This window comes from Callospermophilus lateralis, unplaced genomic scaffold (assembly GCF_048772815.1).
Source record: "Callospermophilus lateralis isolate mCalLat2 unplaced genomic scaffold, mCalLat2.hap1 Scaffold_183, whole genome shotgun sequence".
NCBI lineage: Eukaryota > Metazoa > Chordata > Mammalia > Rodentia > Sciuridae > Callospermophilus > Callospermophilus lateralis.
Genome location: NW_027512861.1, coordinates 1,981,294 through 2,250,882, shown reverse-complemented (window position 1 = coordinate 2,250,882; position 269,589 = coordinate 1,981,294). Strand labels below are relative to the sequence as shown.

The 269,589-nt window shown below is 37.4% G+C and overlaps 1 protein-coding gene and 4 pseudogenes across 11 annotated transcripts; 4 read left to right on the top strand and 1 right to left on the bottom strand.

Moving 5' to 3' along the window:
- Window positions 1-18,114: 18,114 nt before the first annotated feature.
- On the top strand, window positions 18,115-25,540 carry LOC143387559 (transcription factor AP-2 gamma pseudogene; annotated as a pseudogene).
- Window positions 25,541-37,366: 11,826 nt separating this feature from the next.
- Window positions 37,367-261,996, bottom strand: LOC143390007 (3',5'-cyclic-AMP phosphodiesterase 4D-like). 11 transcript variants are annotated; one of them, XM_077108188.1, is made up of 7 exons: window positions 256,490-256,551; window positions 241,370-241,463; window positions 232,794-232,966; window positions 230,871-231,035; window positions 229,689-229,788; window positions 207,863-207,889; window positions 37,367-37,805 (listed from the first exon to the last, which is right to left on the bottom strand). In XM_077108188.1, exons 1-7 carry the CDS (start codon window positions 256,532-256,534, stop codon window positions 37,774-37,776), a joined length of 636 nt encoding a protein of 211 aa, XP_076964303.1. In that variant the 5' UTR covers window positions 256,535-256,551; the 3' UTR covers window positions 37,367-37,773. The 11 variants fall into 11 exon arrangements, with proteins under 11 accessions (XP_076964303.1, XP_076964305.1, XP_076964299.1 ...); XM_077108184.1 differs by lacking the exon at window positions 37,367-37,805 and adding an exon at window positions 148,894-149,634; XM_077108189.1 differs by lacking the exon at window positions 37,367-37,805 and adding an exon at window positions 189,398-190,347.
- LOC143387560 (semaphorin-4C-like) lies at window positions 77,930-82,790 on the top strand (annotated as a pseudogene).
- Window positions 92,281-92,389, top strand: LOC143640342 (small nucleolar RNA U13; annotated as a pseudogene).
- Window positions 125,486-126,891, top strand: LOC143387563 (ubiquitin carboxyl-terminal hydrolase 21 pseudogene; annotated as a pseudogene).
- Window positions 261,997-269,589: the final 7,593 nt, after the last annotated feature.

Here is a 269,589-nt window from a genome sequence, read left to right as displayed (position 1 = left end):
TTCCTTGTTGAATATTACACAAAACCAAAAATCTTTTGAAGGACATTTAACAGTATTACTGAGCCAGGGAGCGGTAAGCAGTAAGGTTAGTCCTACCAGGACTTCCCCTTTGCCCATTCCCAGGGAGAGGTGTTAGATTTAACAAGTAAGGAATTATAGAGCTGTTCCTGCACAACCCTGTTTTACTATGTGGGGTAAAGTTGCAGCCTACTCTGCAATTTCCTTTATGGTTTATACACTGTCAAATTTAATGATAAGGATATTGTGTCTTGTGCATTACACAGAAGTACAATTCCTATCTTAGAACAGCTAGATAGGGTGAGATTTAAAAAAAATAATTGTTGGTTCCATACTTTAGGTATTGTGAATTGAACTGCTATAAACATTGATGTGGCTATATCTCTGAATTATGCTGATTTTCAGTTCTTTGGGTATAAACGAAGGAGTGCAACAGCTGGGTCAAATGGTAGTTCCATTCCAAGTTTTCTGAGGAATCTCCACACTGCTTTCCAAAGTGGTTACACCAATTTTCAGTCCCACCAGCAATGTATGAGTGTACCTTTTTCCCCACATCTTTAATAACATACTTATTATTGCTTTTATTCTTGATAATTGCCATTTGACTAGAATGAGATGAAATCTTAGAGTAGTTTTGATTTGCATTTCTCCAATTGCTAGAGATGCTGAACATTTTTTCATATATTTGTTGATCGATTGTATTTCTTCTGTGAAGTGCCTGTTCTGTTCCTTTGCCCATTTATTGATTGGGTTATTTGTTTCTTGAGTTCTTTATATATCAACAGATGAATGGATAAAGAAAATATGGTGTATATACACAATGGAACATTACTCAGCCTTAAAGAAGAATGAAATTATGGCATTTTCAGGTAAATGGATGGAGCTGGAGGATATCATGCTAAGCGAAGTAAGCCAAACCCCAAAAAACAAAGGCCGAATGTTTTCTCTGATAAGTGGATACTGATCCATAATGTGGTGGGTGTGGTAGGGAAGAATGGAGAAACTTTGGCTTGGGCAGAAGGCAGTGAGAGGAGGGGATAGAAAGGATAGTAGAATGAGTCAGACATTATTACCCTATGTCCATATATGATTATATAATCTGTATAATTACATCATATACAACCAAAAGAAAGGAGTTATATGCTATTTATGAATGCTGTGTCAAAATGCATTCTACTGTCATGTGTAACTAATTAGAACAAATTAAAAATAAATTGTAAGGTGAAAAAATATAAAAAGCAGTGTAGTTGGGGCTGGTGTTGTAGCTCAGTTGTAGAGCACTTGCCTAGCACATATGAGACACTGGATTCAATCCTCAGCACCACATAAAAACAAATAAAGTATACAATTTAATGTTTTAAAAGAAATACCCAATACTTAAAAAAAAAAAAGCAGTGTAGTTGCATCACCACCCTGTAATTGCGTTGCATTCCTCGTTTTCACTTACCAGTCCTACATGCCTTCCAGTGGAGTCTCCTCATTCTATCTCATACTCAGGTGTGAACACTTCATTTAATTAACTTGGCCAGCTTCCCATTTTATCCATCTCTTTTATGTCCATTTCAATTTTCGGTAAGACTCATTTAAATAATGCAATATGTTTTTTGCATATTTATTTACATCAACAGCATCCTGAAGAGCACTTTTGCTATGGTCATGCATAGTTTTAAACACTCGAAATGACTAGTGCTATTTCATTTTGGTTTAAATTTCCATTTCCCTAACAACAATGATATTGAGTATTTTGGGGGGGTTTTCATTTACATGTCTTTGGTGAAAGTGTCTATCAAGTCTTGTACATTGAAAAAATTGTTCTAAGTTGTGAGAGATCTTTAAATCTTTTTGAACACAAGTCCTTTATAGGATATGAGAAGTACAGAAGTTTTTAGTTTTTATGAAATCCAATTTGTCTTTTTTTCATTTACTGATTATGCTTTCGGTGATATAAAATCTCTGCTTAACCCAAAGACATAAAGATTTTCTATTACATTTGTACTGTTTAGTTCATTGATCCATTTCAAGTTAATTCATTTAAAAAGACTATTCTTTCTCCACTGAAATGTATTTTTTTTTATGATCTGGCTTCTTTGGTTTGCAAAATGTTCTTTGGACCACATGGCTATTGTTCCACATACATATGAAAAAAATATCCTGCTGTTGTGTAGAGTGTTTGACAAACCCATTTCAGGCAAATTAGGTGATAGTGCTATTCAACACTTCTGTCTACTTACTACCTGTCTTTTCTTTTACCAGTTATTGATAGAGGGTTGTAGTAATGGCAGATTTGTCTATGTCCCCTTGAATCAAAAACCAATTAACTGAATGTATTTTGGAGCTCTCTTATTCTGTAATCTTCAAGGTTGTTATGTTGTCTTAATATGTCTACTAATCTAATTATGGAATGATCTAGTTTCTTAGTAACTTTTTTGTTGTAAAATTTTGCGTGATATTTATAAAGCAACTCCAGTTCCTGCTCCCTTTTTCTCTCTCTCTGGCCACCCCCCCATTTCTATGCTTAAAATGTTTTAATTGTGGTAAAACACATGTAACATTTTAACCATTTTTAAGTGTGTGCAGTTTATTGGTATGACAAGCATTCACATTTTGGGTATTCTAATTCTGGTTTGCATAAGCATGTATATTAATTTCTGAGGGCTACTATTACAAATGATCACAAATTTATTGGCCTAAAACATCAGAAACTTATTCTGTTTGGGAGATCATTGGTTTGAAATGAAGATGTTGGCAGGGCTGCAGCCCTCAGGATCCAGGAGTGACTGTCCCTTGCCTCTTCAAACTTTGTTGACTCCTGGTATATTTCTGGGCTTCTGGCTACATCACTACAGTTTCTGTCTATAGTCTATTGCCTCTTTCTCTTTTCTTTATTTAATCTCCTTCTGCCCTACTTTTCAAACATATGTCATTGAGTTTTGGGTACACAATGGTAATCCAAGGTATTTTCATCTCAAGATTCTCAACTTATATCTACAAAGACCCTTTCTCCAAATAAGATGACATTCAAAGGTTCTAGGATTTGAACATTGAAATCTCTTTTGGAGGTCCCCACCCAATCTACTATAATATAGTATACCCATCCACATTTTACTTTTAACCTATCTGTGTTTAAGAGGTGTCTTGCAGAAGATATATGATTTGGACTTTATTGTTTAATTTACTCTAACAATAGTCCATTTAATTGGAGCATTTAGACTTATTATAGTTATTATGATTATTAGTATGGATGGTTTAATTCTTCTCCCTGTTCTTTGTTTCCTATTTATCCCATCTGTTCCTTTTTTCTGTTTTTTTTTCCTCTTTTGGATTGATTGAATAGTTTTTGTGATCACAATTTATCTACTTTGTTGGCTATAAATATTTGTCATGTTATTCTGTTATTCTGTGGCTGCTTCAAGGTTTTTAGTAAACATCTTTAACTTAACACACTATCTCTAATAATATTATACAACTTTATATACATTATTAAAGATTTTACAATTTAGGGCTGGGGCTATAGCTCAGCCCTAAATTGTAAATTGGTAGAGTGTTTGCCTTTCATGCACAAGGCCCTGGATTCAATCCCCAGCACCACACACACACAAAGAAAGATTTTCCAATTTATTAAATTTATTCCTCCCCTGCCTTTGGATTATTATCAATAGTTTACTTCTAGTATATTAAATAAATTATCATTTCATCATTTTTACTTTAAATAATCATTAATTTTAAAGAGACTTAAATTTTAAAAATATATTTGTTTATATAGGTGCCATATTTGTTAATCTTCAGTCAATTAGTTAGTTGCATATTTCTATCTGGTGTCATTTTCCTTCTGCCTAAAGGACTTTCTTTCAACATGATTCATAATGTAAACCAACTGATCAGGAATTCTTTCAAGTTATGCATGTCTAAAAGAACCTTTTCTTACTATTATTATTGTTATTATTTACTTTTTTGGCCTTCATTTTTGAAACATTTTAATTGATTATACAGTTATAGATTGGGAGTTTTTTTTTGTATTTTGTCTTGTTTTTATGAAACTTAGGATTTTATTTCTAAAACCACTTCTAATTTGTGTGTGTGTGTGTGTGTGTGTGTTTAAAGATCAAACTTTAGAATACTAAATTATCTCAGTAGTATGTCTAAAATATACCTCAAGATTGCTACTATTTTAAAGTTTTATTTTTGAGATCAAGAGTTTTAAGTGTAAAACAAGTAGTGCTTTTCCAAACTCACAATCTGGATATTGAGATTATGAATTAGCTGAGCGACTCCAGTCTTTACTCCAGTATTACATTAATAATAAATAAGCAAACAAAACTAGTCAGAAAATTTTTGAAAAGATGACTTGAAGTGTGAAAACTAGATTCACATTATCTATCATAGTGAGAGTAGTGAAAATATGATACTAAAAAATCTAAAATAAATGATGAAATAGTTAGAAAAATCTAAAAATAGACCTAAAATATGTACATGAATTTAGTAAATTACCATGATGGAAATTCAGAACAGTGCAAAAACAGTGAATTATTTGATAAATAATTGGAATAAATTGGCAATTCTGATGGGGAAAAACAGTTACTTCTCTGATAACTATCCACAAAAGTTTTATGTTTAGTACATTCTGCCTGGCCTCCCAGGCTTTCCTTGAAACATCAGTGGAAACCTCCATGATTCACTGAATCCATCATCGTGCATTCCTGCAGAAATAGCACCACTTGAATGCCATGGTCTACTGCCATCTTGACCAGTACCTGGGCCTCCTGGGACTACAGCTGCAGGAGTTCTGAGTGACTGGGCAGCTGAGCACAGTGAAACAACTGTGTGTGTAGGGTGCCCAGGAACTCTTCTCAAAAGAATTTTTCCTTTTACACACTTGAGTGTATGATGTAATGTGATCTTGTCAATTCCTGCCATGCCTTCAAGTCATCAGGTCTTGTGCCAATACTTAGCATCTCTTTAGTAGCTATAATGTCTTTAATAAAACAACCACAACTTTCTTTTTTTATATTTTTTTTTAGTTGTAGATGGACACAACACCTTTATTTTATTTATTTATTTTTATATGGTTCTAAGTTACACCACTGTATTATAACTCCAGCCCACAACCACACTTTTCTTTCTTTCTTTTTTTGGAGGGGGTAGGTGGGTACAGGGGCTTAAACTTAGTGGCAGTCAACCAGTGATTCTCATCCTCAGCCCTTTTTTTTTGTATTTTGTTTAGAGACAGAAACTCACTGAGTTGCTTAGCACCTCGATTTTGCTGAGGCTAGCTTTGAATCCATCCTCCTGCCTCAGTCTCCCTAGCCACTGGGATTACAGGCATGTGCCACCATGCTCCCGACACAACCACATCTTTCTTGACCCCAGTTTTGAAAGCATTTTTCTGGCCAAATTGCAAATTTTTACAATGTTTTTGATATAGTTTTGCTCTTAATTTTTAGAATAAACCTGGCTCAAAACTGCCAGAAATATCCATGCCATGGACTGAATGATGTCCTGCCTTGAAATTTCCTCCACCAGATTAATTGGTCTTTCACTTTTAAATTCAGCCTCACACAAAGTCTCAGGACATGAGTAAAATGTAGCCAAATTATTTCTCAGAATATAACACAAACATGCTGACCAATTTCCAATTGAGTCCCCATTCCCCTCTGAAACTTTACATGATAATTTTCCTTAATTCAGAACTTTTATTAACATCTATATTCATACATATTTGGACAAATATATACTTGTGACTCTTCATGTATGCAGACATTCTCATTCACTCTCTAACACAAACCCTATTACAATAGGACTTTTAGTCCAAATGCTAAACTCATTCTTCTGCCTAAATGACACTGCAAACATACCAACTGTCCCTGTTTCACTGGATGTTGTCTTTTACACTGAAGTATCTGAGGTACGGGATCCTCTGCTATGGGGTATTGATGTCTACAGTACTTCTGTGCAGAACCTAATTCAACACTATGTATCAAAATCACAGGCCCAATGCCCTTCTATGTTTCAGAACTTACCTAGTTATAAATTTTCATCTGTACACTTCACCTATACATTCTTACAAATACTCCAATTTCTCAAAACAAATTTTCACCCAACAGAATGACTCCTAACCCAAATCGACCATGATATTAACCCTAACCATACTCTGCTCCCTCAATCTAATTTCACATAAGAGCAGGATCCCTGGAGAAGATGTAGGCAGCTATGTAAAACTTGAGAAACATAATGTAATCTTGCATGCAAATACCCTGGGATAAGCCTGAATAAGCCTCTCTCTTCTCAATGCAGGGAAGATGGACCCAACCAGGCCTGTGTGGATAGCTGATCCCGGGCTCCTATGATATGTATACATTTATAACTTTTGAAAATGTCACAGGAAGATGGGGCAGCCTCCATCTCATGGGACCCTTGGAAACAACTATTAGGACAAAGTGGTTGCAAAGGAAATGACCTCATTCACTTCTCTGAAGGAAGTGACCTCACCTCACGTCCTTGGTGATGAAAATCTCTTAACTTGGGATTCAGGTAGTGGGGCACCCAGAACCAGTCCCAGTCTAAGTGGGTTCACTTGATTGGAGGTACAAAGGTCAGAGTCATTCTTTCTTGGCACCTTGTGATGTGTGGATAGACAAATTCCAGGAAAGGTCTGAAGAGGGGCCTTTCCTGAGAAAGAAGTTACTGGCTCATCAGAAATGGCCAAGGAGACCAGAGCTGAGACAGGACAGGCCACTGCTGGGGAATATAGTTTCAACCACCAGTCAGAGGATAGATGCAGACCAACTCCAGAGGGGGTTTATGTGTCTTAGTGGATGTGTGTTTAAATTTGTGGTTTTGTCTCATGTTCTGATGTCATGCAGGAAAAAGGCCTTCTTGGGTTTGAAATAGACTGTTCACTAGTGAGTACTTTTGCTAATGGTGAGTGTTTCTATATCAATGGATCCCACTGGGTTTGTGGTTAAAGAGAGTAGAGAGAAGAATGCAGCAGTGAATGTGTCCTGTGTAGTGAAAAGCTTTCCAGCACTCCTCATGGCCAATTTATGAATAGACTGTTGCTTGCCTTGCAGATGGGCAACACCTACCATGTTTCTAAGTTCCTGTATTGTTCCTGAATGTTGGTCACTCTCTGAAGGGGCTTGGGGTTTTGCATCAAAGATGTTTACCACCTCCAAGCTCTGTGATGTGGCCATGGACTGCATTGCTGAAGGGAATCCAAGCATCTCAGAGAACTCAAAAAATACTGGGACTTGTTAGGCTCTCTCTGGAGAATCTCTGCTTGGATAGATAGCAACCCAAGTAGCATGCTCAGGAGCTGTCAGTGCCATAGTGTTCATCTTGTGGAAAAGTCTGTCCCCAGGCTTTTTTCTTACCTATGGTTCTGTTCCCCAGAATGTTAGGAAAGTCTTTGGTTTAGGCCACCCCCTCTGTGAAACCTCAAGAAAACAGTTTCAAATGGAAATAAAGAGGCCTCATCTGTGGCTGTTAGGTAAAGGGCTTTGTAAAAGATGTGTTTGAAACAGCCTCTTGGCCCTGTTTGAGGTTGTGGATTAGATTCTCAGCTCTCCAGGAAATTAAACAAATATGCCATGTGTCCATCGAAAACTAAAAGGTTAAAAACAAGAGTAATTTTGGATGAAGTCTCTTGCCTTCCTCTGCTCCGGCTCCTTATCCCTATGAAGTCAGAACAGGGATCCTCTTGGTCAAATGAGTTGTTGCAATCCCTCCAGTAACTAGCACACAGGTGGTTGGATTTTTTCATGAGTCCAGTACACATAAAGAATCTCCCCCTTGCAGGCAGTAGGTCTCTAATTTGAGAAGCAGAGAAGTATTAACTATAGGCCCATTTTATCTATCCTGTTTCTCAGGAAGGGTTTCCAGGCCACCATCACTTTAGGCAAATGAGGGGCATGAGAGCTTACTTTGAATACCATCTTAGAGTGCTCCCCCTATGGAAACCCACAGCCAGAATGTTATGATGAGTGTCTATATGGAAGAAGATGAGGGCCATGTGGAAGTTTTTTTTGTTGGAATCATGGTCTTTTGTGTGGTGGTTGGAAAAGATGACTGGGTCTACTTTAGCTTGAACTCTAGTGTAATGCTCATTAGAGACTGAGTTCTGAAACTGTCCTCAGAGACTAGTGCCATGAATTGTGTTGGGATGTTAGGAGACCAAGCATGAGAGGAACCTTTGGAAACTGAGATCTAGGCCCGGGTGGCTTTGTCCACATTCCTGGGAATCTCAGGAAGGATTTCACATCATTTTCTTGTAAAAGCCTTTTCAGGTATAGTTGAGAGCAAAAACAAACATGAACCTCACAATTTAGACCCCAATGGACCTGGATTCCTGTGACCTTGGCCACTCTTTGGAAGCCTTGCCTGCGTGAGATCTCCAGAGCTTATATTAAAAGAACATTTCTCACCAATTTATGGCTCCTAAATGAATCAAAACCCACAGTGCCAACTTCTTTATTCTTGAAATATGGCTAGGCCAATACCATGAAATATTTGAGATTCCCATGATCAGAAATCACTGGAGAACCTAGAGATCTCCTGTTGCTCATCATGACTGAACCAGACAGTGCCTTTTTTGACTGACTGGAATTCATGACCATAGTGAACAGAGATGCCAATGAGTTGGAGCCCTCTGTGAACTGGGCCTGTAGCAGTGGAGTGCAGGTGTGTGATCAAACATCTGTGGTGGGGCCCTGTGATTTTGTCATAGGCTTCCAAATGACATGTGATTGACATGGTGCAGCCATCAGACCCTAAAATTTAAAGGCATGTTATTGTGGGGAGAGGTTGTTGGGAGAGCTTTTGGGGTGATGCTCAGAATCAGGTTGCTATACTCAAGTGGGAAGTATATACGGGATAGCATCCCAGTTGGTGTTTTCTTTTGCAGACCTCCACTCACCCCAAGTGACAGAACTCTCTCCAGCAGTGTGTCCCAGTTGACCTTCTTGTATTTCATGGACAAACACCAATTTACCAGGGAAGCTGCAAGAAATGCCATGAAAACTGGAGGATGACCCAATATCTTCACAATCCACACAGGGAGACATTCAGATCTGAGTCACCACAGTTTTCTACTAAGAAAGGAATCTTCTCTGCTGCCTCATGTTTGTATTGGAAATATGAAACTACGTCCTCCTGTTCACATAAATGCAGACCCAGCATGGATGGTCTCACTACAAAGGAAGCTAATGCTGCTGACACCAACCTATATTTCAAGAGCACAAAGCTCAGAGGCAGGTTTTCAAGAAGCCATTAGGCCAGCACAGCTCTATGTTTGTGGAATGTTGACCCTGTCCCCTACTTTTGGTATCTCTTCTGCCACCACCCAAGGTTGTGAGCTCCTGAGAATTTTCCATTCTAGATATATATTCACAAATTTCCTTCCACTTCTCCTATAATAGTATCTTATTTGGGATGATAGTAATGTCAAGGCATTGTTCTGGATGACAGTAGGAAGATTTTTATGTAGCATATGTTCCCATATATATTAGACTCATTTTCTTTTTTGTCATTTGAAATATTGAATCTCTGACATTAACCCATACCCTACTAGACTCTGACTACTTATCCTAACATGGATAAAAATCATTCTAAAAGAAGAGAAGTACAGGCAGTTCATAGGAGGCTTGGTGTATACTGGGAATTGCCTTTTGCTTATCAAGGTTACGTTTTATAAAACCCGCCATGTTTTCCTTGTAATACTTCTCTATGCATTTTCAAGGTTAACAAATGTGTAACTTCCTGACTCCTTGTCTCTATTGCCTGGGACATAATATATATTTTATATTCATATATATCGTCTTATCTGCTATCACAGGTACATTCTTGAGAGTACTCTGACTTTGGCATAAACAAATTCCGTGAAGAGATCACACCCCCAAACACTGAGGGAACTGAAACTTCAAACTACGGTGAGCTTCATGCTTCAACAAGATTATACATAAAACCATGTAGAACAAAATGAATATTTTGGGGATATGTGAATAATATATATCCCCTTATGAATTTCCAATGGAATATGTACTGCTACTTTTTAATGTATTGAAAATATAATATATGTATTTTCCACGGTTTTGCAAACATGAAAAATATGTGTCATATATAAACTACCTTGACTCTTTCACGTTTATCTGTGTGGATTTATAATCAACTTTTAAGAAGATATTTCTCAGAAATATTTATTTTCCTGACATACATATTCTATATGAATACTCAAAACTAACCTCAGTGAATATTTAGTGCTAACCCTACGATTTCTACAGTAACTAACCCAGTTTAATATCAATGCAAGTATATTCATATGGAACATGATGTGTATTTTCAAGTTAATTTTCATTCATGATTGTTATATTCCTATTTATTCAGTATATATACATCATACCATGTATGTTTTCATCCACAAATTCACAAATTTATATGCATATGATTCAGTTTCAATCACTTCCTGCATTAGAACACTTGTATTCCTCCATGTTTCTTTACTTGCTTTTTCATGAGAGTTCTTTTATAAAACATTACTTTTGATTTCCATTATCATGTTCTAAGGAAATCTCAAACACAATTTGTTATAAATAGTAACCCTAATATTACCACTAGATGTATAACTACTTGGATTGAATGTATCTATGTGAATACCAGATTCAATGTGTATATATTAAAATACCAATTCAATCCATTATTTAAAATAGTAATGTGTTACATTTTTTATTCACCATATGGTCTATTCAGGCATCATCTCTATATACACCTATTTTTATCCCCAAACACTAATTGATGGGGTTTTCAAACAAGCTCCAAGATAAGGTGAAAGAAATATGCATGCCACCTGCTCTATATATTCCTTTCATCACGTAATATTCTGGACAGAAAATGCAAAACTTACACTTATGATTCTTCCAAAGCCTAATTTTAATGAGAGCATGGATTACTTAAATCATCCATGTCTACGTTGCCTATTGTTTTCATATTTCAATCCTATTGGCAAGTATACATTTGTTTCTTCCTAAGGTAATGTATTCAACTGTCCCCCTGTTGAAAATATCCCTCATCTGATCAATCATTTTGTACTTTGCCTGATCTTCTAACTTTTCTATTGATATCTATTTTCCCATGTTCCTTGTTGTGGCTGACACTTCATGTGTGCTGATATTCACATTGACACTCTAACAGAAATTCTGTCACAAACGGCCTTTTGTATCAATCCTAAACTCACTCTTCTTCCTAAACCTACACTGCAATCTTACCTACTATCTCTATTTTACTGGAAGTTCTCTTTTATATTCAGTAGACCAGGTAGAAGATCTTATGCCATTGTATATTGATTTATAGGATTCATCTGTGCAGAACCTATTTCAAAACTATGTATCCAAATCAAGGGCCCAATGCCCTTGTGTGCTTCATATCTTACCTAGTTTTCTGTTTTCACACTTACATTTCACCTTGCATTCTTATAAATATCCCAGTTGCTCAATACCAGTATTCATCCAGCAGAATGACTCCTAACCCAAATCGATCATGATATGTATGATCGATTATTATAATATACATATTATGAAACCATCCTCTGTTCCTTCAATCTATTTTCACATAACAGCAGGTCCAGAGTTGATGTTGCTATACAGGGATGTAGGGAATCCTACAGCTGCTCAGAAAACAAAGGTAGATGCAGAAATAATTCCTGGAGAAAATGTAGGCAGCTGGGTTGGACCTGTGAGATCTAAAGTCATCTTCCATGAAAAACAACCCTGTCAGGATGAAGGGATGTGGCTGAATCAGACTCTCTCTTCTCAATGCAAAGAAGAAGGACCCTCCCAGGCCTGTGTGGATAGCTGATCACGGGCTTCTATGATATGTATATGTTTATAATTTGTGAAAACGTCAAGATGGGGCAGCCTCCATCTCATGGAATACTTGGAAACAACTGTTAGGACAAAGTGGTTGCCAAGGAAGTGACCTCATTCACTTCCCTAAAGGAAGTGACCTCACCTCACATCCTTGGTGATGGAATTCTCTGAACTTGGGTTCCAGGTAGTGAGGCACCCAGTGACAGTCCCAGTCCCAATGGGCTCACTTGTTTGGATGTACCAAGGCCAGAGTCATTCTTTCTGGGCACCTAGTGATGTGTGGATAGCCAAATGCCAGGAAAAGTCTGAAGAGGGGCCTTTCCTGAGAAAGAAGTTACAGGCTCATTGTTGGCTCCTGACAACTACACACAGATGGCCAAGGAGACCAGAGCTGAGACAGGACAGGCCACTGCTGGGGAATATAGTTTCACCCACCAGTCAGAGGACACTGTGGATAGACGAAGACCAACTCCAGAGGGGGTTTGTGTGTCTTAGTGGATGTGTGTTTAAATTTGTGGTTTTGTCTCATGTTCTGATATCATGCAGGAAAAAGGCCTTCTTGGGTTTGAAATGGATTGTTTACTAGTGAGTCCTTTTGCTAATGGTGAGTGTTTCTATGTCAGTGGATCCCACTGGATTTGTGGTTAAAGACAGTAGAGAGAAGAATGCAGCAGTGTATGTGTCCTGTCTAGTGGAAAGCTTTCTAGCACTCCTCATGGCCAATTTATGAATGGACTGCTGCTTGCTTTGCAGATGGGCAACACCTACCATGTTCCTAAGTTCCTGTATTCTTCCTGAATTTGGCCACTCTCTGAAGGGGCTCAGGGTTTTGCGTTAAAGATGTGTACCACCTCCAAGCTCTGTGATATGGCCATGGATTGGATTGTTAAAGGGAATGCCAAGCATCTCAGAAAACTCAAAAATTAGTGCGACCAGTAAGGTTCTCTCTGGAGAATCCCTGCTAGCATAGATAGCAACCCAAGTAGCATGATCAGGAGCTGTCAGTGCCATAGTGTTCATCTTGTGGAAAAGTCTTTCCACAGGATTTTTTCTTACTGATGGTCTGTTCCCCTGAATGTCAGGAAGGTCTTTGCCTTAGGCCACCCCTTTTTGAAACCTCAAGAAAACAGTTTCAAATGGAAATGAAGAGGCCTCATCTGTGGCTTTTAGGTAAAGTGCTTTGTAAAAGATGTGCCTGAATTAGCCTCTTGGCCCTGGGTGAGGCTGTGGATTAGATTCTCAGCTCCCCAGGAAATTAAATAAAGATCCCATGTGTCCATCCAAAACTAAAAGCATAAAAAGAAGAGTAATTTTGGATGAAGTCTCTTGCCTTCCTCTGCTCAGGCTCCTGACCCCTATGAAGTAAGAATAGGGATCCTCTGTGTCAAATGAGTTGTTGCAAACCCTGAAGTAAGTAGCACACAGGTGGTTGGATTTTTTCATGAGTCCAGTACACATAAAGAATCTCCCCCTTGCAGGCAGTAGGACTCTAATTTGAGAAGCAGAGAAGTATTAACTATAGGCCTATTTTATCTATCCTGTATCTCAGGAAGTGTGTGCAGGCCACCATGATTTAGGCAAATGAGGGGCATGAGAGCTTACTTTGGACACCATCTTAGAGTGCTCCCCCTATGGAAACCCACAGCCAGAATGTTATGATGAGTGTCTATATGGAAGAAGATGAGGGCCATGTGGGAGTGTTATTGTTGGAATAGTGGACTTTGTGTGGTTGTTGGAAATGATGAATGGGTCTACTTTCACTTGAACTCCAGTGTATTGCCCAGTGGAGACTGTGTTGTGGAACTGACCTCAGAGAACTATTGCCATGAATTGTGTTGGGATATTAGGGGGCCAGGCATGAGAGGAACCTTTGGAAACTGAGATCTAGGCCCGGGTGGCTTTGTCCACAGCCCTGGGAATCTCAGGCAGGATTGTATATCATTTTCTTGTAAAAACCTTTTCAGGTATAGTTGAGAGCAAAAACAAACATGAAACTCACATTTTAGATCCCAATTGGACCTGGATTCCTGTGATCTTTGGCAACTCTTTGGAGGCCTTGCCTTCGAGAGATCTCCTGAGTTTATTTTGAAAGGAGATTCCACACTACTTAAAGGCTCCTAAATGAATCAAAACCCACAGTGCCATCTTCTTCATTTTTGAAATATGGCTAGGCCAACACCATGAAATATTTGAGATTCCCATGACCAGAAATCACTGGAGAACCTAGAGATCTCTTGTTGCTCATCATGACTGAAGCAGACAGTGCCTTTTTTGACTGACTGGAGTTCATGACAATGGTGAAGAACAGAGATGCCAGTGATTTGGAGCCCTCTGGGAACTGGGCCTGTGGCAGTGGAGTGCACGTGTGTGTTCCAAAATCTTGTGGTTCAGCCATTTGCTTTTAAATGTCAAGTGACTGACATGATGCAGGAAGCAGACCCTAAAATATAAAGGCATCTTGTTGCAGGAAGAGGTTTTGGGATGATGCTTAGAATCAGATTGCTACGCTCAAGTGGAAAGATATATGGGATAGCATCCCAGTTAGTGTTTTCTCTTGCAGACCCTGACTCACCCCACATGACAGAACTCCCCCATCACTGTGTCCCAGTTGACCTCCTTTTATTTTATCAAGGAAACAATAATTTCCCAGGGAATCTGCAAGAAACACCATGAAAACTGGGGGATGACCCAATGTCTTCAAAATCCACACAGGAAGACATTCATACCCCAGTTGCCACAGTTACTTACAAAAGGAGGATTCAGCCCTCCTGCCTCATGTTTGTATTGGAAAATATAAAACCATATGCTCCTGTTCACAAAGACGTAGACCAAGCTTTGATGGTCTCACTACAATTAAGCTAACGCTCCTGACACCAACCTATATTTCAAGTGCCCAAAGCTCAGAGGCAGGTTGTCAAGAAGTCATTAGGCCAGCACAGCTCCATGTTTGTGGAATGTTTAACGTGTCCCCTACATTTGGGATTTCCTCTGCCACCCCCAAGGTTGTGAGCTCCTAAGAATTTTCCATTCCAGATATGTATTCACAGATTTTCTTCCTCTCCTCCTCTCATTGTTTCTTACTTGGGGTGATAGTCATGTCAAGGAATAATTCTGATTGAGAGCGGGAAGATTATTGTGTAGCACATGTTGGCATACTTTTTAGACTCATTTTCCATTTTTCTGTTTGAAATATTGAATCTCTGATACTAATCCATACCCTATTAGACTCTGACTACTTATCCTAAATTGGATAAAAATAATCCTAAAAGAATAGAAGTATCGGCAGTTCATTGGAGGCATGGTGTATATTTGGACTTGCCTTTTGCTTTGTCAAGGATATGTATTATAAAACCAGTCACATTTTCCTTGTAATACTTCTCAATGAATTTTCAATGTTAACAAATATGTAACTTCCTGACTGCCTGTCTCTGTCACCTGGGTCACGTTATATATTTTTATATACATATATAAAATCCTACTTGCTATCACAGGTACATTCTTGAGAATACTCTGACTTTGGCAAATAAAAATTCTGTGAAGAAATCACTCCCCCAAAACCCTGATTGTACTGAAAATTCAAAATATGGTGAGCTTCATACTTTAACAAGTTTATATATAAAACCATGCACGTGTCTACTTTATCTTAAAATAGATTCTCAGATTCTTGCTCATGGCTTCCCCAGTAGTGCTGTGAATACGCTAAGAGACTGTGTTCTGGCATGATTGCTGACTTCCCTTTCTATCTTGGATAATATTTTCTCAGCCATGGTTTTAACTATTCCTGAAGTCTTATGTGATATCCCAGCAGTGCAGTCCTCTAGGGTTCCTTTTGTGGCAGTGTGGTTTGCTTGTGAGATGTGCCCAAAAGCTGGTGAGTGAGACCATGCAAGGTATAGAGGTGAAATAATTGGGTTATGAGAACTTAACCCAAACTGTGTATTTTTCCCTGATGGTGTTTAATGGGATGGTAACTGCAGGCAGGTAGAATAATGGCTTGAGGAGGTTGGTCAATGATGCATGTATTTGGGGTATGTATTTTTGATCTGGTGAGTGAGTCTCTCTCTCTCTCTTGTTTCTTGGTGCCATGTCCTGAGCTGCCTTCCTCTACCACAGTCTCAGGCCATGATATTCTTTCTCACTTGGGGCCCTGAGTAATGGAGCCAGCTGTCTATGGACTGCAATCTCACCATGAGCCCCCAAATAAACTCTTCTTTCTAAAATTGTTCTTGTTGGGTCTTTTGGTCACAGAAGTAACAAAGCTGAGTAAACCAAGGGGCCCCTGGATTCCTGGCATTCTTGGGGACAATAAGCAGCATACTCTTAGTAATCTCACTGACTTCTTTTGAGTTACTTTAAATACATGATTACATATGGCCCTTAGGATAAAAGAATTTTTTGGACTAAAACAAGTTATTAGAAGAAAAACACATTCTTAAATGAACATTTCACTTTTTAAATCCTGAAATGAGAGAAGCGGGTTCAAATTCTTTCTGTGATAGTCTGTAGTGACTACCAATGGCTTCTATAAGAACTGCCTGACATTATTCCAATAAATGAGAAAATCATGGAATTTGACTTAACTCCATCTCAGAAGTGAGTCTTGTCCAGGGTGGCTGGAGCAGCAAGACCATGTCTCCCTGACTGAGCTGGGTCTGGATTCGAGGTATGAGCACAGGTCTTATGTTTGAGAGACCAAGCAGGAGACAATGTCAATTTACTGCTGCATCTTTGCTGACCTACATGAACACTAGGAGACACCAATGGGAAATGTCCATTCCAAAACTCCCAACTACTTCAGGAAGAGCATGTACTGGAAGTCTTTGAGCATCTCACTCAGGGTTCCCACACATTCCATAGCAAAGACATGACCTTTTAAAAATGCCTGCTTCCTGGAGAATGGAGGGCCAATGACCTTCATGTTCTCAGGTAGTGAGGCCACACCAAGCCTCTGGGGAGCCCTTCCACCAGGTGGTCAATGCCTTCAGGAAATATTGATCATGCATATGAGACCATCAAAAGCAAAGACTTTTTAAAGTAAGCCAAGTTATAGGATTAGCTCTGTAACATTCTTGTAGTTAGCTGTCCAATGGTGCTCTCCACCTTCAAGATGAAAGCCACTTTCTGTCCTGTGACAGATGTTTTGATCCTAACCTCAATCCAAGTCAGTTTTTCTTACCACTGTATTTGGCTGCAGTTCTTCTGTGTAGTTAAGGTATGCATCATTTATTCAAAGCCTTGTAGTGTAGTTTTTGAATCTCTGACATCAACAGAGATATCTGAAGTCTTTTGGTCACAGAAGAAACAAAGATGAGTAAAACAAGTGGCCCCCAGACTTCTGTCATTCTTGGGGACAATGAGATAGAGAAAATTTAAAGTCTGAGGTCATTCTTGTTGCAAGGTTTAAAATTATATCTGTCATCTCAATTTGCTTAAAAGTATTTAAAGCTGGAAGTATTTGTAACAAAAGCCTATGAAATTACTCTGAATCGAGGATTCAGTAATTTGAAAGTATAGTTCTAATACTGAAACTTAGTGCCACAGAGTACATGGATTTTATGCAGTGAGAATATATTGTGCTTCGTGGAATTTTCCAAAAATAGAAATAACTACTGCTTATTTTTTGAAGAAAGGAAGGATTTTGAAAAGTTCATGCAATTACCAAACTAAGAAGTTCAATGCACACACTGGGTTATGCCCTCCTGTGCTACTGGGCTCTTAAAGAGGCACAGAACGATCCCAAGAAGTAAGAGGATGATGTGACAATTTCACATAAGCCTGCAACTTCCTGCCACTGCTGTCACCAGGGGGCCCAAATTCCCAACCCTAAGGCCAACTGGCTTACAGAGCCCAGCATGGGGCACATCTCAGTGTGTCATGGCTGCAATGCACTAGTTTGGATGGATCCCAAGCTTCCATGAGAGGAACTTCTAGAGGCCTCAAGGGCATCTGCATCATGGTCCTCCTTGATGACTGTCATTGGTTTGTGCTAAACCAGCAGAACCTGAGCTTCAGTCAGAGACTTCAAGTGTCTCATACAGTTTCTTCTCTGCATTTTCTTTTTACCCACATTAGTATAAATGCTATTTGCAAAAATGAGACTGGAGGGTGTTCCCCCCAGGGCTGCAAACACCCCAGCTACAGCATGTTGTTTCCCAGTCCCAAGAGAGAGCTGGAGGTCTCTGTGAAGGCTTTGGGCACTTCACTACTTCTGTGGTGGGGAGGGACACATAGAGGGCAGCCCATGCCTATGAGCTGGGGAAAGACAGAGGACAGGCCACCTGCCCACTGCACAGGAGTATCCCTCAGATGTGTCACAAGGGTATTTCTTTACTCTTCAACCTGGGTGACTCTGGATTCTCTGGTGCCATCCCCAAGGCCAGATACTCTTGCTCCTGTGGGTATTGAGGATGGAACCAAGAGCCTTGCACATACAAGGTGAGTACTCTACCACTGAACCACAACCCCAGCCCAATGTTTTGTTCTTTAATTGAAACTCACCCCTGTTATTTTTGTGAAACTGTGACAGTAATCTTCAGATAGAAAATTCTGGTTTTATTTTTGGAGCTTCTTATGCATATGCTATTTTTGTATAAATTAGTGTGTACTTGTATTTGGAAACATGGTTAAATATGTTTTACTCAGAATAAGGGTAAATAGAAAGATGGTATGATAATCTCCATATTAAGAAGGGAAAATGATTCATTCACCAATTGGATTTAAAACATTCTGGTGTATGACATGATTGATTGCATTTAAGAATAAATACAGCATTCCATTTAAAATAGAGATGATTATTCTTCAATAATAAAATAAAGGATTGTGTCCAACTACGACTAAAAGACAAATATTAAAAAAGAACAAAACATTGGAATATAAACTTGTTCTTGTTAGGGTCTGTAAACAAGTCAGGATGGTGCCTGGCATTTTGCAGAGGGAGTGGTTTGTGAAGTAACGCCAGTGAGCCATTAAGTATGGAGATTTCTTATTGGTTGACTGTTGTATCTAGTTTATGTTAATTAAGATAAGCTGTGTGGAATATATATATATAACTTACATATCATAAAATTCACCTGGTATAAAAAAAATATATATATATATATATATATATATATATATATATATATATATATATATATATATATATATATATATCCCTCCTGTCCTACAATAAATGGCTCTGCACTCCTGCTATATCAATGTACACAAGTTGTTTGTCACCCCCGGTTATTTTGCTGCAGCCTGACTGCGCCATGTTTTTAAATTATTTTGCAAATCAGTCCAAGACATAATAAAAAAATTTAAGGATACACGTAGCCAGACATGGTGGTGCACACCTGTAACCCTAGAGTCTCTGGAGGCTGAGGCAGGAGGATCTTGAGTTCAAAGCCAGCCTCAGTAAATTAGTGAGGCCCTCAGCAACTTAATGAGACCCTATCCATAAATAAATATTTCAAAAAGTGCTGTGAATGTGGCTCAGTGTTCAAGTACCTTAGGTTCAGTTGCCTGGAGAGAGAGAGAGAGAGAGAGAGAAATGTAAAAGGGACATATAATAAAATATGTAAACTGCCTAGCATCAGATCCATTTGTGTCACAGCCACTTGAATCTTCTGAATTAAGTTCTAATTGTTGGGTTTGCTATAACTTGTTTTATTCCCCTATTTTAGCAACAGTACATTCAACTTTATCTAATAATTATAATATGTGTGTGTGTGTTTTTTGTTAAGTTATAAGCATCACTGAAGGCACTCAAAGCTTTTAAAATACAATGTAATTTGAATTTTTAAAGTAGCCTTATTGGAGTATAACTTACATATCATAAAATTCACCTGGTATAAAAATTCAATGTAAAGTGTAAAATTCAATATTTTTGGTAAGTTTTCAGAGTTGTGCAAATAATACCATACTAGTTTTAGAAAATTTCCACATTTCCCCAAAGATTTTCCAAATCCATGTACTCTCAGTTCCCATACTGCAGATTTTATAATGTATTAAGTTTTGCTTTTTATTCAAGAATGTTAGGTGTGAGGTGGAGAAGAGATGTAAGGGATCTAAGCACAGAGGCTTGAATCTCTCTCTTTCATTTCCTCCCTACTTTTATGTATCAAGTTTATATTTATTTAACACTCAGTTTGTACCATATTTCCAACTGCCCTCTGCCAGTTCAATGTCACTCATGAACAGGGCTGTCATCTATAGTGTGCTAATGGAGTTAAGTAGTTTAGTGGTTAAAACACCTAAGATTTATTTTAGTCTATAGGACACATTTCTAAAATGTTTTTATGTATAATTTAAAATTTAAACACATGGAAGAGAAAAACATTTAACAAACACAAGTAATATCACCTTATTTTACATGGTGCCCAACTAATTAATAAGTACTTTAGTGTCCTTGATTTAATTAATTTACTATTTTTTTATGTCTACCTTACAAGAAGAAATTTTAGACAAAGCAATAGTTTGTTAACAGCAAAACTAGGATTCAAAACTAAGTATATAAAGTCACATATGGGAGAATACTGATAACTAACAGTGAAGGTAGTGAAGGTGTAGGTTGTAGAGATAGAGAACAGAGACAAATACACAGGTGCACAGAGATTCCATATGATCACAGAGATCACATGCTAGAATCATATAAAGAAGCTTCCAGTTCTTCCTCACACTCAGGAATAACTTCTCAGCTCTTTGGTATCCTAACATATTTCCCTGAAGGATATTTGATATATATTGTCTTAAGTTTGCTCAACTATAGGCATAATGGTATCATCCTTGAAAATAGTCTTGCAAGTGAAGCATGGAGGCTCATAGAGATATTTAACTGGGTCTAATTGTGATAGTAAATATGATAGTATATGTGACTCCATTCTGTAAAACAAACATTCCAAGTACATGAGTAATGACTGGGGCAAGATGTTCTTTTCCTTTTGCTACAGAAACATTTAAGAACATGGACCTAATGGGGGTATTGTTTCTGTAACTAGGGTAATGGGGCCCTGTTTCTGTAACTGGGGTGATTGGGTTAACTGTGATTGGTTAGGCTTCCCTCTACCTGACTGCATTCTCCCACTCTGTAACCTGGCTTGTTTGCATTGACTAGACCCCCATATGTCTCTTTTGCAGTTTTCAGGCTTATAAGGAGTGCCCTTGCAATTGTTCAGAACTGATCAGTAGAACATCTTTATGTTCTGGTCAGTCACCACCGGTGTGCTTCAATAAAGGTTTGATTCAATTATATGTGAGTGGTCTAGAAGTCAGTTTATGAAACCCGGGACAAAGCTTTAACCATAACACTGGCATGTATAAGAAACTTAGTAACTTATGCCTTGTGGGGGTATCAGGCAGAAAGCAGCTGTTTACTTGAACAAACAGGTATGGTCACTCTACCTCAGCACATAAACTCAAAATGGAGAAGCTCACAGCAAACTACTGCTTTGCAGAATGGAGTAAGAAAGGTTTAGGCACAGACTGAGACAGGTGTTCTATACACCATGGAGTCATTAGGGCAGGCACAGACTGACAGCTGCTGTTCTACACTCCATGGAGTAACTCAGAGCAGTCACAGCATGAGAACTACTGTTGTGTACACCATGGAGTCACTCAGGGTAGGCACAGCCTAAGAACTGCTGTTGTGTGCACGATAGAGTCACTCAGGGCAGGTGCAGCCTGAGGACTACTGTTCTACACACCATGGAGTCACGAGAAAAGGCACAGCCTGAGAACTACTTTTTTACACATCATGGAGTCACTCAGTGCAGGCACAGCCTGAGAACTAATATTTTGTACACCATGGAGTCACCCAGGGCATGCACAGCCTGAGAACTGCTGTTGTGTACACCATGGAGGCACCCAGGGCAGGTACAGCCTGAGCACTGCTTTTCTACACACTATGGAGTCACTAGGGCAGGCACAGTCTGAAAATTCACAATTGATTATTACCCAAATTAAGAAGTGAATTACAACTCTGAATAGGGAACACTTGGAATTTAGTCTTTGAGTGACTCCTTTAAGCACATGTTGGTGGCGCTAATGGGGAGAATCACAGCCTCTGGAACAGGAGTCCACTATATTTTTCCTTTGCTAGAAAAGCAAAAACTTATTTTTCCTTTTTCTCAAAACCATGTTCTCATCATTGGATTGGAATCAGGGATCAGGACTGAGCTTTCAATAATAAAATGCAACTAGGCAACTGAACTCCAAAAAGGGGGGATATGGCTGTTTATTTTCAGAAGTATCTTTGCTTTGTTAGTATAAAAAAGGATATTTTAACCTTATCACTAAAAGCTACCCCACTGAATTAATGTTTTAGTGCACTTTACTACCTAAGAATATACCTACTCTAGTTCTTCCTTGGAAACTACATCAAGTGCCTGAACTAGAATGAAAGTTCCCTTTAATTCTGGTGAAGTGCTTAGATATGCCCAAGAAATTATTGCTACATTAATATATATATAGTTGTAGATAATTTTATTTTATTTATTTTTTCTATGTGATGCTGAGGATCAAACCCAGTGCCTTAAAATTAATGTTTTCCAATGCATATATTTGTTTTACTACTCATTTGGGTGTGAACAATCTATTAATCATACATAATTTTTGAGAAACCTATAGGATCACTTAATAAAAACCCAAACAAACTCATTATGCAATACTAAACCTAACATTACCACCAGAATTGGAGCTATTTCCAATCCATGCCTGTATATTAATATGAGATTACATGTACACTTAAAACATAATTCATTTTTTAAATTTGTAAGAAATATATTATGTATAAGTCCTGAGTTATATTCATGAATCAACTGGAAAAAAATTAGTAAACATATATATTTCCCTATCAAAACACCATAGTTATCAAAGTTTTTAAGAGGTGTAGTGAAAAAAAATGCATGTTATCTGATATTCATATTCATTTCATAACAGTAATATGACTGACAGATAATTCAATATGAATCCTCAACTTATGTTAATACCAAAATTGAATTTGTAGGACATTTCAGTATACCTATGAACTCCTATGTGTTTCTTGAGTAAAACATTGAATATTCAATGCCAATGGTGACTGTAGATTTTGTGTCTTCTTCATCTTCTATATTCTGCCATTCTCCATTTAAAAATACTAATAATCATATAACATATGAGATACATTTCTATATCTCAGAACTTATGTATTTTTATCAAATTTCATACATATTTTCCAATGTACCTGCTTATGGATTCTCATGGGGGCTGACATTATCATTCACTACATCACTCAAAACCTACTGTGAATGATAATTCATTATTAAGCCTAAACTCTTTGTTCTCCCCAATAAACCTACATACTGTGCACATTTAAGTGGATGTTGACTAAGACATTACATTATTAATGGTACACTTACTGTGTCATCATTTATTGACTTATAGGATACATCATTGCATCACAGAATTTATATATATATATACACACACACTCTCACACACACATACTATGTATCCAAATTCCCCACCTAATGTCCTTCTGTGATTCAGATCATACATGATGTTATGTTTTGGTCTAATTTTTTCACTGATACATTCTTATGTATATTCATGTTTCCCAATACTGATATTTTTCCTCTAGAATGACTCCTCACCCAACTCAAAATTTCATGTTAACTCTAAGTTTATTCTATTAACTCAATTGAATTTCACAGTATATATAGAGTTGATGTTGCACGATCTCTTGGCAAAACCCAAACAACCTTATTGTACAATACTAAACCTAATATTACCTCAAGACTTAGACCTATTTTGAATCCATGCCTCTACATGAATATCAGATTCCATGTGTATTTAAAACATAACTTAAATTTTCCTGTTTAAATTTGCATGAAATATATTATGTATTCGTCCTGGGATACATTCAGAAAATCCTTACAATATGTCCCCATTGAGTCATGTGCTAGTACCAGTTTTCAGCAGCTAGCAAGAGGCAACCTTTAACTTTTCATGAGTTTTACAAATCAGTGTTAAAATATAGTCATTGGGCTGGGGATGTGGCTCAAGCATTAGCCCGCTCGCCCGGCATGCATGCGGCCGGGTTCGATCCTCAGCACCACATACAAACAAAGATGTTGTGTCCACCAAAAAATAAAATAAATAAATAAATATTAAAAGAATGCACTGCCTGATACCCTTCATCTTTAAAAAAAATAAAAATAAAAAAATAGAATATAGTTATTATTTGAAATTAAATTATGACTCCAACATTTGTGGCTGATGAGCAAGCACGTTTGGCACAGTGTTTGCTGCAAGCTGACCTACCTCTGGAGCACAGGCTTGGACTTATCTGGCTTGGGATCAGATGTCCTGACTTGGTGCTTCTGAATGCCCTGGAAACCTAGTGCCCAGACCTTCCAGCAGGGTTTTGAGGACTCAGCCCCACCCCCACCAGCGCATCTCCCACCTAACTGCAGGACAACATCTTTACAGCTCCATCAGGCTGTGGTCCCACACTGGAGTCCTGAATACCAGCAGCCACCCTACTTTCCACCGCCCTAGCAGCAGTTGGCTTACACTCAGTCCGTGGATCCCTACTCACATTTGAGTAAAGCCTATGCTGCAGCCATTAGCCCCCTGCACCAGCCTGTGGCCGCCAACAGTCAGCAATGGTCCTGGCCTGGCCGCCAGAGTCAGGAGGGGGCCGCCCTGCCTTTACAACTAGGGCGCCTGGCCGGCCTGCTTCCTCAACTCTCTGGGATAGAGGAAGTGCTGTGGGCGTCCTCGGGGATGCCTACAGCCGCTCAGATCTGCTGTTGCCCCACATGCACACCCTGAATGCTACAGGCCTGGCAAAGAACCTGAGGCTCCACAACATGGCTCACCAGATAGAAGAGGTGAAGAATGTCAACCCAAACCTGCCTGGGCATGATCAGACGGTAATCTGCAAAGGTCCCATTTTCCATGGCTTAAAACCCCCTGAGTCTCCCCTGTCAGAAGGAGCTGGTGATAGCCCTGATGAATCCTATGAAGTCTTCTGCTTGGTTCTGGGAAGATTGTCTCTCTTCAGCTCCACATCCAAATGTAAGTGACTGTGGCTGAAGTGCAGAGGTGATTGTCATTTTCTGAATGCTTAAAGGCCTCTCTGCTGGGAGGTGTTTTCAAAAAACAAAGCCCAAAACTGGCTGATAGTTGTGGGAAAACTTGGACAAGACTGGCCTGAAACTTCCAGCTGGGAGACAGAAAGCTGCTCTTGTGATCCTCCTGACATTCTTGGTGGAAGGAAAAGCTGTTCACTTGGCTTGGGGCTTTGCATAGGGCTGTGAAGTGGATTTTTCTAGTAAGCCAGTGGCCTAATATTTAACCAGGCCTTACCTAGGAGAGTAAACCAAGATGGCAACAAGAAAGAATAACACTGTGGGAGGCTCAGCAAGTTTGTAAAGAATTCACGGACCTTCTCAATCAAGACCAAACACACAATGGCAACAAAAGGCACTCCCTGGTCTTAGAAACCTACAAACAGAACTGCTTGTCTTATTTTAGCCTGATTACCCACGGGTTTGGCAGCCATGTCATCTGTACTCCTGTATCTGGGGTGCACAACTACATCAAAGAAGCCCTGATTCTCATAGACAAATCCAATATTAACCCCAGAGACCAGAGTCCAGCAGATTCTAATAAGACTGGAGAAAATGGAGAAGCAGAGGGAGTAAAACGGAGGTGAGCACAGGGCCAGAGGGAAAAGGACAGAGGAATCCATCTCCACTGGGACAGACTGGAGGCACCCTTGCTAGGGGAGGAGATTCCAACCCCTCTTATCCAACTATCCAAAGTCCTCTGTCATTTGAGGCATGCAGGATCTTGACCTGCCCTCTGGAATCCCTGCGGATTCTCTAGCACTGCAGTGTCTGTCCTTGAACACATTATCCCAAGGTGACAAGTATTGGTTTTTGTTTTGTTTTTAATTGTTCAGCCTTTATTTTTTGGAACCCCATCCCTCCTTCCTCTGAAAGTGGTGCTACAGTTTTAGAACCTTCTCATAAGTTCCCCAGGGCTGACAAGAAATCATATGCCTAGCTGTTGAAAGTTTAGATTAATAATATTCAGATTATCTACCTACCTCGGTGATGGTGCACTTCAGGAGGAGGCAAAGGTACCATGTGCTCTGCTGCCAGTGAGCAGGTGCTACGTTGGGGCAAACCCAGTGCACAGAGGGGCCTTCTGGTTGTAGGAAACTTGTAGGAACAATTTCTACTGACATTTCATTTTTATTTTGTCTGTTTTTTTTTAACTTTGTAAGTTAACTCTTTAAATGGGTGACTCTTTGGAGTGACACATTCCTGTAAGGAACTGAAAGTTTTATTTGCATATTTATTTCAGATCTTGATTTTTCAAGTAAACTTAAAAAGGGTGAGAACTAAGCATCTGCTGCTGCCTGTCACCCCGCAAACCCCTGTGGAGTCTCTGTAGTTTGAGAAACAGTGTGTTGAGTGTACAGACTTATTTATACATAGTTTAATGGGATCTGTAAATACTGGTGCACTACTTACAAGTTTTTGAGAATTAGGATTCGATTTTAATATTAACTTTTAATGGTGGTGTGGTAATTTATAACATGTCTTTAAATTTTATTAATCTGTACACAGGGTATGAAGAAGCAAGAGGATACACAGTTTTGTTCTTGGTTTGAAAGATTCTGTTTAATCAGGGATCTCTGTTCAGAAAGCAATAACTTCATATCTCATTCTTGTGAGGCTCATTCACTGTAAGGTGAATGTGTGTTATACTTGATATGGATGAAATGGAGGTTTAGAATTGAACTCCCTGCATGTAAATATTCCTCAAAGCAAAGTGTGCATATGATACCTGTATAAGAAAAGTATTCTTGATAGAATATGTGCAAAAATAAAAAAAGTAAAATTAAATTATGTAAATGTGAAACTAATCAAATCATATTAAAAATACAGGTAATAAATTATCAAAACTCACCACTTTTGCTTTTTTATGGTGTCTTGCTATGTTCCCTGCACTTCAGGCTGTTTATGTGTCTTCTGTGTGTGTGAGATAGAAGTGTTCTGTGGTGTGTGATTTTGTGCCTTCCAGTCACTTCACACTGACTTGGCCATGATGGGAATAGTTATAATAGGATAATTACAAAGACTGGAAACTAGGGTTTTTATTTTCCTTATTAGTCTATTGTCCGGCAAAGACTAATAGGCTTATGACCAAGATGGTTCAAATTCTAACCTCTTAACTAAAAAAGAAATGAGAGAAGGAAGGAAGAGGAGAAAGGAGAGCTTCTCCCAGTGTGCTAACCTTCATATGTTGCTTTTCTCTGCAGACATCTACGATGCTCTGCTGGCCTCTGCCTTGCCTTGGGTGTCCTTCAGCAGCTCTTCAGAGATGTTCAGTAGCCATGGCCTTGGCTTTGCAAGTCTAAATCAGTGAATGGTGAGTCAGCTGTTGTCTCTGCTCCTTCATCAGAGAGAGCTTACATCTTTATTTCTGTTCCTATAGCTCAAAAATTAATTATTTGAGTTTTAATGAAATTGAAGAAATTGGAAATTTCATGTTTTTTTATTTTAAATTTATTTTTATTTTATTTGGATAAATTTCTTCCTTATTGGTTGCCAGTAAATACTCATAAAGTAAATTTAGTCAGAATGAAATTATTGGAGCTATTTATTATTTCCAGTTCTACCAAATCTTTTTAGTTTGAGAATAGACTATGAAAAGGTTACTATTCCAGTGAGCTGATCATGAAAAACTAAAATATGTAAATAAGTAAAAGAGCCAATGTCAGAGCCAATGGGATTAGTCAGCAGGCCACCACACAGTATCTCTGTGATGAAAAGAGTCCATGGTTGCCTGATGGGCAATGAGCACCATCCTGGGACATCATATGAGAGGAAGCCAGGGGAAGGTTGTTCTGATAGTAGGGATTTCCTTCCCAGGTAGTATGAAGGAAGCTGTGAACTTGCTTTTTGGAGATGTATCATTCCATCTTAGGACTCCAGTATCATTGAGTAAATTACTTTTTTCTGTTGCACAAATAGTAGTTTAGAGGATTAAATAAGTTAATACAATTAAAGATAAATCTTTCAACAAAATTCTAAAGAGGTAGACTGATTTTTCTGTGAAAGGTGAATTAATTCATTCAGGAAGTACAATTTAAAATGAGCTCTACCCCTTCTAAGTACATCATTGTAAGTATTGGTGATGTAGCCTGGAGTTGAGTATTTGCTCCCTTTATGTAATATTCCAAAGATCTGGGTGAAAGTACAGCCTTGAGTTTCTTTATCCCTTTAAAATCAAGCATGATGCTTAGTTTTCAGATACATTGATAGGAAACAGTCAATACAAGAGGAAAACCCAGAACGTGATATTTAAATATAAAATATTTAAATTGCCCATGATTGTCCTCTCTCATTTTTTAATTGTGCAGGAGCATTCTGTGGCCTGAGAGTTAGACTTCAAATCTCATTCAATATATTGTAAAATATACTGTCATTGAAACCAGAGTTCATTTATTATTTACATTATCAAATTAACATTTTTTGGTCTGGTGATTAATCCAATACCATATTAACACCTAAACTTTTCAGTGGTTGCAAAGATTATAATAACTAAGTAAACACTCAATTTTTTATTTTATTTTTAAAATTTTTAAAATTTATTTTTTAAATAAATGATAGCAGAAAACATTACAATTTTTATTGCACATGTACAGCACAATTTTTCATCTCAAGTTGTATATTAAATATGTTCACCCTAATTTGTGTCTTTATACATGTACTTTGGATAATGATTTCCATCACATTCCACCATCCTTGATAACCTCCTGCCTCTTCCCTTCTCCTCCTACCCCACTGTCCTATCTAGAGTTCATCTATTCCTCCCATGCCCCCCCTCCCTACCCAACTATGAATCGGCCTCCTTATATTAGAGAAAATATTTGGCATTTGTTTGGGGGGATTATCTAACTTCACTTAGCATTATCTTCTCCAATACCATCCATTCACCTGCAAATGCTATGATTTTATTCTCTTATTGCTGAGTAATATTCCATTGTGTATATATGCCACATTTTTTGTCCATTCATTTACTGAAGAGTCAATTCAATTATTTTAAAAAAGCCCAATGGTCTTGCATGTTGTGTTTCTGATCTGCAGAGACAAAAACCTGTTATGATTCAGATTTCCCTGCAGTAGGTACTTTGGAGGTCATAAACATATAGACGAAAAAGTCTTCTAGTTTCAAATCTACTTATTTCCGTTACTAATAATTTAAAAAAGTTAACAGCTCAGAATATGATAAGTAGTCATTACAAAATGGTAGTACTAAATTCACCATGTATATTTAGATTACTTTCATTGCATATTTAAGTTAATTTTTCCTAAGAGAGTAGCATTCAGCTGATTAGGTTTAGTGTTTATGGTTGCAACTCTAATTGCATGTAATGTGTGTTTCAATGAATATTCCTTGATATTGCTACCAAACTTCATGCTCATTCCTGAAGTGTGATTTGCAAAGCTTAATGTATCAATACTTCTTCTGAAGGATTATTTATGTGTTTCTGTTTTATGTGTATGATTTTTCTTTTGTACTAATGCATTTTATTTATTTCTGTATTTGTGTTGTTTTCTATTGATTTTTGAAAAGTAATAAAGTATTTCTTAGCAACACTTTTATGACAAATAAAGGAAAGGGGTCTTATGAACTGTACTGGGAAGGCTGAGTATCAAAGTCTGGGCAGGTTCAGGTGTTTCCAGTGACCAAAGACAGAGAGGAAGTTCCCAAGGGGCTGAGCATCAAAGCAAGTGATCTTGTGGCCATATTTGAGTCAGTGATTTTTTTGAGTTTCTTACTGGAAGAGAAAAAATATTGTAGCGATAGTAATGGATTTGTATTATCATTCAACATAGAATTAAATGTTCTTAAAGTTCATTTTTTTTTTATTTATACATGACAGTAGAATATATTTTAACATATAAAAGCAGAGTACAATTTCCCATTCTTCCGCTTGTACATGATGTGGAATTACATTGGTCGTGTATTCATCTTTGAACATAGGAAAGTGATGTCATATTCATTCTAGAATCTTCCCTATTCCCATTCCCCTCCCTTCCCTTCATTCCCCTTTAAATAATCCAAAGTACTTCTATTCTCCCCCTACCATAATATGAGTTAGCATCCACATATCAGAGAGAACATTTGCCCTTTGGTTTTTTTTTTTGGGGGGGGGGGCTGGCTTATTTCACTTAGCGTGATAGTCTCTAGTTCCATCCATATATTGGCTAATGCCATAATTTCATTTCTCTTTATGGCTTAGTAATATTCCATTGTGTATATATAATACATTTTAAGAGTTTATTTTTAAAAGCTCTGCTTGTGGTGATTCTTCTGGAATTCCCATTTAAAGCCTGAGGGTAGGTTCCAGGTATATATTTAATAGAGTGGCCCTGACATGATATGCCTTACATTTTTATTTCAAAAAACATAAACTTTTTAAAAGTTAACATCTCACAATGCCTCCCCTAAAGTTTTTTAAATTGATAGATTTTTAAAATACCTTCATTTTGTTTATTTATATTTATGTGGTGCTGAGGACTGAACACAGTGCCTCACACAGGTGAGGCAACCGCTCTACCACTGAGCCACAACCCCAGCCCCAAAATTGATAGATTTTAAGAAGTACAACTTATTCCCAATTAAGAAAATTCATGTCATTAGATACAGGTAAAATTCATTTATTTAAAGAGACACTTTTTATTGTTGTTTACTTTCAGGACAAGTTTAACTGTAATTAAATATCCGTCAATTTTAATGCCTTGAACATGACTATCTTTTTGCACCAAAATATTTTCCTCTTTAATTAGGGATTATAAGTTTACTTATTTGGATTCCCCATTAAAGAAGTACTCTCAATTATAGCTGACCAGAAATGCATATCTAAGGCATTGTTACTGAGATGTATTTGGACTGACATGGTCCAACAAGAATCATATTCTTGCAATTTTTAAAATTATCTATTATTTTTTATTAGTTGCTCATGACAATGCAATGATCTTGACATATCATACATTTTAATCAAATGGGGTATAATTTCTCATTTTTTCCAAGTGTACAGGTTGCAGAATCACATGAGTTATATGGCCAGGTATATACATACAGCAACACTAGTGACTATTTTATTCTTCTGCCTTTCCTATCCCCCCTTCCCCTCCTCTCTCCTCCCGTCACCTCTCTCTACACAATCAAATGTGACACATTTCTCTTCCCCCCCTCACATCATCATACATGTATTTTGTATAATGTGAGGGTCTTCTTCCACCTTTCGTGCAATTGATATAGGTGAAATTTCTAACAAAATTGGATTTGACTGTTTACTTTGTTGCCATCAAAATTAAATTTGTATTTTCTAAAATTAAGAGTTAGTATGTTTCATATAAAAGCATATTGCTGAATATGCATTCTAAATAAAAAACATGCTATAATATTAATTTTCACTTTTTCTTTTCAAAATCGTTCTTAAGAAACTTTCTACTCCACATTTATCCAGTTAAATGTTAAAAAGTAAAAAATAAAAAAAAACACAAAAAACTATATATAAGCTTTCACTCCACATTTTACTTGTTCATAAACTCTAGGGACCATAGATAAAGCTGACTTATAGCATTCAAATGCTGGTGCCTTCCAGCCTCATTGGCACCTTCTCATTCTGTCAGTCATGGGGGCTGTAGGTGCAGACCTAGATATCAGAGCCATGATCTTGGCAGAGGTGGTTGAAATTGACTAGAAAATCATACCAGTGTTTTTTTTTCTTTTCTAATTCCCCAAGTGCTTGCATAAATGCTCTTTTACAGGAAAGGACTGCTTTGTTCATAACACAGATGCTGAAATTTTGAGCTCTAAAGCTGAAAGTGGCCACGTGCATTTGTGATCCCATTGGAGACAGTGGAAATTGTAAACTTCTTTGATTGCAACTGAATCAAAAGTGGCATTGAGAATGCAGTATCAATTTTTGTTTTTGCAAAACAAAAGTAGATAGAGACATATGGAACTGATTTGATTGTTCCTCTTTTCCTTGTAATTCTAAGCCTTACCAATGCCATTGAATATGTGTCCACAAAACATGGACTGCACTCATCTGCCTTCATTTCCCTTTATCTAATCCAAAATACTTCTATTCTCCCCTTACCCCATTGTGAGTTAGCATAAGCTAATCTGTGTTATGCATTCTGTAGAAACTGTACTTTGAATTTTGTATTTTAACATTTTTACCTCATATGTTTGTAGATCCAGGAAAATATTTGCCTAATACTTCCAATACTAGTCATTGCCAAGCATTTTATAAACTCTTGTTAACGCTAAGATACTTATTTCTCACTTCCATACAGTTAGTAGTATATACATTTATGTTATGGGCATCAGGAAGATAAATAAGAAAATAAAAATGATTAGATAAGGGAAAATATTTAAATTTGTCCGTAAGATACTAAATAGCTTTTTACAACATGAATATTTACAATTTCAATTCTGAAATTTCCCAAATAGTGTATGACATAAAATTTATTGGCTTTTAATTCAAGAAATGTTTTTTAAAAACTTAAAAGAGTAAATGATAATTTAAAATATCTGAAAGTATGTCAATCTCTGATACAAATAAGAATATTACTAAATATTCAATGTGAATCTTACCCTCATATTTTTTCCATAGAACCTAGGTTTGTTTTCTGTTTTGTTATGTTTTGTTTTTTATTTTCATCATTATGCACAGGCAGATGCCTAATGGAATTGGCCTATGTTCCATCAAGTAGGTCAATTCAAATCACAGCAAAGGGACTTGCAAACTAGATTTCTATAAGATGAATGAAATACAGGGATGATTTTGCCTTTGCACATCAGATATTTAATTCTATTTACTTTTTTAAAAATTTTAGACCTATGAGGGCAAAGAAATTTTTTATTTTTAAGCTAACATTATGTTTTGTCCTGAGATAAAAAGGGGTTTTTTTGTTTGTTTGTTTTTAACCCTGCAAGATGCACTATGGGTTGAAGTGCTGTGGACAGGCCAAAGGTAAAAATGTGTGTTTTCAATATGTTCATGTGCTAGCACACAGCCCTTTCTTGGTAGTTACATAGCTTTATTTAGTCAGCTTTTACAAACTGCAAAATGGTAGCATGGGGAAGCACCTTGAATCAACAAGGTTTGTACAGAATCTTCCCTGGAGTAATTATATGGAAGGTAAACATTCATCTGCTCTTGTTCTTTTCTGCTCCTCCTCTAGTTTAAGAGCCTCCATATTCTCCATAGAGCTTAAGTTACCAGATGAGATAAACAGAATAAACCGGCCAGGTTTGTTGTAGTCAGCAGCCTTCGGAGAGGCAGTGTTAGGTGTGACTTTGTCTCCAACTATGTCAAATTATAGAAGTATCCTCAGAATCTGGACTCTGCTGGACTCAGTTGCCTGTTTTGGATGGTTGAACACTTTCCAGGAATGCTTAGACTTATTAGTGCTGTTCCTTCCTTGCAAAATGGTATTTGGATGCACAGGACAGTCTCCTGCCCTTGTGGAACTGTATAATAGGAGGAGACATCATGGTATACATCAACTCCTCATGCTGGTCCTTGGCTCTTGCTTGTGCTGAGGAAGTTTGCCTGGCCTTAACCCTGAAGACTAATTAATTACATCTTCTCCTGAAGCCTGTGGTGGACTTTCTAAGTGTTCCCAGGGAGCAGTCATCATCCTGTGCTAAATGTGTCCCATGTCATTTGGCTTTTTGCTGATGGTGGGGCCTCCCTGAAGTCTGTGAGTTTCATTTATGGCCTGAGCAGAAAGTCAGGGCCTGGATTATGTTTACTTTGCCACTGTCATGTTGACCTTCTGTTTAGATTCTGTTAGACTCAGCTTACTTCTTTGCCTCCTTTTGATGACCTTTTGATGGAAATTCTGATTCACTCTGAGCCAGTGGAAAAAAGTACTGATTGGTTTGTCCTGGCAGGTTAGCCTCAGAACTGACCTATCAGCTCAGCTGCAACAACTAGTCACTTTGTCCAGTGAAACCACAGAGGGCATGGAAAATGAAAGCTTTACATGACGAGGGAGTGTAAAACCCGGAACTGCAGACTGTCTCTGACTTGGCATGGTCCAACATGTGATTTTTCAGCTTTACTATGGTGTGATAGTGATTTGCATTCTGTAGAAACTGTACTTTGAATTTTATATTTTAACATTTCTTGGGCCACATGATCTTATATTAAGTTTGAACAACCTGTCCTCTATAGCATATTGTGGTATTTGATAGGTTAGGTGTACTTAATGCATTTTTCCTTTTATAATGTTTTTAGATGATGGGTTCACCACTTTGCAATGCCATGTTAAGTGAAGGAATATTAGTATTTGGAAAAGGGTGGTAATGGCTGATGACTACTTTGCCCCTACAAGATTATATCCCTAAATTCCATAGGGAAACAAAGCAAAATCCTGCTTGTAAGTTTCTCATATTCTTCTGACTTTTATAATCTTCTGGGCCTTTGTTACTGAGCAAGGAGTGTGGATTTACTTTCCCACCATGTGTTAGGCATTTCTTTCTCCTGAGCAGCCCAAAGTCATCACATCCTACTTTCCTCTTTTCTGAATTGTTTATACTCTCCGTAGATTATCTGGGACTTAATAGTACAATGATCCCTGGCAAACAGCAATAACTAAAGGTGAGGAATGACAATTAGAGCAGTTTATTTCAAAATTATTTCTGTGTATATGATCTGTGTGATTAGTATATCATGGATTACCACAATTTTTCCTTGAAAGTTTTTCAATCATCTTAGAGTAAGTAGTACCTAAGGCTCACTTGGTACCTTCCCAAATGTTGCTGGGAGGCCTTCTTGGGACCAACCACATTCTAACCTAGTTGGGTAGCAAATTCTATTTCTTTTCTTTTTCAAAATAACTATTCTTATTTTTTTAGCTTCTTATATTATTCCTGATACACTGCAGTACATTGAGAATATTAGTGTGTGCTCTCTTTATAACCAAGGTGTCTTTGTTTACTTAACCTGTTTATGAATGAAATGCTTGTCCCTATGGAGGTGTATTTTGCCCATAGCTTGCCATACTTTCAATGGCTCCTCATCCATGCACAAACAACTGCTTTGCCTCTTCTGGGGAATGAGAGATTCCCCTTTTCCCCATTTAGGGATCCTGGTAAAAGGCCTACCAACAAGGAGGGCCTTCATTCCTGGCCAAAGGCTGAGGTTGAATTAGCGACCTTTCATGAGGCAATTTGGATCACTACAGTGCATGAATCCTTTTTAAATCAAAGCACATGGGATTCCTAAATAGCAGGTCTAATTTGTGGCATAGCAATTGCTCCAGACTAATGGAATGTCTCATTTTGCTGAAAGTTAGTGGAGACCTTCCTGAGTAGGGGTTGACTATATTACTGTTTCTGGGACTCCCTCATCTCTCTTCCCCATAATCATTGAAGTTTGACTCCTATGATGTTGCTCCATGGAAATAAGGTCAAATATCACACTATGGGGACACATGCCCCCTCTTGGAATGTTCTTTATCAGTGGAATTCACCATTTGTGAAACTTGGACTTCCTCTATTTTGCATGTGTATTAGAGCAATATATATCCTATGACAGGGAATCTACTTGTGCCTCTTCTCTCCCAAGACCCTCACAGCACATTTACAAATTGCAGTTAATTAGCCTATCATAGTATCCTTAAAGAAAATGTTTTTTCCATCAATGGGATTTCTTTCCCAGAATCATTTGGCAGACCATACCAATAAATAGAGTATTTAGTTCTCATAAAATTATTTCTGAGGGCCTCACCCTTGAATTTCCTGCCATGGATGTATACTACATTTAATTTTTGAAAAAAAAATAGTGACTAACTTCATTAGAAAAAGTAACAGAGAGCTTTCAGCATTTGGGGTATCTGGCCTCCTGCTTTGCTGGGCAGACTACTAATTGTTATGAGGACAACAAAGGGACATACTACTGTTCTGATCTCCTGTGTGGCAATATGAAGTCTTATGTATTGAGGTAACTCAGAGGACCTCTGGAAGATGCACACAGATGCTTTCATTGACCCTGATCAGATCTCTGAAAAAGACCTCACAAATGTGAGGATTTTACATGATAAAATCAGCTTGGTGGCATAACTTATTCATGCATAAATTACATACTGTATATATTCAGATTGTCTATAGGCTTTCTAAGCAATTCTAACTTTATTTTTAATGTGAAAAGTTAGCAGAACTGTTTTAGAATTTGTCAGTAAAGAACTTCCAACAACTAAGACCTGAAAGCAACAGATCAAAACAGATCTTCAAAATGTCATGGTGCCTCTCTGGCCTCTTTCCTTTCAACTTGTCCAGGAGACTGTGCACATGAAAAAACAGAGTAACATACAATAGTGGTCATTTTTTTTTTTTTTTTTTTTTTTTTTTTTTTTTTTTTTTTTTACGTAGGAAGAGCTACATAAGTGCGTATCAAATGCCAAAAGGCACTGGAAGCTGTCGCTGGGGATTGTACCCACAAAACTTCAGGAAGCTAGTGGTGACCTCTCAAGCTGAGTTCCCAAACCAGGCTCCTTTGCCCACCATACAGCATGCTAGTCACTGAAATGAGTTTTGTAAAAGAGCAAGAGTTTATCCACAAGGTAGCCAAACATGAAGATGGGAAGCCTAAGTCTCATATTGACCTCCTGAGAACAGGGTTTGAGGACTTTTATGGGATATGGAAACAGGGTATTTAAGGCATGGGCATGATTGGAGGTGAGGTAATCAGTGGTTTTTATAGGTGTAATTAACATTCATGGCTCTTCCTGGGTTGTGTGTTCACAAAATGTCAGCATTAGCATGATATGAGGGTGGAGCTTTGGCCTTTTAACATCAATAGGACACCCATTACATACCTGAACAGGCCCATGGAAAGAGTCCTTTTTAAAAAAACAAACAAAAAACAAAACAAAATGAAAAACAGCCTCCTCATGTCTGAAAAGAAACCTAGGTAACGATTATCATTTTAAAGCCTGTGCCAAAGGTACTGGCTACAGCAAGGCTAGTAGGAGACTAATATTATTTTGCTAAACTGAGTGACCTTCAGAGTTAGTGATTTTTAAAGGGAATGAAAAAAAGTAACTAAGCAAGGAGAATAGGGTCTCAGAGTCAGAGAAGTACAAAGCTTGATTAGTTTAAGTGAGAGTAGGCTAGCTGTGTTTGCTATGGGCAAGTAATTGTCAAATTTAGGGTTCTTTCTTCCCTTGAAGGCTTGGGAGAAAAATTCTTCTGATGATTAAGTTCTTGAGAATGACCTGAGTGGGGAATAGGAGGTTGACCTTGATGGAGCCTTTGTGCTTCAGAAGTTACATATTTACTATTGTAGGTCCTTCTTTTACTATATGCCCAAGGGATGATTGTGGCCCTTCTAGCAAGGGTTTGATTTTAAATATACTTTAATTGCCTCAGTATTACTGACATTTAATGAACATCTCAGATTGACCAATATAAAGATATTTTCAATTTATTTTTGAGTTGCTTATTTGCAGAGCCACTATCGAGTATGTATGCATTTCATTAGAAACTGTTTTACCATTAGGTTTCCGAGTGTCATTTTTTTTAATTATGGATGCACTTTTTGGGAAATTGCACACCAGCTCAGGCTTCTGGAAAATTTCAATAAGCATGGGGAAAGGAGTCAGAGCATACCTCGATGGCTCTAGGGATAAGACTGCATTTTCTTCACCCTGGTAGCTAGAAAGCTTGCATATAGATAACTGGAATTGTTCACTGAGGAATCAAAGCTAAAGTAAATACTTTTGTAAATTCCAGGGTTATGTTCAAAATCTCAGGTGTAAATCCCAGAGATCTCCGAGAGAGTGAGCAAGTAGCATGCATCCAGCTGCCGGCATCTTCATGTGAATACTGCTTATTCTTTGTCCTCCAACTCACACTGATTATCTAGAAACCCAAAAGAGACACCTGTGAATTCAGATGCAGTTAAGTGAGGAAAGAAACAGAGCTGGTTCCAATGCCATTAGAAAAAATGTTAACAGTGATTTGGGGGAAAACTTACCTTGGCTACAGTTCCAATTTAGCATTTATTTGAGTGACATTGGGATGCCCTGAAGTTGGGCAAATCTTTTAATTTATCTGTGCTCTCATGCTTGTTAGTGCTTGCTTTGCAGGCACAAGGCCCTGGATTCAATCCCAGTACCACACACACAAACAAAAATGAGAAAGCATTCACTTATTTTCACCTTTCATCTCTGAGTATTTTTTTCTCTTGAAAAAGCTGACACTCCAACAGTCTTTAGGGCAGTGTATTCACAGGGGCCACCAAAGCATTGATCAGTGTAATCATCTTTGGCCCGAATAATGAAGGCAGGGCAAGTCGTGAGCTTTTCACATGATTGTTGCTAGTTTAGTTTTCTTCATCATCTCATCTTCTTCTGCAAATTATTCAGTATTTTTTAGTTACCTCCTGAGGAACCTGTAGTAAAGCTGGCAATGACTGATAACTAAGTCATGGAATTGCTACAAATTGCAGCACTTGGTGTGACCTCTTGATGTAATTGCCATGAGGGCAGCAATACCTGGTGCAGGCAGCCTGACTGTCTTTCATCAGGTGGTTGTACCTGGAGGGGAATTATTAGGCACTTCACACATCTTCTTATTGTATCTTCACACAATCCTAAAATAAACTTATCCTAATTTCTTATAGGGGGGAACAATGTTTCTGTGGAAGATGGCTTCCCAGACTTTTGAAGCTTGCTCTGTGCATTTGGGGCCCTGTGGACATGTTTTTATTTCTATAAATAGATTTTTGTTGTTGATGCTTTTGTTTTGTTTATTCTGCCAAGCTTTCTTTGAAGAGGCTGAAGATGGTGAAGAGGAGGCAGGAGACAAGTAGCTAATGCTGTGGGCAGTGGGAGAGCAGTGGTGACAGAAATAGGTAGTTTACAAAATTAAAAAAAAAAGTTGTGTTAATAAGATGTTCATTTCTTCTTACCCATGAAGAAATGCAAGATACAACAGTGTGCTACACAAAACATTTTCCAGAACCCTTGCATAGAACAGTATTTTCCCAAAGGAACCATAGTAAAAACTGCTTTTCATTTTAAATTTGTGCATCTTGTTTGAAATTTCAGATTAAAATGTAAATAGCATATGAGATCTATGATATCACAGCATAGCAAGAGCATAAAACTAAAGAAAGAGAATTATAAAAGAAACAAAAGAAATTAACATAGCTGAATGCCTGGGGATGCCAGAACCCATGCTCTGTACTTTTTGCACATTTATTCACCAAATTCTCACATGGGCCCTGCTATGTAAGAATAAAGAAATTGTGTGAAAGATGACACCAGTTGTACAGTGTAACACAGATCATTATGAAGTCACAGGCCATCAGCTGCAGGATCCACACAAAAACTGCCTTGTCTGAGCCAGCAAGGGGGATTCATGTCAGAAATGCAATTGTGACTGTGAAGTTAAGATGATTCAGCACGGGGATCCTCTTCCTCATTGCACACGGGAAGCAGTTTCTCTCAATGTAGACAGGGGCATAAAATGACTAAAACCTTTCAGGGATGTTTCTATGAAATTAAGTCAATGTCTAAAACCATTTACTGTATTTTAGTTCTCCAAGAAATGACAATCCAAAAGGATTGTTTTTTGCAGGGCTATGGGCCTGTACAGGGCCTTGTGCATGCTAGGCAAGTACTGTACCACTGAGCTCTACTTCCAGCCCCAGGATCAGTGCTTTAAGTTCCCTAAAGATACCATCTACACCACATGACACACCCACTGTTTTGAAATTAATCACAAGGAAATACTCACAGAGGTGAACAGATGGTGTTTGCAAACTACTTATTGACTCATTCTTTTTTAAAAATATTTTTTTAGTTGTTGATGGACCTTTAATTTATTTATTTGTATATGGTGCTCAGGATTGAACCCACATGCTAGGCAAGTGCTCTGTCATTGAGCCACAACCACAGCCCCCGACCCCATTGCCTCATTCTTTACAATCATTATTCAGCTCATGTAAATAGATGAGCACATGACACATCACTACACCTTCGTTTTATGGAATACTGGAATATGCAGGCCTTTTCTGTTAAAAGAATGAAGTAAATATACTTATTGATAAACAAGCTTTAAGAAACTTTTGGTAAAGCACAGAAAAACAAGGTACTACTGTTGGGAGCTGCCACATAGGAAATGAGCACCCCTTAGCCTTGAGTGATGAGAATGTGGAGATGTGGCAAGCCAGCCATAGGCTGTGTGTATGTAAACTATGGACATTGAACACACAAAGTGGACTGAACTGTTGTTGTCCCTCTGTTCTTTGTTCTTTTCACTTGCTCTGCCATAATCCCCAAACTCATGAGATGGGTGTGGCCTCCCTAGATGTGAGTCAACCTGCTGACAGCAGAAATCATGAGGCTAGATTCAACCCCCTGAACCCTGACCCTTTGCCTTATTTGAATGTCTTCTCTCCAATAAAAGGGTTAATCTCTCTCTCTCTCTCTCTCTCTCTCTCTCTCTCTCTCTCTCTCTCTCTCCTTTCTCTCTCTCTAATTTCATGGACCCCTAAGGTCAGAGGAACCATCACAGGATCCAAATAAAAAGGTATTTGTCTGTCTCTGTGTGGTTATTTCATGCATCCCAGTTCACCTGGAGTGACCTTGAGTGTTTAGTTGTGAGATACATCATACTTCATTGTGCAACGATTTGAAATTCTTGGGATTAACATATATACTTTTGTGCACGTAAATATATGGAGTATTTCTGGAAAAATATTTAAGAAATTATTAATGGAATTTTTTTTTCTGGATATAGAAGTAGAGCTAAAGAACATGAAATTATTTCCAGTTTTAAATAACATGCAGGAATTGCTATTCAATTAAATACTAGGATTTGAAATGAACAGAGAAAAAAAATACTTTAGAGAATTTTTTAAAATTATGGCATTCAATTTTCTATTTTAACCTTTTTTAAAGTATGTAGTTCAGTTGTGTTAAAAATGCTTACATCGTTAGGCTACAGAACTCTGGAACTTTTTTAACTTGCAAAACTAAAATTCTGTACCACTGAATAAAAATTCCATCCCTTTGTCTTTTGGAAGCAAACTTTCTTCTTTGTTTTTATGATTTTGAATATTTTAAATACTTTATACCAAGTGAAATTATACAGTGTATATCCTCTTATTACAGACCTATTTTGCTTACCATATTATCTTTAAGGTTTATCCATGTTACGGTATGTGATTACTTTTCCATTTTTTATAAAGCTGCCTGTATTCTACTATATGTACAGTCCACATTTTCTTCATCCATGAATGTGTTCATAAATATTTTGGTTGTTTCTACTTCTTGGCTACTGCAAATAATGCTTTGGTGAATATGGGTTTACAAATATTTCTTTGATATCTGACTTTCAATGTTTTTGGGATATATACTCAGAAGTAGGATTGCTGGGTTAGAATGTAGTTCTTTATTAAATTTTTTTGGAGAAACTTTCATGTTTTCCATAGTGGCTGCATTATTTTTCTTTTTTATCAACCACACATATGGATTGTAATTTATGTGCACTCTTCCCATAAAATTGTTTTAATTCATTTCCTTTACCCATTGAAATATAGTAAGTAGTTCTTTCTTATCCATGTTTCTCTTTCTGTGTCTTGTTACTATGGTCAACCATTTCTTAAAAACACTAACATTTGTTTTTAATCTTTGAAGAGAGAGATACCACAATCACATACATAACATTTATTACATATTTATAATTGTTCTATTTTATTATTAGTTGTTGATAATATCTTACTGTTTCTAATTTATAAATTTAACTTTATCACAATTGTGTATGTATAGGCAAAATTTATATTATTGGGCATCCTCTGGGGTGTCCAAACTTGGATCATTTTGGGATGAGGGGACAATTGTATCCTTAAGATGTGTAGGGAGAAGAAGTCTTCCATAGACCCTAATTTCTTGTTGCATTTTCTTGTTGGATTTCCCAGAAACACAAGGCTCTGGCTGAAGCTTATCCAGGCAAGGTGTATTTGAAAGAATAATCCTGAGAAGTGAGGTGCTGTTGCCCCTCAGATGAAAGTCAGGCCTTCTGCTGCTGTCCTTCCTGTGACTCAGGATTCCTCTGCTGTGGAGCACCCTGCTGTGTGCACCAACACACATGCTGCACTCTGGGTCATTACTTAGGGAGGCCCAGGGAACCCACATGATCTTCACTGAGCCTACTCTCCTCTGTTGTGGGATGTTTTCTAAAATCCTGCCACTGTCTAGAGAGTTTCCTGGATTGGCAGAACTAGAGCTTCCTTCCTAAGCTTTCCTTTATGCTTATAAAGCACTTTCATTTGTTTTCTTTTCTCTGGGTCTTCCACGTTGATCTCTTCCTTCAAATTACACCTTTTGCATAAATTCTGTCACATATAGCATGTATATGATAATGGCTAGAAGACATTATTTCTACACTTTTTGCAAAATTTAATGAATTAAAATTAATTTGATACATTTAAAAAACTCATTGCTTTTATAAATTATTGATTAAGTGATGATTTAGTCTTGAGTTTCCTTCATATCAATATAATCTAAATCATTTATCTCTGCAGTGAATATATTCCTAATACAAGCTCTTTGACAAAAAATAAAAATAAATACCACTGCATTTAAAAATAAATGTTTTTGTTATAGTACCAGGGATTGAACTCATGGGCACTCTACCACTGTGTTACATCTCAGCACTATTTTGTATTTTATTTTGAGACAGTGTCTTTCAGAGTTGCTTAGCACATCCCTTTTGATGAGGCTGGTTTTGAATTTGCAATCCTACTGCCTCAGCCTCCTGATCTGCTAGAATTACAGGTGTTTGCCACTGTGCCCAGCTACCTTTTTAAAAATTAAATTCATACATTATCATTATAAATAATATTAGGGTTCATTTTGACATAATTATACAAGCATGAGTATAATTTGCTCCAATTCAAGCCCCAGTACTCCTCCTTTTTCTCTTCTCTTCACTCCCATTTCTTTTTTTCTACTGGTTTTCTTCTACTTATTTATCATTTTGTTAAAAATAGTCTTAACAGATAAAAATAAAATATATTTCTACTTGAAAGATAAAATAACAAGTCCTCTAGAGATGTATCTAGCTATTAAGTCTGATATGGTGTCTTCACAAATACCGACAAGGACAGCTCCAGGACAGCAGCATGCAGCTCATATCATATCATAAGTACCCTCTGCTCCCTGATTTATGATTTTCAAAAATTCCTTTAATTTTTTTTTAAGAAAGAATACAGATCTTCCCTCGCTAAGAACTGAGGGAGAGCACAGTTTTTAAAAAAAGTATTAAAAAATCAGGGCACATTTCTAAAACTAAGCTGCAAGCAAAGAAGAAGGGAAGACAGAAGAAATGCCAGAACTTGTCCTCAAAATATGTCTGCAACACACTGAGCAATGCTCAAAATAAATTACATTTTTTGTGCATCAGGCAAATGAAAGTTTTTTGGTTTGAGCACTTGTATTCTATTTTATATTTGTTTGTTCTTTTTGGAAGTTTGAATTTTAAAAATTCTATACAATAATGTATTGCAAAAAAGTTTTACAGCTATCAAAAAGATTCTAAGACATGATACGGGGACTGGGGTTATGGCTCACCAGTAGTGTGTTCACATAGCACAAGTGAGGTGCTGGGTTTGATCTTCAGCACCATATAAAAATAAACAAAAATAAAGGTATTGCGTACAACTAAAAACCAAATATTTTATAAAAAGAAGTGAATACAAAATTTCTGTGGTAATATTTTTTAATCTGTACATCCCTAAGTAATGAATGAAAGAGTTAATTAGCTCTATCTTCTTGAAGTAGATCAATAAGTGTGTACAATCAATTAGCTTTCAGCAATATCCAGACTTTATTGATACACCTGCCTGTCAGTCAGAGCAATGAATCTTAAAACTGAAAGGAAAGAGTTTTGTCTCAGTTTCCTAGGGGTCCTGTACCAAAGTATTAGAAACTGGGTGGTGTGAAATGACAAAAATTTATTCTCTCATAGTTCTTGAGGTTAGATGTCCAAAGACAATGTGCAGGAAGAGATGTGTTCCTCTGAAGGTTCTAGGGAAATATCTGTTCTTAGTTTCTGATACTGTCAGCAATTTTTGGTGTTCCTTGGTTTGCAGATGCATCACTCCAGTCTGTCATCATGTGGCATTCTATTTCTGTTACATCATTGTTTTAGTCAATGGTGCTTCACTGTGACCAAACAACCTTACAAAAACAACTTAAAAGAGGAACAGTTCATTTTTGCTCATGGATTTAAAAGCTCAGTTCATGGTCAGATAACTCCATAGCTCTGGATCTGAGGTGAGTTGAACAATATGGTACAAAGATGTGGCAGAGGAAGTCAACTCAGGACACAGAAATAAGGAAGAAGGGGGAGAGGTCTAGTCACCAGGGGAAAAATATGAACTCCAAAGGCACATCCTCCAGTGACCTACTTCTTCCAGCCACATCTTGCTGTGCCTAGAGTTATCACTCAGTAAATCCATACCAATGGATTAAACCACTGATTAAGATAAAGCTCTCACAATCTAATAATTTTATATCTCAATATTCTTGTATTGTCTCACAAATGAGCTTTTGACTTCATGTCTAAAACATAACATTCAGCCCAAACCCCTAAAAGCTCATGTCTATTTCACAATGCAAAATAGACTTCAGTCTATTTTAAAGAGACCCATAGTCTTAACAGTTTTAGCATTATCCAAAAGTCTAAGTCCAAACCCTCATCAGAGATTCAAAGCAAACTCATGAAAGTTTTTTTCCTGTAAAGATCAAAAGTAAGTCACATATAACCTATATAAATTTGCATAGAGTAAATATTTCATTTCCATAAGAGAGAAATAGGGACATAGATAGAAGGGATGGAACCAAACAAGAACAAAATCCACCTGGGCAAACAAGTTCTGAAGCTCCATGTCCAATATCTGGAACACATGGCACCACAATTTTTCCCAAAGGGCTTGTATAACTTCACATCTGGACTTGCTGCTTGTAGCCCACATGGCCTTCCTCTTTGATTTTTTTTCTGATCTGTTTCTACAGTTTTCCTCAGCAGATGCTCCATGTTACTAACACCCTTGAGGATCTCCAGTGCAGCTTTGGCTTCCTTCTTAAATATTCCTGTATCATGTCTCAGGGCTAGCCCACTAACTCTAAACCTACTGCACTTTGCTGGTCTCCCAGATCTTTCTTAGAAATCCCAGTGGAAGCCTTCATGACCCTAACTTTATCATACTATATTCCTTCATTAAAAAAGCACCACATGCTTGAAGCCAAGGTCTGCCATCATCTTGAGCAGTACACAAACCTCTTACACTATTGGCTACAGCAGCCTCTGAGTGCCTGGGCAATTGAGCATGATGAAACAACTTCTTAGACCCCCCCACCCTGTGCAAGAAGAATCTGCCCATGGCTTCTTGTCAATGAAATTTTTGTTTTACATCCTTGAATCTGAAATGGGTATGCTCTTTCCAATTTCCAGGATGCCCTCAGTCAATCTTCCTGTTTTCTGTATGCCAATTACTTAGCATCTCTTTAGTGACTATAAACTCTAAAAATCACAACTACCTTAGTCTTAGTTTTATTCACACCTTTCTGGCCAAAGTCCAAGATTTTGAAATCTGTGTGCTTTGCTTTCTGTTTCTGATTATCATGATAAATTGGCTAAATTCCACCAGCAATATCCATGCCACCACCTGAATGCTGTACTTCCTTGAGATTTCCACCACCAGATTAATTTAATCACATTTAAGTGTCACAGAAAGTCTCAAGGCATGGGAAAAATATAGCCAAGTTATTTGCCAAACTATAACACTAATGGCCCCTAGTAAAATTTCCAATAAAATCCTCCTCTACTGAAACTTCATGAGCCCAGTCTTTATTTTTCACAGTTCTATCAGCATTCTGGTGTTTTAAACTCCCAGGAGAATCACAAATTAAATTCTGTTTACAGTATTCTAAAGCTTTTCCAGCTTATGTCTCTAAACTTTTCAAAATCCTTCCCCAGAAAACCAGCTTTGTAAACCACAGGTTCACAGCAATGCCCCACTCTCATTACTGATTTCTCTTTTAGTCAGCTTTGTTTCACTGTGATCAAAAGATCTGACAAGAACTACTTAAAGTAGGAAAAGCTAATTTTGACTCATGGATTCAGAGATTCAGTCCATCATTGGACAACTCCATAGCTCTGGGCAACAGTGAGTTCTTGCTCTCATGAGATTAGATTAGTCAAAGGTGAGGAAGAGGTGAGGCCAGAGATGAGGCAGAACATTATGGTGGACAGGCATGGGAGAGGAAAGCAACTCATATCATGACAACCAGAAAAGGGAGGGATAGAGGGGGTTGGTATTTCTGATTTTTTCCCAAGGGACAAAATATAAATCCCAAAGGCCCACCCCCAGTGTTTCCTTCAGTCACGTACTACCTGTCTACATTTACCATGTAGTTAATTCCTATCAGTGGATTAATTCACTGATTGAGTTAAGACTTTCATAATCTAATTATTTCCCCTCTGAACTTTCTTTATTGTCTCACACATGAGCTTTTCTGGGACACCCCGTACCTAAACCATAAGAATTCTTTTCTATTTTTGTTTTTCCTCTTCTTATAAGTGCATTGGTTATACTGTATTAGAGCTCCCCTTAGTCACCTCACCTTGATTATATCTGCAAAGACAATTTTTTTTTCAAATAAAGTGACATTTAAAGATTCCTGGAGTTTCTAGGGTTGAAAATATTTTGTCCTCACCAAAACTCTTGTTGAGACTTGATCCTCAGTGTGGTGGCCTAAGGCCTAAAAGGTGATTAAATCCTTAGGAGTAATTAATGCTTGTCTTGCAATAGTGAGTTCTTGCTCTCATGAGATTGGATTAGTCAGTGAGAGAGGGTTTATTCTAAACCAAGTGTTTTGCCTCTTTGCATGTACCCAGTCATCACTCTCCCAAGTGATGACATCCTGCATGTTATAATGTAGCATAACTTTATTTTGTACTTTCTAACCTTCAGAATTTTGAGTCAAAATGAATATCTTTTCTCTATGAATTATGTGGTCTTTGACTTCTGTCATAGCAATAAAAAGAATAGATTAAGGCAAATTCTTAACAACATGACAACACTTCAACATGATAGTGGTCACTGTAATGGTTAATTTTATGTGTTAAGTTGACTAGGATAAGGAATGCCCAGATAGTTGTCAAAATATTATTTAAATATATATTGGAGGTTGTTTTTGAAAGAGATTAGCACTTGAATTGGTAGACTGAATAAAGAGGATTGCCCTCAACCTCATCCAATCCATTTAGGGCCTGATCAGAATGAAAAGTTGTAGGAACAGCAAGTTTCCTTCCTGTTTGACCTGAGATGTTGGTATCCTCCTGCCCTTTGACATTGAGGCTGGTTCTGAGGCCTTTCGGACTCAGATTGGACTTAAACGTTTGGCTTCTTGCTTCTTAGACCTTCAGGCTTAGATCTTGCACACAGCAGACTGTGAGACTTCTTGGCTTTCATAATGTTGTATGCCATTTACTAGAATAAACCTCCATATATCTTCATCTGTTTTATCTGTTTTATGTATCTGTCATCTGTCTGGATTTCCTGTTGATTCTTTCTCTGATTAGTCTTGGAAAATATAGCCAGGAAAGACAAAGGTGGCATAAGTGATAGTTTTCTAAGAGAAGAGGTATTTTCTCATTTTGTTTGATTTGTTTTTTAGAAGAGACGAAGAACTAAGATCTGAGATTTAATAAGAAATTTATTACAAAATGCTTTTGGACTCTTCATCAAACAGAATGTGTGTGTGCATGAAAGAACAGCAACTCTGAGGGTTATGTGGCATTAGATCCAGAAAGGAAGCCCAAGTTTGAGTCAAGATGAAGAACAGTGGCATATAATATTCTGTGTATCAGGCTTTGTTTTAATCATTTCAATAGTGCCCAAGCATGAGGACAGTGGCCAGAGGTGTCCCGGGGCATTGCTCGTGTGAGGATGCTGAGTTATGTCATTTTTCTGGGCTCCTGTTCATAGATGCCTGTCACCTTTGTTCAAGTTTTCACATAGAAGCAAAGATCCCAAACTGTGCAGTGCCTATATGGTTTCTGTCTTCCTAGCAAGGGTGAGACGGAGAACAGGCATGGTTTCCTAAGTTCAAAAGGCAGCATTGATTAAGCATTCAGTGTTGGGAAAAATGCTTTCTTTGTGATTGATGCAGGCAAAGAATCAACAAGGCAAAGGGAGAAAGGATGAATTGAGGATACAGGTGAGAAGTTGGAGGGGTATGACCCACCTTCAGAAGAGGAGGGAGTCCACCTGATTTCTGCAGCCTTATTTCACTTGGCCTCCTAGCTGGTGATCAAAGAATATGCCTACACTGATTCTTATCTATTTATAATTCACTATATAATTCTCAAATGCCTTTTTAAATTTATGTTCTCATGTAAGGTTAATTTGCAGTTGAGTTTGCTTCGTTTTTGCTTTCTGCTTTGTTTTCTTTCTCCTGATTTTAGCTTTATTATTCCAAGTTATTTCTTTATTCAGGTACCATTTTACTGATTAACACCATTTTATTCTGCATGCCAGAGGCTGATTTTGTAGTCTTTATATCTATTTCATCTATTTGGCATCTCCATTTTGTTCCCAAGGGATCCAGTCTAAAGGTCATTCACCTGGGAAACTCTGCTCTCAGTGTTCTATTAACTGGATGATTTCAGTTGTAGGTGCTTTCAATCAAAACCAACTGACTGTAGTTGGTTGGTGTAACATCCAAATCATAGGTTAGGAGGCTGTAGATCCTTACTTTTCCTCTCAGTGGAATCCTGGGTGTGAAGATTTCTGGGTTTTGTTTGTTTTGTTTTGTTTTTTGGTACCAGGGTAATTTCACCACTGCGTTATATCCTTATCCTTGTTTATATTTTATTTTGAGACAGGGCCTCAATAGGTTACTGAGGCTAGCTTTGAACTTGTGAACCTCCTGAACCACTGGGATTACAGGGGTGTGCCACTGTACCAGTGATTTCTGTCTTTTATTATTCATTTGTTTAAGATGGAAATATTTTAGTAATGGCAATATGTAGATGAAATAGTGGGACTCTTACTGTGTGAAATTTTGATAGGTAGAGAAAATCTTGTTTACATCGCCTGGTGGGTAAGTAGGATGAATACCTGTGTTCCACCACTGGGTGGCTTCATATGAAGTGTAATGGCAAGTGTCCCGAAGGCCTGCAAATGGGGATGAGGACAGATGGCAGAGGCCCAGAGTGCACAAGAAGTCTCTACTTGTGTGACCAGGTGGATGGGGTCCCATCACCACAGGAAGTTTATATGCCAGAAGCTCTAAACTTCTTTCCGTATCACTAATCACTGTGGGCTTCACTGGCAATCTTCACATTAATGAAGATGTTCCTTTATTTGTTTACTTTTTTATGGTGGACAAATACACATAATTGACCATTTAAAATCAATTTTCAGTGAATAGTTCATTGGCATTAAATACATTCTCCTTGCTGTTTCATCATCACCATTATCTATCTTCAGAATTATTTGTTTTCCCAAAGGGAAAATGCATAGCCATTCAATACTGACCTTTCTTTTCTGAGCTCCTGTGAGTACCATCATTCTTTCTGTCTCTATGAATTTGGCTACTCTTGATACCACATAAAAGTAGAATCATATGGTATATGTCATATCATGATTGGCTTATTTCACTCAGCATAATATCTCTCATGTTAGAGAGAGAGAGGGAAAATATATATTTATCTATTCACTTTATTTTAATTAATTTTGTCAGCTCTTGGTTTAATTTGTTCTTTGTCCAGGCACTTTCTGTATAAAATTTTGGCATGATATCTTTTTATTTTCATCAACCTCATTATATTTCTTTTGCAATTTTTTTCTTGGCTCATTGGTAATTTATTTCAAGGTATGTTGTTTTATTTCCACATATTTGTACATTTTCCAATTTTCTATCAATCACTACTTTGTTTTTTTTTCCATTGTGATAAAAAGATACTTTGTATGATACAGATACTTTGAATTTTACAAAATTCATTAATTATTTTCTTATGATTTATGGTGTTGGAAAATGCTGCATGTGCATTTGAGAAAAATGTATATGCTTATTTTTAGGCCGAGTGTTTTCTATATCTTGTTAGGTCTAATTGGTTGATGATATTGGCTAAGTTCTTTTAATTCATTTTGATCTTATTCTATTCTGTCCAGTATTGAAACTGTGCTACTGAAATCTCTGACCATTCTTTTGGGTATATCTAATTTATGTTCAATGTTTGTTCTTTTCATATTTTCATTTTATGTTCAGTGTCAATGATTTCTATTTAATTGAAGGGATTTAATGTTTGCTACATATATATTTATTATGATTTTTACATCATTTTGGTCAATAGATTATGTTACTATGTTATTTGCCTCTTGAAACAATTTTTGGCATAATCTGTTTTTGACTGCTCTTACTAATAACCATGCCTGGCTCTCCTCCAAATTTCATAAACTATCTTGTATACTTGAGTCTTAAGTGAGTTCCTTGTAGGGCATTTAGATCAATCCTGTTTTTTTATTTAAACCATTACAATAATGTGTACCTTTGGATTGGATAATTGAACCCTATTTTATTTAAAGTAGTGACTTCTACTGATGGCCTTACAATTGTGTGTGAGGATACCGGGGATTGAACTCATGGACACTCAACCATTGAGGCACATCCTGAGTCCTGTTTTATATTTTATTTAGAGATGGGGTCTCATTGAATTGCTTAGTGCCTCAGTTGCCATTTGGTAATTTGTTTTCTCTGTTTTACATTTGTTTTGTTTAGTGGCTTTCTTTGAGTTTCTGTTGTCCAGAGTTTTTTAGACACTTCTATTTTCCCTTAGTGTAATTTCTGTAATTTTTTTGTAATTATCATAGATTTCACATGTAACATCCAAAAGGTAAAACAATCAACTTTAAATTGATACCAGCTTAATATCGTCACATACAAAACTATTTAGTACTGCTTCCTTCATTTTTATTATTGGTGTTACAAATTACATCTTCATGTATTTTTTTACCCATCAACATATATTTATAACTATTTTATGGCTTTGGCTTTCAAATATTATAGGGAAATGAATTGTAGCTATAACTAAAATTTCAGTAATTACTGGTGTTAAATTTATCCATGTCCAATTTATCTACAGCCCAAGTGTGCCAGAGTAGTAGGATGGGTTACAGATAGACCGAAGAAAGTGACTGAGTACAGTTTGGAAGACATGTGGTTCACTGGAGAAAGCTTGTGAGAGATTAGTGACTGCTGTAAGAATAGTTCAGTGCTGACAGGCTGACAGCAATTCTGCCCCTCACAGTACTTTTCTAGCTAATAGCTCTTTTCTCTCAGTGTTTTGTTCACTGGTGGCTGGCTGAACAAGTGATATATATCTATTCCACAAAGTTCTCTTATCCATGTCTGTCCCCACTCAGAGAAGGGTTTTTATTTTCTACTTTTTTGATATGTTAGGCTGCAGAAGCAGTGAGGTCATCAGCGTTAGCAGGCTTAGCTTGAATAGATCCTGAGGAGCAACTCTCCTGATGTATATGCAAGAAAGTAGCTTTCTACACATAGAACTGTTGTTGTTCAGTTTCCAGTGTGCAAAAAAGAATGCCAGTGTCCTTTGAGACAGTATGCATCCAGACTTTCCAGTTTAGTCTTAATTTCATTATTCCCTTAACTTTCTGAGGTATTTTGGGAACAGAGAGGGGACATTCAGGGACATAATGTATCATTGAACCTCTTTGCTTTAGAAACAATGCACCACGTACTTACATTTACTGGAGAACTTGATACTCTTATATGGCTTTGAGTTACTTGTTAGTATTCTTTTATTTCAACTTGAAGAACTCTGTTTAGCATTTTTTTTGTAGGGCAGGTATAATGAAAATGGACTCTTTCAGCCACTGTTTATGTGAGAGAATGATTCAGAAGAATTGCAAGTTCAAGTCTATCCTGGTAAACTTAGTGATGACATGTGACTCAAAATAAATTCCAAAAGGACTGGGCATGTTAGAATACTTTGTTAGAAAACTGGCCTAGCATGAATGAGGACCTGTGCCCCATCCTCAGTGCAGCAAAAAAGGAAATAAAAACAACTTTTTCTAGTAAGTCCAAAACCTATGATTTCAGGAGATTTATTTTGTTCTTTTGAGTAGACCAAGTTTTATTGTTTCTTTGCTTGTTGAAAATTGAGCATTAAAGAAAACAGCCACGACACTAGTTCTGTTCATGAGTAGACCTCACTAGCCAGCCTCCTTGAAGGCTTGTGCCTTCTGAGAATTCTTATGCAATATCTTCCCTACCTGTTTCTCTCTCTTGCCTCCTTTGCATGCCTGTTTGTGCTTCCACCCTGTTTGAATTTCCCTGGGAGTCTACCCCATCTTTTTTTATAGGGACTTTGAGCTGCCCTATCATATTCCTCAGTCAGTGGTCTCCTGCTTTAGGCATCTGTAGTTTCTATAAGAATGTTTTCCATGAATTCTACATATTACTTCCAATGGTTTCTCCTATTCTGAGCCACTTTTGGCTCTTTGAGCACTTAAGTTTTGTGCTTCAGGAACCAATTGCTCAGGCAGAGTTGCAAATCATTCTCTGCTGTCTCTGGGTTGTGGAAGTAACTGAGTATCCAGCTGCTGTACTCCCTAAACTGCAAAGTAGGGCAGGGACAAGTAAGAATGAAAAAAAAAATTCTTACCATTTTAAATTCAGCTTCTTTTAAAATTTCTATTATTCTCCTATAAAGTTCTTTTAGTCTTTCTAGTTGTTCAATGTTTCTGTTAGAGATAAGGGCCTGGAGTTTACTTGTCCACTGTCTCATTGCCATTATTTTTCTTTATTTTTAAAACCATAGTTTTAGTAGCAAATCTGTTGCAAAAAGTGCACTGTGTATATTTTAGTAATCTATATTTTTTATTTGCCTTTTTTCATGGTTTTAAACTAGAAACAAAAATATAGATTCCAGTCAGTGATAAATGAAGAGCATTTCTGTTTTGCCCAACTATCATGTACAAAGAAGGCTTTGGGGGCTGCATGTGGTTAATATCACTTTTACAGAGAATTAGTAGGATGTACTTAACTGAACCTGCTTCCTCCAGACAGCTCTGCTCACCAATGAGAGACAGCTCAATTCCTCCAGATTCTGCTAGAGACAGAACATGTTACCATTGAGACTTCAAGGGCACTGAAGATTCTCAGTTACCCAACCCTGAAACCCTTCTCTTCCCCATCTGTGCTCATTTTCTTGTCTTTCACTTACATTTTTTATCCAACTTTCCCTGAGGTGTTTATGCTTGTGAATTTCACTCAGGGCTAAGTGAGGCCACTTCATGGACTCACTAAATAAACTGTATCTTTTTCTAAAATTTTCATTTTATTATTTATTTATTTTTTAACTTCAGTAATGAGAGTGGAAGTAACTGAGGGTCCAGCTCTAGTGCTAGGACTCTAGTGCTTCACCACTGCTACATCCCCAGCCCTTTTCATTTTAAGAAAGTCATGCTAAATTGCCCAGACTGATTGTAAACTTGTAATCCTTCTGCCACAGCTACATGATCACTTTTGCTGGGTAATGTTGTCAAACCCCAGTGGCACTAACAAGCCTCAGGTCGAGGCTTCTGGCAACTGTAGTTAAGATTGAGGGGCCCTGTTTGGGGTGGCTTCTCAGGTCTTGGTCCACATCTCTTCCCAGCAGATACTTGGAGTGGGAAAGGCAGGCTCTCCTGAGCAGAAGAGCCTGACTTAACCCTCTGACAGGTTGTTGAAGGACAAGGGGCTCAGGGACCTGGACAGGCTTTGCAGGGCCCAGGTGATGAATCCAGTTGACACATGAGGCAGAAAGAAGGCTGGCCTGCATCCTGCCCCAGGAGGAAGAGTGGTAAACATCATTTTGATATAATTTTTAGGAAAGAAGATAACACAAAAACACAAAATGCACTTGTGCTCCAGGAACTCAACTTGGAACTGAAGAAGCTTCACAGAATTGTATTCCAAGTGAAAGGGTCTCTGTTGCCACCCATTCTTGATTGTTCATTATCTCATCTTCTGATACTATAATCAAAAGCAGTGTCCTATTCTCTTTTTATAAAACACCCCCTCACTCTGCCTTGTTCTCTGCAAGCCCTTCCTTCAGTCCCCACCTCTGCAGGACCCCTTCATGAGTACCAATTCTACCTTTGTCCATAAAGCCTGAGAGACTCCCATAGCTCTGCATTGCTGTGGGATATGGACTATCATTCTTATTTTGGTATTAAAGAGTTGCCATAGTGTGGCCCTAATTCACCTGCCTGGACTCAACTTTCTCTTCTCTCACTTTCCTAAATAACAGTGAAAATCCATATTTAATTCACAAAAGACTGAAAAGTGGTGACTAGATAAGCATATGATTAATTTTGTAGCTCCTAAGAGCATATGGATCACTTATATCTATTTTAAGTAGGTTCGCATTTAAGCTGCACACATACTGTCTACATCGTGGGAAAATCATGCCCCGAAAAAGATGTTTCTGGCAGCGATGGACCATGTATACTATCATGGTTCCATAAAATTATAAGGAAGCTGAAAAATTCCTACTCACCTAACAATGTGGTAGCTGGAGTACTGCAATGCTTTACTTACATGTCAGTGGTGTTGCTGTTGTAAACAAAGCTACTGCTCTGACAGTCTATAAAAATGTGACATATACAAGTATACAGAAAGCATAATGCTTAAGAATGATAATCACTGTGTTACTGGATTATGGAATTACTATACTATACTTTTTATTATTATTTTAACGTGTGCACCTTTTGCTTGCTTTTTAAAAAGTTTACTGTATGACCTGTTAGGTCGGCAGCAGCCTCATACAGCTCCTGCTTACCATTTTTCTTGATTGCATCAAGTGGTCACATCAAAGAATTTTTCTATATCATCCATTTGTGTAAATGCACTCTGTGATGTCAGAACAATAATGGAATACTCTGTGACACATTTCTCAGAACATGTCCCCATCATGTACTGACACAGGACTGTGTTATGATATACCATAGTATTGTAGTTAATCGAATTTAGTAAATTGAGGCTTAAAAATCTATACAAGTATGTGTTTAGCAAAGGTAAACATAAATCTCTTCATAATAATAGAAAAGTGATAGTAGGAAGTCTGATTGTCTTTTTAATAAAATATACCAAAATTATATAAATGAAATTACATTCACTTGGGGAAAAAATGTCTTTTAGTAAATTGTAAACACCAAAAGACATAAGGGAGGCATGTGCACAGTTTTAGTTTTATATTCATTTATGTATGAGTGAATATCTTCAACACATCTTTTATAAAATTATTTTGTGTTTTAAAAGAATGTAGCAAAAAGATTCCTTCTGCTTAAATTACTTGATGTGTCAATTCCTCATTTAGTGCTTTTTTTTTTCTTTAAACAGTAGGATTAGTAGCCATAAACTGTAGCTGATGAGCATGAGCACCAAGGCAAATGTGGGATTGTAAGTAAAGGTGGCAGAGAGAACCTGAGTCATGGGGAGCCAATGCCCAGGAGACTGCTCCCTGATTGATACCTTACTCGATATCTGAGAATCAGAATAATCTTCTAGAAAGACTATCTAAGAAAACATCTAGCCTTCCCAAACTGCATTTATTTGGAATTAAAAAACTCATTTCCTGCCAATATCAGTTTTTTCTTTCTTTTTTTTTTAGTCTCCACCTTATTTTTCTTGCACAGACCAAGAGGTATTAAACCTTACTCCCACAGTTCCAAAACATACCCACCTTAGTTCCTGTAAATTAGGGAGGTGAACTGTTTTCTGTTAGCTGATGGTGAACCCAGCACTCTACTGAGGTCCCTAGGTGTCCACCACCAGCATGTGGAAATTCAGGCCTTGGAGTACCCAGCTTCTGGTGCTTTAAAATCTCATATGTATTTATTACTGTTACAGAAGATGACACTTCTCTTTCTGCTGTTGTTTCTTCTTTCACAGTGTTCCTCCTTTGCCTTATTACATGAGTCCTAGACAATGGTAGTCATGTGTAAAACACTATCTCATCTTCCCTGGTGGTGGGGAAAGGAGATGGGTGTCAATAAAATCATGGTCATATCTATTTCACCCAGGAAAGAGATTAAGAGATTAATACAAAGTTAGAGTTACAACAGGTCAGGAACACTTAGATCTTCTGGCTTAAAATATAAAACATATATGTGTATATAATATATATATATTGTGTATATAAAACATATATGTGTATTTTGTTTTTATATAAAACATATATATATATATATATAACTTGTTTGTATATAAAGTTATATATATATATATATATATATATATATATATATATATATATATATATATATAACTTGACTACTTATGAATTTGCATGAAATAAGCTGACATAAATAGAAACAAATTATATTATAAAATGTAAACATTTTATGCTCCAGGAACCATTTGTCAATATATGAAAGTAATATAAAATAATATATATCAAAACTATTATAGGAATGCTATATTCACATCCATTTTAAGTAATTTTTTTTCATAAAGCTTGTACAAATCATGGCTTTTACATCGATGACATTTAGTCTCTGGGACTCTCTTACTTACCTCTCCTCTCAGTCTTAGTGTCCCCATTCCAAGAAAGAAATGATTACTTTTTTTCTCTTTATTTTCTCTTTCATCATGATGAAAATGGTTGAATAATTCAGACACAATATATTATTATTGTTGTTGTCATTATATCTCTAATTAACAAACCAAAGTATGATTTCTTTTATTCTCTCCCCACTAACCCCTTCAAATTTCATTCACCTTCATCTACATTCCAAAATATTTCATCTTTGTTTTGAAATCCATTTGTTAACTTAATTAGGTTGGAGAATGATGTGTTAAAATCAGCCATATATAGGTTAAAATCCATGGAATAAGAATTATGTGTTCCACAAATGATATTTATTATTATATAATTTATTAATTGATGAGACGTATATGAAATAATTACCTAGTAGATTATACCATACTATGGTAGGATTGTAGAAAGAAATACGACAAGTCCTTGCTTCAATAATCTTTCTATCGAGTGGACACAACAGGGCTGTGAGCAGGATATTGCCATATAATCCATGTTATATAAGAGGATGGTTCAGGAACATAACATGTTTGTTGAGGTTTTTTTTAGTGGTGACTACATATGCTGACATTTCTCCTTCACACATCTGACTAGCTTAATTCCTTTAACATTGTTTTCCCTCTAATTTGAAATTGGCTTATTTTCAAGTGAATTGTCCTGTTCCTGCCTGCATTTATACACTCTCTCACAAACTGTGTTAGTTAGCTTTCTGTCACAGTTACAAAATACCTGAGAAAAACAACTTAAGGAATGAAAGGTTTATACATTGTTTCTGGATCTGTGTTAAATAAGAGCATCATGGTGAGAGGTGGAGCAAAGCTGTTTTCCTCATGGCAGCCAGAAAGAAAGAAAGGGAGGGTGGGGGGAGAAAGAGAGAATGAGGACATAAGAGAACACAGAAGAGGAAGGGGCTTGATACAAAATATATCATTTGAAAGCCTTCCCCAGTGAATTACTTTCTCCAATTAGGCCCCACTTCCTAAAGGTTGTTCCACCTCCTTATAGGACCATAGGTTGGCAAACAAGCCTTTAGCAAATGGCCTTTGCACAACATTTTATATCTAACTCTTAAGAGGCCTAATCAAACCTATATCACTTTGTATCCTCTATGAGTGTCCTCCTTTTTATTCATGGCATTTTTCAGACTACTGCCTCCATCTCACAGTGTGGGGCAACCTCTAAATTCCCATATCCCTTGCAAACCCAAGCATACTTTTATCTTAACATGTGTAACAAATTGTGAAAAATGAATACAGAAGCACTAACTTATTTACCCAAAGAAAAAACAAGTATTTAACAGTTGAAGGTAGTAAATAAAGCCTGATGCCCAGAAGTTTCTCCATCTAAAATGTAGAATTGCTATATCCAAATCGTTCTCCTTTGTAGGAATGGGCAATGTGAAACTAAACTCATGGCTGTCAGATATGTTGAGCAATTTATAGATAATACTGACCACAGGTCACATCTGGTTTTTTTCCCTTGGCTTTCTTAACAGCTTAATCTCACTGAAGAATAATTGTGCACATAAGTTTAGTTTCACTATTACTTTGATCCCTGGATTACAACCTCAAGTTAGAGTTCTTTGAGGTAAACATCAATTTTGTTGGTGCTCTAAGGGAGTCATGGTTGGGTTTTGGTGGTGCTCAAGGAAAAAGGCAGAGTTGTTAATCACCCTAAGGAGTAAAAATCTGCTGCTATAATAGAGCTTTCATATGTTTAGTACCTTGTTAACATATTGGCAATATGGAAGAACAAGCTTGCTCCAGAGAGCAGTAGACCACTAACTTTTCCAATTACTTCACAGATGACTTAAGCCATAAATTAAAACACTTAGGTGGGGCAGAAAGAGAGTTTATTTTGAATTTGAAAAAAAAAAAAAAACAGAATGTAAAGAAAGATGTTTTGAATATGATGGAAAAAATCAATGCCTGGGTTTTACACTGCTACATGACTCAGACAGACGAACTCAAATACTCCAGAGACCAAGCGTCTCTCAAGGAGTACTTCCCCATCTAGGTGGTTAATTAAGCCTTGCTGAACATCTACCAGGAATTGTGGTGACCTTCCTTTGAGCAGGTGACAAATGTTCATGTTTGGAATAAAATTGTTAAACTTTACACTGTGAAGGGTAAAGCTAATGGAGAAGTGTTGTGACAGTTCTGCTTGTACCACTATCCAAGTTTCTGAGGATCATATTGCTGGAAAGGACTTAAGGGATTGGATTCAGCTACTACACAGTTAAGACTTCTCCCTTCCACATTTCCCATGAGTGATTCTTAGTGGAGGTGTTAAAAATGCAGGCTCTGAAGCCAGAATGCCCTGGTTTCATCATTTCTGGGCAAGTAGCTTAATTTTTCTGTGCTTCAGTTTTCTTAACTATATTATAGATCTGATAAAATGGAAATTCTTGTTGCATATTCTTTGCAGGGTTATTGCAAAAATCAAGATGACCAGTTAACTCCAAAGCATTTAGAAGACTTCCCAGATATAACAAGAGGTTTTACATATATTGGGCACTGCCATCATCTATTGTGTGATCCACATTTGTTGAATTTAAAATTAACCCCAGAGATGTTTATTATTTGGATAATCTGTTTGCCAGTGCTCTTAAGTCTATGACCAATCCCTTCAGTATAGCTAGGAGGTGGCACAAAAATAGTAGTAATAGCAAAATATTTGTAGTCAATTAAACTTGAGTTTGAATGCTTGAATGACATAAACTTATTGACACTGTTTGCTTCTAGTAGAGAACTGATAATCCCTTTACAGAGTTGATTGTCATTAAAGACAACATATGCAAATTACGCAGCCCAACTGTCAATCACTGATTAGAATTTCTGTAACATGTGGCAAATGGACTCCATGATTTTTCATCTAAAACACAAAGGTTTTTGATCTCTTTCTCCCTAGTTGAATTTATAAAACAAAGCCAAAATGTCACAATTACTAATTCACTTTATTAAATAGACCAAAGGAAATTGTAGCATCACTTTTTTTCACTAACATGTAAATTTGTAGTCCACTGACTGGAAGGGGCTGGGTACATGAGCCATCCAGTTGACAAGCACAGGTGTCCTTTTATGTCCAGATTATCCCACAGCTTTATGAATTAGGACTGAATAAAAAAGGCAGGAAGTGAAGTGCAGTTGAACTTAAAAGCTCCATTATGCTGCTACTTAGAACAATAAAGTGTCTGACAAAATAGCCACAATCACACTTAAGATTCTAGACTGCTGTTTAAATAGTAAATACTGCTGCAGAGCTTAAGAAAGGCACATCATTTTTGTTTTTGTTTTCCCAAAGCAAACTAAATCTAGCTCAAGATCCTCATCCCCAGACTTTTCAGTAAGTGCAATATCACTGTTTACAAATCCACTTTTTAAAATAAAATCTATACAAAGCTTGTAATTGAGGCAATAATTTTGCCATGTGCCTTTTTGTAGTCTGTATTGGAACATTTACAAGATCTCCTGAAAATCTTTGTGCTCCAGGACCTAGATGTCTCCAGTATGGTAGCCACATGTGGGTGTTGAGCCCTCAATATGAGGCTGGAACAGCTGAAGAACTGAATTGAAATATATATATATATATATATATATATATATATATATATATATATATATATATATATATTGAATTATACTAATATATTATATATTATATATAATTGAATTATACTTATATATATTATATAACTGAATTATACTAATATATATATATATATATAATTGAATTATACTAATACATTAGAATAATTCAGTTTTCAGCACCACATATTAAAAACATAAATAAAATAAAAAGGTTCATCTACAATTATAAAAAAGATTCTTAAAAAACTGACTTCACTTATTTTTTTGAAGTTTTAAAAATGTAGTTAGCAGAAAATTAAAGTTATATACATTTATCTCATATTTCTATTTGACAGTACTATTCTAGAGTTTATGAGATGAAAACTTTATCTAACTTATTTCTTTCTGACTTAGGTCCAGGCTGATGTTAGATGATATCCTGTGTACAACTAATAAGTTGCAAGTAATTTCTATGCATAACTAAAATGCAAACCAAAAAGTTTCAATTGTATGGTTCTGTAGGGTATTATATAGTTTTGCAGCTAAATTTGTAGATATTATTCATGTTTTAATTTCCTAACAATTTAACTAAATTATCTGATGGTTGTACTAAGCAGAATTTTGTTATAACTCAAAATTTTGATTATTTATTCTCTTCCAGTATTCTAGCATATACTGGAAAGAATAATTAGTCCTACCCCAAGCCTGGTGGCTCACACCTGTAATCCCAGTAATTTGGAAGACTGAGACAGGAGAATCACAAATTCGAGGCCATTCTCAGCAATTTAGTGAGGCTCTACCTCAAAATAAAATATAAAAAGTGCTGGGGATGTGGGTCAGTACAAAAAAAATTAGTCCTACTGATCAAATTATACAATTAATGTAAACTGAAGTGTTACTCTGTGAACTATTTATGTGTGTATCTGGAAATAAGTTTCATTGAATTGTCTTGCCTTGATTCCCTAAAATCACAGTTTCAGGAACTGAAAGTACTGATTATGAGTAAAAACTGTTTTCTTTTTACATTATCTGCTCATGTGTTTATGTTAATAAAGGCAAAGGAACTGTAATATTTTTTTAAATTCCATCCCTAAAGAAAACTTTGCAAAGGTCCTCATACCAGTGCTGACCCCAGAATTGCCTTACTGTGGACAATGTGATATATTGTTCTCTCTATCACATTGTCTAAGGAAGAGTCTTGCATGTTTTATTTGTGATATTTTATGAGCTAAAAAAAAACCTGAAGCCAGTTCATAGATGTGTTACTATTTCCAGGTATGCAGAACTCCATATTTGTAGCCTTCTGGAACACTTGCTTTGCTAACTTTCCCTCCCTTTTTTGTACAATACTGGGGATTGAACCTAGGGACCCTCAATAACTAAGTTATATCCCCAGTTCTTTTAATTTTTACTGTGAAACAAGGTCTTGCCAAGTTGCTGAGGCTGGCCTGGCACTTGCAATTCTCCTGCCTCAGCCTCCTGATTTTGTATCTTGTATTAAAATCTAAATTCCATTTCAGCACACAACAATTTTTGCATAGTTGACAAATAGAACATAAAGTAAGTTCAGGCTGTGTGTGTGTGTGTGTGTGTGTGTGTGCGCGCACGTGCACGCACGCAAGCGCACATGTATGCAGATTGGGATTAAACCCAGGGGCACTCTACAACTGAACAAACCTTTTATTTTATAATGTGAGACAGAGACTTCTTAAGTCACAAAGGCTGAACTCAAACTTGTAGTCCTCCTGCCTCAGTCTCCTGAGTAACTGAATTTAATGCCATGTGCTTCCTGACCAGCTAGGCATCTTTTGTAGGGGTGGGTACTGTTCTTTTCATTTTTGTATTCACTTGTCTAGAGAAATATTTAAGTGAATATTTACTTCATGATACATTTCCAATTATTCCAGTAATTATCTGAAGCATGGACTAGGCTCAATAGCAAATAATCTCATTTATTTAGAGGAAATGCATAATTCCAAAAATATTTTGGAGATATATTTAACAACAAACATATGTCCTCAAAAGAGACTTGCATACATTAAGCTGCTTCCCTGGGCTCAGCTGGCACCCCATGTCCCCACGTTAGCATCTCACACTCGCCTACTAGCACTCGCTTGGGGCTGGTATAGGCCTCCTGGGCATGCATATGCATGGTCCATGGCTGTTACTCTATTTTGGGCCATTGAAGAATGCAACACATTTTATGGCTTCATAAATTTCAACACATTTGACACTGATAAATACAAACACTATGAAATAGCAAAAAATTGAGATTTAAAATGGAAAATATCAGACCACCTTCTGCAGAATTTATGCAAGATACACAACATTCTCCTGACAGTAAGACTCAAAATGTTACTATAGGTATTTTCTGAGTAAAAGGATATATGTTGCTAAGCTCTTTGATCACCATGGTTTTTTCCTTGTGGATGATAGCACCCCAATGGATGCCATTGTAAAATAACTTCTTGGTATCTATTAAAATGTGGAAGGTGCCATTTCCATGCACTGTAAAGTCTGCCTTGATCTAATGTCCACTCAAATAGGCCACATCATAAAGCATTATGGGAGAAGAGCAGCTGAGACTATTTCCTGGGTCCAAATCTGTAGACCCAGCTCAGAGATCAGGCCTCAGCAGAAGGATTTGGTCATGAAACAAACCAGTGTCTGGCTGGATATGGACCATATTCAGCAAAAGATAGGGAGACAGAAGAATGGAGCACACTAAGCAGCATCAATCTTCACCAGACTTCTCTTAGGTGGTATTTCAACAAGCAGTGTGGAAAATCAAGACAATCAGAAACCTGAACAAGGTAGTGATGGTGACATAATAAATGGAGTTCCACAAGGTGATAGAATTGGGGCCTTGAAAAGCTGAATACCATCAAAATCTAACATTATATCACCCATAGTAATTCTTCATTACACACTTCACAGTTTTAAACATTTGAATGTAACTTTATTAAAACAACCAAGTAATCTGCTTTGAGGAAAAGCAGTTTTAGCAGTCCCTCTTTAACAAGGACTAATATTTTTGCATGAAATAAAAAGTTGTGATCAGAACTGAAGAAAGAATCTGCGAATAGAAAACTCTGAAAAGATTTAGAAAAATTTCTTTCAGAACTGCCACAGTCTGGCTGGACAAGAATAACCGAGCCGCCACAAAGCCTTGTAGGTTCAAACAGCAACTACTTTATTTCAACTCTCATTGGCACTGCAGTCACGTTTTTCTGCCAACGCCACCCACGCAGCCCTTCCAGAAACCCCCCACATCAGAAATCCTGCCTCCAGCACTTCCCCAAACAATGGGAACTCTCCTGGAATCCCCAGGAGAACTCCAAAGTAGCCGGTGCCCTGAGGCATCAAGAGCCGCCCCATTGCCCGACGGTAAAGGTCAAATATACAATACAATCAAGCCAGCATCACAGCAATTATATATAGCTTAACTCAAATCATCATCTAAATTGTTTGCTGGCATCACCTTTCAAACATTCCCTCAGGCAAATGCTAGGCGTCATTATGACTGACCTGGCTCTCAACACAGAACAAAACAAAATTTCAGATGCTTTAGTTGCTTTCCCCCTTAGAAATTTATCTGAACAAGAAAAGATCCACTAGAGTTTCAGTAACTCAGAGTCTGAGGTTTGAGCAGTGACATGAAGGGCCTGATTCACTTTTGTCTGAATTAAACCACAAAAACACTGTTATCAACTTACTTTCAGGTGAAAGTAGCGCACATTTCACCATCCAGAGTGTTGCCCAGTCTGTGTGGTGCATTTTGTCCTTCTGCTGATAATTATATTTACTGATGGCCCTCAGAAGTGTATCTAATAAGAGAATTTGATGTTCTTATTTTTTATTTACACTGTGACCCCAGCAGATGCTCCTGCCATGGATCTTTCCAAATGGGATACTATTCAATTTAACCATTCTGCCTTTTCTCTTTGAAATATTGTTGTGAATTTCACTATATGAAGTACTCAACTGATTTCCTTTCAAAAAAGCATGATTTACAAGAGAGAACCTTTGAAAATGACATTTAAACACTGTTTCATATTGTAACACCAAGTAGTACATTGCCAGGGAACTTTTATGGATACTATAGAAAATTTAGGAGGCAGAACTGTTTTCTAAGTTGGAAGATGATTGGTACTGCTTACTCCGGGTTTTTTTCCACTTAGTTTTTGTGCATACTAGTCTCAGTGGCATTCCCAGTGTTCTCATGTAGCCCTATTGTCTGCTTTGGGGGCTTGATGCAGACATGCCGGCCACACAGACTATAAATTTTCTGGAAGCCTTGTGCCAAGGAACTTCCTTTTTGATATTACTTAGGGAACAAAGTATCAGAAGGCTATTCATTACTGGGTATCCCAGTCAGTAAAATTAAAATTTTGTTTTCTTCCATGTATGAACAACACACACACACACACACACACACACACACACACACACACACTCACACATACACACTCACACATACACACTCACTGTTGGGCTTTACCTCTGCAAAGAGCAATCCCACATTATGGTGGCTTTAAAAAGAAATAATATCAATAGTTTTCATGGTCTCCCTGTACCAATTTGGATTATTAATTCTGTGTAATCACACTGAAGACATTTCAGTGAAAGTCGTTAATTTTGAGCTACAGTTGTTGGCAGTGACAGCACTTAATTGTTGAGTGCTTTCTTTCTTAACCTTCCTGGAACACAGCCAGGTGTGTGATGCACAATTGTCAGAGAAATTATTCATATGCTGCTAAAAAAAAACCTGGTTTTTGTAATTAAAGAATAATTTGCAACCACATTGGTTACTTCCCTAAGAAGTGAACACTATCCATCCATCGTAACCATGCTGTCCTCTCCTAGTCTGAATCCTGGACAGAGGTCCTTTTGGAAGGCAACACCAGGCAATGCTTTTCTTTTCTTTTTTTTTTATTGTTGGTTGTTCAAAACATTACATAGTTCTTGATATATCTTATTTCATAATTTGATTCAAGTGGGATATGAACTCCCATTTTTACCCCGTATACAGATTGCAGAATCACATCAGTTACACATCCATTGATTTACATATTGCCATACTAGTGTCTGTTGTATTCTGCTGCCTTTCCTATCATCTACTATCTAGGGGGTAGAGAGAGAAGAAGGGAGGGGAGGGGGGGAGGGAGGATAGCAGGCAATGCTTTTCTTCAAAGACAAGGTGAATGTGTGAGGAAGACTGAATGCACAGAGCTGCCTTTTTTCAAAGTTGTAGCAAGACAGGATAAATTGTCCTTGGATTGAAACATGACATGAATGGGAACTAAGGCACAAGTCAGATGGCCATATCTTTATGGGCAATTCTTTCTGCAGTAGACTCTGAGCGGGCAGGATCTTGCCAGTTTCTTAAACCTGGGGACTAGATCAAGGAAAGCAGTGTATTCTTGTCCCTGAGGCAAAAAAAAAAAGCTAAGAGCTTGGTGGAAGGAGGACCATTCCATGTGCTGTTTCATGCTGAGAAAATACGAAACACTTGAGCTGTGCCCAGGACTTAACTGCTGTGACTCAGGGTGAAACTTGTAAAGGCCAAGTCCTCCATAACTAATCTCAGTGGATGCCAATCCATATGCCCACCTGAAGCAGATGGTTATGTCCTGTAGCAGAATGAGTAGATGTTCTTTACACCTTGGCTCATGCCATATTCTGGCCCCTCGTAGTGCACAGCCATCTGGGGACTTGGTCAAAACTTTTGGTAACCACAGGGCTTTTCTCTAAGTTGCTTTTTTGGGTTGGCTCCTCAACTTTCCAGCTAAAATCACTGTCATAATCACTGTATGTAAGTAGTTGACTAAATCAGTCAGAAGACACTTTGGATTTGTTGAAGGCACATTCCTTCAGATTCCCAGATGACTAGTGCTATTACATCAAAAGAATTTCATAGCAACAAGATTAAGCTTACTGGGGACATGTGTATGAACCAGAAAATTTCTGGGTCTGACACATGGAAAGTTCCTTCTTCAACAAATAAGTGCAAACTCCATCCAACAGGAAAGCACAAAATACACAAATCTTCAAGGATTGTAACTTGGAGTCCAGTTAGAGACCTTCCTTCTATAGAAAATGAAGGAGTACATTTCAGGTAGAGTGATTCTGCTAACTTATGGGCCTGAAATACCTTAAAATATACACCAAAAGCACTTCCACTAGGATTAAAATTAGAAATAAATATTCATAGGTGCACTTCACTCAAATCATCAACCATCAGGAAGAGTCCCAGAGCTGAGTGTCTAAAAAGTATGCTCCTCTAGCATAGAGAAAATCATGGTGTATAAAAGACACTAGAACACTGTTCTCAACAACAGAGAGGGTTGATGGTAAGCCATGCTTCATTCACAGGCACCCTTGCCTGTGCTGAGTGGTGGCTTTAATTTTCTGTAGAATTTTCCAGTTATAAGCTTGAGCCTTTCAACTTCCCCATTTGCCCCAAACTCACCTTGCTACTGCTTACTAAGGGTTGTTTTCCACTTAGCTTTTGTGCAGACTAGTCTCAGAAGCATTCCCAGTGTTCCCATGAAGTCCTATTGTCTACTTTGGGGGCTTGAAGCAGACATGCAGGCAACACAGACTGTAAATTTTCTGGAAGCCTTGTGCCAAGAGTACCTTGAGTCTTTGCTTTTATTGAATTGCCATCCATGACAGATGAGCAGTGCACTCTTTTGGTGTTTTCTAGAAGGAACCACATGCTTCTTTTCTTTTTCTTATTTTTATAGCATTTAAAAAGTAATGATTACCAAACTTCCCCCGACCCCCCCCCAAAAAAAATTAATGAATAGTTCTTGTCAACTAAAATGTTCTAGTGAAGCTCACTGCTGCTCTTCCATTTCTTCTTAATTTGAATGAACAATATCTCTACGTGCAATTACTATGGGGTGTGTTTAAAACATGGAACAATTTGCCCATACTCTGAAGGAAGTTACCTCCTTATCACATGGAAGAACTGTCATAGAAGAGTAATGCAGTATTACAATAATAATTTGCAGACTATTAATCTGCAATCATGAACAGAATATTAGTTTTAAAAAATAAATGGTTAATCAGTCTTTGATCATTGTTTTGATTTTTTTTTTGTTGCTGTTGTTTAAATGTTTCTTATCATACTTTTAAAGCTGACAGAACTGATTGAATGTTGATTATCTTGAAAGTATTTTGAAGATAGCTTTACAATGGCCTGTAAATTGTGCATATATATGTAGATTGATACATATTCTTGATTTGAAAATATGGTATATTATTACTGGTTTTATACAAAATACTGAATAGTAAAATTGTATAATTACATAATTAAAAGTATTACGCCCCAAAATGGGAGTGGCATAAGTTGAGGAGTCTTCTGAAATGTTATTCAAAAGCATAACCTGATTTTATTTTAAATAATAATCATTCATTTGTTATAATCATTAAGAAAATTTTTTACCTTTTCTCTCTCCAAAAAATTTCCATTCCTTCTTAAAAAAGTAAATTTTCATTTTTATAGTTTTTATACCTTCCCTTATTATTGGGTAGTGATAAATAATTTATTCCCTGCTCCACTGAATATTCTAGGGTTTGATGAGAATACATTCTTGAAAGAAATAAAAATATCAAGTTATTTCACTTACTACACTGTGATGAATATGCTCCACAAATATATGAAATTTTACCAACCTGGGGAAAATAGCCATAAGCAGTATGAAACAATTTCTGATAAATTAGAGAAGTGAGGAGAAAAAAATATCAATTGTTAGAACATTAATTAAAATAGTCAAGATAAACATTTATATTCAAAATTTTAAAATTCCTCAAGAAAAAAAAATTGGATAGGACCAAGAAAAATAAATGAGTCATTTTTATAGATACTTCTATTTGGTTAAAAGTTAAATTCTTATCAGATGTTTTCCAGAAAGGAATTGGAGGCAAACACACATAATATCACCAAGACCCTGAAACTTGGCTCATCACAAAATTCATTGTAGTCTAACATTTTTGGAATAGTTAAAGAAATTTGCCTACAGTGAAAAATTTGCTAAAATGTAAAATTTGTTTAATGCAACTACAGACTTGTTATTCCCATGACACTAGTGTTCTCTTTGATTCATGTGCTTACATTAACAAGAAAAAATGAAGTTTTAAAACTCATTTAAAACAGTATATTCTGTCTGGGTATGGTGGTGCATACCTGTAATCCCAACAGCTTGGGAGGCTGAGACAGGAGGATCACAAATTCAAAGCCAGCCTCAGCAAAAGCGAGGTGCTAAGAAACTCAGTGAGACCCTCTCTCTAAAAAAAAAAAAAAAAAAAAAAAAAAAAAAAAAAAACCAATATATTCCATCTTACTCCATTTTTTTCTAATTATTGAGAAAGTGGATATAGCATTTTAATATAACTCAGGATCTTTATGAAAATTAGTAGATATTTTACTTGTGTTTTTTCACCCAGTACATTTGTGAAAACTGCAATTTAAGAATAAACATTGAGGGCTGGAGATGTGGCTCAAGCGGTAGCGTGCTTAAGCATGCGGCCCGGGTTCAATTCTTAGCACCACATACAAATAAAGATGTTATGTCCACTTAAAAATAAAAAATAAATATTAGAAAATTCTCTCTCTCTCTCTCTCTCTCTCTCTCTCTCTCTCTCTCTCTCTTTAAAAAAAAGAATAAACATTGATGTTCAATTTTCTAAAGCTATCTTAAAACAAAGAGTATTGTGCCGATAGAATTATGAGAATTTTCTCAGGGTTCATGGAGAGACTTACTAGGCAAGATATATTAGCTTTCTGATCTCCAAAAGACCCCAGGATTCATGAAAATTAATTTCAGTCAGCCACACTGGTTCATGTCTGAAATTGCAATAACTCTGGGGTGAGGCATGACTATTGCAAGTTCAAAGCAATGTTCAGCAACTTATTGAGGCTCTGAGCAACTTAGAAAGACCGTGTATCCAAATAAAAAGTAAAAAATGGGCTGAATATGTGGTTCAGTGCCTAAGTGCCCCTGGGTTCAATGCCTGTTACCAAAAAAAAAAAAAATCAGTTTAAAACTACACTTAAGACACAACTATCTTCATCATTTCATCATAATTAGTTTCTTAACAAATAAACCTAACAATTGATAACTGTTTTTATTGTCCCACAGAAAATACTTGGCAAGAATTCTTCGGGAAAGAAATGTCCTTATAAATGTTGCAAGAAATCCTTTGATACAACATAGTTCCCCTCATAGAAGACAGGTAGAATTGTTTTATGTGTGACCAGAAAGCAATTGTTGAAGTGTCCCTTCCCACAATATACATTATAGAAAGAAAAAAATTTAAATGCTTAAAAACACCCTGTTGAAACTTTCTTTCTGTTATACAGTGCACTTAATGTTTTTCAAGCTTTAAATATGAATAGGAGAAATCTTTTTCCTAATGTCTGTGATATTATGAGATTAATATTTTTAAGAGGATAAAATTATATTTATAGTGTATGCTTTATGTGTATGTCCAAGGCCCTGTGTTAAATCTCTGTCATCAAAAATGTAAAATAAAAACAGAAGAGAGATGGGCATGGTGGCACACACCTGTCATACCAGCCTCTAAGAGGCTGAGGCAGGAGGATCATGAGTTCAAGGCCAGCCTCAGGAACTTATCGAGGCCCTAACAAATTCAGTGAGACCCTGTCCTGAATAAAATATTAAAAATGGCTGTGGATGAATCCTGAAATCTAGAAGTCACAAAGTTAATCTGCAGAAATGCTAAACCCAGGGGCTAAATGTTTGTAGACTATGTAACTCAGGAGGTACCTGAGGACCCAAGGTAGATCTGATAGGGATCCATGCCAGGGCTCAGGACAGGGAGTAGGACACAGTGCTGCTTCCAAGGAGCTTTCAGTTAGTGCAGAGTGCTTCAGCCCTGGCACTATTGATATTCTGGGCTGTCCCAGCTGTAAGGCATGGCGTGTGCATTGCAGGAGGTTTAGCAGTGTCCCTGTTATCTACTCACTTGATGGTAGTAGCACCTCTGCATAATTGTGACAAACAAAACATTGCCATGTGTATCCCCACAGACAAATCAACTCTATCATAAATGACTGTCATAAGACAAAATATTGATAATCACTATTAACAAGAACTATAATATGCCAAGTAGTGAGGAACTTTAAAATTCTCATGGAAAGATAACATCCATGGAAATTTCTATATCCTGACAGGCACAGTGGTTTACACCTGTATTCCCAGAAGTTTGGGAGTCTGAGGGAGGAGGATTGAAAGTTTGAAGCCAGCCTCATCAACTTAGTGAGACCCTAAGCAATTTAGCAATACCCTGTCTCTAAATAAAATATATAAAAAGGCTGGAGATGTAGATCAGTGGATAAAATGCCCCCTGGGTTCATTTCCTGGTACAAAAAAATAACTTGTGTTTCTTGCTGGTCACAGTGGCACATACCTATAATCTTAGCATCTTGAGAGGCTGAGGCAATAGGGTGACACATTTCAGGCCAGCCTCAACAACTTGGGAAGACCCTGTCTCAAAATAATAATAATAATAAGAAGAAGGAGAATAAGAATAGGCTGTGGATACATCTCAGTGGTAGAGCACTTGCCTAGCATATGCAAGGCCCTGGGTTCCACCCTCAATACTGAAAAAAAAAAATTACACATCCTAGGTGATACTTATAATCAGAAGGAAAATGATAAGCAATATCTATACTGTTCCTTGACTGTGAAACTGCTCCCAATTGTATTGGGATTCAAAGATGACCAAAATCTATCCAGCAGGATATTGTATTGAATGCTCACAATAGTCTTCCAAATAGTTATTATAGTATGTACTGAGTGGAAAATAAACCAGAATACCCAGAAACATTATTCCTTTCAATATTACGATGCTGAGGTTGATGCTTAATGTCTCCAAGGCTCACGTCACCATCACCACCACCCACATCCACCAAAATAATACTATCTATGCAGGGGACACACATATGTATCAACTACCTACTGTTCTAAGGTCATCAAATTATTTAATGCTCATAAATCCCTATGGTATCATTCCATTTTACAGAAGGATAAGAGAAATTGGAGATTTAGCAAAAGTTAAAGTATTATAAATTGGTAGGTGAGGGATTTTTCACTGCATCACAAAAGTGATTCCTCTTTCCAGCTGCACACACAGGGAGAGAGACATTCAATCCTCATTATTAATAGTTTCTATCTGTGCAAATTTTCCTACCCACCAGATTTAATTTGTAACCTCAAAAATCAATGCTCTTGACACTTTCATGGTCCTTTATGAATACACACAGAGCCATAAAAACTTTTAGCCACCAAGTGTGCATGTACCCACCTAGATCATGCCCCACCTTCTTATTATTTCATGGTCACTATCAACATCAAGCAGCATTGATGGTGCAGGACTGAGTTATGCAAAAGACATAAGACAGGCTACAATTGGGGGCATGCGAGATGACCATCATTAGATAAAGCTGCCTGGGCATCCCTGATGTGAGGCTAAAATACTGACATGACAGTCACGTTACCCAGAGTGAGAAAGATGTCAAATCCTTTCCAGCAGCTCTTTTTTTTTTTTTTTTTGGAGGGACCAGGGTAACCCGGGATTGAACTCAGGGGCACTTGACCACTGAGCCACATCCTCAGCACTATTTTGTGTTTTTTTTAGAGACAGGGTCTCACTGGTATGCTTGGCACCTCACTAAGTTGCTGAGGTTGGCTTTGAACTTGTGATCCTCCTGCTTCAGCCTCCTGAGATGCTGGGATGACAGGCTTGCACCACTGTGCCTGGTCTACCCTGTACACTTCAGGGTAAGAAACTATCACAGGTGAATCTGTAGGCAGCTGTGCACCCTTCAGAGGTGCAATAGCTCTACCCTTTGCTTCAGGCCACTATAACGGTCCACCATTAGGTAGAGATAATCCCTGGACACCACTGCCCTTTTCTTCCTGACCATGTCCATCCTCTGTAGTGTATGTCAGATGGATAACACAACCCAGATTGATGTAGCAGAAATATCTACAATGATCCCACTGAGAGAACAAAATATCAACAAAGAATGTGTCCTACATTGCAGCGTCCTGATGGTTCACAGTGAGAAGAAATGCCATTTCTTTGCCTAGAATGACCAAAGGGAAAAATAATCTTCAAATTAAGACATTTTCATTTTAAAGGCACTGATCTACATTATTTGGTGACAAAAGGAGCACTCCTATTAAGAAGAGGGCCCTAGGGGGTAACTTGAAAAATAACTCAAAATTATACAGTTGGGGTGGAGTATGAGTGTCTGAGTGATGGAGGGGGCTGGGAATGTGCTAGGGGTGGTGGTGCATACCTGTAATTCCAGCAGCTCAGGGGGCTGAGGGAGGAAGATGTCAACTTCAAGGCTAGTATCAGCAATATAGTGAGGCTTTAGGCAACTCAGTGAGTCCCTATCTCAAAATAAAATACAAGAAAAGGGCTGGGGACGCGGCTCAGTTGTTAAATATCATTGGGTTCAATCCCTGGTACAAGAATAAAATAAAATAAAATGGCTTATATAGTGTAAACAATGTGATAAAGGCAAGTGTTTGGTTCCTCAGAATTCCACAGTGGCTGATTCCAGGGAGAAAATTAGCCATAAGGTAACACTTAAATATGCTTTTGGAGGCTCTTGTAGACTCCTGTATGAAGAGAGTGATGTATGCTGGGCACAGTCTGGGGAAAGTGGGATGCCTGTGGGAGAGAAGACACAGCCAGGAGGAGTGTGTGGCTTTCAAGGGGTAATTCTGGACACTCAAAGGGAGTGAGTTACCTATTTCTCTGACCTACAGCTGCACCTGCTTCCAAATGGGACAGAGCAAGAGGATTAGGCAAATTTAGCTCTGATTTAGACTGTGCTCTTGTGTGACTTTTTCTAACTTAAGGAAACTTCAGATTAGCAATGTTGAAATTTTGCTGAGAGGTGACAGTATAGTTTTGAGTCCACAGCATGAACCCTGAAGCCAGGCTGTGTGGGTTCCCATGGAAATTCTCTCACTAACAGCTCATGTAACCTTGGGCTAGCTTCCTGAAATCTATGAACTTCAGTTTTCTCCTTTCAAAAGAGGTTCTATGCCAGGCATGGTGACACACCAGTAATCCCAGCAGCTCTGGAGGCTTAGGCAGGAACACTGCAAGTTCAAACCAGCTCAGCAACTTAGCAAGGCCCTAAGCAACTTACTTAGCAAAACCCTGTCTTTAAATAAAATATAAAAAAGAGCTGTGGAAGTGCATCTGTGGTTATAAAAAAAAAAAGAGCTGGGGACGTGGCTCTGTAGTTAAGTTCCCCAGGGTTCAATCCCTGGTACCCCCCCCCCCCAAAAAAAGTTACAGTGATGTTTAAATGAACAAATATGCCTAAACCACTTAGCACAGTACCCATCACACAAGGGTTATTAATTAGTTGTGTGAGTTTATAAGTTTGTACTGGGTCCAAAGAGTCATATGCTAACATGTCTACCCAATTCCAAACTGAGTGTTATCAGTCATTACAGCAATAATTTGTTATACGTTTATCAGCATATGGCACATCAAGAATTTTAATATGTAACTAACACAGACTAGTTTATGTCAATTCTTTGCTTTTCTATAGATGAAATAAACATTTAGAGGTTGTCCCCTAATCCTCAACCCACTAACCAATACTCGTGCTCTTCAATCTAAAATAAAAGGATGCCCACAGGAAGTTAAAAACATTGTATTAAAATGCATTCAATACACTTAACCCACCAAATATCAAATCTCAGCCTAGCTTGCCTTAAACAAACTCCAGTGGTGTGAGTCTGCTGCAGAGCAAAATCACTGATGCCATACCTCTTTTTGTTGCGAGGGGGTACTGGAGATTGAACTCAGGGGCGCTCAACCACTGAGGCACATCTCATCCCTATTTTGTATTTTATTTAGAGACAGAGTTGCGCTGAGTTGCTTAGGGCCTCGCCATATTGCTAAAGCTGAACTCGAACTTGTGATATTCCTGCTTCAGCCTCCCAAACTGCTGGGATTACAGGTGCAGGCCTGCACCCCTGTGCCCAGCACAGAGCTCAATTTATAACACAGTGTTGTAAGGCTCATGGAATTCACTGAATATTGAACTCAAAGTGAAAAAAAAAAACCAGAGTGGTTGCCAAGATCTGCTCTCACATCACTGTAAAGTTGAAATATTTTAAGTCAACCCATCATAAGGTGGGGGCCATCTCTATTTATGGAGTGCTATCAATCTGTCTAGCACAGACTCGCTCATTATGGGGTACAGAAATATCCTGAAGGTCCAAATAATAATCTCCCTAACATATTTCACAAAGATAAAGCCATGAGGAAGAATCAAACTCACGCCCACTCCCTGCCCATCAACCTCTGCTCATCTCTTAGCTTAAAGGAAGAGCAAGCAGGAATCTGTCACCAGCTAGCTGGGGAGCATTGCTTTCTCTGGAATCATGCTTAGTACCACCAAACTTTATCAGCTACTGTTTGTTTTCTCCCCCAGGAACCTCAGGTCTTTTCCCAGATAATGTGGATAAATACAGCCTGGCCCTGAGGCTGTATCATCTGCTGCTCTACCTGTACTCCTACTATATACAAACCTAGCAAAACCATCATGGATCATAGGAGGGGCACACAGAACCCCATTCACGATCTGAGTAAGAATGTATCAGGACTCCAGAGTAAAAATGTATCAGGACTCCAGAATGTGTCAAATTGCTTTTTCTACCACTTTCTACACTGGGGGATATTCATTCCACCCTTTTTAGCTGTGTCTTATGATGTAAGCTACTTGAAATTGTGCATGATACATTAATCACAATATCTAAGGATTATAGAGAATATATTCTTCTAAGCACTTTTTCTAACTCCTCTTTGCAACCCTGTGAAGTATGTTGGTAATACTCCACATGACAGGAGGAAAATCTGAGCTTCAATACATTATATTGTGGGCTGGCATTGTGGCTCAGTGGTAGAGTGCTTGCCTAGCACAAGTGAGGCACTGGGTTCAATGCTCAGCACCACATAAAAATACATAAACCAGATAATGATATTGAGTTCATCTCTACCTTAAAAACTATTTTAAAAAATGTCTCTAGTAAGACTCTAACTCACACAAATATGCACATCAAATGTCTCTGTGACTTAAAACTGCTTCCTAGCTGGGCATGCCTGTAATCCCAGCAGCTCAGGAGGCTGAGGCAGGAAGTTGGCAAGTTCAAAGCCAGCCTCAATAACTTAGCAAGGCACTAAGGAAGTCAGGGAAAACCTGTCTCTAAATAAAATAAAAAAGGGACGGGGCTGGGATGTGGCTCAGTAGTTGAGTGCCACTGAGTTCAATCCCAGGTACCAAAAATAAATAAAGAAAGAAAGAAAGAAAGAAAGAAAGAAAGAAAGAAAGAAAGAAAGAAAGAAAGAAAGAAAAAAAAGGAAAAAAAAAAGAAAAAAGCTGTTTTCCAACTTCCTTCCTCTTAGGTAGTGAAAAATTTCACATGTATTAGAGATAACTTTTTTCCCACTTGAAAAGTGGCTGCAGCATCCTTCAGAGCAAAAGTACTTCACCTCCCCAAAAATGTGCAGGCATATACTAGATTCACTAGGAATCTGTGCCTCAATGAAACCTGAGGGGGAATGTGATCATACTTTCCAATTCACAAAATGTTTTTATGTCATCTGCACAGTCAAATGCAAAGAAAAAAACTGAGAATTATCCACACAACAGACAGCAGGCTTTAGTGTGAAAATCCCAGCTCCTATCCCTGCCCCCCCCCAATAAAAATTTATGGCAAGAACTTACATCAGAAACTGCAAGATTCTTGCTGAAACTGTATATGCTAACCATGGACAAACTGAAAAGTGATGACATGTCTAACCATTTGCTTAAAAAGTCACCAATCTTGTTTGTGTTTACCAGGGGCTAATCTGCAGGGTACATCAGTTGAGGTCACATTGACTTTATACACCCATGTGTAGAAGTGGAATTAAAAAGTTACATTTAGCTGGGTGCAGTGGTGCACCCCTGTAATCTCAGCAGCTCTGAAGGCTGAGGTAAGTGGATTGCAAGTTCAAAGCCAGCCTCAGCAACTTAGTGAGATCCTGTCTCTAAATAAAATAGAAAAGGGGATGGGGATATAGCTCAGTGGTTAACTGCCCTTGGGTTCAATTTCAGGTATAAAACAAAACAGAAAAAAACTTGTTTAAATATGTGGATTGATAAAATAAAAACAACAATCATTCTTCATCTTTGAAGAGGGGAGAATCCTTGTAAAAATGCTAAGCAGAGTGTTTGTGAGGGGTGAATAAGAGGGGATTTTCTGGCTTATCAGACCACAGTACAATTCTGCTCAGAAATTCATTTTACCAATTAATTAAGAGATGCTCAGATATTGTGAAAACAATTTCCTAGAAATGGATATCAGAGAAAACAGGTTTGTAGCTGTAACTCCATTCCACTTCTTTGAGGCACAAACTTCTGGTACATTTTCTCCAGGACAAGCACTACCTAGCATTCTAGCTTTTAACAAAATGATTCCAATTCTCTTTATGACTATGGAATTATAGAAGAAGGGAATCAATAAATCTTAAGTAATATGCCAACAGGTCATGATCATGTATAATAAGTTCCTGTCTTCTATTTCAGTCTCAATTTATGTTAGGTTCTTAAAAAGTGTTTACAAATATTTGTTTCCAAGCCAAAGGGACATGACATAAGCCCCCCACCCCCAGCTCCATCTGTTGGTGGTAGACAGAGTCTTAGTTCTGTGGCAGGCTTGAAAGTTTCTTTCTTTATAGGATTCATGATATTCTGATTGATATATTTCATTCAGGGTACCCTCCCCTTGCATCACTTCAACTCTCCCTCTGACCCCTTTGTCTATACTACAGTTATGGTATATGCAGTTTCAAATATACCACAACAAAACCCACTATTCTATATAATTAGCATACACAAAAAAATCCCCCCCCTTTACAGGGGATTGAACCCAGGGACACTGAACCACTGACCCACATCCCCAGCCCTTTTCATATTTTATTTAGCAACAGGGTCTCACTGAGTTGCTTAGGGCCTTGCTTTTGCTGAGGCTGGCTTTGAACTTGCAATCCTCCTGCCTCAGCCTTTAGAGTCACTAGGATTACAGGTATGCACAACCACGCCTGACTTGGAACTATAGTTTTTAGGAGAGGGATCAAGGTACTAGAGTGCATGTTACAAGAGCAGCCCCTTGTTCTTCTTTTGATGACATACTTCAGTGTGCTCTCATTTCTAGCAGCCCTTACTTGCAAGGCTTTATGGAATCAGCCAGGTTTTGACAAAGCCGTTACCTAAAGTCACCACCAAAAGGGAAAGGAAAAAAAATTCCAGTGTGCTCTTTGCATTCCCAGGATTATCCCTTGCTCTGTTCCATGTGTTCTCTGGCTGAAAGGCTGCCCACAGAGCAACCTGCTTTATAATTCAGAGACTGGGGAGGCTTCAAGTTGCAAGTCACATATTAACAAAGAGGATTTATCTCATCACTGCAGCCCAACAGATGCACACAAACTTTATACTTACAGCAGATGCTATAAGTGTGCTCCCAATTTGCTTTTTTGCTATTGGTGCCTAATGGAGAGTAGAAATAATGCCACCAATATTCTAGGGTCACACTACCTAAGGATTCAAGCAGGCTGCTGGGCTCCATCTCCAATGATAAAAGGATGGGAAATAAGGAGGAGAGAAACATTCTGAGCCTGTGCTGTCTGATCTCTGCCACAAAACTTCAACCCTGCCATCAGCTGCAAACACGTATGGGCACTGGAGATCCAGTGAGATACTGTGATATTCATTTACTTGTATGTGGGAAGGGTGGATGAAAAGCTACACATATTTAGAGTTTCAACAATAATTTAAAAAGTGGCATGACATCCTTGGAAAAAGAACTCCTTGCCTCTAAACTTAAAAGACATGGGAAGACAATTGCTTAGAATAAATCAATTTGGATGGGTAGAGCCACTCTGGAAAGCAATATGGAGATTCCTCAGAAAGCTTGGAATGCAACCACCATTTGACCCAATTAAACCACATGGTATCTCATCAAATAGTGTGCCCCCAGGCCTTCCCAACCCCCATCAGGATCAGCAACTCTCTCTTCCCTTCTATGGCACTTACTGGATTATGCCATGATGAAGTACTATGGGACTCCCCCCAAACATACCCATGTACTTGAGCTTAAACACAGGGACACTCTATGAGCTGCTTTCCCAGTCCCTTTTCAAACTTTATTTACATACAAGTTCTTACTACGTTGAAAGGGCTGGCCTTCAATTTGTAATACTTCTGCCTCAGCCTCCTGAGTGACTTGGAAGACAAGTGCCAGGGCTCCTTGCTGGTGGCTAGGGGCTTCTGTCCTCTACTGAAAGAAGCTTCCGGAGGATGAGGATCAAGATTTCCCACAGGGTATCATCCTTCTCTGCATCTACTTATGACATTACCATATTCCTTGTGCACTAGATCTTCTGGGAGGCACCAGCTGAGAAGAAGATCGAGTGTTCTGAGAAAGGGAAGAGCAACCATGTGGATGCTCAGGCACTGCTGGCCTCCTGGGCCTCACAGGGCACTCTTCCCTGGAGTACTGTCATTTGAGGGCAGACCTCTCTTTAGCCTCGGCACTAGTGGCCCTCACCTAGGGGTCTCACTGACTGATCCCTTTATCCCCAAGATGGAGTGTTTCAACTGCTTCTGCTTCCTGCAGCCTTACAACATCTCCCATCTGTATGTCTGTGGTACCTACGTCTTTTAGCCCAAGTGCACCTACATTGTGAGTGCTGCCCCACCCTGGCTGCCTGCCACCCTGGCCTCCAGTATGGGGTCCTGCCCTCATGCTCATCCTCCTGACTGGCTCCCTCTGCCTCTAGAACATGCTCACCTTTACTTTGGAGCATGAAGATTTTGATGACGGGAAGGGGAATTGTCCCTATGACCCAGCTAAGGTCACACTGGCCTTCTTGTAGGTGAGTGGCTGTGCCTGGTTTGGGTGAGTCCCTTGGAACTTGACACACTCTGGGGTGTCTACACCTTGTTTATGGCCTGACTATCCTTCCATTTCCCACAGATGGTGAGTTGTACTCAGCCACCCTCAATAACTTCCTGGGCACCCAGCCTGTCATCCTCCAGAACATGGGGCCCTATCACCCCATGAAGGCAGAGTACGAGGCCTTATGGCTCAACAGTGAGCAGGGAGAAGGACTGGGGAAGCCCAGGGTGGGAAACCTGTGAGGTCCTTGTCACCTCATGACTGAACCTCCTTGCCTTGCTGCAGGGCCCCACTTCATTGCCTCTGCCTATGTCCCTGAGAATGTGGGGAGCATCACAGGGGATGACTACAAGGTGTACTTCTTCAGTGAGAGGGTGGTGGAATACGACTGCTGTACCAAGCAGCTGCTGGCCCAAGTTGCCCATGTCTAAAAGGTATTGAGCCCCCAGCATGAGCCCTGGGAACCCTGTGGGCTGGGCAGCGGCTGACCCACTGCATCCCCTTGATATCTGCTAGAGTGACATTGCCGGTGCACGCACACTGCAGAAGAAGTGGACCACATTCCTGAAGTCACGGCTGGGGTGCTCAGTGCCCTACCAGCAGCTCTATTTCAACCAGCTACAGGCTGTGCACACCCTGCAGGGTGCCTCCTGGCACAAGACCACCTTCTTTGGTGTATTTCATATGTGATGGTGAGTTGGCCAGGAATGCTGGGGTGGGGATGAGCAGGTCTTCAGGTCAAGGGCAATATGTGGGTGGGAGGGCCTGAACCATGCTGTCATAGAGGGACATCCAAGTGGTCAGTGTCTGGAACACTGAGTACTTGCCCCTTTTAAAGGCCCCTGGGGAAAGAAGAAAAGGCCCTGCCTGGTGGCACCTTAGATCTGCCTGCTGGTATATTCTTCTGCCCATGAGCATTTTCTGCTGATCCCTACATTCCTGCAGTCTCTGGAGCTGGGGTGAGATGTTAAGGTGGGCATCAGACCTGACCCTTGAGATCCCTCTCTCATTGCAACAGGGGTAATGTGGACCTTTCCTCAATCTGTGAGTACCAGTTGGAAGAGATCCAGTGGGTGTTCCAAGGTCCCTACAAGGAGGGGGACATGGTGGGGAATCAGCAGGTCAGGCCCAGAGCACCATTGGGGACTAGGCAGAAACCAACCCTGGGTTGTTTGAGGAAGTGCAGAAGTGGGGTCAATACACTGACCCAGTACCCAGCCCCCAGCCTGGTTCAGTGAGTCCTTTGGGCACGAAGTGTTCCCTGTCAGTTCCAGTGGCCTCCCAACAGCTGATAGCTCCCCTGTCCATACCCCTACCCCCACAAGTGCATCAACAAATGTCACCATCACCATGGTCACACCAGTTCTCTGGAGCTGGCTGACAGAACCCTCATCTTTATCAAGAAGCACCCACTGATGGACGAGCAGGTAGAGCCTTCATGGGGACAGCCCCTGCTCATGAAAACACCAACTTCACCCACCTGGTGGCTGACCAATTTACAGGATTTGACAATGCCACCTATACACTGCTGTTCTTTGGCACAGGTAGGTAAGCTCTTGGGTGTGTCTGGGGCTGGGAGACACCCAAGAGCCTCATTCCCTGTCATTGACACTCCCTTCTCCAGACTTTTCCAGGAGATGGCTGGCTGCTCAAGGCTGTGATCCTGAGGCCTGGGGTCCACCTGATTGAGGAACTGCAAGTGTTTGATAAGGAAACTGTGGAAAGCCTTGTGCTGTCACCAAGCAAGGTAGCTAATTAGACTCCATGCACTGCCATTGCACCCACTCCACCATCCCCAAATCAGGTTGGCATGGTTGGCCAGTTCAGCACACCTAAGTCAGCTCAGGGCAAGCCTGGGAAGTCAGGGTGTGTGCTGTCAGGATTGGCACTCCACAGGAGCATTATGTATTCCCTGGTCTCTGCAGGGCTGCATTCCCAGAATTAGTCCTGGAGAAAACTCATGTTTTTTTTTTTAACACCTCTATGTGGGTCCAGGACTCTGCTTACAGCCTCCTCTCTTATCCTCTCCATACTCGCCAGACTTCCCCAGCTTTGACATATTTTTGGTGCCCTCCCAGCTTTGGTTTTTGCCTAGTCCCCAGTGGTGCTCTGGGCCTGACCCGCTGATTCCCCACCATGTCCCCTGAAGTGTTGTCTTTTTCCTTAACCCTCATACACATTTGCAGCATCCTCTGGATGATGATTTGTTTGCCTTTTGCAGCTATTATCACTTACAATTGTTTCCCAGCACATGGAGTAATAGCAGAAAGAATATGGGGTTGTGTAAACACTCAGATTGGCAGTTACCATTCAAACAGAGAACACCTTATGCTGTGCTGGTGCTATTGTGAGAGCCAAGGGCACTGGAGGAAAATGTTTCATGCCTTCTGTGTGTATAGCCTCCCTGTTTTCTTGAGACTTGCACCTTCCTTTGCATTGCTGTCTTCTGCCTCTTCTTCATGTGGACACCTCTCCTGCTTGTGCTCCTTGGGGTCTGAGCAGCCCTGGGATGCATGTGGCCCTACCAACCCTCTCACTCCTCTTCTCCCACAGAAGCTGCTCTTTGCTGGCTCCTGCTCTCAGTTGGACCAGCTGCCCCTGGCAGACTCTGTGAAGTACCACATCTGTGCAGAGTGTGTCCTTGTGCGGGACTCCTACTCTGACTGGAGCATCAACACTAGTCACTGTTTGTCTGTGGCCAGCTACTCTGGGTGAGCTGGGTTCTGCAAGGGCTGAGACCAGGAAGGTGTGTGGATATGGTGGTTGGAACCATGCTTCTGATACCCCTTTCCTCTGCCAGATCTCTACTTGTTCAGAACATGGGGATCTCAGATACCATATGCTTTTGTGACCTTCGTGGCACTAAGAAAGGTGAGCTTTTTTTGTGTTCCCCTCCACTCCAGATGGGCTGTGGTCCTTAGGTGTATTTTCCACATCACACCTCCCTGGCCCTCTTGCACTGACTCTGCTACCTTCTCTCTCTGTTGCTACAGTCAGGTGAATGCTGAAAAACATCACAATGGTAGTGGGCACAGACTTGGTACTTCCCTGTCCCTCTCCTCCAAGTTGGCCTATGCCCGCTGGATCTTTGAGGGCCAGGACCCACCTGCAGACGAGCCAGGCTCCATCCACTATGATGCCCATCTCCAAGCCCTGGTGGTGATGACTGCCCAATATCACCATGCTGGGGCCTACAACTGCTTTTCAGAGGAGTAGGGGACATGGCTGGCTGTTGAGGGGTATCTTGTGGCTGTGATAGTGGGCCCCTCAGTGACCTGGAGGTTCAGGCCCCCATGGAATGCCTATGGCTTATGTGGCTGGCTGTGGTTGCCCTGGGGGCTCTGTGCCTGGTGTTACTGGTTCTTCTGGTTTGGTTGCTTTGCCAGCGGCTTCAGGAAAATCTGGAAAAAGATATCAAGGCAGCAGAGAGGATCCTGTTGTACCCACTGGAGTTGCTCAAAGAATACATCAGTCCCCTTTCCAGCTCAGAAACAGAAGAGTAATTTTGAGATCCTGTTGGATACTAGTAATTGGATGGTCCCCTCTAGATTGTGCCTGGACACGCTGGGGCCAGCTTGGAGTTTTGGTCCCTATCTGCACCTCCTGGCATCCCAGGCCAGCCCCTGCCTTCTTGAACACCTCTTTCTAGGGCCCTCAGGAGCAGGCCTAAGGGCCTGTGATTTTGTTTAGAGACACTTTTGGTTGTTAAAATGGCAGGTGTTGTCTACATCCTTTCATGCCCAGGTCAGCTCCCACCCTAAGGACTGTTCAGGCTCAGAAGTTCAGTTGTGCTGATGTTGAGAAAGAAAACTTGCCCTGTCCAAAGTAGGGCCCTTCCCCTTCAGGTTGCTCTGACACACCTCTCATCTTGCTCTCCTCAGAACACTGTTGTCACCTGACTCCATTTTGTTTCTTTGTTTATGTATTTTCTAATTCCACAATGATAAAGATCTTTTTCAATTGTATTGTGTGAATTATTCCTCCTTCAAATGATACCTTTTCTCTGGGGTCATTTTGCTTTATTCAGATGTATTATTTTTTTGTACTGGGGACTGAATCCAGGGTTGCCACATCCCAAGCCCTTTTTTTTATATTTTACTTACAGACAGCATCTCCCTGAATTCCTTAAAGCCTCACTAAGTTGCTGAGATTGTCCTTGAACTTGCGATCCTCTGCTATCAGCCTCCAGAGCTGCTTGGATTACTGGTGTGCAACAAAATATGTGGTTTAATTGTTTAATAACAGCTTAATAGTTTTTTTTCAGGGAGAAAGCTGTCCTTTCCTGCCCCTACTCTAGTTATAGTTTAACTAGTCATAAATCTCTAGAATGACAGGTTGTTGTTGTTGTTGTTGTTCAGTCCTTTGGAAATCTCTTTTATCTGCTTGTGTCTGCAGCAGTTGTTAAATCTTCTGTTAATCTGATTATTGATCTTTGATGCATAATGTTCTTTTGGGTTTCTTTTAGATGTTCTCTTTTTTATATATATTTTAATTATTGTTATTTTATTTGTGGGTTTTGGTACTGGGGATTGAACCCAGGGACACTCTAACCCTAAGCTACATTTCCAGAATTTTTATTTTTTGTATGGAGTCAGGTTCTCACTAGGTTGGTTAGGGCCTTACTAAGCTGCTGAAGCAGGCTTTGATCTCCAGATCTTCTTGCCTCACTCTGAGTCATTGGGATTACAGGAATTCACCACCACACTCAACTTAGATTATAACTTTTAAAAATTGCTATATTGTAAATATACATAATCATAGGATTCATTATGCCACATCTGTACATGCCCATAATTTGGTCAATCTTGTATATAATATTCTTAACTTGGGATTTTTTTCTCCCTGGGTTTAATGTAGATTTCAGTCCTATAACTCCAAGTTGATAAGTCAGTGTGTCTGATTTTGTGAGGGAGTTTCTGCTGCTTTTATTGTCTTTGTACCTCTATTCAAATGGTCCCTTTTCTCACTTTTATGTTTTGTTCATTTGTTACCTTATCAGGGAGGCCATCCCTGCCCACTGCATCATAGCCCTTCACTGACTTCAGAGCACTTAGCACCACCATAATATATACATACACACACACAGTTTATGCACACAGATATATTTCAGACTAAGCATATATTTATGTATAAGATACACACATATGCATTATTCTTACCTTTCCATAAGCTCCTTGTAAGATCCATATAGTATCATGCTGGCCTGTAATCTCAGTGACTCCAGAGTCTCAGTGGGAAGATTGCATGCTCCAGGCCAACTTGGACAACTTAGTGAGGCCCTGTCTCACAAAACAAAAAGGGCTAAGGAATAGTTCAGTAGAAGCACACCCCTGAGTTCATTACATTAAACAAGTTTCTTTAATTTTTCAAATTATTATTTGCTCAAATCTACGAGTTGGAGGTAAATATTGATATTTAGTATTTTATACTAATTTGGGAAGATAATTCTTGACTCTTATTTTATAAGTCAGAAGAAAGAAACCAAGCTTAGCTTTTCAAAAATGAAATTCTAAACTTGCACTTGCTTCCATTCCCCGAATAATATAAAAGAATTGATTTTACAAGAACTACAAGAAACCTGAAATTCCTTGAAGCACCAGTTTAACAAATTGATCCCCACAATAATTCTGAAAATATTAATTTAATTAAGGCAAATAATTGTGTCTTGTCAAATGGGAATATTGGACCTCTGTTTGTTTATTGTTTTATATTCCAAGGGGCTTCAAAGAAATGTACCAATTTAAAATCTTGTTAATTAGCCATTATTTAATGAGATTAACTATCATTATTTTGGAATACTAAATATAGTGAAAATAATAGCTGAAGAATATAACTATGCTAAGCAATCAATAACTTGGTTTATTTATCCTAACAACAATGCAAATTTTATAAAGAAAGACAAGAATTAAAAAAAAAAACAATGTTTGTCTGTTTGTTTTCCACAGATACATCACCATGTATCTGTGGAACACAATGCTGGTTAATGTTCAAAACATTTATTGAATGATTGATTGATGGATATAAAACCAATCTAATCATATGGAGGACCTATTTCCTCAACATTATTGTTAATTTCCTCCAGGTTCCATTGGGAACATAGATGCTGATCGTTATTCCTAAAGAAATTGAGATAGAGAACTGGTTAGAAGAGGATATTCATATCTTCTGAATTTACTGCAAAATAGTTTCACTGATTTACAATAGCTATATAGTGAATGAATAAAGGTATGGAAAGAAATGTTACTTGCTGAGAAGGAATAACTCAAGGTGCCTTTCTTTGTTTGGGGCCAAGCTCCAGATAAGACATTTACTTTCCTCAACTAAAAGTACCATGAGTTTTTTTTCCAAAAATATAATTTATGAAGTGAATAACTTCAAATTTATCAGAGTTCATATTTATCTCAAATATATATATATATATATATATATATATATATATATATATATATATTAAGGAGTTTGGTCAAGGTCAATTTGGACAATCAAGGAAAGAAGTACCACCATTGACAAGATGTGAACATACACTTTTATACAAACCCATTAGAGATGCCAGCAACACTGTACTTTTTTATCACTTTTGATATATTTCTTCCACTGTATGCCCCAAATATGGCTTTACTTATATATAAGGAAAAAGCTATGTCTTTGGATGCTATCTGGGTTAGTGAAAGTTGAATCTTCCCTCTGGTAAAATGACTTAAGCCTGAACATTGGTTGATTCACATTAAGCTATAACCACGGGCCAATAACATCAAGAGAGTCTCCCTATCACATGTTTCTATGCTTTTGGTTACTCATCAGCATCTAATAGGATATCATTACAGGGAGAGAAGTTCTGTTAGTTTGAACATATTTTGATCACTATACCTGAAAAAAAGATATGATCACTTGTTTCTTCTACATCACAGGACATGATTTTTCTTCCAAGCTACCTAAACATGTCCACATTTGCTTATGGTTTCCTTATTCCTGAAATGTGTGATTCTAGAATTTAGCTGTGCCTCGTAATGGGACACACTACCAATGGAAAGAAAACATAGCAAGGCCCACTCAGTGAAATAAATCAAGGTGCCTTTCTTTGTTTGGGGCCAAGCTCCAGATAAGACATTTACTTTCCTCAACTAAAAGTACCATGAGGTTTTTTCCAAAAATATAATTTATGAAGTGAATAACTTAAAATTTATCAGAGTTCATATTTATCTTAAATATATATTCAAATTTACTTTAGTCCAATCAGTATGAAACAACTAAAACTTCCACTAATTATGTGCAGATAAAATAGACAACTAGTTGATATTTTTAATCAATAAACTCCTTGGGGATAGTTACCTATTCTTTGTAAATTTTTATTTCAATGAAAAAATTATCACTTCAAATAATAATTTCAATAAAATAATTTACCAAAAAAAGTACATACAGATCCGAAATCACTTATACTAAATAAACATTGGAAACAAGATATACTCCATAACTTTGTGTCAAAACACAAGTGCTACCAAATTGACCTGAAGCAATTTACAGTTTATAACTCATTTTCAACCCCCAGGCCTATGTTGCAGCTCTGCCTACAGGAGTGTGTCTTCCCCACCACACTGGGTAGGAGCTAGTGCTGACAGTTAGGGCACCATCATATTTGCAGAATGCTTTATACCTGATCTGCCTCCACTCATGTGTTTCATGCCTTTTCCCTGTCCCCACAGAAACTGCAGGTCAGGGAAGAGTATAGAGCCACCTTCAGTGAGATCAGTAAATCAGGGTACTGGCTGCTGTCAGAGATGGAACTGCAGGTGTTACTCATCATTACCAAGTGCTTTGAGGACATGAAGGTGGCTGCTTAAGCTGTGGATGCCAAGAATGTGGGTGCCTGAGTAGGCCAATGAGTGGGCACTGTGGGAATCTCCCAAACTAGGTAGGGCCTTGCCCCTGACTGCCCACCCACTGTTCCTTCCCCCAGGACACCCAGATTCTCATAGAGGTGCACAAGTCAGGTTATGCCCGCCCTGGTGATGTAGAATTTGAGGACTTCAGCCAGCCTGTGATCTGTGCACACTCAGAAAATGGCCTGGACACCTGCTCAGATGGAGAGCCTAAGTTCCAGGGCCCTGGCCATAGTTGTGCCAAGTGCTGGCCTTTTGGCAGGAAGAGCAAGGTGGGGGCCCAGAATGTTGTGTGAGAAGACAGTGAGTGGGGACAGCTGAGGCCCTAATGAGTTGAGCCCAGCCACAGGAACGCTGAGTCCTGGACCATACTTTTCCTCTTTGCTACGTTCCTGGGCTGGAGGGAAGGAAGGCAAGTCAGTAGCACATTGGCCTGGGAGTCCCCTGAGACTGAGGAGGGCAGGATGTTGTCCTGTGGCATCTGTCTGCTGATGCTCGGGATGCTGGGAGAAGATCTGCTGGTGGAATTCGTGCTGGACTGACAGTTTGTGTTCCTTTCTTTTAGGAGTGCCCCTAACCCCAGATCTCTATCCATCTGATGGATTCTTATGCTCTATAGTTTTGGTATTTTTTGTTTGTTTGTGTGTTTTCAGCATCAGACATACACCCTTACACCACCGGTTTATATCTTGGACAGCTCCTGACTCCCTAGTATGCCTTAGACACCTCCCACTGGCACCAGCCAGTCTGGTCTTCAGTCCTCTCCTCCTAAGCTGTAACCCCTGACCTTTCCTGCCTTCCACAGCCCTCTATGAGTGGCATGCCACTTTGGCCTGTGTCTGAAGACTTTCTTCATGCAAATGCTTCCTGTACCTCCTTCTAAACTGAGTCCAGAAAGCCCAGTGGACTATAGCATCCTTGTTCCAGCCCCTAGACCTAATAGTCAAGGGATGTAGGAGATGGGGTAGAGAGAGGTGTGACCTCTTTCTCTGAGTCTAATGTCCTCCTTGTTACCTATCAGATTTTGTGTTGCCCTTACATGTATTTTCTGTGTGATTATGCATCTTGATTTGGGATATTATTACTATTTTTTTATTTCTTTTTTGCTTTTGCTTCTCTGCATCCATACTTATGTTTATCCTTCTGTCCATCTTCATTTTCTGCCCTTGCCTCCTCCTTGCCTGTCCCCTCCTGGACCCAGCTGGTAGTCACGCCCCCCCAACCCTCTTCCCCCTAGAGGGTGTCATGTCCTTGGCCTTGCCTAATGGGTTCCCTTACCAGCTATGTCTATGATCCCTTGGTCTTATTGAGTGAGATCAGTAAGTCAGTCAATCTGTGGCTATCATCCTTCCAGATCCTTCCAGGAGGCCATGGGGGTAAGTGAGGACTGTGGGAGGAGGGATGGCACTGGCCCCCCCATCAGCAAGGTGGTGGACCGTAGGCTTGCTTTCTGCAGCCAGCTGGGTCCCACTCCTTCTTCACTCTGTCTATGACCATGCTCCCAAGATATTTGGAAGGGGAGGAAGGTGGACTTGAATCTTCAGCAGTGTGCAGCACCTGGAAGCTTCAGCTTCAAAATCCCAGACTCAACCCTCTCTTTCCTTTGCAGACTGTGGCTTCAGAGGATTTTAGCCACTTGCCCCTGGAGCAGCAGAGAAAGCGGCTATAGTATCAGTTAGAAGAACACAATCAGGAGCTGCAGAAGAGGTGAATCAGAGGTAGGGCCTGGCAGAGGGGCCAGGCAGGGGACTGAAGAGTGCCATTGGGTTATATTTAAAAGAATGGTGTGCTCATCAGTACAGTGCTTGCCTAGCACAGACAAAAAGTAACCATAAAATATTTACACTCAAATGCACCCAAAAATGTCACAGAGACAGCAGCAGGGAGGTTTTATAGGTGATTCTTCATGCGCCTGGAGGAAACTGTTGCTTTCGCTCCCATGCAAGGATTTCTAGCAAACAGAGTGAAAGCTGGCAGCTTATTTAGAAGGCTGGGAAACCTGGGTTCCCAAATCAGTGAGCAAGAATTCAATGAAATTATGGTCTCATTTTTCCTCACTTCTGCTTTTAGATACAAAATCCTGACAAGAAAATTTAATGATGTACTACAAAACAATACATGGCATGGTAGTGTTAGTTGGGTGCCACAGAACTGTATGCTTCATAGTAATCACAAGAGGAAATTTTGTGTTATGTCTCCTTCACCAGAATAGGAAAAGGTTATTTTTTAAAGAAAAAAAATACATAATCAATTGGGCATTATCCCAACAATGCAAACATGGTTCAATATCAAGAAGTCTTACAGTCTAATCCATCACATTAGAGAGCTAAAAGGAAATAAAAGCATATGGCTAACTATTTAATAATTCAAACATTTAAATATTAAAAATAAAAATCTGCCAGGGTAAAAAGAAAATCAATCTATTTTGGATATTGAAAAACTATCTATTTAGATAGAAAAACTATCTATTTTGGATATTGATTATATCAGTATAATTTCAAGGAGTATAACACACACACACACTCATAACAAATACTAATATATTATTAGTGGCACAGAATGTTAACTTGAGGCAGCCCTGCTCATGTGGGGCAAGGAGTATATAAAAAGTCTCTGTAACTTCCGTCAATTTTTCTATGAATCTAATTTTTTCTCTTAAAATTAAAAAAGAGAGATCCTTATATCTCAAGACATAAAATAAATAGTATCTACATCTTGCTCAGAAAATCTTTAAATATGTGAATACTCTAAATTTATGTATACAAAATTAATACTTAAATAAAAATTTAGATCATTGAATTATTCTGAATATAAATGAAGTTAAATGTAATATATCCTTTGTTCCAGTTATTTTACTCATAGATTTAAGTTTAGAGCAATTCTTGAAAAAGTTTGGAAAAAAACATAGACATGATCACTTTATTTTGGCATTGTTCACAGAAATGCCAGAATTAGAGATAATCAGGAGAAGTTGGAGACAATGTTAAGATAATTATACTGGATTTGTACAATTTTAAATGTATAAAATTGAATTATAGCTATAGTAATTAAGCACAGAAGACTTATTTAGTGAGACATATTTATATTTATCCATGTACATACATAAAACTCATTAGAAATCTGCATAAACAGAGAAGTGGGCATTAGGGATGAAGGATAAGAAAAAGGTGAGTTAGGAGAATAGCATGAGACAAAATGCAGAAAATCATGAGATGACTCCTGTGCACCTGAGATGAACACAAAAGAGAAACAACTACAAATTTATTTACCTAAATAAAAATCATTTCACCATTTATTAATCATTTTATCCTATTAGGAAAATAAAGTATATACATTTATTTGCTTATTATTATTGTTGTACTTAAGATGGAGAAAGAAAAGAATGAAAAGACTCTTTCTCAAGGCAACTCAGAGAGTGGAAAAGCATAAATAAAGCAATGATCATGGATGACTTCTTGAGTAATGGTTCATCACCATTTTCTCTCATTAGAGTAAATACAAGAGGGAAAATGTTAGGAAATTAATAAAAGTATAAAATCACCCCAGAGGAATAATACACAGTGAAAATAATTCTTCTATTTATCTCTAGTGGCAAATGTCAAGGAATTATTTTACAAAGAAGAAAAAAGGAGGAGAAATATCTGAATTTTCTTTGACGGATTTATTTTTCTATTTTAACTTGATTATGCAGCAGAAATGGATTTCTCATTTTGAAACCAACAAAGGGTGGCATTTTGGCCTTCTCACTCTGACCTTGTGTGGATTTTCTATTTGCATATTTCATCTCAACTGCAGAATTTTTCAGTATCAAGGACTAGATACACAGCAGAGCTGTGCTGCTTAATGTATCATCTGTTCACAATGGTTTTGCATAATGGCTCTATGTTGCTTAGAGATGTGCACTTAATTGCAGCAATCCATACAATACTCTGTAATGCTCCACACCTTAATTAGCATATTAAGGGGATGCAAGGAGAGGGAAAATTTATCTAGATGTTAAAGGAGAATTCACATAGTTTTTCCTCAACTGATATGTCATAAAATATTAAATGACATTTCCTTTACTCTTAAGAACTTTTTGAAGAGTAAAGTATGAATAAATTCTACACATCTTTTGCCACAGTGGGAGGGGAATAGTTTATTTAAAATAAGGGCAAACTGAGGAAAAATTATCCTATCCTAATGTCAAATTTAATGCATGTGCTCTTTACCTTGGCTTTCAAAATCAAAAATTTGCATAAATATCTGGACATACTATCTTAATAAGAACATCATTAATTATAATATTCTTTAAAGATCACTGTAGAGCCACAGTTGGTTTTAATTTCATATTTAGAAATATCAATTTTAGCTGTTTAATTTGATAAGGTAAAATATATAGAGAAAAAAACTATGATGATAACACAGAATTTTTTATTAAAAATTTCAAATTTATTAAAATTTGTCTATGCTCAATCTTTGTCAGTGCTAGATTTTTTTCTATTTTATAAAAATAAATTTTAAAACATATTTCTGATAGGATTTAAAATGCAAACAAGTAATATTAAAGATACACCAAGATATTATTGACATATAGTGTTAGCATCTCTTTGAGGCACTATATATTCTAAATAATTTTTTATTTTATCCAAGTCTCAGAACTACTTTATGATGTAAATATTTTTAAGCAAAATTCATAGAAGGAATCTATGGCCTCAAAAAGGTTAAGAAACTTGATTGGACATAAATACTAAATGGCACAAATACTAAATCTGGCACTGACAAAGACTGAGCAGAGATATTTAGTTTGATTCTGAGTACTGAAAGGAGAATAGCAATAAGGATGGTCATAATCGAGAAGGACATGGAAAAGTTTATATAACTTCCTGTTTTACACTACAGTGCATACTTCAAGTGAACTTCTCAAGTACATTTAGTTTGAAATATATGTTAGAACTTCATACATGTCCATTGATAAATGAAATTGATAACTGAATTATAACAGAATGAAAGGTTCAGAAAAAAATGGAAAAAATAGCAGAAAAAAAGTATTCAGACCATTCTTTTAGTTATTTTCCTGACATCAAATTTCTTTGTATATCATGAAGTTATGATATGATTATGATAAAATTATGATATGACTCAATTTGTTATACTAACCAAGATATAATTGCATGGATTTTATGACCTATATAAAAAGAATTAAACTTTAATCATTTATTTCATCATGACAACAATCTTTATTATAACTTATAAAAATAGAATAAATATACTTTTGGTTTATAAGTGTGATGATTATTGGGTGTTCATGTGGCTGGTGTGGGAGATGTGCCTTGCTCTACATCTTGTCACTACATCTGCACATTACTTATCTGTTGTCAAAAAAAGGCTAAGGAAGGTATTTTATTAGGTAAATTTAAACTCCTTTCTTCTCTCTTGAGTTCTTATTTCTTTTTAATAAGTGATATAATTCCACTTTACTCTGATCTCTCCTCCTGGGATCCATGAGCCACCCTAGAAATTGTCTAAAAAGAACAAAAAGAATTATCTTTCTTATTACCTTTGAATACATATCACATACAGTCCTGTTCAATTTTCAATTTAACATACTGTCTTGTTCAATTTTCAATTTTTTTTATTTATTTTTTTTTACAATTCTATACCAACTAAAGGATGAAGTCTAATTCTAAATAATGACAGATCTGAACTTTCTTGATCTCTTTACCCTCTTCACATAATTCCAGTATATTATATTTTCACTTCCCTGAACACAGTTGCTTCAAAATATGTTCAGGCCTCATCTCCTGGATGAAAATTTACAGAATAGGCCTGAAAAACTACCCTAAATTGTTTAATTATTGTATTTTGCACATAAAAGTGAACACAAATTTTTCATTATGTGGATTCACCATTTTCAGAATGTTAATAGTATTTGTATGAAAGTCAATGATATTTTTCTCTTACAAGCATAAATACCAAAAGAAATTGATAAAAAATTCTTTAAAATTATTAAGATACCAACTAATTATAACAAAACTAATGTTTCATTTACACTATTTTTATTAAACAGATGGAAGTCTGATGGCTTTGACAAATAGATAACATAGAAATCAAGATTCAGTGAGGGAAGGAGAGAAAGAGAGAAGCATACAGGCAACTTCACATAAAAAGTAGCTTTGAAGGCTGGGATTTGCTCGCCTAGTATGGGTGGGACCTGGGTTCGATCCTCAGCACCACATAAAAATAAAGGCATTGTGTTCTGTCAATGTACACCTAAAAAGTATATATTAAAAAAAGAGTAGCTTTAAGTACTAAAAAGTTAATTTTTAACCAATAAATCTCTAAGACAACATGGATCTGAAAGTTTTTATAATTCTTACACTTTTTAAAAAAATTCTAAGTCAAGAACTTTCACACACACAAAAAGAATTCTGACCTAGAACAACAACAACAAAAAAAAACTTTAAAAAAATGTTTAGGAAAACTGAGAGCTACCAAAGTTTTATATTGCACCAGAGCCAGTAAAAATGTGTTCAGGACAGCAAATATTTTAGTATATGAGAAGATAAATCTATGCACAACATACAGAATTAACTTCAGTTTCACATAATTCACATATTGTTATTGTTTGTTGTGAAGCTTTTAAGAAATACAAATATCTTAAAAGAAACAACTGAACCTTACCAATATAGTAAGAATTCTTGCCAAAAATGAACCTATGTAGTTCTAACTCTTTAAGTATATTCTTTGCCAAAAAGAAAAGATGTATACTAAATAAGATTTATTTAAGATTTCTAAAGTTAAATAGCAAAAATGCAATTGAATAAGTGATATTCTAAAATTGTTGGATCTTGAAATATGCATCTTTTTTAACAAATTGAATTAGGAATAATGAGATTTTAGAAAAATCTTATCAATTTTAAGGAAGCTTGCTACTTTAATTTAAGTACCTTTTAACTCAAAAACTTGACAACTCAGAGATGTCACATGACTCAATTATATGCATGTTTAAGAACTGTATCAATTCAACACACACTCATTCAAATGCACATTTTACTGAGCACTATACCAATATCAAAGGAGGTCATAAAAGCATCAAAATACTGTTGCTATTATGGAGGATTTTATAGTCTAGTTGGAAATTCAAGACCCTAGAAATAACAGCAAACAAAAGGAAGTGCATAAAATTGTAGCTTAAAAGAGAGTCACAATATTGGTGGGTGCTTAAACAACATTTTTGGCTATGAAATAGCTTGAGTATGGCTTCATTATTGCATTAGCATTCTTCAAATATAATACCATGCATAAAAAGAGCATAATTTCATTTGGAAAAACAACAACAATAACAAAATAATGGAAAATAACTTTATTCCCAGAGAGTGTTATTAAGGTCAAAACACTGAATAAATGAATCTATACAAAGTATTCTTTCATGTAAATGCTAAAATTAATTAAAACAAAAAGGTCATGTTTAGTAAGGGGAAAGACACCAATAAGTTGTAAAAACATTAAAACTAACATGAATAGAGAAAATCATCAAAGAACAGCATTTGTTTTGATAAAAAAAACAGTTTCTCCAATTAATAATTATTTTGAGTTTTGGTGAGTGGGGAAAAGTTCCAAATATCAGAGCTAAGGAGGAACTTTTTGATAGCGTCATCATTAGAGAGAAATGAGGAAATCACAATATGCGACTCTTTCATTAGAAAGGCCTGGGGACTCATCCAACCTGAAGGCAATGGAGGAGCCTCTGCCCTGCTAAATGAAACTCTCACAGCATTCAGATCTCACAGATCTTCTCTTTTCATTTTCATCCATTTTGCATCTTCTTTTTCTTTCTAATCTCATTTCTACTAGAATTTTAGCTTTTCCAATGAATTGTCTTACTCTTTCCATCTTACATATATGGTTTGGTTTCTTCACTGGAATTTTGGTTTTGCTTTTATTCTAAGATGCATTTCACTCGAATTTATTTCTTAGCTCTAAATACTACTCTCAGATTTTAAGCCCAGTTGAGCTAATTTTCTTTTTCTTTTTTTGCTTTTGATTTCTATATCTCCTATCAATATATTTCTTCTGAATTTAATGTCAGAAAAGTTAGGGGGTAGCCTCCATTCTGCTTAGTCTGAAATATTGACATTTCCTCTTGCAAGCTTGTGTTTTTCTAGTGATCAATACAAAAGAGAAAAAACAGCAGAAATAATAAATTGATAACTCATTGCTATAAAATTTAAGTTCAGTCTTAAAACCAGTTCCAAAATAAAAATATAGTGACACAAATATGTACAAAAGATTTGATTTTATTATCATATTTTAACTGACTCGTGTTTTCATCTAAAATATTTTGAGAGGTTTCCAAAAAAATCAATCAAAGTATACATTTATATTAACATCAGAAAACTCTTTCTCTCTATTTAAAAAGATGTCATCCACTCAAACTCATTTCTACCTCTAGTGTGGTGCCTTAAGGCCATCATATTCTATAGTCCTAAGAATAAATTTGGGATGCTTTCTTGAGAACTTTTAAATACTAGAGATATATAGAAATAATTTTGGCTTTAAGCAAAGAAGCCTATTCTTTATTTTACTCTTTAGAGAGTACAATTAGTCTACATTGCTTTTCCCCTAGGATACTATAATTTTGGCAACTCTTCCATTCATTGTTCTTACCCAAGGTACACGTGGGCCACAGACTTTGAAATAGAAACATATGCTCCATTTGAAGGACAAAGGTATGTCCTAGTCTAGTCTCAGTGAAACTTACAAATATGGGGGCTGCATCAAGAAAATTGGGCAAAAAACTTGAAAGAAAATAAAAACCATTCTCAGCTCACTAATGGAATGAAGAAATATATTTTTGTGTTTTATTTTTAAAATGGGGACTATCTCATAATCTCTGAAAACCAGCACAATGTCAGAAAAAAATTATTGCTTAATAAAACCACAGCAACAATCACAGCTTACCAACAATAACTCTGAGGTTTATTTTTACCCTTCTCTAATCCAAAGGGTCTCTCTTATTTTTGGAGCATAGTGCTGTCTCTGGCTAATACAAGTTTCCCTAGCCAGTGTCTCTCACAGGCAGATAATCTAAGAATGGCAGAAGGCATGAAGAAGGCATGAAGGAATGAGGAGGAGGAGGAGGAGAGGGGTAGCGGGAGGAGAGGGGATACAGCTTTAGTTTTAGGCATTTGCTGAGATTGATAATTCTAAAATCTGCAGAGCACTCCTGTGGGCAAGAAAAGAGATGATGATGTAGTTTCAGTCTAAAGGAAGTCTGGCAGCAGAATCATGCTTCTTTAGAAGAACTCAGTCTTTTCTCATAAAGCCTTCAGATGATTGGATCAAATTATGACAGGTATTTTGTCTTACTGAAAATCTATTTAAATATCAGCCACATCTAAAGAAATCTTCATAGCAACCTCTGTAAGGGAATTTCATCAAAATTTTGAGACTTATTCAAGCCAAGTTGACACATAATGTCAAGCATCACACTTCAATGTAGCAAGCAGTAACCACATTTCAAGGCAAATGCAATCAATATATTCTATACTCTTGTATAGCAGAAAGTATATTCAATTTTCTCAAAAGTAGGTGGGAAAATTCAAATCATTGGATAATGAAACCACCTTATCTTAATGTAACTAAATTTGATTAAACATTTTTATTGAACATTTTGGTAGATATTCACCTCCTAAAATTAATTGTTGCATCCTTTATTACCAGAAAATAGGAGGAAGTATGTGTTACAATAGTTTTCCTTATTTCTGTAATAAGCTTTCTTTATCTTAACAGAATCAGATAAAGTTTGGGAAGTCAGGAAATGTCTCACTCAGAAGATCCTATTTAAGATTGGGAATCACATAGGGCTATATGTTCATTACACTTTGGAGGTGGGTTGACAGAAACTAATATCCTAGTAAAGGAAAAGCTTATACGTAGAATCTGAGGCAATTGTGAGCCAGCAGGAGATGGGGATAAAGAGAAAAAAAAGAGCCTTTCCACCACTCCAATATTAAGAAAAGGAGTCAGAGCAGTGGAAGGTGCTCTGGGAAAAGCTACAAAAACCTGGATTTTCGTGAGGTTTTCTTCTTTGAGGAACCAAATGTCTTTTAGGACCTGTCTGCTTTGAGCACCACTTCAGTGACTTCAGATCATTACCCCTGCCCCAGGGTTTACAATTGTTACCTGCAGATAATATCATTACTAGAATTATAATGAACAACGTTCCTTTTTTGAGAGAGAGAGAGAGAGAGAGAGAGAGAGAGAGAGAGAGAGAGAATTGAGAGAATTTTTAATATTTATTTTGAGATTTTGGTGGACATAACATCTTTATTTTATTTTTATGTGGTGCTGAGGATCAAACCCAGCACCCTGTGCATGCCAGGGGAGTGCTCTACCACTTGAGCCACATCCCCAGCCCACCAATATTCTTTTTTTACATTTTTTAATATAAAATGTTTAAATAATTGGAAAAGTAGGAATAATATGACTACAAATACCTGTGTTCCTGCTTCTTGGCATTTAGGATCTTAAAATTTAGGACAACATTGCTTCTAAGCCCTTTCATTAGGCAGAACAAGGAAATACATTTGAAAAGTCATGAATTCTTAGAATGTCAAATCAAATTTATTTTTTTTATATTTTTATTTTGTCTCTAACAATGAAATCTGGGTTTCTTATAACAATAACATGTAACATGATATATTCCAACAGGTTTGACTTTGATTCCGTTTCTTTAAATTTATTCTCTGTTCCATTATAGGTAATAGTTTATATTTATTTTGTTTTTTTTATCATTACTTCTTTTTTAATATGAGTACAATATACATGTATTCCTACTTACTTTTCCTTTTTTTAAAAAATGTTAAAATATAGCTGTGACCCCTGCTTGTAAATATAATTATGGATATTTTCAAAATATGGAGATAAAAGGCATGCCTGCACATCATTGAAAATGACTTACTTATTGCTGCTTATACAATTTAGTATTTACCTTTGGTCTAACAATTTAAGACAAAATTACTTGTTAAGAATTTGTTTGCTCACTTATATTAAAAGTAGTTATCATGATTGTAAGGTTTATAATTTTATGGTTCTACTTTTAAATTATGCATTATTTATCTGTCTTTTAAAAATTTTACAGATTGTAAATCCAGGTTGCTTCTGGATTATTATTAAACAAAGTGAATTGGACTATCCATAATAAAATACTGCAGTGATAAGACTTTTATAACAGCTTGTGTCTAGATACAGAAATAAAGCCATGCATACTGGAAGAGGGGCAGTTATGTTCTATATGTGCTTTATTCACTATGTCTTGGAACACTACTCACAATGTAGAATACTTTGTCACCTAAGGTGTTAGGATTTTCAGCACAAGGTAGAAGATAGCCATACAAAGACTAGTTGTGTAAGATCAATGTTGGGAAATTGAAAATGGCAAAACATCCAAATCCAGGCATTAGAGTCATAGTCTGGGGTATTGGAATGAGAAAATTATATTAAATCCTCAGCCAGTGTAGACACTTCAGCAGAGGGCTTGGAGTTCTCAGTCTAGTGCTGACACCTCCTTTTTGGTTGCTTTAGACTTAGGCCCAATGCATGCTTCTGTATTTTGCTTACACCATGTTATGGCCTGCCTCTTTTTGACTTCTTGCAATATCAGTGCCCATTGTCCACTGTGTGATGCCTCAACCAGCATAGCCAAACTAGTAGTTTCCAGTGAGGGACAAAGAGGGATGAGAAAAATAAACACACACACACACACACACACACACACACACACATGAATTTTAGGCTTTGGATTATCTGTTGAGTATGATGACTCTGTGTTTCAGTCAGGATGTTGAGGAATGTCACTTAATTGGAAGTGGTTCCCCTTAAGAGAAGCTGGTGGAGGCCATCCCCCACTCACTGTCTTGACAGGGTCACAGTGAGAAAAAGTGTTGGCAAAGCCGCTCTCCCACTGTCTTGACAGGGTCACAGTGAGGATGAATGCTGGCAAAGCCATGCTGGTTGGTGGGTAACCGAAACCATGAGTCCCTTTTTTATGTAATTGGGACTTTGCATTTTCATGCTTATGTTTCTCACAGGAGGCATAGGTATGTCAAATGCCAAACAAATTAAATTTCTGATGGCTAGAACATAACAGGTAGTTCATGCCTTGGAGGATGTTCTACCACCACTCAGCATATTTAGGACAAAGTAAAAGGCTATTATTCTATCTTAGTACATTGTGGACAAACCTAATTATGGACAACAATCATCCTCTGATAGGTCATGAGAACTAGTGCACCTTGACTGAGAAACAAACTCTTTGAAAACCAGTGTACCTTAAGTGAGAAACAAACTCTTTGAGAACTAGTGTACCTTGACTGAGAAACAAAGAAACTCTTCGAGAAAGCAGCTCAACCAGTTTTATGAGAATAAATTTAGAAATTAATTAAAATAGCTTTATAAGACACAGTTTTAGAATAATGTAAGAAATATTATTTTATTTAGATTCTTAAGTTTAGAAATTCTTAAGTCTTTAGTTGTATAGGTTTCTGATATGTTTTAAGGATGATTCATATAAACTTTAGAATATTTTAAATATAAGATTTAAAGGGACTTTTTTAGATGGGAATTTTAAATTAGAAATAAAGTACAAGTGTACTTTAGGTTAATGATTGATTAAGAGACTTAGAGTCTGTTACGTAGTTTGGCATTAGTTAATAATAACATATCTTGGGAAAAATAGTAAATCTTGGGGAAATCTGAAGAATGTAAATTAGTGACATATTTTATTAATTGATTCTGTACTTTTAATAATTATATAACTGAAGGTCACATCCTGGAAAAATGTAAATTAATGTACCCTCAATCATGGTTAAGGAAATGTCATGTCTTGGCAAAGTTTTAAATTATATAATTAATGACGTATTGTGAATCTATAATAACGAGAAAAATTGTAATAAAAGGGGACCCAGAGAAAGCTGCTTTAGCTCTCTCTCTGGAGATTGCTCAAACAGAACGACTCCTGTCTCATCTTTTCGCCGATGCCACTCATCCTTCAGGACTCCCTGGACCCCGCTGGGGCTGGACCCCGGCAAGAAGCTGCAAGTATTTATTCATTCGGCCCCTCAATAAGAGTTTTTGAAGACTTACTATGTGCCAGACACTGTGGTGGGTCCTGGAAATATAGCAGTAAGCAAAACAAATAAAAATACACATCTTCATAGAGCCAAAATTCATTTGTGACAGGATGTAAACAAATTTAGAGGGTGGAAAAAGCCGTGCAAGTGAATGGAGAGGATAACCGTGTGGTTGCAGTTTTATATCAGTCTCACACTTGACATGACTGACAATCATTTGTAACCTTTCTGATTTCAGAAGTTAAAGCAATGCATTTTTAAATTTTTACTTTCTAAAAATGTTCCTTAGTTAAGGAGTCACAATGATTTTATAGTACTCCCCGTAACCTGTGGTGATATGTTCTAAAACCCCAAGTGAAAACCTCTGAATATAGGTTGGGTTTTTCCATGTACATTAATATTTATGATACTTTAATTTATAGATTAGTCACAGTAAAAGATTAATAATAATATGTAAAATAATAATAATAATACACTTTAATAGTTTGCACTTTGGGGCCATTAATGGTTACTTGAACATAAGCACCTGCAATATCAATTCTATAATGGATATGGTTACTGAGTGACTAATGGGTAGGTGGCACATGCAGCATGGGTATACTATACAAAGGAATACTTCATGTTCTGGTCTTGATGGAACGAGATGGAAGGAGACGGTGAGATTTTATCAAAATACTCAGAATGGAGCATAACGTAAAACTTGTGAATTGTTTATTTCTGGAATTTCCTATTAATATGTTCAAGTTTTATTTAACCAATGAGCACTGAAACTGTGGATGAGGGGACTACTGTAGTAAGAAAAACAGTGGAACAGAATCCGGGAGACCTGTATTCCTCCTGAAATTCTTTAACTTGGAGACAGTGTTTAGCTTAGCAGGTCCAGATGGTGACATCTCTCCTCTTCAGTAAGGTAAAATGTAGGCTGAGATGGTTTCCATAGGGAACTTTTGGTCCAATTATGTGACTAGAGATTCTTGACATCAAACATAAAAACCAAATCTTCCTTTTCTTTTGTAAGTTTGTGTGGTATATTCCCAGGAGCCAAAGTGGTGGTGAAGGGCAGCCTCTCTCTTCTCCACCTTCCTTCCTGGAAAGGGCATATGGGTTTGGGCACTTTGCTTTGCATCTCCTGGAGCCTTCACCAGCTGTTCTCTGTTGCATTTCCTCAGTTTGCTCCTGTGATGGGGCAAGTCCATTTGGGAAGGGTGGCTGCAAGAAAGACAGTAACAGGAGTAGAGAGGAATACTTATCTTCCCAGAAGGGTAGGTTGCTGGTCCGGCCTCAGGTTGCAGAGATCAGATTGTGTGCTCAAGTGTGTGTTCCTTATTCTCCTGCTTATCAAAGTGGCTTAAGGTGGAGAGAGAGATCATAATGAGCTGGTAACTGGGTGGTGACTGAGTAGTCTTCACTGACTCTGGGGCCACATGTCACATTTACTAGAAAACATGAGCAACAAGTTAGTCTCAGCCTTTTGTAATAATGTTTCTGATTTCCTTCTCAGAGTAAAAGATTGTCAGTTTAATAAATAACTATGAGTACTCTTCTATTGAAGGAGGAACAATACCAAGTAAACTTCAGTTGCAATAGGAAGGGTCTCCTGAATAGAAAGAACAATGTGACAGCAGAAATTTCCAGATATTGGGGATTTATAGGTATTTAAGAAAAAAGTAGATACTTCTCCAGCTTGTAATTTTGCATGTTTATAACCACAATTGTTATTAAAATAACTTGTTTTTAGCTCTTGGGGACTTTTTTTGTAATTTGGTATTTTGATCTAGGTGTATTGAGACAGGAGAATAAGATGATGAAATTAGGCAATCACCTTTTCCTAAACTTTATGAGACAAAAGGTGATGTACATATAGGCATGATGAGGATCCAGGGAAGGGACTAGTTCACATTGAAATAATCTGGAAAAGTGAGCTGTCATTTGCCTTAATCTGAAGAAAAAAACATTGTACTTTTTTGGTATTGGTTTTGTTTTGTAGTATTGAACCCATACATGCTATCCTCAGCCCATGCATGCACTCTATCACTGAGCTGCATACCCACCCCCAGACTGATATTGAACTTATTATCCAATCTCAGTATTTTATCTCTTGCAAAATTGGCAAATACTAATTATTGCAAAATCCATCAATTTACAGAAACTTTCATGTAATTCTGGTCTCATACCAATGTTGATATTTAAAGATCATAAATAGAATTTCTTCACAGATTTGTTCATTATGTCTCAACCACCAAATCCTCATTGAAACACTTTTTTAAAAAAAATTTTGGGGGCTTCTTTGTTGAAATTTTCATATCAACATATGCTCACCATCAATTTATGTACTATATGTATATTTGTGCTTTTTACATAAAAATAAATATTTTTTTTGTCATTCTTCAAGAAAGAGCTTTTGCCTTGCCTGTAGTAGTGCCATTAGAAAAAAAATTTTGTATGTGTTTTGTTTTACATTAAGCATAATAATTATATAGGTATATTTTAAATGAGTATATTATTCAAAATTTTTGTTTGTAATGGAACTATCTCTGTTTCACTTTTAAAAATCCAGGTTGATGTAGAATATTTTATGCAGCTTCCCTATAGAGCAAAATAATTCAGACAGTATTGCACAAAACTATTCTGTGAAGACAATGCTGAAATTGTGTAAGTACAGCTTCTTCAATAGTTTGAATCATTAAAAAGTCTTATATTAAGTGTTTATTTGAAATCTGTTCCTTGTCAGGAATGCTAAGAAATTCAGAGGTCTCTGTTCTGCAAAAAGTGGCTTCTGAGTCACTGCCAAATCTGGCTGTGCAGCGGAGTCCCCTGGGATGCCCCATCTCCAGAGGCTTAAGTTGGGGTCAGGGAATGAAGAGAGGGCCTATGCTGCTTGCCCTTTCTAGTATTTTTTAACTTATAAAAAGTAAGAAGTTATGTATGAAGAAAATATACAACACAATCATGGCAATGAAAGGTTTATTAACCAGGCATGGTGTTACATGCCTGTTGTTCCAGCTTCTTGGGAGGCTGAGGTAAAAGGATCAGTTGAGCCCATGAGTTCAAGGCCAGCCTGGGCAACATAGACCCTGTATCAACTAAGCAAAAACCAAATATTTACAGTATTCCTCTCCAGACCTGTGTCCATCCTCCTATGAGGACTTGTGGTCTATTAAGCATCTCAGTAAAAAGATTTATAATTTTCTTCTAGATCAATAAAAATTTTTAATGTATTATAAATTTGCTGTAGCTATTATGAAGGCAATGTTTTTACCTATATGTTTTTTCCTAACTGGTTATGATGAATACATACATAAAAAAACATTTATTTCTATATGTTTATTTCTTATTCAGCTACTTATTAGTGCTTCTATTTATCACTTGCTTCCTGACTGGAAATTTCTAGTCCTGCCTAAAGCCCACAGGTCCCACATGTTAATGTTTTAATTTCTCTGATTGTCTAGCTTACATGATTATCAGCAAGTCACTAAGTTGTAGGTTTTATGCTTATATTCTTCTTGGATGGATCAGGAAGCTGCTGTCCTCCTACAGAGGTTGAGTCTCTATGGGGGGTGACAGTCCCTGGCAAGGTAAATAAAACTCTCTTTTGATTTCTAATTCAAACTTACAGTGTCTCCTGGAGTGCCTCTCCATAACACTTCCATTCCAGCAAATGCCATAATTTCATTCTTCTTTATGGCTGAGTAATAAGGAATATATATTTTTGTTACAATGTATTTTTACACATTAATTAATACAGCTTCATACATGTTCTTTTAAAATCCCAACATGATTTGTTTAAAAAATGAGCACTTTGTGCAAAAACTATAAAGTTTTTACATTAATAAAATTCTAAAAATATATAAGAAGGAAGAATAACAGAAGTACAGAGTAGACTAGAAGTTACCAAAAGCTGCAGAAAGAAGGGGGGGAGAGATGGGAAAGGTTGGGAAAAAATAAAATAATAAACATCCCAAAGTCATTTTTAAATGAAGAAACTTCACCAAGTGAAGCAAAGCAATTTATTGAATAACTTTTTTTTTAAAGAACAATCCACAATCCAGCAGCACAAAAGTAGAAGAATAGGGCCACAGGATCAGGAGGCATTTACAAACAGAAAAGAGATGTGAGGTACAAAAACAACTCAACTGGTTACAAAGTCAGCTTTTCAGGTTGCAAATTGTGTTTGTCTCATTTGGTCAGTTCAGACCTCCCTACTGTGGTTGGCTGGGACTCTCTGTTAAAAAACAATACTCTTAGTTTCATTTCAATCCTCTAAATACTAAAATAGATTGCAAATGAAGGTTCATTTCACAGTAGCTTTGCGGGTAGGAGAGCAAGAGAAGGATGATGTGTACACAGAAGACATGGAGCCACACTATCCCTCCAAGACTCTCTGTTTCCACATGGAATTGTAACCAACAATCCAGGAATTTTGTTTAAGGAAATTAGACCCAGATGAGCTTCTGAATTAATCTGACCTATCCCCAACTAACTGCCAGTCTTGATGGCAAAAATGTTGCAAAAAATGTTGCAAAAATGTCCTCAGATATGTAGAAGACCAACCTCTAGGGAAAGATGAATTGGGTGCACCTGACTTCATCACACACCTCCGCCCCAGGCAAACCATGCAGATTTCTAAACTGTTACATAGTGTTTATGTTGTACCCAGTTCTCTGTTAACATTCAGATAGTTTAGAAAATGCAGAGACACTTCACCCCACCCCTCCAGGCTCAGGGGCATCACCCCCTCCTTCTCAGAGGGAAGTGGTTATTTCCGTGGCAGGCCTGAAGGTCTCCAGACGTGCATAAGGCAGCTGGCCAGGGGGTCATGGTGCTGAGGACTTCCGTGGCTAGTGAGCATACAAGCATGCCCAGGTCTCCTCTCCCAGCCTCTGCAACTGACTCTGCACTCAGGTCTATCACCGCGGGCAGCATGGACAGCAGCCAATTAGTGCACTCTGGCTGACTGAGGAAATCACCCCCAGAGAAGAAACTGTGACTCTGTGTGAGTACAGGCGGGTACAGGGGTGATGGGGAATGGGCGGACAGTAGGTGGGGCCAGGCGCCTTCTCTACAGACTCGTCCCAGCCAGTCTCCCTGGAAACGCAGCCACTTTCAAAGTTCACATTGAGGGTTTTGGAGGCAAAGTGTGGATTTCCAGGGCCGGGTGCCATAGTTACCACGGAAGATCAGGCTGAAGTTTCAGCAGGGAGCAGCGTTCAGCCCTCTTGCCCATGCCCTTGTGGTTACCTCCAGTGCTTCACAGCTGCTGTTGGCCCTGTGCTTGGACCATTCAAGTTTGTTATTTAAGTATTTTTCATCCTGTGAGCAGGGCCTTCTAGTTTTATCCTGAAGCCTAAGCTCTTTAAAAGGGGTAATTGTTTTATACCGTGGTAATTTCAGATGCACACTGAGACAGAATTGGTGGGGAGACCCCTTGCACTTTACCTAGACTTCCTGGGTGAACTCATCTTGAAACCCCGTGTTGTGGCCTCATCAGGTGCTGACAGCAGCACAGTCAGGGTGCAGAAGGCCTCTGGTGTTGAGCAGCTGGCCTGTCTCCCTTTCTTTTCACCTCTGTTCCTCCCAGTCCTGGCACATCCTTCACCTCTGACAGCCTTGAAGTTGTCTTCTGTGTCTGTGACCTGGTCATTGGATCAGTGTTGCTTCAGTGGACTCAGGTGTTATGTTTCCTTTCAGAGAGTTTCAGCATGAGACTCTGGTGACTTGTACAAGCTGTTGTGAGTCAGCAGTGTATTTTCTCTTTGTTAAGTGGTATCCTGGTCCATGGATATACCAGTCTCATGCCTTGACCATTGACCCACTCATCTTAGTTCAGGAATCCTTATGGCAAAGTACATTGAACACATTCCCTGTGACTGTATTCTTTTTGAGCATAATGCCCTTGAGTCTTGCCTTTTTCTTTTAGGATTGTTTGTTTTTGTTCTATGTTGAGTTTTGGGAATATCTTATACATTCAAAACAGAAGAACTTTGCTGAAAGTGGAGTTTATATATTTTTTTCTTTTTTCTTTTAGTGGGGAGGGGGATTGAGAATTGAACCCTAGGGCACTTTACAAATAATTTACGTCCCCAGTATTTTTTTTTATTATTTTTAAGATGGGGTTTCAGGAAGTTGTGGAGGCTGTCCTTGAATTGAGTCTTAGGCCATCCTCCTGTCTCTGCCTCCCACATTTTTGGAATGGCAGGCATGGCCACCACATGCAGCTTGCATGTTCATTCAATCTTTAACTTATGTTTTTATCCACTGAATCAGGGCTTTCACTGAACAGAAGTTTATTAATTTATTCCTCTTCCCTTTTCTAGGTTTCATTCCATTGTCAAATGTGGGAATGTTTTGCTTAACCATAGGTTCTAAAGATTTCCTCATTTACTTTAGTTTTGTTTTCATAAATGTCATGGTTTGGGTCTAGAATGTCCCCCAAAGCTCAGGTGGCAGTACTGAAGTTTTAAGAGGTGAAAAGTCTGGATTATAAGGGCCCTGACTTCCATCAGTGAGTTAACCATTCTAATAGATTAATAATTTGACTGGAGCAGGCTTGTAGGCTCATAGTAGAACACCTGCACAGCATGTGTGAAGTCTTGGTTTCCAGCTCCAGTATCAACAATAAAACAAATTAATGACTTGAATGGAAGTAATGGGAGGTGTTGAAAAAGAGAAGCACATCAGGTTGTCTCTAGAAAGTGGGTCTCAGGCTGTGGCCTGGAAGATTGTAAGGTCCCTTACTGTCTGTCCATCTTTCTCTATGCCTGCTTTCTGGAGGCCAAGAGCTGAGCACCTTTTCTCTTTCATGCCCATTCACGAGGAGGTTTCTGCAGTAGAGTTGGCTGACCACACTCTGCCACCATGAGTCAAAATAAACCCTTGCTCCTCAGAGTTGCCCTCCTCAGGTATTTTGGTCACAGTGACGAGGAGCTGACCAACACCCTGTGCATCTGTGTTGTGTTTTCTCTCAGGTCCATGGCCCACTTTAATATTTGTATAAGGATCGTGACTTAGCTCATTTCCTTTTTGCTAGTGAATGATACCTGTTGCCCCTGATACCCATTGTGGACCAAGCTGCCTTTTCTTCACTGAATTGCTCTCTTGGCTTTGTGCAAAGCTGTCTGACACATTTCTCTGGCTCTCCTGGTGCTCTTTTTCAGTCTATTGACCCTGTGTCTCTACCTCTGTCATTGGTTATAGTTGGTCTTTATGCCTGTGGAGATGGGATGAGTCTGGAAGTCTGGTGGACCAACTCCTCAGCTTATTTTTGTTTTTAAACTATTTTAGCTGTTGTCATTCTTGTGCCTTATCAATACAAAGTTGGCAGTGATGTTGTTTTTGTCCAAAAAGTCTTGATGTGATTTTGATAGGGATTTCTTTGCTCCATGTTTCCTGGTCCTAAGTTTTTCCTACATCAAATGGTGTTGTGGCTTTTGCCTTAATCATCAAACCAGAGTTATAAGACCTGTTGAGAGGAGTGCTTGTTATGTCAACATACACTTCTGTTTGTTAGGTGCTTTCTTCCTGCTAGTCCCTCCTCTCATCAGTCCTTTCTGGACAGAAACTTCTTCTGACTCTTCCATGGAGCAGGTTTGCTGGTGACAAGTCATCTGTTTGCCCTCACTGGAAAATGTCTCCCTTATCTCTTCATTCTGAAGAGTATTGTCAATGGATGGGGAATTATGAGAGCTCTTATCTTTTTAAAATTGAAAAATGTTTGCCATTTTCCTTTGGTATTCTTCTTTGTGATGAAAAGTTTATTGTCATTCAAAGGAGTGGTACTGTAGAAAATAGTTTTCCTGTGAAGAGGACTAGAAAAATTGGGCCATATGTGGAGACGACCATTCCATCATGTCAAGCCTGTGTTGTTTTATTCTAGGATAGGAGAGGTTTGGTGCCATGAGCAGACTGCAGGTTCCACACTTCCTAGCCTTAACTTAGAGACCCAGGAGAAATGTTGAAGCACTTGGCATGGTGGATGGTGACCATGACTGGAATCCCAGCAGCTCAGAGGCAGGAAGAATACAAACCCCAGGACAGCCTGAGCAAGTTAGGGAGACCCGATCTCAAAATCAATTTTAGGACACAAACCTTTGAAGTAATGAGTGAATTTCTTACTTGTTTTTACTCCTTCCTGGTGGGATTCAGGCCTGGAGGAGACGCTGGTTCATCCTGAGGAACAGCCAGGAAAGCAGTGACCCAGCTGTCCTGGAACACTACAAGCATGACCAGTACAAGAAGCCCTTGTGGATCATCAACCTGGACCTCTGTGAACAGGTGCATGCATATGTGACCTTTCATGAGAAGGGGCTACCAGGTGGCTTTGTGTTTGACATCCAGACCAGGGATCGAACCTTTTACCTTGTGGCACAGACAAATATGGACATGCATAAGTGGGTGCAGAGCATCTGCCAGGTCTGTGGCTTCCAGCGGCTGGTGCAGAGCAAAGGTACAGAGAAATTGACCTTCTCTGGAGGCTGAGATGGCTCTTATGTTCCCAGAAATTGAACTCAGGTCCACTGGGCCGCTGAGCCATATGCCCAGCCCTATTTTGTATTTTATTTAGAGACAGGGTTGCACTTAATTCCTTAGCCCTTGCTTTTCCAGATGCTGGCTTTGAAATTGCAAACCTCCTGCCTCAGCCTTCTGAGCCAATGGGATTACAGGGTGTGCCACCATGCCCATCTCCTCTGTGATTATTATAGTTGAAGAAACCTGGGGTGCTCCACATCCACCTTGGAGAAGACAGGTGAGGGAGGAATGGTAATTTACTTTTGGATTTTGATGAAAAGTTTCTTTTTGGAGTGGTCAGCCAGTCTGCACATTGTAGTGACATATAAACAGTTGTATGAATGTACTAAAAATAACAGAATTTTATATTTTGAAATAGTGGCATTTATGACATGTGAATTACATATAATTTTTTTAAAGAATTTCTTCAGGCTACTGAACACCAACCTGTTCAGGACTTGGGACCTGCTGGCTGGACTGTGCCCTGACCAGGAAATCTTCAACTCTGCAAAAATGCAGAGTTAGGGAGTGAAGAAGTACAAGGGCTGCAGTCATACCAGCCCTTCTTGCTGTAGTACTGAGGTCCTGTGAGTTTTGAAAAGAGGGAACTGTGTTTTCATATTACACCATGCCTTAGAAAGTGGGTGGGCAGGTGGGCCCGGGGTCAAGTGCTGCTGTGGAGCGCTGATTCTCATCTTCCTTGGGGAAGCATCATGAGCCTATTTCCTCTATCATTTCATGAAGAGTATCTCAGCTTTTCATTCAGTTTTAAATTACCTTGTGTGATCTGTGTGGTGGGAAGCTCCTTGGTTCTCCATGCATGTCTTCCACCACGTTGTATCTGATGCTGCTGCACATCTGCTCAGCTGACTCCAAAGTTAGTTGATTTGGGGACAGCTTGGTGTAGGGACAGATGTCAAGCCAAACAGTATTTGTTAGTTCATTGCCAGGGCAGGGACACTGGCTTGGGTACCAAGGGCTCAGTGAGGTGAGGTTTTACACAATCAGGAAGATTGGTAATGGAACGATTGAGTAGTTGGTCAGTATCATTGTCTTCTACAGAGTGTATTCCCTTGGGCCCTTGGATTCGTGTTCATGAGGGGATGTTCTGTTAGCTAGCTGCAGGTTCAGTTACTACATGGAGGACATTAGTGGCATGTGAGAACTTCAGAATTCTGAGGTGTTTCCAGAAGAGAGCAGGTGATATGTCCTCCTTCTCAGAGTAGAGTCTAGAATGTTTCCCTTTAGCAGCTTCTTTTTGTGATGCTGGGGATTGAACCCAGAGCCTTGTGGATGTGAGGCAAGTAATCAATCAACTGAGCTATATCCCCAGCCCAGCAACTTTCTTAAAAAGTGCACAGTGGCTACAAAACCCTCCACCTTGTCACCACTCATGTTTCCCAGCTAAGCTGGGAGTTCTGAAGGAGTAAGGAGTCAGCATCTGACCTCTGTTCATGGAAGAGCCTATTTTCTTAATGTTTCTGACACAAGTTTCCGGTTTTCTATTAAGGTAACTGTACTTATTCACTGCCTTACTCTGAACTTTTGCAGAGCTGAACATCTTTCTATTGGCCTGGGCTGTGTTTTCGTAGGTACTCCACTTTCTTTGCCTCAAACTCACTTGAGGAGCCCCCTTGCCTGGCTTGGCCTGAGGAGAGCTTTCCAACATCTTTTCTCTGGATCCACCCCTGTGGTTGGTGAGGAGAAGCCTACACTCACACCATCCTTCCACAGTCACAGAAGGATGTGAGAGCAGCCCTGCCTGGAGCTTCTCCCTGAAACCAGAGACATAATATAAATCCAACTAACAAATTTTAGAGCTAGCCAGGACTGACTCCAGGACATATAGCTGGGTGACAGTGGGATTCTGCCTCAGCCAGCTATGATTTTAAGTTGTGATACCTGGCCTCTTTGAACCTGACCTCTGCCTGAGTGCATCAGCCTCTTTGTACTGGAAGCTCCCCCTGAAACCTTCCACTGGGTCCTGCCCTGACCCTGGCTCCCTCCTCACTGACCCATTTGGCTCAGCATTCTGAGGTGAAAATGCTGAAAATCACATCACCTCCCAGAGAATATGAGCAAGTCTTTGACAGAGGTTATGACTCTTTCTGTAAATTGGATCAAATACTCTCTGCTCTCACCCAATGCTTCAGGCATGCATCATGGGGTCTTTAGAGAGCTAGAGTTGGTATTCCTGAAAGATGGTTCTATGGAGGAAGAGAGCCTGTATCTCTCAATCCCATGAGACACTTCCTGCAAGGTCCCAGCAGACACACCCTGGTATCATTCATTTCTTAAGGGATACACAAGGACCCACCACAACACTTGTTTCACTGAAAAGATTTTTTGTGGCATTTGGGATCTTTTTTGTTCACAAAACTTTTGTCTTGGGGCTGGAGTTATAGCTCAGTGGTAGAGCACTTGCCTAGCATGTGTGAGGCCCTGGGTTCAATTCTTAGCACTTCACATAAATAAATATATAGACTAAAGGCCCATCAACATCTTAAAAAAATTAAACAATTTGTCAATTCTATTTTTGAGATGGTCTCTTCAGGTTTTACCTAGGCTGGCCTGAGCTTCTGGACTTCAGCCTTCCTTCCACCTTAGCCTCTTGAGTACTAAGACAAGAAGATGTTCCTCCTCACTCAGTCATCTCTTTTTAAGCCTTTGAGCCAACCCTGTATTTTTTATTTTTTTTTGCCACTTTCCAGTTGCTCACATAACCCACAAAAAACACCCAAGATAAAGCCTGAAGGATCAAGATGAGATTGGGAGGGACACAGTTTGAGTTCAGGTAGCAGGAAACAATTTTCTGACAGCTCTTCCCTTTGTAAAGAGTCTGGGAATGATGCTCACAAAGGAGAAACAGTTACCATAACAAATATGAAGATTTCATATCACATGTGGGGTTTGTTTCTGGGATTGTTTTGGAGAGTGCTTTTCTGTCTCTGGGGTATTGCAGGGATAGGCAGGAGGGACCTAGATCACATACACAGCAGGGTACATTCTGTGACCTGGTTGAGGAGGCTTATTAAGCATAGCTGGTATCAATATGGGAGTCCTCCCTGCCTAAGGCTGACCACACACCTTGGGGCTACTTCAGAGCCGAAAGAGATACATGACCAAAGAATTATCATGCTTGCATGGAGGGCAGGAATATGTAAGGTGCAAAGGTGTGCCTTGGTGTCACCATGATTCTTAATATCTGTCCTTCTGAGGACCCACTTTAGGACATGGCCACCTTTTCAACTGTCCTTATTTTTTTTTTTGGTACTGGGGATTGAACCCAGGGGCACTCTACCACTGACTCATATCCCCAGTCCTATTTTGTATTTTATTTATATACAGGGTCTCACTGAACTGCTTAGCACCTTTAGGTTTCTGAGGCTGACTTTGAAATCTTGCTCCTCCTGTCTCAGACTCCAAAGTCACTGGATTACAGGGGTGTGCCACTGTGCTTGGCCCCACCTGTCCTTACTTTTTATCCACAGACTCCCTGACAAATGATTCCTCAGCCAGTCAGCACTCCATTCCATCAAGACCTCAGCTGAACTGCTCATGTCAGCAGCACCTCCAAGAAAATAGACGCTCCACCCTAGCACACTGCAGGAAGCCTACGCTGATCACATGCAGCTCCTCTGTGGGGGAGGAAGGACAGCCCAGAAGGTCCTCCAGAGCCCCACAGGAGTTCCTCCACCAGTACCTCCACTTGGACCAGTGTATGAGCCATGGCCCATGGAGTGCAAGGTAGGGATAATTGTCAGGGGCTCCTGTGTCCCTGCCTTAGGGCTTTAACATGGGACAAGCATGGTTCTGTGACCACACTACCTTAGGAGTGCCTTGGCCCCTGATTTATGGCTGTAACATGGGACAAGCATGATCTCATGACTACACCAGCCCAGGGGCTCCTGTGTCCCTGCTTTATAGCTGTAAGATGGGATAAGCATGGTCCTGTGATCATATCATCCAGGGGCTCCTGTGTGCCTGCTTCATAGCTGCAAGATGGGACAAACATGATCCCATGATCATACCAGTCCAGGGGCTCCTGTGTCCCTGCTTTATAGCAGTAAGACGGGACAAGCATGGTCCTGTGACCATACCACCTTAGGGGATCCTGTGCCCTTGCTGTAGAGGTGTAACAGGACAAGCATGGTCCCAGGTCAACACCAGCCCAAGGGCTCCTGCATGCCTTCTTTAGAGCTATAAGATTGGACAAGCATGGTCCTGTGACCACACCAGACCAAGGGCTCCTGTGTCCCTTCTTTACAGCTGTAAGATGCGACAGGCAGGGTCCTGTGAACACACCAGGCCAGGGGCTCCTGTGTGCCTGCCTTAGAGCTATAAGATATGACATGTTTGGTCCTATGACCACAAAGGCCAGGTGCCCCTGTGCCCCTGCATAAGCTGGAACAAACATGTCCAGTGACCACACCAACCCTGGGCTCCTGTGCTCCTGCTTTGCAATTGTAAAGCCCAGAGAGAAGACATCTCTTCAGGTAAGCACACAACAGAATATGATCTAAATTAACCTTCACAGTTCCTTGGCAGTAGCAAGTGATGATTGGGTCCCTGAAAATGTCCTTTTGTCAAGAATTACAAACACATCAGGGTCTGGAGTTTCAGAACTGAAAACAAAACCTGGCTGCCTTACCCTATGCTGGTAGAAACCAGTCCTACCTTGCTTCTGCTTAGAGCTGTGCCATTTCTTGTAGTGACTGGTATCCACAAGTGCTGTTTAGATTGAAAATATTTAAATTTAATGAAATTTAAAGTCCAGAGTCTGTCCAGGCAGAATGGCTTATATCTTTCTTCCCAGAGGCTTAGGAGGCTGAGGTAGGAGGATGGTGAGTTGAAGCTAGACTTAGCAACTTGACAAGGCCTTGAGCAATTTAGTGAAATAATGTCTCAAAACATAAACAAATGGCTGGGGAATGTAAATCTATGTTTAAGCACCCCTGGGTGCTCTCCCTGGTATCAACAAATAACATAACATAAAATGACATAACATGCTATGAAATAAAATCTTGAGCCTCAATGATAACAGCCACACTTAGAGCACTTGGTGCCTCAGGTGGCTTGTTCCACCTGCATGGACTCCCCGCCAGGAATAGTCCTCTGTTTTCCAGCCCCAGCTGCCTCTCACAGGCACTGTGCCTATAGCCTGCACACATTTATATTTCATTTTATTCCCATTGTTTGAGCAATAAAATCCACGGAGCTGCTTGGCTCTGTCAAAGCTAGTTCTGGTTTGCTCCCAGAGCCAGCAGATCTCAAGTCATGCTTCTTATTAGTTGACCTAGAAATATTTAATTTATGTTACAAAGATTAAGGCAGATTGAGGTGGCTCACTTCATGTCATCTGTGGGAATGTTTTCATACACAATCTTTCTTGAGCCACCAAACCCTGGGCCTTGATCACATTTCACAGACAGCAGTGTCCAGGGCAGGGCAGGTTCCATTGCAGCATGGTCTCAGGTTGGGGATTCTGGCTCCCGGAGTAGGGGCTATACCTAATATTTGTCCTCATTTTACTAATTTGTTTTGAGACAGGGACTCACTGTTGCCAAGCCTGACCTAGGATTTGAAGTCCTCTGTGTCAGAACCTTGAGTAACTGGATTACGCACACACACCACTGAATTCAGCTTAGACCCCATCTTATGGTACCTGATCCCCCGGAAGAACCCTGCACCTTTCTTCTGATGGTCCACAGCTCAACCTCCAGCACTCATGGAAAGGGGGGCTAAGTCCAGGACGAGAGGGCCAGCAAGTTAGGGCCCCTATACTAGGCAGCTCCCTGGTCCTGTGTGGAGGGTCACTGGGGCTTCTGCTCAGTCATGGTGAGGTCCAGATTCAGGTTCTGTCATTGTCTGCAATTTTGTTCACTTTGTCATCTCTTTGAACTCATCTTCAGAATGGAAAGAGCTAATGCAATGCTTTCCCAGGACCATCAAGTAGTCCATGACAGATCAGTCCTGTGTCCTGCTGTTCTCAGGCTGTATCCTCTCCCATTAATCGCCAAGGAGTGGAGAGTTCCAGGTTTTAAAATCACATTTCTATACAAGGTACTTAACATTTATGCCTTGAAACTAATGTTCATGTCATGCCCCTGAGGATTTGTGGGATGCTCCTTTTGATGCAGGCAGTTGGGGGTCCTGAGACCCACCTTCCTGGGAGTGACAGACATCACTGTTAAGCTTGCTGCAGATCACACCTAGTGCAGAAATGCCAACACAATGTTGGCACTGCACTACTCACTCTTGAGACCCTGCTCATGGGTAGGGCAGATGTGCCAGTGTCCCTGCTGGAGCAGGAAGTCAGGGCCCTCTCTGTGTCTGCTTCCTCTGTAAACCTCTGTTAATCTTTCCAGCTGGAATTCACCTCCTCTATGGATTACCCTAGCCCGATTTTTTGAGACAATAGTGAACAAACCCAAGGTCTTGTGCATGCTATGCGAGCATTCTACTGCTGAGCCACACCCCAAGACTTTTTAAATTTTTATTTAGGAGAGAGGGTGTCACACGGTTGCTCAGGCTGGCCTTGAATTTGAGATCTTTCTTCCCCAACTCCTTCAGTAGCTTGGAATACTGGTGTGGCCCCTACTCTAGCCAGTTTTGATGATCTTTCAGAGAAATTGAAACTTTCTACCCGGTATTATAGATTTTATGTTACTGTTACAGCTCTGGGAAGATAGGAACTCAGGACAGATGATAGATGAATGATAGACATATGGTCCATGCCATAGAAGGAGTGTGGCAGAGGACCTGTACCTACACATTGCTGGGCCCAAGGACTCAGTCTTTCAGGGTTATCAGATGCACTAGCAAACTAGACATTAAAAAGAGAGTCTTCTAGGATATAGAGTAAGATAACACACAAGTAGATGGTTGGTTGGGAAGTTATCTCAGTTTTCAAAACTGTGTGAACAGTAGAGACACCAGGATGCCCAATCTTTAAAGCTAGGCTATGATTCATCCTTCTCCAGAACCTAGTGAGGAATCATCCCTGATGGCAGGGGGCAGATTGCAGATGGCAAGGGACACACCTACATGCATGATAGCCACTAAATATATTCACCTCCTCTTTGAGTGAAATGACACAACCTGTGGTGAGACTTCAGGTGGTGAACCATGTGTCACAAGGGAAGACCCACGAAGAGTGCAGTGTGACCTAAAACAAGCTACATGTGTAGGAGCAGCAGGAGGCTGGCCCCTGCCTGCCATATGGATGTTCCTGTTTGTGCTACCCTGGGCTCTGTCTCCATTTGCTGCCTTCCTTATGCTCTAGCATAACCATGCAGAGTCTTGTTCTTGACATGATTGTGATTTTTCTCTGATTCTGCTCTTTGAGAGCAAAACAGCCCCCAGGGTCCATTACCAAGCCATACAGCAAAGTCTGGGACAAAGATTAACTGGCACACCCAGGCGAGACAAATACAGACACTCTCCTGCAGAAAGAAAAATGTCCATTCTCCAAAGAATTATGACAACCCAGAGTCCACACATCATGCCAAACACAGCATTCAGGACAGAATGCAGACTTTCCTAACATACAGAGATGCAGTGATATGAAAATAGTTCTTAAAGGAAGGGTCAGAGGCCAACCAGACTCCAGTTGTCAGATGCTCACTCTAAAGCCCTGTTTAACAGCACTCCACATGAGAAAGGAAAACACTCCTGAGATTAATGGAAAGATGGAGAAACCCCCCAAAGTCTGTTCTGTGAGAGGACCCTTAAGGTATGTAAAAACAAAGATATTCTGAGGAGAAAGAGAGGTGAGAGAGATTCCAGGAGATCTGCCTTGAGGGCATGATCAGGGTACTCTTCAGGCAGAAGCAGGGGACCAGAAGGAAAGGTAGCCCCAGAAGTGTTCATGACATAAGACGGAGAGAGCCCACTTCCTCTAAGTCCTCCAATTCATTTACCATTGTTTTGCATACAGGACACCTATGAAAAGTGAGCAACATATGCATCATTGATGGTCACTTTGAAATAAATGCTGTATTCTTAGAGTTCTCTTCTATTGATAAAAGTAATAGGAGAATGGTGGCAGCATTTGAATATATATATATATTCTTTTTCCATGTATTTGGAAAATACATATAAAAGGTATATATCACTAGCATGTGATTGTAATGCACCTGTGTTCATTTCATTGAAATATTCACAAAACTGAAAATCTAGGGGGCTTAATGGATTAAAACGTGTATGGAAAGCAAAAATAATAAATTATTGAGTGAGGCTTCCTCTGGTTTTCTTTCTTATTGGCTCCCTCACCTTCTGCAGCCACATGAGGCCCCTGTGACACATTGTCCATTTATCTTATGTAACTTCATGTCATGTTCATTTTTTCAGTTCTGGCAATTGAATCTAAAGGAGCTTGAGTTATACCAAGCCCCTCTTTTATCATTTTTTATTTGTTCTTCTTAGTTATACATTAGAGTAGAATGTATTTTGAAATATATATATATATATTTAAAAGAACTTCTCATTCTTCTGGTTGTATATGATGTATGATTACATTGGTTATATAATCATGTATGCATATAGGACACCCCTTCTGTATAAAATTTGAGACAGTCTCACTATATTGCTGAGGCTGCATTGAGCTTGCAATCCTCATGCCTAAGCCACCTGAATGCTGGGTTTACAAGTAAGAGCACCATGGTTCAGCTTGGGGATCTTCATTTAATGAGAGACTCTATTGGCTTCAAATTTCAAAACTAATTTTCTTTTGGCATGAAAAGAGTTCCATTCTACAGCCTCCTGTCCCCAGTTGATTCTGATGGGCAATAAACATTATTTTTGTTCTTAATTCTTTCTCCTTCTGAATTACTTTAACTTCTTTATAAAAAAAAACCTTTGAAGGGCTGCTGTTGTGGCTAAGTGGTCAAATGCTCACCTAGCATGGGTGAAGGATTGGATTCGATCCCCACCACTACATAAAAATAAGTAAATAAAAGTAATGATAATGTGTCCACCTACAACTAAAAACAATATTAAAAAGTAAACTGTGAAAAACACAAAATAAGGTTGACTATCGTAATCACTCACAGATGTTGATGTGTGCCTGGGACATAAGGAATGCAGAGGCCTAGGGAGGCCAGTGAAGCCTGGGAACAGAAGTGGAGCTTCCAACCATCAAGGGCTCATGTTGACAGAAGACAGCACTGGCCTGCACGCCTGCCTGTCTTCTTACACACTGGTGGCTACTTCTCTATGTGACCTGAGAACTGAGGAGTTTCCACTAGGCAGATATTCTGTGGGTAGGCCTGAGAGGCCCTGGCCCTCTAGAAACAGCTGCACCTTGGTATGTTTCTGAGATCTCAGGTGCATCAAGACCCTTGAGGCCTCCAAAAGCTGAGAGATGCTATTGTGAATATTGACTTTCTTTCACACAAACAAAATCCTATTAAAAATCCTAACATAAAGGATGAAAAAAGAGACCTGGAAATCAGAATCTTATGTTCCAGTTCCCCAAACCCATATTGAAACAAAATTCTTGTGAAGCAGAATAAATTATGTAGGGGAAGGAACAAGGTTCCCAGAGGGTGCTGCCCAGGAGAAGGACTGGATAATGCGCAACCTGACAGAGTCTTGTGTATTTGTTCTTCTTTACCACTTGAGTTTAAAAAACAGTGATCCACACCTTTTCTAAACTAAATACAGTTCCCAAATGGGAAACTTTGCTTTAGATTTTTACATTTTATGGAGAGGTATTTATCCCTCTGAATGCCTCTTCATAGACTGTAACTCATGATAGAAAACAGATCTGTGGCTTGGTTCAGACATCTTCTAGTGTACTGAATTCTAGCCTGTGAGCTGGATCCTGTGAACACTTAAAGGTGGCAGTGCTTGCTGGATGCTCTCTGACACCATATCAGATTGCTTTCAACCTCTCAATATTTGCCTTCCAATGTGTCTCCTCCATGTGGTCTAACAGAGCAACCAAGTAGTGTGAGTGGCTAGGGGAAACCTGCTATGGTGCAGGAAAGAGTGATCCACAGTGAGCAATCTTGCAGTGTGAGGGTTGTGTGAATACCCTTCTGGAGTGCAATGATGACAGTGTGAGGGGTGTTTCTAAACTTGCTGGGGTGCAGAGAAGGATGATGCACAGTGAGCAAGAAGACAGTGTGTCTAGACCTACTGGGTCTAGACACATCCCACACACTGCCTGCTTGTGAGAAAGCAGTCAGTGTGAGGGGTGTGTCTAGACCTGTTGGGGTACAGGAAAGACAGCCACAGTCAGCAATCAGATAGTGGGAGAGTTGTGTCTAAACCTGCTGAGGTGCAGGGAAGACTGACACTCAGTAGCAAGAAGGCAGTTTGAAGGTTGTGTGTACACCCTTCTGGGGTGCAAGGGTGTCAGGAAGTGTGGGGGGTGTGTCTAGAACTGCTGGGGTGCAGGGAAGGCTGATGCACAGTGAGCAATCAGGCAGTGTGAAGGTGTGTCTAGACCTGCTGGGGTGCAGGGAAGACAGCCACAGTGAGCAAGCAGGCAGTGTGAGGGGTGTGTCTTGTCCTGCTGGGGTGCAGGGAACATTGAGCCACAGTGAGCAAGCAGGCAATATGAGGGGGGTGTCCAGACCTGATGGGGTGCAGGGAAGACAGCCACAGTGAGCAAGCAGGGTGTGTGGGATGTGTCTAGACCTGCTGGGGTACAGGGAACACTGAGCCACAGTTAGCAAGCAGGCAATTTGAGGGATGTGTCTAGATCTGCTGGGGTTCTGGGAAGACAGCCACATTTACCAAACAGGCAGTATGAGGGGTGTCTACTCCTGGTAAGGTGCAGGGAATACTGAGCCACAGTGAGCAAGCAGGCAATGTGAGGGGGGTTTCTAGACCTGCTAGGGTACAGGGAAGACAAGCACAGTGTGCAAGCAGACAGTGTAAGGGGTGTGTCTAGACCTGCTGGGGTACAGGGAACACTGAGCCACAGTGAGCAAGCAGGCAATTTTAGGGATGTGTCTAGACGTTCTGGGCTTCAGGGAAGACAGCCACATTTACCAAGCAGGCAGTGTGAGGGGTGTCTACTCCTGGTGCGGTGCAGGGAATACTGAGCCACTGTGTGCAAGCAGGCAGTGTGACGGGTGTTTCTAGACCTGCTGGAGTACAGGGAAGACAAGCACAGTGTGCAGGCAGACAATGTGAGCGGTGTGTCTAGACCTGCTGGGGTGCTGGGAAGACAGCCACAGTGAGCAAGCGGGCAGTATGAGGGGTGTGTCTAGACCTGATAGGTGCAGGGAAGAAAGCCACAGTGAGCAACCAGGCGTGTCTAGACCTGATGGGGTGCAGGAAGACTGACACTTAGTGAGCAAACTGGCAGTGTGAGGGGTTTCTAAACCTGTTGGGGTGCAGAGAAGACAGCCACAGTGAGCAAGCAGGCAGTGTGAGCGGTGTGTCTAGACATTCTGAGGTGCAGGAAAGACAGCCACAGTGCACAAGCAGACAGTGTGGAGGTGTGTCTAGACCTTTTGGGGTGCAGGGAAGACAGCCACAGTGACAAAGCAGGAAATGTGTGGGATATGTCTAGACCCGCTGGGGTGCAGGGAACACTGAGCCACAGTGAGAAAGCAGGCAATGTGAGGGGTGTGTCTAAACCTGCTGAGGTGCAGGGAGGACTGAGCCACAGTGACCAAGAAGGCAGTGTGAGGGATGTGTCTAAACATACTGTGGTGATGGGAAGACAGCTACAGTGAGCAAGCAGGCAGTGTGAGGGTTGTGTCTAAACCTGCTGAGATGCAGGGAAGACTGACCCACAGTGACCAAGCAGGCAGTGTGTGGGATGTGTCTAGACTTGCTGTGGTGCTGGGAAGACAGCCACAGTGAGCAAGCAGGCAGTGTGAGGGATGTGTCTAGACCTGCTGTGGTGCAGGGAAAACAGCCACAGTGAGCAAGCAGGCAGTATGAGGGGTGTGTCTAGACCTGCTGGGGTGCTGCAAGGAAGACTGACCCTTCCTTAGTGAGCAAACAGGCAATGTTAGTTATGTGTCTAGACCTACTGGGGTTCAGGGAAGACAGTGACAGTGAGCAAGTATGCAGTGTGTAGGGTGTGTCTAGATCTGCTGGGGTGCATGGGACACTGAGCCACAGTGAGAAAGCAGGCAGTGTGAGGGGTGTGTCTAGGCCTGCTTGGTTGCAGGGAAGACAGACGCAGTGAGCAAGCAGGCAGTTTGATGGGTGTGTCTAAACCTGCTGTGGTGCTGGGAACACTGAGCCACCATGATCAAGCAGGCAGTGTGACTGGGGTGTCGAGACCTGTTGGGGTGCATGGAAGGCAGCCACATTGAACAAGCAGGCAGTGTGTCTAAACCTACTGAGGTGCACAGAAGACTGATCCTCATTGACCAAGTAGGCAGTGTGAGGGTTGTGTCTAAACCTGCTGGGGTGCAGGGAAGACAGCCACAGTGATGAAACAGGCAGTGTGAGGGGTCTTTATAGACCTGCTGGGGTGCAGAGAAGACTGTTAGTGAGCAAGCAGGCAGTGTGAGGGGTGGGTCTAGAACTCATGGGGTGCAGAGAAGACAAACACAATGACCAAGCAGTCATTGTGAGGTTTTTGTCTAGACTTGCTGGAGTGCAGGGAACACTGGGCCACAGCTACCAAGCAAGCAGTGTGAAGGGGGTATCTAAACCTGCTGGTATTCAGGGAAGACAGCCACAGTGAGCAATCTGGCAGTGTGAGTGGTGTGTCTAGACCTGCTGGTTTGCAGGGAATACAGGCACAGTGAGCAAGTAGGCAGTATGAGATGAATGTGGACATCCTTTGGGGGTGCAGTGAAGACTGACCCTCTGTCAGCAAACAGGAAGTGTGAGGGGCATAGAGACACCTGCTGGGATGCAGAGTAGGCTGACCCAGCTTAACAAAGGTTCATGGGATGGTGAGGCAAACACTGGCTGAGTGTCCAGCTAGTGGATGCACTGGAGTGCAATTCAGGAGAAACATCCCACATGTTTTGAATCATGGGTTTGCAGTTGTATCCTAGGTTGAGAGAAAGTCACAGATGAGCAATACATGTCCCAGGTAGACTTCAGAGCTGCCAGGCCTCAGCCAGCTTCCTCCAGTCCAACCGGGTGAATGGGGCTTTGACAACCCCTGATTCCTTTTTGGAGTCAGTTCTGACCTTCCTTTCTTTCTCTTTCAGGAGTGACAGATTCTCTCAAAACTCAAGGACTTCATTCCAAATGAGTAGTGACATGGCCAGCCAGAAGCTTTCCCAGGGCAGTGGGCACTGTGTTAGCTGGATCTGTGGTTATGTCCAAGACCTCTGTATCCAGTCCAAGCCTCAGAGGCATAGCCTGGACTTCAGATGTCTCAGTGGCAGTTTCTCCCAGTACCTGACCTCCAACAGCCAGACCACAGCCATTCTCACATGTCCTGAGAGACATAGGGAGGATTCATCCTGCTGCACAGCACTCAGAATCACACCACTCTCAGCCTTCCAGATCCTTAAGAAATTCATGATGGATAGATGCCACAGCACCATGGCAGCAGCTGCTTCAGGCAATAATGTCATGGCTATCCCATGCCAATCCCACAACACAAGCCAGGTAGAAACACCGCAGCAGAGCTGTCCTTCGCAGGACCCTGTGGTCAGGAAGAAGGATAGATCATTGTCTTTTGCTGCCACCATACCGAGACACAGAGACTTCCCTGCAGTGTACAGCAGCTTCCTTCCACAAGGTCAGTGTCAACCCCAGCTAGGTCAGGGGAGTGGGAGGAAGGACAGGGTACTCACAGTTTGCTGCCCTTCAGCACCCAGGCCCCAGGCAGACTTTAATCCACCTGTGGTCACTGACATTTGGGATGCAGGCCTTCCATGCCACCCCAGCTGTTTCTAGAAGTTCCTGCTCACTGAAGGAAACAGGCCCTCCTGGTTAACCACAGTGCAGTGTGTCACAGGCTTCATTGTGGCTCAAATCATAGCATTTCATTCACTTATAAATCAAACCAAAGACTCAAAAGAAAATCTACCTCAGCCCAGATTGCAGCCAAACCTAGAAGTACTCATACAACAACATGAGAAATTAAGGGTAATTTCTGAGACACTTACCTCTCTATGGTTAAGTCTGAATTTCTCTTTGAGGTCCTTCTTTCCACTGCCACTGGTTTTCCCTGTGTGCATTCCAGGTCTGTGCGCTCCTCATCTTCTTGATGCAGGAACAGTATCGGGTCCTCCCATTGGCACTCCGCCTGAGAACCTGCGAACCTGCACAGCCTTCTTTCTTCAAACCTGCTGCTTGGGAGAGTTGGGCAGGACAGAGCTTCATCTCCCCTTCATATGAGGCCTGAGATTAGGACACATATTCAGCATCCTCAGAGGCAGAGATGACTCATCTGGTTTGGAGCTCTGTGCTCATGCCCCTGGCCTGGAACTAAGGCAGAGGTTTTTGAAAACAAGCTCCTGCCCCACCCCCCCACCCCTGCCCCAGAATTCACCTCCAGCAGGGAAGATAAAACACACATATATAAACCTGTGCCCATGTTTTTAGTATGGCTTGTGGGGGCTGCACAGGCCTCAGACTGATGTTGCCCACTGTGCTGGTCAAGCTGGTTAAGCACGATTGTAGAGTAAAAGGGGGAAGTGAATGAGAGAAGGCAGAAATCAAGAGGTCTCTGTAGATTTCAAATGGGGCAATCCCTGTATTTAGGAGGGACTTCCAAACTCTCAGTGCTGCGGCAGGATGTGTCAGAGGTGAATCATGTGCTAGAGGATCAGGGCCTGTGTCCTCTGGAGGACTAATAAGACCCAGAGTGACTGAAGGGCATGGAGATGGTCCATGCAGAACTAGCTGGGGCCATGTTGGTCTGATTTCCTTTGTCACAGATACCTTCCCTGAGGCCTGCAAGCACTTTCTACGGGGCATGGAGAGAGCAAGACCCTCTGCTGAGTCCAGGAGCCTTGGAGCTAGCATTCATCAGGTGAGTGGGTTTTGAATGTCTCTGCAGACTGTTTGGACAGGTGTAAGTCCACATCCCAAGAGCTGTCAGTACATCCCCACTGCTGGGAGCTTCCTCAAAGGATCCTGTCTGGGCTCATACCTCAAGTCAGGGCCCTGGTCAGTGCACAGTCCCTAGTCTGGAAGGACTGAGGCACTGGCACCTTGACTCATCTGATGGTCAGAGCAGGAAAGCCTGGGTGGTGCTACTCCCTACAACAGCCTCATTCACAGAGTCTCAACTAGAATAGGAATGGTGCAGCAGAGGATGAGTCAGGTGGAAGGCTCAGATGTGTACCAAGGTGACAACAAGCCAATTGGTGGACTGAGTACTGTGAAATGCCTGCTTGTATGGCCAGGGCTGAGAAGGCAGCTGAGCTGTTCACCTCCACTGCAGCTTGTGACCTGTGCTGAAAGCTTCTGGGCATGCAACATGGCCCAGAGCCCACCTTTCAGGGACAGGACTGCCCACATAATAATTCCCCTGATCAGCTCTTGGAGGCTGGCAGGGCATGGTGAGGCTGGAGGCACATATAGCCCATGCAGTCTGCAGCCAGGGCTGTCCATGCCCAATGGACCTCAGGGCTGGGTGGACCCAGCCACTAGGAGCATTTTACAGGAGACTTACCCCAGATACTGGATCCAGGAAAGCTGAAAGAGACTTAGACAATTCCCCTATTCCCATTCCCACTTGTCTTCCTGCCTGGTCTCCACATGCTCCACAACACAGTGGTGGCTATATTGACTTGAATACAGATTTTAACCCCCTCCTTGTTTCTTCTGGTCAGTAAAGGCTGTTCCTTCACTGTCTTCTCTTCAGCCAGCAGGAGTGGATATGGGCCACCTGAATCATGCTGCGTCTGAAGATGACTACCTGCCCAGGAGCACAGAACCCTTCACACTGCAGGCCATGCAGAGAACAGGTGGGAATTCCCATAATGTCCGTAATCCCAGGAACCCAGAGAGCCCTCATTTTGGCTCTTATAGCTGCTCGTATGAAGCGCTTCCATCACACAAAGGTCTTGTAAGCTATAGTGAGATCCCACCACCCTATGTTGAGTATAGCCTCAAGCTAGGCTGGCAAGGTAAGTCCAGTCTTTCCCTGTCCCATATCTGGAAAATACGCAGGCTCTGTTGCTTTATTAGGTACCATATGGATCCTGGACTTGGGGTTTGGACATTGGGTAAATCACTGAACCTCAGTTGTGTTTCTTATCTGTGAAATAGGGAACATGCCTGCCCCTAGATTTGTGGAAGGAGAACCCCAGTACAGGAACTGGGGCACTGCAGTCAGATATGGCCACTGCATGAGCCAGGAGGAAGGGATCCAAGCACCAGGTCTGCAGTTCCTGGTTCTGTAGGCCAAAGACTACTGACATGGGTCCAGGGGAGGAACAGGAGCAAGAGCACCAGCAGAAAGAGCCATGAGTCTGGCCAGCAGCCACTTAGTCCCAATGTGTGGAGCTCAAGCTTCAGGGCCTGTGGAGCCACCTTCCTCCAGAGTTGGTTAGCCAGCCTGCCCAGGAGGGTGGGGAGTGGTATCAGTGACCAGTCCACTTCAGATGCAGCCTCTTGATTAGTTTTATAAAATTATAAGCCTGGGAAGAAAAAAAACCTGTGGTTAAACCATGTGTCTCATTTTGGATCTGGACATGTGGGTACCATTGAAAGTAAGAAAAACATATTTGGTGAGAGACAGTGAAGTGGTTTAGACCAAAAAAGATGTCAGTGGTCCTTGCAGAAGGAGTTATCTGGGCAACATCTCTGGCCATAGCTGTTGTCTGGCTGGCAGGGGTTTGTGTGAAGTAATGTGGGGGTGAACCTGAGCTAGAGCCTGGCCCTGTTTGGCCTTCACACCACCTCATGGTGGGACAGGTCCAGCCTGTGGTTTCCACAATGCCCCTGGATTCTCAGCACTGCATGAGCAGGACCTTAAAACCCCTGTCAATGTCCAATCCCACATGAGATCTAAGCTACAATTTGTACCGTGGGCCTTCAGCAAGGAGCACGGGAACTCAGCCCCTGGGCCAAACTCTATGTTATGACATTTTCCTCCCCTGCCAGGTCCCACTGATGAATGGCTCAAGCAACTGGAACTTGGATCAGGACAGACCTTGGGGCCTCATCCCCTTCAGGCAGATCATAGGGTTCCCCTGCCTGGCTCACCACCCCCAACTGTGTTCCTGCCCATCCCATTCTGGACCAACTTAGCCCATTCCACATTTGCTCATCATACACTACTTCTGGGCTCTGGTCATGTTGGCCTCCAAAATCTAGGAAATACATGCTTCTTGAATGCTGTGCTACAGTGCTTGAGCAGCACTCGGCCTCTTAGAGACTTCTGTCTATGAAGAGACTTCCGTCAAGAGGTGCCTGAAATGGGCCAGGACCAAGAACTTACTGAAGCCTTTGCAGATGTGATTGGTGCCCTCTGGCACCCTAACTCCTGTGAATCTGTGGATCCTACTGAATTCCAAGATGTCTTCCAGAAATACATTCCCTTCTTTTCTGGAAACAACCAGCAGAATGCCCAAGAGTTCCTGAGACTCCTCATGGAAAGACTACACCATGAACTCAACAGACAAGGTTGCCGGGCTCCACCAATCTTGGCCAATGATCCAGCTCCTTCTCCACCTCTCAGAAGAGAGACTCTGCTCAAAGAACCTGAGTTAAGTGATGATGATCGAGCCAACCTAATGTGGAAGCATTACCTGGAACGAGAGGATAGCAAGATTGTGGACCTGTTTGTGGGCCAGTTGAAAAGTTGTTGCATGTGCCAGGCCTGTGGGTATCGCTCCATGACCTTTGAGGGTTTTTTTGATCTGTCCCTGCCCATCCCCAAGGAAGGATTTTCTGGGGAGAAGGTGTCTCTGTGGGATTGTTTCAATCTTTTCACCAAGGAAGAAGAGATAGACTTGGAGAATACCCCATTGTGTGACCGATGTTGCCAGAAAACACAAAGTACCAAAAAGTTGACAATACAAAGATTCCCCTCAATCCTCATTCTCCATCTGAACCAATTCTCCACCTCCCAAGGCACCATCACGAAAATTTCAGTAGATGTAGACTTCCCACTGCAGCAAATGAGCCTAGGGGACTTTATCAGTGACAAAACTGTGAACCCTGTTTATGAGCTTTATGCCCTTTGCAATCACTCAGGCAGTGTCCACTCTGGCCAGTACACAGCCCTGTGCCAAAGCCAGACTGGTTGGCATGTCTATGATGAATCTTGTGTCTCCCCTATAAGTGAAAATCAAGTGGCATCCAGTGAAGGCTATGTGCTGTTCTACCAACTAATGTAGGGGCCTTCCCAGTGCTTAGGACAGCCCCTGTAAGCCCTGCCATCTGTGAAACCCTTAAAACACCCTTAAGTCCAAGGGTCCCCATTGACCTGAGCTATCTCTTTTTCTGTATTTTTATTTGGGGAGCAGGGTGGAGTGGATGTAGTTACCATTTTTATTTTTTTTTTACTAAAAGTACCTTTTCATCTGGAGGCTTCCTTTTCACTCAGCCCTGTGTACAGAGCTTTCCAGACTTCTGCCCATGTACAGCCCCTATAAACTCTGAAACTTAACTTTTTGTGAATAAATTAAGAAAAAAAAACATATTTGGGAACCCAAAGAACAATGTGAGGCCGTGCCTCCGTTTCCCCATGTGAGGCTGGAGTGGCCATGAAGGCCTCCATGAACATATTGTGTGTCCGCCTTTGTGTGCTGTTGCTATTACTGGTCACTGATTTCCTGCTCATGTTCTAGCAAATCCAGCTGACCTGGATTTGTGTGACAGCATCCCCAGCCAGCCATTCTCCTAGTCACCCAGGGCCATGAGAGCATCCATGTTTGGAGGGTTGGTGGGAAGTGACATGGTGGGGCTGTGGCTTACCTGAAGGTCAGGAATGCTGGACATGAACCACAGCTGCTGTTGGTTGAAACACCTCCTGAGGCTGGGTAACCTGGTCTGTGAAAGGGACAGTTATGTCCCAGATCAGATCTTGATCTGGGATGGATGCTGTCCTTTCACAAAAGCTACACTAAGATCTTCATTTCTTCTCAGGACCTGTACCCCTCCCACACACACACAGAGGATCACCAGTCTGCACCCAAGAGACAGCAAGGGAATGCTCATCCTTGCTGTGAGCCCCATAGGGCCCAGTCCCTGTGGTTCTGCTCACTGGTCTTAGCCCAGGCTCCCCATCCACTTTGGGGTAGAGTCTGGCTGCAAGTCCTTCCTGAGCACAGAGCACCATCATAAGCTGTGGAGATCTTTATTCTAGGATGCAAATGATTACTCAGAAAGGTATTTATCCTTTTCAGTGTTCTTAGAGAAAGGCTGGCTGGGGATTCTGTCACACAATTCCAGGTCAAAGAGAATGGGGTAATGCTAACATTAATGAGATTTATTTCTTACCCTGAGTGGAAGAACTTTGTGCACTCTATTTAAGGTACAATAAATCATAACTTTTTCCTCCGTAATAGGTGAATCAGGGTACAATTACTAAACCTGTGTGAGTGCTGGACACTTTGATCTCTCATCATTCTGATTTTTTCCCCAAATTATTTATACATATCTACTCATCAAATTCAAAATTGAGGGAGACCCCCAACATGGTTCCAGTATGTCTCTATGCATAAGTTCCCACACTTCTTAACATATGTGCTGCAAATTCTAGTCATTTTCTTCCTCTGCAATCTAAGCCCCAGATCCTCAATCTGAGAGTCAGCCTGGTCCCTCAATGTTCATTGTACAAATTGATGGCCTGGGAACTTTGAATGAACTGAGTTGATCATAAGGCTTCCTTCTTTTCTGTACCGTGTCTTAGGAATTGATCTTTTGTTTCCTGCTACCCATTGACTTGAAAATTATTGTTTCCTCTATCTCTCCATACTCCCATTTTAAGTGACAAGATAAATCTAGTTTGTTACCCTAAATTGGACATAATTTGAAGATAGGGTTAGTTTTTCACTGTCTCCATTGAAGATGGATTCAAGATTGTCAATTTTATAGACATCTTTTATAAGGGAACAATATAAAAGATTATCATATTTAACACATATGATTGATGACTGAGATTGTGTACAAAGTATTTGACATAGACATGCTTCCGTCTTTCTCGGATAAAACTTCATGTGTGATACAAGAACGTAAATACTTCAGAGTAACATAAACTATGTATTTTTCATTTTTGCATCCCACACATGATTTTCCAAAGCACATTGATCATATTCGGTGCCAAAGACTGTGTCAATTCCTCAAGTTTCTTTTCATACATGTCATGCATTATAAAATTCTTCCAAACACTTTGATTTAAAAAATCAATAACAATATATTCAAACATTTAAAATTAGCTGTCTTTTTTCATAGGTATTTTTAAATTAACAGTTTGAAATTTTAGCAAAAGTGAGGTGCTATGTAACTCAGTGAGATGCTGTCTGAAAAGAAAATATAAAATAGGACTGGGGATGTGGCTCAGTGATTGAGTGCCCTTGAGTTCAAACCCTTTGTATCCCCCCAAAATGTAAAATGCTGTTTTCATATAAATGGACTCTCCTAGTTCCAAAGCTTCTAAAATATTCAGGAGAGAATTTGTTATCTAAATACTAAGTGATTTTCTGTAATAAACCTTATTTACTTTTAAAATATTTATTGAATTTCCTAAATAAATATTGCTCAACATTAATATAAAGTTAAAAAATGTACAATCAAACAAATGTTGATGATTTTAGTATTATATTTTCCTTGGATCAATATTTTAAACAAGCAATCCTTTCAACATTGTGTTAATGTATTTTCTCTCAATATTTTTATGTATATTATGGATGTATGATTTTTTTCTTTCAAAATTAGCCAGTTGTACAGTGGGATGATAGTATCAACTTCCTCATCATATGATTAGGAGTAAAAATTGAGAGAATTCCTGCCAGGCTACCAAAAAATGATAGTGATGGTGATGATGTTATCATTGTGGTTATTTTGATAACAATTGTGTATTATATTTGTGTGTGTGTGTGTGTGTGTGTGTGTGTGTATGTGTGTGTGTGTTACTAGGGCCATGAATATGCTAGGTGAGTACTATATTACTGGGCTAAGTCCCCAGTCTTTTTTTTTTTTTTTTACGTATTTTGAGATGGCCTTGCTAAGTTGCCTAGACTGGCCTCAAACTTGTTATCTTCTTGCCTCAACCTCCTGCAGAGGCGGCATTATAGACATGCACCATCATGCCTGTTTGGTATTACAGCTTTTAAAAGTTTTCATTTACTATCATGAACACTAAGTCAGAGATCTATATGACCTTGAAAATATGATTTTGGGTTATTATGTCATATCCCATATTATATACTATAATTGAATCTTTTATTTTTTTTCAAGTTAAAAGCGAAAAAGGAATATTGAGTTTTTCCATCCTCAGATGATTTGTAAATCAGAATAAAACATTGACATTTTTAAGGAACACAATGATCCTTTACTGAACTACCTGCTCTTGTCTCCAAACTGTCCTCCAGTTATAGAATACATGATTTCTACAATTTATTCTGAACTTTATTTGAAACTGCTAAGAACTATAAGTGCTTTTAGTGATTAGCCACAAGCTGTGAAATGTTTTTAATTTTAAAAGAGCAAGGATCATCCCTTAATAGAAGTTATAATGAATAATGATTTAAACTATAAGGAAAATTTGCTTGTTGTCAGCCATCCTAGAATTCCCCTCCTCTCCCTAACTTTTTTAACTCTGAAAAAGTCATGTTAAAGAGAACTTTTAGTTTTTTAAATTGTTAGGATTTTATTTAAATATCAATAACTATTCTAAGCCTGAAAATTTTCATGACCAAACAAGAAATACATTAAAAGTAGAAAAGTCTGAATAAGGTTCATTACTGCATTAATTTAGAAAGTATGTGGAAGACAGGGAAAATGTTGGTATTAAATAATTAAAACTGAATATTGCTTTTCTTTCCTACAGAGGGACAGAGTCTTGTGCCACCCTCTTCTCACAGCTGATTCCTTTGTTGGGTTTTTGAAGGGCCTGTGCATCTTTCCAGCTGACAGGATTCTGCGAAGGAACCTCTTGATAGCAGGACTCAGGTCCTGCAGTACTCAGGTCCTCTAGTGCCCTGAGCCAGGTGAGTCTCCCAGGACCCTGCCGACTGCTGGTATCCAGGTGGGAAAGGAACGGGGTCAGGGGAGGCAACCCTCCAAATCCTCTACCCTCCTCAGTGTGCTGCCACTTCTGGTCTAGCATGCCTGTCTGGAGCTGGAATGGAGGGCCAAGTGAGGGTATGGGGCCTCCTTCAGAGGGGGCAGGGGGCGGAAGGGGCGAGGTGAGCAGGAGTTGAAGGGCAGGGGCCTTGGAGGGGGCGGTGTCTCTGGGCGGGGCAGAAGCTTGTCTGCAGGAAGCAGTGCTTGCACTGAGGCCTGTGCGGGCAGACCCACCCACCAACAGACACGTGGAGAGAGACCTTAGGACCTGGTCAGGCTCTGGCTGAGTGGCAGGAGTCCCTGTGGAAGGGACAGCAAGGAGGTTTCTGGAGCCAGCCCCAGGGAGGTGGGGAGGCTAGCAGCAGGCTCGAGGTGCACCCAGGCTGAGCCACTTCTCCTGGTTGGAGAGCTGTGCTTTCCATGGAGTACCTGGTAGAACATAAAAACTGTGTAACTGTAGGTTTGGCTGCAGCTGAGGCTTGATGAAGTCTGTTGCATCTTTTCCAAGAGGCTGGTCTTCTGCATACCCATGGACATTTAAATTTCTTTTTGTTTTAATTAGCTATACATGACAATAGAATGCATTTATGCACTTTGATATATCCCATGGATACTTTTGCAACAAGACTGGCATTTAATTGGGCGTAGATCACATTCAGTCAAAAAAGGTCCTGGATTGCTGTTTATAATTCCATGTGGAAATAGTCTAGGAGGTTTAGTGTGGCTCCATGTCTTCCGTGTACACATTATTCTTCTGTGGCTCTTGTACAACAATGGTATTGTGAAATTAGCCTCCATTTGCAATTTTTTTTTATTATTTAGATACTGAAAGCCTTGCTAAGAGAATTATTTTTCAATTAACAGAGAGTCCCAACTAATCACAGCAGAGAGGTTTGTACTGACCAAATGAGGCAAACACCATTTGCAACCTGCAAAACTGACTTTGTAACAAGTTGAGCTCTTCCTGCACTTTGCATCTCTTTTATGTCTGGAAGTGCTGACTGATTCTGTGCCCCCTTTGTACTCTTCTGCTCTTTTTTTTTTAAAGACGGCTTGAATAAACTTTTTATATCTTGTGGAAGATTTACCATTTACCAGTGAAATTAGGATCTAATCTAAAAGTTTATTAATTTAAATGTAATTGTATCTTTGATGTTTGAAATGAATTTGCATGCTTAAGAAATCTATTAATAATTGAAATAAAGCAAGAAGGGAAAAGTAGATCTGAAATAGTTAAGCTACAGAAAATAATGTTGAAACTTAGTCTTTAGCTTTCAAGACCCTATTACTGACTTTGCCAAGTTTTATTCCTAATGTCATGCTGGTCGCATTCACATTGCATGATTTATCATTTTACATGTTTTTGTGCTTGGAATTGGACCCAGGGCTGTATGCATGCTAAGTAAAGTAACAATGAGCTATACTTCAGCTCCTAATATTAATTTTTAAAAGATTCTGTTCATTTCAGCTATTATTGTTTTATACATCAGTGGTAGTTTCCAGTATCTTATGTTGTCCACAGTCCTTAGCAAGATGATAATATCACTGGGCTCTGAGCCATTGTTGTTGTTGTAAACAAATTGAAAAACAAAAATGAGAATTCATTCTAATTCAAAGCCTACAGGGCTATGGGATGGAGCCAAAGTCTTAATTAACAACCTTATGACTCCCTGTAGGGAGGGGGCAAATTCCTGGGACAGGAAAACCCTGGAGGCAGGGCAGGTTCTTGGTAAGATGGAGGGCTCTCTGGCGGGCAGCAGAGCACCTCACACATGCCTTGGTCTGCTGCCTGCGTTCAGTAGGGCCGTGGTACCTCATCTGCCCCCATTCCAGCTGCCTCCACCACTTCCTGTGGCCCTTGTCTATCCCCATGTACTTTTGTTCTGCCTGGACACCAGACACTCCAGAGGCAGGTGCTCTTACTTCTTGGGGCTCACCAGGGCAGAAGGGAAACTGCTTCCCTGGGGCGAGAGAGCAGAAAACATTCTGGCATCTCTTCCAAGGGTTTTGTTTCTACATGGTTCCCTGTCTTCTACCAGAACCCAGTACCACATGGGCTCAGCCTCTTCCTCACAGACCAGTGGGCTCCACTTATGCCCTCTGGATGTGTGAGTATCTGGGCTCCACTTTGTGCTTTGAAAATTGACTCTTTAGTCTTTTGAAGGCCTTCTAAAAGATCAGGGGTGGAAAAAATGCCTTGTGGCTAGTTCCAGGGAGGCTGGATAAATGCTAGCTGGGAATATTTTAGCTCCAGCCTCACAAAGATGCCTCTTACTGACACATTGTATTAAAAGGGTTTGCCAGTAGAATTGCTTGCACTTCCCATCTCTAGAAGATTGGCAAGACCAAGCAGACATTTGTACTAGAGCAAAGGAGTCTTCTCTGAAACATCTATCTATGCAAGCTCTAAGGTCAAGGAGAAGGTAGTTCAGGCCAATAAGAGGCCTTACAGTGTCAGGTGACAATTGTGGTTCTTTGTGTTTCTTCTTTGCAGAAACAAATCCTTCCTCAGCCTTTCACCCTTTTGGAAATCAATGAGCAATGGGAACAGTAAGTCTGGTTGGGCTAAAGGGTTTTAATAGGGATACCTCAGAGCAATCTTCATGGAATAAACTAGATTACTAGTCTGGTGTGAAAGAGCTCCCTGAAGACTCTTGTTTCCTCCAGGAAGCCATGTCACATCACATGTGTGGATGACTGGTAGTGAGGGGAGACATTAAAGGCTTCAATCATTGAAGAACAAAAATGTCTCACAAGCTTGTTAAAGAACAACTGAGAACTGTAAAACACTTTTCAAAAGCAGTGAGAATACTTAATACAAAATTTTATCTACACTGTGTTCTCATCACTGATTTAACTCTCATCTTCTAGAAATGTCATGCCATCCAGTTGGTATAGGCATTTCTTCTTGTCCTACAGAACCACAGAGCTGAGCCAGAAGCTGAAGTCAGAGAAGGCTGCAGCCCTGCAAGCCGAGGAAATCTAAGGGTTTTACATCATCATTGGTTCAGAGAGCTTGGAGAGGAGGAGAAGACTGTCAAAGCCAGTAAGAGCCCTGCTTGTGGGTTGTTGCTAGGGGACTTAGGCCACCCAGTTTGGTCCCCAACTTTGGTGCTAGTGGGGATCCAGCTGGTTCTAAAAAGTGCCTGCACGAACCAGCACCTGTCAGAGACAGTTCACTGCTACTGTTCCTTAATGGTACTGATCACTCATGGTTATGTTCAAGACCAAATGAGAACTATAAAAGCACTTTAATAAAGGATTGAAATTGCAGAATAAAAAAATATATTCTGAACCATTGGGAAGGCCAGTGGGATAGTGGATTTTTTGGGTGGAAAACCCTCCTAGGTTCTCCACTAGTGGGAGTCCTGGAAAGACCAAACCTTTTAATGGGAGAGATTTAAAAGCCATAACAGATCTGATGAGCCTTTTAGCTGTGGCAAATAACAAGGGATGCAGGGGTAAACCCCCCAAACCAGGTGGGTCCATGTAGCATATTGTCTGCCCTTCAGAAGTACCCAGAAGCTGCATTTTTACAAATCTTGATTGGGTGGAAAGAAGACCACATTTTCAGAAGTGCTGTTGGAAACACTATAGAAGGCTTCTATCAGACCTGTCTTCTGTGTGGACCTGGGGGCTTTCTCAGGAGTACTGATCTCCACCATCATTATGGAATGTGCACACTGGTTTTTCCTTCTCCTGTTTTCTCTTCTCCTGACTTAAAGTCTCCCTGAGCTTTTACAGCAGCAGCAGCCATGACTCTCCTGAGCAAAGGTTATGTCTCCTGGGCATGGTGTTACCATTTTTTTTTTTGCTTACATAAAATACAGTTTCCTAATTTTTTTCACCTTCTTGAATTCTTTAATACAATTTTTGATTTCAAAAGAAAGGCAGAATTCATTTTAAAGTATACATTATATGATTCAGAAGTATATGAGGCAGCAGGATGAGAAGTTCAAGGCTAGCTTTTTAACATAGTGGGACCAATTTTTCAAAATTTTAAAAAGGCTGTAGCTCAGTTTTAGAGCACTTGTGTGGCAACCTTCATAACAGGGGAGGAGGAGTTTAATTGAATTTAGAAAGTTGGGAAATTGCTTTGAAAAGAAAAAGAAAAAAATTCACCCATACTATTTCCATCTATAATTAAGTAAATTATTATTTTACTTATTTTTCTCAGACTGCTTTGAAATATGTTTGAGATCACACTGAAAAAAATATCTATGTGTGTGTGTGTGTGTGTATAACATATATATATATATATATATATATATATATATATATATATATATATATCACTTTAACTTCTTAATTTATAAATGGTAAACAAGTACACTTTGAACTAGAAAAAGCATATACAAGGAACCTGGAAGATTTATTTTTCTCCTCTTCTGCTTCCTTTTGTTCATTGCATGTGTCTATGGGTGTGTGCCCTGTAAAACTTCCTCTCTTCTGTATAGGCTCAAATGAGTGTTCACTATTGAAAGCATGAGTACACACTTATGCATTAAACAGAAATGGTCAAATTTGTTAATGACTGCCTAAGGAAATTTTTACTTTACTTTTTCATGCTGGGGATTGAACCCAGAGGTGCTGAGCCACTGAGCCACTGAGTCACATCCCCAGCCAATTTTTATATTTTCTTTTGAGAAAGGGTGTCACAAAGTTGCTGAGGCTGGTGATGAACTCGCAATCTTCTGCCTCAGCCACTCGACCTGCTGGGATTACAGGAATGTGCCAATGTGCTTGACTTGGCTATGCAATTTTTTAAAGTTCTGATAATGAAATTTTAAATATACTTTTTGAAAGAGGCTACATTGAGGAAAATATATTGAAGTATGTGTGGGCAACATGACAGGATTTCAGGATTTTCTTCAAAACAATGCATAAAGGGGAAAACTAATTGAGACAGAGATGAAATAAAATTGGTTACAAGGTGATAATGGACTGAGCTGGGTGGTTCAGTATTCCTCCCCTCTACTTACGAGTTTCTTTAAAAAATTCCATCAGTATGGAAAGAAATAGACATGGAGACAAGTGCCCGGGGGAAAAGAAGATTATGTATTCCTCTCAGTAACATTCTTTTTAGCAAATTAGTAATCATTTTCTTTCTATCTGAGATGGAATCTATAAAATCAACAACTATTTTGTTGCATGTATCATGGTTCAGCGACTTCTCCATTGAAAGCCATTTGAATTCCAGGTATCTCTCCCTATAGACCCAGGGCTGACTGCCTGACTACCATGCCTTTTTCTTTTCTTGTGTCTGCTATGGAGGGTGGGCAGTTGAGGGAAACTCAGATGGAAGCCCCAGGCCTAGAGAATGCTATTCAAATGTCTCAAGACTGAACTTTGCCACAGTCTGGCTGGGCAAATAACCAGGTGGTGACAAGCAACTTAGTTCAGGTAGTGGGAACCGCTTTATTGCTGGGCAGCAGAGGTATATATACCCATCTGATTACACACAGCTTGTCTCAATTAGCATTATTTAGATACAGTAGTCAGCCAATAAGGAATCTCCACCATCTTACTGGCTCGGTAGTGTTGGCTCACATACCACTCCTCCTGGCAAACTGCCAGGGGCCATCTTGACTTGTTTGTGGCCCTAAACAGAACTTTATACCCAGCATCCACTGCCCCTACTTGCAAGTGACTTTCAGGGCTATGGTATGGTGTCCTTTGTGAAGGGAGCCCACCAGTGTTGTGCAATGTTTTTGATAGTTGCTAGCAGGGAAGTGAGCCAGTTTTTTCTTTCTGGGGCCATGATGTTTCATGTCACAGGGGAGCAGAGACCCTCAGGATATGGACATAGAGCTTCCATGTTCCTGACAGACATGGCTAATAGATTGCAGTTCTTTCCCATATTGGAAATCAGCCTCTTCTTCCAGCAGCCCCAGGCTGTCAGTAGCAAGAGTTGTTTGTTTTTTTCTTATTAAAATTTTATTTTTATTTTTAATTTTTTTTACATTTGAATCAGATGGGATATAATTTCTCATTTTTCTGAGTATACAGATTGCAGAATCACATTGGTCATGCAGTCATATATATACACTCAGCAATAACAATGTCTATTCTGTCCTTCCTTACCCCCTACCCCTCTCCTTCCCTCCCATCACTTCTGTCTACCCAATATAATGTGACACACTTCTTTTGTTTTTTCCTCACATCATCATACATGTGTTCTGTATAACGATGAGGGTCTCCTTCCATCTTCCATGCAATTCCCCTTCTGGCTCCCTTTCCCCTCCCACCTCTCTTTCCTATCTAGAGGTAATCTTCATCTCTTGTTTGTCCTCCCTACCCCACTTTGAGTCACCCCCTTATATCAGAGAAGACATTTGGCATTTGTTTTTTAGGGATTGGCTAACTTCACATAGCATCATCTGCTCTAATGCCATCCATTTCCCTGCAAATGCCATGATCTTGTTATTTTTTAGTGCTGAATAATATTCCATTGTGTATAAATGCCACATTTTTTATCCATTCATCCATTGAAAGGGCATCTAGGTTGGATTCACAGTCTAGCTATTGTGAATTGTGCTTCTAAAAACATTGATGTGGCTGTGTCTCTGTAGTATGCTCTTTTTAGGTCTTTTGGGAATGGACTGAGAAGAGGAATAGCTGGGTCAAATGATGGTTCCATTCCCAGCTTTCCAAGGAATCTCCATACTGCTTTCCAAATTGGCTACATCAATTTGCAGTCCCATCAGCAATGTATGAGTGTACCTTTTTCCCTGCTTCCTTGCCAGCACTTTGTTGAGGGCCATGATAAAGTGAAGATGGCACCTGGAACTTTGCCAGGAGGAGTGATTTGAGAAGTAAAGCCAGTGAGCCATTAAGATGATGGAGATTCCTTAATGACTGACTGCTGATGTTAATTAAGTTAAGCTGTATGTAATTATTAAGATGATGACGATTCCTTAATGACCAATTGCTGTATCTAGATGATGATAATTGAAACAAACTATGTATAATGAGTTAGGTATAAATACCTCTGCTGTCCTACAAAAAATGGCTCCCACGGTTTCAACCTTCACAAGTTGCTTGTCACTTACCCCCCTGGGTATTTGCCCAGCCAGACTGTGGCAGCACTTGTTGTTGTTTGACTTCATAATGGCTGCCATTCTTACTGGAGTGAGATGGTATCTTAGAGTAGTTTTAATTTGCGTTTCTCTGATTGCTAAAGATAGTGAGCATTTTTTCATGTATTTGTTGATTGATTGTATATCCTCTTCTAAGAAATGTCTGTTCAGGTTCTTGGCCCATTTGTTGATTGGGCTGTTTGTTGTTGTTGTTGTTGTTGTTGTTGCTGTTTAACTTTTTGAGTTCTTTGTATACCCTAGAGATTAGAGCTCTATCTAATGTGTGAGGGGTAAAAATCTGTTTCCAGGATGTAGGCTCCCTATTCACCTCATATAACATTTCTCTTGCTGAGAAAAAACTTCTCAGTTTGAATTCATCCCATTTGTTGATTCTTGGTTTTAATTCTTGTGCTATAGGTGTCTTATTAAGGAACTTGTGGCTTAAACCCATGTGATGGAGATTAGGGTCAATTTTTTCTTCTATTCCTAAATCCTTGATCCATTTTGAGTTAACTTTTGTGCATAGTGAGAGATAGGGATTCAATTTCATTTTGAGCATATGGATTTCCAATTCTCCCAGCACCATTTCTTGAAGATGCTATCCTTTCTCCAGTGCATGCTTTTAGCAGCTTTAACTAGTTTTAATTTTGTGGGTTGGTCCCTGTGTTCTCTATTCTGTACCATTGGTCTACCAGCCTGTTTTGGTGCCAGTCCCCTCCTGTTTTTCTTACTATTGTTCTGTAGTATAGTTTAAGACCTGGTATAGCGATACCATCTATTTCACTCTTGCTGCTTAGAATTGCTTTAGCTATTCTGGGTCTCTTATTTTTCCAGATGAATTTCATAATTGCTTTTTCTATTTCTGTGAAGAATGCCATTGGAATTTTGTTCAGAATCACATTGAATATGTAAAGTGCTTTTGGTAATATGAACATTTTAATAACATTAATTCTGCCTATCCATGAGCAAGGTATATATTTCCATCTTCTAAGGTCTATTTCTCTCTTTAAGGTTCTGTAGTTTTCATTGTATAGATCTTTCACCTCTTTTGTTAAGTTGATTCCCAAGTATCTATTTTTTTTGAGGATATTGTGAATGAGATAGTTTTCCTCATTTCCATTTCAGAGAATTTGTAACTGATATACAGGTATGCCTTTGATTTATGCGTGTTGATTTTATATCCTGGCATTTTGCTGAATTCATTTACTAGTTCTAGAAGTTTCTTGGTAGAACCTTTTCGGTCTGCTAGGTATAGGATCATATCATCAGCAAATAGTGCAATTTAACTTCTTCTTTTCCTTTAGTTATACCTTTAATTTCTTTAATCTGTCTAATTGCTCTGGTTAGTGCTTCCAGAACTATGTTGAATAGAAATGGTGAGAGACAGCATCCCTTTCTTGCTCCATATTTTAGAGGAAATGCCTTCAATTTTTCTCTCTTTAGAATGATACTGGCCTGAGCTTTAAAGTAAATAACTTTATAATGTTAAGGTAATTTCCTCTTATCCCTAGTTTTTCTAGTGTTTTAAACATAAAGGGATGCTGTATTTTGTCGAATGCTCTTTCTGCATCTATCAAGATGATCATATTGTTCTTATCTTTAAGTATATTGATGTGGTGAATTACAATTATTGATCACTGTATGTTAAACCAGCTTTGCATCCCAGGGATGAATCCCACTTGATCATGTTGCATGATCTTTTTGATATGTTTTTGTAACTAATTTGCCAGAATTTTATTGAGAATTTTTGAGTCTATGTAAATTAGAGATATTGTCTGAAGATTTCTTTCTTTGAATTGTGTTTGTCTGGTTTTGAAATCAGGGTGATGTTGGCCTCACAGAATGAATTTGGAAGTACTCCCTCTTTTTCTATTTCCTGAAATAGATTTTAGAGTATTGGTATTAGTTCTTCATTAAAGGTCTTGTAAAACTCTGTTGTATATCCATCTGTTCCTGGGATTTTCTTGGTTGGTAATCTTTTGATGGCTTCTTCTGTTTCCTCACTTGATACTGGTCTGTTTAAGTTGTGATCTTCCTGACTCAATCTGGGGAGATCATGTAACTCAAGAAATTTTTCAATGCCTTCACTGTCTTCTATTTTATTGGAGTATAAGGTATCAAAATAATTTCTAATTATCACTGTATTTCTGTAGTGTCTGTTGCGATGCTGCCTTTTTCATCCCATATGCTAGTAATTTGGGTTGTCTCTCTTCTTCTCTTCATTAGCATGGCTAAGAGTCTGGGAATCTTATTTATTTTTTCAAAGAAACAACTTTTATTTGGGTCAATTTTTTCAATTGTTTCTTTTATTTTGATTTCATTGATTTCAGCTGTGATTTAATTATTTCTTGATTTCTACTGCATTTGCTGCTGATTTGCCCTTCTTTTTCCTGGGGCTTTGAGATGTAGTGTGAGATAATTTATTTATTGACTTTTACTTTTTTGAGAAATGAACTCCATGCAATGAATTTTCCTCTTAATATTGCTTTCATAGTGTCCCATAGATTTTGATATATTGTGTCTGTGTTTTTATTTATCTCTAAAAATTTAAATTTCCTCCTTGATGTCTTCTGTAACCCATGGTTCTTTCAGTAGCGTATCCTTCATTCTCAAGGTGATGTATGAATTCTTCCTTACTTTATCATAGATTTCCAACTTCATTCCATTATCATTGGATAAAATAAATGGTGATATCTCTATTCCTTTATATTTGCTAAGAGTTGCCATATGGCATAATATACGGCCTATTTTTGAGAGAGAAGCATGTGTTGTTGAGAAAAAAGTGTATCCGCTTGACGTTGCTTGATATATTCTATATATGTCAATTAAGTCTAAGTTATTAATTGTGTTATTGAGTTCTATAGTTTCTTTATTCAACTTTTGTTTGGAATATCTTCCCAGTGGTGAGAGAGGTGTGTTAAAGTCACCCATGATTATTGTGTTGTGGTCTATTTGTTTCTTGAACTTGAGAATAGTTTTTTATTTTTTGGATGAACATAGCTACACCATTGTTTGGGGCATATATATTTATGATTTTTATGTCTTGTTGATGAATGGTTCCCTTTAGTAGTATGTAATGTCCTTCTTTACCCCTTTTGATTAATTTTGGCTTGAAATCTATTTCATTTGATTTGAGTATGGACACCCCTGCTTGCTTCCGAGGTCCATGTGAGTGGTATGATTTTTTCCTACCTTTCACCTTCAGCTTGTGTATGTCTTTTCCTATCAGATGAGTCTCCTGTAGGCAGAATATTTTGGATCTTTTTTTTTTTAAATCCAGACTACTACCCTGTGACTTTTGATTGGTGAGTTTAAGCCATTATCATTTAGGATTACTATTGAGATATGGTTTGTACTTCCAGCCATATTTGTTTAACTTTGTTATTCAACTTGATTTGTTTTCCTCTTTGATTAGTTTTTCCCTTTACTACCTCCCACTGTTGATTTTCATTGTTGTTTTTCAGTTCCTGTTCGTGTAACGTTTTGCCCAGGATGTTTTGCAGTGCTGGTTTTCTAGTTGCGAATTCTTTTAAATTTTGTTTATTGTGGAAGGTTTTTATTTCATCATCAAACTTGAAGCTTAATTTTGCTGGAAACAAAATTGGTTGAACCCATTATCTTTCAGCGTTTGAAATACGTTGTTCAAGGATCTTCTAGCTTTCAGCGTCTATGTTGAAAAATCAGCCGTTAACCTAATTGGTTTACCCCTAAATGTAATCTGCCTCCTTTCTCTTGTGGCTTTTAAAATTCTCTCCTTGTTCTGTATTTTGGACATTTTCATTATAATGTGTCTTGGTGTGGATCTCTTGTGGTTTTCTACATTCAGTGTCCTGTACGCTTCTAGGATTTAGATTTCCATTTCATTCTTCATGTCTGGAAAGGTTTGTAAAATTATTTCATTGAACAGTTTGCTCATTCCTTTGGTTTGGGCCTCTATACCTTCCTCTATCCCAATAACCCTTAAATTTGATCTTTTTAATATTATCCCAAATTTCTTGGATGTTCTGCTCATGGTGTCTTATCAACCTTTCTGGGTTGTCTAGACTCTTTCTGAGATGGTATATTTTGTCTTCATTGTCTGATGTTCTTACTTCTAGTTGATCTACTCTGCTGGTGATACACTCATTTAAGTTTTTAATTTGATTTATAATTTCCTTCATTTCTAGGATTTCTGCTTGAATTTTTTGTATAACCTCTATCTCCCTGTAGAGTTGATGTTTTTGCTTCTTGGATTTGTTTCTGTAATTCATTGTCACAGTGATCTTTCCTTGTCTGCATTTGCTGTCTAAGGTCTTTCATGAGACTCCAGATCATCTGAAGCATGTATTTATTGAAATATTTATCTGACATTTTTTAGCTACCATCTCCTCTATTGTTGACTTGTCCTGCATTGTTTGTGTTACTTTTTTTTCTTGTTTTTTTTTCATGATATTCACATTTCCTTCCAGCTTTGTGTGATTGCTTGTTATTCTTTTCTCCTATAAATTTGTGTTGCTTTTGTATAGCTCCAAGATCTCTCCTTTGTGATGGGAGACAATGTCTAGAGATGTTGGTTTCAATTGCAATATAAGTAAATTCATTAGCTTCATAAAAGGCATACATATTCTTGTGGCATGTAGAGAACTGAAGGTTGGATGTAGGACTTTATGTTTAGGGGGAAAGATTTGAGGATATGGGGGTTGATGCCGCAGTCTTTTGCTGAGCACAAATCACGAGTCTCCACACAGCTTGTAGATTCAAACAGCAATTCTTTATTCCCGAACTCACACCGGCCGTCTACAAACACGTTCTGGGGGAATCCACGTTCTCTGCCCAAATCCAATCCGCCCAAATCCACTCCTGCCTAAATCCACTCCGCATGGGCTTCTGTCTCCCAAAATATACTGTCTGACCCTAAGCACTCAAGAGGAACTCAGCAGCAGGATACGCCCTATTCTAAAGGGGGAACACCCTAATCTCCTATTATGCTAAACTGCCCTATTCTAAAGGGGGAACACCCTAATCTCCTATTATGCTAAACTGCCCTATTCTAAAGGGGGAACACCCTAAACACGGATCCTGCCCTGGTCCTTGAGCAAGGTCACCTTTCAGAAGTCCTTCCACTAGACAGCATGGGAGTAAGCTGGCAAGGAATTTGTCATACCTACTTGGCTGATGGCTCCCAGCAGGTTAATATATGTTAGCTACTTTGGAGGAAAGCTCTAATGAAGGTTGTTATTAATAGGAGTATTTTGGGGTAGCGAAGTACTTAGGAAGACTATAAGAAGCTTAGAAACATTCACATATTTGCATTTAGTAAATTACACATAGTAGAAATAGTAATGCTTGGGAGGTTGGGAGGGGAACAGAAGGAGGAAGTAAAGTAGAAAGAAAAGAAGAAGAAAGAAAAAAATGTACTCTTAGAATTCTGTTTTTTTTCTCTTCTAGTAGGTGGCATTGAGCTTTCCTCGTTGAGTCTCTTCCCTCAGGACATAGGAAGCAATTCATGAAGGGCGGCTCTCCTTCCCCTGCCAGGTGCCTCTCCAATCCTGGTCTCTTTGGGTTGCTCCTGGTCTCTATCCCTCTCACTTTTCCTGCTCACCAGGCCTCAATTACTGGGACTCTTCTCCACATCCCTGGGTTTACTCTGGCATGTGGCACCTGGGCTGCCCCATGCTCGTGAAAGAAAAGGCCAAAGTGAGTGGGACCACTCTGCATTCCATGCCTGTGGGAATTGAAGTGCCCTATAGGAACAGACCCCTAGGTTTAGTCAACTGAGCACTCTCTGTGTTGGATAGTCACCAAGTCATCACAGCTGTGGAGAGAGGGAGTTGGAAAATGGCAACCTGTTCTGACTTATTCCTTCTGATAGCCACACTCACTGAAAGCTGTTGAGAAGAGTTTGGGGTTACCACAATGGGGGAGGGCGAGTTGGAGTTCTGGCACCTTCTCAGTTTCACTGGGCTGATATCACCCACAGAAAGCTGGTGAGAAAGGTTTTGGTTATCACAGCAGGGGGGAGGGGGAGTTGGAAATCAGGCACCTTTTCAGATTCACTGAGCTCTGATTTTCACACCCATTGAGAACTGGCGAGAAAAGTTTTTGAGTTATCACAGCTGTGTGTAAGAGGGGGCTGGGGGTCACACACCTGTTCTGTCGATTATCTCACTGCCCTTTAGATCCACCAATAGTTGATGAGGTAGATTTTTCCAAGATGGTGACCTCCTGTTTCCTCATGTCCGGTGAGGAGGAGGGAACTGGGCTGTTTCTCCACTAAGTCCAAACATCAGTCCTGGGTCTGGTGCCCTGTGGAGACACAGGTCACAGTCTGGTGTGCTTTATCTCCATAGAATCTGAGACTCTGCATCTCTATGCTGCCAGATCTCTGTAGTGCTCAATTCCTCCCATCTGTGGCGAGCTGCTGTTCTGTTGGCAGGGTTCTGCACATGGTGGAACTCAGAATTTCTTGAGTTCTGGACTGTGTTTTTGACCTGCTGCTGTTTAAAATCCTGTCACAGGCTCCATGAAGCTTAAATTTGTAGGTTGGGGCTCCTAGGAGGGGGAGTGTCTGTTCACTAACTCAGGGTACCTCAGCAATGAGTTCTCTAATCCTCCATCCAAGAGTAGTTTCTTGAAATGAAACCTGTCTGCTGTTCTTAGAGGAGAAGACCCTTGTGGCTCATCCAGTGGTGTTTTTGTCTTGTAGCCCCTAAACTCACATCTACCAATGCCTGAGCAGTTGAGTCTGATTTGTCTTCAAGCATGAAAGAAAAGGCCAAGGTGAGTGGGACCAATCCACATTCCATGCCTGTGGGAATTGAAGTGCTCTATAGGAACAGTCCCCTAGGTCTAAAATATATATTGACTAAATAGATCAGGGGTTGCATTCTGAAGGCTGAGTCACCCTTGGGGCCTCAGTGCCCACTCAATCTGCATTAACAGGAAAGACCTGAGTCTGAGCACTGTGGGCTGGTTTCCTCACAGCAGGCCATACCTCTGAGCAGCGTGGGTGGTCTTGCAGGCTCTTTCACACTTGGCAATTTCAGTTTTTCCTCCAAGGTTATGTGAACCAGGAGCTTCTCTGAGCCAATTCCCAGGCTTCAAAGTTCACTATAAAGGCACACAGACTCTTTGCTTCCCATATTCTGGGGAACAAAGATGACCCAGATGGCAGACTGGAATCTCAGCATGAGCAAGCCATCATTCCCCTTAAAACAGGTAAAGGAAAAGGCAGTGGGACTCTTATTGTCCTCCTGTAGCAATAGTGCCACCAATATGGTCCTGTCTATTACCATTGGTCTCTCCAAATGAGGAGTTTTGGTTTCCAGTGAGACAGAGCAACACTCATCAAAGTGCAGGTAGGGCCTACTCCAATGTGTCAGCTCCTATAGTCTGGCAGTCCACGAGCCATGTGTATCCAGGAGGGGAAGCTGGTTGCAGCTATAGGAGAACATCTGCCTAAAGGAAGCAGCACCCTGACTTGTGAAGTACACATTTCTCTCTCCAGCCAGCCCTTCTGACTTTTCTTCCCAACACACACAATCATGCTGTGGATTATGGACACTAAAGGTGACTCAGAGAAAGACTGAGCTGGCAATGGATCAGCCCAAAGCAACTCTGACACACTGTAAAGCATTGTCCATCCCCTATCCACCCTGGACTTCTAAGTGTGTCTCAAGCAGGCCCTGCAGAGGTTGATGACTCCAGGACATGGCAAGGTACAGTACACAGAAAATAATCACATGGCCTTTGGAGAGATGATTCAAGGGTCTGTGGGCACAGTCAGGCTCACTGCCCTCAGCCAGGTGTGACATGGATGCTTACCTATATCACTCCTAATGTGAGTACCTCCAGAGCCAGTCCACTAAGCTTTTTTGAAGAGTCCAGCATATAATACCTTTATGCATGTTCAGCCCAGAATGGTGTAGATCTCTGACTACGTCAGAGGCTGTGGTCTGAGGCAGTGGCAAGGCCCAGGCTTTGATCTTCAAGATACAGCTTCACTGGCTGGGACAGCAGCAGATTATTTGCTCACTTTCCTCTATAGTGTTCTTTGTGTTAGATGTAGGTGTGACAAAGAGACAGTTTAGAAGGGGGTTTAGAAGGATTTCTATGCCTGTGTAGTCACCACACAATTATAAAATGCTAAGCAGACATGTGGAAAATTGTAAACAAAGGCAGCACCAGAAGTCACTCTGGCAGGCAGTTAATCTGCTTAGTCAGTTACCACTTATGTATTCAGTGCCCCCCACCAAGAAGCCTAGAGCCTGGGACTGGAAAGGCCAAGGGGCTTCTATTTCAATGGATTGGTAATCAAGTGTCTACAAGCCCTTCATTTTTATTTTAAATCTGCAGTTTGTTACCGAGGAACTTTGTTATTCATCCATTTACTCATTTTATAAGTAGGGAAACTGAGTTTTTGAGAGGAGCTAGGTCCTGGATGGAATTACCTACATTTGTGGTAGAGTCAGACTCACAGACCAGATCTTCTGACCCAGCTCTGGTCAGCCTGACAAAAGAATCCTTCTCCCTCCTGGTTTCCCTTTCATCTCATAGGTAGAGAGGGCCTCACTTAAACATTCTGGGTTCTGGGTTTCTCGTCTTTTTTCCACCTTTGTTTGAGTGGAGGATTGAGTAAGAAGACAAAAGAGCTCTAAGTTGAATGTAAGGTCCATGTGTGAGGAAGGCGTGAACTTTGGGGCATATTTGGGGCAGAGTGGCCCCTGGACCTTGCCCTCTTCTCTATAGCATTGTAAAAGCATGAGCATTTTCCCTTGCATCCTCTCAGCTCTCACTATATGATATTTGTCCTATCTCCCAATGATCTGTGACCCCAAGTCCTCTCTCAGCAGATGCCACCAAGGAAAGCAGCAAGAAAGGCTTGAAACAGAAGTTGTCGGAAGACCAGTCAAACTCCAAGATGAAGAAGCAGCAGCAGCCAGAGATCAGGGAAGGCTTAGAGGGAGCTATTTTATCAGAAAAGCCCTCCATGCCTTCCAAAGGGACATCAAAGGGAGACAAAGCAAGTGACATCCAAAAGGAAAAGAAGGGGAAGGAATCTTATGACCCCCAAAGGGCCAAAAACAAGCCAGAAGGGGAGCTGGGGATGGTGAAGGTCAAGGTTGGAGATCCAAATGACCCAAGAAGCAAAAGCAAGAAGAAGAAATATGATAAAGGTAAGTAAGCCCATGTCCTTAGTCCCATGCTGAGTGTGTCCAGGCCCCTTAGCCAACTTTTGGTTTTCCACCCATGTAGAGGAAGATCCCTAGGAAGTGATTTGTTCAGGGTCTTGGGGGCAGCTAGTGGCAAAGCCAGGAAAGAATGCTAAGCACCTGGTTCAATGGGGAATGCCAGCTCCCCAAAGCCCAGAAATCTCTCTTTGCATCTGGTAGTCACATTCATTTCCAGCTTCAGGCTTCTAGAAGGTCCAGGCTCAGGCTGTATCCTGACCATTGCAGAGAATGGTATCCTCAACCCCTGTGGCCCATGTCAAATTTTGGAAGAGCCTATTTTTTTGGCCAGCTGTGGGGTGCTTATTGGACCAGAACACCTGAGATTTTTTAATCTCTCTAGACTTCATTTTCTCATTTATTGATACCTCTGCTGGAGACTGCACTCAGTGGGTCCTTGTAAGCCTTCATGCCAGCACAAGTACCTAGAGAATTGAGGCTCAGAGTAGCAGTCTTCTCATGGTCACAGGTTTTCACTGGCTCCAAATTGGCAACCCTTAGCACACTGTGGGCATTGGAGTTTAACCAGTTTGACACAGATTCATTGTGAATCTCTTCTTCTTTCCTCTGTATTATTTGTGGGTATCTTCCATTGAATGGCATCTGTTAGCCTGGGAGAGTTCATCTTTCTGGGTGCCTATGACCAGACCCGCTGCCTGCTGACAGACATGGGGAAAGAGGGTTCCTGAGTGGATGCCACTCGTGAACTTCCATGAAGAAAGGGGGCCCCCATGAGAGCCCTGCTTTCTGGGCAGCAGCAGAACTTGTGCTGAAGCCCAAAGCTGCTATGACTGTTGTCATCAAGGTGCCACAAAGAAGAAAGTGTGTCATGGTAAGACTCTGAACATCCCTTCAGAACCCCATAATAAATGTGCCTGGCAGTGCCACAGCCAGCCTGGCAAAGCTTGCATATGATCTGTATGTGATCTATCATTTCCTACCACCCCGTGGTGGATGCTGTAGAGAGACTGTTATAATTTGAAAAGAATGACAAGGGGAAGGAGGGAGGAAGTGGGGTTGGGGTGCAAAAGCTGTGCATGTGGGCATTTCTCCCTGGGGTCAGTTCCTGTGGTGTAAGGTTAGAGCTCTGTTTAAAACGCACCTCCGGCAGGTGCAGACAGGCTTTCTTCCTGTTTACAAGGTGCTATATTCAATGACCCTCAGGTGGCATCTGCAAATACATGGTCCAGTGACCCATGTGGTGTGTGAGAGGAAGTGGGCATCTGCAGCTCCAATGGCTAAATAGGGGTATGCAGTCCTTCAGGAAGTCTGATCGATCCCTATTCCATTGCTCTGCCTCCAGGCTCATATAGGGCCTGGACCAGTGCTGGAAACAGCAATGCTTCCTCTTTCCTAGAGGAGTCATCCCTGGAAGGAGAGAAGATGAGATGGAAAAGTCACAATACTTTGGGATTTTATGGCTTTACTAATGAAGTGCACTTGTAGAAAAATTCAGAGAGAAATCATAGGAATCTAACAGTGTCGTGTCTAAACTGGAGCCATAGTACATGATCCTGCCTTGCCCAAATTTCCCCCTACTGGGGAAAATATTAAAAAGCAGAATGACTGAATTGATAAGGTAATCTATGGAGAAGAAGGAACGAGCCCAGCCATATGCTCAACACTTATAAATCAAACTTTATTAAAGACACTTCTATATTTTACATGATTTTCAATGTACATTGTACCAAAATTTCTATAAATAAATAACTCTGTACATAAAAGTAATACTTCCTGTTTCACATTGCCTCTCAGAAGCAGCAGATTCACATATTTTGTGAAAGTAACATTAATAAGTTAACTGTTGAGGACAAATGTGCTTACCTTCTGGAACAATGATAACCTCTGATAGAAACATCTTACACAGGTAGCCATTTGGCTAATATCTCCCCTTCAGCTTTTTGGCTAAATAAATGTACTTTGACATTTTTTTTAAGGATCTTATTTGTTTCAATGTAATTTTCAGTGAATTGGCACTCATAAGATGGTTAGCTACATGTCTCAAAAGTGAAAACTCACCCAGGTCTAGGGCAAAATCTTACGTAGTCCACACCCATTCCTGTCTGTGTGAGGGAAGGGTGTGGACAGGCCTGCTCTGGCTCCTCAGGAGAAATAGCCCTGAAGGGTGAGAACTTGATCTTTTTTATCCCCCAATGTAATATTATATTGGTAGAATTAAAATGTCACTATTGAAAAATGCACAGCTACCAACACCAGTAGCCTTTGCCTTAATAAAAAGCCTCAGCTAACAATCCGGCAACATGGACAAAACCACATTTGCTTTTAACAAAAAATGAGGTTCAGAGAAGGAAGAAAGCCTAACTGTTCTGACCCATGGTGTGTGGTGGATTAGCAACATTCACTCCATCTATCCCTAGGCACCACTGCAAGGATGATGTGGACATTCTCCTCCATCAGGCTGGCTGGGCTCCTGGCCATGCAGTGCACTTGCCTGTGTGCTGTCTGCTGTCTGTGGATGTGGGCTGAGAGTTTGAGGCCTGCTCCTTGGAGTAACTGTCCATGTCAGCATTGCAGTCACTGCACACAAGAGGGCCACTGGGTTCTGAAGGAGAGAGCGAGCAAGATCAGAACCACTTCTAGCTCATCTCCATCTCCGCACAGATAACAGGCCATCCACTCACACCCAAGTGAGGTCAGGCTCCCCCATCAAACACCTTCTCAGAAAAGTCTGGGGACATGCCACATTGTTAGTGGAGACAAGTCTTTCATGCTCACATGCCCAAGATCAAGCTAATCTGGTACTTAGAGAATGTAGTCACACAACTTTGATCACAGCCAAAAAAAAAAAAGAAAGAAAATGAAAACAAAAGCAAACCCCATTAGTTGAATTAGGTACCATGCAGGGTTAAGAGTTTTCTTAAAAACTAGAAATTTAACTTCAAAATAGCCTTGGTGAACAGATACTAAAATCTCCCTATGCTGCTTATTATTCTGGAACATTCTTGCTCAGGTTTACTGTACCATAAATAGTATCTAAGAGACACACTCTTCTAGAATTAAAAGGGCACCAGGCCAGACCTTCCTGTTTATATACTAAATACCAAATTCAGAAAGAGTACTAGATGGAAATGGAGGCATCTCCCCTCTTCATTTAGTGAGTAGGTCAACCCAGATTTTGATTTCAAAAAGGCACTGCTTTTCCTGATGAAAGCATCACCTACCCATCTCAGGTGGACCAGGTGTCCCAGTAGCTTTCTCTGTCAATTTTCCAGGGTTCTTTACTGTACCTAACACAGAGCTTGGGCTGCCTGCGTGTGATGCTGTGAACATCAACCTCTGGGAAGAGGCATGAATCTCTCAGACACACAATTGCAACAGACTCCCCGGTTTAGAAACTGCTTAGTATGTCTCAATAAGCCTTAGGAACAGAATGGGTAGAGCTGCTGCTGTAATCTTTCTATCAATGATGGGTTATTACTGTGCAACCACGAAGCTGGCAATGGGACCATTTTCTAGAAACATCTTCCCAGCAAACAGTCCTTCAGCATCTGCAACCATGTTAGAGAAGCAGCTCTCACAGGATTGGCCTTCAGCCTAGCAAGCGCTCATATTTTCCACCAACTGAAACAACGCCCCCTGTAGAGTGGTCTCCCTGTGACACTGAAATACAGAGCATATCTGGGTACTGCCCCTGGACTCTCATCCCTTGGTATCCATGAGGGGCTGGTGCCAGAGCCCCATGCAGATACCAATATCCAGAGATGCTCAAGTCCCTTGTATACAATGACACACCATTTGCACATTACCTACATATATCATCCCATATGAGTTACCTCTAGATTAATCATCATGAATAGTAAAATGTAACTATATACATAGCTGTTAGACTGTATTTTTAGGGAATAATGATAAGGAAAAGAAGGCTGCATGTTCTTGCAGCTTCTCTGCCCTGAATATTTCTAGTGTGTAGGTACTCGAACCCACAGATACAAACGGCCAACTGTGCAAGCAGGTGCTTGGATTCGGGGCCTGGGTTGTCCCTTGCAGCTGTTCTTACAGCAGTCCTACCTTATCCCGACTGGGAGACTCATTAATAATCCCAGGCAGTGACTTTCCTGAGACACAGGATGTTAAAACCTCTGCAGAATTTGACAGACCAGGACTGAGCCAAAGAGCAGAGACCTTGGCAGGGTAGCCACCTTTTTCACCTTATGCTGCCCATCTAATGCTAGATTCCTGTCTTGGGAGGAGCCTAAGCAACTCAGTGAGATCCTGTATCTAAATAAAATATTAAAACAGGCTGGGGATGTGGCTCAGTGGTTAAGCACCCGGTAGTTCAATCCCCAGTACCAAAAACAGAAAGAAAGAAATGAGACTCATTTCACATACACATTCACACACAGTCACTGTCATGATAAGGGAAGACCCAAATGGAAGGATGAGATATAAATGATAAATATATTTGTAGAAAAGCCAACACATGGACGCATACATATTTCAATACTTAGATGAAAAGTTAGGAAAAGATGTACTTCACAGGACCCCCAAATGAAGTAGGTCTTTTGCTTTTGACTTTCTGTATTTCTGAAATCTCAGATTTTCTTTGAACCAACATAAGTTGTCTCTCAGTATCTGTGTAGGTTTGGTTCCATGACCCTCCTAACCCAATAGCAAAATCTGTGGAAGCTCAACACTCACATAAAATGGGATAGACTTTGCATAAGACTTACCTACAAATTTAAATTATCTCCAGACCACTTATAAAACATCCAATAGAGTGCCTACACAATACTTCACTTGTGTGCATTTAGGGTGTTATGTAGGATGTAGTCATTTCAAGTTTTGATTTTGGGGAGTTTCTAGAATTTTTGATTTTGAGGAGTTTCTGGAATTTTTGCTTTCTAATTATTTTTATTGATTTTTAATCTGTGGAGGCAATTTTCTCAGAGGTCCGACTTAAAGCAGTTTTGAGGGCAGGTAGGGTCCAAATCCGTTTCAGTTTCAAGCCCTTTGTTGGATACTCAGTATCAAGGCATCAGTAATTATTGGTTCCACGAGTATAATCAGAGGAGCAGAACAATCAGTTCTTCCCCCAAATCCCAGAAAGCATCTCCTGTTGTGGGTGCTCTCAAGTGCTCCGAAGAGTGTAGAGACACTGTGAGGAGCCTTGTGCTACAGGGCAGGACCATGGTGCGTGTGGCCAAGGGCCCAGCCAAGGGCAGAGGGACTAAGATTTGCAAGAATCCAGGCAGGGCCGCACTCCTCACGAATCCTCATCCCAGCTCCACTGCCACGAGTCAGGCGATTCCGGGCACGTGCAAGGCAACACCTACCTTACAGCTCCTAAGAAGCGGCTCAGGCAGCAGGCGGAGGGGTGCGATGGCAGCGGCAGCGGCAACAGGCGGTGGTAGCAGCAGGCGGAGCAGCAGAGGTGGCGGGAAGAAGGGCTGAGGCCGCGGGAGGCGGGGCCTTGGCAGCCAAGGCAGCAGCGGGATGCGGGCCTCGGCAGCTGAAGGCGGGGAGGAGGCAGCAGCTGCAGGTGGAGATGCGGTGGCGGCGGCAGCAGCGGCAGGCGCGGGAGCCTGTGGAGCGGCGGCGGGGGCACGCGAGGTTGAGGGGGCAGCATTGGCGGCAGGTGGGGCGGTAGTTCCAGTGGCGGGAGGCAAGGCAGAGGTAGCAGCAGGCGGGGCCGAGGAGGTGGCAGGAAGAGGGGCTGAGGCCGCGGGAGGCGGGACCTTGGCAGACGGGGCAGCCGCGGGATGCGGGGCGCTGACAGATGGGGCAGCGGCGGCGCTTGAAGGCGGAGAGGAGACAGCAGCTGCAGGTGGAGCTGCCGCGGTGGTGGCGGCTGCAGCAGCGGGGGCGGCAGCGGCACGCGAGGTTGAGGAGGCAGCATTGGCCGCAAAGTAGTTCCAGTGGCGGGAGGCGAGGCAAAGGTAGCAGCAGGCGGGGCAGCGGTGGCGGCAGGCCGGCCAGTGGCAGCGGTGGCAGCGGAAACGGAGGCGGTGGCAGGCTGGGCTTTGGCGGCAGCAGGCAGCGGGGTGCCACAGCGGCAGGCAGCGGGGCGTGGGTGGCAGGCGGCCTGGCATCGGCAGCAGGAGGTCGGAGGTGACTGTGGCGGCAATTGGGTGGGAGGCAGAAGCAGCTGAGGCAGGCAGGTCTGAGGCATTGGCGGCAGCGACAGTGGCGGCGGAGGTGGCGCAGGCGTGTGGGCAGGTAGGGCGCGGTGGCACCGCCTGGTCTGTCCTGGCCTGTCAGGGCGCTGGCGGTGGTGTTCTGGTTTCTGCCACCTTTTCCCTGCAGTATGGGGCGGAGGAGACGCCCCTGACATGTAGTTCTCACTGGGTGGATTGGTTCCCAAAGGACTTCTTCTCTGGTGGAGAGGAGAAGGATGAGCTCAAAGCTGAGGATTCTGCTCTTGGGGATGCTGCACAGCCGGAAGTCCTCCATTCAGAGGGTGAGTTGGTAGTGTTGGGTCCTTCTGTCCTCCCTCGGCTCCCCTCCAGTGTCCCAGGTGGCCGCTACCTGGAGGCCCAGAGGAGGGTGATGGTCATGCTGGTCTACCCCTGTGTTGCAGCGCACTTTCTCTCACACTCCCACAAGTGGGCATGGAGCCAAATGCACTGGGATCCCGAACTCTGACAACACTGGCTGGAGACACACCGAAACCTCCCGTGGGGACACAGGCCCTGGGGCATTGACGAGGGGGAACCCACTCTCCAGATCTCACTAGGAGAACTTGTTGGATTTCATCTCCTGCCCTGGCTTGCTTCAGGTGACCTGAGTTTGCAGAGATTCCCAGCCAAGCCCCAGGGAGAAGGGTCCAAAAGGGTTTTGAGTAAGGCACCAGGCATTTAAATACTTTACTACTCCAGAGGAGTCTTCGATCCAACACTTTTAGGAATTGGGTACTATCGATCCACCTACTTAAATCCTAGTGACCTGGTGAGTGTAATTACTGGTGGTATTCGCCTTGTAGATGTGTAGTTAGAAACATCTTCGAAAACGTTGAAAATGTTTTGCAGATACACATTAGTCCATTTCTTTTCACTTTGGGTCAGAAACGATTGGACGACTATATACTGTTTGGTAAAGGCGAAAATAAAGGCAAAGTTGACTTCTTTCATCCTCATTACACACAAAACAAACTTCTAAACTATTATTGTGCACACCTAGTATTTCCCCCTTTCCACTCTGTTGAAAAGTCTATGCAAAAAAAGTCTGTGTGATATTTCATAGTTGTGATGTTTTTAAAAAGTACCCTCTTGAATTTGCTTTATTACTGTGTTTTATTTACTTTCCTTCTCACCTCTACAAAGACTTGAGTGTACTTATGATAGGTTTTTAGCAAACTGATTTTAGCTCCTCCCATTTGCTACAAAACCTTGGAAATCATTTTCTTTTTTACGGTATAATGGTGAGGCAAATAATTTTATGTTATGGTTTTATGGATTGTGAATATTGTGATTCTTAATATTTGCATTTACCATTTCTTTTCTCAAGAGAGTTGCCTATCTAACCTGTCAGCTCCCACAAGTCCCCCTCATGTTTTGGACATTTTCTGTATAATTACATTCCTTGTTTATTTTTTCCACAAGAGTGCAAACTTAATGAGGGAAGATTTAATGTTTATTATTCCTCAGAGCCTGGGGTGGGCATTGGAGTAATTTCTGAATGACCAAAACTTCTGGAAATTTTGCTACAAAAGTTTCATGATATTAAATTCGAGATGGGCAAGTTTAAATCCTCAGTAAAAGCAAACAAACAAAACCAAAAAACAACCCCCCAAAACAACAACAATGTGGGTACAATAGAGTGCTAATGCTAGTACTGAGTATGTTGCAGAGAAAATAGCATAAAACGTTTCAGCTTTAAAATAGATTGAATTGAAAATGATTTAGTGTTTTCCTTAGCTATAAGTAAAGATAGTACCAATGCATTTATAAACATTCAGTTTTTACCTTAGTTTGTTTGTTTGTTTATGCCAAAAGATCAAGTTTTCTAATGTTAATCCAGGATGGAGTTTTAAATTTAAATTCTGAAGTTGAAGAGACATCACATTTTTTTTTCTCCTAGCAGGTAGTGTTTTATAAGATGTCACCCATTCTATTTGGAGAGTACCAACAAGATTTATAAAGATGACATTTCCAATAGCTACTTTGTGAATTTCCAGATTTGGGATTTTCCTGGGCCGATGGATTTTTTTGACCCAACCTTTGACAGCAAGATTATATTCAGGGGAACAAGAGCATTGGTATATGTTATTGATGCACAGGTAGTTAGAAATAATTATGTTTACTTCTCTTCCCTGGTGGCAAAAATATGTAGAAACAATGGAAAATTGTTTGTCTTATTGTCATTTGTTTGCAGCTCATTTCTCTACCAGCAGATTCCATAACAGTATTCGATGCAATTGCAGAGGTGCTTTTGGAACAGGCATGTCATTGCAATTTGAAAGAATCAGTTGCTTAGGAGATTTAGTTTACATTCTGAACCCTAGTTAGTGAGCACTTAGCATTGGCTTTCCAGTAAATTTTGCTACACATTACTATTAGCTATTATAGTAGTACTACAAACTATCAAAAAGATACTGTCAGTGCCCATAACATAAGATGGACTATGAGAAAGAACTGAGTCAATATATACTAGAGTGATTAGTTTCCTTGAGTGTCTCAATTGAATTTAGTCCAACAAGCATTTATTGCGGGCCTACTGTGTGCCAGGCAGTCAGATGACTGGTACATGTCCCTATTCCTAAGAATCTTACTTTTCATAGCTGATATATTATTTAGGAATGCATTCTGAGTAATAGATCATATATTGGGAACTTTCACATGCATGATCTAATTTAATCTTCACAACATTGTGAAGTTAATATTGTAATTCCTGTTTTATAGATGAGTAAACAGAAATAGCAGAGTTGAAGCAACTTGTTTAAAGTCACACATCTTATAAATAACAGAGCTGGGATTGCTTTAAAAAACTATTTGGAAGAATTGTTCATTTCTCCTTTCCTTTATATTATCAGTATTAAAATTTGAGGCATTAATTTGGGATTTTAATTTTTTATCTTAAGAAGTGGAAGAACTAACTATTAGTATATTTGAATGTTTGGATATTTCTGAATGAATAGTGTAATATATTTTCTGTGGTTGGGGAAAGAGTTAGTTTGATACTTTCTTAACTCATTCCTTGCCTTTTGTAAGTTTCTTTTTATAAAATAATTTTTATGACTTACAGGATAACTACAGGGAGGTTTCAACAAGACTTCACTTTAATGTTTCTAAAGTCTAGAGAGTTGGGACTGGGGTTGTGGCTCAGAGGTAGAATGCTCACCTAGCATATGTGAGGCCCTGGGTTTGATCCTCAGCACCACATAAAAGTAAATAAATTTTTAAAAAAGGTACTGTGTACAACTAAAATAAATAAATATTTTTTTAAAAAAAATAAAGCCTACAAAGTTAAGCCAGACATGAATTTTGAGGGATTTATTCCCAACTCCTTCTTTGACACGTATAGAAATGTTTACCAATTACAGAATTGTTATTCTTAAGGCAGCCATTGGTGATATGAATACAAGATAACATTTAAAGTTCTCAATGGCACAGTCAGAAATGCACTTTCATTTTCATTCTCTGATAGGTATAAGATATTTCCTTAGACATAGTGGGCACACAATTTTGAACACATGAACATTGTGTTCAAATGATAGCACCTTAATTATTTAAGTGTAGATCAATATGTAGTAACATATGAATCAACTTGGAATATTCCCTAAGGAGCAAGTTCCCTTTTGAAAAAAAAATGTAATAACACAGTGGTTAATAGGATGTGTTTTTCACTGTTTGATTATTTCTGAATGCACAAAGATTTCATTATTGTTGATTTCACCCATCTTGTCCATGTTTACATGCTTTGATGTTTGAGCCCTTTGTAGTGCCACATTAGATCTAGGGGAACATTCCCCTACGAGAGCAAGTGGAAATTGCTGTGGGAAAATTTTAAAATGAAATTTGATACTTTGTATAGATTCGTGTAGATAAATCAGCTCAAAGAATTATACTTCTGATAAGGGAAAAAAGGGAATTAATACTATCTTCTCACATCCTTTTGGGCGTGGGTTACTCCCCTTTAATCTTCTGGTTGGAAAATAATAATAATGTTTTTAATGGGAATTATTAAAATAAAAATCAACAAAAATTGAGGTGGAATTTGGAAAAAAATCTCTTCTGATTTAAATATTAGAAATGTTGTTATAAACAGTGTTGCAAAATGAAAACCAGACAAAAAGACACATTTGTAGCAAGGCCAACTTTTCCAAACTACAGTGTTGGAAGTGTCAACAACAGATTCCTGACCTTTCTACTCATCTCTAGCACTCCCACAAAGCAGTCTCTTGGCTGAATCGTCTTTGCAATTCAAGGAAATCCCAATGTTCACAGAATAAAAAGAGAGAACTTAGGGAGATTGCTTTATACTGGACTAAGCATCTATATGCCATTGAAGATTGGTAATGGAAAAACTAATTTTCAGGATTGACTAGATGTGAATGTGCCTGGAAAACATCCAGACAAGGCTGTGTGACAAGCAAGGCATAAAAGTCAAAGGGACCACCAAACTAGAGGCCTCCCTGGGTAAATGTAGCCCATATTGACCTTGTCAATATGGTAAAAAATTGACTACACACATTCTGAAAGATTTCAGGGAATTAACCTGTTGGCTATCAACATCCATTTCACATCACCTGGATTATTAACCTTTGCATAAACTCGGTGTAAAACATATATGGTTGTGTTCTGTGGACATTGTTGGATATATGAAACCAAGAATTGTATTACTGCTGGGCGCAGTGGTACAAGCCTGTAATCTTAGGGGTTAGGGAGGCTGAGGCCAAAGGATGGTGAGTTCACAGCCAGCCTCAGCAAAAGCAGGTCTCAGTGAGACTCTGTCTCTAAATAAAATATAAAATAGAGGTAGGGATGTGGTTCAGTAGTTGAGTGCCCCTGAGTTCAATCCCCTGAACCCCGCTCCCCCCCCCCAAAAAAATAGTGTTACTACTCTAGCATAGTGGGCACTGCTACTATATTTTCAGAATTATAAGACTGTAACATCTCTGCATAGTCTACTTGCTGAGGTACAAGCTGTTCCAACATCAGCAAATTAGTTCGAAATTATACATGTTTGAAACTGTTCTTATTTGTCTTATTCCTTTTTTTCTATCAGATTGGAACTAAATAAATTATGACATAGTTCATGATTTTACATAAATTTGTGCCACAGATTTTTATCTCAGGGTCCTAGACTTACATGCCTTGACAAATATGAAAGCAAAGATGTGTGCTAGTGCAGACAGATGCATGATACATGATAGAGAGATAAATGATAGACAGATAGAGAGAACTTAGATCTGTCTCATTCTTTCAAAACTACACTGACATATTAACAATTGCTGACATTCATTGCTCAAATTTAGATATGTACTTAGTATCGTGTTTTTCAAATCAGTGCATGGGGAGAATATGTTATTATAATTCCAAATATTATCAATACCAAATTCTTCTCTGAAAGAAATTCTAATAGAAAATTGGTCCTATTGTTTTGTAGTTATACTTTATTTATAATTTTATATAATTTTTAAAAATGTAGATCCTATATTTTTCAAGATATTTTTCCAAAATATTAATGCACCCTTAGAAGTTACAAATTTTCAAATTCAAGGCAGTGAATATAATAAATCAAGGATTCAGAGGACAGTTGCAAAATTTGCAAGTGTTCAGCTTATTCACAGCAACAAAGGAATAAGATATTTTAAATGTAACTACTCTTGAAATGAAAAATTTTGTGTGTGTGTATATTAAAAATTAGTAATTATATTTAGTAATCATTCAATAAACTTATGTTTGGAACTATAATCCCAGATCCCACTATTGGAATCATTGATAGTTAATCTTAAAGTAGACTACAAAAATGACATTAAAAAAGAAAGTAGTACATATTCTTTTTTACAACATTTCCTTACCAGAGATCAACAAAAGCCAACCCTTCATGATTTAGGGTCAAATCTCTCACAGAAAATTTCTAAATGCATAAAATGCAAAAGGTTTTGACTAATGATAAGAAAATAAACTTGTATTTGTTAGAATCTGCCCTGCATTAGCATTAAACTAATGATTTATAATGCCATGATAGCTGCTTTAAATATATATGATGCTTATTTAATGAGAGAATTTTTACAAGTAATGCACTTCCTTCATTTTTCTTGAATTAGCTTGCATAGCCCCAGGACACAGGAAATATTGACTCATGTGGCAAGGTTGATAAGCATCAACTCTCCCTGCAGACTTGGGCCAGCAAGCTGCTCCTGAATCCAGCAGATGTTTCTACTTTCTAGGCCAATAGGAACCTTATGGACCTTTTTTCCTTCATGTCCTCCCAGGAGCAAATGTTAACACAGCAGAAATTTGGATCCTTGCCAAATGAGAAGCAGAAGAGTTAGTGAGAACATAGGGTACACTCTTATCCACAAATAGTGATCATCAGTACTTTGAATTGACTCTTAAGCCATTTCTTACAGCTTATATTGTTCATTTGCTACTTCATTTAACCAAACCTCTATAATCCCTGTTCTTGTTACATAACAGCACTTATCTAAACATATAAATCTAATCCTAGAATATGCTAGTTCTTTCAAGTTGTAAATAAAAAACTGTAAATATCTAAATTAGGAAAACCATTTATTACTATTTTTAATCATCTGAACAGAGAAATTGCCTAATATTCACTTGCAGATTATCATATATTAGGCCCAGTATTGATTTAAAAAATTCAAGAAAAAAGTATTTAAAGTGTAAGTTTAGTATTTGTTTTTACTGAATTTCATTCTTCTTGTTCAGTTGAATTTTAAATGTACTTTCTGAAGAATGAAATCTGATTAAATAAATGTGGCTATCCTCATCCATCACTCCCTCTCCCCCACTCTGTTTTGCTGATCCAGGGAACTGTTCATTGATTTGGGTTTTTTAATGACCTATATCCAAATTCTATATTTTAAAACCTTGCATAGACTGTATGCAAGTTTTTCCTTTAAAGAATGCAGTAATTTAAGAGGAAAAAACATTCAAATGAGATAGAATGTGTTTCCTAGACTATAAAACTATTTATTTCTCTGATTTTTGTGAGGATTTATTTTTACAGTATGACTTATTTTTTATTGACAAAAGAAAAACAAAGATAGGAAAGAAATTTAAATGAAGAAATAATAAATGTTTGTTACTTTTCATTATTCTAACAATATTTTTGAACACTTACTGTGAATGAGGCTCTGTAAATTCAAATGAAAATACACACATATAGCATGATAATTAATAGGAGTCATTTTAATAAGGTCAACATTAAACATGTTCTATAAGACACATAATCTACACCAAAACCTACATTAAGAGGCTGTTGGGCATAAGCTTGGTTTTCATTTGTTTCTATTATTATTTTGTAAAGGGCATGTTGTTTTGAGAGAAGTAGCAAAGAATTAGTGGATAAAAAATGTTGATGGTATTTTAAAATGTTTCTTGTACAAGACATTTATGATAGGTGTGTTTAGATAAGACCCCACTCTAATAAATTTGTAATGCCAAACATTTAACAGTTTTTCTTCCATGTATTCTAATTGTCAGAAACTGAATTTTACATTCCTTCAAAGATTGCTTGGACATTATGCAGCTTTGTGAAAAGGAAACAGAATTTCTAGACCAGAAAGCTGGCAATCATCACCATAAGACAGAGGCATTGTCAAGATTTAATTACAACAGAAGTATTCTTTGTAAGCTGTACAAACAGTTTTAGGTTAACAAGGAATCAAGATAATAATATTTTATACTTCATTGAAACAATCATAAATATGATTCCTGATTTTTATAATAAAGATAAAGCCCTAAATAAAAACTACAAAAGACTTATAGAAGGCTTAGAATTTACTAGGTAATAAATGAAACAAAAATATTAACAACAGGCCCTTAACTGTGCTCATGGCCTGGTATACACCAGTTTCATATAATAATAATAATAATAATAATAATAATAATAATAATAATAATAAATACTGTATGTTATGAAAAAGACAATATAATACAGAACTCAAAGGGAATCCATATTCTAAAATGAACAAGTCATTCTTAGCTCAGTTTATGTTAAGATGAATGTATTCTAAATTCATAAAAATTCAATCATTTCAGTAGCATTAATTTTAAATTTAAGAATGTGAAAAAGATGTGAAGACTAATTAGATGAAAGACAGAGTGCAAAGGAAACCATTGCAAATGAAACTTGATTTCCAGACAGGTAACAGAACAGATAGTGATGTCACCAATTAAGATGTGGACACAGAAGGCATACTAGTTTACCTGCTAACTTGTGCTGTTTAGCAAATCATCCAAAACAGTTTCTCAAATCAATATACATTTTTTTGTAGTTCACAATTCTGTGACATAGCAACTTGTATTGGCCTCAATGGGCAGATTTTGACTGTTCATCTCAGCACACCTAGGGTTAATTGTCAGCCATGTTTTTGGGAGCTCCACTGTTTGGGAAAGGCTGCCCTTGGAAATTTCGTATGTAGATATCACATTGATTAGACCTAATCAATACAAGATTCTTCATAAAAAGGAAACCATGAGCTATCTTGTGCATCTGGCAAGATGAATTTGTTTATTGGTGGTGTCCAACAGGTATTTGTGTATTATACAATGTAAATAAAGTGTATGAAGAATTAACTAGGTAATAAACAAGTTTATTTTGCATAATCTTTAGAGTTTTTGCAAAGGTTTCTTCTCATTTGGGAAGAATAGCTAAATGGACAAGCAAAAGGGAACCAAAGCAACCTCAGCAGAAATCCTCAGAGACTGAATAATGGAGTGACAAGTTAGCAAAACAAAAAGAGCAGGTACATGAATTCATATACATAAAATATATTCGAAATACTAAATATACTAAAACAATAGTTTGTATTTAGAATAGTGTACATACACATATAGAAACTTTAATATTTCCATTAACAGGAAATTTAAAAGAATTTATTAAATATCAAAAAATATATATAAACACACCAACAATCCTGATTTTATCCTTAATTCTCCTATTTCCAAAAATTTTCCTAATGTTGCAATTTTTAGGGCAAGTACCAAATCAGGTCCTGCCCTTGCAGAATTCTAGAAACCCTCTCTTTGTTCTCACACAGAAATCAATAAGAATTCTGCTAATGGCTATTGGTTGAGGTAATGAAGAAAAAAATAACATTTACATATGCACACCTCATATACTTACCTATATATAAATGAGCTCAGGAATAATATCCATGAGTGAATCCACTTTAACTTTAAAGTTATTTCAGGAACACTGTTCATTGTTTCTAAAGGTCCAGACACTCTACTATCACTGCTCTAAACTGAAATATTTAAAAAGCTTTTCTATCACTTCATTCATGTATAAGTTAGAACTCACTGAATAAGAAAGAACTTACTGAAAAATGAGTTTCCATGATTCTATTAAATAATATAAGTTGTGGAGAAACTCTTCACTACTCAATTTTAGTTTAAATTGGGCATATTGTAAAGAAAGAAGGTGACAAGATAGAAAGAATAGTAAAAGAGTGTGGGCAAAGGTAAGAAAGCCAACCATGAAAACATAAGGTTAAAATATGGCAAATATATTTTCTGTAACTAGATACATTAGAATGTCATGAGAAGAAATTCATAAAGAATTTATTTATGAAAATGATAATGCTGAACTATAAAATGAGAAATTTGCATAAATAGATGAAAGTAAGAGAAAGAAAAATATGCATATTTATGTACATCTTGGAAATATAATAAGCAATTAATTTGAGATGGTTTAAAGAAAACACGAATAAATGATGTATAACCTGATTTATACTAGGGGACAAATAAACAGGAATGAATTAAATTGTAGCTCAAAGACCATATCAAATCAAGTCATATTATTTAGCAGAACTTTCAGGCATGTCAGAGAGCTATTCTGCTTTTCAAATCCCATACAGCTAAAGTTATACAAGAATCATTTTACTCTTTCAAATTAAGAAACTTTGTGTAGATAGAAATAATCAACATGATAAGGAAATAAAAACAATCACCATTGAATGTTTACTTTTCTAAGATATTAGAAACCAGATGTTTCCAACATGCCTTATCATTTATGCTGGATATTACATTGCTTTGTGCATAAAAGTATAATATCTAATAATTAGAGATTTCAAGTTATATATTATAGTCAAGAACAATATAAATAAAGATAAGTAATTTGTCTTAATGACTATCTAGGGAATGCCAGGATTATAATTTCAAACAAAACCTTACTTTAAATAATTTTCTACTCAACTGTACATTGAAAAAGCAATTTATTTAGTGTCTATGCGCAATATATATTTTTTAATTTTATTTATTTTTTTATTGGTTGTTCAAAACATTGCAAAGCTCATGATAAATCATCTTTCATACATTTGACTCAATTGGATTATGAACTCCCATTTTTACCCCAAATACATATTGCAGAATCACATCAGTTACACACTCACCTTTTTACATAATGGCATATTAGTGACTGTTGTATTCTGCTACCTTTCCTATCCCCTACTATCCCCCCTTCCTTCCCTTCCCATCTTTCCTCTCTACCTCTTGTGCTGTTGTTCAATTCCCAATATTTTTACAGGCATGGGATTTTAAAATAATGTTCAAAATGAAAATAATGACTTAACTATAGTAGTACATGTGAATTTAAAACATGAAAAGCTCTCTCTTTCTGGATCTCACATTATCCTTAATATTTGAATGTCCTTATTTTTAATACTCAAATTATGTGGCTATTAAGTCTTTTTTAAATAAAGTAAAGATACATTTTATCTTTACTTTAAAACACATATTTTTCTCAGTATAAGAAGACTATATTAATCTTCAAATGAGTGATTTGTTTTCCCTATTTTCAACTTCTTATTAGTTATTACTCATTTTATTAGGATAACAATAATGAGAGGTAATTATGATTTTACTCTTAAAAATTCTTATGTATTTTCATTATACACACAAGAAAGGAATTCAGAGATTTTTTTAATTGCTGAAATATAAGCTACTGGCTTGGATATTGATATGTGCATTAAAGTAATTTTCTAGATCAGTGAATTCATGTTAGAAATGGTTGCCTGTACTAAAACTATATTTCTTCTTTTGCGGTAAAAATCCTTTAATAAAATTCTTCTACTTTTTAAATTACTGAATTATTTTACAGGTAATTTAGTACCTAATAACATGTAGACCTGAGTGGGTTTATCTGAATAGCAACTGTGTGTTGGAGCATGGTTTTCTCATAAAAGAGAGTGTAATTCATTTTGTGTGTCAGTAAGTAAGTTTATTGTAGCAGATTGTATCTAACTGAAATAACGGAAGAACACCCCGCAGTAATCTTGTAAAACACCAATGTACCTAGTGAAGCACCAAGTCTGTTTTATCAGGGTGAATTTAGAGGATGCAAAATATCTAAGCATTAACAAAAATCAACGTCAACAAATGTAAAAAGTAGTTCATACAAATCTGAATAAAAATGATTGCCATTTTGAATAGATTTTTGTATTTTAGGTTTATAAAACCATAATAGAGTTATCACAATCTGATGGATGCTATGCAAGTTTCTTAAATTTTATGTTTAAGAACTAAAGCAGGAATTAATATGTTATCAATTCCTGCAATTATAAAATCAATAAAATGTTAGTAATATCATTATACTATTACATGGAATAAAACAGTAAGACAATTTAAATTATGTTACAGATATGCAGTGAACTCTTTTTTTAAAGACCTGAAATAAGTATGAATTTGGAAAACAAGTTCAGTGGATGTGGCTTGAAAATTTGGGTCTTGGATTATACCTAACACTAAAATTCTTTACTGCCCTACACAGATTTTGTCCGCATGGCCACCTAACCTACATTAAATATTTTATTTATTAATAATTTTGAATTTTGTATATGCCTTGTTTTAAATGTAGTTTTATAAAATCATAAAATCACTCTGAAGTGCTATAATAAGACTTATCTTCATCATTATGGTATGTATATATACATTTCTACGTATATATGTGCATAAAATTATGTGTGAACATATGTGCATTTTCTAGGTTCAACAGACTGGTAATAGTTAAGTATAATACAAAAATTTGAAGAAAAGCATTTTTTATCCTTTTTGTGTATTATGAAGATTTAATTACAGTGAGCCTGGTAAACCTGTTGACTCTTAAATATAAATCGGCGATACAACTCCTTTAGCATCCTAGTGTTTTTAGTCTTCCCAATACTAAAAATAATTGCCAATGCTATCCAATATCACTGTGCCACATGATGTTACATCTAAATATTAGGATGGCATACTTAATAATCTTTAAGTTAAAAAAAGATTAAAATTCAAGGCTTAAAGAAAATCATATTTTTTTTAACTCCAGAACTTTTCTCAGTATTAAAAGAAATAAATGAAACTAAACTAAAGACAGAAGTAATTTGATTGCAAGAGATTATTAATCAAAAAGTTTTATGAGGGTAATATTTTGCAACTGAAGGTAATAAGGAATAATCATTAAATAAAATATACTGTGAAATTGTTTTTAAAAACATAAAACACTTCTTAAATATCTTTATATTAAAATGCATGTTGTACATGCTGCTTTGCATATGGAGACTGAACAATTACATATAAATGTTTCATAGAATCTTCCTCTTTAAACTATTGAAAATAATTGCCTTTCTGATATTAATTGCTTCTTTCTTATGATAAAATATTCTACCATGAATAATGCTGTATAAAATGTCTTTAGGCTATCCATATTAAATGGAAGAATACCAATATGCATATGTAAATCATATGAATAATATTTTTTCCTGTCCAGCTAATCTAGGAAACTTTACATCTATTCTGAGACATCCATCATATTTTATCTTAGATTTCTTTCAGTTAATTTTCAGGCAGAATACATCATTTCTATTTTGGGGAAAAGTAAAAGAATGTACAGGGAACATTGATCTGAGGATGAAAAATTGAAAAGTCCAATGAAAGTACAAAAGCTATATACTGAAGATAATGTGAGACAAGTCTGCCCAATAAAAAATAACTTCAAAACAAGAAGTTTCAGCCTCAAATTTTTTTTTTTTTTTTTTTTTTTTTACTTTTCTTGCTCAGTATAAATCTTTCAGGAAAAACGTTCAGTATATTAGAGTTAATAATTTAGCTATTACTTAATTAAAATTTAGTATCACATCAGCTTCTAGTCTTTTTTATTCACTCAACACACATTTTTACATATTTATTACATACTTATGTGAACAATGCATCACACTTAATGCTAGGGACTATGAATGACCAATATGGACATGGACCCAGTCCTCATAGAACTTACAGTGTGAAAAATCTGGACATTAAATAACACAAAATCTCTGGTTATTCTCCTAAAGATACTTTTCATATTGATTAAATCCCACACATAAATATACCTGAAATCAATAGAATCAGATGGAAAACTGATAATCCAAATAAGATCTAAATAAGTAATTATACAAATGCTTGCATGACCAGTTTTAAAAATGATGGTATAATAACTATATAAGCAATAAAAAAGATTCTTTAGGTCTCTACTTCTCTCATCTAGAAATATAGATTTGGGGATATACATGTGTCAGGGTCAAATGGACTAAAAGTAGCATTTAATGTCAAGTTCCTTATACAGAGACAGCCAGCTATTCATGAAAATGCTTTTCCTTCCTTTCTTGTCCTTACAGTAGGATTGCATGCCCATCTATTTTACTTTTCCATTAAGTGTGATCATCTGGCTAAATGTCAAAGGAACATAAACAGAAGGGATTGTTTACATTGTGGGTTTGGCCTATTAAAAAGTTCCCTCCTTCTGACTGACTAAGGTGGCATTTTAATGTGCCTTTGTGCGTGTGTGTGTATTTTATTTTTTTTGTTAAGAAGATGAAAAAGCCTTTTTTGTAAGCCTGTTTCCCTGAATTTTCACTGGGGAGAAGTACTAGTCCTCAGATCAAAATGTGAACAAAGGGAAAAAAACATATTCCAAATGTTTAAAACATCATAAAACCTAGGATCTGTCTGTTACCAAAGCTAGCATTACTTATCTATTTAGCATAAGGAACTATCCAGGAAGTGGAAACAGAAAAATGAAATGTAAGAGAATTTAGGGTAAAAAAAAAACAACACACACACACAAAGAAAATTGCAAAATACAGCAAACTGAGACCTGGAGTTGCTGAATTCTAAAGAGTGTACTCAGAAGATATGAAGAAAAAACAAAAGTTGGCCTCTAGACCTAGGCTAACATAGAAGTGAAACATAAGTAGGTACTTGCTTATGGTCAATAGCATTTTGTATTTTGAGCTGTATTAAGTATCCTACTTCTCTACACTGAAATTAGTTAATGCCTGGAAGACAATTGCTAGCTGCTGAGAAATTTTCCATACTATTATTTGATGATTATTAATTTTGACTTTGGAATTTTTAAGCTATATATTTGTTATTAATCATCACAAGGAAAGTAAAAGTGAATGAAAAATAAATATTCCTTGTTCCTGAGAATCTGTGGGTATATTAATTCAAGTCTTATTTTAGAAACTTATATATTCCATAGATGTTACTTAGACAAAAACACACAGAAATAAAGACAACATACATAAACCTTGAATATATTAAAACAAGACTTAAGTAAGTAATATATTAAAATGAGACTTAACTAAGACAATGAAAATTTTGGTATTAATATGAAAAACTTCTAAAGCTAAAAATGACTAGAAAGAGCTATAAAAAGATCTGTTAACACTATGAAAATTCATTTTCCAGATGAATACATGTAAATGTCTTATCTGTCACAATTTTAAAACTTATCCAATTATTTTATGTTTCCTAAATGCTTTGGTTAGAAATGATCTGCTAAACTCAATTTCTCTTTCTTCCTATTATATTTCCACTTGCTTCCAATATTTTCAGAATTTCACAGTTCCATATATATATATATATATAGTTCCTATATATATATATATATATATATATATATATATATATATATATATATATATATATACACACACACACACACACACACACACACACACACACAATACTACACCAGTTTGTAAAAGTTCATAGCATTTGCTATTCCTTTTGGAAAAAGCGGGGGAAAACAAGGCTTTACCTATCTTGATTGGTAACATTCTGGTATAACTCGGAGAGAAATGGAACCAGTTCTTTTTGATTACTGAAAAAACACTCTTAAGAAAAATCAAAATCCTCTCTTTAGTTCTTTATAGATCCATATACAGTGATGGAAGTCAAAAAAAGGACATGTCAGCTTTTAAAAACCATAGTATTAGAAATATTTCTATCAGCATACTACAAATTCCCAAACTGCTACTTATTTCTTTTTTATTATTTGCTGGCAAAGGATTTTTTAAAGTATACTTGTTTATTTCAATCCGTCTTTTGAATTTTTCCATTAGATGTACTCACAATGCATTTAATACTTAAGTAAAGACTCAGAAGCTAAGGTCAAACTAAAAATATTAAATATAGTATGAATAACATTAAGCATATGTATTCTATTGAAACTTATGATGTTTTATAAGCCAACTACATTTCTCCTATTTAGATTAGACAACATTACTGAATTCTAGGACCTTTCTTGAGAAACTTTTCAGGTCAGGTCATTCCAACTTAAGTTAGTAAATGCAAATTCTGTTAATTCATCAAAGGAACATTAATTTTTATTCCATTCTGTGAAGAAAACTATGGATTCATTCCTGGATTGACCAATGAATTCAAGAAGTTCAAGAAGTGCTGTTATTCTAACATGATAATTATTTAATGTTACTGAACCAATGAACTGTAGCCTATGCTTCACTGAACAAAATGCTTATGGTCTAATTTAGATTGATAAAGTGCTCACGTGCAGGTCTCACATAGCTTTACTGGAAGAATGATTGTTTTCTAATTCATAAAAATAAGATTGTTGCCATATCCCCATGAGAAAAGGGTTAGCAGAGTCCAAAAGGGACACCTTGTAAATTACATCTATCAAGGGACACATTGTAAATGACATCTATCACAAACCATGAAAACCAAGTACTACATCATTATATTGCTAAATACAAAAGTTAAGTACATTGTATGTCTACCCTTGTGGTACAGCAAATTATCTAAGCACATGGAAAAACATATCTGGATTTGAAACAGTACAAAACTGATTTCTGGATTTATAAAAGGACATGAAAAAGGGAAGAATGACCCCTTTGTGGTTAAAAGTAAAAAATAGAAGGGATTCTGCAGATATTATAAGGCTTTAACTTTGTGCTTTTTATTTTCTGTCATACTTTTGTCACTTTTACCTAGACAAGTCTCTTTCACATTTCTAAAATGACAATCATAAGCTAGTCTTCATATTTCACTTATATGATATCATTGTATTTGGATATTCTGCTCATTGTGCTTCATTTTTCGTAGTTTTTAAAACAATGTGAAGATACTTGGAATTTAGTATTCCTCTCACATAAGCATGTGGAATTGGGATTTTGGTGTAGACATGACATTGAAGATTGTGAGGTTTCACTTGTCTTAGAAAGGCAAGACTGAGGCCTAGAAAATTGAAGTGGCTGCCAATTCCAAGGTACAGCTAGTTACTGAGAGTGTTGACCAAGGAACTGGGATTTCTGCTGCCCCATCCAGTGGCCTCTTTCCACACCACACCTTGAAAATCTGCAGAAATGCTGGGTATGGTGGCACCTGCCTCCAGTGACTATGGAGGATGAGGCACGAGGATCGCAAGTTCAAAGCCAGTTTCAGCAAAAGTGAGACACTAAGCAACTCAGTGGGGCTCTGTCTCTAAGTAAAATACAAAATAGGGCTATAGATATGGCTCAGTAACCAAATGCCCTTAATTTCAACCTCTGGTACCCGCCCCCACAAATAAAAAGCTGCAGAAATGTTTTTTCTTTATCATGAGTCTCATATAAATTTGCAGTAAGCAAGCATATTTCATTGAAACTGATATTTTTTATGAAGTCATCATTATATTATGAATTTTCAGCATCAAATACAAAGTTAATTGCTTCTTTTTTATTCTTTTGAAGTTTGGACACTAACATATAGGTCACAAAATATTACATTTTCTCTTACAGAACAAAACCAGGCAAAACTAAGCATCATCACCCACTAAAACAAAATGAAAAAGAGTCTGGTTAACATGAAATATCAAATTAGTATATAAAATATATAGAAGAATAAACCAAACTTAGGAAACACAGCATTTCCCTAATAAACTACTTAAAATAATTTTCTACAATAGTTTTCTGAGTTAAGTTTCTCTAGACACTAGAAAAAAATATGTGTAATGACACATAAGTAAATAATTTTTCAATTTCTATCAATGGCATCCAGAAATAATCTCCAATCTAGGATTTAAGATAATTTTATGATATACATGGTTAATTTTTTTTAACAGTGATTGTGATCATATGTGTTTATCTATTTAGCCAAGACGTTTTGCTCAATACTACTTGTTTCCAGTTTGGAAATAAAAATTGTGATTTTTTTTTGTAACTCAAAGTAAAACCAGAGATAGTTTGTTATACTAGTAAATATTTAAATTCCTCTCATCCTATCTTCCACTTAATAATGATGCTTTATTGATTTAAATTACACATTAAAGAAATTCATGTACCTTATTTATTTTAAACAAATACAAATAGTCTGAAAAATAAGTATTCTAAAAAATAATGAGCTGCCGAAATGACTAAATATGAGAATTAATGAATTACCCTAAGAGCTAATCTAAGTAAGGAAGAATCTAAAACAAATAAACAAAATATATGCATGTTCCTCTGGTCAATAATAAATTAAACTATATGGAATAAGACCAACAAACACAATTATTTACTTTCTCTGTTGTCCTAGTAAAACAATGAAACAGTAGATAACATATACATTTAGGAAGCTAAATTACAATTTGTCTTTACTACTTACCCAACACCATAGATTTACCAGCATTCTACATCCTTTTATTTCTGTTAGACTTCTGGAGGGAATAGGGATATTTCATGGACTATTGACAAGGATATGTATCCTGAATTTTGGAACAGAATATGCTTTAGATGGCAGTCAGGTACATTTGGTCTAGGGTGTAATTTAACTGTTTCCTTGATGTTTTAACATCTAAATGATCTGTCTACAGTTAAAAGTGGGTATTAAAGTTTCCCACTATTGTACGACACCAACATTTTGTATCTAAAAGTTCAAATTGTTTCTGTAATGCTGCATATAATTTTTGTAAAGTAGAAATGTTGAAAAATCATGTTTGAAGGTAACACCACTTTCCTCAGTGGAATTGAAATTTAGCTCCAAGCAGACTAGATACCTGGCTTTAGAACAAGAGAACACAATAGCCCAGCAAGCCAAAAATTTAGAGGCAAAAGAAAATTTCATTAATTAAATTTGGTATCAGTACCACTTTGCAATTTCTATTCCATATTATCAATAAAATTGGGTGAAATTGCACATAGGCTACAACCAGGCATAGTATTTAGATCCAGATCATGAGCATGAAGACACAATTTTATATTTTGAAACTTCTTTTGCTTAAACTGACTTTATCTATTTACTAAATGTCTTTGAGGAAGGCTCCAAGGTTACACATGCATTGGGAGCAATATCCAATTGGCTCATACTGATAGAATTAAGAGTTATCAAGAAATGAAGAATACAATTAGCTACACCAGATAATGTACTAAAATTCCTCAGGTAAGCTTTAACATGATCATTAAAGGAAATATGATAATTAGAAACTTTTAAAAATATGGTACATACTTTGTTACTAGTAGCAAAATATTTGGCATCTACTCATTGAGGTAGTTTTGAGTACATTCCAAGCAAGCTAAAAAGGATGATACATAAGTAGATATTCAGCATAAACATTTACTAAAACCATTTATTGTTCCATACAGTGTAAGAGATTCTAATATATGACAAGTAATGATAGAAAAATTGAATAAATATTTATTAAAGGCAATACATAAAGAATTAATGTGTTATTTCAATATGCAATTCAGGTTACACATTATTATATTGACAGAAACAGAATATTAAATAAAATTTTCCTATTACAACCTGGCTTACTCTCTCCCAGTATTCAAAAAATTATTATAGAGACAGAGAAAAAGTGCAAACTTATTAAAAACATACTAATACATACTACATCAGTGTAGTACAAGCATTTCAGGTAAAGATCTACAAGATCAAGAAAACTGAACTAAAATAATGAATTGTTCGGTTGCCTCTCTTATGAAATTTCAAAAGCAAACTTCCACATCACAGCATTGAAAAGTATTTAAGAATCTCTCCTTTGCTCCAAATATGCATGACTTTTGCCACTTTGAAAACTTAGTATCCAACCTTCTGGAATATAGTGGCTTCGCTTGCAAGGAACAGAACATTATTCTCCTTATTCTTGGGTAAGTACCTTGGCTGTATATCCATCTGAACACCCTAGAATTGAGGGGAGTAAACTACATACTTTCCCTGGAACAATCCTTGTATAACTAGTTCTCCTATATAACTTAACAGAGCATATTTTCAATCTCAAATTTTCCTTTTGTTCACAATAATTTATATGTTTATCATACCTAGAAAACCTGCCCTAGATACATTGTAAAACAGGGTTTATAGAAATTGGCAATTTCTTGTGGCACCTGGAAGCAAATTTCAAAATTTTAAAATAAAATGGAAGCAATTAATTCAGGCATTGCTCTTGTGATTATTGGGAATTTTCATTGTGCAAATGTCTCCTCTTTTCAGAATATTGGGCCAAGGACGGCAAGAGTAGCAGAAAACTATATCTTAATATAATAGATCTCCTTGTGTTTCAAGGAGACACAGGAATTGGTTCAGGAGCTATACAAAACTTTTCCCCTTCATTTGTATATAAGGAGTATACATCCAACATTCATGTTAATGGAAAGTAGCCTCAATATAATCTGAGCATTCTGTTGGAAAACACAGAGTGGATAAAATTTCCTTATTCATGGAAAGCAAACAGAACAAAACCCTAAGGGACATGTTTCCATGTCTGGCTATTACTCTAGATGACAGTTTCTTAGCAATATTCTCAGTAGAATCCAAGATGGTCTCAATGAAAAAAAAAAAGAAAAATGAGAACAGAGTAATCAAAATTGAGATGAAAGAAAAATCATTAAAAAAATCTTAAAGAAATAAAAATGCAGCTGAAATCTGAATTGGAGTGGCTGGAGATAATTCAGTGCTTCTCACATGTGAGGCTCTGTGTTCAGCCCACAGCACATGTGTGTGTACATTCATGCGCACACTCACACACATATCTGGGTTAGGAGATAACAAAGAGCATCACAGATCCTAGAATGAAAATAAAATTATTAAAAGAAAAATTGAAAAGTTATTAAGAACTAATAATATTATGCAAACTGTATTAAACAGTAGGAAAGAGCATGATAGATATGATAGGGGTTGGTTCTATGGCATGGTTGGTTCTATGGGTTGGTTCTATAAGATGGAGGATCAATATAATGGGGAGTCTGATGATTAAAAACAAATCCTAAAAAAATGTGGTTTAAAAGAAGATTGAATGCTCACACCAGCTCATAAACAACATTAGTAAACCCTCAAGTAGGCAGGTTCTTGAAAGTTTTCATATTTTAAAAATATATTTGGGGCTGGTGGTATAGCTCAGTGGTAGAACATTTGCCACTTCCCTAGAATGTGTGTGATTTTGGGATACAATCCCCAGCATCACACACACAGACACAAAGGATATATTTTAAAATCCTAGAAGCTTCCAAGAAAGTAATTCTCAAAATAAGAATTTGTTATCAATAGTAATGATTTGTTATCAATGGTAATTATCAGAGGACATCAGAATAATAGCAGGTAGGCTGAGAAGATATTTCATATCTACTAAAGTTGTTCCTATATGCAAAAGAAGAAAGTATATTCCCTACATGCTAGGATGAATATCAAACAACCAATAAAGAAATAAATCTTAAACATTCAAGATGAGATTCTCTACATTCTCTGTCATGCTTATGGTAGATTGCCTCCCTAACATTAGAGAAAAATATGACTTAAAAAATAAAAATTGACTGATTCAGAAGTCCAGAATTGTGTAACCTTTGCTAACTGCACCATCTTCAATAAATCACTTAACCTCTCTGACTTTGGTTTATCTATTCATAAATAGAGTGATTATAATCCTTGCTTCAGAGCTTTCTTGAGAGCATAAAAGGAGATAATTAAATTGAAAGTGGTCTTATAACACTTTTGTTTTACAAATGTAAGGAATAATTATTAATCATTTAGGGGAGGAACAAGGGTCATATCCAGGTTCCTTTCTAGAAATGGACCCAATCCTGAGATGTTAGTATCTCTTAATGAATAAGGAACTGGGAACTGAAATGAACATTTCATATAGGACAACTGTTCCTTGTTAAGCCTTTCAAATGCTAATTTTAGGTTTAGTTATATAACAGCAAATATTTCTTGGTATTAAAATCTTGACTTTGATATAAAATGTCTACTTTCATCTTATGTATATATAATAATTCCATTTCCCATCTTCATCAGCAAGGAGAAGATGGGAAGGGTCAGAGAGCACTAATAAAAAGCTTTCTGATAAAATAGTTTGACATAGAAGCTGATATTCTCCAGTCTGCTGTCTAGATTCTGAAAGTGTGGGAAGATAGAAATGGAAAAAGAATCACAGTCAAAGAAATGGGAGTACAGGATCATTTTGTCAGCTGCAGATTGGTGATTCATTAGAGAAGGGCAACCTTTAAAGCAGGAAGACCAAGATGGGTGAGACAGTTAACATGAGAGATGGGCACATCACTGACCTACTTAAACACTGTAAGAAATGCTTCCAAGAGACACCATTGAATGAGGATATACTTTCCTTACTCAGAATAAATTGGCAAAATGACTATAAATCATGTACTTCTACAAAAGAGCCACTGGAAGGGAAATTAATATAAAGCTATTTTTGTATAGATGACATTATTTGCAAGCAAGTTTAGCATTGTGAATAGAGCAGTAAAATTGACATGTGTCAATTAAATGAAAAGAAACAGAGTAAGTGTTATATAAATAAAGAAGAAAGCAACAGAACCCTAGTTGATAGATTCTGAGACATGAATAATTATTATGTGGTATCAAATATCCAAGGATAGGATCACTACCTCCCTAGTAGTTTCTTTTTATAAATAGGACAGAGGCTGCAGCTCTCCATCTAATCGGTCAGCAGGATGCTACAAAATACAGTCATCTGTATGCTTCATACCATACAGAATTTAGAGAAATAATCCTTCTTCATGGTACCCATCATCTTATTATGAACCTTCAAGGAATACAGGTTGATAATGTTCAAGAATATGTACTGTAGCTTTGTTGTAATAAAATAAAAACAACCAATGGATTGTTATCAGAGATATCAGCAAATAAAATATTTTGTATAATAAAATTCAAAATTAAAATAAGTAAGCTATAGCTAAATCTATTGATATCAGCTAATCACATAACTTGCTATGATAAAGGTGGGAAAAAACAAATGCCAAAGTTTAGGTATACTTTAACATATAATAAATAAATAACTATTTAAGCGTTAAATATAGTACATAGTAGATACAGCATGTGTGTATATTCGTAATGTATACATGTACAGGATGCTATTGATGACTTTATGATAAAAGTAAAACGACAACACTTAAGTGGAAAAGGTAAAATGAGAGAGGGGGAGAGAGAAGAGAAAGAGAGTAGAAGAGGGAAAATGAGAGATTCCAGGAGGAGAGGAGAGAAAAGGAGAACAACTGTAAATTTCCAAGAAAGCATAGGAAAGAGTTTCATGAGGAAGGAGGTCTGGAGGTATGGGTAAACGGGAAGATTGGTAGAGAATGAGGGTTGAAACAGGAGTTTAAGGATGAGAGAGCATTTGAAATGGAGAAAGGAAAGTAGAAGAGCACCATGAGAAATATTTGAAGCTGATGAAATTAGTGTTGGCCCCAGTGATGTTGAGTAGTTAAGGTGAGAACGGTGCCAAAAGGAACAGAACTGAAGTCAACAGGTTGGGGGCCACATGAAGGGCCTCTGCAGGGCCTGTAGTGTCATGACTGCCAGGTTTTCTTTAAAGTTTTAGTTCATTTGTCACAAACCTTCCTATCTGCCTTAGTAATGGGGTTTTCCTACTGAACTACAACTTCTTCCACCACCTGTTTCATGTTTCCCAATCCTCTTACCAGTGCAAAGGACTTCCATAATATTTTCAAAGATACCCCAGTTATTTCAAAAATCTCGCTATCCAAAATCATTGCATTTAGCATTTCCACAAAATCCAGGTGTTTCATAACTAACTCACTGGCATCAAGGTGAAAAAATCAAGTTCATACTGGTTGGATCACCATCTAGCTGCCACTTCAAGGTGAGGATGTTCATTTTCCCACTTCTGTGTGACTGCTCTACTGGACTATCTTCAGACAAAGAAAGATAACTTGCTGGTTTCACACTCCCTCCCTGAACATGTAGTACCTTAAGAATAACTTTTAAAAGTCATGCCAGCTCTATGACTCCTGGAGCCATCATGGCATACCATGCCTTCTGACCTTCTTGCTTACTTTGAAATGAAATCTCTGTTTCTGTGCCTTTTTCCTGCAGAATCAGGTATTTCACTGATTCTTTCTATGGATAAATAACTTTGAAATTCTTATTTCATCATTTTTGTCTAATATTTAATTTGTTCAATGAAAAAAATGTTCCCAGATTCTTCTCTGGGCATATAAAATATGAAGACTTTACTTGCTCGTTTATATTTTGTTGTCTAATGCAAAGCAGCCGAAGACTGCAATCTTTCTGAGGGCAGAATTCATTACGTATTCTAAGTCTGATCTATATGGAAGATTGCACAATGCTGCCAACAGACAAGAATGAAAGCATCCCCCATACCACGCAGTGGCTGAAATCATTATCTTATTATTAATATAATGTTCTCATCTATTAGCTTTTATTACATACCAACAGTTTTTATTCATAAGATTCATTCATTTTACTTGAGTTTTTTCCCTATTAGTACATTAATTCTATCATCTGTCTTGAAATATTTAGTCCTCTATACCTATGAGTTTCACACCTTCAGATTTAACCAGCTACATGTCAAAAATATTTGGGGAAAAAGTGCATCTGTTCCTGTTTTATTCAGCTTTGCATCACTGTGATCAAAATATTCAAGAACAATTTAGAGGAGGAAAAGTTTATTCTGGGTTTACAGGTTCAGAGGTCTCAGACCATAGATGGCCAACTCCATTGCTATGGGCCTAAGGTGAGACAGAATATCATGCAAAAGAGCTGGTAAAGACTTTCAGTTCATGGCAGGATCAGGAAGCAGAAAAATAGGCTAGAAAAGAGGCTTCCATCCGAATTTATGTCTCCAAGAGAACACAGAACAATCCAATCAATGATAACACTTTCCTGACTGAGTAAGACAGTTTGGGGGACATGGTGGTGGTCAGGGGTTTTTTGCAAGTGTTTCCTTGGGTGAATGTTATATGTACTTTCTTTCCTTTCTTATAGAGAATCAATGAAAGGAAATAGCCAAAGGCATCAGCTCTGATAATAAAAAAATATAGCCTGTAGAACTCCTGAATGATATAAATCAATTTTCTATTTCTCATGAAGTAACAAGTATGTGTGGTTTATGGAAAGATTAGATAAAAACAGTGTTAATAATTTTGAAATGGTGTATATAGCCTTTTACAATTTTGTTAAATGCTAATTTGCTTATTTTAAAACGTTTATTTTGGAAATTTGGATACAATCACTATTAATTGCCTTCAAAGTAAATGTATACAAAATAGGAAATAGTATAGTATGTTAATAAAACATATTCTAATATAATTTCTCTTAATGCATCACTTTTAAAATATCCTCAAACAACTATAAAGGGATTAAAATAACTCTATTATGAACCAAAAATATTATCAGCTGCTTCATGTAAATTATTTATAGAGAAGGCTTACTTCCTTGTGCTACTAATACTGCAGCACATCCCTGAATGAACACAGACTTCTGAATACCTCATGTTCTTTTATGATGAATTATTCAGGAGTTCCATACCACAACTATGCTAAGGTGCTAAAGTTCGTGCCTGTGAGTTGTTTGTGACTCATACAGATGCAGTCAACAAATACCTTATTTTTCCTTTATATTTAAATCCAACATTGGTGTAGAATAAATGCCACCAATGCACAAATGGATACATTGAGAAGCAAATGCTCAGATAAAAAGATTTTCTTAAAGTAAAGAGAAAAAAAATAAAAAGAGTCTCCATCTTTCTAGGATGCAGATGGGAAAAATTTCAGAGTAACTTGCTGGGCAAGTTACGCCTGCAAATCTCATTAACAGTAATGGAATTTTGAACGTAACAACTAGCACATTTATTTGAACATTTTCCCAACATGTACATTTTATTTTTAGAAAAGCACTTCTTTCAGAGCAGTGAGAGTCCAGAAAACTTTGTATTTCTGGCAAGTCTGACATTAGATATAGATGTTTCCTTTATAAAAAATGAAATTATAAAACACACTTAAACACAAGCTACAGAAGGTCTTTCTAATGTTTTATGGAGTAGTAAATCACTAGGGGGAACAGTATTATCTCTTTTTCATAAACTTATATATTATTTTTGAATCTCTACATTTACCATATGCATTTCATTGACATAATAAATCTGTTATTCTCAAAGAAAGTGTAACAGAATTTTTTTTTTTTTTTAGTAAAAAGAGCTTTACATTTCTGCTGTCTAAAAACAAAGATCAAGGTAAAGAGAGGACAAAATTTAATCTGCTCCAAGTGACTAAGTATGGCAAAGACAGCTAATCATTTGTTCTCTCTTTGCTAAATTTTACCTGAGTATGTAACTTCAATAAAGACTAAATTTCCAGACTTTCTAAAAGTCAGATATAACCATTTAACCAAGTTATAACCAATAAAATATAATCCTATATCTTATATGGCAACTTATGGAAAAACAAAGAGTTAAACTTCTTATCTTTAGTACTTATTTCTTTCTCAAACCAAACAAAGTAAAGATGTTACCATAATCTAGAATGGTAATATTGAGGTTGACATATTCTAGAGAATAGCATTTTTAAACATCTAGATATAAATGATCAATTAATTGTGTTTTGTTCCATTGTATTTTATTGCATATTGCTTGGTGTTACATTGCATTTCAATATATATGAAATACATAAATACTGGATTATGTTCATGCCTTAAACATTAAAGTATTTTAATTTTGCATTGCCTCCTTTTTTTCTTAAAATTCAAATGCTTTAAAATGGTATGTTTGAGGAAAAGAGGAACAATACAAAAAAGCCATGCAGAAATGAATAATTATAACAGAGGATTTTAAACAATTCCCTCCATTTGCAAGAAAACTTTTGTAAACATAAGAGCAACAACAAAGATAAAAGTTAGAGTATTACTCATATACTGATATTATTATTTAAAAAACAAAGCCTTTAAAAATACTAATAGTTGCCTCTGTTTAAGTCCCAACTCAATGTCTAGACAGCAAGGGACAATGTGTGCTCAATAATAGCATGAACTACACCTACACTAGTGTCACTTACTGTTATCAAAATGAACTCTATTAAGTTTGACTATATTATGTGGGAATAAGTTATCTTAGATTTTATGTTCTTTTTCTACCTCTTCTTATACTCAGGACTCTAAATTTAAAAAAAAAAGACAAGTATTTATACATTTTCCTCTCTTTTTGGCATAATAAAGGAACATGTGAACATAGGCAAGCCAGAACATTGAAACTTTTAATACAAAACAATATGATTAATTAATGTAAGAATCACAAGTTCAAGTGAAATTAGCAATATAATAGCCAATGAGGTTGATTTTGGATGAAAATACTTCTACACTGAAATCACAGTGATATTACTTTTAAATTTAATGGATTACATATTAAGCCTTCATTTCAAATAAAATCAAACCAAATATTGAGTCATTAGACACATGCACAGATAAGACATTCCACTGGAAATAGAATACAGTGTGTGAATAAATTTGCCTCCGTTTTAGGAAAAAACACACATAATAATCAAGTGTATCTTAAGGTTAAGATACCGGTGAAAATATTTCAACATAAGGTATCTGTTGCTGGTAATGATGAAAATGTAAATGTTTTCCGGAAACAGTAGTCTAAATGGGGAGAAAAATTCTAGCCATGTTTCTTGTTGAGTTTATAATTACTATCAACAAACATTTTTGAGTCTCCGCTGTGCATGGTGGTATGGTAATAATGATCAGCATCACTGACCACCATCTAGATGTCCAATGCTAAATTAAGTTTCTCTGATTTATGTTCATTGCTTTATTTGTGCCTTGGCTCATCTGCTCTTACAAGCTGCTCTGTTGTGCTCCTACCAACAAATTATGTGACAGTACCAACCTGGTGCTAATGTACAAAACTCTGTGTTACACACAAAACATTTCAGTATATATATATATATATATATATATATATATATATATATATATATATATATATCCCTGCCTGTTATTGTTTTTTTACCTCCCTTTGTGTCTAAGTAAGCACTGCCAAGCCACTAATATATCCAGAGTAATTAAAAAACAAATAAAGCAGCTCAACTTTACACTTTTCCATCTGTTGGTCCGTGGTAGTTTGCATCCTTTGTGCACCTTAGTGCAATGTATAAAACCTCCACTTGATTGTTAAGTTCAGTCATCCTAGGATAAAGTAATACAATATATAACTACTTAGAAAAATCTTTTAAAACCTAGCACTGAATAGACTAATCATTAAAGATCCTTCCATAGATTCAAAGATTAAATTCAAAATTCTCCACTAGGATCTGAACCATCCCTCACTCTGTACCTCATTTTCTGTGAGTTCATTCTCTCTACCATAGCCTCAAATCATAAAGAACTTGAAGTCCCCTAATCTATAATACTACGTTTCCTTCCAATCAATTTACGTGCATTATCACTTCACCTCATTATCTGATTCAACTTCTATTAAGTGTTCAAAACTCAGTCTTTGTTAATTCTCCTGTCCTCCAGTTCATAACAAAGAACTCAATTTACATTTTATTGGGGCTCAGAAATGACACTCCAAAGGATAGAACCCAGAAGTGCCCTAAAAAGCTACATTTCTCTCAGACCTTCTGCTGTTAACCTCTCCCAAGGCAAATTAGAGAACAGAACTTCTTTTCCTCAAAGACATCCTCAGAAATCTAAAAATACTACTCTTTCTCTCACCTATCTGGGTAAGAGTCAACCTTAAGAAAATTCTTATCCATTTTTTTTGCTATCATACTTCTATACCACTATCCATGCTACATTAAATCTAATCATAAAAAATGGATAATTCTACCTGAATTTTTGAATCTTTAATTTGAAGTTTCCACCTAAAACATGACCAAATAAACTTGTCGTGAATTTCATGTGTTGATCAATCTTTTGTTATAGAGTTGTTATTTTTTACCCTTTATGATGGGCAAGGAAGGGAAAACCCTCTTCTCTACCCCTAAAGTTCCTATGTCATACAGTGACTACACATATCTAACATGGTGCCTCTTTCAATTTATCTCTTTGATCTGATCATTCATATATATATATATATATATATATATATATATATATATATATACATATACATATGCATATGTGTATATATGTATATATATGTCTACAATGATAATTGGTCTTTTTCTCCTCAGTTGCAAACGCGTTAACTTATATACACATACTGTTCATAATTTCTATAACCAAAGACCTTAAACATATTTATCTTTAATAGTATAGGTGTTCAATAAAACATTGTATGAATAAATTAAAGGGTAAACAAATATGCATTTACAAGCCAAATTTTATCTTCCATTCTTCTTATAATCTTCCAAGCATATCGCTAATGTTAATTTTGTCTCTGCATTGTCATTGTGATATTTAAATCCAGGCATTTGGTGAATTTTTAAAGTGGAGTCATTGATATACTTAATACTGATATTTTATGAGGCAATAAATAGCAAATATTCAACAATTTTTACCTAAGATAATCTTTCTTTCCTGAGCTTTGACAACCCAAATTGAGATCATTGAATTATCTGACATGTCTACTCTCTGTACTAAAACTTAAATGGATATTTTTATTAAACCATTTTTTCTCTTCCACTCTTTCTACTGTGCCAGAGATTCAATTATATGCAATTATTATGAATTCTGAATTTTCAACTTTTGGGAATAATCTTTCAAGATTTCTTAAGGTCATATTGTTGAAGTTAAAAATAAAATGAAAGTCTATTTTCTGTCATAGTCTATTTTCTATTCAATATTGTTCAAGTTGGATCAAGATAAGAGATGAGGAAAAAGTCAGTAAAATAATTCTAGTATCTATGCTGAGATAATTTAAAATACATGAGCTTGATAACTTAGTTATATATTTAATATAATATCTGAAGAATGAATATAATATGTATATATAATGTCAAGATCAACAATATCAGTTACTACATGTTCTTCTTTTACAAATATTAATTGTGACTTAAATGCCACTTGCAGTAGAAATAGTAAGACCAATAGAGTCAAATAACTTTTAATTATATATCTATTTAAAATGTAATCTCTTCAAACATTAGAGACCACTTCTTACAAAAATTCCGTTAATTAGAAAGCATTTATGGCTTTTTATTGACAAATCATAGTGTATGTAATAAAACAGTTCTTTGTTCTCCACTTATTACCCAAATTTTGAGATCTATTTTTAAAGAGAAAACATTAAATTTATGCTTTTTCAAAGTAGGAAGCTGAAGGACTCACTGAAAGATTCATTTTGATATCCTTAAAGATTTATCAAATTTTATTAAAATTAATCAACTTCTCAAAACCCTTTAAAAATACAGTGATAAGAAATAATGCATGCTGAGTTAAAAACAAAAATATTTGCCCAATCTTATAATTAAAAAAAAAGTCTTTCTTTTAGGTTGAGAGATGTTATGTTTTTTATATTTTTAAGCTAGGTTTAAAATAACACATTGACTTAATCTTGAAAGTGAAGTTAATGGATACTTAGTTACCTAAGTTTATTTCTGCAAATATATTTAAAACATTGTGGATAGAAAGATGGTTAGGGGCAATAAAACATAATTTTGTGTGACTTTTAATAAAAAAGAATAAGAGAGATTTGCTGAAATATTTATTCTCACTAATATTTAATGACTCAGTCTAAGATTCCAGGCTTTACTGTTTTTTTAAATTGCCTCTAGTTATGTATTGTTATTCAAGTTCAGTGCCTTGTGATTACCTTCTCTTCATTAAAAATGATGCATGAAGGAAATATCTCCAAAAGGCTTGCAGGGGGCATCTTCTGCTTTCTGGGATGCTAAGCAGGAAAGATATCTTAGAACTGGCTTTCTTGCAAAGAGTAATAGAAAGAGTACAGGCGGAACAGCCAGTCATTTGATTCTGGTTCCTTGTTCAGAATGATGAACTTAAGACTGAGGCCCAGTACTCAGAGTACCCAGTCCCTACCGAATGATGACTGGCATAAAACAGTGAAAAAACTCAACCTGATAAAATTATGTTCTCAAAGATTGATTTAAACACACACACACACACACACACACACACACACACACACACACACACGTGCATGATAAGAGAAAGAAAGTTTTTTTTAGTTTTTGGTTTTCATTCAGACACTAGGAGAGCCAATGCTCATGTATATATGGCAAAGATCAATAGTAATAAAAATCCATGATTACAATTCATCATTGCCCACTATGGTCAAAACCATCTAAGAATAAAGCCAAGTTAGAGGAAAATGGAGACAAAAGTTGATGAGAAAGAAACAAAAAGATATCATTTAATCCCTGGAAACCAAGTATATCTAAAGTTAGCTGCATTTCTGCCTTCCCAGACCCCTAAATCCTTCCTGTGTGTCAGCTTAGTGCCACTATGAACGAAACACCCAACAAAAACAACTTACAGGAGGGAAATTTTATTTTGACCCTGAGTTACAGAGGTTTAGTCCTTGGTTTGCCAAACTAACTGCTGTGAGCCCAAAGATGAGGCAGAATATTACGGCAGAAAGGCATGGTGGGGGAATGCTGTGGCAGACAGGAAGCAGAACGAGAGAGAAGGAGGAAAGGCCTCAAGGAAGATGAATTTTTCCAGGGCATACCCCCAGTCACCCTCCTTCTCTGACCATCACCACCTGCTTACATTCATCATCCCATCAGTCCATTCAAACTAGGATGAACTAATTAAGTTACAGTTCTCACAATTCAGTCATTTTATCTCTGAACATTTCTGTATTAACACAGAATCTTTGGGGGTACATCTCATAGCAGACCACAACAGATATTAAATAATTTTATATTATAAAATGATTTATTTATATAAAATTATTTTGCATATAGGTATAAGTGTAAATATATATATTTTTTTCTTGTATAATCTTTGCCATCAGGTTCCAGTAGGTACTAAACTACAAATACCCTTCAAATTTCCTGAGTGAAATTTCTTTATCTTGTTATTCGTGAGCCCCTTTAATTATTATTTGAGTTCACAAAAGGGGTGGCAAATAGACAAATTGGAACTTGGAACTTTTCAGCAACACCTCCCAGCCTTTTAGGGGAAGAGGGGAACTAGAGATTTAGTCCAATCACATGACCATGATACAATCATTCATACCTAAAAAATGAAGCCTTATAAAGCTATTGAACCATGAGATTCAGGAGGCTTCCATGTTGGTGAACACATGGGTGTGTTGGGAGCCTGGTGTAAGAGTCAATACTTTTTAAAATCTTCTGTTCTATTTGGCTATTCTCGAGTTTTATCCTTGGTAAAACCACATTTATAGGGTTTTTCTGAATTCTCTGAGTCCTTCTTAGAAATTTTCTAACCTGAGAGTGGGTCATGGGAATCCCTGAATCTGTTTAATCAGCCTATCAGAAGTTTGGGTGACTTGGGAATCTCTTAGACAGAACATTAGCCTTGGAAGTGGCTGAGGAACTGAGTCCTAGTTTGTTGGTCTATGCTAATTCAATTGGGAGCAGAATTGATCTGAATTATGACAAAGATAGTCAGTGTCAGACAATTGATGTTGAAATCATATATGATTAAGTTATTAAAAATTTGTTTCTGTAAATCAGACCTGAAAAGAATCTGACTCTTGGTCATTCATAATTTACTGTTAATTTAAATCAATACTTTCAACTTCTGTTCATATTTCCATTTCATCTTTCTCTAAGCTAAGATTTCTTTGGAATTGGATATTGTTTAAAAATATTAACACTCTGAAATAGTATTTTATAAACTTTGTTAAAATATTAGCTTCTCTTTTTAAACATACGTACAGAAAGATATGACAATAGCAATATTTGTTTTATTGAGAAGAATTGCAAACAACACTAATATTTTCTGCTGCCTAGTTTTTGCTTTTACATCCTAAAAAACTTGTTTAGGGGAACTTGATTTGTACTACTTTGTGATAAAGTGGGGTAAATACTCAAACTGACAAGTCTAGCAAAGTGCAGTGCTAGAGTTGCTTGGGTTTTATTGATAATGGATTAAAAAAGGATAAGAAAATGCATAACAGTGGTCACAGAGGATCAGTCAGGGCTGAGCTCATCTTTCAGGGTTGCCCTTATTTTCCTGTGTCACACTTAGGAACGAAGTGGTAAATCCAGGAATGCTGCCTCCAGACACATGTAGAGATTTCCACTACCTTTACTACATACTTTGCTGCTCATCTGTTATAGTTTCTGTTTTCTCTAATCAAGTTGTTCCTAGATAACCTCAGATCATCACCCCTGAAGAAGCAGAGGGTGACACTTGAGAAGGCAGCCTAGAAACAGATTAATTTTTGTATCTTGCCAACAAGTTTGAAGAATCTGTGTGTATGTGTCTGTGTGTGTTTGTGGGTGTGCGAGTATGCTCACACACTGTGTGTGCATTTTAACTCATTGGCTGTTATGAAAAGAAAAAGTGCAACTTTCTCTTATTATTAGGATAATATGTAACAATACAGTAACCCAGGGTTCCTGATATTTTCCTATTTCTCCTTCCAATCATTGTTTTCTATTTCTCCTTTTACAATCTTCCTCTTGTAGCAATTCAGTTTCTCACAGTAAATTCTCTCACATTTCTTCCCTCTTCTTGCATTCCTTTGTCTCCATCAACATTCTCTTATACTGTCTTCTCTTTCCTACTTCATCAAAAAGCATTTTAAATGTATTTTTATGTGTTTGGATATTAAATATATACTATACATCTGTGGTATAGAGCATAGCTCCTGATGTCCCTGAGAGCACAGTTGTTTCATTTTGTTTTTGCTTTTTAACAAATTCTGTCATGTTAAAAGGCAAAACAATATCATCAATCATAGGAAGCAGATCTGCCTACCTTTGCAGCTTCCTGACAAAAATATCTCTGTAAACATCTTTTATTTGTAACTACCAAGTAAGGAAAGAATTTACCACAGGCTATACTGGAAAGTCTACTTTGTATTTTTTTAAGGTGCTTTGGTTTCTGGCCTCTGTTTTAGATATTTGTTTTCTTTATCCACTTTGGTTTGCAAATACCCTACAGATTGCTACTTATCTTCAAGACTGAATGATTAAATTCTCCTGAAAATTAATTTTATTACCTCAACACCATATTTACATGATAAAAATTCTCTATTTACATGCATAATAAAAACTCTGGAGTTCTTTTCCTTTCCATGCATGTGGTAATTTGGATATTAATGTTGAATTTGGGAAGTAGTTTTTGGGTGTCTTCCTAGACAGGGGATGATGGAATGGACACTCTTCTCCACAGGCTCTTTTACTGGATAAGGCAAAATATCACTTTATAATATAACTAGAATATAGATCCCATGTATATGAATTTTGAAAAAGCCTGATTTATTCATGAATATGAGAGAGAGACAGAGAGTTTGTGTGTGTGTGTATGTGTGTGTGTGTGTGTGTGTGTGTGTGTGTGTGTAAAAATGTGAAATAAGAAGAGGAGAGGAAAGAGATTAAAGCCTTTCCTGTACTGGATGACTCATTTGCCTGTGAAGATCCATGCCATATTCTCCTCTCTTCCATTTCCTTCTGCCCCAGGAAGCTGACCTACACAATGCCCTATTTTACTTTGGCCACTGCTTAAGTTAGACAAATGCAGAGCCCTTTCAGGAGATCAGAGGAAGAAAAAAAAGGAGGTCAGAATCGGACTTCCCTGCAGAGTCATGTTGGGTGGCTCGGTCTCACTTTTGAAGGTGGCCTTCTCTACACTATTCTCTTTTTCTTACCTTGAAATCATTATCTCTGCTTGCAACTTCAGGCTGAGGGTGGGTAATAGCTTCCCTGTTACCAACCATGGGGTAGTGCACTCTCCCTTGTAAACTTCCTATATCCTACCTATTCCTTTGCTAAGAGTTCCTTTGTTAAATTCTGTTCAAATTATCTTGAGTATTCCTGATATAATGCTTATTGATTCATTCCATCTAAAATCAGTTGTAAGAACACTTTCTGTAGATATTAATCCTTTAAAGGATTTTACACTATTATTGCCAGAAAACACATTTACCAAATGACTTCATTTACTGAAAGTTCTGATGCTTATAAAGGCCACTGAATATAATCTTTACAAAATGGAAAATAAAAGCAGACAGTATTTCAGATGAACTTAATCATAAGCATATGCCTTTAATAATTGCCAGGGTTGACTGTCAAGTTTTCAAAAGATCCTTTAAGAATTTATTAAGTCGTTATCTTGTGTAGATTAAGAATAGTAAATGTATAATTTGGGCTTGTGTTAAAATGTTGAGTGCCAAGATCACAGACACATCAAAAAGTTTTATAGTATCTCAGATAACTTAAATGGAAGTGAAGATATCCTCTGGGAAAGTAACTTTAGTGATGGCCAGACAGTGTATTAATAATTGTTGTGGTTTAGGTGTGGTGTCCCTACAAGAGCTCACCTGTGAGACAATGAAAGAAGGTTTGGAAGAGAAATGATTGGGATTAGATCCCCAATCAGTGAATTGATCCCTAGTGGGATTAACTGAGTGGTAATTAAAGTAGTAGGGTGTGGCTAGAGGAGATAAGAATTGGGGCGTGGATTTGGGGTATATATTTTGTACCTGGAGAGTGGAGTGTCTCTTTGTTTGTTGATCACCATGTGAGGTGCTTCCTTCTGCCACACTCTTCTATCATGATATTCTGCCTCACCTGGAGCCCCAGGAATGGAGCCATCCTTCTATGGACTAACACCTCTAAAACTGTGAGCACGCTAAAAAGCTTTTCTTCTTTAAAATTGTTCTGGTTAGGTCCTTTAGTCGAGGCAGTGAAAAAGCTGACTAAAATAATGATAAATGTGAGAACTATGAAAAAAAATAAAAAGTCCCTGAAATGTGAGAATAGAAATGAAACTGCCATTTTTTTCCATTAATGTCTTTTATAAAATATACTTACTTAAATACATATTTTACAAAAGATAATGAATAAATGTTGGAGTAATGAATCTAACTGCACTGAAAATGTCCTCAGAAAGTTCACTGTTTAAAATCCTAAAAGTATTTGAAAAACATTTTCCATTGGAAAAATTAAGGCTAAATTTGCAACTGATTCACTTTATTTTCAGGTATGTGAAGGTTTTTTCTTCACTCTGCATGCTTCTGCAATGAATTTTAGATCCTCTGTCCTTCCTTCACCTGCAGCACTCCACCATTGCCCCCTTGGCCTCAGCTCTGGCATACCTTCCCAGCTGGAGGACTCCCCATTCTCCAAACCCACCAAATTTCTTTCTTCCCTTGTCTCAAGACTCCTTGATAATTGCTTTAATAAATGATCTTTAATACTTATTTTAGTTAATATTGAATTCCTCTCTTATCTAAATTTCAAGTCCAATGTTTATATTATATCTAATTTTGCATTGAGTCTTCTGAGAAAGTTATGAATGTTTACTTTCCACAAATAAAGTTTTTACCAAACTTGTTAAATTATAAGGTATGATAAATAGGTTCTCAAGTGAAGTTATGTTTGTGCTGCAACGGTAAGCTCAATGGTAACAGGGAGAAGACTAGCTTAGTAAATTAGTCAGAAAATAAATAAATAAATAATAATCCTTTTTTTTCCTCAGTGTCACAGCAACTTCAGATATCAAATTAGTAATTAGACTATATCAAGGCATTTGACCTTTTTTTAATCTTATTTTAATAAAACAATTCCACTAAAGAACATAGGTACTTTTATCACAAGAAAAAGAAACAATAAAATTGTTTTTTTATCTTTTTTCATATGCATTATTAATGCATGCCAAGAATACAAGCATTACATATTTGAACATAAAGTAATAATAGCATATTTCCCATAAGCCCTGATGGTTTAACTCAAAGCATACTTCAGTGAATCACAGAATGGTTCAAATATGAAAACACATCAAGAGAAAGGTTGTTTGTGTTTCTTGTCCTGCTGATTATAGCAATCTATCTGTTCTCAAATTTTCAAATTTAGATTAAACACAGATGGACAAATGGGATATTTTAGAAAGATAGGGAGATAATTTCAGAAAAATCAAGTAGCAAAAAATACACCATTTACATTTTAGCTAATGCTAACCTGGATGTCAAAATAAAATCATTCAAAACAAAAACACATCCCAGAAGATGTGTAGCTGGTGAGAAAATTACTGCACATCCTCAGCAAAATGAAAAGGCATGTTTAAAGTTTGAATGTTTGATATTAAACCCAAAAGTATGGGGTATAAAAAGTGTCTTAAGACAGTTGAATGAACTTCCCAGGGCATAGCCTTAATAGAGCTTAGAACTAATTCATAATAAAAAATACCTCGAGTAATTCATGGGTGAAAATTATGTCAATTCAAACAAACAGAATTTCTCCATACTTCTGGTCAGTAGTAAACAGAAAATTTCATAATGGGTATATACAATTAAAATAAAAGAACCTAATGCTATACACAAACCAAATAAACAATAGCACAAATAACAATATAAAACTGATATTAAACATACCCCCAAATCCTTTGACTAATAAAATTAAAATGATTAAAAGTACAAGCAAATATTAGTATATTTGTACTTGAAAGTAAAGGAAATGAATGGTAGATTCAGGCCACATTTACTTCATGTCAATTTCAAATACATCCATGAACATCTGCAAATAAAAAATATTCTGGGCTTAGTGATAGTCACACAACATAAACACACAATACATGTATATTGTTTACTGCATGGACTTTCCTGCCAGCATCTTTGTACAAGATATTCTATAACATCAATTGCATTTATTTTAGAGCAGGTAATATTCTTTAGAATGGCAATTTATAACAAAGTTGATCTGTATATCATTAAAGTATTTAATAATGTAAAGATAAGTAAGAAAAAATAGGTTATACCAGAAAAGTAGAAATATCAGAAAAATAATTATCATGCAAATAATTTTTCTAACAGTAAAACTCATAATGAACTTTATTTTTTGTAGGATGATAATAAACGTGATATGAGATAAAGGGTGCAAAATGCTTAGCAGCAAAGCATCTGCACTTAGTAAGTGCTCAAAAATTCATTTGAATTATTATTAACAGTTTTACTTTCATATCATGGTATTTGGGCTGCATTCATCTCTATGTACCACCTGAATATATTCACAATCAATTCAGCATACATCTATTAAATACCTAAAAATGACCAGGCATGATATTAGGGACTAGTAATACTCATTAAAAGTTAAGAAGATAAAGGGATATACAAAATAAAGACAATCATGTATGGTTAATGCTGAGAGAGAGACAGGTAGTAGGCACCATAAGAGTTCATGAAGGAAAGCAACCCAAATGGTCCTGGGGAGGAAAGCAACTGTGGAAGGGGAGAATAAAGTGGGTATGTGAAAATGTGCCCATGCAATGTATCTAACACAGTGTCTCTCTTTCAGTCTCTGCCATCCCATTTGCATCCAGGGCCCTGATTTTATTAGTCTCAGATAAGTGAGCATTCAGCAGGAGCAGATACAGTTGGAGCTCCTGCACAAACACAGATACCCATCAGGTAGAGAAATAAATTGACTAGAAAGGAAACACAAGGACAATTTAGGTTATATTGCCTGCTTCGATGTCTTTTGGCAATGCTGCATACTTTTTTTTTTCCAGTGGCTGTCCAGACATAAATAAGATAAAATTGATTATAAGAGGAATATAAATGAACTTTTCAGAGTTTTTATTTTAAAAACTAACAATATTGAGAACCATTAAGAGCAATGTGATGAGAGAAAGACTTTGATATGTAAAGGAGAAATGTTCCTGAGAATCTGAGAGGGAAAAAAGAGTACATTAAAAAAAATCTTCTTTTACCACTAATGATTCAATAGGGAGAAACAGTTTTAAATTTATTTATAAAACAACTTCGTACACAAGAATTTTATAAAAAGTAATGAAAATATATTTGGTACTATAGCAAAAAAAATTTTAAAAAATCATGCTCCTTTGATTCAATTGCCATTCCAGTTTGCACAGAAAACTCATTTATATCAAATATTTTTTACTATATCTATTGCTGTGCCTCTTTATATGAGGCCAATTCTATATCATCCTACAGTACATAATTTATTAGAAAACTTTTCCATATGATCAAAATAAGTAATATATAAAGTAAATCAGCAAGAATTTCCTTTTATATATTATAAAATATGTAAAAATTTGAATATCACAACTTTGAATAAAGGAGAACAATCTAAAATGTAAGATTTCTTTGTAAATCAGCAATTCGAGGGTCAGACAAGAATGGAGTGTTATATTTCTGTGGGTCATTGGAATGTGGTATTAATTTTTGAAACTTCATTATAGGCATTCCTCATTTTATTGTACTTTGCTTTATTGTGCATGCCAATGAAGCTTTTTTACTTTTATTTTTTACAAATTGAATAACTGTAACAACCATGGTCAACCAAATAAAGGAGAACCATGTTTTTCAACAGCTCAGATGACTGTTAGCATTTTATAACAATACAGTATTTTCAATTACATTATGTTCTATTTTTGTTGTAATGCTATTGAACACTTACTAAACTACAGTACAGTGTAAACATTACATTCAAGCTTACTGGGAAATTCCACAACTCATGTGACAGATCTTATTACAATATTTGCTTTATTGCAGTGGTCTGGAACTGACTCTGCAGCATCTCTGAGGTATGCACACATGTGGCATTCTTGCATTTTTTGATCTTCTAAGGTCTCCTCTTCATCCTGCCCACCCTCCTAAGTTAGGCAGTGGTTAAGTATCAAGGTACCAGCGGAAAATATATGTTCAAAAATTTGAGGAAAATGGAATCTGTCTTAGCTTTTGTGTTTTAAAAGGCTAGGCTATAAGAGGGAAAACCTGGATTTAATAAAAGATTAGAAAGAAAATATAATGGAGGTAGGTAAGAGAGAAAAATTCTGGAGTAGCAGAGATTGGGAGTGGGGAAATTGATATTGAGCCCAAGAAAGACCAGGGAAGGGTTAGGTGGATCTGAAGGATTCTCAAGAAATTCTGCCTGAGTAGATCTGCAAACTGGGACAGCCCCCTCAAAGCAGAAGGAAAGGTATTACAGATAGAATGAGCTTCAAGCAGCCCTTCATTTTTGTGGTACCTGGACTCTGAAGAAGTGTGTGATGGTATCAAGGGTCAGAGAACTCTATAGAAAGAACTGGCAGAGAAAAACAAAAAGAGAAACAAAAAAGGAAAGGCACATGGGAAAATCATGGCTCAAAATACAATTCTGTTAAATTTTTAAAACTTGAAATTTCACTCCTTACATACCTGTTTTTTATGCCTAGAATTATGATGTTTTAATATGCATGTGCCTATCATTTCCTTCTACATGTTTTAAATGAGTAGATAGAGAACAATACACAGGATTTCTTTAAATAGCCATCGATTCTATTTATATAATAAGAAAACACTTTCAGTTGCCAACCATAATGTTTCTAGAAATAGAGAAAAAGCAAATATAAGCCCTAAATAGCTATAATAGTTGTCTGAAGATTCAAACAACTGCTCATTCAATAGGATCTAGAATACTATACGATATTTTGAGTTCATATGACATCCTAGTAACTCTTTAGGGAAATTTTCAATTGAAGTAATTTTAAAAATCTTTTTACTTAAAAAAAAACATTTTTAATTTAGAAAATTTACTTAGTTTGGTCATCAAATTTTCCTGACACATGTATCCTCTTGTCTGCCTATGAATGTTGTTGACATTTAATTTTGTTGGAATGAGGAGTGGTAAACTTGAAAGAGCTCTTTGAATCCACCAGGAAAATAAACATATCATTGAGAAATTTGAGAGCAAAATAAGAAGAAAAGGGAAAGATTAACAGAAGAGTAACTTTAGAAAAAACTCAATACTGTCCAATTTTACTTTATATTTAATATTAACTTTATATAAAATTTCTTATATAAAAAAGTAGTTAGTAGAAAGTGGCTATAGTTTTGCAATTGAGCACAACAAAAATTCTAATCCTTCAATTTCTAATCTCTAACTATGAAATTGTCACGTATCAGTATTGAAGAATATATTAAAGAAAATTTGAAAATATATATGTACCTACTCAGTTCTCAGTTCAGCATTCTACCCTATAATATTATCTTCTGAAATACTTTAAAACAATAAGAGGGACATTTAAAAAATGTATAATAACTAGCATAGTTAGGAACATAGTGACTAGCCATTTTCCTTTTCCAGAAAGATGATTCAAAAAATGCTTAGAAGATACAGGGCTCCATGGACTGTAATCACAACAGTTCAGGAGGCTGAGGCAGGAGGATTGCAAGTTCAAAGCCAACCTCAGAAACAGCATGTGCTATACCACTGGGCTTCACTCACCGGCTGGACATTATTCCTTGAACTCTTCCTTGTCCCAGTCATTGTATTTAATTTAGAGACTGTGTCATTTGGCATAGGCCAAAGAAAGCCTCAGAGACATTCTTGACTCTTGAATAACCAGAGTTATTCTTTACATTCATAGGCAGACCATGTAACTCCTCTGCTGTTTCACTGCACTCAGCACAAAAGCAGAATCCATAAAGTAGCCTACTTGGCTCTAAGCAAGCAAGGCCTATTACCCTTTTACTTGCTTTTATTAACTCCCCTCACTCACACCCTTCTCACCCTTTCTTCTCCTGCCTCTGTGTGCTCCACCCAATCAGACTTTGTTCCCTCTTGAGCATGGCAAACATAACTCTTCCTTGGCTCCATGCTGTTTTTACCTTTTACCCTCAGTAGTCTTCCCACAATATCCTCAGGGCTTCTTTTTGACCAAACATGACCTTCTTCACCTTCTTTTTGACCAAACATGACCCTCTTAATTGGCCTTGCCCTTACTACAGAATTTAAAATAGTGATTCTGCCACTTCTAGGCATTTGCCAATCTATTTTTTTCACAATATTGATCACCTTAAAAGATAAACTACATTATCCACTTAGTTTACTGTTGTTCATCTTCCTCCAATAGAATATAAGCTTTATAAGGCTGGAGATGTTTGTTGGTAATTTTAAACAACAGTGAAACAGAAGCACCTGAAGCAGAATTTAGCATAGAATAAGTACCTAGTCATTATTTTGTAAGGTAATGCAATTGGAATTTTGTAAGAGTGGAATTAAAGCTACTTAGACATGTTTTTATTGATATTCTTTTAAGTTTATGTCTTGTGACTTCAAGCATTTTTCCCCTTCCTAACCCATACCACAAATGTTTCTTAAATTCTTTTGAGTCTCTTCAGCAGATTTTAAAGTTTTTATTTAAAGTGCTTCCACCCTCAACCTGCCTTGTTGTACTATTTGAGGTATGAATTTCTGTGTCTGAGCTTGTGAGAATAAGGTTTGTAGAATATGCCACCACATGAAAGGGAGGTTGTGAATTCCTTTTACACTAGGATCAATAACCATCTGAACTGGACAGATTAAATTAGCCACAGGCCAGTGATATGTACACTTGTTTTTATATTTTAAGTGAGTGAAGGAGTAAAATGTACAACTCAAGTGGTGCATTAGAATACACATTTGATTTTTAAATCTTAGCTTAAACAACATAAGGATGCAGTGCTAGAGATAGGAAATCTGTATGCTAGATAATTTGTTATTTGGCAACCAAACAACAGTCACTCTATTTTTTTGTTTCCTCCTGGGAAGAAATAAATCACCTATGACAGGAGCAAGTGACTTTGCACTAATGCACTTTCCAAATATATAAAGAGGTTTCAGAAAAACAAACAGAGTAGCTATAGGTGGAAATTATATTTCCGTATTATGTTGAAATAGAAGATATCTAAACATCTTAGATGTTCAAGTGAAATTTCAACCATTTTTTTGCTCAAGTCTCTATTAACTCCTATATCTAGATCTGAACAACAGTCCACATGATTCAATTTAATCATATAAATCACTGCATAAATTCAAGGACAGAATTTCATATTCATTATAGTAGGAAAAAGAAAATGGAACAAACAAATAAACAAAAGTGGGTTGAGGCTGGAAGGATAGATCACACAAGTTTGAGGCCTTGGGATTGATGCACAGCACCACAAAAAGTAAAAACAAAGAAAAAAAGAAGTTAAAAAATTATGCTAATGTTTATAATGTATAGTACCAACATAGAGCAAAAATTAGTTTTCTAACAAACAGTTGCTGTGGATTGAAATAATGGTCACTTAAGCAAACCTTTGGAATAGATGTTAAAAAGAGTGAGTCATTTGATCTCCATACTTTCAGGAAGAGTTTATAGTACCTGATCTATTAAAAGAGGCAAATGGAGCAAGTTTTATTTCAGCACTCACTGGGAAAAGGCATGTAAACAGGGGGTCCAGTCTCTTTTCCTATTGGAAGACTAAATCATTCTGTCATATCAACTGAGAAGGAATAACACACTATATAGATATCCAAAAGACACAAAGATTATTGTACCAAATTCCTTTAAAAAATGAAATGCTAACTTGCTCATTATAACTAGTTCCCATCAAGAATGTATTTTCTTTATTTAAGTTGTTTGAACCTGACATCAATTGCATTTGGCTACTCTTTAACATTTAATGTGTCTATTTATAACAGACATGTGTGGAAGGTAAAACAAGTTGATTCAGCTTCATCCATTTGCCAGGGTAAAAATTAAATATATCACCTCACACCAGAGATCAGGTCTACTTTTTGCATGTGATGCTCAATAACTGAGAAAAAGCAAAAATTACTCTTATGAGTACAGACTTGGATATAACATTATTTGATAATAAGAATTCACAATTTAATATTTTGATTTTCTGACATTCTGTTTTTTGTTTTTAAAATTACCAATGGCATATTGTATCTCATGAGGTAGCTAATATCTTTTATTCATACTTAGACAATTTAATTTTATCCAGGTTCCTCCTCATCTGTAACTAAAATATATTGTGATATTTAAAATTAAAATAGTTTCATTATCATTAATAAAGAACATCTTCTAACATTGTTTCCTACAATGAATGCAACTTGCATTTTATACATATTTTCAATAATATTATTGACATTCTATTCATTTTCCAGCTGCTTTATTATGTTTCTGTAAGTTGATTTTCTCTCAATTATATTTCAGAGTTAATTCTAGATGCATCATTTGTATTTGTACAAGCCACCAATGAAGTTGAGAGACTTACATAATTTTAAAATAAAACAAATCCTGTCGAACCTACTTAACCCTTACATAGAATATATCTTACGTATTCATCTCTCTACCCATTTTAGGACCTGTGATATGATTGGCATCTTAAAATTTAATATTCATACTCCAAGCCAGTCTGAAATATCACTTAAAAGATAACAGTTCTCTTTAAGACAACAAAGAACTTTCAACAACCAAAGCAGCATGATTTTATTTGCTAAAAATTTATTTTTATGTAAGTTAGTACAAGTGAAAGTTTATTAATAAAATATTTAAACTAATAATGAAAATTTCTGTTTCATTATCTTGTATGAGGTCAGTGATAAATGGTACAATGTTAGCAACATTTTGCAGTGTTTATTATCTTGGTTAGTCTTTTTTTAATTTAGATTCTAAAAAAGTAGTCATTATTGCTGCTACACACAGTTTATTTTAAACACTGGTGTACCAGTTCGTTTTTAATTTGATTTCAAAATATAAAATATACTATTTCTTCTTTTGACTAGAGCCTATACATGCCCTAAATAATATTGACAAATATTTTGAAAATGTTGGTGAGTAATTAAATGTGAAGGAATTGCTATCACTAAATGCATTTTAATTTGCTAGATTTTAAAACAAAATGGCTGCAGTTTCTAAGAAATGCTTTCTTTCAGTAAATCTCCTGCTAGGCTCTGAGAATTTATGTTTTCTTTTAAGGAATCTACCAAAAATAAACACAATTTTTAAAATTCTTGGTTTTTTAATCTGTTTTATTTTTAAAAATAAAGTAAGAAAAAATTAGGGATGAAATGAATTATGATGCTTTAAATAGTAATAGAAACAAATACTCATCATATACATATTTAGTTATAAGAAGTATGGAGTCCAATTATTGTGCTGAAATGATGGCTTGGCCATGTCACTCTGGCACTATATACATTAAATAACATTAATGTGTGAATATTTTCAAAGCATTTGTTAACACTTCCCAAACATTTGTAACACTTTTTAAAATCTGTTTTGTATCTCAGCTATGTTTCTCCTAAATCTAAACTAATACCTTTTTTATAAGAAGAAATAATTTCATGCATAAAGGTAAATATTTACTCAATGATAAGAAAATTTCAAGTCTTCAGTGAATCAAATATCACATTGCATAGAAGCATCTATCTTAGTATATAGGACAATTTTTATATCCTGTTACACACAGATAATTGTTCCCTATTTCCCAGTTTCCATTTCCACATGCTATCACAACTGGTTTCCATTATGAATGTGGGATTCCCAAACTCCCACATTCTATAAGTAGGTAGCTAGGAGATTTGACACATTCTTTCCCAAGATAACTTTTGGCTGATGTGGAAAACAACACTTCATAAGCTATTTGGTGATTATTTAAGCCAAAGAATATCCATGCCTTGTATTTAGACAGCATGTTCAGTAAGTGAACTCAACTGTCTTCCAGATGATTAGTGCATCTTAGAGAAAACAGATCATATGCCTGAAATTTTCCTAGAATATTACTCTTCTACTAGAGAAACTAATTACCTTCTCACTTTTCCAAGAGGGAATGAGGTTAGAATAAGGTGAATGAGTGAGAGACCCATAGAAAGAGAACAAAGGCAGAATGAGAAATACAAGATCTACTAAGAATCACTTTCTGGCCAGTGTTCCCATCTAAGTTGGCCTACTTACCCTGACAACTGACCTCACTCTCACTTGGGTAAATGGGATCAAGATAAAAGAATTTAAATAAGAAGAGAATTTGATCAAGTTGAACACCACTTCTACTTTGGAAATGTTTTCTTCACCTGCTTTGGTTTTCTTCTCTGCTTCCACTCATCATCTTTATCTATTTAAGATTTGAATACCTAAGAACTCAATCCAAAGGCTTTTACTTTCTTCTCTAGCTCCACTCATGTCCTTGGTGAGCTTACCCAAGCTAATGACTGTAAACAATGTCTATAACTTAATGATTTCCGAATATTTTATCAATGGTATAGAGCTTTTTTTTTTTTTCCTGAGGTGCATTTTCATATAACAACTTCTAATTATTATGTCACTGGAATGCCTTCTAGCTATCTCCACCTTCATGTACTCGACATGAATCTCTAGTTGTTTTACAATGTTCCTCCCAAGTCTTCTCCATCTCATCAATGTCACTTTGTCCTTCTAGTCTACACAAAATAATTAAAACAAATAAAATAATATCATTCTACAATTCACCCTCTTTATGGTGCCTCACTTCTAGCCTTCAAGTTCTTGTAGGTGTAATTTCACCTCCATTGCTATGATGCTTGTAATTCATCTATCATCTGTCCCCTAATTTCTTATGGAAAGTGTCCTAAAAATTTTGATTATAGTCTTTTTTTTAATCAAGGAAATGAAACAAATCTCTTTAAAATTGAATCAGTGTATGTGTCTCTTTTGCTCACACTTCAAGTGGCTCTCTATTTCACTTGGAGGAAAGCAAAAGTCATTAGATGACTTGTGTATTCATTTCCTCTGTGATTTTATATCTTTACACTCCAGGTTTATGATTTTCATGTCACGTGGGTTGCTGAATGACCCCTGAATAATTCAGGCCCTCCTTGCCTTAAGGACTTTATTCTTCTTCCTTTCTTTTCTTGGAATTCTTCTCCTGATACATGGCTTGCTCTCTCTCTCTCTATTAATTCTCAGATCAAATATTCAATTTTTTTCTGGTCTCCATATTCAAAATTAAAACCACTGCCTCCTCTCCCTTGTCCAAGAATGCTTGTCTTTCTTCATAGTCTATCACATTGCAATATACTATGGTTTAGAACTTTTTTTCCATTAATAAATTTCCAGCAATTCTGGAAATGAATGAATTAGTGATCAAACTCATCAAAGCTTTATGAAATAAAATTAGGGGAAAAATATCTCCCTGCAATATCTTAACATAGTGCTACATGTGAATATTTGTGTCCTGAAAAATTTATATTTTGAAACCTAATCCCCAAAGTATTGGTATTTGATGATGGTCCACTGGGAAGCTGTTAGGCCATAAAAGTGGAGTATTACACATGAAATCAGTACCCTTATAGAAGAAGCACCAGAGAGCTGTGTCATAAAGACAAAGCAAAAAGGTGCCATCTATGAACCACAAAGCAGGCCCTCTTCAGACATAGAATCTGCCTTGATATTTTACCTCCTAGGTTCTATAACTGGGAAAAATAAGTTTTGTTTTTTCGTAAGTCACCTAATTTATGGTATTTTTGTATTACAGCTTGGAAAGACTAAAACACAGGTTACAGAAGTTTAATATAGATTTAGCCAATGAAGTAATAGGCTTGCTTTAATTCTTTTCCAAGGGTATTTAGTAATAAAAACTATTAAAAAGTTTTCAATATTACAAGAACATTCATGCATGGATCTTTGGCATGGGCTCAGTATAAGGGCCACATTTAATTCATCACTGAATTTGAAGTTCCTGTCTCTGATTATGGCTTATTTAATGAGGAGCTACTTACATCTGAATACAATTGGCTGTTTTAAATGTGTTTTGATATATTCTTTTTGATCATTATAACTCTGTGAGGTAGGTAGTGTAGACATTTTTATCATCATTTTATAGATGACTAAAGAAAAAATAAAAATAGAGCAAATGCTAGAACTTAAGTACTCAAATACCCTTCTAAAAAGCTTTTAACAGTGCACTTTGCTAGTAATAAACATTTTAGATTAGGATGTTAAGTCAAGGGATTTTTTTCCACTAATATATGACCATAACATCATTTTATTTGAAAAATAGAATTACATTTTTTTAGTGTAATTTAATATTTGTCCTTATAACATGTTTTCAAAATGCTCCTAAAGACCCAACTAACTGGTATACATTGATCACTGTATTTCCCTTATTATAAGTTTGTTCTGTTTAAAAATCTGAAAAAAACACAAACCTTGGGATTTTAATTACACACTTTCTAAACCCCCACACAGCAGCTGTAGAGGAAGCAAATATCAGTTTTATTAGCATAATGGAACGACATGAGCCAAGTGAATGAGTTAAATCCCAGAAGATCATGCCTTTTGGATGAGATGTGCTTAAATAGAATAAAAAAACTATTCTGATGATTTATTTATGGTAGAAATGAGAATATAAACTTAAAATAGCAATGCTTAAACTAATTTCTAATTGCTGTACAAAGCTGTGACCTGTTTTGCTGTCAAATGAGTTGTATTCATCCACATTCCCACAATAAAGTGCAAGCCTGTGTTTGCATTTCACAAAGAAAGCAAAGACAGGGAAAATGCAGCTCCATTAACTCAAGTGAAAAATAATATTCTCTTAGACTTAAGAATGGAATATCTAGAGGGGTCTTTCTATCATGACTCAGGCTTGATTGTACTGAGAAACATGAAGGCAGATAGTTATAGAACATAAAGTAATGAGATAATCCAGAGAGAAATCCATGTCAAAATCGCTACACACTGAGAAATAAAAAACAGAAACCACACCGAAGGAAGCTGTACTTTAAAAATATTAAATTATCCATATCTTGACCCATTGAGTCATCTTACAATAAAATTTTCATGAGCACCTGCCTTAACCCTGTTTTCTTCTTCTGAGCTCAGTATTTCACATTATCTCTCCCCAAAAATTTTCTAGAACATTACTAAAGAAACTAATTACTTCTCACTTTCCCAAGAGGGAGTGAGGTTAACATAAGGTGAAAGATTGAAAGATCTAGAAGAAAGAGAACAAGGGCAGAATAAGAAATAAAAGGTCTGCTTAAGAGTCACTTTCTGGCCAATATTTCTAAGTTGGTCTACTGTATAACTTGTTGAACATCACTCCCTTTTGAGTAAATAGGATCAAGAAAAAGCATTTAAATAAATAAGGTTCAGGTAAACTATAAATTCGACTAAGCCAGTCTCTTCAAAGGCATTAATAGATTCAGTAGTCAGTATGTCTGATTTGGAATTTTTGCACTGCCTCTCACTCATTATGTGAACTTAAATATGTTAATTTTTCTTCATTTTCCACATTTTAAAAATGAGGATAATAATAATACCCATAAAATAATACCCATCTCAACAAACTAATATAAAATGTTTAGGTTATGGTGTGACCCATAATAACGTACAGAAAAGATTAATTGTTGAAATTATCATTTTTATTTGTATTTCTAAAGTTGGAAAACAGCTGGAATAATACATTAGAATTTTATAAGCATTATTCCACTATTATATATAGCAATGCCTTCATTGTGATTTTACTAGAGAAGTGAGTTCAACTAGAGTGTGGATTAAGAAAGCATTCCTCTAAAAGGTACCACTGGAGAGCCTTTTATCTGGAGCCCTTGGTGACTGTGTTATAGGAACATAACATGTTTTAAAATTCATTTACATAATTCTAGCATCCTAAACATATTCCTTTAGATCAGTTTTATGCAGGACAAATGTAAGCTTTAGTAGTCATTTCTTGATTAGCAATTTTTCATGAATATTTTATAGCTGTAATATAAAAATTTGAAGAATTCCTTATATTTTTAAGTTAAAATCCAAACAAAATCTTCAATAAAAAATATCTAACTGATATTTTCAAGAAAAATATTATGGTCTTATTTCTCAATTTTTTTTCACTCAGAATGAAAACAATTTTACATTTAAATATCATATAGACTTCTCTATGAAATAATTTTCTTGTTTTCTTTTCACTTTGAGTTAAAATTATTTAATGATATTTTTCATTAACTTTGGTTTTTAATAACAAAATTGAAGAAAGGTAAAAACTACCTACTAGATCACTCATATATTTTATGTGTTTATTTTAATTTTATAATGAATATAAATATATGAACACCATCATGAAGATGAAATTTAGTTAACACTTCTAGAAAAGCATTGAGTACATAGACTTGTCTTGGACTATATGTTTTCATATTTTTTCCCCTACAGATATCATATAACTGGTATTGATGATTATAATGTAATATTCAAAACTACAGTATGCAAAATTTACTGAAGGCTTATTATGGGCCAGCCCTGGGATAATTCATTTTTATGCATTATCCTATATAATTTTCACAACAACTGAATGTTGTATCAACATTAGTGAAGCTAGTCAAATGTCCAAATACTGAAATCTAGTGAGTCCCCAAATCAAGATTCAACCTATGTTTAAACACAAAATGAATGACTTAATGTGTGAAATACATTACATAGTGCAAACTAAAAACAGGTGCCACACCTAAAATAAAAATCTCAAAATAGTTTGAAACAACATTCCAATTTCATTTTCTTATATTCCTTTCAACTCCACCCTAATATTATATTTTATATTACATCAGATTTGTATATAGTCTCACGTGAATATTTTATTTAATGATATTCTGTATGACTTTTCCTTAATAAATCTAGTAAATTAAAATATTGATTTTCCTTTGAACTACATGTGTATCTCAATTTACATAGCTGAGCACTTGCATTATCTTTGAATTCTTAGGCACTGTCAGAATGATTATGCTAATTTCTATTTGAGCACTGGATAATGATAATATAATTGTTAAGACTTAAAGACTTTGAAAATAGTAGCTAAAAGCTGGTGTTCTAGAAATGGCATAAAATGTTATCCTTACTATTGTTGCAGAATTTTGAAATAACTTAAAAATCAGGATTAGAGAATAAAATATTTCTACTGAGTTAAAACTGCTTAAAATTTGTAAGATCTTGGAGCAATATTAAGCAGTGTAATACATTTGTTATATTTTTATAAATTTATTATAGAACGAAACAAAATTATTTTACACAAAGACATTTTAAGAAAACTCTCAGATGCCCATTTCTTCTAAGTGGCAAAACATTGATGATCTTATTTAAATTTCAGCTAGATATACAGATGTAAAATAGATTGTAGAGTATGGAGAACTAAAGCGGGAAACAAGTTAGAAAAGACTCCAGACAAACTCTGAGGAATGAGTGACTTGAGGAAGAGGATACGATGGTAATGCAATCCAACCAGGACTATTTGGTACCTAACCAAATGTGAGAGCTATTAGTGAGTAGAAATGAAAGAAGTTCCCAATCTTATAAACCTAGAAAATCAGAGAAATTTGGTGTTATGAGAAGATAGCAAATCCAGACCATTCAGATTTGCAAAGCAAAATAAGCACAATGCTTTTAATATTGAAGGGGAAGTGTTCTGCACAATGAGGGAATAGCAGGCAAAAACTCAGTAGGTGACATCAAGCCAAGAAAAGTAATCATCATAACCAACAAATAAAACTTGTAGAGAAAGAAGACAACTATACCAACTGGTTCTCTTTGGATTGTTTGAAAGAGAAATCCGTCTAGAAAGCTTAGCTAAAATAAAGCCGTTTCATAGACCCAAAATGCAGGCATAAAACAGAGCCTAGACATATTTTAGAACAAGGGGATTGGGCACAATTAGGGTATTCTTTCCTCTTTCTTTTTATACAACCTTGCTTCATTCCTCTCTCTTAGATTTAGTTTATCTTTTTAAGTCCACACACAGAATTCATGGCCATGGAGAATAACCTATCTGATCAACTGTCTCTCCTTCACCCTACTGTCTTTTTCACCTTTCCCCTCTCTCCTTTCCTTTTCTCAGACTTAAGATTTCAGAGAAGCAGTGTGATTGGGTAATTTATTCTTGGCTTGCCAGTCAGCAGTGGGGAGGGGTTGCTGGTGGGTAGACAACCATCTAGAAAATGTCTGCTTCCTTTATTTTGTATGAAATGAAGTGTATTTTTCAAAGGAGTTGTGGAGATCTGAGCCAACACTGCAATGGATGATCTCCTCAAGGATCAGAGATGTAGTCTCAATGATGCCTCTGCTTCAGAATAAAATGGAGAAGAGAGAAAGAGTCAAAAATATTTTTTTAAAAATCTAATGTGTACAGAGACACTGAGATCAGGGGTAATGAAAATCAAAAGAAGCAATATATATTCAGCAGAAAAGAAATAAGTAATATGCTGATTGTCAATCCACCATTGGATTTGACCAATGAAGATAATCAGTTGCTACATAATTTGATAAAATTTACATATGCAATGTCTATATTATTGTGCTCCGGTATTGTGCAATAGTTGTAACCAGTATTTAAAAAAAGGAGGAAAATTAAGGTAGTCTTTTATGCCATTACTAGTAACTATTAGCTGACCCCTAGTGAACTCTGTTTTAATCTAAGCACTCACAAACAACTACTATAGGAGCCTTATTTAAAATTCCTTACTGGGATGTTGATTTTGAACTCACTAGTCTATGGTTTATGGAATGACACCACATTTCTATTTTGTAAAAAATGAGAATACATTCCTTTCTCCATTCTGTCAGAATCTCCCCACCTTTCCAAGACTTTATAAAGTGAATGAGATGTGATCCTCCCCAGAACTTCCTTTGATTTGCTGGGAAGTAAGTTGTCTGGGTCAGAGGAAAGAACTATTTTTAAGCAACCATCCACTTTTACATTACTTGGGTTCTATTTTCAGCATCCAAATTTTATTCCTGTTTAAAGACAATTTACCTTGACACAGAAATTAGACAATAAAAGTATTGCAGAGTTCAATCTATTACCTTTGAATAATGTATATCTTTCTCAAACAATGGTAAGAAATAAAATTTAAATTTCTGATTGAGGTGCAGTTAATTCTAGAATGTGTTATTCTTCCTTTATAATAACTGGCACATGCAAAAAGACAGGCATGGGATAAACTATGTCTGAAAGCCCTCTGAATGCAAGTGAGAAGAGATAAAAAGACAATGAACATATGTGTAAGGGTAGGAAAAAAGATGTAGGAAGTATTAATCTGTGTACAAAAATATATTTGCATTCCAAAATTCTAGCCAGCAGAAGACATGGAACCTCTAGAATAATTTATGGTATCATCATCCAATGGAAAAAAAAATTTTCCTGCATTTAAAACTTTGCAACCTCTATAATTTGAATTAATTTTAATTATATTTTTAATTAGTTGCAATTATATTTGAGAATTATTAAGTGAACATAGTTTTGATTATTGCTAGAGGTTTATGGAATCAATGCAGCAATGACTCATGCTCACTCCATTTCTTATTGTTTTATCTTCAAATTTACTTTCTCCATTTATTTTTAAAAACTCAGGGCTCATTCAAAATGTCTTCTCACTTTACTGAAATAGACTGCAATCACCCCTGCTTCCTTAGCTTTATATATGTTTTCTTACTCCTTTTTTTGTTGCTGGTATCAGATATTGAACACACAGGCACTTAGCGACTGAGCCACATCCCTTGGCCTTCTCATATTTTATTTTGAAACAGGGTTCTCACTGAGTTGCTTAGGAACTTGCTAAAGTGCTGAGGCTAGTCTCAAACTTGTAATTCAACTACCTCAGCCTCCCTAGTCACTGGGATTACAGGGGTACACAACTGTACCTGTCTCTAATCTTCTTTGTTTTTTACTACATTTTTCTATATACATTCTAATCATCTTTTAAGATCAAGTTAACATTCAACCTTATTCATAAAGTATTACCCAGATTTTAGTAAGAATCTCTGTCTCTCTATGTATGGGTTTACCCACCATTGACACATTATTATTTTATTTTTCTTAATGCCTCATTTCTGAAACAACACTTCTTAACCTTTTATTATCTGAATTCATTATGTTTATTAATTTATAAACATACATTAATTGTTCTATGAATGTTTTTTTTTTTCAAATTCAGACAGAAAATTACTACAGTAAAGATTGGCTAATATTTCTATCAAATTTTCTGATACAAGAACCTACACAAGGCATGGAGGTGACAATATTTTGCCAATCCCTCTTTTACACTTAGTATTCTTTGACAAATACATTGCTAGAAAACTATGGGTTCTAAAGTAAATACTAAGCTTTATCAAGAGGAGGAAGTTAACACTTCAAAAGTAGGCCTAACTTACTATATTAAAACAAAGCATAGAACTAGAACTTGGACCTAAAAGACAAAAAGTAAAATAAAATAATGTTTTTTGGCTAATTGAGAAACATAAACAGAAAAAAAAAAAAAGAAAAATGTCGCGACCCCTTGCCCGCAAGGAAGACGCAACTCAGGAATCTTCTTTCAGCAGTTTATTCAGGCCTTGATTAAAGTATCTTTTAGTGACCCCCCTCCTCTACTCTCGAGCGCCCAAGCACAGCCTAATAAAGCCTCCCACGTACCAATTTTAAGCCGCCACGTGGATCTTTCTTATAGGGTGGCAAGGGATAGCGTGCCAACTCTCCACAAAAGAATTTGTTTATCACAGGCCACAGTGGAAGCCGGCGCCATCTTCTAATGGCGGCCACAATCTACAACAATGGCTTACCACAGAAAAACTTTACAAACAGTGAATAGATTACTATGAGAAATATAAATTGAATCATATGAACTATGAATCTAGTACATACTATCATAAATAGATACACAGATTATATAGATAGATAATTTGAATTTTTTCCAAATTCATAAAAGACACATTACGACAGATTTTTGGCTTTTAGGAAGATATTTTGGTTTTTAGACAAGTGCATACTTTTTTATGAAAATATGTTTTCAGATTACTATCAGACGAATTTAATACAATCTCGAAATAGAAGAAAAAATAATAAATAACTCGAACTGTTTATAATATTCATCTTTTAGAAGATTTAATTTCCTTTTCAAATAGTTATATGAAGGCATACAGAATTTTGTGACTTTCCTCAAGCTTTAATTATGACATATTTTTTAAATTCTAAATTTTATTAAGGAAGCTAAGGTCTACAGGCAAAATATTAGCACATGAAAGCACATTTCAGAATGAAATAAAATGAAAAACAAAACTAGAAAACAAACTTAAAAACAACCATGCAAACAGACATATATCAAAACCGAATGGTTGAAATACATGAATTTTGGGTAACTTATAAATAGTATTCATGCACTGAAATAGCATTGACACCAACAGAATAGATTTTATCATTTAAGAGAACTTGAAATAAGCAGAAAAGTGAATCACCATAACCATGCAAAATGGACATGGGCTCACCTTTAACTTTATTCTTTGAAGCAGCAGCTGGTACCAAGGAAAGGTTGCACAAGAAGAAGAAACAAATATTAGATATTAGACAGACTTTCTAGTTAGCAAGAAAACAGAGATGCTATTAGTACTAAGTTGAAAAGTACATTTATATTGCCCACATACTTTATATCAAGAGAACCTATAACAAAGAAAATGACAATTGTTATACTTCATTAGTATATGATTGAAACACAGGAGTAAGAAAGTAAGACAGGAGGGCCAATAGTGAGGTGCAACTTGAAACACCGCAAGACACCAAACTCAAGGAACACACTTCTTTCTCTATGTTTTTCTTAGTTCTAAGACTTAAACAATAATCAATAAAAAGTAATTCATACATAGCTATTATTTTGCAGAGGAGTGTACTGGGGAATGAATCCAAATGTGCTCTACTACTGAGCTACATCCCTACTCCTTTTTATTTTTTATTTTGTGACAGGGTCTTGGCAAGTTGGCACAGGCTGGGCCCAAACTAAGGATCCTCTGCACTCAGCCTCTAGATTCATTGGTATTACAGGCATGCTTCACACTTTAAATATGTTTAATACCATTTAACAATTAAACTGTAAACCAAAAAGTATGAATTAATGACAAGGGCAGGTCATTTCATTTACTGAATGCTTTACTAAATGCTGAGCCTGATGTCTCACACTTTCCCTACATCTTCCACATGATGATGACAACTTGGAGCGTTAAGTTTTGATGTTTGTGCCTCATAGGTGTGGAAAATGAAAGTCAGAATTGTCTAGTTACCTGCTGAAGGTGACAGAGCACAAAGGAAGAAAGTTTCAAATTCTAGCCTAGGTGTATCAAATCCCAGAATCTGTGCATGAAGATTACACCCTGTGGTGTTTGTATTTAAGGAACGAGTCACTTAATAAACTGCAAGCATCAGTACTTCAACAATACCCAACTCAAATCATATGATTCATTAAACCCCAGCTATTTTGGTACATGGTTGACTATATAGCTATGAAACTTGAAAACTTCATTACTTTAATTGGCATGATTCCCTTAAGAGGTAGAAATTGAAGCTTATTTATATCTAGTGGTAAACACTATTTGGGGCAGACATAAATTTGAAGTGATATATTCTACTTTGATTGGATATTATTTGATAATGAAGACTGAAAGAGGAGGGAGTGTTTTTTCACTCTCTAAAGGATATTAAAGATAAAGTAGCCCATCCCTTAATTGGGAAATATAAAGTCTCTAGTTCTGTAGACTGACCTTTAGTGCAATTTAATTTAGATTTTGGATTTAGTACCCATGAAGTAGGAATGGAAACTTTTAATTTACACTTCATTTTTCCAAGGTATTTGAACTAAAAAAAAAAAAACTTGAGAAAGTTTAGTTAAATTTTCCTTATGGGAAAATTCATTTTCAAACACGGATAACAAACACTATCTTACTATTGTATTTTAAATAATATTTTCCAAACAAAACACTTAAATAAAATTAAAATTATATTAAGAAACCTGGATTAAGTCCTTTTCTTAAACTCACTCAAGCTATTTATTGCACAACTTTAAATATAAGTAGGTGGTTGGAAAAAAAGAATGATTTACAATATTACTGTGAACTTTAAAAAAAAACCTCAAAGATCAAAAATTTAACTACTATTTGTTTTACAACATTTTTACTAATTATTAGGCTATAATTTATAACAAAGAAATAACCCACTGGAGACACTAGATTATGTAATATTACATGTAAAATTTCAAAATTTTCTTTTACCAAGTAACGTACACCTTTTTAATGAAGGAAATAAGACTGCTTTATTGTTTAAATACAAATTTGAAATATATCTAAAAAAACTAGAGGACAGAGAAAAGTAAACAGAAACCCCTCTTCTCCACTGTCAACTTCTAAAATGCAATTTGAACAGATCCCATTAAACTAGAAACATAAAAATAACACTAATATTGGGGCTGGGATTGTGGCCCAGAAGTACAGTGCTCCCCTAGCATGCATGAGACCCTGGGTTCAATCCTTAGCACCACATTAAAAAAATAAAATTAAAAAAACCACTAATGTTATTTTTAAATGCAAATTTTGAAGTTCTTATAAAACTCAGTAACAAACATGTACTTTTTGTCTTTTATTTTCAAAAACAAGATCATACTGTGCATATTATTTTGTATTCTGCTTTCCCACATTTTTCTTCAGTTTAATACATAGAGTTCTAACTCACTTTTTAAAATAATTGTGTAGTGCTTATAGTTTGTCTGAAGGACTATTTCTTTTTATAGACTTGTAGTATTTTTTTAATATTAATTCTGAAACACAGATCCTTACAGAAGATCTCTTCTGTGCTATAGTGATGTTTAATGTCTATAGGACAAATTTTCAAGTTGTTTTCATATTTCTATACAGAAAACATTTGACTAAAGATCTTAAATATCTTGAGAGAGGTTTGGGAATATTTGGAAAAGAAATGTAATAGTAAGCTAATGATTTGAAATCTTAAGAAACCAGAAAAAGAGAATAAAACTAGTATAGAATCTAACATTCCTAATAGGTGACATGCTACAAACTTAGATGTTTTAAATCAAAAACTATTTCGAATAATTTTTCTTAAGTATTTAATTTTCAATTAAAAATTTAGTTTTTAAATTCACAAAATATTTTAAATTCACAAAATATCTAATATTTCACAAAACTCACTCTCATATACAGTAAGCTACATTACTTGCTGAAAGTCAAAGGATAGAGTAATGCGTCAATACGTTGATTGGTTCATGTGAAGAGAAATTTCATTTTGAAATCAATCCACCACTTAAAAAAACATTTAGAATAAATTAGAATAAATTCAAAGAAAAATTGCCCAAAAATATAAAATTTTAAGATAAAGATTGATATTATTATTTTAAGATAATAATTTCTCATACATAACAAATACAACTAGTCTTTTATTAGAATTAATCTCTTATTCAAAATCAGTGAAATCAAGATAGAAAACTTAGGTGTTTACATTTTTTGGTGGGATGGAGAAAAATTATCAAACATTCTCAAACATTACATGAAGGCAGAAGATTTTTTTCTTAGATTCTTGGGCAAGTACCAAAATAAAATAGAAAGAAAAACAAAAGCTCTAGGCCTGTTTCATTGTGTGTTCAGGCAGCTAATGCTAGACTAGGCTAGTTAATATAATTGGAAAGAGACCAGGCTACCAGGCTTGTTAGCCCAATTATAATTCTCTGCATTTTCAATAAAAGAAGCCAAGATGACAGCAATACTGTCATAAATGTCATGTTCAATACTTGTAAGATTTTCCATTGTCAGCACAGTCCAATTATAAGTCAATTGTAAAGTGCACATTGCACACCACCCAAAAGTGCCTGAAAATTATCTTAAAAATGCAAATTTAACTGTTCATAGTTAAAATGGAAAGAAAGGAATTAAAGATATTTTGACCAGAGAAAAGTTTTAGATATGAAATCAAAAATTCTTCACTTTTATAATGCAAGTAGCAAGTTGAAATTAGAGCATTATATTGGTTCACACTAGTTTTTCAGACATTATTAGTTATAATATTAAATTTAGAAATGAAAATAATCATAATATTCATCATGTGAAAACTTGTGCAAATAATGTTTGAAGAAAAATCATCTGAGTAATGAACTTATCCTCACTTTTTACATATGAATGCTGAATAGTTAGATAATATTAGTCATTATATTACTGACACTACTCCCTAAAATTTCTAATACAAAGAATCAAAAAGTAAAAAATTAATTCATCATGTTACTCATTTGGTTAATAAGTCCCATTGAGGAATGTGCTTGTCTAGCTATTTATAAGAGGCGTCTCTCTCTTATAAGTGTTTGGAGAATTGGAAACTCTAAAACAATATCTCTCAAAATGAATCTCAAGGACTTTGAATAGGACATGGAGGCATGGTTAGGGACAAGACAAATTTTACATGCTTTGAATTTTACCTACCTAGTCACACTTCCCCTATTCTTTCATTTCTTATTTCCTATGTTAAAATTTACTGTCATATTTTTATCAGTATTTGTGATATGTGTAAAATATAAAATTTACAGGATTTAATGTTGCCTTAAAAGTATTTCTGCAGTCATTTATTAATGATACATTTAATAAGTAGTCAGTAAAAACATAACTAATGCTTATTTAGAGATAGCTGATACTAAGATCCATAAATTTTATGGATTGTTTAATTTTATGATTATGTAGAATGTTTTTGAAATATTTTGATATTTTTGTATTCTGTTTTTGATTATTCCTTTCCTGTGCACAGTAGTAGAAAAGGGACCATTATTTCTTTTAAAAACAGGTAATGAATTTTAGAGTTTAGACTAAGGAGAGATAGAGTTTTCTGACATTTGTGATTTAATATTTTGTTGTGTGGGCTGTTTCCTTTGTTCCAAATATATCTGCAATGAATCAAAACAAAGCAAAACATTGCTATTGGCAGATAGTATAATATAAAGTTTTAAAATATGAAAACATTACTTTGAGAGTGCATAGCAAAAAAAAAATACAGAAATAAATGAGAATGGCATTGCCACTACTTCCTAGAGGAAATACAATAAAATGAAGGGATCCAAAACATTACAAACTTTAGCTGAGAAAAGACAAATGCTTTTCTCTGTATTATAAAACTCTACAATATCAATTGTACAACTAAAACACCACACTAAATGAACATATGTATTTTAAATCCACTAAGTCAAAATGTTATAATTTGATGTGGCATATTAGTAGTGCTAATCAATACCAGATTATTTTTTATGTCTTTTCAAAAATAAAGTAAATAATTTGAAAAGAGGCAGTATTAGCACATCTACAGTATCAATACCACAATATTAAAGTGTTTCAAGATATGGAAATAAAAATTGCCTTGTAGAATTAGATAGCTACCTACTTTTATTTCTATTTTTTGTTTTTTTCCAATCACCTCTACCACAGAGTAAAACACATTTTTCACTAATTACCTTAAACTTATTTAAAATAACATCTTACTGAACTATCAAGTAGCATCATCTAAACATTAGAATTTTTTTCCATAAGGCTCATTAATATCAAAAGACTTAGAAAAGTGTGACTTTAATTTAGTTTCACAAGTTTTTATTTTTTAATAACCATACAAATTTCGTATAAGGAAAAAAGTGTAAAAATGGTGTTCAAAATGTTTTGCAAAATATATTTTCTATTGAAGTTATACCCTGATGGATAAAAAAATTTGATAAGCAGAAATTTCTTTTAATAAAAATAGTTCAACCAAGAAGTATATTAAAAATAATAGAATTAGAAAATTACCATTCTATAATCCCTAATAAATTCTTTTTTAAAAAAATATTTATTTATTTTAGTTTTCAGCGGAGACAACATCTTTATTTGTATGTGGTGCTGAGGACCTATCCCAGGCCGCACGCATGCCAGGCGAGCGCGCTACCACTTGAGCCACATCCCCAGCCCTTACAAATTCTTATAATTGGGTAATGATTTCCAGGATTAGAAAAGAAATAACCAACCCCTATGCTTTCTCATAGAAAAACATGACCCACTTAAGTGATTTTGCCAAAATAAACAAACCTGGATAGAATCATGTCTCTGTATTAAACTTCAGTTGTCCAATAAATGCAGGGTCACAAAATATGTCAAATCAATGTAATTAGTTTGATATTTTATTTTGAAGCCACATAAAATTTTGGCTATTTTTTCACTTATTAAATACATTCCAGGGAAAAATATCAATTGAAGGAAGAACCTGCAAACTGGGGAAGCTGCTCAAGGGTAGAGTCATGCACAAAACCTGAGTTCATTTTCTAGCCATGCCAAAAGAAAAGAAGAAAGAAGAATCAACCAATTGTCACATGTGGACTTCTTTGGATGCTGATTTGAACACTGGATATTATATTAGGTTAGTGTATTACTAACATTTAGATGAGATAATATTGTAACTGCATTTTTAAAGCCATTATCTTTTTATAAAATTAAATAATTATAACAAGTTATCTGTTATTTCATATTTGTTTCAAAATAATTTTAGAATTTGTAATATTTATTACTTCTTCATATTTATTTAAATGTTTTACATTTTTGGTAATAAAAACTGTTTAAAATACTTTACAAATTTAAATAAAAATCTAGGTATATTTTATTTGTAAGTATTATCATTTTCCCTTAATATGATTTAATATGATAATGTGTATTAAACAAAATAGTATTTGTTATCTACATATATTTATATAGGATGTGATCAATTTATCTTGTGAGTAAATTATTTACAGTATGAATAAGTCAAATAGGTAACACTGAAGTAATTTTATTAAATTATCTTAAAACCATGAAATCTTGCCGCAGTCTTTTGCTGGGCACAAATCACGAGTCTCCACACAGCTTGTAGATTCAAACAGCAATTCTTTATTCCCGAACTCACACCGGCCGTCTACAAACACGCTCTGGGGGAATCCACGTTCTCTGCCCAAATCCACTCCGTTCTCTGCCCAAATCCTCTCCTGCCTAAATCCACTCCGCATGGGCTTCTGTCTCTCAAAATATACTGTCTGACCTAAGCACTCAAGAGGAACTCAGCAGCAGGATACGCCCTATTCCAAAAGAGGAACACCCTAATCTCCTATTACTAAACCGCCCTATTCTAAAGGGGAAACACCCTACTCTCCTATTATGCTAAACTGCCCTATTCTAAAGGGGGAACACCCTAAACACGGATCCTGCCCTGGTCCTTGAGCAAGGTCACCTTTCAGAAGTCCTTCCACTAGACAGCATGGGAGTAAGCTGGCAAGGAATTTGTCATACCTACTTGGCTGATGGCTCCCAGCATCTCCCCCCTTCTGATTAATTAAACAACAAGTAATGTGGCTTAAGGACCGTGCCTGGTAGGTTGTCCAGTTCAACATATGGCTCTTACCCGTCATCGGAAAACTGACCTTTAGGTAACTGACCTTTAGGCGTCAGCCTCCTGTCTTAGGTTGATACCATTGCAACTGGATCATACCCGTCACTGACTACCGGTCCAGCATACAGCCATACTTGTGGATAGGTCTATGCACCAGTGGGGGGGTGAGGTTCTTTGCCTCACCTCTGTTGGCCCCCAAATTTGGCCTTGGTGCCAGTGGGGGAGTGAGGTTAATGTGGCTTAAGGACCGCGCCTGGTAGGTTGTCCAATTCAACATATGGCTCTTACCCGTCATCGGAAAACTGACCTTTAGGTAACTGACCTTTAGGCGTCAGCCTCCTGTCTTAGGTTGATACCATTGCAATTGGATCATACCCGTCACTGACTGCCGGTCCAGCATATAGCCATTGGCCCCCAAATTTAGACCATCACTAGCAGAAGGGAGGAGGATACAGAAATGCCACGACACCAAGCCAATTGACAGTTCCTTTGGAAAAATTGCATCATTGGTGACACCATCAGCAAAGATCACTGGTGACACCATCAGCAAAGATATGCCAGCATTACCACAATTTGCTGCACTAAACGTAGTTACATAGTCCAGGCAAGTTCTGTAAGCAGTTCAAAGTGGAGGAATCTATCAATCTGTCCATCTCCTCCCAAAGTCCGTTGCCTCCCAAAGTAAGTTGACTTCTTGATTGAGCATACTTGTTGAGTTATATTCATTGGGATGAAGATAGGAATTCTGGCAATGATGCTAAAAAGACATTAACCTGAAAAGAATCATTAAATATAATGAAAAGGAAAGGTGAAAGTAAACAAACAGATCTGTTAACTTACTTAAAAAACAATCCTTAACAGCTGTTTACCTGATTTAAATTAGTAAACAAGCAGATCTGTTAACCACCTTTAAAAACAATCCTTAACAGCTGTTTACCTAATTTAAATTAAGCCATTTAAATCACATAATTAAAAAAAAAAAAATTCGGATCCATTTTCTCATGAGCGCTCCTCATATATAAAATACGCACACACAGACATACAACACAAAACACAAATGTGCAAACAAACGTACAACACATAAGATAATAATAAAGGCCTTGTAGCTTTACCTAGGTGAAATCTCCATTGCAATGTTTAAAAACTCCACAGTCAAAAAATAAAACTGATCAGAAAAACATTAACCTAGGTTTGTATGAGCTCAAAAAATAAAAATAGAACCTTATGATGTGGAAAAATGCAATAATAAAATAGATATTGAAAAAAAAAAAATCCTGGTTAATCACAGTCGCAGACGTAAGAATGGCCAAGCTGGAGTTCTGGATATCAGCTGTTATGGATTTGAGTCAAATCATCTTCTTTTCGATCTGTAGAAATTGCTTTAGTTAGTCTTTCTGGATTCCAAATCGGCTGCTGTTCTCCCTGTGGAAACACACAAACAGAGCCCCGACTCCAGACAATCACTGGGTCTGGACCTTTCCATTGTCCTGTTAGAATATCTTTCCAAAGAACTTTAGGCTTATGCACATTTTTTGGATACATATGCCTTTCCGCAGCACTAAGTCCTGATGAATCCAAATTTAAAAAGTTTAGAGTAAAAAGTGTTATTTTAAGTTTATCTTTGGGGGATATATACCCCTTTCCAATTCCCTCTTTTTGCTTTAATAAGTACGTTTTAATAGTTTGATGAGCTCTTTCAACTATGCCTTGTCCCTGTGGATTGTATGGAATTCCCGTTATATGAGTAATACCAAATGATGAGCAAAATTGTTTAAAAGAGGTAGAGGTATAGCCAGGACCGTTATCAGTTTTTAACTGTTTAGGAACACCCACAGTGGCAAAATTTTGTAAGCAATGAGCTATAACATCTTTAGTTTTTTCTCCGGCATGAAGGGAGCCCATCAAAAATCCGGAAGAAGTATCAACTGTAACATGTAAATATTTTAATTTTCCAAATTCTGGCAAGTGTGTGACGTCCATCTGCCAAATATGGTTAGGTATCAGTCCTCTAGGATTGACTCCAAGTTTAACTTGTGGTAAAAACGTCACACAATTTTGACATTGTTTTATTATATGTCTGGCTTCTTCCTTAGTTATTTTAAAACGCTTTTGTAAAGTATTAGCATTAACATGGAATTTTTATGAAAATTCATAGCTTCTTCTAGTGTAGAGAAAATATGTATGTCATGTGTAGTTTTATCTGCTAAATCATTGCCCAAACTAAGGGCTCCAGGCAATCCTGTATGTGCTCTAATATGTCCTATAAAGAATGGATCTTTTCTGTCCCAGATTAGACTTTGTATAGTGGAAAACAAAGAGAAAACAGTAGAAGATGGGGAAATCCTACCAGCATCTTCAAGAGATACTATAGCATTAACTACATACTGACTATCAGAAAATAAATTAAATACAGAATCTTTAAACATTAAAAAGGCTTGTAATACTGCATTAAGCTCTACCTTTTGAGCTGATTGTTTGGGTACTAAAAATGTAAAAGTTTGATCAGGGGTAACTACTGCTGCTGTACCATTATTTGACCCATCAGTGAATATATTTGGAGCATTCATGATAGGGGTTTTTCTTGTCATTTTTGGAAAAACTACAGGATGCTTAGACCAAAAAGACAACAAAGGATTAGATGGTAAGTGATTATCAAATGAAACATTAGATTTACACATGATTATTGCCCAAGTATTTAACTCATTAGCTAACTCATCAATTTGATCCATAGTATATGGAGTAATAATTTTATTGGGAGAAATTCCAAACACTCCCTTCGCTGCTTTTATTCCTTTGAGTATTAATTGTCCTACAGCCTCAGGATACCTAGTAAGAATAGTGTTAGGAGAATAAGATAAATGTATCCACAATAATGGACCTTCTTGCCAAAATACTCCTGTAGGAATATTTTTTGTTGGTAGTACAATAAATAATAAAGGCAAACTTATATCAATTCTATCCAAATGTATATTTTCCATATATGTTTCAATAATTTTTAATGCCTTTCTTGCTTCAGGCGTTAACATGCGGGGTGAGTTTGGATCTGATGGACCTTTTAGAATATCAAATAAAGGTCCCAACTCTCCTGTTGGTATGCCTAGATAAGGCCTTATCCAATTTATGTCTCCCAATAACTTTTGAAAGTCGTTAAGTGACTTGAGTTGATCTACTCGTATTTGAATTTTTGGTGGACGGACCATGGTTGAGGATAATAGAACTCCTAAATAATTAATTGGAAAATTTAATTGTACTTTATCTATTGCTATCTCTAGATTATAATTTTTAATAAGTTTGTAAGTGTGGCATAACATTCCAGCAATATGTTTTTATCTTTATGTGCCAATAATACATCATCCATATAGTGAAATATTTGTAGTTCAGGATTTTGATTTCTAAGTGGCTGGATTGCTTTATTAACATATATTTGACACATAGTTGGACTGTTAGCCATCCCTTGAGGGAGTACTTTCCATTCATATCTCTGATCAGGACCTTCATGATTTAATGCAGGGATAGTAAATGCAAAACGTGGACTATCCTCGGGATGAATTGGAATTGAAAAAAAACAATCTTTAATATCTATGGCTAAAACATGACAGGTTTTTGGCAAAGCAGACAATTGAGGAATCCCTGATTGAGCAGGTCCCATAATAACCATTTCATTATTAATGGCTCTTAAATCTTGCAATAATCTCCATTTACCAGATTTCTTTTTAATGACAAAAATGGGAGTATTATGGGGAGATATGGAAGGTTGTATATGTCCTTCCGCTAATTGTTGTTTGACCAGATCATGGGCTACTTGTATCTTTTCTTTAGTCAGGGGCCACTGAGGAACCCACACTGGTCTTTCTGATTTCCAAGTAATTTTGATTGTCTCAGTGGCCCTTTCTGAAAATCCAACCCATGTCTGTCTGTTCCTTGATCTATTTGAATTGGTGCTGCTATACCTTGTCCTTGTTTTCCTAATCTTTTTTCTTTCCTAAAACCTTGTCTAGCCCTAGTAGTGGGCGCATTAGGATTGATGTTATTTGTTAACGTCAAACCTAATTGATCTAGGACATCTCGTCCCCATAAATTTATAGGAAGATGATCCAATACATAGGGCTGTATAGTTCCCTCACAACCTTCAGGATCCTTCCAATCTAATATCATTGCACTTCTATGGGGATTAGTCACCACTCCTAGGCCTCGAAGCGTTTGAGTGGCTTGTTGTAATGGCCAATGTTTTGGCCATTCCTTACTAGATATGATGCTAAGGTCTGCACCTGTGTCCAGTAGCCCATTAAAGTCGTGTCCTTGAATATTTAGTTTTAACATTGGGCGAGAATCTAAATTTAAAGACAACATAGCCCAATCTACACCTGTGGAGCCTAATCCCCTGGAACCTCTTTTTACACTATGACTAGGAAATTTATTATGTAGGCTGGGTATTATTAACAACTGTGCTATTCTGTCTCCAGGTGAAATTACTGATATACCTCTTGGAGAACTAGCTATAATTTTTATTTCACCTACATAATCGGGATCAATTACCCCAGGACTTATCATAAGTCCTTTTAATGTAGATGAACTACGTCCCAATAATAAGCCTACTGTCCCTTGGGGAAGAGGTCCTTTTATTCCTGTGGGAATGATTTGAACTCCCATCTCTGGAGTTAGTACTGCTCTGGCAGAGGCGCAGATGTCCAACCCTGCGCTCCCTCGGGTTTGTCTGATGAGGGATTTAATGGACAATGTGTCCTGGGCACTACTCTGATGGTGTTGCTGGGTTCCTCCACTGCCCCGTATATTTGTGGTTGTGGGCCCCGGAGCATTGGGCCCGGCTGTCCGTTTTTTGGAAACGGAGCCTGATGCCTTTCTCCACGGTATCGTGGGTAAATACCTGGTCCTTTTCCGTTTTTTGGTAAGGGAGTACCCTCTATGGTAGTTTGAGAACAGAATTCATTAGCCCAATGTCTCCCTCTACGGCATCGTGGGCAAATACCCGGTATTCTATTTCTTTGATACCTAGTTTTGTTAAATCCTCCTCCTATGGGGCAACTCCTTTTAAAATGTCCTGTTTGTTCACAATCATAGCATGTTTTTGGCCTGGTATCTAAAGCCTGTTGTACTGCAGCTGCCAAGACTTGCCCTTGTTCATTAATATCTCTACATAATTTAATATATGTGTTTAAATCTTCATGTCTCCATGGTCTAATAACCTCTCTGCAGCAACGATTAGCTTGGTCATAAGCCAGTTGTTTTATTAATGGCATTGCTTGTTCCGTATCCCCAAAAATTTTGGCAGCCGTTTGAATTAGCCTATCTACAAAGTCAGTGTAAGGTTCATTAGCTCTCTGTATTACCTTAGATAGCTGACCTTGAAAATCTCCATGTCCTTGTAAAGTCTTCCATGCCCTAACTGCGTCTGCAGCAATTTGTGCATATATAGCAGGATCATATTCAATTTGTTGCCGCTGACCCTCATAAGGTCCTTTTCCTAGCAACATTTCTAAATTTCTTTGAGGGTAACCGGCTGCTGCATTTCTCCTAGCTGTCTCTGCACAAAATTCCTCATTGGCAACCTTCCATAACAAATATTGTCCTCCATTTAGCACAGATTTACACATGCTAGCCCAATCTGCTGGCGTCATGTCCAAGTTAGTAATGGACTCGACCATGCTCACCGTGAAGGGAGCTTGGGGACCATAGCTTGTTACAGCCTCTTTTAACTGCTTCACTGTTTTAAAATCTAAAGCACGGTGAATTCGCTGCCCTCCTACCTGTTCAAGTACAGGGCATGCTAATCTTTGAGGTCCTGTCTCAGGATTCCATTTATCAACTACGGGGTTTGAGGGCCACTCAGCTGTCTCTATCGGTGGGGCTGTTGGTTGAATTAAACCCTCTTGTGATAAAACGGAGTTAGTAACAGCCTCCTGTTGTGGCCTTTTTCCTAACAACCCCTTTTCCTTTAAATTTTCTTCCTCTGTCTGACTAGCTGGAGAGACCTTCTCTTTTGCTTGATCTAAAATGTCTTTCACCATGTTCTGAACCTCTAACAATTTACCTAACATCTTTTCAGTTTGTTTTAATCTACTATAAAGATAACGCAACCCAATAAGATAACACAAAACAAAACCGAAACTGAATGAAGCAAAAACAGAATAAAAAATCGTTGTATCAATTTTCTCTTCCTCAGGGCCGACAAACTTCAAACCTTTAGTCAACCATTTTTTCCAGTTTGCCTGAGAAATTTCTAGGGATAGGCAGCTTGAAAGAAAAACAAAATAAATCAAAAGAAGAACACATTGTTTTCTGAAATGGTCACCCATTCTCTCGCCTTCCCTCAGGGGCGAGCAATTTCACTTACCTCCAAGTTTCAGACGTCCCGTGTACGAGCCACCAGATGCCGCAGTCTTTTGCTGGGCACAAATCACGAGTCTCCACACAGCTTGTAGATTCAAACAGCAATTCTTTATTCCCGAACTCACACCGGCCGTCTACAAACACGCTCTGGGGGAATCCACGTTCTCTGCCCAAATCCACTCCGTTCTCTGCCCAAATCCTCTCCTGCCTAAAATCTTAGTAATTCATTCTCTCATATAATCATTTTACTTCCAGAAAGATACAATATAAAAGCATTGCAAACTTTTAAGTACTTTATTCATGTGTATTTTAAGAATTAAATAAAATATATAATTTTTTCTTCTCGATGCTCCTGCAGTCTATAAATTCAAAATTAATTATATGTATCAAAAAATATTATTCAGCATTAATATTTTTCTCTCCACTATTTCTATGCTTCTAACACTGAGTTTACTACTTTCTTTTTCTACATTTATTTTTTTTTTTGCTGTGAAAAATCTCTTTAAATGTCATGAGACACTGCAACTTCTAAGTCTCTTTCTTACAATTCATACTTCCCTACAGCATATGGCTTTTGCCCCAGTAAGTACAGATAGAGATTTTCAAGTCAAAAATAGGATTCAAACTCATGCCTTTAGAGGGTACTATAAAAATAAATGAAAAACCTTAGATATCTCAGCTATATAATATTATGAAAGCCTGGAGAAACTACAAACATAAAAGGGTCTCAATACATAGAGTACATGGACAACCTTTGACGTGTATTTTATTTAAGAGTTCACTCTTGCAAGTGTACATTCTATGGGTTTACAGTTGTATCCTGGTAACTGAAAATGCTTGTTTGAACAATTTTTGAGCTACCAAAAATCTTTTATTGAAATGTAGAATCAGTGGTGAGATGGTACCCAATACTACTAAACCAAGAAACTGTTTTAGAAATATCTAAAACCTATAACTGAACAAAATATATTATTGAAAATTTACTTTATTTCATGTTATTCCCCAGATCCTCAGCAGCCAAATTTAATTGAAAGATTTAATATATGTACTTAATTACATGTTGCCATTTATAGGTACACTATTAGATGGAAGAAGTGTTGATAAACATATCCTTAAAAATAACTCCCAAAATCAGTGAGGTTGGTCACATTTTCTATCTGGGGGCTATAATACCTTGAGAATTTTCTGCTGAATTAGTACCCTAATTAAAATTTTTATTCCCTACTTTATTTCAAAATACATTCCATTTTACTAATTTAAGCGCATGCAAAGTAAATAATATTTCTGTGCCCATATTAGCAGTGGTGAAACAGTAAAGCAATTATATATGTTCACTTGAATACTTTTTTATAAGACTGTTTTACTGAGTTATTTTGGATTTATAGCAAAACTAAGAGGAAAGTACAGGGATTTCCCATATGCTCCCTGTCTCCACAAGTGCATAGCCAAACCTGTCAACTCCCCCAGTGGAGTGGAACATTTCTTACAATGGATGATCCTACATTGACACATCTTGATCACCCAAAGTCTGTAGTTTATGTGAATTCACTCTTGCAAGTGTACATTCTATGGGTTTATAATTGTATCCTGGTAACTGAAAATGCTTGTTTGAACAATTTTTGAGCCACCAAAATTCTTTTATTGTCATGTAGAATCAGTGGTGAGATGGTACCCAATAGTAAGAGTTCCCAATCTATGGTTGAAGGTAGTATGAAAAAAATATATAACATAATGTTCTCTCTATGTGTACTGTTGCTTTTGTATGTGTGGATAGGGAACACTATTTTGTGTAACCATATGCACATATAAGTTTTCTGAGTTCTTACTATATCATCGATAATTTAGTACTTTTAATTTTTTTCTTGAAAGAATAATTGCTGGACTCTGTATTAGTGATGACAATTATTTTCAATGAGAGAACCAAAGTGTCACCCATTAAAGGTATTTATTGACTGGTACACTGGTATAAAATGAGATAGTTCCATATGCAGCTAATATAGACTCTAGGGAAATATGTAAAATTCACTAAATTCTATTTAGTGAAGAAATATCACTAAATATAAATAAGTATGAAACTCAGGACCATATGCTATTGGTTTGTCTTATCATGCTCAAGCAAATTATCATGAATGAAATATAAAGTAAATGTTCTTACATTCCTAATTACTACCTAATGGGTTAAATCTGGAGAGAAATGCACTCATTTGGAAATGTCATTTTTCAAATCCTTTAGACAAGATGGTCAATTATTTTTATTGTAATATACTATGATTAGGTTTCATGACATATAGATGCACTATTCATGTCTTTATAGGTGACAAAACAAGAAATGAGATTATTAATTCAACTATGAACAGATGAATAATTATTAATATTTTGGTAGCAGTGAAAATTTTGTTATGGAGAACGTCAGAGGCATCTCCTTTTGGTGCAGTCTGCTTTCTACTTAACACCTTTATTCCATATTCATATAGTCAGTGATTTTTGTATAATATATTTTATTAAGTTAATTAGTTCTGGGACACTAGGAATTATTCTATCTTGATTGATACAGTAATGCTAATCATAAGGTGAATTTTAGGTTATAGACTATGGTTAAACAATATAATCAATATTTTACTGAAGGCATATTGGATGTTGGGAAATTGAGGATCCCCTATAACTACATCTCAATTTGAAATCCACAAAAACAAGCAACACGTGAAATTTTTTAGCAGTATAATACAGTTGTCACAAATGTATTTCAAGACAATTAAAAAGCATGTATTTAGTATGTCGTAGTTTGGCCCATCTTATGATCATATGAAAATTTAAAAATACATATTATAAAAATCATGTTAAAAGCTATGTGTAAATTTTATATATATAAAATGTTATATATATAAATATGTTATATATGTGATATATATCATTAAATTTCTGTGAAGTGAATCATGGCACAACTACTGAATCTGCTGAATCATATGGCTCAAGTGGCAGAGTAACCTGCACAGCAGCCTGGACATCTGCAGAACCTTCTCTTATTCTGTGCCCCCACACAAAACCAGCAGCTCTATAGGTCACTTGGCCTGAATAACACACTCAAACAAGTTTCCTCCAAAATCCTAACTGGTACTAGGCATTGTGCCTTCTTCAGAGTTGTAGGAGGGGCCAGATGTAACAATTTATCCCTCTCCTTAGAAGAGATATCTTACCATGCCCCTTACCACTGGACCCTTAGAAATTTTACTAAGGCAGAAGGCCCTTGAATTTTATTTGGATTTATTTCCTAATCAATGTCCTCACTCCTCCAGTAGACATCCTGGGAAGCTGGGAGCTCACTTTGCATTGTATTTAGCCAATAAAAGGAGAAGGTTCTGCCTTTGATTTCCAGCAATTTCAGCCCTGCAGCTACAGAGGGCTGGCACACCTAGAAGCACTTAGTCCACTGATGGCGGTGCTTGATCTGGGAATTCCAATCCCCAAGCTCATCCCTTTACTTCACCACTTGATTCACTGACATCAGGAGTAACCAATCAATGTTATTACATTCCTGGGTTTCCTAAAAATGTGTGAGAGTATCATATGCAGAATCACTTAGCTCCTTGCTTCAAATGTAAGTGGTTGATTGGGAGTACCCCAAGGCATATATTTTATGTATAAACAGTTCTCCCCACAGACTATCAGTGCTTTCTATCCTACTGGAAACAGCACTGCTGTCTTCAAACCTAATCATATTAGAAAGCCAATTCCAGAAACCCCATAATTAATTCAGAAAAGTCATCCTTAAAACTTTCTTCCTCTACAAACATTCTTAGTTAAAAAATATCTATTATGGGTTATCCAGAGAAAAAGAACCAGTAGGATAAAGAGATATAGATATTTCAAGGTGCTTATTAGGAACTGCCTCAGGGATTATGAATGCCAATAAGTCCCAGGATCTGGAGAAGCAAGAGAGCTAGCTAGGGGTGCGATTCAGTCTGAAGATCTGAGTAAGGGAATGAATGGGGACGGAATGGAAGGAGTGGAGAAAGTAATTGATGTAAGTCCCAGTTCACATTTGAAGGCCCAAAAAGCAGTGGCATGGATATCTGAGAGCAGGAGAGGATGATGTCCCAGTTCTACTCTATTCAGCTCTCAGTGGCTTGGATGATGTCCACACACAATGATGACGATAATCTTTACTTAATTTGCTGATTCAAATGCTTATGTCTTCTGAAAACATTCTTACAGATTCACCTTAAATCATTTTTGGCCACTTTCTGGGCACACCTCAGCCTGGTTAAGTTATAAATAAAATTTACTCTTGCATCCTTAGACTATAGACCTCTGAACGGCATTCTTGTGCTTTAGTACAACGGCAGATCCATTCCATATATACCTCTGCTTATATCTTCTCGATGAAAGACACTTTTAAGAGTAAATTAAGTGCATATTCATTGCATCAGGGTTTGAGGTTAAATTATCCTGAGCTTAGAAATCCAACAGACCTGGCTGTGAAATCAGCACCCCACCTCTCTTCCTTTGTTCTCATTTATAAAGTAAGAACAACCCCTACCAAACTCCTGGGAGGATTGTATGCCAGTAACCTAACAGAAATGTGGGGGCTTCTAGTAATCCCCCAGGAGTTTCCTCCGCAAACTGCATGTGGACAGAAATAGTGGGGACTGACTTGAAACCCTCATTTCATCAGCTCAGTCTAAGAAGGGAAACTGGTAACAGTTTTTTCAACAGTAAGAGCCTGTTTAAAAGGCACAGGAGCAAGAGAAGATTGGGCATTAATGTGATGGTAAGAACACCCGTGTGGTGGATCCAAGCCTACACCAGGAGATTGGGCTGGCACGCTTAGAACTGGGGTAAAGACTGGGTATGGATACCACAAGTAAGAACTACCTCTCACTGTTACTACAGCTTCACTATGTTGAACGCAGAGCTTGAAAATGACATCAGGCTACACTGTGACTCTAAGTTTCAGAAGACAAGAGCAAAGTCTTCAAAAGGACTTCTGAACATAACATTTGTCCTTGAAATGGGGAGAGGAAGTGGTGGTTTTAACTTAATATTGGTGCTAAAGTCCAAGGGTTAAAGCTGCTTGCTCACTCCCTCAACTCCTCTTTCTGTGCCACAGGCCTGCACTGTATCTCTCCACTGCCCTGAACACCATCACATGCCACATGTTCATGTAAGCTGTCTTTTCCAGCAGAATGCAGGTTCCTAATAGTCAACGCTCAATTTCGCCACATGAATTCCTAATGCGCAGAACCAAATTTAAATACATTGTTATTGGATAACAATGTTATCCAATATCCAATCTCAATAGTTACAATTATACCACATTTGTTAAAAATGAATTTACCTTCTTTTAAATGTTAGTTAGGTTTATGTAGAAAAACAAAACTCTATATAATTCACTAATATGACTATGGGACCCGTATTTTAAAATAACATCAGAGAAATTAAAAAGTATATGCCCTGGTTCTTAGATATAACTTCACCTTAATATGATATGATGCTTCTCTGCTCTTAGAAGCCAAAATACATATGCTTTGATAATGTACCTAATGTAAATAAGTCTTTCTCCCCACGACCTGGCCATCTTTGATATAAACAAAAAAGGATACTCTTCCAAGGAAAATGCAATGCTATGTACATTCTGTACTTTTGATAGTGCTTTATTTTTTTTCCAGAAAATAAAGCTGTGAAGTTAAATAGATTTTTAATGACATTCTAGAATGTTCTATTCAAGATTTGATGATATAGTACACATTTTACAGGTTTAATTACCTATATTATCCTTAAAAATAAAAGACTTAAGGAGCTTCCCATGTGGAACTTCAATTTCTCTATGTCACTTTCCTCTACATCCCCAAGTTTTCATTAAAGCTCAACCAATTCTGCCAGGCAGAAAAGTTCTCTCTGCTTTTAGAACCTCCAAGCTGCTTAGAGTGAGTGCAAGCACAATTAGTGTCAAATCATTTGGCACCCCAGAGTAACACACATCAAATGATTCATGAGAACCAGGATCACAACTGAAAAGCAGGACCATAACTGCACTGTGAACCAGCTCAGTGAGCCCTAGTGCTCCTCTGAGATTAGCCACATAACCCAAGGTATCCCTTTATCTCGATACACTCAATAGTCTCCTTTATAGTATAGCGGATAACTTTCCAACTCTAGGTTTATAAATCTTATAATCAGGACTTTTTAGAATTCCTTATTATAAAGAATGGATTCAATCTTTGGTTTTGGGCAGACTGGAGTTTCAGCTCTGAGCCAAGAGCAGAGCTAGTGCTAGTCTGACTCACTGATGCTCAACTCATCCATAAATGTAGGAGAAAATACCAACTTAAGTCTGTGAAGGAAAAAAAAAGACATTTATTGCAGATCAAAAATAAAGGCATTGTCAGGTGAAGTGGCACATGCCTGAAAGACTGCAAATTTGAGGCCAGCCTCCACAACTTAGCAAGACCCTATCTCAAAATAAAAAATATAAAAAAAGGCTGGAGATGTGGCTCTAGGGTTAAGCAATCCTAATTTCAATGAATGGTACTAAAAGTAAATAATTGTATAATACTGATAATTTCACAAAGCTATTTATTACTAGTTACGAGAGATTTCTTTATTGTATGTTGTGAAGATAAAACTTTTTTTTATTTTACAAGCTACTAAGCCCTTTCTGTGTTCTTCAAAGGAAAAAAAAGAACCTACCTCACATGATCCCTTGTCAAAAGCTTACTAGGGCAGTAATTCTGATCATGCCCTGTTACTATCATCAATCATGGGATACTTTCATATACCAAATGACAATGCTGATTCATTTGCTCAGGAATAACACAGTCCCATCACACTCTAACATCAAAAATATTAGCAATCCAACCTAAGCTGCTCTATGGATTGTGAGCTTTCCTGTGTTCCTGTGGTCCTATAGAAAGATGATCATCACAGCATCACAGGTAGCAAGGAATTTTCAGGTCCAGGATTGTCATCGTTCTACCCCAAGTAGGTCACCAGAAAAAATGAGCTTAAGAGGACATCTCTGGCAACTCTCTCTGTATTTATAATCATCCTCCAAATTTCTCCATCATCTGTTTCAGTGCCTCTTAAACTTCAATGGGTATTAAATTTATCTGTAGATGGGCTATGCTAGCTTAAATGAACTAACCTGTATAAATAAGTTCCTAAACTAAGCTTCTAAAATATACTTGACTAACCACACATCTCTGGACACTTGTTCTAATCCTTTAAATATGTGGATCACTAAAGTGAACTTTACTATAAGGTAGGACAGAGGCTGTTAAAAGAAGGAGAAATAGGTTTAAATAATCCTAAAGTGTGAGTTAATTGTCTCAAAGCAAGATTGCATTTATTTTTTTTCTTTAGATCTGAGTACAGCCAAGTATAAGAAATAAACAGTAAGCATCCAGAAATGTACATGGCTAGATTGTTATAGCATGTAGGAAGACTATTATCCACAAATTCAAGCAGAAGGGGAAAAAAAGGCAGTTTTTTTTTCCAACATGTGTCTATTTCCTTTTTATTCAAAGATTGGAAAAGAAACAAGGGGGTATCCATATTCAACTGGCCTATTAGCTACAGCTTGGGCAGATATCCCTCTCGGTTATCTTCAACTCAAATCTACTTAGTGTGTTTTCTTACTAGGGATAGCCATTGATCCTAGATAGTCCTATATCCTCATTTCTCTTATCTTAAAATAAAAATCTTTCCTAATGTGATTTCCCCTTTAAAAAGCCAGATTATTAACATGAAAAAAAAATCCACTTTCAACAACTTTGTATTATTTTCATATATAAAATTAAATTTATAATATTTAGTGGCAAGGAATTAAATCACAGTAAATGTTTAAGTAATTTACCTACTGACTTCAAGGACCAAATAACTTCTGTAAACCTAAGCTCTTTCCAAAGGAAGAGGTGGAACATCACCTCAACATTTCCTACAGAGGCTTGCTGTGCAGCTGTCAGAGATGTCCATATTGAATAGTCCTACCATCTTTACATTTCCAAATTCAGCAATGACTTGTTATACAGATTTGAGAGGTTACCACCGAGGAGAAAAAGACTGAATGATTAAAATATAAAATTAAGAGAGAAGTTCCTGTCACCCTTATTATGAGATTTAAAAAGGAAAGAAGAGGGTTGGGCCTGCTGAGGGTAGAGAAAGGTGAGCTCAGCTTCTGAAGGGATGAAATGATGATCTACATAAAGTAAAAGTCTACTAGCACTCACTTTCACATACCTTTGCTTTTTTTTTTTAACATTTAAAAGCAGCATAGCTACCTAAATGTCTCTTCACATTTTTACTTTTGATTCTCCTTATTATTCCTATCTAGTGAAATAGCAACATATTATTTTTAGAGAAGTCCTGAACATATGTTTTCAAACATCATAATGCCTCTTGGGATATAATGATAATTTTCAGAGATGAATTACATTAACATACACTATCATTAAAACACACATTTACACATCTCAAAAGAACTTTATAGACCTGGAAAAAAATTTACACAGATCCTCAGAAATATTTGCTCTGAAAAAAAACCCAGTGAACTTTACTTACTTGTATTGATCAGAAATTGATTTGACACACCAGGATGATCTACATCATGTATTGCACTAGCAAAAATTGCTGCAAGAATCTCCAAATCTATAAACACAGCCTGGGAAATCAGATAATATCAATATTACTATTCTATAAGGATATGAATAAAATGTATTAATAAAATGACAAATGACTTCCTAGAATTTAGATGGAAAACAAACCTTCAAAATATATTATTCACCATGTATTATGAACAGGCATTTAGATAATGAGGTACCTATAAATTTTTTAAGCATAATTCTGGAAGAAAATATTTCAACTTCATTATATCTGAGGATCATTATACTTTTTAAAAAATCAGAAGAAAGAGTGTCTTAATAAGACATGGGAAATTATTTTCTTGGATCCAAATCAGGATTTCTCAACCTCAGCACTGTTCACATTTTGTGTCAGGTCACACTATGTGTGATGATGTCCTGTACTGGTACATTATAGATACTTAGAAGAATTCTTGGCTTGACCCATGACATGCCAGTAGCATATATAAACAAAAATGTGATAGTTTTGACAACCAAAAATTTCTCCAGGCATTCCAAGTGTCACTAGAAGTTTAGGGAGGGGAATAAAGGGGGCAAGAAATCATCTATATTTGAAAACCACTCATCTGAATGATGAGGTATTAATACAATTTCATACTGAGAACAATGGAAACTATATCCAAAAAGAGAATCTTTCCCAAAAATGATTAAGGAAATCAAATTGCTTTAGTAAACACTTAGCAGAATAACATCTTAGGATTTAAAAAATATATTTTTTCCTAATAAATTCTATGGAAAATATCAATGCATTCACTGTTTACATTATATAAATTAATCATTCTTTGAACTCTAACTTAAAAAGTCATTAAATGAATTTCCAGAAAAAAAAACACAAAAGTCCAGATGTGCATTATGACATGTCCACTGGATCATTTCAAAAGAAGAAATATAAACAGATGAATCCCTAAATCTCTGACCCAGTTTTACAGACAAATTCATCAAAGCTGCAACAGTTTTATTAACCACAAAATTTCTCCCCTGTAAGTCAACATATTTCCAATAAAGCCAATTACTGTGTGCATCACAAATTCCTCAGTTTGAAAGTTTAAGACACTCATGAATGGCAAGTTAGTGTTCTTAAAGTTTTTAAAAACAGATTTACCTCCAAAGCAGGTGTAGACAGTAGCACATGAGTGGACTGGACAACATCTGCAGCATGGATGTTGTTATGATAGGCCACATCAGCATGGTAATGGTCTTCAAGGGTCATAAGGTATGTAATTAGAGTGTCTACTTGAATTTTAAATGTTTTTAACAAATCCCGTTCCTGTATGAGAAGATATCCTTGTAACATTTTTGTCTTTATATTTTTTTAAAAAAATGTTTCACACAGAATGTTAAAACAAAAAACAAACCACTCCCCCCTCACACACACACACACACACACACACACACACACACACAAAACCACCAGGGCTTCCTACAGATGACTCAGAAACAGAAATAGCACTTTCCCATGTTCAGTGAGAAAAATGCAAATATTTGGGAAGATCTAGGAACTTATGGGACAATATCAGAGTTGAGTTGTCCTTCTGGAGGACAATACTGCTTTATCCAAACCTAAGGTCTCAGGAATGTACTGCCTACTATAAAAGCTTCAGTATCCCATGACTATGGAGGCACCAGCACTGGAGCACCATTGCCTCAGCCCCATCAGCTCCAAACTCATTTTAGAACTGGAGTTTCCCATTCCAGTCCCAGTGTATCAGTAACAGACTCAAATTCTCATTTAAATCTCACTCTGAGCTGAGGCAAGGGCTCCACAAGAAAAAGTAGTGGATATGGAAAAGGTAATAGCAGACAAAAAAGTGATTAAAGAAATTATGTCCTGAGGTTAGTCTGAAGGGAAGTTACTCATTTTTTAAAGTTAGAACTCCATTCCCTATGCAAGTCAGGGTCGCGAAGATGAATCTTAAGCTGTTGTTTTAATGAATTGCTTCATTCTCCCATATCACATCTTTTTCTTAGATGGAAAAAAAAACAAAAAATAAAATTTATTTGTGTTTTATCCACACTCCACATTTCTATACCTTTATTTGTCCCTTGGAAAAAGGAACAGATAAGGGAAAAGATACTATCAAAATGAACAACAATAAAAAAGGGTGAGGGGGGCTGGGGTTGTGGCTCAGTGGCACAGCATTTGCCTAGCATGTGGGAGACCCTGGATTGATCCTCAGGGCCACATAAAAATGAATAAACAAAATAAAGGTATTGTGTCCAACTACAACTAAAATATAAATACTTTAACAAAAAGGGTGAGTGATAAGGAAGACAAAATGCATACACTTTTCATAGACTCAACAGTCAGTCCCTGCAAAAAAGAGATGTGATAGAACTGCTATACCAGAAATATGGTGTGCATGATAACAGTCAGAGGCCGGTTACCAGACAACTCAGCTATTCTGAAAACATGAAGACCCCATTTGTTTACATCTTCTAGTTCCTTGCATTGAAAAATGACATCAAATAATTAGAAAGTGGAAGAACATGAGGCAATGAAACACAAATATTTAAAAATCTAAAAAATTGTTAGATATTTTTAAACAATGACTCATTTTAAATATAAGCAATATACCATAAAAATAAAAGCAAACTTTAGGAAAATTTACTTAAATGTACTGAAAACAGAGTACCATTGCTTAGATCATAATTTTGACAACACATCATGTTCACAGATTTTGAATATTTGAATATCAATCCCAAAGCATTTCTTCAATGGGTAATATTTACTCACAGAAACTTAACTATTCTTCTACAACCCAGAAGAGATGATAGACTTCTAACTTCTTCAGACCAAAAATCAAATGAAAATGCAAAAAAGTAAGAAATGTGTACTAAACAACCTGTCTAAATCCACATATTAATAAATTCAAATAACTGAAAGAGCTTTATAAAGTGCTTTTCCATTTTCAAAACAAACTCATATAAATTAATGAACTTTTCCATCTATTTAAAAGAGAAGAAATCAAAATTCATCCAAAACATCACTGCATACTTATGATTACGCTCTCTGAAATTATCTTACCTTGGCCAGAACATCTTCTTGTTCTGTTTTGACTCCAAACCTTGGGATACTTGAATTAGTCAGACTAGAACTATGCATCAATTTCTTGACTCCACTGATCTGAGACATTGGCCTTTTCTTTTTCTCCTTTTCCTTCTGAGTTGGAGAAGGAATTTCCACTTCATGTTGCTTATCTTAAGAAATTTAGAAAATGTTCTACAATTATTATGAATTCTACTTTAAAAAACATGCATAATTAGGCAGGATATAATTAATCGCTGGGAAATATTTACAAATTATATTTTTCTAATAGAATTGAATATTTATAATTTGATGGGAACTTGATATCCTCACACACAAAATTAATAAACTAATTAATATCAAATGTGTCCAATGGTTACTTCCTGATAGATCACCCAATGAAAATATCATGCAAGACTTAATCATGATAGCAGACTCACAGAAAGTACAATTCTTGATTATTTGCTCTGTTCACCAACTCCATTACTGTATGACAATAACCTAGAGGCTTGAAACTGCTCTTGCCAACTGAGAATTTCCATTTACAACACATACTTTAAAATAATAAAAACTTCAAACACAAATGTAATAAAAACAGCAGTGTACAAATCCAACAGCTAATTAAAACTGGTCAGACTGTGGGAACTGAAGCAGCACCTTTTGAAAGAAAATATAGGTTTCCCTTTTATTTCCTGTTATTATAGAAATAAGCTTTCTAAGGAAAAAAATTCAAAGGGAATTAGTCCCTTTTGACATTTGACAAGGTAAATAAAAAAATTTGAAAATGGAGACAAGCATATTCAATGACTTGAATACCTCAGGTCCTTTCTATTTCTATACCACAGTGAGATAAGTTATGATGTAACTAACTTTTATGGGAACCACAGAGAATTCCAATTAGAAGTTATTAAGCCTTTTTACCCCAATGCGTTTTCTAAAGTAAAACACATCAGATATCTTGATACATTCATTCTTCCACTATTTCAAGCAGTCAGCAAGCCTACCCATTCTTGCACACTGTAAACATTCATGTCTGTTCAGTAATGTACCAATCACCCATTAGAACAGTTTTGTTTTGAAAGTAAATTTATTTTTATTTATTTTTATTTTTTTATTTTTTTTTATTGGTTGTTCGAAATATTACAAAGCTCTTGACATCTCATATTACATATAATAGATTCAAGTGGATTAAGAACTCCCATTTTTACCCCAAATACAGATTGCAGAATCACATCGGTTACACATCCACATTTTTACCTAATGCCCTATTAGTAACTGTTGTATTCTGCTACCTATTCTATCCTCTACTATCCTCCCTCCCCTCCCCTCCCCTCCCATCTTCTCTCTCTACCCCATCTACTGTAATTCATTTCCCTCCTTTTTTATTTTCCCCTTCCCCTCACAACTTCTTATATGTAATTTTGTATAGCATTGAGGGTCTCCCTCCATTTCCATGAAATTTCCCTTTTCTCTCCTTTTCCCTCCCACCTCATGTCTCTGATTAATGTTAATCTTTTCTTCCTGTTCTTCCTCCCTGCTCTGTTCTTAGTTGCTCTCATTATATCAAAGAAGACATTTGGTATGGTATTTGTTTTTTAGGGATTGGCTAACTTCACTAAGCATAATCTGCTCTAATGCCATCCATTTCCCTGCAAATTCTATGATTTTGTTATTTTTTAGTGCTGCGTAATACTCCATGGTGTATAAATGCCACATTTTTTTTTTATCCATTCATCTATTGAAGGGCATCTGGGTTGGTTCCACAGTCTAGCAATTGTGAATTGGGCTGCTATGAACATCGATGTGGCAGTATCTCTGTAGTATGCGCCTTTAAGGTCTTCAGGGAATAGACCTAGAAGGGCAATGGCTGGGTCAAATGGTGGTTCCATTCCCAGCTTTCCCAGGAATCTCCATACTGCTTTCCAAATTGGCAGCACCAGTTTGCAGTCCCACCAGCAATGTACCAGAGTACCCTTTTCCGCACATCCTCACCACCACTTGTTGTTGTTTTACTTCTTAATGGCTGCCAATCTTACTGGAGTGAGATGGTATCTTAGGGTGGTTTTGATTTGCATTTCTCTGACTGCTAAAGATGGTGAGCATTTTTTCATGTACTTGTTGATTGATTGTATGTCCTTCTCTGAGAAGTGTCTGTTCAGGTCCTTGGCCCAATTATTGATTGGGTTATTTGTTATATTATTGTCTAATTTTTTGAGTTCTTTGTATACTCTGGATATTAGAGCTCTATCTGAAGTGTGAGGAGTAAAAATTTGTTCCCATGATGTAGGCTCCCTATTTACCTCTCTTATTGTTTCTCTTGCTGAGAAAAAAACTTTTGAGTTTAAGTAAGTCCCATTTGTTGATTCTTGTTATTAACTCTTGTGCTATGGGTGTCCTATTAAGGAATTTGGAGCCCAACCCCACAATATGTAGATCGGAGCCAACTTTTTCTCCTATCAGATGCAGAGTCTCTGATTTGATATCTAATTCCTTGATCCACTTTGAGTTAACTTTTGTGCATGGCGAGAGAAAGGGATTCAGTTTCATTTTGTTGCATATGGATTTCCAATTTTCCCAGCACCATTTGTTGAAGATGCTATCCTTCCTCCATTGCATGCTTCTAGCTCCTTTATCAAATATAAGATAATTGTAGCTTTGTGGATTAGTCTCTGTGTCCTCTATTCTGTACCATTGGTCCACCCGCCTGTTTTGGTACCAGTACCATGCTGTTTTTGTTACAATTGCTCTGTAATATAGTTTGAAATCTGGTGTCGCTATACCGCCTGATTTACACTTCCTGCTTAGAATTGCTTTTGCTATTCTGGGTCTTTTATTTTTCCATATGAATTTCATGATTGCTTTCTCTATTTCTACAAGAAAGGCTGTTGGGATTTTGATTGGCATTGCATTAAATCTAGAGAGAACTTTTGGTAATATCGCCATTTTGATGATGTTAGTTCTGCCTATCCATGAACAGGGTATGTTTTTCCATCTTCTAAGATCTTCTTCTATTTCTCTCTTTAGGGTTCTGTAGTTTTCATTGTATAAGTCTTTCACCTCTTTTGTTAGGTTGATTCCCAAGTATTTTATTTTTTTTGAGGATATTGTGAATGGGGTGTTTTTCCTCATTTCTGATTTAGAAGTTTTGTCGCTGATATACAGAAATGCCTTTGATTTATGTGTGTTGATTTTATATCCTGCCACTTTGCTGAATTCATTTATTAGTTCTAGTGGTTTATTTGTAGACCCTTTTGGGTCTTCTAGGTATAGAATCATGTCATCCGCAAACAGTGATAATTTAATTTCTTCTTTTCCTATTTTTATGCCTTTAATTTCTTTCGTCTGTCTAATTGCTCTGGCCAGTGTTTTGAGAACTATATTAAATAGAAGTGGTGATAGAGGGCATCCTTGTCTTGTTCCTGATTTTAGAGGGAATGCCTTCAATTTTTCTCCATTCAGAATGATGCTAGCCTGAGGCTTAGCATAGATAGCTTTTACAATGTCGAGGAAAGTTCCTGTTATCCCTAGTTTTTCTAATGTTTTGAACATAAAGGGATACTGTACTTTGTCGAATGCTTTTTCTGCATCTATCGACATGATCATATGGTTCTTATCTTTAAGTCTATTTATGTGGTGAATAACATTTATTGATTTCCGTATATTGAGCCAGCCTTGCATCCCAGGGATGAACCCTACTTGATCATGGTGCACAATTTTTTTGATGTGCCTTTGTATCCGATTCGCCAGAATTTTATTGAGGATTTTTGCATCTAGGTTCATCAGAGATATTGGTCTGTAGTTTTCTTTCTTTGAAGTGTCTTTGTCTGGTTTCAGAATCAGGGTGATGTTGGCCTCATAGAATGAATTTGGCAAAGCTCCCTCTTTTTCTATTTCCTGAAATAACTTGAAAAGTATTGGTATTAATTCTTCTTTAAAGGTTTTGTAAAACTCCGCTGTATACCCATTCGGCCCTGGACTTTTTTTGGTTGGTAGTCTTTTGATTGCTTCTTCAATCTCATCCATTGATATTGGTCTGTTCAAACTGTGTGTATCCTCCTGACTCAGTCTGGGCAAATCATAGGATTTAAGAAATTTATCGATGTCTTCATTCTCTTCTATTTTATTGGAATATAGATTTTCAAAATAATTTCTAATTGTCTTCTGTATTTCTGTAGCATCTGTTGTGATCTTGCCTTTTTCATCCCGTATGTTAGTAATTTGAGTTCTCTCTCTTCTTCTCTTCGTTAGCATGGCTAAGGGTCTGTTGATCTTATTTATTTTTTCAAAGAACCAACTTTTAGTTTTGTTAATTTTTTCAATAGTTTCTTTTGTTTCAATTTTGTTGATTTCCGCTCTGATTTTAATTATTTCTTGCCTTCTGCTACATTTGCTGTTGTTTTGCTCTTCCTTTTCTAGGGCTTTGAGATGAAGTGTGAGCTCATTTATTTGTTGGTTTTTCCTTTTTTTTGAGGAATGACCTCCAGGCGATGAATTTCCCTCTTAAAACTGCTTTCATTGTGTCCCATAGATTCCTATATGTTGTATCTGTATTTTCATTTATCTCTAAGAATTTTTTGATTTCCTCCTTTATGTCTTCTATAACCCATTGATCATTCAGTAACATATTGTTCATTTTCCATGTGATGTAGGATTTTTCCTTCCTTCTTTTATCATTGATTTCCAGTTTCATTCCATTATGATCAGATAAAATACATGGTATTATCTCCACCCCTTTATATTTACTGAGTGTTGCCCTATGGTATAATATGTGGTCTATTTTTGAGAAGGATCCATGTGCTCCTGAGAAAAAAGTATATCCACTTGATGATGGTTGATATATTCTATATATGTCAGTTAAGTCTAGGTCATTGATTGTGATATTGAGCTCTATAGTCTCTTTATTCAACTTTTGTTTGGAGGATTTGTCCAATGGTGAGAGAGGTGTGTTGAAGTCACCCATAATTATTGTGTTGTGGTCTATTTGGTTCTTGAACTTGAGGAGAATTTGTTTTATGAACGTTGCAGCACCATTATTTGGTTCATAAATATTGATAATTGTTATGTCTTGTTGGTGAATGGTTCCTTTTAACAGTATATAATGTCCTTTCTTATGCCTTTGGATTAACTTAGTCTTGAAGTTGATTTTATTCAATATGAGGATGGCTACCCCTGCTTGCTTCCGAGGACCGTGTGCGTGATATATTTTTTCCCACCCTTTCATCTTCAGCCTGTGTATGTCCTTTCTGATCAGATGTGTCTCCTGGAGGCAACATATTGTTGGATTTGTTTTTTTAATCCATGTTACCAGCTTATGTCGCTTTGTTGGTGAGTTTAAGCCATTAATGTTTAGAGTTACTATTGATATATGGTTTGTACTACCAGCCATATTTGATTATTTATCTCTTTTTTTTTTAATTTAGTTTGTTTCATCCATGATTAGCTTTCCCCGCTGCCCTCTGTCATTACCGAGGCTCTTCCCACTGTTGTTTTTGGTTGTTGTTTTTCATTTCTTCCTAGTGTAGTGTTTTGCTCAATATGCTTTGCAATGCTGGTTTTCTGGCTGCAAATTCTTTTAGCTTTTGTTTATCATGAAAGATTTTTATTTCGTTATCATACCTGAAGCTTAATTTTGCTGGATACAGAATTCTTGGTTGGCATCCATTGTCTTTCAGTCTTTGAAATATGTTATTCCAGGATCTTCTTGCTTTCAGCGTCTGTGATGTAAAATCCATTGTTAACCTTATTGGTTTACCCCTAAATGTAATCTGCCTCCTTTCTCTTGTAGCTTTTAATATTTTCTCTTTGTTCTGTATATTGGCTATCTTCATAACAATGTGTCTTGGCGTTGATCTACTGTGATTTTGTGTGCTCGGAGTTCTGTATGCATCTACAATTTGTATATCCGTTTCCTTTTTTATTTCTGGAAAGTTTTCTGTTATTATTTCATTCAGAAGGTTATTCATTCCCTTGGTTCGATTCTCTGTTCCTTCCTCTATCCCAATGACTCGTATGTTTGCTTTTTTAATGTTATCCCAAATCTCTTGGATGTTTTTCTCGTGATTTTTTACCAGCCTTTCTGAGTTGGCTAGACTCTTTTCAAGATGATATATTTTGTCTTCATTATCTGACGTTCTGGCTTCTACTTGCTCCACTCTGTTAGTAATACTCTCAATTGAATTTCTTATTTGATTTATTGTTTCCTTCATTTCTAAAATTATTGTTTGATTTTTTTTTAATAATTTCTATCTCCTGGTAAAGATGCTTTACTTCTTCTTTTATCTGTTTATGTAGCTCATTTTCAATGTGTTCTTTCACTGTTTGAATTTGCTGTCTCGTATCCTCTTTAAGGTTCCATTCCATCTGTCTAAGGTGTTCCTTGAGTTCTTTATATGACCATTTTTCTGGTGACTCTAGGTCCTCCTGGATATTTAGGCTGTCCTTCATTGTTTGTACTCCCTTTCTTCCTTGCTTTTTTATATTGCTCATATTACTTCTTGTTCTGTTTGATTGCTGAGTTACTGTTGACTCTTATAGATTTATTTGATGCTTGGGAGGAAAGATATTAGAAGGGAAGGGAAGAAGTCACTAAAGAGAATGAGGGTAGGCAAGTAGAACTCAAGAAAGGGGAAATAAGAAAATTGTAAAGAGATGAAAAGACCAAAAAAAATAGGAAATAGGGGAACAAAGAAATTTTTTTAAAAGATAATAATGATAATAAAGAAATGAAAGTTAAAATAAAAAAATATTCATAACAATAAAAATTTTAAAAGGTTAAAAAATTAAAAACATAAAAAATAAAGAACAACAACCACAAAAAAGAAAATGCAAATGAAAGAAAAGAGAGAAAAAAAACGAATTTAAAAATAACAACAATAATAATAATAACAATAATAATAATAATAATAAATGCAGTCATAGAGTTCGATTAACTTCTCTTCCAGTAGGTGGTGCTGTGCCCACTGGATCAAGCTTCTCCTCTCAATAGGAGGGAACCAGTCACTGTGCAGCAGCTCTTCCTCCCAGACTGGACTGGTCTCCAATCCTGAGTGTCTAGGGCCTTCTGTTTTGTTTCCTCGAACCAGGCCCCGCTCACCTGTGACGCTCACCACAATCCTGGCTACACACCAGGTCTGCAGCTCCTGGGAGCCTTGTTTTCATTAGTGCCTGGGCACACTCTCTGTGCCGGACTCCCTCAGACCCTAAGTTTGTAGAGCTTGGGGCTTAGAACCCCCAGGGAATTTGATTACCTTCTGGTAGCCACACCCCCAGTTTCTGGTGCAAGAGACCTCAGTTGTCAGCACTGGTGGGAGCGGTAGCCGGGAGTCCCGCGCGGCGGTTTCCGCGCCTGCGCCGGCGCCACCTCTGGCGTCGCCACTCCCACACCGCGGCTCCCGCACCACTCCTGATTCCCTCGGTCTGGCTATCGCACTCACAGGAGAGCTGGGATGTTTCCTTAAGTTTTCCCCTCTGTTCTATAGCTGAAAGAGCTGCGATCAGTCAAAAACAGAGATGATGACGTCAGCTCTCCAAGATGGTGGCCGCTGGCTTCCTCTGTGGTCTGACTAATGTGGAGAATCAAATTGGATGGCTTCCTTCCCTGTCTCAAGCCCAGAATTCAGCTCTGAGTACAGTATTTGCACAGCTGGCGAGAGCCTGCAGGATCCGTAGTTCTGTATCTTTGCGTTGTTATCTCGTCATAGTTTCCCAGCGAGTACTGCAGACTCTGGCCACGGGGCGGTTTGCTGAATAGAGCAGCGTGACCCTCCATACGGACAAATCTCTCGCGTTTGCACACCAGTAGCTGATCCTTATGCAATGGAAATCCTTCCTCTAGGTTTCATAGCACCCCAATTTTGCTGGAAATTCCTAACAAGCTAGCTTTTAGCCATTCTACCTTGTCATTTTCCTGCTTAGTGACGCAGTACACGGGGGTGCTGCACTCCCTTCGGCGCCATCTTCCCACCCCCCTTGAAAGTAAATTTAAATCAAGGATTTGTTCAAATTACTGATTTTCACTTATTGGACTTTCTTTCTGCTGATGAGGTAGAGGGGCTGCCCCAGAACATCATACTTTCAGCTATTATTAGCACACTGTTCTTCAGCAGTTGCACTGTACTTGCTCACCAGATTGCCAGGCGTGGTATGCATTAGACAATGAAGTCATCAAGGGCGGGACTATTTCTAATTTATCATTAAGTACCTAGTGCCCAGCCAGGGAAGCATTTAAGAAAAATTTGTCAAATGCATGTGTAAAATATTTTATAGAATACATTGTGCTCTTCTGTATTATGAAAAAAAAGCTGTCTAGGGATGTAGCTCAGTGGTAAAATGTTTGCATGTGAGAAGACCTGAATTTAATCCCTGGCACTACTGAGTAAATAAAAAAATTTACTTTGTTACTTTATATATTCTAAGGCTTAGAAGTTTATAGTATCAAATTTTAAGATAATAAATACAAATGGAATTTTTGACACTTATTTGGTTTACAAAATGAGTTGGTGCTTCAATCCCTCTCCAAAAACCAACAAGCAAATAATTCAAAAGAAAAATTTTAAGCTGCATGGAGTTACTCTCACCTAAGAATGTGTTTGATATATACTCCGACACTTGGTTTCCAGACTGGCTCATTTCAGAGAGATGGGTGAGCTCCCGATTAAGCATCCTTTTAAACTGAAAAACCAAAGGGTAAAATGAAATAACAGAAGAGGAAATTTTAAGTGAAATAATATAAGCATATCCTGGGACACAGAAAGTTACATCCCCAAAATTTTAAATTGCCTTGACAATTTAGAGGAGAACTCTTCAACAGAATCTTCTGCAATCATAGGAAGGAACCATAATCTGTGTCGTTTGTGATAGTAGCTGCCAGGCACAGGTGGCTGCCACACACTTGAAATGTGGTCAATGTGAACAAGAAACAGAATTTTGGATTTCATATAATTATCCTCAATTTAAATAATGTGTCGCTGGTGGCTATGACATTGAATAGCACAGATTCTGACAATCAATGACAATTAATAGTAAAAACAATTATACACTTTAATTGTATTATTGGTATTTAGATAAAACTATAATTTATAAGCACACAAAAGTGTTTTCACATGACTAAGCATGGTATATTTTTATCATTTGGTTTATCATTACCAGAAATGAATATATAAATAATATTGGTCAAAGGTTAAATCTGATATTTTACCCCAAAGAAAACTTTAAAAGATTTTAGTACTTTTTGGGAATTGTGGAAAAATAAAACTTAAATAAATACTACATAATATATTCTTTAAAAATTTTTTTTCAAGTAAAAAGTACAAGGCTTATGGGGTTCTCAGCATTCACAGAATTTGACAACCCAATTCCCAAGTCATGAAACAACAAACAAAAACCCCATCAATTTTCTTTTCTTTTTTTTTTTTTATTTTTTTTTATTGGTTATTCAAAACATTACAAAGATTTCAGAATCACATCGGTTACACATCCACATTTTTACATAATACCATAATAGTAACTATTGTATTCTGCTACCTTTCCTATCCTCTACTATCCCCCCTCCCCTCCCCTCCCATCTTCTCTCTCTACCCCATCTACTGTAATTCATTTTTCTCCTTATTTTTTTCCCATTCCCCTCACAAACTCTTATATGTAATTTTGTATAACAATGAGGGTCTCCTTCCATTTCCAAGCAATTTCCCTTTTCTCTCCCTTTCCCTCCCACTTCATGACTCTGCTTACTGTTAATCTTTTCCTCCTGCTCTTCCTCCCTGCTCTGTTCTTGGTTGCTCTCATTATATCAAAGAAGACATTTGGCATTTGTTTTTTAGGGATTGGCTAGCTTCACTTAGCATAATCTGCTCTAGTGCCATCCATTTCCCTGCAAATTCCATGATTTTGTCATTTCTTAGTGCTGCGTAGTACTCCATTGTGTATAAATGCCACATTTTTTTTATCCATTCGTCTATTGAGGGGCATCGGGGTTGGTTCCACAGTCTAGCTATTGTGAATTGTGCTGCTATGAACATCGATGTGGCAGTATCCCTGTAGTACGCTCTTTTGAGGTCTTCAGGGAATAGCCCGAGAAGGGCAATAGCTGGGTCAAATGGTGGTTCCATTCCCAGCTTTCCCAGGAATCTCCATACTGCTTTCCATATTGGTCTCACCATTTTGCAGTCCCACCAGCAATGTATAAGAGTACCCTTTTCCCCACATCCTCGCCAGCACTTGTTATTGTTCGACTTCATAATGGCTGCCAATCTTACTGGAGTGAGATGGTATCTTAGGGTGGTTTTGATTTGCATTTCTCTGACTGCTAGAGATGGTGAGCATTTTTTCATGTACTTGTTGATTGATTGTATGTCCTCCTCTGAGAAGTGTCTGTTCAGGTCTTTGGCCCATTTGTTGATTGGGTTATTTGTTTTTTTATTGTTTAATTTTTTGAGTTCTTTGTATACTCTGGATATTAGGGCTCTATCTGAAGTGTGAGGAGTAAAAATTTGTTCCCATGATGTAGGCTCCCTATTTACCTCTCTTATTGTTTCTCTTGCTGAGAAAAAACTTTTTAGTTTAAGTAAGTCCCATTTGTTGATTCTTGTTTTTAACTCTTGTGCTATGGGTGTCCTATTAAGGAATTTGGAGCCCGACCCCACAATATGTAGATCGGAGCCAACCTTTTCATCTATCAGACGCATAGTCTCTGATTTGATATCAAGGTCCTTGATCCATTTTGAGTTAACTTTTGTGCATGGCGAGAGGAGGGGATTCAGTTTCATTTTATTGCATATGGATTTCCAGTTTTCCCAGCACCATTTGTTGAAGATGCTATCCTTCCTCCATTGCATGCTTTTAGCCCCTTTATCGAATATAAGATAGTTGTAATTTTGTGGATTGGTTTCTGTGTCCTCTATTCTATACCATTGGTCCACCCGCCTGTTTTGGTACCAGTACCATGCTGTTTTTGTTACTATTGCTTTGTAGTACAGTTTGAAATCTGGTATCGCTACACCTCCTGATTCACACTTCCTGCTTAGAATTGCTTTTGCTATTCTAGGTCTTTTATTTTTCCATATGAATTTCATGATTGCTTTATCTATTTCTACAAGAAATGCCGTTGGGATTTTGATTGGCATTGCATTGAACCTATAGAGAACTTTTGGTAATATTGCCATTTTGATGATGTTAGTTCTGCCTATCCATGAACAGGGTATATTTTTCCATCTTCTGAGATCTTCTTCTATTTCTCTCTTTAGGGTTCTGTAGTTTTCATTGTATAAATCTTTCACCTCTTTTGTTAGGTTGATTCCCGAGTATTTTATTTTTTTTGAGGATATTGTGAATGGGGTAGATGTCCTCATTTCCAGTTCAGAAGATTTGTCGCTGATATACAGGAATGCCTTTGATTTATGCGTGTTGATTTTATATCCAGCCACTTTGCTGAATTCATTTATTAGCTCTAGTAGTTTCTTTGTAGACCCTTTTGTGTCTTCTAGGTATAGGATCATATCATCCGCAAATAGTGATAATTTAAGTTCTTCTTTTCCTATTTTTATGCCTTTAATTTCTTTCGTCTGTCTAATTGCTCTGGCCAGTGTTTCAAGAACTATATTGAATAGAAGTGGTGAGAGAGGGCATCCCTGTCTTGTTCCAGATTTTAGAGGGAATGCCTTCAGTTTTTTTCCATTTAGAATGATGCTAGCCTGAGGCTTAGCATATATAGCTTTTATAATTTTGAGGTAAGTTCCTGTTATCCCTAGTTTTTCTAATGTTTTGAACATAAAGGGATGCTGTACTTTGTCGAATGCTTTTTCTGCGTCCACCGAGATGATCATATGGTTCTTATCTTTAAGTCTATTGATGTGGTGAATAACATTTATTGATTTCCGTATATTGAACCAGCCTTGCATCCCAGGGATGAATCCTACTTGATCATGGTGCACAATCTTTTTGATATGTTTTTGTATACGATTTTCCAGAATTTTATTGAGGATTTTTGCATCTAAATTCATTAGGGATATTGGTCTGTAGTTTTCTTTCTTTGAGGTGTCCTTCTCTGGTTTGGGAATCAGGGTGATATTGGCCTCATAGAATGAATTTGGGAGTTCTCCCTCTTTTTCTATCTCCTGAAATAGATTATGGAGTATTGGTATTAGTTCCTCTTTAAATGTTTTGTAAAACTCTGCTGTATATCCATCCGGTCCTGGGCTTTTCTTGGTTGGTAGTCTTTTGATGGCTTCTTCTATTTCCTCCCTTGATATTGATCTGTTTAGGTTGTTTATATCTTCCTGATTCAATCTGGGTAGTTCATATGTCTCAAGGAATTTATCTATGCCTTCACTATCTTCTATTTTATTAGAGTATAGGGTTTCAAAATAATTTCTAATTATCGTCTGTATTTCTGAATTGTCTGTTGTGATGTTGCCTTTTTCATCTCGTAAGCTAGTAATTTGGGTTCTCTCTCTTCTTCTCTTTGTTAGTGTGGCTAGTGGTCTATCAATCTTATTTATTTTTTCAAAGAACCAACTTTTAGTTTTGTCAATTTTTTCGATTGTTTCTTTTGTTTCGATTTCATTGATTTCTGCTCTAATTTTAATTATTTCTTGCCTTCTACTGTATTTGCTGCTGATTTGTTCTTCTTTTTCTAAGGCTTTGAGGTGTAGTATGAGGTCATTTATTTGTTGGCTTTTCCTTCTTTTAAGGAATGAACTCCATGAAATGAATTTTCCTCTTAGTACTGCTTTCATAGTGTCCCAAAGATTTCGATATGTTGTATCTGAGTTTTCGTTTACCTCTAAGAATTTTTTAATTTCCTCTTTGATGTCTTCTGTAACCCTTTGTTCATTCAGTAGCATATTGTTTAATCTCCATGTGATGTAGGGTTTTTCCTTTCTCATTTTATTATTGATTTCCAATTTCATTCCATTATGATCAGATAAAATGCATGGTAGTATCTCAACTCCTTTGTAATTGCTAAGCTTTGCCCCGTGACATAATATATGGTCTATTTTTGAGAAGGATCCATGTGCTGCTGAGAAGAAAGTGTATCCGCTTGATGTTGGGTGGTATATTCTGTATATATCAATTAAGTCTAAGTTATTTATTGTATTATTGAGCTCTATGGTTTCTTTATTCAATTTTTGTTTGGAAGATCTGTCCATTGGTGAGAGAGGTGTATTAAAATCTCCCATGATTATTGTGTTGTGGTCTATTAGACTCTTGAACTTGAGAAGAGTTTGTTTGATGAACGTAGCTGCACCATTGTTTGGGGCATATATATTAATGATCGTCAAGTCTTGTTGGTGTATGGTTCCCTTGAGCAGTATGTATTGTCCTTGTTTATCCCTTTTGATTAACTTTGGTTTGAAGTCTATTTTATTTGATACAAGTATGGACACCCCTGCTTGCTTCCGGGGTCCGTATGAGTGATATGATTTTTCCCAACCTTTCACCTTCAGTCTGTGTATGTCTTTTCCTATCAGATGAGTCTCCTGTAGGCAGCATATTGTTGGATCTTTTTTTTTAATCCATTCTACTAGCCTATGTCTTTTGATTGGTGCATTTAAGCCATTAACATTTAGGGTTACTATTGAGATATGGTTTGTATTTCCAGCCATATTTGGTTATGTATGATACTTAACATGATTAGTTTTTCCTCTATGCTTAGTTTTTCCTTTATTGTACTACCTCCCGTTGTTGGTTTTCATTGTTATTTTTCATTTCCTCTTCCTGTAATGTTTTGCCAAGGATGTTTTGAAGAGCTGGTTTTCTAGCTGCAAATTCTTTTAACTTTTGCTTATCGTGGAAGATTTTTATTTCATCTTCAATCCTGAAGCTTAATTTCGCTGGATACATGATTCTTGGTTGGAACCCTTTTTCTTTCAGCGTTTGAAATATGTTGTTCCAGGATCTTCTAGCTTTCAGAGTCTGTGTTGAAAGATCAGCTGTTATCCTGATTGGTTTACCCCTAAATGTAATCTGCTTCCTCTCTCTTGTGGCTTTTAAGATTCTCTCTTTATTCTGTATGTTGGGCATCTTCATTATTATGTGTCTTGGTGTGGGTCTCTTATGATTTTGTATATTCGGTGTCCTGTAGGCTTCTAGTATTTGGATTTCTTTTTCATTCTTTAAGTCTGGGAAGTTTTCTAGTATTATTTCATTGAATAGATTACTCATTCCCTTGGTTTGGACCTCTGTACCCTCTTGTATCCCAATAACTCTTAGGTTTGGTTTCTTGATGTTATCCCATAATTCTTGGATGTTCTGCTCATGATTTCTTAACATTCTCGCTGAGCTGTCTATGTTCTTTTCAAGTTGAAAAACTTTGTCTTCGTTGTCTGAAGTTCTATCTTCCAAGTGTTCTACTCTGCTGGTAATACTCTCATTTGAGTTTTTAATTTGGTTTATTGTTTCCTGCATTTCCAGGATTTCTGTTTGTTTGTTTTTTATATCCTCTATCTCCTTATAGAGTTGATCTTTTGCTTCTTGGATTTGTTTATGTAATTCATTGCCAAAGTGATTTTTCATTGTCTGAATTTGATGAATAATGTCTTCCTTGAGACTCCAGATCATCTGAAGCATGTATATCCTGAACTCTTTGTCTGACATTCCATCAGCTGCAGATATTACCTCATCTAATGTTGAATTGACCTGTATTGTTTGTGGTCCTTTCTTTCCTTGTCTTTTCATACTGCTCATGATTCTTTCTAGCTTTGTGAAACTGTTGAGCTAATGTTTTTCCCCTTATATATTTGTATTGTTCTTGAATAGCTCCAATATCCCTCTTTTTCGGAGAAAAACAATGTTAACAGATCCCAATATCAACAGTACATTATCTAAGGACAAGTTTTCATTATTAATACATTTATAGTTAGATTCTAAGACTATAGATATTGGATTTAATTATTACTTAAGAATATATTCCTTAGTTTCATAAAAGGCGTACCATATCTGGTGGCATATAGAAAACTTAATTTCAGACGAAGGATGTTATACTTAAAGAGAAAGGAGTGAGGGAATGAGGTTAAACTAACTTAGCACCTTTGGAGAACTCTAACCACTCGACTGGTAATTTATGGAAGAATGTATAGACTCAACCTCCTATTTAGATAGTTACCCTATGTATAGATAGCAAAAGTTAGGAGATTGAAAGTGGTATAGAGAGAATATGAATTAAAAAAAAAAGAAAAGAAAAGAAATAACAAGGAAGAAAAGAGAAATAAGAGAAGGGAAAGGGAAGTAAGATAGAAATACAGAAAAAAAAATAGGGGGGAGGTGGGGTATATGCAATTCCTCTATATTATATTACTTTGGTAATTCAGTTGTTCATGCTCAGTTCTTGGTTTCACATATGTTGAAGTTGTGGAAGAGAGAGAAGAAAAGAGAAAGAGAGGAAAAAAAAAGTCTCTCAGAACACTGTTTTCCTTGCTTCCAGTAGGTGGCGTTGTCTATTCCTAGTTTGAGCCTCTGTATTCAGGGTGGTGGGTGTAGCCAGTGTGAAGGGAAATGAGCTTCCACCTGTATCTTCCCTACTCTAGTCTCTGAGATAGAAACCAGGTGCCTCTACAGTTGTTGTTTTGTGTTGATAGCTACAATCCCCAAAAGCTTGTGGGAAATATTTTGAGTTATTGCAACTAAGGGTGGGGGAGTTGGAAACCGGGTACCTGAATCAGCCGCAACTGTGCTGGTAGCCACACCCACTTTGATGGATTTTAAGGGTTGATGGGCTTCCTGGAGACTAGCGCTCAGGGCGGGCGAGACCGGACTTCCTCCTCCGGTCTGGCTGAGCGGCTGGCGCCTTCCTGCTCCGGTCTGGCTGGCGGCTGGCGCCTTCCTGCTCCGGTCTGGCTGGGCGGCTGGCGCCTTCCTGCTCCGGTCTGGCTGGGCGGCTGTCGCGGCTTCCTGCTCCGGTCTGGCTGGGCGGCTGTCGCGGCTTCCTGCTCCGGTCTGGCTGGGCGGCTGTCGCGGCTTCCTGCTCCGGTCTGGCTGGGCGGCTGTCGCGGCTTCCTGCTCCGGTCTGGCTGGGCGGCTGTCGCGGCTTCCTGCTCCGGTCTGGCTGGGCGGCTGTCGCGGCTTCCTGCTCCGGTCTCCCCCATCAATTTTCATTATTGTATTTTATTACTTTGCAACTTGTTTTACTAAAGCTACAGTGCTTGTTTTATCCAAAGACACCACGCGGCATTGCCAACATTTTCAAAAATTTGATACTTCCCTGCACATCCGCTGCTTTTTTAAAATAAAAATCTTTAATAAAATGTTTTTATTCTTTTACACTTAAACACATTTAAATTTTGTCTAATCATGTATGCTCAACAGTCATACATGGCTAGTGGCTAATATACAACTTAGAGATTTCTAAATGCATCCTTGGTTTATTACAATCTAATATATATAATGCATTTACTATTTCCAAAAAAAGATAGAACCTTAAAAATTTATACCCTTCCTGTTTTTTATGTTTTTATTGCAATTTATAAATACCATAACTATTATGCCCACTGTTTTTCAATTATATTTGGCCACATATTTGCCATTTAATTTTAGCTCATCATTTCTTCCTGCCTCAGTTTTTTTTCTTCTGTCAAATATTTGGTGCTTAAAGAACTACTTTTATATTTCTTTAAAGCAGGGGAATTGATGGCAAATTCTCTTATGTGTTCTCCTCTTCCTTGAAAGTATCTTTATTCATATTAGAAATTTTGAAGGCTAATATTGCTAGGTAAAAAATTCTAAGTTGACATCTATTTAACTTCAGCCTTTTTGAGTTGTTATTCTGCCTTTAGCTTCCACTGTAACTATTTTGAATGCTTTTCCTTTAAGGGTATTGCTTCCTGTTGAATCTGGACATTAAGTCTATGGCCATACAACCTTGAACATGTCCAACCTCACCTGTATCAGAATGTTAAGATTTTCTTTTGCCACCATTTCTAAAAAGGTATTCTATTAGGATCATAGATGTATTTATTCTTCCTTGAATACATCCTCTCTGGAGTTTTAGGATATTTTGTGTATCTTTGCCTTAATGTCTTTTGTCAACAGTGAAGATATTCAGCTAGCAGTTAACACCTCAGATATTTCTTCTAATATATTTTCTCCTTTCTCCTTCCCTCCAATCTGTGCCTCAAGTTTTATTATAAACACATTCTATATTATTTTTCCTTGTTGCTATTATTTTATATTTCTTTATTTCTGTGTGAATATATTCTACTTACTTTGCAACTTATTTTGATATGTATTCTGACACTTGGTTGCTATTATTTTATATATATATATATTATAATTAACATATAAATAAATATATTTATTGATATATATATTATTTTATATTTCTTTCTGTGTGAATATATTCTATTTACTTTGCAACTTATTTAGTTTCCTGTATACAATACTGTGTCATTTCTAATATGATCACAAACTCATTTAATCTTAATATCCATACATATAGCAACTCAACTGTTGGAGTACCATACCCTTAAGCATCTTTAGACACTACTCTTGGCATTTTCATTCCCCTTAGGTCATCTCTTAATAAAGAATTGACAGTACTGACATAGTAGTCGCTTCTTAACATGTCTTCCTTTGACTTTGAAAACAGCCAAAATAGGCTTTTTAAATATGCTTTTAATATTTCTCTTAACATAGAGAAACAATATATTTTTCAATATATAAAGTAACTGCAATTAGATACTTGACCAAAGCCAGATACATCATTCCTTATCTTTAGCAGCCTTTAAGTGGTGGAGCTTCACTAGAAATTCTCATTTAAGTCTGGAGAAGAGCAGTGAATTTATCTTTTAGAAATGTTTGAAATGCAATTATTTCTCAGTGTTGAATTAGCTTATTTAGAATATTCAAAATGTACTGCTTCTCTACATAATTGTTACAAAGATGATCTAACTCAATGTAGTTAAATCTCTCCAAAAGTCAATCTTATTGATCATCTAAATTAGGCATAAGGATTGAACTCTCCCTACTAAGTACTGCAGAAGGTCATAACAACAACAAATCAATAAACTGCTGGACACAGTAATGCATTCTAGCACTGCTGGCTGTCAAAAACGAACTGGTCAAGATAAATACAAGTTATAGTTGTCAATTCACAGGTCTAGGAACCTTATTCTCAAACTCAGGAACACAATGGTTACCTTCTTACTCTAGTTTCTTTTTGTAACTTCTTGTTAATTATAAAATGCACATGTGATAGGAAACCCAGAATACTATACAGAAGAAAGCAAGAAACCATGTAAATCCATTGCTTAGAAATAATCGCAATCAGTTATATGTTCTTCTATGCCCTTTTTTAACCTCTGTGAGATTTTTCAATTAAAAATTGGCATCATATAACATAAAACATGGTTGCTTCTTGTTTTCACTTAGCATTTTATAGTATCATCTACTAGAAAGGCCTTCTAAGAATATTTGTAAGATGTTTGCAATACTGTTCAATTATTTTTCTGTCCATCTTATTAAATTATGTATCCTTGAGTAAATTATGGGTTACTGATTAATTAAGCTAATGGAAAGTGTCTTTTATTTAGTCTGGCACATAATAGTCACTTAACTTATTTGAGTTCTTTTTCCTAGCCCTCTTTTTGATACTCAGTTCCTATTTTTGTGTATTTTTAAATTGATATTAATTTTTATGATTGAAGAACATGCACTTGAAGAACTTGATTATAGGTATGACTAGCTAGCCACCTCTTTATCCAATCCCACAAAAGAATTTAAGAAAAAGACATAGAGAAAACTATGTTCAAAAACATACTATATCATAGATAATCTCACATTGGAGAGTGGACAACACATCTTGCTTTACAGATGAAATCCACCTTTGAAAACACCCATTAAATAGAAACACACACACACACACACACACACACACACACACACACACACACACACTTAAAGGACAGTCTGCTATTAACATTTGAAGCATGCATTCAAGTAAGTATCTCTTTGACTAGACATTGTCCCTGTCATAAGCTGCAAGTTGCTATAATCACAAAGTCCTTTTATGTAAAAGGTGTGAAATAGGCAGTACTTTCAGCCTCTGCCAGCTCCTCAGCAGTCCGTACAGAGAAGGTGTCCACCTGCACTTTGTCAATGTAACTAAACACTAAATCTTCTGGGGCAAGTGGAAAAAATAGATGAGGATCCAGGTATTCACAGACCCATCTTCTAATTTGTGCACAAGCTCTAACTTAGAAGGAATATATTGCCATATGCACAAATAGAAAAATATTTGTTACCTGCAAATTTGGGACACAAATTACTGATGCATAATTTTTCTGGTGATTAAAATATATAATTCATCAAAATTGCCAGTTATTACAGATAAATAAAGCAAAAAATGCCAGAGAATCTATTGTGTAGACTGAATAAATGAGACTGCTTATTCCATTGGATATTTCACATCACACACATTATGCCCAGACTATTCTTTTGTTTTTGTTCAAAACAGAAAATCCTGGGTTGGAGAAATCCATTATCACACATCTGTCTCTCTACCAAGGTTTGAAAGGTGCTCCAAAAAAGTCAATATTTAATTTTATCATAATTATAACTGACAGTATTTGAAGCAACCTCTCTCTTCCCAAAGGAAAGAATTGTGAGGGATTTCCTACAGAGTACTGTCAAAGAATCCATTAAGTTAAAACATAAGGATATTTCCTAAAAGGAATAAAAATCATTTTACTATTTGGCTATTACACAAAACTTTCAATCCAGGGAAACTAAATTAATAACCACAAAAATCACCACAATTGCTTTCTCAACTATTAGCTGATCTTACCAATTGATTTTGGAGTGTATAGCCTGATGTACTAAAGAACCATATACTAAAGAATTCAACAAAAATTTTAAAATCTAAGTAGAATTTCTCTTATTTTGAGATAACTCTGTAACATTTAGTAAAATAACTACATAAAAATTACCATGACTGGGGAAAAAATGATGATTTTAAAAGTTAATAAAATGTATTCTTCTTGAAATATCATATTTCTTGATTAATAGATTTAAAAGACACAAAACACTGAACTGATTTTCAATTAAAAAATGGTTGCAATTTAATTGAGCATTTAGTTATTTTTAAAGTAGCCTCTAAATATTTCCTGCTTGGGAATTTCTTGTTAGTTTTTAATTAAGTAATTAGAAAATAAAACAGAATCATGGTTGCAATGAAGAAAAACATGAGGAAGATTTCTAAATCCTTTGTTTTCATTAAGCATCAGAATATCTGTTAGTAGCATTTAAAAGGCTTAAAGGAAAGTGAAAATGCAAATCTGAATGGTGTGTTTTACATTTCAGAATTACAGTTCTATGGTTTACATTCAAGATTGTATTTAAGTTCTATATTTAAGATTTTTAGGGCTGGGGCTGTAGCTTAGTGGCAGAGCGCTTGCCTAGCATGGGTGAGGCACTGGGTTCAATCCTCAGCACCAAATAAAAATAAATAAATAAAGGCAATAGGTCCATACACAGCTCCAAAAACAAAAACCTTTAAAAAAAGATTAAGAAAACAAATTATGTCCATCTCATTCCACCATCCTTACCCTAAGTACATGTATGAAGATATGAATGGTGTGACTCCACTTTGTGTACAACCAGAGAAATGAAAAATTGTACTCTATATGTGTGCTATGAATTGGAATTCATTCTGCTGCCATGTATAAAAATTAGAATAAATAAATAAATTAAAGAAACAAAAATATAATTAAAATATTTTAAAATATAGTCCTCTGAAATCCTGAATCATGCCACTGTGCTACTGGATATATAATATATATATTACATATCCTCCTAGTATACATACAAGAAGGTGGTACAGCTAAAACAGAAAGAAAATGCTTATATTTAGCTATAATTTTCTGCTAAAAAATCATTTAATTTGCTGTTCTGTGACAAGTTTGGAATACATCAGTATCAAAAGCTACTTAATTTAAATTGGCTGCATAAAAATAAAATCTTCAAAATGCATAAGACCATGTCTGTATATTTAGATTCTTGGAAGTATTGTTCATATCCAAAATATAAACATGAAGCCTTCAAAAAAATGATTCAAATATGAACTGGCTAAAAGCTAAGAGATAAATTGAGGAGTGAGGGGGGTTGGTTATGGGTGTTTTTTTGTGTGTTACATTTTATACTTTTCTGTATTTAAAAAAAGTAGCCAGGAAATGCTTAGCAGAATTCACATAATGAAAATCTATATATTTAAAAACATTTAAAAAATCTGGATCATCCATAAATTTAAATATTTAAATATTTTCTAAAAATTCAAGAAAATCTCAAAAGTAAAGGGGGAAATGTCCTTTAAAATAATCAAAGAAACAGATAAAATATTTCAAACTTCAAGTCCTTAAAGTAATGGAAAAATGAATCTTTAAAAATGTGTGCAATTGCCTCAATAATCAAGGATGAGCCTCACTTTCTGAAGTGATACTTCACCCAGAACTGAACTAAGTTTTTCTACCTTTCACAACCATCATGGAGGTAGAACACCATGCTATCATTACCACAGAGCAGGCAAAAAGCTTGCTAAATATGAACACATTCTTATTAAATTCAGTGTATTAATTCACTTCTTGAGATTAACAAAAGCATCATCATCATACAAACTTTTTAAATAATTTTACACTAAGATAATCAATTTTTATTTGAGACAAATATCAGTTAAATATTCAATGTCAATTTTTAATGTCATCTAGAGTTGTATATCCAAAGATGGAAAAAAATATCTTTGTCATTTTAAGTAGTACAGGCATTTAGCAAGAGCCATAAATTAACTGTATAAACATAAAGTGTTACATGTTAATTGGAATCCATAAATCAGAATAGGAAATTTGGCTAAAAAATTATTTGCAAATGAATTTATTTAATTACCTTGATATTTTAAAGCACAATACAAACTTATATCATATGACAAACAGAAGAATCACACACCCCTTGTGTTTTAGTCCCTAAATTTCTCTTAATCTTCTACAAAAGATAAGAAAAAAGGCAAAACCTTTTTCTTTTTAATATGGTCTTTCATCCTCCTTACCTTCATTGAAGTGTTCAGCCTTGTTTGATCACTCTTAACACTTTCCCTGAACTCCCAGGGTCCTGAACTTCTTTTCTTTCCACTGCTCTGACCATCCCTTCTTTGCCTTCTTCTATTAATCCCCTAACTCAGGATCTCCACAGACTCTCTCCCAGGCCTACACTCTTGAATGACTACTTCTAAGTTGAACATTAGTACTGTATTTCCAAAAATATAATACTCTTCCCTTTCAAATGTCCTGCCAGTCACGTCAAACTTTTTCAAAACTATGAAACATTTTTCTATTTAAAGTAGTTCTTATCATAACTAACTCCCATTGCAGTCAGGGCGCCCATGTTGCTTCCAGTGTCTCAGATGAAATCCGTGACTCCTATCATCCAATAGGTGTCTCATGTGAGTCACACACTGTCACACATAAATCATCTAACTGAATCCTCGAGTAACCCTGACATGTTCCCCTCTACCACATTACCTTCTCTCCTTCACCCAACATTGTGACCAAGTCCTATCTTTCATAAAATGCTACTACTTTCCTTTTGTTCCTTTCTATTCCCACTTCCTTCATATCAATCCAAATACTTAAAAGAGTAAAATAGAAAATACCTTCAATTTCCTTCCCTCCAGTCTCTCATTTCCACATAAACAAGACACTTTAAGAGAAAAAATGAATTTCCCAAATTCACCCAGCACCTGGACTCTAATCCTAACTTCTAAATTGGTTAGTGCAGCAGCTAATCTGCAAAAGACTCCTAATGAGTCACACCACTCCACTATGCTGAATCTGTCCTGGCTTGTATACCCACATGATGATGCATGACTGCTGAGGCTAAGTCACAGAGGCCTTGAGCTTTCACCTTGCTTTCTTTTTGAATTTGCTATTGGAATCCCTGGGTTGATATGTAGGAAAGTATGGTGTGGGGGATATGGAGAGATTGTGCCTGCCTAAAAACAAGCACACACATCTGCCCAGTCACCAACCAGACGAGAGATGAAGAAGCCATCCTGGTCATGCAGCCCAGCTTAGCTTTCAGATGACTCCAGCCCCATCCACTACCTCACTGCAACCACAAAGGACCCCAAATAAGAATGTCTAGCCATGCCCACAAAATCATGAAAACTAGTAAAAATAAATTGTATTTCAAGTTTGAAGTGATTTATTATATAGCAATCAATAGTCAGAACAGTTAGGAGGATTAAATGAAATGTGTAACTCTACATCATGTACAACTAGACAAATGAGAAGTTATACTCTATTTATGTATGATGCATCAAAATGCATTCTACCCTCACACATAACTAATTAGAATAAAATAATAAAATAATATATGCAAAGCACTTGAAATAATGATATATAATAAAACAAATAGATATCAGATGATATTGATAACAATAATTCCATTATCATACCAACATTTTTAAAATATTATCTTAGTTTTAGACAGACACAATATCATTATATTATCTGTTTTTATTTGAACCCAGTGCCTCACACATGCAAGGCAAATGCTCTACCAACTAAGCTACCACCCCAGCCCCATACCATCATGTTTTAACTCTCAGATTACTACTTCTTTTCTTAATATACCTTGTTTTCTTTCATCTGCATCATGTCACTCTGTGTCTCAGATCTGAAATTCTGTCATTGAATTTCCACTATTTTCTTGTTTCTGACCTTTCCCCCTCCAGGGCCATGCTGATTTTCATTGCCAGACCTCATTTCCTCAAATCCAGCCTCAGCCTGTAACTTCAAAGCTAGTAACCTACCACCTACTTCCTTCCATCTACATTCCTCTGTGGGATCCAGATTGCTGCTCCTAATCCCTAAATGCAAAACTGTTTTCAGCTGCTTGTTCTGTCCCTGGAAGGCTAGAATTCCACCTGTCTCTTGGACCAGCAGCCCCCATTTCCCTATCTTTACTAGCTCCCTCCTCCTTCCACTCTGCCTGCCTCAAACCAGCCCTTCAAAGTCAGATTTCAGTTATTCAAGTATGTGTCAAACATAACTTATTATCCTTTATTCACCCCTTCATATAAAAAATACTTTTTACTAGGCTCCTACTATATGCCAACCACTGTCCCACATGCTGGGGGACACAGTATAAACAAAACACATTTTCCTACCTGGAGCTTACATGCAACAACTAAGATAGCAAGACAAAACACACCACAGGATGATAAGGGCTATGGAGAAAGAGAAAGGAGAGGGAGGCAATGAAGTGTTAGGACACAGGGGATCAGGGAAGCCTCTCTGAGATGATGGTCATCCAGAGATCTGGAGCAAGGTAATCACCCAGAGCCCTGGGAGGGGGATCCAGGCTAGGGGCACACCCAGAGCAAAGACCTCCAGGCAGCAGCACACGCAGTGGTGAGCTCCCAATGCGTATCACCCCCTATCATTTAAATCCAAGTCATACTTCAAAGTGGTTCTCAGCAAGCTCAGGTTCACTGCCCTGACTCCTTGTTATCTATCCGCCAGTCGATTTTATTCTTTGACAAGCGTCAAGTTAACATTTTCTTTTTACAACAAATATTTCTTGTATCCTGAATTGAAATTCTTAATGACAATTCCTATGAATATACTTTGCTAAATATAGGCACACAGACTAAATACTCCCTACGTAGATAATCTTTCAAAAATTAAGTAGAATGGTTTATGTCAGTAACATAAGGAGAAGTAAAAGAATTTATATTGAATAATACAAAACATAAATATTGTATACAACCATATTAAAAAATTATTAGAAGTTTAGATCTTACTATTCCTGTCTAGCTATGACCTTCAGGGACTTATTTAAATGTTTCATGCTTCAATTTAGTCATCTGGAAAATGAGAGTAGTTTCCACCTCATAGGGTTGCTGTAGGAATTAAATCAGTGCATATAATCGAAGCACTTGGAACAGTAAAAGCTACGTAAGTGTTCACTGTGATTTCTCTGATATGTAAGATGGCCATGAAAGTTACAGCAGGATGAAAATGAACACACAGAAATTATATTAGGAAGACTGTGTTTTTCTCCTGAAATGGTTAGGATTATTCTTGGAAGCCGTCATATATAACCAAGTACAAACGTCCCTTAACATGATGCTGTTGCTGCATTACTGAAGAGCTAGTGTGGATAAAACCATGTAAAAATATTTCATGTGTGCATGTAAAAAGGAGCTGGGTTCTAGGCTCAGATTATTATAAGGGTGTTTTTCATTTACATAAACAGCTGCTGGGACTTTCATCTACATGAACAGCTGGAAGTCCTGTGGGTGGGACAGAGCAATCCTTCATGGCAAAGGACTTTCCTATGGACTTCAGGATGTCCAGTCTCCCTCTGCTCACCAGAGAAGCACCCCACACTGTGTTCCCCAAATTTTCTGAATATTCCAGTGTTAAGAATCTCTGTTCTAGTTGTTTCTATTGCCCTGAGTTTAGCCTCCACAATCAGAAGGTAGAATCATTGAGAGAAAATATATATCTTACTCTTTTTCTATATTTCTTGAGGTAGTTAATGATCACAAACACAAAAAGGTTGTTCACTGATACAGAAGCAAAAATCAGCAACATTTTTAACCACCTATAGGAGATAGGAAAGGATCAGAGGTGTTACCCTCAGCAATGTCACTGAAAACATATAAAACAAATTATATATGGCAAAACAACAGAACCTGTCTTAAAAAATGATCCCAAAATGATCCCCTGCTTCTGACTGTCCACTGCCCATTCTCTTGCTGAACACAATGGTGTCTCCATTCCACAGATTGCCATCAGCAACAACATGCACTAATGCTCAGATACGTGTCAAATTTGAGTTGATTCAACTATAAATCCCTAATATGCTGCCAGAAGATTACTGCAAGTGTTAAGTAAAAAGTACCAAGGAAGATTTCCATATTTCAAGGGAATAAGAAGTCTTTTTTAAGCTCCAAGCTAAATTAAAACTCATTTTTATTTTTTCCCATTACACAAAACAGACTAGAAGCTTGTTCCTACTGCCATGGTAGGAAGAACTTGGGGAGGATTCTAGACAATGCAGAAGAGAAATTCAGATGGATCCAGAAGGTGCAACTCTTACTGTCAGATTTGACTTCTGTGGATTTTAAACTGTCTCAAGTTATTAGACATCTATTATGCAATGAGAGTTTTATATACCTCATTTCTTATCTTTGCAACATCTCAGTAAGATAGATACTCTGCCCATTTTAAAGTCAAAAGATGGACGTTCTTAAACACTTGATAACTTGCCTCATGGGTGACAGCTGAGGCAAACCCAGTCCTCTTTCTGCCTTTGCTCACCATGGTCTGTGATGGTTCATCATCTAAAAGGCTGATGCAAGCTCTATGATCATTTATAGGAATCCAGGAGCAAATTCTTTTACCCTCAATTCTTCTGCTGAATCTACAGCATCTTGAATGAAAGAGCCATGGTTACTATCTCTGTGGTCCCATCTCCAGACAGGGTGGATCCTACCAGCTAATGGAGTTAGGAAATTGTGCCCAGATATGCAGCCCCACCTGAGTGAGACATGGCTGTATTTGGGAATGCACTATGAACCAGACAAGGATGGGCTCTCATGCAGAGTGGTGGCAACACATTCAGAAAAGGAACTGAGGACCAGAAATTCCTGACAATGCAGTTTGAGGGGCAGCACCACAGCTAGAATTCAGATTTCTAGTTGTAATCTGCCGCTCTTGAACATGCAAATGGCTTATAAACATAGATGTTGAAACATAAAAAAAAAACAACTTTCCATCAGCATTCACTTCCCTGTTCCTAATAATTCTTTTGAGAATCACTACATCCCACTCTTCTTCTTCATTTTCTCAGTCCTTAATAGACACTCAGAGCAATCAGCAAGCTCTCTGGAGTATTTCAGGATACTTAAAATTCTATGGATGAAGTTGAATCCTTGACATATTAACATATGGCTGGCATCATTGACTTTAGAACACTGGTGGAGACAGAAAAGCCACAGTTTTTAATAGGGAGAAAGAAAAACCAAAACATGAGGTAATTGGGGTTCAGAGAAGTCAAGTGTCTTGCTCAAGGTCACAAAGCCAGAAAGTAGTAGTGCCAAAGTTTAAAATCAGGCTGTCTGGCTTCCGCCCAAAACAGTATTTCACAAGACAAACACAGAAAGTCAAGTACTGTATGTTCTCCCTTCTGTGTGGAAACTAAAAAAAGACCTGAAAGTAGAATAGTGATCACCAGGGACTAGTGAGGGGAGGATGGGGTGGTGGTGAGAAATGGATGATTTGGTCAGTGCAGGATATATGTATGTGTGTATGGAAATATCATACCAGACTCCATTGACATGTACAATTAATATATGTTAATAAAAAACAGCATTTCGGACTTTGTTTTATGTTTATCCCAGAGTCTACACTAAAGGTCTATTAATATAATCAATTCTAAGCTAAATATTATATTATTGTACTTGAAATATTTAAGAAATATTAAGATAAACATATATTCTCTTAGATTTCTCCAACCAAAGGGATTGTCCTGGCAATAGCATTTTTTTGTAGAACTTACACTATTGGGAAATATTTTATTCTATCTACTTCTATAATTTACCTACTTTTATTTAATACCTTTCAATTTAGAATCAAGTTCTGGTAGTTATTATTAACCAAGAACCAAATTCATATAAAGTAGGGTCTCATATATCTGGTACTGTTCAGTTTCACAAATGCAAATACAATTACTTAAATGCCCCTGGAATAATTCTGAGGCAAAGTTTAACTTGAGATATTAAACATAATAGCTTTAGCAGTCAGTGTCTCTAAAAACAGTCTACCTTCAAATGTCTTAGAACTATTTTTAGAGGTTGACAAACACAAAATATAGACATATATACACATACATACATAAATGCATACATACATGCTTTACCATGGTGCTGTATCCCTAGTCCTTTTTAAAAGAATTAATTTTGAGACAGTCTAAGTTGTTGAGGGTCTCACCTACATTGCTGAGGCTGGCCTTGAACTTTGGACTCTCTGCTCTCAGCCTTTTGAGTTGCTAGTGTGTGACACCACATCCAGCTATAACCAATATTTTAAATCACGGGATTTTCAATCTATTTGCACATTAGAAAAACTGTATATAACTTTGATTAATGCTAAAACATGAAGAAACCTCAAATAAATGCACTACATCTGTTTGTGTTTACTGCCCTCTAGTGACAAAGGACCCACATTTGACTTATAAAGCAGCTCTGTTCCTGAGTTATATTTCAGAAATTGAAAGCTCCCTCACGAGTTCTAAGGATGACTGAGATTAAGAGGAACAGCAAGTTGAATCTTAAAAATTGAATAATCATCTAGAAAACAAAGGAAGGTTCATTATCTAATTAATCTGATCTGAAATTTTTCACCCAAATCGCTTTATTTAAAAACAGGAAACAATTGCAACATTCATTAGAAAAGAAATTCCAATATAAAAAAAAATGCTCCTTCTTCACTATAGGGTGTGTTTTGTGAAATGATTTAAGCAGAGAAGGCCTGTCTTCTGAAGCAATAAGGACAAATGTAAACAGATTTACTTCTAGACATGCATAATTTTCACATGCACCCCTCTGATATGTGGATCTTAAAGTAATTTTAACTCACAAAATTTGAGCTATAATTTAAAAAAATAAAAGGATACTCCTTTCAACAAAAGATGCCTGAACAAAAAAAATCAGACACCAGCCACAAAACAATGCAACCCAACCTTTACCTTGCGCTTAACATTTTCTACTTAATACTTCCCAAACTATTTCAAAAATTTGAAGAGGGGGAGATTTTTCCTAATTCATTCTGTAAGGCCAGCAAAACCAGACAAGGATACAACAATAAAAAAGAAATCTACACGTTGACATTCTTGATGTACTCAGATGCAAAAATTCTCATAAAAAATGAGCAAACCAAATACAACAGCATGGTAAAAATGATTATTCATCATAATCAAGTAGAATTTACCACAGGGAAGCAAAGTGGCTCAACATACTCAAATTAATAAACTCTCCTGTGAGATATACCCCAAACAGAATGAAGGACCCAAATCATGCAGGATTCACTTCAATCGAGACAGAAAATCATCTCAGAAAATTCAACATCACACACACACACACACACACAAAAAAAAAAAAAAACTTCCAACAAAAGCTTGAACCTACCACAATAAAGACCATATGTGACAAACTCAAGGTAACCTCATACAAAATGGGGAAAGTTGAAAACTTTTTCTCTAAGATCTGGCACAGCACAAGGATGCCCACTTTCACCTAGTACTGGAAGTCCTAGCCAGAGGCAATTAGGCAAGAGAACGAAAGAGAGGGCATCCAATTTTAAATGGAGCAGGTCAAACTGTCCTTTCTTGCAGACATGATCTTAAATACAAAAAAGCCTTAAAAGACCACATACAGGGAAAAAAATCTGTCAGAACTAATAAATGAATTTGGTGAAATTGCAGAACAAAATCAACACACAAATGGTGACCCTGGGCCACTATTATTTGTTCATCATTGAAAAGGCAACAAATAATTATTGTGTACTCATTCTAGTCAAATACTATGCCAACTATGAGGGATAGAAAAATTCATTAAAATGGGTACAACTTTTTGCACAAAACTGAAGAGCCTCAATAGGAGTATTCCTTCTGAATCCTTTTGCTTTTATTTTATTTTTTTTCCATAGTTTTCTATTTTTTCCAGCCTGGTCTCTTTACAGTCAGTATAAATTTGCTTCCTTATAGTCAGTAGATGATGCTTTTTTCCCTATTAGGATGAGCTTTTGTCTAAGGCAGCATGTCCCAGAATGTGTTGTGAAGGACAGCAATCCAAAGCAGCACTTTGTAAAGACAACTTCCACTGTCAAACAAAGCTTCAACGTGGCACTAACTTCTATGGAGTCTGCACGTTAGCATAGTCAAGGCTCTGCCAAGGACTTGACACACAACCTTGCCTTGTTGGTTTGACATGGCATTTCCCAGATTTACTCTTCTATCGAACTGTTGATATTCTTAACAAGGAAACAAAAACATAGTACTTAGGTTTCATTAAAAGTTCCTATGAAAGCAATGGGCTTTAAAAATCAGACACTTAAGATTTTTTAGGATGGTTTTATTCACCCATTCACTCACTGATATTTATTGCACAGCTACTGTGTACCAGCCTCGGGGACACAGTAATGAACAAGACAGACTCTCTTTACCCATGTAAACTTTGGATTCCTGGAGCAGAAAGACAAAGAAGGAGAAAAAAAGATTAATGATAAAAAATAGAGGCAATATGAGACTGTGATGGGGACCATAAGGTTAAATAGTGAGGAAAAACTGTACCAAGAAGATGGTATCTGAGAAGAGATCCAAATAACTAGGAAGTCAATTATTACAGCAGTACTCACAATTACTAAGATAAGGAAACATGATCTAAGTGTCCATCAAGTGATGACAGAGTAAAGAAAACGTGGTACATATCCATCGTGGAATATAATTCAGCAGAAAAAGAATAAAATCTTGTCACAACGGCATGGAAGGAACTGGGGAGAATTAAGTGAAGTAAGCCAGGTACAAAAGATAAGTACCACCTATATGATCTCACTCATATGTGAGGAATTTTAGAGTGGAATGGTGGTTACAAGAGGCTGGAGAGTAGAAAGAAGGGGGGAGAGCTGATCAATGGGCACTAAATTAGAGTCAGACAGTAGTCAGAAGTTAGGATGTGCTATTGCACAGTAGGGTACATAGATAATGCTACATTTCAAAAAGCTAGCAGAAAGGATTCTGAATGGTTTCACCATGAATGTTAGATGATTAAAGATAGATTACGCATAATCTGATTTCAATGTTACATAGATTGTCCTAATCAATCAATCAATCAATCAATCTATCTATATACATATACTGGTACTAAAATACAACAAGGTATCCCATTTATATGTACAGTTTTAATGTTTTAAAACTACAATTGAATTTAAAAATTAAGATGACTCAGAACAGACCACTCACAGTAAGGCTGAAGGAACCAGGAGACAGGGGAGAATGATATTGGAGGCAAGTGAAAGCAAGATGGTGTGGGACCCTGGAGGCCTTCAAAGGGGTGGAAGGATACCCCTGGAAGGTTCTAGCACCAAGTAATGGAATATCATGTAGATTTTGAACATGATTCACATTTTTTAAAAGTTATTTCTACAGGGGATGGCTTGTAAAGGGATAAAGACAAATGAACGAGATAACTTCTGTTCTGATGAACACCTGCTCTGAGATGGAGAAGACTGGGGTCATAGAGATATGGAGGAAGATGAAGAAGAAAAAAGAGACCTAAGAGCCAAGCGCAGGAACATCTAAATAGATGAAGGTTCAGTTTTAACTGTTGAGGAACCTTCTGCACCTTTCACCAGGTTCATTAAAGAGGTCTGAACAAGGAGAGGTGCCAGAGAGCAAAAACCCAAAAGACATTACATTAGGATAGACCACTTCCATCAAAATCTTTCAAAATGTTTTAGAATAATTTAGCAAAGGAGCAAGAATAGATAATTCGTTTTTAAAATCCTTTCACCATAGTAGATTAGGACTGCAAAAGCCCAAACAACTGCTCACACAATATAATCAAAATTATATGAAATTCTGATTATAGAAAATTTTGATGAAATCAAGATTATCTATGAGTTGAGCACTCAAGAGTGGACAAATTTTTATTGAAGTCCCATGTCTTGTTTAAACATTTTATGAATGAAAACTTAACTGAAGGCCATAAGAAACAGGTAAAAGTAGTGTACCAAAGGGCTGTTCTGTTGTTTGATTTGCCACAGTGCTAAATAGCAGGGACTGAGATTTATGATATGCACTGTGGTATAGAATACAGGTTACTCTGGCTGACATAAAGTCCCACCTCCTATGAGCCCTGAAACAGGCAGCATGTTATCTAAGGGCTCTGTGCTGTGTGGAGGAATTGGAGTTAATATAGTGATCTAGGATAATCTATAAAGCATGTGCATATTTCACTCTGGGTGAATGCAGAATAATACACTGGGTTCATACCATTCTTCAAAAGATGCTCTTTATAGACCCCTTAAGACTGATTTCACAATGGACCCAGCAAATGAAAACAAAATCCAGCTCAGGGATTGTATTATGGGGGTGTCAATGAAGAGAAGAATAGCCAAGATCCATAACTGTTCATGTAAAAGCACTACAGACCTGACTAACGGTGATCAACAGCTGGACATCATCAATTACAGGCTGCGCAGTCACTTTCCCCCACAGATAGGAAGGCAAGTATATGGATCAGAACACACACTCTCCCATCTGGGGTAGTAAGAAAAGACTCTAAGTAGAGGGCTTCAAAAGCCTCTAGAATACCAGTCTTAACAATCCACAAAACTGTCTTTTCCTAAAACTCATAATATGAACAGAAACTTCTCAGAGGAGGACATACAATCAATCAACAAGTACATGAAAAACATCTCTAGCAGTCAGAGAAATGCAAATCAAAACCACCCTAAGATACCATCTCACTCCAGTAAGATTGGCAGCCATTATGAAATCAAACAACAACAAGTGCTGGCGAGGATGTGGGGAAAAGGGTTCTCTTGTACATTGCTGGTGGGGCTGCAAATTGGTGCGGCCAATTTGGAAAGCAGTATGGAGATTCCTGGGAAAGCTGGGAATGGAACCACCATTTGACCCAGCTATTGCCCTTCTCGGACTATTCCCTGAAGACCTTAAAAGAGCGTATTACAGGGATACTGCCACATCGATGTTCATAGCAGCACAATTTACAATAGCTAGATTGTGGAACCAACCCAGATGCCCTTCAATGGATGAATGGATTAAAAAAATGTGGCATCTATACACCATGGAGTATTACGCAGCACTAAAAAATGACAAAATCTTGGAATTTGCAGGGAAATGGATGGCACTAGAGCAGATTATGCTTAGTGAAGCTAGCCAATCCCTAAAAAACAAATACCAAATGTCATCTTTGATATAATGAGAGCAACTAAGAATAAAGCAGGGAGGAAGAGCAGGAAGAAAAGATTAACATTAAACAGAGACATGAGGTGGGAGGGAAAGGGAGAGAAAAGGGGAATTGCATGGAAACGGAGGGAGACCCTCATTGTTATACTAAATTACATATAAGAGGTTGTAAGTGGAATGGGAAAATAAACAAGGTGAGAAATGAATTACAGTAGAAGGGGTAGAGAGAGAAGATGGGAGTGGAGGGGATGGGGGATAGTAGAGGATAGGAAAGGTAGCAGAATACAACAGTTACTATTATGGTATTATGTAAAAATGTGGATGTGTAACCCATGTGATTCTGCAATCTTTACTTGGGGTAAAAAAGGGAGTTCATAACTCACTTGAAGCTAATGTATGCTAATGTATGAAATATGATATGTCAAGAGCTTTGTAGGGTTTTGAACAACCAATAAAAAAATAAAATTAAATTAAAAAAAAGAATAATAAAAGCTCAAATTTATTGAGTGTTTACTATGTGCTGAGGATGGTGCTGGCTATACTACTGGCGTTATCTGATTTATTTCTAATAAAAACCTTATGGGTGAGCGCTAGCATTATCCCCGTTTTACAGATGAGTCTGAAAGCTTCCACCTATCAACTCTGTGGAGGCAAAACTCTAGTAGAATCTTGCCTTTTTCCTGGAAAACCAGGCCTGACAATTGAAGGCCCAGAGTGCATTGCAACTTAGACATGGAGTCTCACCTCTATCTCAGGACTAAAAGTTTAACTAAGATATTGTCCAACAGCCCCCATCTCAATCTGGCTTCTCTTCCTGATCTGCTGACTATTATCCTTCCCATTATTTGAGTTTAGAGATTCATACTGTCCTCTGGCTACAGCCCTGCAGTCCTGTAGGTCCCAACACCCTTCCTCATGCAATCTTTGTCCTGCCCATCTTTTCTTTTCATTCCCATCCTACTTCAGGCCCTCGTCACTCTAGTAGCTAATTCTCTAACAGACTCTTCCTGCTTTCAGTATGTCCCCTCAGTAGGATCCATCCTGTACACTTTTACCAGATTTACCCTCCCCAAAGCACTTGGTTGTTCTATTTCCTTTCTAATATTATCTTTATAATCAAATGCAAGACTCTGTAGGATTTATAGGCGAGTTGCTCATGTTTTAGCTGGACATTTAAAGCAATCTGTCATGTGGCCCAATCTGTATTTCTCACCCCTGTTCTGGCCTTAAAATCAGATTGTTCAGCCAGGCTCACGCTTCCATGATACCCACGAATCCCCCACCCCACAAATATACAATAACACTAAACCTACAGGGTATTTTATCCTACCCAAATTTCTTCTAGCCCCTAGAATATACCTCCTTCCTCATTAGCAACTAATAGGAATCCTCAATGTTCACGATCCAAATGCTGAAGTAGCATGTTTCCTGGAATGCTTCTCATTCTAGTCCTGTGTGGGGGACTTCTCTACAGGGTTGGACCTGTAGAGAAGCATTCCATGAAGCATTCCCTAAAGCATTCCATGACCCATTAAAATGCAACAGGCTGACTTAGAAGGCTATCTATATTTTCAGTGGTATGTCTGTATGCTTAGACACTTGTGTACCTGCCTGTTTGCATAAAATACATCTATGTTAAGATCTCATTTCTCCTCTAAGAACCTTGAGCAGATAGATATCCTGCCATCTAAAACAAAAGGATAAAACAACAACTCAGTGAAAGCCTGAAACCTGAACTGTGGTTGACTTCAGCCAAAAGGTGCAAAACAAAACCAAACCCTCCTAGTTGTTTATTTCCCACATGAAAGTGGTATCTCATCTAGAGAATGGTCAAGGATCAAACAAAGTAACAGAGTCATACCAAATTAAAAATGTCATTTGAGAGTGATGGTGCCCATATAAGCCCAGATCAGGGCTATATGACCAACAAGACCAAGTTTGAATTCTCCATAAGATCAAAGCCCTGAAACAGAACTGTGCTGTCCTTGGTTACTTTCACTTGGCTATTTCTTGTTATTTTGCTATATCTGTATAACAGGTAGACCTCATAAATCCCTAAGGAATGATGGAATTGAACAGGGAAAATGAGAGATTATTAAGCAAACTGAAGTTTGATTTCTCTGCAATGTGGCTGACATTAAGTGGAAAATGGAAAGGAACCAATCGCCTATGCAGTGACTCATGGTCAACCCTTATAACAACTGCACCACTAGGAAAGTTTTCTCTTGAATGCTATATCTAGTGTCAGACTCATGACTAAGACCTCATCATGGGGCTGGCATTGGATTCAAGGTCATCTCATCCACACTTGTGTTTCTCAGCTGGATTGTCATTTTTAATCTGTAAGGATTAAAGGGTCTACTTCTAGTTCATTTCTACTTTCACCAGGAAAAAGCACTATTATCTTCACTTTGTCTGATATTGGACACATTTTTAAATCATGACTTCACTTTTCTCAGAATCAGAAAAATCATTTGAAGTGGCTTTGGAGGTCATCCAGGGTAGGGAAAAACAAAGCACAAGCAAAGGCCCAATTTTTAGACAGAAAAATGAAGATCTACATACCGCTTTTATAACATTAGTAAGTCTTTTTTTGTGGCTGCCCTCATAGTATCCTTTTAGAGCCAACCTAATTAAGTAGTCAGCAAGAGTGTAAATAAAAATATGCTATCATTGGGTGCTAAGTAACCAAGATAACACTAAAGTAAACAAATCTGTGGGCATCACATATGCAAGCTGGTAAGGTCCCATAAATCACCATGACTGGGTATCAGGATTTCAAAGGCACACTCTGTAAGCCCTCTCCCAGTCTGTTGATTCAAGCCCCAATTGCATTGGGTTACCTATATGGCAGCATATAAAATTGACCTTTTAAGTTTAAAAATAGTCACAGTCATCATCCTTACTAAAGATAGGCCATCGTGCCTGCCATGTGTGTGCAGCACACTACGTACTTTACGTAAGTTTTTATTTAATTTTCACAACAGTCCAGTGAGGTAGCTTGTGTTGTCTTGATTATAAAGAAAACAGAGGTTCAGAGGGGTTAGAGTTAATTAATAATCCAAGGTCCTAACTCTAGTGTGGAGAAGATTTATACCCAGAAAAGAAGTTGCTAAGTTCATCAGAATTTAGGAGATGATTTAAAGGAGAATTGAGAATTTGCTCTTCTGTTCCATTTTACTCTCCTAGCATGTAAGTTAACTAACAAGTCTATTACAGTGAATCAGCTGAGATTTATATGGACATGGTCTCTTTTCACCCTACTGCAGCTTGCACCTTGCTGTCACGTACCCTTCAACTATTCCCTGTCCTCACTCCTGGGCACCAGGATCCTTAGGGGATAGCCCAGCCATTGGATTTAGCAACCCACCCATGCTGCTACTGGGCTACCACTCAAGGAGGCAACAGGTGAAGGAGACCAGCTCTTAGTGCTAATGGAGACCTGAGCCTCAGGAAACACACTGTCTGTAAATCTCCCCAAGCTAGTCAGTCCTCCCCTCCTCCACCAAAGCTGCTGCTGATCATTCTCCCTAAAACATTGGCACCCTCTTGTTGACCTGTCGGATTTCTTTTTTCTCCAAAGCTGTCCCCAAGGCTCATTACAACCAGATTTCACCATACAAACCCTGAGGCAGAAGGAGGTCAGGAACAGAAACTGGTTCCTTTGCCTTCAGCCAAGGAGAGCCCTGACCCCAGGCCAGCGGGATCAGATGTTCTGCCTTCTCCCACTACTCCTGCCCACATCGCAGGCTGATAGCTTCTCTGTATTTCTTGCAACCTTTCTTTCCCTCATTTTTCATCCCTCCAACCATCCATTGGT

Excerpts from the sequence above, each read along its gene's own strand:
- LOC143390007 (XM_077108180.1), bottom strand. The coding sequence starts at position 256,534 with ATGAGGTCTGGCAATGAAAATCAGCATGGCCCTGGAGGGGGAAAG. Across the intron at positions 232,967-241,369 it reads TATATCAAACACATTCTTAG|ATAAGCAACATGAAGTGGAA; the intron begins GTGAGAGTAACT and ends AAATTTCTTAAG. Across the intron at positions 216,207-221,136 it reads GGGACGTCTGAAACTTGGAG|GGAGAACAGCAGCCGATTTG; the intron begins GTAAGTGAAATT and ends GTGTTTCCACAG.